Source organism: Aphelocoma coerulescens, chromosome 1A, assembly GCF_041296385.1.
Source record: "Aphelocoma coerulescens isolate FSJ_1873_10779 chromosome 1A, UR_Acoe_1.0, whole genome shotgun sequence".
Classification (NCBI taxonomy): Eukaryota; Metazoa; Chordata; class Aves; order Passeriformes; family Corvidae; genus Aphelocoma; species Aphelocoma coerulescens.
Window position 1 is genome coordinate 9,741,628 of NC_091014.1, and position 288,358 is coordinate 10,029,985.

The 288,358-nt window shown below is 37.9% G+C and overlaps 1 protein-coding gene across 1 annotated transcript; it reads left to right on the forward strand.

Annotated features, from left to right (window-relative positions):
- Positions 1–65,561: 65,561 nt before the first annotated feature.
- SEMA3A (semaphorin 3A) lies at positions 65,562–237,741 on the forward strand. Its single transcript, XM_069035440.1, has 17 exons — positions 65,562–65,845; positions 113,711–113,868; positions 116,469–116,531; positions 139,110–139,229; positions 169,991–170,084; positions 176,863–176,982; positions 199,629–199,771; positions 200,888–201,002; positions 201,100–201,169; positions 202,209–202,353; positions 208,105–208,324; positions 213,407–213,498; positions 216,199–216,240; positions 221,740–221,897; positions 226,012–226,079; positions 231,799–231,941; positions 233,450–237,741. Exons 1-17 carry the CDS (start codon positions 65,734–65,736, stop codon positions 233,903–233,905), a joined length of 2,319 nt encoding a protein of 772 aa, XP_068891541.1. The 5' UTR covers positions 65,562–65,733; the 3' UTR covers positions 233,906–237,741.
- Positions 237,742–288,358: the final 50,617 nt, after the last annotated feature.

The window sequence follows — 288,358 nt, forward strand, 5'->3', positions numbered from 1 at the left end:
TCATTATCCTGTGTACCATCAGAGGCACTACTGCTTTCCAGAAAACAATTATAAGCATTTAGTGAATTTGGGTGGTATCCTTTTACTTCCGGATAGGAGTTCATCCACGGCATTTGGTTACTTTGTTGGAGTTCCTATCTAAATCTAAATTTACATGAATGTTGACTATATCTCATTTCTGAAAATGTTTTGAAATGGGATAGGAAAATTACAATGGCATTGATTGTGCTGAGTAGGAGATAAGTTTGGTTTCATGGGTTTGCTCTAGCACCTTTTATAATTACTTAATTCAATTACTGTCCTCAATATTATGAAATTCACTGAAAGAGAACCCCTGCTTAGATAAATAAAGAATTGAGTTTATCCCCAGATATCATAGAAAAATAGTTAGACACCACTTCAAAAGATTGTAGTACTTGCAAGCAACGCTGAAGAATATTAAAAAATGCTGTGAGGTCACCAGTGCATTTCTGTTCCTACAACACTTCTATTTGTTCCAGTGGGGGTCCAAATATTTTGGAATCTGAGTTCCATATGAATGCTGATTAGAGAACTCTAAAGCAAATAAGCTAGACCTTATCCAATTACTTTGGAGCTCGCACAAAACATTTCCCCCAAGAAAAACACACTCACCAATCCATTTAAATTTTATAATAGCATTTTAGTGATATATTAGGCACAGTCAAAAATGGATGAAATAACCAAAGGAAGAAGTATGTGTTCCAATTTATACCTCAAACTTCCATAAAGTTGCTTGGAATAACTTCTGCTAGATTTATCTCCTTATTGTGTTTCCTTTTGTCTCTGCATTCCTGTGCTAGGAATTAGGCCTGAGAGGGAAAGCTATACTTTTAGCCTAGCCAGGGGCCAAGTACCAATCAGTCTATCTGAACATTCCTCTTCTGTTAAAGGCAAACCTCGCTCTAATAGAAAATCTCAGCTATGTCCCCGGACACTGATACTTCAAAGGTCAACACGTCATTCACATCGAAGCTTCAGGGACACAGTAAAACTGATATTTGAAACCACAAGCAACAATGTTTCCTTGGGATTCTTTTTAACATGTAACCAGGAAGGGCTGCAGAGTCACACAGTCAGAAATAAACAGAGGACTCAATGAGGACAGAAGCATCCAAAAGAAAAGCAAAAGCAAGGCAATGTGTGCAACAAAAAAATGTTTCTAAAATGCCAAAAGAACATAAGTTGCTATTCTGTTCTCAATATATGGTAGCTTGATTCAAGGGGGAAATATAGATTTTTAGGAATGTCAGCATGAAGATAAACATCACACTTGTAGGTCAAGGGGTTGAGGAAGAGGATATGTTCACCACATTTTCTGGCTTTCTGCCCTACCTATGAAGCTGAGCATAGTTGTACAACAAGTTATATGTGGTTATGTTAATCATATTTAGAGACATATTGGCTATTTTGTTATTTAAAAAGTACATCTGTATCTTCCCAGGAGGAAATGCAGATTTGTTTCTGAGCCAGCTGACACAGCAAAATGAAAATCTGGACTGTCCCTTACTCAGCTGCAGAGACATCCTTTTCTCCCTGCCTGCTATTTTGAGTCAGTATAGGATGAATTTAATAGTTACTTAATTTGTGTCGATTGCTTTGAGAAACAGCTTGGATAGGTCTGCATGACTTTTTTACTGAATTAGTGTTAAGTGACTAATTTTTCCTTTTTCATTCTTTTAGTACATTTTCTTAGTTTCACATTATTCATAATACCAGAAAAAATATTGAAAACTTTCCATGGTACTCAGAGCTTATTTTTATTGTATTGCTATGTAATTTATCCTATCACATAGAATATATATCATATAAATGTGTCACTTTGCTTTGAAGAGGTATCTGCTCAGAATTCCATACCATCAAAATTAGGAAGGATTCACACTGAGATACTGTTTTGTACCAGGAAAAGGTCCCTGTAATTAGATAGAAGGAACTTTTTAAAAAAGAACTATTAGAAGTCTTCTTTTTTTTTTTTTTCTTAATGGGATGTGCCTGTTTTAGTTGTTTTGATTTTGTATATTCTTCAGTTTGAAGTGTCTTATATAGGGTATTCTTTATGCATTCTCATGTCTACATATAGCCTACCTTGGAAACTGGAAAAAAAAACAACCTCCACCTCTCATAATGAAAGTCATGCAGAAAAGATATGATTTGCAACCTGTGATTGCTTCTGCTATCCATTTTTAAGAGTTACATGGGCATCAAGTCTTCCCTTTCCACCAGGTTCTGTGCCCATTCTCTTGCTAGGACTTATCTTTGCAATTGCAAACTGGGAAATGAACTGTCTGTAATGAGACACAATGATCAATAAACAGTCTATTCATGCAGAAATCTCTGTATCTTGGTCTGATATAGACTTTAAGTAATGATATAGGAAAGCTGCACAAACGAATATATATTCTCAACTCCCCTGTCAGTGAAAAACTGGCAGTCATCGATTCCCTTTACCCCTCTTGACTTCTGAATTGGAATAGACAATTAAGCAATCTTAGCTTTCTCATAAAGCCTGTCTTCCCAGTTGGAGCAGTGTGAAAGGAAGCTGTGAGAAATATTAAGAAAATTAGGGCAAAGAAAGAGTTATAAAGATTGATTTCTCTTCCCTTAGTGAGTGTTAGCAATTAGGTAAACTGATTTTCAGTGAGGTCATCTGTCACAATTGGAAGCTAATTTGAAAATGGATTAGCTTAGGAAGTTGCAATTTCTGCACCATGGGATTCAGCAGCAAGTGATTCAATTCTGTAACAGACCTCATAAACTGGCTGAGATCAATGCCCACCTAATGTGCCATTACACTCTGGGCACAATTCAGTGACAGCACTGGTGGCCGTGGCTGCAGGGAGTTTCCCTGCTGGGTTTCCCCTGCTCCACGCTCGTGTTCCACAGGTGTGTTAGCTGCTTATTTTGCCTAAGGGAATAAACAGTTTAGGAGAATTAGGACGGGTGAAACTGTTTCCCCATCTCTTGAGAATGAGTTTTGTAGTCTGAGATCAGCAGCAGCAAGTGAGAAGGATTAGTTAGCACGCCCTTTTCTTATAAAAGGGCTGCATCTGCTATGTGAATGCAGATTCTGCAGCAGCACAGCAGAGACTAATACAGGATCTGCTGGCATTTCCAGTTACAAAGGACCTGAGTCTGGTCAGATTTTTGGGGCTGTGTGTGCACACAGGTGGAGAAAGATCATCTCATGCCCTATCCCCCCTTTTCCCAAGAAGAGTCCCAATACCATTCTACCATTTTCTCTGAACCGTTTTGCCTCTCAAAAATCAGTACAGCCCAATTACCCCATCTGTCCTTCTTAGTTCCCCATCTTCTTTCCCAGCCAAGCTCAGGTCCAGCTGAATTCTCCAGCGCAGGTTCCTGTGCTGTGATTCAAGCAGGTTACAGCAACTGGAACCTGTGACACCACACAGTCAGCAGCAGCTGGTGATGGCAATGACCTCAAGTTGCTCAGACATTTACCATCAATAACCTCTGATGAATATAGAGATATTTGTGTAGCTGCCCAAGTGAGAAACTGAGTGTGTAACTGCCACGAGTCCAGGGATAGTGACCTATGATGGTCTGGAGGGACTCGGGTGTATGGCTCAAGTAAGCTTTGTTGTGTTGGGACAAGATTGAAAACCAGAGCTAAGGTCCTCATGGGGAGAAATATCTAAAAGAGGTTTGCATGCTAGCAGTGGAACTCTGGAGCTCAAGGTCAGGATGAATTAATAAGCCTGGAGGAATATTGTTGTCTTACAGTGAGAATTTTTAGGATTTTTGGAGAACTTTTTCCTCTAAGCTTGGTCAAAAGCTTTGGGCCAATATATTTTGAATTTCATATTGGAAGTCCAGTTGGATAAATGAAATATCTTTGCTGTGATACTTGTACAGTGTTTCCTTGAGATTAATTCTGAATTCTTTAAATGCTTGCAGGATGGGTGGCTAGCTGTAGAAGATTAGATTTTGGAATAGATATTGATCTTGAGAAAAAGGAGGGAATCTTTCACTTAAAATGTGAAAAAGCCAACAATTCTGAAACTTGAAATGAAAGTCTATAGAAATCACTAAGCTTTTCTGACAAAGGCTTTTAACAAGCTTTCTAAACCATAAAGATAAATAATGATGATCACCTAGTTACTGAGATGCAGTGACAAAATAAATTTGAAAGGAAAAAATGGTGACTAATTGAAGGAGATAAAATATTAAGCTTCACACCCTGCTCCCTGGGCATGTGCAATTTATGGTTACATTTTACAGTGGAATAACCAGACAATGAAAATACAAAGAATTAAGACTTCTAAAACTGAGACTCTGTTCACCCAGATATTTGTGGTTGTACAAATACCACAGCACCACATACAGCAATGTATCACACTCATACTTCAGACCCTTAGATACAGTTGCTAACACTTCTTTTGTCAAAGAATTATTCAGAAAGTTGCAATAGAAATCTTAGGATAAAATTCAAAAATTCTTCAAATGGGGTCCTTAATAATATGAAACATTTCTATTGTCAGACATTAAACTCTTAGGAACCCATCTGATTACTGTATTTTTAAAGGGTAAACAGACAACTAATATGGCTACGGTCTGGTCCCACATGACCAAGCCATTTTTAAAAGTGAAATTTAACCTGAAAAGTGGCTTAGATGCTTGTTAAAATTTTACTGGGTATTAGGTAAAAAAATTAAATGTGGAAAAACAGAGTTAGTATGGTCTCTGTCTAAAACATCAGAGCCATATAAAGATGACTCTCGTGCACTTCCTTCCTTGCCATGCTTTCCTTGGAAGGGAAGCACATCCGCCTGGAACAGTGCAAAGTCATGGTGTGCTCTGCTATGTCTTGCTTAGTAGCCAGCTGAGGAATCAGGGCTCCAGGGAACAGCATATTTCATGCAGTCTAGATACATGTTTAGAAATTGTCTCTTGTGCTATTTTAACTTCTATCTCCTTATGTCAGTACCAAATTTAATGCAGAAAATTTAACATTTTCGTGGAATTTCAGAGCTTATGTTTCATGTAAGTGTGAAAAGATGTAGTTCCTTTGTTTTAATTGTATTTTTACCCATTGAATTAATGATAATGTCAGGTTTCAGAAACAGCTATTCCATGACACTCTCTGAAAACTCAGAAAAATTAGTAGTACCTTGACTTGACTCTGCTTGGAATCTACCACTGAAACAACAGAAACAAAACACCAAACAGAATGATGAAAATAAAGAAAGTTCAACATTAGGAGGCAAAAAATCCAACTAATTTTAATGTGAAGTCTAACAAGTTTCTAAGAGAATTTTATCATGTCAATGATTGCAACAGCAACAACATAGACATTGACACTCAGGATTCTCTCTGGTGCTTCATGCCAAGATGTGCCTTCTGCATCTTCACAACACCAAATACACTTTTTTTTCTTCATAAATTTTTCTAGTTTGATAATTGTAAGAAAGAGCCATAAGAACAAATCCCTGTTTTAGTTTCTGAAGTAAATACTATGTGCTATTTCCAGAGCTGGCTTTGCAAAGGCTATGTAACTGCCAAAACCCTGTAGCTCTCATTAAGATGTCTTTCTCTTAACAACTGATAATATCATTTAGAAGTTCTCCTACTCACCTACTGTCACACTGGTGCAACACTCAGCTTGCCTTTAGCAGCAGGGTGTTGAGTTTGGCAATTGGATGGGGCTACACTTGGTTTCAGCAGAGCAAGAGGCATTTTTTAAGCAACATCTAACCTGCCAGTGATTGTTGTGGCTGAACTGTGGGGTCACTTTCACACTGCAATTGTACATCAACATACAGTTAATAAACAAAGTGACACTTTGTGATTATTGCACAGCAAGTTAGAAGTGAGGTGAAATTTCCTGCCTTTTCTGTAGAAGAAAATCTATGATGTCAGTGACACCAGCTCCCATTTTTTTGACCATAAAAACTGAAAGAGGCTGGCTGGGTGATTAGATGTAGGAAAATTAGTTTTTGATGAAGTGTTGGCTAAACATGCCAAATAAAATTCACCCCTACTATATCTCCATTGATCACATGGGAATAACACCAAAGACAAAATTTTTCTAACCTTAAACCCAAAATTTTCCTTTAATTCTTAACTCTATCCTTCAAAAAGTGAAGTTCAACTTTACAGTGTGCCTGATTCATCTATGCACAGAGCGAAAGAACTTTGCAGCAATGACTTTCAGGCAAATCGGCTTTTTAACACAAAGCGTATTAGCAGATGAGAAATTCTGTTGTCCTTTGTTCATTAAAGTCACAAGTGCTCAAGTACTTTGCTGACACTTCGCAGAATGGAGCCATCAGCAACACTGGAGTGGGAACATCCATCTCCACATAAACAGCTGAGGCTTTATTACTCTTTACAGATGGGCATTGTGTCCATGGCATTTCTCAATCCTCCTTCTAGGCAGGGAGGATTTGGGATACTCAATCTGTAACTAACCGTGACTCACCAAACCTTTAACTTATCAAGAGTGTTGTCAGATGTCCTGGAGACAGATCCACAAGTCGGGATGTAAAATTAAATGCATATGCTGCCTGATCCATTTTGCAGAGCCGAAATGAAGGTGCCCAGCTTGTGTAAGCTGACCTAGTTTCACTGAGGTGTACGGAGGTGGGGTGATGTGTAGCACCAGCAAGTAGCCTGTGTGGTGTTTATATTTAACACCTGGTCTTGTGGACTTATCAGAGCTAGAAAAAAGTAATAATTAGTCTAAGATCTGGCCATACTATAATATACTAGCCATGTACTATATGGTATATGTTGAAGCTTCAAAAAGAATAAAGGAGTTCCAGCCAGCCTGAATGCCTCCTTACCCAAAGGTTCTTAAAGAATGTGTGTGACTCACTCTGTAAATCAGGTTGGTGCTTCTGTCAGTCAGGTTGGCACTTCTGTCATTTTAACTGTAGCACCATATTTCACAGAGACTGGTCATCGAATTAAGCTTCTACTGACTTGAAATATTATGGGAGGAATGGAAACATATCACATAAAATCACTGTATGTGCTCTGCCATACCTTCCCACCAGCTAACCACCCTGAAGATATGTCTATTTTCTAAGATATTCTGAAGTCAAAGTCTCAATGTTATTGTTCTGGTGGGTTTTTTTTATTTATTGTGCCTAGTAACTTCAAAGAGAGAATTATACCATGGCTGTTTGCATAAAAAATATTTCAGCTTCATAAACACATGGACATATTTAAAATGAAATACTTGTTCAGATAGCTGGAGAAACACCAAGTTCTTGTTATATATGCTTCTTGGTTTCTCTGTACAAACACAAATCTAAGGCAAACCAATACGCATTTGTATATGAGTTTTTCTCTGGGCTTCTTTAGAGACCATTTCAAATCCACTATGTGTATTAAATTATGAACCATAACTTACTTCCCCATATTGAATCCAACATCCACAAGTAACTGTTCAGTTATTTAACACAACTCAGATAGCACGTCTTGTTCATGTCAAATATCAGTGGAGAAAACAGTCCCCCCCCCCCCAGAGCCACCAGAATATGTCGAAAAGTATAACTCAGAGTTTTGTATCCTATTGGATTACAGATCTTATAGGATCAAGAGAAATGCATATTGGCTGGTAGACATTTTTCAGCAGTTACAAGTCTCCTCTGTCTTAATAGAAGAGTTCATTAGATTTCAGAAAGCAAAGGGCAGAGACCTTTCACTGACATCAGTTCCCCCAAACTCTTTCTTTTAATATGCCCTTGGATGTTTCCATTACTTGAAGGAAAGCCAAAGTTGTTTGGAATGTTCATACACTCCTTATAACCCCCTTTACATCTAGGGGACCCGCAGGTACAGTTTTCACTCGATTGCTTTTGCTTTTGTAACTTCACAAAGTTTGCCTGGGGATTTGGCTTGTAGTCATTGAAATCTTCTTGGAGAGGTCACACTCTTTTCTTTGTAAATAGTGACTCACCATGATTAATTCTCTGACTGACAGATAGTATTGAGAGTAGACTAAGTGGGATAAGAAAGCAAGATGTTAAATAATCACCTATTGGATTCATAAGGGACTTCCAAGAACCTAGAACACAGTCTCTTTCCAGCAGACTTAAACATGAGTCAGTCAAAAGATTTACACATCAAGATTAGATATTAATTGGGTGTCCAATCTATAGCTACTATCTAAATCAGCATCCCATCATGTATAGAACGGATAAACACACCACTCCCAGTACTCAGTGTAAGCACACATAATACAGTCAGATGAACTTCAGATTGTTTATACAGTGGTTTTCACATGAATAACCTCTGGAATCTGCCCTGAGTTTAGCTCTTCTGACTTAAAAGAAATTTAACAAAAATCCTTTATCTTTCTTCCCAGATCATATTTTTTTCATTCAAACTAATGAGTCAGAGCTCTGGCGTTCACCCTCAGGCCTGCTGTAGTTGTGTTTAACACAAGTCTCTGAGACTGGAGGACAAAAGTGTTTCTTTTCATAGTGCTTAAGTTGAAAGTTTTGATACCAGCAAAGACAGGATTCATATCCCACAGTTTGGTGGCTTTGTTTGGAGCAATGTGCCAGCTGGGTTTAACGTGTGTCACGTCCCATTAATCCTTGATCTGTTCAGCTCCTCATCTGACAAACTGTAAGATAGGCAAAATTTTGCCAGCCAGGCAGGTCCATAATGGAACATTACAGACTGCTTTCAGGCCTGCTCTCTTGAATGTTTATGCTTCTATGTGCTTGGGAACCTGCTGTGTTTTCTGCACATGTACAGCCGTAGGTTGTCCAGACCTTTACAGCACATACTTGCCTTGCCTGCCCTGCACGCTTTATCATGATGCATGTAATTACAGAGGTCTTTTAAAAGGCAAATTTAATATTTTTAATAAGTCCTTTGAATTCACTACTTCAGGTGATTTTCTAGTTATTGGCTGTTTGTTCATTATTTTGCGTCACTCTTTTAAAAATTATGACTGCTATGCACTTGCATTTCAATATTTCGTTTAATAATGGGGTTTTTTGACTTGTTCTATTAAACACACTCTAAAATATTACTTTGTTTCCCCACATGCAGGTGTTATGAGGGTTATTTGTATCTTAAAGCTGTTTATAGTATATACCTGACTGCAATTTCATATTCTTCTCTCCTTCCAAATGGGAAAGAAAAAAAATGTTATTAATCATGGTTTAAATTTGTCTATTTAATGCATCTCCCAGGAACTTGAAACACCTGCTGTGTTAACCTATGTCTTATAAGAATAGAGAGGTTATATATTAGATTTAGGTTTGTGGATTAAAATAAAGCTTTTCTTTATAGGAGTTCCACCTGGGAATGGCTGCTCTACAATTCTATAAAAACCATGAGAAAACTTGTTTCCAACCCAAACGACTTTACAAAATAGAAGACATTAACATGAAAATGTAACTGAAACAAAGTTGACAAAAAAATGAAGTGCCATGGGAGAATCACAAATTCCGCCCTGCCAATAACATTTTGAGACCTGCTGTTTTTCCTGTAGGTGTCCACATGGCTCTGATTTCCCCTGATTATAAAAAAACATAAACATTGGCAAATGCAGTGAAGAAAGAGTGCTGACCCCACTCTGTGAACTAGCACTTGATGCTGTCTGCCTTCGTCGAGTCTCAGTTTGACTATAAAGATATATTCATTTGGTTTTAATTTGAGGAAATTTTATATTTCAATAAAATCAAAGTTAAATTCCCTTTGTTCAGATTAGTAAATTCTGACAGTTGAGTTTTACATAGATTTGTTGACAGTTAACCATGGTTCTGTCACTGCTTCAGTTGAGGTTTTCTTTTCCTTATTACTTAAACAAAAATATATAATTTTGTCAAGAATATACAAAAAAAAAAAGAAAAATTGAGAGAATCTATAGAACAGTAAATCAACACTTGCAATTTTCTCTGTAGCTTGTACATTGGGGGAATCAAATTGTACAATGAGGGAATCAAATTAAGGTCATATTCAGGTCTGTAGGCAGCTACTTGCAAGAGACGAGGTGACAAATTTAGTCTTAGAAAACTTTGGCCTCCTGCTATTGTGGCTGCAGTTGCTATTTGGCTAAGTTGTGGTGTTGGCAGCGAGAACAGATTTATGCACATAAAGCTGCCATTCTATTAGGGCTGTTATAACACAAAGTGCACTTCTCAAGTTGTACCTTGGTCTGAAAAGAGCTGAAAGAAAGAAGCAATTGAGCACCGGGAGAATGGTACCAGATGCTGGCCTTTTGACATCAACCAGTGGGCCATGGCTGAGCACTTCCTCAGCAAGCCCTGCTCTCAGCCACTTCAGCTACCTAAAGAAACCCTCATAATAAAAAACACTATCAAAACTAAGGAGTTTCATGACCTCCATTTGACAACAAAAAGAAAAGGGGGGAAAAAAAGACTTAACTAAACAAGAAAGTGATAAAACAAAGCATGCTGCTGTATTTGGTTTCCAAGCTAGCTGTAGGTTTTAAAGGGCCTCTTTTATCTTTCTAACAACAGTAAAATTCAGTAATTAGACTTACTGGCAGGGCAGGGGGAAGAACGTGGAGGGACTATGCTAAGTAGAATCTCATCTATATGAAGCACTTGGGACGGGGTTCAGGAGATCTGCCTTCATATCCCTGCATCTGCTGCTTCTTCCCTGTGCAGACTGAAACAAATATGTTGTTCATGTTTGAGTTCTCCCTGTAAAATGGGGATGATAATTTTAAACTTCTTCTGGCCTTTCATCTGTACTTTCTGTTGGGATTGTAAGTTCTTTGGGGCTGAGTGTGTTTTTTATATCTCAGATTCCACAGGGAGAGGTGAAAAATCTGCTCATAAACACGGAGATACACATTAGGAATTGACTCCTGTAATTTCAATTAAATTCTTTGCACTTTTACAGCACCTTTTAGCCAAAAATCTCCAAGTAGTTTACAAACCATGACAATGCTATGTTCAACCTCACAATATTCTTATGAGTTCATTAAAAATTATTGCAGTTCTGTAGGTGGAAAAAAAAGGGGCGTATAGAAAGTCTGTGACAGAAAAATCATTAGGCCACTGATTTTTCAGTGTTCTGTCATAGTGAATGCTGACAAATCCACCATCACTTCTCCCTTGCCCTCTGCCAACATATTTGCAAAGTAATTGGATGGAGAGAGAGTAAAGATGTGTCAAACCATAAGTGATGCTCCCTCTCTAATGAAAACCACAAGCATATATTGCTGTATTATTACACCACCAACATGCAAATAATGAGTCATGAAATATGTGGAAATCAGTTTCAATGGTATAAGTTGAGCACACCCTTCCATGGTTTTGACACAGAGAGAGTGTGGTAGTCTTCTTTAATGTAGTAAAGGCTCCCTTATGTAGGTATGTTAACTTTATCCCTAGAATTTCCCTTATGTAGGTATGTTAACTTTATCCTTAGAATTACAGGAGTAGAATGAAGTGGAAATGGGTGTGACTGAAGGGCAGAAGTAGAGTGAAGATTGAAGCATGCAGTTTATAACTGTTGGACAAGTCTTCAACACTGATCTGTAGACACTCACCCCAAAGTAGATACAGTACTTTCTTTTCCCTCCAAAACAAATTTATTTTCAGAGATGAGATTAGATCATTATATTTTTTTGTTATACTATATATTCTTCATTACATACTCTTCATTATATTACACATATCTATGCCTTTGTTATATATTTTGCACCATATTACATAGCATTTCTTCAGGGAAAAAAATGATGTCATACTGAAAGCTGAAATTTTGAGACCTGGGTTAAGTTCCACTTCTGCCATAGGCATCTTATGTCACTTAATTAAATCCTCTCAGCTTTTGTTCTTTTCTGCCCTGTATGTTACATAATTCTTTAGAAAATGCTATAACCAGTTCAAGATGAAAATTTCAGTTCTGCTAAGACTATTCCACTACAACTCTAAATATGTGTATGCATATTTATCCATATATCCAAGCAATCAGTACAAAAAACCAGACACAAAGGTGTGCATGTCTGCACAAGCTTATGTACTGTAGATAGGGACCATTTACTCCAATGTGGAAATTCAGTTGGCTCTCAGACACAGGTTGGTAGATATTTTCTGCTAGCACTGCTTCTCAAGGAAGAGAAAGTGAAGAATAGCTTCTCCAGTTAGGATCTCTTGGAGAATTTAGGGCAGGATAATATCATTACGTAAGCTGGAAGTAAGCCAGGATACTGGGGTTAACACCCCTGCTCAAGTGAAAGGAGCCAGGGGACCATTCACAGCTATAAAAGTGGTCAAGAGCTGTGGTTTTTGGTTACATCCTAAGTACAGGTAACTCCAGGACATTGCTAAATGCGTCCCATTGAACACAAGCTTCACTTCTGTAGAATGGCCTAGCATATTTTTAATATTTATGAATATTTGAAGCAAGCTTTTTCAGTCATTACTGTTTGTGATACGTAAAACCGAAGAAATAAAAGACAGAAGGAAAAGTTATGTTAAGTCCAAGCCAGCATTCAGTTGTGATCCTGGTGAAACCACAGGGACATTTACTTACTATTGAGAAAAGCATCAGATAGGGTTTCAGTTTTACTGTGCACTGTTAGGTGCCTAGCAAACAGAACATGACTCTTTCTATATAGACTTGCCTTTATAGAAAGATGTCTACATGATGAGTACGTTTTCAGTTTTATTTTCTGCCTTCTACCTGAGTGTTTTCTAAACACAAAACACAAAGCTTGCTTGGGAAAAATATGTTGTTATGCTAAAAGTGGCTGCACAGAAAAACTTCAAAGTACTTAAAAGTTTTTATAAAAAATTTAGGAAGGAGATTAGTTGTTCTGTTGAGTATTTGCATTGACTTTCTTGCCTTTGCTCAGATGAACTAAGATTGTTTGGGGTTCAGAAAATGTGTACCCTAAATGAGTATACTCATGGACTTGACTTCTTAGATACCTTTAGGTCACATCTAACTGGACTAAATTAACTTAAAGAAGTATTGGCATACCTTCTGATATAATTACCAATCATTGCAGTATTGCTTCAGAAAGAAGCAATACAATTTTCATCCTTGTTTCCATACCACAGTGAAGAGCCTTCATTCACTACCTTTTATGATATGTTCTGGGTGAAGGGATCTTTCATCTACCCAGATAAATTATGACCAGCAGTGCAGGAACAAGGGGTCATGATTCTTAGGTGCCCATATCTAGAAATCAGAATACTCAGCTGGGAAGTGGAGTCCTGTTTCTATGGTAAAGTCTGCTCCTCATTGCCTACATAATTCTTTTTTTCAACCTAGTGATGTAAAATGAGAAAATAATTTATGTAAACTGTCTAATCCTGTCTAATCCAATAGGTAGCTTTTACTGAATAGTACAGGGCTTCTTAAACTAAGTGATTTTGCTCTGAAGAGGATGCATAGCACTTTTGTGCTCCATTCCAGAGCCACTGGCTCACATTAGTGTTGCCTGTAGAGTGATGGGACAATAATATCTCACAGTGAGACAGCTGTTTCCTCAAGGGAAGTCAGATCACGAGCTGCGTAAACTGTCTGTGGGGGTGTGCAGAGCCGACTGTACTGATGGAGAACAAGGGATGCTACACACTTTCAGAGAGGGGATGACTGTGCAGAAAGTCTTTGGAAAACATCAGCAAGTGATGCTTGTCTTCCACGGATTTGAACCTTGATGAATTTTCCTGCCTTTCCCTTCTTTCTTAGCAGCACTCTGGCATGTACACCATGTAGTCCATGTACAGCTGTGCTCAGCACACACACAGGTGCTTTTGCCTGTACCTTCTGTCTTACCAACACTGGCAATGTATTTTAAGGGCATTTCTGGCAATCCCACTCAGATGTTCTGCAGCTAAACAGTGAGTGGAGCCCATCCAGCAAGAACAAGTGAAAACATCCTTGTTCCTCACTGACTTCCTGGTCACTCTCAGCCTTTGAGGAAGAAATCAAAGGGGTTAGTTGAATCATTTAGGAAATATTTCTGTATTAGCATGCTTATTTTGCTGTTTTGTAGCTTAGCCTGGAAGGCTTGGGCACGGCATCTGGCGTGCAGTGAGGTCCCGCCTTTCCCCCAGTGGTGCTGTTGGATTGCTGAGGCCCATGGAGGTCAAGAGACTGTCCACAAGGTTATCCAGTGATTCAATACCTCCATTCAAACTCAGTCCCAGCATCTGCTTGACTTTATGTTTTGTTCCGACCAGGAGACTCACTCAAAATTAATTGGTGGGGAATTCAGGGCTAGTTGGATTAAGTAGGTCCTCTTATGTTTGTGACAATAGTATGTCAGTGTTTTCATGATGAATAGAGGAAATCTGGTATGCAGCATCAATCCTTACAAAAAAATTCAGTCCTGTTAGGATGATCAAGCTCCAGAAACTCAAACAACAACACACACACAAACAAAGGAGAGACAGTCTTGGGGCTATTCATTGATTCAGTCAAAGGCAAGTTTTCTTTGCTAATAGCCCTTGTGCTTCTGAGGCATTTTTCTGCTGTGACCAAGGTCAGCATAACATGGCAGAAATCACTCTGGTAGGAAAGGACACTGTCAGTGCTGGTTTGTATCTTTCCCTTTTCCTTTTATTGTGGTGTTTTGACCCTGGATGGATGCCAAGTGCCCATCAAAGCCTCTATATCACTCTCGTCCTCAGCTGGACAGGAGAGAGAAAAATATAATGAAAGGTTCATGAGTTGATAAGGGCCAGGAGAAATCACTCATTGATTACTGTCACAGGCAAAACAGACCTGACTTGGGGAAAATTGGCTGAATTTTTTACCAGTGAAAATCGGAGTAGGATAATGAAAAGTAAAATAAATCTTAAAAAACACCTTGCCCCACCACTCACTCCTCCCTGGGCTTAAGTTTATTCTTGATTCTTGACCAGTGGTGGGTGCATCTTGAAGCCAGCTGGTATTTACTATGTTGGACATGGGGACAGAGAAGTCACCCCTAGATCTCCCTTCCACTACCAGAACCTTGCCATGGAAACCCAATACATTTCTAAATATTTGTTTTTAGTCTCTCATTCCTTAAAAATAAAAGTTACATTGAATCTATGTCTAAAATCCTTCTTAAAGTCCTGAAAATGTGAATATTCAAAGTTTGAGAACATAATACTTCTTTTCAAAAGATAGTCTTTAAGGAACAGAAAAAAAGAGTACTCACCTTCATTTGTGGGTTTTTTATATTGTTTTATGACAATACACAGCTCTGTTAAATATGGGGTTTTGTTGTTATTCCATCAACAAGCTGACATTGTCCAGAACAAATTGCTTAAGAGAAGGAGCTAGAACTGAAATATTTTTTTTATGAACAGAATTTCTTGAAGTCTGCCTTTTAAGCCATTTGACCTTTGAGGAAACCAGGACTTTCAGTCTTACTAATATTTATTTGTTTTTATTTAGTAAATGCTTCCAAATTGTTAGTGTCAGTTGGATATACACAGGAAAGAGTTTTCAGGGATGGGAGTTCCTAAGAAGATGAAGTAACTTGAGGTCATGGGGTGTTTTTTATCCACCAACTCTCTGAAAAGAGAATTGCACAGGTTCATCATGTGTTATTAAGGCATAGTACCTTAAATCAAGAATATTTGTTTCTTTTGGAGGAAGGGCAGGTAATCTTACACTTTGCCTATTGCTGTTAGATACCACCTTTCCTTTCCATCTTTGCTGGAACCAAGAAGTTAAGCTCTGTTCTAGATTAATCTCAGGGTGTAAATTACATACACACACAAACCATGAGAAATCTCACCCCTTTCCATTCTTTCTGGCAATACTCCTCCCTCCCTTCCTCCATAGGTTTTGAATAGTGTGGGCATTTAAAACTGTAGCAAAGCAACATGCAACACAGCACAGACAGTTCTGAGCAGAAAGTGGAGAGAAGTCACCTATGACAGATGTCTGTCATATTGCCTGCTGCTATTTGGAGAGAGACTAGGTTCCTGAAATGATAAGTGTCAAGAACCTAGGCAGACTATAGCAGAGTTTCTAGGCCTTTGCAACCTGCTTCAACAGAAAGATAATTTTGATCATGTCTTTCAAACACGTTTTTGCCGGTTTACTTTTTGCTGCTACTGTACCCGAAAACCCTTTGTTATCTTCCTGCTTTTAAGGAGATTTAATTTGGAGGTGTGTGACTAAGTTTCAGAAAGGTAAAAACATCTGAATTTTTTGTATTCTCAAATGATCCCAATGCATAGATACTTTTCCCTCTTCAAATAAGTATTTTTAAGCAGTTTCTCATTCAACTTTTTACTAGCTGTTTTAAAATGCCTGGGAATGAAATAGTCTGCTTGCAAGTAAGTGGCAGCACTTGTCCTGGAAATGAAATTCACATTGCTAAAGTGTTTATGGAATACCTGGAATGAGAGCATATAAATCATGGTCTCTCTATGTACAGTTCAAAACCAGTAATTTTAAACATTGCAGGTATTACAGTGAGTTGTGCTGAAAAATAAAGCATGAAGGCAGGTGGGATGGTACTGACAAAATTCTTACCATGTGTACCAAAAAATATCTAATTTTATGTGCACCTAAATAAAGAATATGCTTGATCAAACTTCACTTGTAAGCCTCTTTTAAAAACTTCAAAGATACCATTTATAACAGCACTGAGACATTGGTGGTCTGAAGATCACACACTCACAATTAGCTCTTCATTTAAAAACGGGAAATGCAACACCTTAATTATAGTAACAGAAATAACTAAATTTCCATGCAGAATGACTCAGAGTTGAACATTTTTTTTCTGTTCTTCTGTTGTCAAAACAGTCAATTAGTTCTGATCTTTTGATGAATTTGCTTTTATAGCAAAAAATGCAAGTGGTCAGATGAGATTATAATGATGTCTGTTCAACTGAATTTATAAATTAATTATACATTTCCAGAAATTATGTAGGAAGGCTGGCTTTGTGAATGCAGTTCTTAGAAGCCATAACCAGATGGAAAGAAATTGTAATTTCAAGGGTAGAAAATAGAAATTGTTTGTCATGAACTTCGTATTTGAGACTTTAAAAGAATGAACTTTACTGTAGACATAAATATATTTTGTTATGGTATTGCCTCAAATAGCATAATTAGTTTATACTTTTGAACTAGAAGGTTCTACAGTCTGTTTTTTTTTTTTTTATTCTCCTTATCTTCCATTGCTTTATCAAAATCAACTGCAATTTCAAGCCAAGAATACCTGAAGTTGGTTTCCACATGCTGTTCCCAATTGCTGCTAGATAACTGTGTTCAACAGGAGAGTATTTGGCTTCTCACTGTACAGTACATAAATCTTATGCAATTGCTGTTTCAATTTTTCTCTTTCCTTTGAACTCTTGAATGGAGGGAAAGAATTTCTTAAAGAGTTCAGTAGGAATGTCCCATTACGAAACATCAATCATCAAATGCCCATTGTACATGGAAAGTGAGGTGACTGTAATAAAATTGACATAACTAAGCAAGCAGTATCTGACCTTTAGGAGCCAGAACTTATGATCAGAAGACCCAGTCTTCCAAACCTTTAGGAGTTAAGAGTTATCATCTCCTGCAAAAAATACCTCAGTAAATGAAGTGCTACATATGAATGTATGTGATAAAAGAGGTGGAATAAATTCTTCCCTGACCCTTAGTAGGGGAGTGTTGACAGAACAGAGGTAGAGACTGACTTTTGAAAGGAAGGAAAAAAGGAATGTATCTTTGGGTCTAGATGGGAGCAGCTGCTCCCCTTATCTTGCATCAGTGTTAAAGAAGTTGCTGTTCCTGCCGTGTCAGCCAAGTCACAACACAGCATGCAATGCTGCCTGCAGTTGATCCAAAGAAAGGGCACAATGGGTACTGTGAAAATGTTGTATCCACAATATGAACATAAATCTTTTGCTTTGTCAACCTGTTTGCTTTTGTCTACGCTCTGTTTTCCATGTAGCATGCTGTCACTACCATATTAGTCTTTTTGAGCTTGCCAGTTCTTCAAGTATTTTGAGGGCTGTTTAGAGGAGAGAGAGCCACTGAGAGTTCTGACTCAGCATCAAGCTGCTGAATTAATGTCATTTTTGTACCTGTTTTTGTTTAGTTTCTCCCTCCTTTTCTGTTTTTTTTAAGAGGATTCAACTACATACACAACTGATGCAGCTGATTAGTGCAAACCAAAACATTCAATGTCTTAAATTTTAGCAGAAGGCCCTCAGCTATCCCTTGAAGGGATTGTTCTTCCCATTCAGGTGCTGCATACTTTTGCAAAAATGAGTGACCATAGAGCAGGATGCAGTTGACTTCCATGCCAAGGACCTAAATGTTAGGGGGTTATACCAGTCTCTTCCTAAAGATTTTGCATATATTTATAATATTGGTCAAATGAAAATGACAGGAATTTAGAACATAGTATTTCCAGAAATCCTTGAGGAAGTTCTGTCCCCACATAAAGGAAACAGTACTCAACTATTCTCTGAGTCAAATATGTAAGCTTTTTATCAGGTAGTGCATTAAGCCAATACAGAGTAGAGTTGAACTGCGTAGGGACTTCCACTGTAAAGCAAAAATTTCAAACAATTCTAGAATAACCTTATTTTAAAAAAATCCCCCCAAAGTTATATTTTGATGTGTGCTTGATGTTTATTACTTCCCTTAGGTTATTCTGTTAGAAATAGTCTGGTGATTTAGGACGGCTTGACTACTAGCTTCTGAAGTGGTAAGCAACATTTCCTCATTACTCCTTGATCTGTGAAAGAGGATGGAGATACCAAAGTGAGAAGAAAGCAGTAATAGTTAAATCTTTCTATTTTTCTACCTTGCTCTGAGAAATTAAGTGCAAAGAAAGAAAAAGGGTAGGTTGCCCCTCGATGGGTTTTTGCCTCCATCCCTCTGTCTCCATGTTTACAATGCCTCCACTCCTGAGGTACTACAGAAGGATCTGACAGTTCACATAACAAATTCAGAGAGCCATTTCTGGCAAAGAGTTACTATGGTCCCTGTTTTGCAAACAGGAAACTGGAACTAAACTGCAGAGCAGATCATCCAAGTAAGCCATAAACAGAGCAATACATTAAATTCTTCCTCGGTCCATCAGTAAACTCCTATTTAGAAGAGCACTTTGGGGAGTGCTTATCTGATTCTTTCTCTCCTTTTCCCCCAAACACACTTTTTTTTCCATGGAGCACAACATTACAAAAAGGATTTTTCAGTTGGCCTGGCTTGATAGCATTTCTGTTCAAGGGCAGATTTCTAAGTTTCATAATTAAGTATATTTATATCTCACAAACAACTTTATGAACAAAACAAAAAGAGAAGCTAACCATCTTCCAGTTTGTGTTTTTAGGGAATGTAGTTCCAAGAGCTCTTTGAACTTGAGAGCTAACATGCATTTTCTAGTCTGCAGATGTTCCAGCAAACTAACTCAGCCCTGCTTCTCTGGAGTATGGTGTACTGTGGCTTTTATTCAGCCAAGTACAGCATGTCAAATGTCAGGTTGTTATGACAGCAATAAACTTGTGATTCCCTTGAAGCAGATGTTTTAATTTGTTAGGTGTTTTTTGGGGAAAAAATCTGCTTGCATTTAAATAGATGTTCAGATTGAGAATGGAATTTGCTTGAAAACATCTTTTCCACCTGTATGAAAACTTTATCAGGAAGGCTTATGACACATGTGTGAAGCGGTGCGAGAAATCATCGCAAAGATGGCCAAAGTACAGAAATCTCCTTCACGCCTAAAAGATGACCTTTCTGAAGTCACTTCAGTATAGGAGTCAGATCTGGATCATGGAGGACCCTGTTTAATGTATCTCATATTGCAAAAGAACACTGAATTCCAGAGTCTGCTGAGGCATCTTCTTCCTGAGGTGGTCCTTGCTGCTGTGAATTAACACCATACTCTTCTGATCTTTCCCTCTTTAGTGTGCTATTGCTTTTATCCCTTTTTGTAGTGATCAGTGAGGACTACAGTTTTGAAGCAAGTGCCAAAAGGAAAAACCTTTGATGGTTTTCAAAGACAGGGAAGAATTATGCACCTGTCAGAGCTTCAGGTAAAGAAGGTTACAGCTGTGGGAACACTATTTCAAATAATTAATTGAGCTCACTTTGCAATGAAATATGTATTGGACCTTACTCTGTCCTCAGTAAATGGTAGGATTTTCCTCAGGCATAAATTTGACATTAAAGTTCATATCTTGCTGAATCCACATGAAAAGCAAATATTTAGGGAGCAGTTTGCCCCATTAAACAACACACGGACAGATGGACTCAAAGGATCAGTCTAAAATTCCTCTTTTTCTGGGATTCCATGCTTCACATGTGGTCATTATTGTGTCATATATGTTGGCAGTTTACACTTTTTGCTCTAGTTCTTTGTATGAGCTGGTGAAGCCCCAGTTGCTGAGGAACATATGCTATTCAAATCTCAGACTTTTTACCTTTCTAAAATCTGGTAACCCCAAAACAAGCAAGAAAATGTAAGCCTAAAGCCAGACATAGACTTTTCTAGAGTTTCCTTGAAAGAAAAATAAAACAAAACAAAACCCTGTTTTGTTTAATGAGTCTTCTCTCTCTGAAGGAGTTTTTAGGAGTTCACTGCAGTCCACCTATGGTTAAAAACGATTAAGCAGAAGCAACTGTTCAGAGTTAAAGCCACATCATTTAGCCCAGTGTAGACTGATCCCAGAATCACACACTCAGCAGCATTGTAGGGGCAATGTGGATCCATCAGCAATGGGAATACAAGAATTTCTCCACATTATTTTGATTTATTTGTTGATACCTCAGCCTACTAGATACTCTAATAACTAAATTATGGGCCAAGTTACATGGTTGAGCATCTTTTTTTTTTATGTTTAAAAAATTCTTGTGTGTTCATCTTAAAACTTCTGATCATTCATACTTGAAAGGAATGGTTAAATCCTGCAGCAACAGCCACAGAATCAGAATAGCAGAAGTCTTTGAAAAGAAACTTACCTGTTTCTGGTTTTGAAATATGTTTGAAATAAGAATTTGGGTAATCTGCAGCACCAACATTAACTTAATGGTAATTTACTTTGGAAACTGCATTTTCACCACAAAATATGGCTAATAATATATTTCCAAAGGCAACAAACTTGACGAAAGACAAACTTTAAGGAGAGGGGACTCTCTCACTCCTGCTTTCTCCCCTGTATCCAGGGGTGCTCACACATCTGTGGGACTTTGAGGATTTTAAAACTTTATTAAATGGATGGCCTCCCAGATCCATGCAGCATTGCTGTTGTGCTGTTAGAGGGTTTATAATTAAAAATCATGACATGTGACTTTTCGTCCATGGCCACAGCATAATTACTTTCACCTTACCTTATTTATGAATGCAAATCAGGTCAATTTAACTCAGCACTGTGTTTACTCTGCATATTTTTAAAAGACATTTCTTGCCACAGCATGTCTTTCTTGTAGCCTCCTGCACTTTGTGGTAATTGCAGAGCACGCTGTCATGCTGGAATTGCAGGTATGGATAGTTTGAGCAGTGATGGAGTTTGAGTGGTCTGGAGATGCCTCGGATCTGTCAGCAGCCAAAAGTGATGAGATAATTTGAATGGTACAGCTTTGTCTTTGAATGGCTAACAGTACTCCCAAACAAGCTTTAAGGAAACGGATATACCTTGGCAATAAAACTAATTCATCTCCACTGAAGTTATTTATGCTAGTCGAGGCTCTAACTCCCAGCTTCTTATACAAGTGAGGAGACTGCAGGTTTTGGAAGGCTCTGCCCCGAAAACTCATCTATGGAAAGCCATTCTTCATTGTGCCTTTGAACCCTCACCATGCCTTGAGGTAAACTCCTCCCAAGTGCCAGTGGATTAAATAACCCTTGTATGGAGGTACACAGGGACAAGTGAGGGGAATTTCAACTGGTAATTATCAATCACAGAGCACAAACAGTTTGGAGAAGTAATCAGTCTCTCTGTCCTCCACACAAAGAAGTTTACAACACCAGAGGAGTTTATTATTATTGCTGGCCTAAGATCATCAAAGTCATTTTGTTTCATCTTGCACAGTAGTCAGAGGGGTTAAAGGGAGGTTAAACTGCCTAAACAAAATGGAAGCAATTACACAGTGGGATCATGGATGGCTGTTTGCTTTAACCCTCACTGACAAAAAAGGTATTATAAGAAAAAGTTTCCCGACTCTTCACAATCATTAAAAGCATCTGTCTATTTAAGCTCATGCCAAGCTTCTTCACCTAAATCTTTGGGGAAATGTCACTGCTTTAAACACTATCAGCTTCTTCACAGTTCCCCACACAGCCCCCGTTTAGTGTCTGATCTTTCCAGCATTGTCATCACCTTGCAAGCCTCTGTGCAGGGCAGGACTTACACGGTGCTAGCGATGTGCCTGTAAAAGCTATGCCTTAGCTTTTCTACTTAGTGACTTGGCAGGAAAAGACAAAGCTCTGTGGAAGAGCAGTATGATGGGGAATGCGGATTTGGCCCATTCCAAACTTTAAATTGCAAGAAGGGGAATTGACCCTTCTACTACATTCAAGGTTATATCACAGCTGAGTTGTCAAACTTGGCCTTGCCCTGACCTGCATCATGTGAGGGGATGAGATCTGCCCCTCACTAGTTTTGGTTTTTTTCTGTTCCTCAAATATGGAAGGTAGTAGCATAAACAACTTTTACTTGCAGCATGAGAACTGCTATATTATGGGGCTAAATGGAGTCTTTATTAAAGTCTTTATTCCCTGCAGCTCCATTGCTGTTAAGGAGAAAAACACATCAAAGAGTCCTAGGAATATGATGTATTTAAAGGAAGCCTAGGAAAAAAGTTTTAATTCCATAACCAGGCATTGACACAGTGTTTATTGGAACTTGTCTTTCTGAAAGGTGACTAGGGCTTCTACAGATAACCCAAATGAAGAATTGCATGCCTAATTTTATCATTATGTAAGACACTTGCAAAATGTACCCTGAAGGAGTGTTACTGATATTGCTTCTTTATTGATGCGAATCTTTACAAAGTTAATGGTGAAATATTTCTGTGATCCTGTGTCACACCTCCAAACATGAGGTGACTTTCAAAGAGTTCTCTGCATCCTGTGAAGTGTTTATCTTCTTTGAGCTTCTTGCAAGTCCTAAGGAAAAAAACATCAGGGAATAGGATAGGAGGAAAGCAGTGCACTTACAATTTGTAAAGGAGCTTGCAATTATAGGGCATATCTTCTGTTGGAAAAAAAAAAAAAAAACAATAAGCCAAACAAAAAAGAAAACCCAAAAACCCAACATAAAAAAAAAAAAAAAAAAAAAAAAAAAAAAAAAAAACCCCTTTTTTTTATAAAGAGAAAGCAATAAAAACAGCTTGTCCATGGAGCCAAAATATTCAAACACAAAAAAGATTTAATAGATTCACAGTCATAGAAGGAGGTTGCACAGGGATGAATCAGGCTCTTACTTCTCAAAACATTACTGTAAATGGTAAAGACTAAATAATATTCTTAGACAAATATCTGTGCATCTCTGATCATTAACCACAGCCTGCACATGAAGGAACATATTTCGGTCTGTCTTGCTTCAGATTTAAGGAAATGGAAAGCTTTCAGATTCAATGGGACTATTCTTTGTTTAGAGTTGCATTGTGCTATTAGAACAGAGCTTATCATCTGTGAGGACCTGCTTTGAAAATGTTGAAGCTATAGATAAAAATACAGGTAAAGTCATATAAAAGGGCATGGATTTGACTGAGGTTTTGAGTGGATGGAGGAAAAGATTGGCACCTGTCCCAGGTTATATGTTAAAGAAAATAAGAGTCTAATTTTTTTCTGACTTGTCTGAGAGAAGACAGCTTGAAGGCCTAGTGCAAATGTGCTTTCTATTACAATTCAGAAGCATTTAAATTTGAATAGTTAATGCAAAAATGGCAGTTGACTGTGTAACAGCAGCGTAGCATGCCACTTGCTTAATTAAATAAATTTCCTTTTCTTCCCCAAAATTAATAGACTACTGGACCATGTCATGATTTATGTATCCTCTAATGCTGGCTCCCTAGATGCAAGAAGGACATAAATGTGATAGGCATTATTTTACGGGCAAGCAAACAACCAAATATGAGAGCACAAATAAGGAATGCTTCCATCGTATAATGAACCTGATGTCCAGGTCCTTGTTTTTGTGTCATGTCAGTGTAGTGTAGGGGAGAGCCTTATTCTTTTTTGCCTCCCAAAGCTGGATATCCAAAAATGTGTGAAGCTGCACCTGAGTTAGGAAACCTGCAAAAGCTCATATTCAGCAACTTGTTTAATCACAGGATCCTTATATTACATTTCTATCAAAACTTTTTTCCTTGTACAGACCTAAGATATAAATTTTATTAGCCAGAACAGAATTGAAGGCTACCCTGGCAGGTAATTCAGCCTGGCAGGGGTCAGTGGTGTTTAGTGATGTTCAGGCTGTAACTTATTGTCACTGTCTCACTGCTGACAGCAGAGAAAAGAGCTACTGAATTGCCCTGCATCTTCCTGTCATGTCTGCACCTCCTCCTGCTCAACCCACCTCCTAGCTGCTGCCTTGCTTAGGTAAAGGGCCACTATAAATTACTGTGCTGTATAAAATAAACTTAGGTCAGAATAGGATGCACCAGAAAATGCTGTTGTACAGGATAAAGTTACTGGCAGGAATCAATTCTTGAGGCAAAGAGCATCTCTGAAAACCGTACTTGAGTCTCCCAAAGGTGAAATTTCCCAAACTGTCACTGAGGATGGCTGCTGGATGTCTGATGCTGCAAAACTAGGTTACTCTCAGCAAACACTGAGTGTTACTGATTTTCCTGCTCTGTATGAGCTGGACATCCATCTTCTGTAAGCAAGAGATCAGAGTGGTATGCTGCATTCAGGATGAGGGACAGTATTTTTGTCCTTTGTTCTAGCACCAAGAGGATGGATTTATTTAGCAGAGAAAAAGAAGGAGTCACTTTTTCATTTGAGGTCTTTATTCCTGGGGCATACTAGCTTGTGCAGAGAGGAGAGATGCGGCTTTTGGACTGCTCCCCAATAATTTGTTGGGATTTCATTCTTTCCCCTTAAATGGGCAAGGAGGATAAGACTGATAGATATTTTCAGGGCACTGCTTTTAATTAACAGTTTCAGTAGCAGCCATTACAAACAGCCAGTCTGGGTTACAATTTCTGATCTCACTTTCTCTTTAGAAACTCTGAGGCCAGCCGATCTTTTTTTTCTTCTTCTTTGTCTTTTCTTTTTTTTTTCTTTTTATATTTTATTTTCTTTCACAAACCAATTCCAAAGGATTCTTAAACTATAAAAATGAAATTGCTCCCTATAAAATATAATTGGAGCTGCATTGTAGTTCAAGTGACAACCAGATGCTGGAAAAGAAACCAACAAACTGTCGGTCCAATTATATAAGTTTCTTCATACTCACTGCATGAAGTCTGGTCCAAAAGAGATTTGCTTCTGCTAAGATCTTGCTGGTAATTTTTATTCATTCTTAACAGCTTTTTTGATAGCTTTTCTCCTTCTGTATCTACATGTTTTCTCAATATACAGACACTAAAACTCATGTGTGTTCTGTAGGCTGGGAAGCAAATCCAGAAGTGCAGTAGGTATGAGAGCAGTTTATAGAAAACCAATAGTGGCAATTACAGGGGCTGTATTCTCACCATCCCTTAAAACACACAAGTCACTCACCAGGTCAATGGATTTCCATCTGTGTCTAATAAATGCAAATTAAAGAAAATCAAGTCACTTATGTTTGCGAATCTCCATCTTTCTATTGAGTGAAAAAAACGTGTGGGTTTCCTGCTAATTAAATACTGTGGGGTTTGCTTTTGTGTTCTGTGAAGAATTCCAGTCTCTGGCTTTGAGTGGCTGCACAATCCACCCAAAGTCTGTTAACACTTACCTAGTTATCTAAGCTGAAAAGAGAGTTAGAACATTTGCTTACTTCCAGCTAGTGGCAACAAGCTGAGTAAAATGGTTGCCCTGGCAATTTTAGCATCACTGAGCCAGTAGCAAAATTTTTTTCCAAAGACTTGGAGTTTGTGTGTTCAGCTCCAGCATTGAATACAGGTATAACAGGATGCAGCTGAAATGGAGATTTTTGGACTTCCCACTGTCTAACCTTGTCCTAGTTCCTTGCATTTGGTCATTGTATGAATTTGTTCCTAGACCAAGGTTATTGAAAGGGGCTGTAAAAACTAGACTCAATTTAAGTGCTGGGAAGATTTTGATGAGAGGAAACATTGGATAGACACAGCATTAGGCTCCTGCTGCCCAAGCCCAATGACAGTCCAAGTGAAAGTAAATATTCTTCCTTCAAGTGATAATTTCAAAGTCACATTCTTCCAAAGTTCAATAGACATTATCTCTGTTTTCAAATGTCTGAACATTCTGATAGGTACTTTATTTAGTTATATAAAATCCCTGTTTTCTTAGGTTTTTTTTCTTTAAATCCATGAAATCTGTTAATGAAAGTGTTTGTGTATTACAGCTTTTTGAGCTTCAGTAACAGAAATATTGACCCACATTACATAAGAAAGTATGTTTATTTGTTTTGAACCTCAATGCCTCCTTCTGTTTCTTGCAGGACAGCACTGTGCAAATGACCAGGCTTCTCCAACAACTGCTATTACCTAAGGTCAAAAACAGAATATAAAACTTTAGCCTGGAATGCTTCAATTTGTATTTAGTGAATATCAAAGTTGTTTCCGTATTAAATATTTCTTGTACCACTGCATTAGAAGCAGTTTCAGAGTGTTTTACAGGCATAGTCAGAGATGAAGAGCTGAGCAATAATTCAGTTTTAAGATGATAAACACATGAGTAATGGTTGGATGATTGGAGTCCCAAAGCAGGTGTCACATCTTGTGCCTGTGCTAAGCATGTGTGTGCCCTTTGCAGCCACTACTCTTCAGAGACAGCAGCACAGTATGCTGTGATCAGTGGGCAAGTTCACAGCCCTCTGGAGAGCTCAGGATTCCCTCCTTCTCATTAACAGAGTTCACACAACCCTCTTGTGTCTCTTGAAGCACACAGAGATGACCACAATGTCTTTCAGTCCCTGCAGGCCTGGAATAAAAATTTTTACTGAGAGAGGAGAAAATGTTAAAAATGGGTGAATGTAAAAAGAGCCTGTGGATGTTTACCTTGGGCTGCTTCAGAATGAACTTTAACAACCAGGACTGGAAAACCACAAACATCCAACTAAGAATGAACAAAAATCAGAACAACTTTCTTTCTGGTGACTGAGGTGACCTGGTATCTGCTGTCAGAAGTAGCATTGAAACAGAAAAATAATTCTAAAAAAAAGACAAAAAACAAAGAAGAAATAGCTTTGAATGGTCAACAGAGTATGTAACAAATCTTTGCAAGTGGTCACTATCTATATGATATACACCATCTGCAGCATGAGGTGTAAACAACCAAAAGCAAAATCAGGAATGTATTTGCAGTGTTTTTAACAGGACTTCTTAAGTATTTTTTGATTTAATAGTTCTTAATATTTTGACCAGAACAACTGGTAACTAGCAGTGCAGACCAACCTAACCCTATCAAATACTGGCACTGGAAACACATTGTGTTTCCAGACATACATACCCTTTGTACCTGATCTGTCCTCCTATCTCCCTCCAAAACTGTGTGGTACAGGAGCTATAACACATTAAGCAATGTGACATACTCTTCATGTCTCTGTGGAATTGCCCAGTGTGTCCCTGGGGATATGTCTTCTGTAAAGCTCCCTCTCTTGGTAAGGGTGACTAGGGGCCCCTTTGGGGGTTGGACTAAATGGTCTTTAAAGATCCACTCCAACCCAAATCATCCTATGTTTCTAAGCAAACGAAATCAGAGAACTCAGAATATTCAAAGCACAATTTTGGATTTCTTTTTAGGGTGGCAGCATCAGCACCTGCATCTGATCTGGGCTGAAAGGTTGAAATTTTTATGTGGAAAAGGATCTTGCTTGACAAGATTTAATGATCATTCTGTTTATTTCCTTAAGGTTTCAATGGTGAATGGTGGATATTCTTTTGTTTGTCTTTTCTGATTCCAAATGCTGCTACTATCTTCAGTTTTCAGGCACAAGCAACTATTTGCTTTGATATCTGTAGATCTAAAAAAATGTCTCATTTATGCTCTAATGGTTTAGAGGTTTATATTGCAAATTATTTGGGGCAGGAATGTGTAACATCTGAGTCTCTGAGGACCCTAGGTCCCAGTGTTCAGTGAAAACAATTGGAATATAATATTTTGCTTAACTGGGTTTTGGATGAGGCTGTCTTGTTCCCTGAAACGCAAAATACAAATAAAATTCATAATTTTTTCACTCACCCTTTCCAAGAAGGGCCTATAATCAGAATGCTCTTTGTCTTAAAGTCAGACATAAATTTTATGACAGCAGACATGCCAGAGAGCTTTGCACATAGACATGTTTCTCTGTTGTCAATAGTGGTTTGTGTCACAGTGGGAAATTTGACTGCTGTCTTCAACACTCAAATATAAGTGGCAGAATCACAATTCATAGTCATAATTTTATGAATAAATTTACCTTTTCTTCAGATCTCAGGGAAATTATTTATTTTGTTTGGACTGAGCACCAGCTCTTTTGGATGGCTTATATTTAAATTCAAGACATTTCATTCATATGCAAATACTGTGCCGGGGGCAAGTGGAACAAAGTAGATGACCTCCTGTTTTGCTACCCAAATGCTGGTCCGTGAAGCCATGTTTCCATTCCTACTTAACAAAAGTGTTTCTGTAGCACTTGTTTCAGAAGTGAGAATGCCATTCTCCCACTTAAAAAATACCTGTATCCTTCCCTACATTCTGATACGAACTACACGTCATGGACTGATGGCAATCCTTTACACAGGTCATCATGAAATAAACAGCTTCTGAAAGCCACATCCTTGTCCTTTCCATCCCATAAACTCATAGTGTAGCTCAAACACAGAACAACAGAAATATAATATATAATCAAGATGGTTGTGATCACCATGAAATGTAACAATATCTCGGTATGAATCTATCCAGGATCCATTTTTTTCCCCCTCAGACATTCACAAATGCATCAGATAGAAACCCTTTCAAGTGTTTGCCAAGTGCATATAAATATGAACAGCTGGGGCCAGGGAGGGAATCTTTCCTTTTATTTTCCCCTCTGTTATGCATCAGTATTTGATTGGTTTGTTTATCTGGTTTGGGGCTTTTTGTTTTGATTGTTTGTAGATGTATGAATTTTAATGAACAGAGCACTCTGGTGTGAACTAAATAATCTGGAGACAACACAGAGCAGTGGTTAAGAGACAGTGTTGGTCTTCAGGTCATTTAGATCCCATTTCAAGTCCTCTCACCTTTGAAGAATCTCTTAATTCTGTTCTAAGCATATGCCCATCACCACTCTTTCTCTCATCTCTGGTTTTGCTTATCATGTTTTCGTCAATTCTCTTTGTCCCTACTTTTTGCTATATCTTGTTTCACTGTTCAGCCCTTTCTTGCCACGGCCAGCTGAAGTCTTTTAACCCAAAAAGGTATAGAAAAGATCAAATTTTCCATAACCTAGGGTTTAGGAGACCACAACAAAATTACCAGATAATACACCTTTATTTAATGAGATATCTTTTTGCACAGTCAAAAAAAAAGCATAATTTGAAGCCCAATGCTACTGGATTTTGAACCAAATAAGTGAAGCAAAAGTGGGATAAAACAAAAAACTATGGAGAAGAGCCTTATCAGCTGCACCCTCAAAAAATCTGATTGCACTCTGCTGGGAGGATGGTTCCCTTTTTCTTTCCATTTTTCTTATATTATTTCCATAAATGTCTACTGATGTCTTCCACAGAAAGGAACTGGGCTCTTGATCTGAACAGCTATGGCAGCTTTAAAAGTTTTAAGTACAGAAAGATTAGAGGAAAAAATGCAATGATCAAGGTGATGAAGACATTCTATCATCATTAAATAGCTATAGGAAGAAATCTTGCAAGAAAAACAAAGCAAAGGGAAGAAAAATTACAAGGGTCCACCAGAAAATATTCCCAGTTGTCTTGTCACATACCCGGACAATGGTTTAGACTTATTCCTGCCAATACATTTCTTATAAAGAGCCCAAACTGAAACACAGATGTCCCATCTCATCAAATGTATATCATGACTGGCCTTAAGCCATGCTGGAGTCTTACTCATAACTGATTGGGCATTTCAGAAATCCCTGTGTCTCAATTGGAACAAACAGCTTTAGGAATAAGAATGTGCGTGACTGGGAGCTGCCCTTCAAATACTACTGCTGTTTTTTTCTTACAAAGTGTTCATGTGAGGCCAACCATAGCCTGAACCTAAAGTCAGAGTACAGTTAAAATCTGGAAGTCAAAACCTGCACAGCCCTGACAAAGCTGTGCCTGGACTGTGGAGTTTGATTTCACAGTACTTTTTTGAATGATAGTAGGAAAATATATTGTTTTGCTTTCCCTGTCTTTGCTGAAGAGTATTAGAGAGAACTTGTTCTCACTCCCACTCTTTGGATAGGCTGAGCCTGCAGTACACATCTGACTTAGTGCCACCTATGACTTCAAATATCTTACAAGAGGTTATACAGGAGCAGATTGTTCTGTAGTAACATGATTATTGGGGTGAACTTTTGTAACACAAATAGTGCTTTTGAGGGGATAGAAAATGCCCCAGTAGGTTTCTCTAATCCTTCTTGAGAGAGACATCCTGGGGCAATCAACTCATTTATACATTCTCTAAATTTTTCCCCCTTTTTGTTGAAGAAAAGGGATGGTTTGCTGCCAAAACCTGTTTAAGTGGTAACCTATGCAATTCATTCTAAAAACACTCATTTATCATATCCAAATTAATCTTGTAACAGGATAGCTGCTCTTATTTTCATTGTTATTTTGCCCTTTGGATAAGAGATCACAAACACATAGATATCCAACTCAAAGGTTCTAAAAAGCATATATAAAAGAGGGAAAATAGGAATGACATTGTTATAATTATAAACAGAAAGAAGTAGCCATACATCTTCATTTCTCACATATCACATCTATTAATAATAGAATTAAACGTAATTTGTGCTGAATATTGCTCAGAGTCTTGTGCCAGAAGCATAATTTTTTTCAATCAGATTAGTAGTTGGAAGGAAAAGGCTTTTTTTAAACCCACAGTAAACACAATTTATGCAAAATTATTAAGATATGATATATTCCATTTTGTGCAGGAACACAGAATGCATTTTGACATGAAAAATTATATAAACAATGAAGAGTTTGGTATGAAACTACTGTACAGAATTTTAAAACCATATATGCATGCTGTTGGGTATAAAAAATAAAATCTTGGCACTGGCAAGAACAGCTTGCTACAATGAAAAAGTTATAGATGTAACTTTTTTACTGCAAGCACGCAGCCTTTTTTAAACCTATGCCTTGTAAAAGCATTGCAGACAAATTTAAACGAAGGGTTGAGGTTTCTGTGGCAGGTTCGGACTCTCGATTCTTCCTTTTTTGGGGGGGTGGGTGTAAAATTTTATGGGTTCTGCTCACACACTTAGAGGCTTTTCTCTCAAAGGACTTTCTTGTAGAGGAACACACTGCAAAATGTGTGATTTCTGACACCTCTCCTGTTCCCAGCAGCACAGGCCTAAATTTATGTTCTCTGTCCTGCATCCCACTCTGCAGGGACATGAAGAAAATAATGTTTTATTTTTCCTTCATTTCCCCACACACCCCCTTTTCCCTTATGTGCCAACATATCTCTTCAAACTGACTTTCCTTGTCTGTGGATATTGGATATCTCTGTTTTGGGAAGATGGTCCATCTCCTTGCATAGTTGAAAGGGTTGGAAATTGTGTTTTTTCAAACAGTCCTGCAAGTAGGAAGAAGTATTCACCTAACCCACTAAACCGTGATTCTTTCCACTGACTACAATGAGCTTCAGACCAAGACCTTAATCGTCAATCTCCATTGTTAATTTCTTTAATGAACGAGTTTCCTCACAAAGCTGGGAGTTGTGATTCTTTAAACAGTTTATGCAAACAAATTTAAGCTCATGGATTTTTATTATTTTTTTTTTTTTAAGTGAGAATTTGCTTTCTTTCTCCATCACTGACTGCTCACTGGTTTGTCTGCGATGGGTTGCTGAGGTCAGTGGTACTTTTTCTGCTCCATGAATGGAATGACTCAAGTGTTTGAAAGAGACTAATGACTCTAATAGCCAACAAAGGATGAATTTGCTTATGTATAAACATCTTTGTTTGTGTGCCAGTTAGGACATTTATGCACAGTACATCTATTCTTCCAGCATAGGTGTATGCAAATTGAAATAAAGCTGGGGGGGAAATGGCAAATGGAGCTTGCATTTTAGATGGGGAGACTTGGGAGCAGCCCAACTCCCTGGCGAGGGAGACGGCATGGTACAGTAGGCGCCTCCGGTCCCCCTGTCTATGCTCTGGGTTTCCCACAAAAGAAAATTGCTGCAGGTCCCATCCAGTCTGCATGTCCCAACAAGTCCCTAGTTAGGGTGTTTGGAGCAGTAGGACTCCAGGGCACAGCACCACACAGGCCCACAGGTCACATTATAATGAGCTGAAGATGATCAGAGAGATGCACTGGACAACTCCAATTCCCGAAAACAGCTTGAGTGTGTTTCTGATGTGCATTAGAAAAATAAAAAATAAGCATAAAAGCAAAAGCCTTTTAGAAGTCTCCCCCATACCTCCAGAGCTGCAAATGCTGTAAAACATACTTTCCTATCATAAGGGTCTGCTTTTCAGTACTTTCTTCTTCTTCTTCTTCTTTTACTTCTCTCATCAGAAAATGACCACAGAAACCTTGTAATTTGAAAATATCATCAAAATAGACATGCTTCTGTGGAACACTTTAGTTTAAATAGGCTAGCACATATTGACTAAATTCTCTTTGGGTGAAAGTGTTCCAAATATATGCTAAGGCAACCCTTTTCCAAAATTATTTTTCAATTGAAAACATTGAAATTATCATTTTTCAATCTCTTGGGGGTTATTTGGCATAGTTGGAATTATTTGTACTGGTTTGTTTGTTTTCTCAGACATCTGATTTCTTTTAATAACTGTATCCATGCAAATGTTACATTAAAAAAGAAAAAAGAGGCTATATCTTACTCTAGACCAAAGACTACATTGGGGGAAGGGGGTAAAATTAAACTTCAAATTATTGCTTCATGTTGGACGCATGAGCAGCAAACAAAACACTAAACATTTTCTACTGAAAAAAATATTTACATTCATTCTGCATCCAATGCTTTCTGATATGTCTTTGTCACATAGCACACTTTCTTGGTAAACCACAAAGCAGAAGCTGGAGCTCCATAGCTCACATCTTAGAACCTTCTAGGGCTCCTAGGGCCAGACAAAGCTTTTAAGAAGCAGAAGTGGAAGCAGCAGTGAAGGACCTGCTCAGGTGACAGCCTCCCATACCCAGGCCCCCCGCAGGCCATCAGCTGAGGGCAGCACTGCTGAGGGCCCTTGCAGAGAGAAAAATGATGCCCATTAGTGCTTAAAATAAAACCTGCCACATCCTAAGGTCTGCCTGAAATCAGACATCTCTTTGGAGCTGAGCAGAAGCATTTTCAGAGATAAGCAAGAGTGCCGGGAGCTGGGACCACCATCTCCTCCGGCTCATCAGGATGTGTGTCTGCCTTCTTAGCACATCCAAGCTAGTGGGCTCAATGCTCAGGAGCCCAGAGCTCCAGTCCAGGGGAAGATTAATGTAGATATTGCCATAGAATATCTTTTCTCTCTTCAGTAGTGGTGATTCCAAGCTTCCACCCACAGCCTGCTTTAATGACAGTACTGTGGAGGACAGTGACGCCCACAGTTTGGTACTAAGTCTGTTGTCAGCTCTCAAAGTTTCTCACAGAGTTTAGCTCAGCTATTTAGGGCTGATGAGATCATGCTGTTTAATAGACCAGAGACCACATACAGATGATATACCAGCATTTTGGAGAACCACAGTTTGAAAATCGTTCAGCACAGCTAATCCCAGGACTTGATTCTGGCAGGTAAGATCAGTCACTGGAATTGCTCCTGTCTAAGAGGTGCAAAAAGCCTTGACTAAAGCAGTATTTTCTGGATTTACTTCTGTAACACTATTATGACTTCATTGATGCCTGCAGTAATGTATGGGAATGAGAGAACAAAACCAACCATGATTATTACAGATCTTGTTTTTGGCTTCGATGCTTTCAGAAATGTACACTTCTTGTTCAGCACCTGCTCTCAGTTTCTCTGAAGATGTCTCTTTCCTACAAGCCTCTTCTGTGCCTTGTCTGTCAATGAATGGAGCTGTGAATTCCCCACAAGCAGGGATCTATCCCTCCTGGCTGAGTGGATATTGTTGGCATAGTATAAACACAAAACTATGGGAGTGGTACTGTGGTATAGGTGATTTCTCACAGCTTGCTGAGAGTGGTTGGTCATGCTAGGTGTTGAGAGAAGGGGATCTGGCTGACCTAATTCTTTCTTGCCATGTGTCAGTGAGCCTCATGGATGTTTCTGCAGCAGGATCAGTGCAGGTACCTGCGCTCCTGAGGGTTTTCTTGCAGAGGTGTCAGGGCTGGGTGCGTATAAAGCCACACAGCCACCGTGTTTGCCTAATGCTGTTCAGTGCAGATCCCAGCCAGGGCTCGGATTTGTGGCTGGGCTTGGAGCCTGCAAAGCTAAGGATTCAGTTTTTGGCCGGCATCTGTCTGTGTATTTATATAATGACAGAAAAAGCAAATTCCTTACAAGCAACTATGAGTCAAAACAAAAACACTGTGAAGGTCAGCTGAGCACAGCAGTGAGAGGATGTTATCCCAGCCACACGTTCAACTCTTAAACTGCCCGACCAGCCAGAGGGACTCTTGGGCAAAAGTCCTGAGAAGATGCCAGCTGGGAAACCACCCACCGACACCCAGCTGGCTTCTCAAAACAACTGGAGCCTCAGTGTTTGACACTCTGCTCCAGGCACAGCTGCAGGGCATACCCAGCCACAGAGCAATACCAAGGGCTTCTCATCAAGTTTTCCAAGAGAAATACGGCACATGGGAAACGCTTACAAATCCTAATTTGTAAGGATTTCCTTTTTTTTTAATAAGACAAACAGCAACATATTTAAGTCTAAATTTTCTTTTTTTTTTTTTTTCCAAGCTAGCTGGCATAATATTAATCCAGTAAGTCAAACTCTGTTTTATTTCTCTTTTTTAATAAGTGTATTGGTTAGCATCTTGCTTTCAGCCAAGATTCTATAAACAATTCACAGACACAGATCCAATCCAGAGTTAATTAAGGTTGATCAAAGCTTATGTGCAGCTCTCAGCTCCTGAGGATAAAAAAGAGGATATGTGCTGAGGATAAAAGCAGAGGTCTTTGTTAAGGATGTGGTGGCCTTGGACATATATATCCCCTCCTTATTTGTTTGGAATTCATTTAGTTTCATTATAACCTCATGTCTATAAACGCCCTTCCATTAAGTAATAACAATCTCTATGGAATTCTTCTTGGAAAAGTTTTGAAACTATCTGGAGGCATTCACTATAAATGTGTATTTCATTTTTAGAGATGTAAATGTGTTTACTCTAGTAATTTTGAGAAGTTACACTGCATTGTGATCACTTTTCTTGTAGGAAGGCTCCAACTTTGACCAGTTCCATTGAGTTAGGCACTGTACAATGCCTGGAAACTACAAGACAAGCGGGAAATCCTGTGCACATTCTACCAAATGATTGTAGAGACATCAGGGCTGAATCTAGAATTAAAATCTAAAGTTCTGGCAATAAGGCTATCTGCTCACCCCTCCCTCATCCATGCTGGGTCAAAGCCTCCGTTAGCACCAGCCACCAACATTTGTGTTTTTCAGGTGGATGATGAGAACCAAACCCACTGAGTGGAGGAGAATTTAGCAAAGAGCAGCTGTTGCAAATAATTTGCAATTTGCATGCTACATATTTGCCATTCTGTTCAGAAAAAGCTAAAGCAATTAAAATCTGGACTTCTAATAATACCTTCATTTGTTCAATGGCAGACAGAGTAAGTTGGTCAGTGACCAGTACGCACAAGCTTTGTCTCTAAACTGGGTTGCCTTTAATAGATATAGACTAATAGACTCTCTCAGTGCAGTTGGTAGGGCACTTCACAGTCCCAGATAGCAATTTTGTTTTACTTCCTCACATTTGCAGGAAGCATTGCCAGAAGTCAATAACCTCTGCATTACTGCCGAGCAGGTCCTAAACTGTGCTCACCTTTATGACCCTCAGACCCTTCTGGGCCTAGAACAGGTTTATTCCTGAAGGGCTGTACACAGAGAACAAGCATTCTCTACTCAGGAGAGTAGTTTTGTCTGTGAGGGCAGAATCTGGCATGGAAAGGCCCTGTACCCCATCCTTTGACAGGACAAGCTCTCATGTGCAGTAGCCCACAAAAGAGCTCTTTCGTGTTACTTATGACTATGTAACAGATGCTTTACCCTAATAAAATGCAGATCAGGTTCTGTTTATGCTTATGTGTCAGGAAAACTTCTCATTAGGTTGGTGTAGCACAAAATTAATAATTTTGGCTAAATATGGTCCTCTCGTAGAAATGGAAAATGGAAAATCCTATATCCAGCCTTGCTCACTCCTCATGAATGGGGCAGGAAACCTCTCCAAAGACAGCAAAATTGGTCCATTTTTCTTTTATGCCCATATGCTAAATTACACAGACATATATTATGCTTTTCTTTTTCTTCACTTTTTTTCATGTGAGTTTTGCCAATCTGGTGGTCTTCAGCACAAAGTCCACAAAGTCTCCTTGCCCTATGGCAGTGGTAGCTCCTCAGAGAACCTTCATCATGTGTAGAGGTAACAAAGTACTCTATTCCTACTATTAAGATTTTACAATATTCCCCCTGAGGTCTTGATCAACATCACCAGACTTACTCCAATCAGCACATGGGACACTGAAGGCCATCTCTAGCCCAAAGCAGAGTTTCCATTTGGGAATGGAATATGATTTTGAACTGGGAACCCAGAGCAGAAGGATTTTAATTTCTATTGTTCTTAGCCTTTCATTGGTCTTCAATAAGTTTTACTGTCAAGCGGAAAAAAACATTATAGCAAAGTATAAAGTAAAATGTCAAATTTTACTGCCTGACAGGTTTTATTGTTGTAATGGGAGCTGATCAAATTGGTAATGGGTAGAAGCCTTGTGCTCACAGTTACTAGAGAGACAAAAGTATTGGTGAACTTTGTGTTCTGCCTAAAAATCACTCTGGGCTATGTGGCTACTATTTCATGCTCCTCTGTAGAAATAAAACTTTTTTCCTTAACTGTCGAAGCAACAGAAGTATTCTCCTCTTCAGTGAGGAAAAAAAATTAGAAAAACGATTCTTTCGCTTTGTTGACAGCAAATCTTAAGTATTTAATAAATTGTAAATATTTCCCTTAGGTTATATTTAAGGAAATAAACCAACTCCTTGGGCTTGGACGAATTTGCAGTTAGAAAACGGGATTCTGTTACTATCTGAAAATAAGTGAAAAATCACTAGTGGAAATATGACACAATGAAATGTCACGTCAAGTTTCAAATTTGAAATAGGAGAAAGTGCCATTTTTTCAGCAGATTTTTTCCAGCTAAGTTTTTCAAGGAATATGGTTTCTGCTGACTTTAAAATTAATTCCTGGTTCTCCTTTCCCTTTTAAATGGCTTTTTATCTGTTAGTCCTCTCTTCCATAATCTGCAAGAACAGCTCTATATACATGTGAATTCTTCTGGTGTTTTAATTGGATGTGTCTCCAGTGTGATACTAAAGTCTCTCATTTAGCATCGGTAGTTTAACATCCTTTGGAGCAAAGTGAACCAATGACTTAATTAACTTCCACTTGGGCAGTTATCTGCTCTGGGAACCTGCAGGAAGTATTATTCTATTTGAGGGTGACAAATGAACATACATGAGGTACCACACGCCACCCAGTGGGAGATCTGACAAGAAACATAATTTATTTCATTAGTGGTGCCAAAATGGGCTTTCAAGCTGAAAACCTAAATATGTAGCAGTGTCTTAGGAGAAGAGGAAACAGCATGGGCTTTGCCTTGAATAATTGATTGTGTACAGTTCACAACATATATTTCCATGGGAAAGTTTAAGTTTTGTGTCAGTCTTCATCCATCATACTGTAGTTTGTTAGGTGTCAACCTAAGTGGTGTATAAAATAGAGTCCTAAATACTTTTGGATTTGGTAATACTCATCAATTCCATTATGGAAATAGATTTAAAAGAAAATAACTAGCCTTGATTTAGAATTAACTTTGGAGTTTTAGAACATATTTATAATTGCTCTGAGTACTGTAGATTTCAAAACATGGCTACAGTCTCCAACATCCTTGGCTTTATTCAGATTTATTGTAATTTATAGAGTAAAAGTTAGTGGCAGCCTCTAATTACCCACAGAACCAAAGTTTCCTGAGTGAAAACTTGAGATCAAAGGGCATGAATAATAGCCTTAAAGGCATCTCCCCTTACACAGGCTACTCTTAGCCCCTCTGCTGTCCTTTGGTATAAATTAAGCACCTTAGGATGAATAAAACATGAAGCACAGAAGGTTTAGGTTTCACAGAAGATGAATGGTTGGATTATTGATGGGAAAAGGAGCATGGGAAAGTATAAACCATGTAGATCTAAAAATTTTAAACTCTGTAAGCAATCACCTTTGCTTTAGTAATTTTTTTTTAAATTTATTTTTTGTCATTTTGTTCAAATCCTTTCTGTTGATAAGGCAGCTGGGTTGTTCTGTGTCACTGAGCTGCACTTCTAAGCAAGCTCAGAAGCCTTTCACAGTTCATTCTGTTGATTTCAGTGGGCATATGACCAGGCCATAAAACCACAAGAGCAATCACTGGTTGTTAAAAACCATACAAGCACTTACATTCAATTATAATGAAAAAGGTGCATACCTCTTGTGTCTCATGAAACTCAAACTTGAAGGCTGTTTGATTCCTCTTATATACAGCATGAATCCAGTTCCTTCCTGAAGTAAAATTCATTGCCTTTCACTAGTGTTACACGTGCTGAATTTAATTCATTTCATATCCCGTCATGGTATAAATGTGCATAACCATAGGAATTAGGAAAGTAGGGTCAAAACCCTTTCTAATATAGATGTTTATTCATAGAGAAAGATTTTCTAGGATAAATGGGTACATGAGGCAGAAGCTGTGTGTTTGTTTTGAACAAAATTCTGTATATTTGCTTTCTATGAAGAATGTTTTCTTTGAAGGAAAAAAAAATACAAAAAGAAAAATCAGTAACTGTTTAGGGAAATGGTAAAATAAAATGTTTCTCCATGAGCTGTAAAAATGGCTGACTCTACATCTTGGCCTTAATTTTTTAAGAATCAAAATCTTAACTCTCTGAAATTTGGACATTTGAAAAGTTATTTGTTTTGTATTTACCTGTATTGAAGGCAACCAATGAAAGCAGTCAAATACCCAAATTACTTTCCTTTGTAGACCAGAGAGATGCATATTATAATCACATCTCATTCAATCCTATGGCCCAGGTATCAGGGCAGTCCAACAAACCCAGGAAAAGGAGCTCACATACTCCTTATGCTTGATTAACATCAGGGCTTTGAACAAAGGTCATCTTGTTTCCGGGAAGTTGAGTCAGGCTTTGTCTCTCCTCTTAAGGCTGTTCCACTTTTTATAATACAATTAAAAATTCATTGGACTGGGAAGGGAACCCAAGTGTCTCACATCCCCTGGGATGGGTCTAACCGCTGTCTTATACAGTCATTTTCACGCTCTCTTGCTGGCTCAATAAATATTGAAGTATTTTATGCAAAACGAAAGGCCCTCTGTATGAGCAACGGAGAAAAAATGCATTCAAAGGCTACTGTAGATTGTGATGATTGCAGCAGCCTTGGGGAAGTGGGGACTCCTGCCTTTAACCCTTGCCTTGAACCAAGAAAAAAGAGGCTTGAATCTCTCCCTCCTCATGTAGGAATGTGATTATTTTTGGAAACTGGTTAAAAAATAGAAAGTTAAACAAAAATGTGCACTGCAAAGATCTCATGCCACCTCTCTGGCTTTCCTGATTACAAGTGCAGAAAAAAATACCATTTAGAAAATCATAATGGCCGGATTGGGGATGTGATTTTTTTTTTGTTTGGGAAATGTTGGAATTTTGCATTAAATTTTTGTTCAGTTCTGTTTAGGCAAAAAGTCTTAGAGTACCATAAAAAACACTTCTTCATATTTTTATTTGTTTTTCTTTTAAAAAAATAAATACATGTCCAACTAAAGAAATAGAGCAAGAACATCTCCATGCTTTTTCTAAACGTTTTAATTTTTTTTCTCAGGTCCATTTATTTGAAGGAAGAGTTGTGAGTCAAATTTTTTTGACTATAGCAAAAAAAATCGTTTTTTTTTCCCCTGTGAAGTATGATGGAAAAAGTACCATTTTTCAAGTAGTTTTAATCTTATCTCTGAATAGGTGTAGTTGTGCTTAAATTGTCAGGTTTCGGGAAAACTTTGAGCTCCCAAAGCTGATCCAAAGTCCTCTGAGTAGGTGACAGTCTTTCTGTTGACTTAAGCTGTCTATAGAGGGGATGCTATCTGAGTTAAAACCTACAGACTGAGAATCTGTGCCTGTGTAATCTAGTTTATTAAGACAGAGGTTTACAGGAAGGAGAGATACCTCAAAGTTATCTTAATATTGCAGAAATTTGATTAATTATGCTTTTGAAGTAAGGGTACTTTTATTTATTGTGTGTGTTGTTCGATTGGTTTTTTCCCCCGCTGTATTATGGATATAACATATTGATGGCCAGGCTGCTGTAGAGGCCAATGAATTCCAATCAGTGTGAATGCTCAGAAACCCTTGGCGGTCAAAGAGCTCTGGCAAACAAAGCCATTTTATAATGCATCAGCACAGACTTCACATTGCCCTGAGGAATAGAAAGGGTAGTTAGTTTAGGCAATCATGAAAAAATAAATCTCAAGGAGCAAATATTCTCACTTACAACAGTTTTCTGACAATAAGGCCATTTCTGATGGGAAGGGAGTTCACAGGTCATTCTTATTAAGTGCTTGACTGATTTATTTTAACACAGCTCTCCCTTCTGCTGGAGCTGGGAGAACTGAGGTGTATTTTCCTCCAGAAAAGCCTGCTAATGCTGTGCTGGGCTGCTGAGTGGAAAGGGTGAGCACTGCTATCCCATCATATCAATTGCAGTATGCTTCCACCAATGCAGCCAAAATGCTCCGGAAGGGAGAATTCTCCAGCCTGGATCTACTCCCTTACTGCCTCTCCCTGACATCTAGAGTTTGCCAAGTGCCCTTTTAGGAGCAGTTAGGTGGTTGTTGTGCTTGTCCTTGCAAACTGGATAACTCATTCTCTCTACCCACTGCACTTTCCTACAATATTTATTTAAGGAATAAGGAACAGCCCAGTTCTGCCTCTAGAAGATGGAATTTTTAAATTTGTCTTAAAGCATTTGTGATGTTTCTCAAAGCCAGAGTGTACTGAATATTAAAAACATCATATGGGGTAATATTTCTCACTCATATTATAAACTATATCTTTTGGGACTCCAGCTTCACTTTTAATTACATCACTACCCTAATTATCTTACTAACATCCATCCCTTTGTGGAAGAATAAAATAAAGGCTTTTTTCTTTGCCCTCGCAGCAGGTTCATGATCAAATATTCAGAAACTATTACACTAATCATGACCATTTCACTGTTACCTTCCACTTTGCCCATCTGTTTGCCCATATCCACTTGCTTCCTGCCATACCCTCAGAGTGTCAGCTCTCTGAGGCAGTGTCTCACAGAGCTTTGCACGGTGCTTGTTTCTGATTGGGGTGTGTGGGTGGTGGAACTGTTATAGGGATAGATTTGTTTTCCAGATTATCAGTAACATAATTGCATTATATTAAGTTGTACTATTTTTGCCAATGCATTTTCTTACCTTATAATCTTGGAGTACTGTGTAGCATCTCCAAAACAATTAGGAGTAGCAATTTATTTATTAATTAAACAGATTGATAAATAGCAACTGAAGCAGTTTGTGGACAATAAAGGCAAATGTTCTGTCCTTTAATGATAGACAATCATGAGTTCAACACACTTTGCAGAAGTGATATAAGAAACAGTGAAAAGAGAATTTGATTATGTGTTGTCACTCCATTCTTCTCACTTCTCACAATTAGTTTAGGCCCTTCATCTGTTTATGTCATCCATGCAACACTTCTATACTTGTTTATCACCTTCCTCTTTTATTCCTGTTTTGCAAATGGGAAATTTTTGCAATATTTTTTCAGAGGAAATTATAGATCAGACTAGACAGCCACACTTCTTTTTTCTTTCCTTTCATATATAGCAAGAAGAAATATGAATTGAAACCCGTGTTCATCAAAGAGGGCGTTGGGTTGAGAACACTGGATGCTGGTTGCAGTATTAAAGGAGTACAAGCTGAAAATATGATACAGCTGTGCTGATAGCTTTGTGATTATTTTGAAAAGCTGGCTATCTGCCCCATCTGACAGTCTGTGAACATGGCAAATAATTTAACATTCATGCTGCTCCTGTTTTGGCATTATATATATGAATCATGTGGTCACCACTTTCCAAATTGATAGTAGATCAGAAAAGAGTTAATGACTAAAGTTTTGGTCATGACTTGTTCCATTGTTCCATAATAAAAAACATTGTAAAATGGAATACCAAGGCATAAAGGACATTTGTGTCATGACTCATAGGTCATGGAGAGCTTTTTTTTAGTACATCTTAAAGAGTTATTTCTAACTTTGGAAGTTTCCTGAAGGGTTGATCAACTCAGTACTGCTGAATGCCAGGCATGGTCCATGGATTCTTTTTTGACTCCATAGGCTTCTACATCCCCAAATAACCAGGCATTTATTATTGCTTCTATGAGCTGGAAGAGAATATGCAAAGTCTTATTTCATCTACACTTCAAAAGTCTATGCAAGATTTGCAATTAGATTTTCTGAAGTTGCAAAATACCTGTTTATTATTTGCCTGAAGTTTAGATTTGGGTTTTTTTGTGTAGCTGAAATATGTGGGAAGGGAAGGCCTCATTAAGTTACATGGTGAAAAGATGGTTTTTATCCTGACGGCTTTCTCCTCTTTGCTCCAGCAAGGAGGTGGAGGCTCTTCGTTACACTGACACCATTTGTGTTAAGCAACTTTGAGTGTGAAAATCCCCCTGTGGAGTAGCATTCATGATCCTAAGTCCACCTGGGCACTGTGGTTATGTGCCTGTCACTTTGGAGCAAAGCTGATAACATAATTAGATGACATGCTGGGCAATTCTCAACGCAGCAGTGAGCCAAATCACCTCACCAGTTCTTCCTCCATGAGTCAACATTTTCTCTGAGCACATGGGTGACCCCAAAAGCTGTCTTGAGATGAGCTTCTCTCCATCAGCATCAAAAATTTGCCCTCTTAGAGAATCATAAGTGTCTGCTTATCTGAATTTTAGCTTTTGTTCTTTTTTAAAGCTGAGCTAGCACAAGTTAAAAACAGGGTTTTGTGTGAAGACAGAGCTAAAGTTAGACTTAATGTCTGTCAAGTAAACTTGGAGTTTTCAGGGCAGGAAAAGCACAAAAGGAGAGTGAATACTGATACAGGTATGGGAGACATGAGAGAATATCACATTTACAAACAGGGGCAGGAATAGGTTATCTCTATACCCATTAGTGTAATATCCAATTTCTTCCCTTATCTGTCCTAGAAAGGAGCAAACACAGTCCAGGTTCTTGAATGCATAGAGAACAAGGACATAGAAAATAGTGTCACCAGCCTTCCTAGGCCCCATGGAAGAGCTACTCTGCATTTCAGACTAAATCTTGTGAGGCAACGTGCACCAGCCTCTTCAAAGGCACTGCAGGAATTCAAATACTGTCTCATCACTACCCAAATACTTCTCTGCTTATTTTATCACACAAGGTTCCTAGCTTGCTTGCTGTTTGTGCAGAACACATGGATACACCTGCCAGACATTTGGCATCAAAGGCATTGTAGAGCTTATGTTCCAAAGCAAATATACAACTGATAGCAAAACACAGCAATCAAAAGCAGACAGTTCTTCAACTTGATGTAATGTAAGAAACATGAATTTGTATGAACTACACTGATTTTATTTTTGTCTTGTAGTGCTATACAAGAACATTCTTTTGATGATAATTTGAGCAAACAAGAAGTCTGTTTAAACTTCTGTAGTTAGAATAGCAGGAATTGGATAATAGTTTTGGCTTGTAGGGTTGTTTGTTTTTGTTGCTGGTGGCAACTGGAAATGTTCACATTACCCAAAGTGACAGGGAAAAATTGTCAGCATTGCAGCAGTACCCACTGCCCCCCTCCATGAAGGAAAACACTCTCCTTATCCATCTGTGAAAATTCAGCTTTGATTAGAAATTTGCAAAGTCAGTTTCTTAGGATTAATAATGTTGCTAAGGATTGCATGAGGGGCTTGGAATCCTTGATTCAGACTTTATCCATCTGATATACCCAATCTGTTCTACCTCTCTCTAAAAAGACATTTACCTGTCATATCTGGGATTAAAATAACTCCTGGGCCATACAGCAGGCATTAGAAAGATTTTAGCATACATAGAAACAGCCTAAAATTTAAGGGATCACTTTAGCTTCCTGCTGTAGCGAATTCTGTGTCTAACTGGAAGGTTAATAAAAGGAAATAAGGATTTACAGCTTAGTCATTAAACAATTCTTTGAAGTTGTCTTTACACGAGGATTTTTTAAGTTCAGTAGTTATCTCTGTCAACATTTCCCTTTCAAAATATCATGTTAGTGTGAAAATAGCAAGGAAAAAAGAGCATCAAAGCAAAGGTTTTATGACTATAAAATTAATCTCCATAGAAATATGGAATTCCCAGCTGAAATGAGTAAGAAATCAATAAAAGTACGGAAATTATAAAACACAATTGTAAGGGCAGGAGGTCTTGAAGTGCTATTTAGTCCCACTGTAGTGGGATTTTTTTGTCTCCAGACAGCAGTCAGATGAATAAGGTTCTATACTATAGATGAAATGCAATTTGTTTCATCTTTAGCATACTAGTTGGTATATAATTATCATACATACACACATTAAACTGTAACCAGATCATCTTCAAACACAGTTTTGAAACCCTGGTTATACAGTGGGAGAATGAGGATGTCATGGTTTAACATGCAACTAAGTACCATGCAGCTGCCTGCATGGTAATATTAAAAATAGCAATAATAAGTGTAAAAAAAAGGAAAAAGAGAGAGAAAGAAAACCCAAGACAAGTGATGCACATGCAATTGCTCACCATGCACTGGCCAGTGCCCATCCTATCCCCAAGCAGTGACTGTCAGCTCCTGACCAGCTCCCCCCAGTTTCTACACTGGGCATGATGTGCCATGGTATGGAATATTCCTTTGGTCAGTTCAGGTCAGCTGTCCTGGACATGCTTCCCCCTCAGCTTCTTGTGCACCTGTTCAGTGGCAGAGCCTGGGAACCTGAAAAGTCCTGGATTTAGACTACGAATTACTTAGCAACAACTAAAACATGAGTGTATTTTCAACATTTATTCTCATACAGAATCCAAAACACAGCACTGTACCAGCTACTAAGAAGAAAATTAACTCCATCCCACCTGAAACCAGGACTGGGCAGAATTTTTTATTAATGAGCTAAAGAAACAAACATAAGAGGTTATCAGTGATACTTCACACCAGGATAAAAGTTCCAGCTATGTGAACTGCAGAAGCTACAACCTGAGAAAGTACTTTTGCTGTGTTTACAACATAGCTGAGATGATGATGATGATGGAATTAGCATTCTAGCACATTTTAGACTCTTGGACTAAATGCCACTTTTTAAGAAGTTAAATGTAGCTTGATATGGCAGTGAATAAAAGGCCTGAAAACAATATATGAACCAAATGTAGCCATTTTAGGAGAGATGTTTCTTAATAAAATCAGTGCCTTGAAGATTCATTCTCAGGAATATCAGAGGCAAGAGTCTATCCAATATACAATACCTGTGAATAGTAATGCTCATCAGGGGGATTTAAAGAAGCAGAAACTGATTCATCCTGCACCAAGCAGTTTATCCTGATGATGCTAATGCTACAGAAAGACAACTGGGAAAACGAATTATAGAAAGAATTTGCTAGGCAAGTTAAGAGTAACATTTTTCAAATGTTTTCAGAAGCAGCACTAAATATTTCTAAAGTTATCAAAGGTATAGGGAAATTTTTTAGATAAGATTAAATGGGTTGTCTGGGAGACACTTAAATATTTCTATTTTCATGTTGCTCTGGTTCCTTTATTGCTGATGTTTTAACCATGAGATCGAGTGTGTTCATCTGCTTTTTTATGCTTTTCTTAAAACTCACTCTCAGACGGGCAAGAGATGAGAAATTATATTGCCCCAGATCTTTTATAAATTTGTTACTACTGTATTCCCTCAAAATTTCCCAGAGTTCAGATCTTTGAGTAAACTGTGCACCATTTAGCTCCTGAGGTTTTGAACTGAGCAGTACTACTTATATCAGACACCATGTAAATTTAGCAGAAGCTCAACAGGCATGTGAAAAGACTTATTAGAAACATAGAATCTCATTTCGTCTTTTCACAGAAAAACATTAAAAAAAATTGAAAATCATCATTAAAATAATACGGAATTTCAAATATTTATAACCTCTTTTTTATTTCTATTTTATTCATTAGTTTTAAATGCTCTGAAGTGACCAGCAGCCTTTGACATACTGTCCCAGAAAACTTCGTGCCTTCCCTTTGGGACCATCAGTCCCCTTTATTTTTGGTTATGCCATGCCCCCAGGTTTCACTGTCAATTTTCTGCAACTCTTACTCAAGTGACACTTCCTTAGGGAAAATAACCTTCTCAAATGTCTCTCCAAGAATTGTAATTTCTCTAAAATTTGTGTCAGTTTGGACATACAGTTTCACCCACAGTATGCCACTGGTGACTGTCAGTCTCACAACATATTCTCACTTCATTTTAATGAAATGGTCATTTCTTTTGGTGGCACCAGGTCAAAGTAAGTTTTTATTTTTTCCTGTCTCTACCTTTAGTTTTGGATCTGACAGCTTATTAATGTTTTCTACTCTCTCTGGAACAAATAGCACCTCATGGCAGACTCATTGCAGCCCTCCACAAGTTAGTCATGCTTAGCATCATTAAGAGCATGACTCCACAAGGTTTTTATTAGTTTCCAGGGTTTTGGTGTTTCAGTTTGGGTTTTTGGGTTTTGTTGGTTTTTGGAGGGTTTTTTGGCACCATTTTCTTGCTTACCTATAACACTAGGGATAACATCAATTAGGGGTTGCATTCTATACCTGTCATGAAACTGTTTAAAATAACATTAGCTAAATTCTGGCAGAATTTACTATGTAATAGGTTTCTATTAGATGTAGAGTTGGTTTAGCAAAAAAATTATTTAGTATATGTGGCTACATGTTCAGCTGCCATATTTTCTGTGAAAGTCATCTCTTGAGAGTCAGAATTATATTCTAACAGAAGTATATTTGTCCTTGACAATTTAAGAACTATCATCTATGTGTGTTTTCCTTCAAGGTGCAGATTTTCCTTTGTCATTAGCAGGAATTTATCACTCTTTCACTTAGTTTTGTCTCATGTGGTAATCCCTGTCAATGTTCTTTATTTCACTGTTTACTTTGGGTTGTTTTAAAATATTTTTGCTGTTTGTCTAAGGTGTTTTTGGACCATAACACGACCTTTATGTATCCTTTGGAATACATATATTCCTGAAACATCCTAGAAATTGCGAGGTTGTTTCCTCTAACCAAAAGCCCATCTAGGATTGAATAGTCCTCCTTGAAAAGCTCTTGGAAAATTCTGATTCTACCATCCCATGCTGGTAACTTGGATGATTTTCCACAGTTCTAATCTCAAATGTAGTTCTGGCAATCTCAGTCCTCATCTACCTCAATGAGACCTGATGTTCATGTGTTGGCAACTCCATACCCTAGTAACAGACATTGTTCCATTTTATATTTGCCCAGACAGTGTTACTGTAGTTATTAAATCTTTTCCCTTTTTTTAAAAGTTTGAATACGTAATTTTGTACCTGAAAAAATGAATAATTTTCAGGTTCTCATACACTGGAATGGTTTGCCAGATCCCCTCCTGATAGCAATAAATAATGTCTGACCAATTTCATTTTAAAAGCGCATACAGAGTCAGAAAGAGCAAGTTGAAGCTTCTTATTTCCATTGCTTGAGGTCAATGCCTCCTTTTAAGCAGGCTGAATCTCAGTTTTGGTTAGTGGTTAGTGTGGTTAGTGTGATACATGAGCCATTGCTGATCATTTTCAATCACACTACTGTAAGTAGACTTTGCCAGAGCCCTTCTTAGAACTTTCATAGAATAAATTAGATTTCTGCTTTCTGGCATAGTAACAATGTATTACCGTGTCTTTTAACAAACCCATCAGTTTTAGAAACTCTTTAAGCTTGTCCTTGATAGTCATTAGATTTTCTTTGTACACTCTGACTTAGGCAGGAACATTTATCATAAATGTCCTGGTATGATTTAGCATTGAGAAGAACTTGGAAAACTTTACGTGGCATCAGGCATTTTAGTGATGACTTCAGCTTTATTATAAACTGCACACATACCTAGTTGTGTTACAATCTAGTTGTGTTAAGATATGTTATGTCTGTTTATGAGTATTCAGATTTGGACCTAAATCTCTGCTTCTTTTCAAAATTCTAACAGCTCAGAGCTGTTAGTCATGGCTAAAGTTTTGTTTTGTTTTTCTAAAGCAAATATTACTCCGACAGGCTTGAGTATTGTCTATAGCCTAGATGTACAACTTGTATTATATAAACAGCTATGTACAGCCTAAAGAAATATATCATTTAGTCCCTGGCCACTTTATATGTTTTCTCTTTTCCAGGATAAGCTGGAAAAAGTCTAATATGAGACAGAAGGATTTCCCAGATGATGCAATGGTTCAGGTCTCTACCTTCCTGAAGAGTCTCTTAGGTCATTCTCTCTGTCATTCATTTAATATGCGCATAGTGAATTTTTTAGAAGTGTTCTGTAAATCCATTTTTGGTCAGGAAGGCCAGTTTTAATGAGGGTGCACTGTGCTTTAGTTCTGCACTTGCATAATAAATCTGAAATTCCTGGGAAGATTGTACAGTTTATCTGGAGAATGAGCACAGCACACCAAGGCCTCTCATTGCTCATCTTTTAGGAGCGGGTGCTACATCAGCTCAGTGGTGACAGGACATATATTCAGATATACCCAAGAAGACAGCAGGGGAAGCAGGCAGAGAGTTCCATGAATGCCACCTTCTCAAAACTTTGCTTGCAGTTATTCTTGCAAAGGTGATAGGGGAATCACTCTTTTTGCACTAAAAACTTGATTTTTATTACCCCATGACACTTTTGGGAGGAAATATTGACCCAAGCCTTAAGTAACCAAAATACAAGAACTCTGATATCAGTGTTGATTATTCTACTAAAGTTAAAAATGTAGCTTTCCTTCTATGTTTAAATTGAAGAATCTTCCCTCCTTTTAAAATTATTAAGATTATCAACTTAAAATTTAAAAGTTTTGTGCTTTTGCTTAGATATACATGTTCAAATGATTTGTGAGTCTCACTGTGTAGGAGCATTTAATGTGAAGCCAGTTTAAGAACTCTTCCTGCCTAAATTTACCCACCCCCAGATTTATCCAGCTCCTGTAGCTATACTGCTCATAGTTATTCCAGATTTCTTTGGCTCCACTACTGTACATGATTGTTTTATGTCATGGGATTTAGGGTATAAGTATATGCAAATACAGATTATTCAGGGCAGCTTCAGAAGCTCCATGGTGGCCGGGAGGTGGCCTCCACCTCTACCTTCAAAAATTAGAGGTGATTGAGAGGGCAGGGCACAGGTTGCATATTGATGACACTATTTATCACAACTTTGATTTTTTTTTTTCTGATGTTTTTAGTCTCCTTTTCAGGTATCACGGTTTCCTGTTAAAGTTACTGCTCTTGCACATGGCAGGTGCATTACTTCTCCTGAGCATAAATAGGATCAACCTTCTAATTCTGCTATATTTTATATTCATATCTCAGAGCCATCTCCACACACAAATGAACAGAGTATCCATCTGTTTTTCAAAGTAAAACTGTAAGACAACTTTTACTCAAGCAATCAGATTTCCCTGATATACATTATTAATTACTATTATTCATTGCATTAAGGTGATACATAGAAATGCCACCTGACACTAGTATTCCTTCTTGCTACATTTCCATAGAATCAGCAAACAGTTCACACAGCTTTTTGCTCTGCTGCTAAAAAGATGTTACAGAGAATATATCATATGCATTCTAAACACAGGTAACTAAAGACAGAAATTCATACAAAACTCTTAAAAAAATAGTGACTAAATTCTTTTTATTACTTAAAGAACTTTATTTGTTGTGAAACAGCCCAGGTTCCAAAGCGTGTTGGTAGAAGACAGAGATAGTTCTTTATTGTTGATTTTTTTAACCATCTGCCTCCCCAGACCTGAAGGCTGTTCATCTCTGGTCAGTAGAAACACAGAGCAGAAACAGAGAAGCTATGGTAACAGTAGGAAAAGAGAATCTAGATATGATTTTCTTTCTCCTGAACTGACTCTTCATGTCCCAGAGACATTGGGGAAACATTTTTCCTTTTGAATAATATGTGAAATGGAGTGTGTGAAGTGTTCTTCCTAAAAACAAATCTAGGGTAGCTTTTGAAAGGGAATTTATTACTCACCGAAGAATAACATCCTTTTAAATACGTAGTAAGAAGCAGCAGAGATGTAGACAGCAGTGTATACACTAACTCTTGTCCTGTTCAATAAGTGTGTTGTGGATACATAACCTTCTGCTAATACAGCATAAGACAGTGTTTAGGCTTGTGCAGATTTTTTTCTCCTTTGACAATCAGTGTTGTACAGACTTTTATTGTAGCGTGAATTGTTGTCACAGAAAAAGCAGAAGAAAATAATTTAAATTATAAACTCCATCTGCCTTGGCCAGACTCCTTAGCTGACTGATGATCTGTAACCCATACTATTGGCTGCTCTGAGTTGAAGTTTGTGTTACCTCTTTATCAGTACATTAACCTGTCCTGTTCCAGACACTGCTGATATTCTGCTTTACATGTGTATAACAAAGGCTCCCTTCTGGAATGAGAGGTGTCCCAACATAAATTGCTGAAATTAAATTGCAGCATGTCTACTAACTCCCAACTACTGTGAAGGAGGCAGAACCCTCCTTTTCTCTTTAACACAATTTTCTTGGTTCCTGAAATCAGCTTTTCAGCTTTTATCTGATACTAACTGTGGTAGTAAAAATTCAAAGTCGGAAGTGGATCACAGCCAACTCTTCCACTTGTGCACAAGATAAGTATGCCATTAACTATGTCTCCTAAAGTTATTTATCTCATGCAAGCAAATGAGTTCAAAGCCTTCCTTTTACTGTTGTATGATTGTAGATATCTGCTGTCAGGTCTTCACTGGTGAAAGCTAGGCTCTTAACAGGGACAGAAGCAGAGTTTGCAGTCCAGTATGGCCCATGAATATAGTTTTTTTGCAAAATAATATGGCAGCCGGTAAAAATGTATGCCCTTTTTTTTCTCTTTTTCCTCCTCACTCTCTAGGTGTATACAAAGCACAGTATCAGCAGCAGCCCTTTCCTTTGCAGGTATGTGTCCTGACATTGTGCTTTCCTCCATTAACTAAAGAGTTCTCAGACACACCAGATGGATCAATGTATAGAATACTCACATTGGTTTGACTTTATAGCATCTCATGGGACAATTTCTTCATCTCTGTTTCTCCCATCATCTGGCTCTGTCAGACTTTTTTCCCTTAGAGAATGTATGGGATATAGTGCAAGTATCAGCTCGATGCCATTACGAACCATAGCATTCTCCAAAAAGAGCCTTAATTTCTTTTCCCCTCACATGGTCGCTGAACTTAGAAAGTGAGGTTTTGGGGATTTTTATCAAGTCCTTTCTGCATCATCTTCCTTTCTGCTTCTGATGAGATTTCCAACTAGAATCCTCAGTGAAGGTTAAATTGCTTCTGCACTGTGCTGTATTGACAAGAGTAAGACTTCAGCAGTGAATAGTTACTGCACAGTGGAGGCAAAAGAAGTAGCACCAGAGGAGCTTTTTGCATTGGTGGCAGAGGTATGAGCTCACACATTTTTACTGTGAACTAAGCACAGGCTCTGTTCACATAGTCAGAACTCACAGGACTGTACCTCAGCCCTACAGCCTAAGCCCCAAAACATGCAACCTGCTGAGTAGCCTTAAGAAGTTCCATATGGCAGAAGAATCCCCTATATATAACCATCCATGTACTAAGCTACCTGTTCTGCTCCCCAGGCTGTTTCCATACACCCAGAGCTGTTCCTAGGCAGGTAATGTTAGTCCCATTAAAGCCTGATGATCAAAGGAACTTGCTACACCCTACTTAGGGTGAAAAACTACTCCTGATGGCCTTGAAGGTAACTCCATGCCCTAAATCTTTCCATGTCTTGTTTTAACCTCAAATTAGCTTTGAATAGGCCTTTGGTTCTCTAGTTTGCATGAATTATAGAATCATAGAATGGTTTGGGTTGGGAGGGACCTAAAAGATCATCTAGTTCCAATGCACCTGCTGTGGGCAGGGACACCTTCCACCAGATTGCTCAAAGCACTATCCAGCCTTACCTTGAACACCTTCAGGGATCTGAAACTTCTGTGGGCAACATGTTCCAGTGCCTGACCCCTGTCATTGTAAAGAATTTCCTTCTAATATCCAACCTAAATCTGCTCTCTTTCAGTTTAAAGCCATTCCCCCTTGTCCTATCACCACATGCCCTTGTAAAAAGTCCCTCTCCAGTTCCCTTGTAGCCCCTTTAGGTACCAGAAGGCTGCAATAAGGTCTCCCTGGAGCCTTCACTTTTCCAAACTGAACAATCCCAACTCTCTCAGCCTTTCCTCATAGGAGAGGTGCTCCATCACCCTAATCATCTCTATGGCTTTCCCCTGAACCTGTTCCAACAAGTCTGTGTCCTTCTTGTGCTGAGGACCCCAGAGCTGGATGCAGCACTCCAGGTGGGGTCTCACAAACCCCACACAAGGAAACTTATGAATGCAAAGGAAAGGTTTCCACAGAAGGTATCAAAAGTCCATAGAGAAATATGTTCCTTGTAATTTCAGGTATTGAAAAGAAGACCCTTCCTTATTTGTCTGCTTGCATACAGAGACCCCATAGGACAGAATTTTAAACAGCTTAATTCCCAAAATTTAAACCCACAATTAAGGCTTTCCAAGAGGTTTCCAGAAATGGTATCTAAGTTTATTTGTCTCCAAATGTAACATTCTATGAAAAAACAGTTCTTAGGACACCCGTTATTTCAAATTCAGGATATTTTAATTTGGTTCAGATGGAAGCACTCAGAATTAATACATGCTTTTGAACATGATGGCACACACTGCACAAGAGCAGATGTGTCAAAGGGACTTATGTAACACATTTCTCAACTGCTAGCAAGAGTATCATACATCAATGATGTGATTGTGAGCAACTACATTGTTTTAATGTAGCTGCTCAGGGATTTTTACCTGTAACATGGTGGGTACAACCCTGATAACATTAAGCAAGAAAAATGCTTGAAATAACAATAACAGTAACAATAATAACATCACTTTCGGTATCTTTATTCCAAACGTTAGGAAAAGATAAATAAGGACTACCATCACACACACACAAAATATCTAGAATGTTTTATAACACAAATCAGTGCAAGATAAAATTGAGGTCAAATGCGTGAGGGAAGAAATAGCGTGCACAGAAACTTGCAAACTATTTCCTAGCCTCCAGACTTGAAAATGGCAGAGAAGAACATGTGGCAATTACAGAACCATTTTTATTACTTTAAAACAACACAGTTTAATTGGTTTGATATAAACATTGTAGCATATCTCAACTATGAGCAAAGCAGTGTACTCAATCATGTTACTTTTAATGGAAATAGTCTTGAAAATAGATTGCGTAAGGAACATTTGTCATAATGGCTGGTCTAGCAAACCACGCAAGCACAACTAGATAAATAAGGTAATGTGTCCTGCCACTTGTAACTTAATTCTCCAGTGTATTTCATTAGAAGGATCTTAATTTTCATCTGAATGTCTCCGCCTTAATGAGAATGAGACTAGAGTTTGGCTGGAGCCCAGATCAATTTCATGCAATAACATCAGTAACCATCTCAAACTTTGCCTTTCCAGTAATTGAACTATACAATATGTTTAAAAAAAGAGGAAACATACAAACAAGCAAATAACTTAATCTCTATCCTAAACTATACTTTGAAGCCTTTGTTTCAGGAGTCTTGAAAACACGATCAGTGAAGAAATATGGCTTTTGAGGCAGTGGCTGTTTCAGATAAAAAATGTTGGAAGAGATTAGTGAAATAGCTTTTGCGTTTTTCATGCTGATTCCACTGGAGATGTGCTGAAAGCCATAAAGATATGCTTCTTTCTCCAACTCATTTATTTCACATATACAATAATTTGCGGTCAATAAATCTAGGATGGATTTGCATGGTAAGGCATTGGTGTGGCAAACGGGATGGATAATAGCTTTATCCATAATGTGGTTGTGGTATTTTTATAATCAGTTTCGTAATGTGATATTACTGGAGAGTATCACCAACCAGTGTTCAATATGAAACAAAGTTTTCCAAAGCAACACATGCTATGTACTAATTCATGTCATCAGAGATCCATCTTCCGGTGTACAAGACTCATCTTGTGTGCACATGGCTTTCATGGAGATGATAGCACAGAGAAATTTACTTTTACAGTTCTATAGCTGGGCACTCCAGAGGGATCATTTTACCAAGAAAAAAATAATTTCTTCACAAGCCAGAGTTCTCTGGACTTTGCAAGATAAAATTTGTGGAAGGGTGGAAACTTCTGAGATCTTTAATGAGAAATAATTACTTTAAAAGAACAATTGCAGTAGAGACTATTAACAAAATATTAGTTTACTTCTTTCATGTGTTCATTTGTATGTTTAATGTCTTATAAAAAGCAGAATATTTTAATTAAGGAAGTCATTTCCTTAGAAATATCTGTTATAGAAGAAAACATTGAAATCCAGTCATTTAAACAAACCAGAGTTTAATATTTCTTAAAAATAATTTACAGTTCAAATCTCAGTATAATAGTGTACTTAAACATGAAACTTCGAGACTGTAGAAATCTCAGTCCTGCATCCTGCTGAGTTAGTCAGCAGGCTTAAGTTTAAGCACAGTCTTCAATTTTCAAGTGCAATCAGCTGTCAAAAAGGTAAGATTTAGTTTACGCAGCATCTGATAACCTGCTTCCCTAGACATCTATTTTTCCCGGAGGTCCTTCCTTAAAGTTTCAAGTGTGCTAGAGAACAAAACTTGGCTCTCCCTGATTCTGGATTGTGCTGTCTGTCCTACTCTTTACAAAATTTCAACACACATGGGCGCAGATCCAGCAAAGCATGTGCATAATTTGAAACCCATGAATAACTCCAGTTAAAGCTGCCAAAGATGGTAGGATGAACAGAGAAACCACTGAATTTCAGAGCAAAAATACTGGATGAAACTGTATCCTCAAACATAAGACTGCAAACTTTAGAAGGGTACTCACTCAGTGCTTGTCAAGAAGGATGTTGCTTTTCAAGTTATTCACATAAATCACTATGGTATCTGAGATTCATTGAACAATTCATGAGAAATACATTTGCATTTGATTTTCCTTTCCTTAAGCTTCTGTTTGTTGCAACATTTAACTCCCGTGGGAGACTGGACTGAACTGTATATGTAATGCTTTCTTCTTCAGCAGAATCATTAGACTTGTATCACCAAGCATCGGGCAGAAAGTAGAAATATTTTTAAAGGTCAAATCATAAAACTGTAAAGCCTGGAGGACTTTATCTCTAGGGGGTTATGCCAAGTGTACCACTCCCTTGTATGAAAACTTAATTGATGTCACTTGGTTGAAATTATTATCTCTTGAGACAAAATTTGATATGACGTTATGTAAGATATCAGAGTAAAAGGCATTTTTTGGATCAGATTTTAAGCCCAGCTTGTAGAATCACAATTGGTCATTGTAAAAATGATTATTATATCACAACCAGAGGATTATGATGTCAGGTGGGGAATAAGTGCAGAAGCAGATAAATTCTTAGGAAACAACAGTGATTCTGTTTTAAAACATTGTCTTCAGAAAAAATGACCAGAAGAAAAGAAGTACAGGGAAATAAACTGCACAGAAGAGCACTTGTTTCCAAATAAGATATTTCATAAGTTTTCCATAAGGTGACAGCTGCTTTTTCAAGCACCACATTCTGCTCTCCGTTACATCAGTGTGAATCCAGAGGAATTGCATTTGAATTGTTTTTGCTAGGGACTGACATCAGGGTAACTGACAGTAAAATTTGGCTTGAATACATTTTCTCAGAAATAGAACCCATTTACTCCCTTCAAAATAGAGAAGGGAGAATTACCAAACATCATATGATGTCATGTATCGTTCAACACTTTGGAAGAAAAATGGGAAGCAAGATTTGTTTGAAGTATGGCTTGCTGTTTTTTTCCTCTTATCCTTCCAATTTTCACAATTTATTGTGAAAACTCCTGTGGCTGAAGCACAAAATAGACCTTTTGGGCACAAGGCAGCTCTCCTAACAATTGGGTCTTCCACCACATTAAAACCTTTAAGGATACTAATTCTAGGCTTAGGCACACTGTTCCCTGTTAGCAACATTACATAAGTAGTTTCAAGGCTCTTTATCAGCAGCTAAAAGTGTGTTTTTAGAACAAAATTGTCATTGGCAAACTTAAGTCTGACATGGAACACTGCTGCAAATGGGTAAAGACTGAGTTTTTGCATGCATCACATTCTGCAATTTCATGTAAAGTAACCTTCCTGGAGTGACAGTATTTTCCTTAGCTTTGTCCTGTGATGGAGGGGGGAGAGGAGCAGTGAGGTTTCAGTCACTAAAAGCAGATGACAAGTAGCTTCAGAACACAAGAACTCACACACCTCACACACCAACCTGCTGCCTTCATTTGTATTCAACAGATGCCTCGATTTTTTTCCCACTCACTGCCTAGACTGTGCTGATCAGTATAAACAATGGAATTTTTGTCTTTATGGACATATTTTTGTTCTGTTTCACTTGAAGGTAGAGACAAACATTAAAAAAAAAAAGAAGAAAAGCAAAAAGCAACCTTCACAGACACATTTATAGCTTAAAAATTTGATAAGTAAACTTGAAGAAATAATTAAGGTATTCAAGAATTTGGCTGAGAGATTCATGAAACTAGTACATGATGCTGTAAGATTTAAACAGAAAGAAAAAAAAAAAAACAGCAAAAAAGAAAACCTGAGGGATTAATATGTGAGACATTGTAAAATGCCAGGGGAAATGAAAATGGCTAATTATGCTAATTTTATGTTATACTATCAATATGGAACATGTATTGTCTTTATGTGTGTATATATATATCTAGATACATAGTGTGCCTATATGAGTCCAGCCTTTTTCCATGACTATTTTGGTATAATAGAACATATCTTTTAGTTAAACTACTTTGCATGCACAGAAAATCTGGCTTATTAGAATGTAATTTTTTTCCTTCCTAGTCTGATCACAAGTCCCTAAGGTGTCACTAAGCAGCTAATTCTGGTCCAGAATCAAGAATTTCCATTGTTGTGGGAAATATTTACTGGCAATAACAGCATCTTTGTCTTTCCTTCTCCTCAGTTCCAGAGAACAGGGCAGGCTCTGAGAGAGCAAAACGATGTTACACAGTGTCAGCAGATCTCCATTATCATGTGATCTCCAAAAAGGTGTCAGGCTGACTTGGTGCAGCACTCTTCCCTACATCTGGCCATATGTTCCCTTTCCTTTGCCACTTTTACCACCTCTACCACTGCTGTTAGTTCCCAGTCAGTGGCTGAGATGCTCCAGGGAGTTCTGAGCACTGAAACTGCAGCTTCATATCCTGCCTGGAGAGAAAAAAGGGAAGGGGTGTTCAGACTTGTGTTTGACTGCATTTTCCCCAAGACCAAGTACTGGTGGAAAAATCCTCATTGAAGAGCCAGGGATGTTTGTTTTATTACCTGATGCTCTTTGTAGTTATTCTCTCTATGCACATGCAATTGTCAAAGTAGCTAAGTATTTCTAGAATGCCCAAGAAACAGAAACCAAGATGTGTTTCCAGTTACTTTCCTAAAAATTGCTCTAATTGTATATGTGTGTGCATGTGTCCAACCTACGTTTGGATTTCCACAAACAAGATTTATGTGACTGACTGGTTCAGCTCCATCCTAATTTTGTTTTGGATTTCAACACTTCAGGAGAGAGAAGAAAACCTTTCTTTCCAATGTCTATATTTACCTGTCTAAAATATCACGAAGTCCGATGTCAAAAAAGCTATGTTATGTAAGATATCAGAAAAATAATGAGTGCATGAGAGATCAGAAAAATAATGCACTGTAAAGATTTTCTGAAATAGTTACAAATGCAAACTGGAGAAGGAATAAAGTTCCCCTCCCCTGCTGATACCCCTATTCACTGGGGATTCTGAGAGGGAAAGAGAGAGTTAGTTAATGCTTTCTTAGACCTTGTTTTTCTTTGAATTCCCCTCTCTCCTCTTCTAGCACACACTTGTACATATTGCTGACTCTAAAAGCATTTCCAGAGGTCAAATTATTGAAAGCTCAACCAAATTTTCCTAAGCTATCACAGTTTACTTACCATTCCCAGTTTCCACAGGCTATCTGAGCAGTGATTAACTATCTATGTTTTGGCATCAGAAGCCATAAACTGACTCTTTAGCCCCTGTGTTTGTGTGATATTGTTTGATCTTCCAAAGACAATTTGCACCCACACACACTGTTCAACAGAATCTGACTTGCAGTTTGTCTGTGAAAAAAAAAGCACCCTCATTAAAATGTTGTCCAGTCTAGAAAGTCAAATAGGGAATATGCATGAAGATGACAGTCAGTGGTTATGTTTCTGTTGGTTTTAAATCTTTGTCATATACTAATGACCCACTCAGCACAAGAAGAAAAAAAATATAGAAGAAAGGTCCAGAAAAGAACGATGATCATAGCAGATGCCGCACACTCTTTCAGTTTGTGGTTTGCTGCAATTCACCTGGACTATTTAAAAGCCTGTGATGAATGGGCAGCACAAAAGATAGTGTTGTGTCTTTCAAGCCTTTGACAGTTGGCACTAAATGTTACTAAGCAAAATTACATAGGGCCAAAAGGTTGGCCATGATGAATCCCAGATACAATAGAACTGGGCATTTTCTGTATACGGAGTGATAAGGAGGGACTTTTAGGGTTGACAGGAATGACTTGCATACTATGACAAATGAAGAGGTAAGGACGTGGCTGGTGGCATAGTACGTGAGAAATGCGGGATCAATTTCCTGCCCCGTTAATGTCTTAGTGTGTGGCCTTGGGGAAGTCCCTTAGGATCAGACATTGGAAGGTATACAGGGGTCTAAAGATGCAAATCAGAACATCAGAGGACTTTCAAAGACAAGCAGAAAATCCTGACCTGATCCATGTCTTATTTTTCTGATCATAGCGGTTTGCTGGGTTTTTTGGAGGAAAATATTTTATGTATCATCAGTTGTTCCAATTCAGAAAAGAAGTGGGTAATAAAAGCTAAAATTGGATTTGAAGGCCAAAATAGCTGAATGTGTAATTCATTTGTGTGTAATACACCTTGCGAGTTGTCTCTACAGCCAATAGTGGAGAAGAGGACAGAACTGGTTTATTATCTGTCTTTTCAGAGGTCCACCAAGCATTAAATCTGCTGGAATAGAGGAGCAAGTGATTCTGCAGCTGGTCATTTGGGAGGAGACCTTCTGGCTTGATTAGACTTCCCTCAACAAAGTTCAATACATCAGGCCCGGAATAGGATTTAAGGAGCCAAAAGTTTCATAGCTGCTGTTTCTTTGGTTTTCCCTTTCCCTTTTCCTTGATTTTTCTCAAATTGGCTTTTTTCTGAAGAATTAGAACATCAAATATTTCTTTACATTTCCCGCTTCTCCTTTAAAAAAACCATATGTCCAGTATTTCCTCAATGAAGGCCCAACAGCCAATAAATGGGAGCAATTAGAGGGACAGAAGTCTCTGTGCTTGAAAGTTAAAAGACTTGGAAGTTTTGTGCAATTTGCATGAGTATCCTGGAGTTAATCCATTGAAAACAGAAGCTACTGACCCATACCAGGGATTGGGGAAAATAAATTTTTTGTAACTCTTATTAAAGTCACATGCCTGGTACTGAGCTGTTAAGGTGGGTTTCCTACCATGGCTCTGGATATCACAGGTGCTGTACATCTGTGTCTGAGATGAACATCAGGCAGCAGAGACCAAGGGAATAGAAAAGATTTGTTTAGGTTTGAAGAGCAACCTGAAAATTTTGCTGTTCAGACAGGCATGTAACCTGTCTACAGAACAGGATGCAAAGAAAATTTTTGAAGAGTTTGATGAGGTGTTTAATAGACCTGAAAGCACTGTGAATAAAACACATCATACTGATACAGATCCCATTATGCTGCCAAAAGTACTAGCATCACATAGAGTACAGTCTCATTAGTCCTGAGAAATGAAGGAGAAGTTGATTGTGACAAGATGGTAGGATGCAGTGTTATTGAGAGGATGCAGATACTGACTAGCGTGGTTAGCAACCCAATCACATGCAATAATAAGAAATGGTGCGGATTTACGTAGATGGAGGAGATTTGAATAAGGCTACCAAATGCAACAAAGCCCAAGGGAGTGCTGGGAAAAGACATGTCTAGACTTCCAAAAGCAAGAATATTTTCAGATCAAAATGCAAGCCTGTGATTTTGACAACTCCAGTTTGACAAAATTTTAAACTCTACACCTGCACATCTCTATTTGCTGATGCATTTTTAAATAAATTTGCTCTGTGATTGCTTCAGAACTCAAAAAGTGCCACTAAACAGAATTTTAAATCCCCTAAAAAACAGGTGGAAAGAGATACTTATAACCTCTTGAGGTAATGTGATAATCATCAACACTGTAAAAATAATAACTGATATCCAGTTCAGCAGGTCTGGCTATCAGAAGCATTTTTCTTCACTGTATAGGCCTCTTATAGGTTTCCTTATTTTCGTTCTTTCTCTTCCATGAGAAAAAGAGAACAACTGTGTCAGCAATAAGCTTTACATCAAATAGATTCCAGGTTTAGACTCCTGTCTTATCTAGGCAAAGGACTTGAACCTCAGAGGTAGAGCTTCATGACATGTTGCCTTCAGGAGAGAGGCCAACATTCGAAGATCCTCTGCATTGTTGCTTTTCCCCAACTCCACTTGATGATTCTTTTTACTCCACTAGCAGGTGCATGCACTGCAACTGTGTGAAAAACAATCCCCTTCATATGCCAAAAAGATTATTTTTAAACATTCTTGTTCATCATGTTTCTAGTATGTTCCCACAATAAGTTTGTAGCATCCCACACGAGAGAGTGGTAACATGTGACATAAGAGTAAAATGTGGTAGATGATGTCTGGATATTCTTACAGGGGATTTTGCTTCTGAAGTCACTGGGTTATGACACTGCATTCTGGGTCTCTCACACATCCCATGAAAAACGCACTTAAAATTGTTTTCTAGACTAAGCCTCCTTTTGGACCAATAATGATCCAGTTATTTGAAAACATTTTCAAAGTATCATTTTATATACAGCTCACAAATTTCAAAGGGACCCTTTGCAGAATTGCTTATCAAGCAATTCACCTGCTACAGACAAAAATAGCAGGGAGTGTATCTTAGTTAAGTTTTCACATTTCCTGCATGAGTGCGCTCTCTAAGAAGGTTTTTAGCAATAGGATGCAGAATGAGAAGTTTTGGGTTTTTTTCTCTGATTTTAGTCAGAAATTGTACACTTAAGAAATCTTTGCCTCAAAGATTACGGGATTACTACCAAGCGTCAAAACCGGATTCTGGTACTTCCTGCGTAGTTCTGAGAAAGACCTGATGACATCCATATAAACAAGTAATGACTCATCCAAAACACAGGAAACAATCCTGAAAACAGAAGTCCATTTCTAAAGCACACTAACGACTTTCTTACAGCAGTTAAGCTTTCAAGAGCTCCTAAGCATAAAAATCACAGCAAGCAGCAAGGTTTGAAGTAACCATGAGTCAAGTAATACTATTTCTGAGTAATGAGAAGTACCAAATGATGCCAACTTGTAAGTGATTGTTAGAGTAATTCTGCATGGATGGTCAACAGTGAAAGCCCAGAACCATCCAAATATAACTTTTTGTGGGATCTATCAATGTGAAGTTGCTGCACATATTGCAAGGTGGCATAAAAAAAACTCCAAATCATAATACAACACAGCATGAGAGCAGAAATGTTAAACAGAGCCCACAAGGGCCTATCTGGGGCTTGAAACATAAAACACTATATAGAATGTCTTATAAATACCATTACAGAAAATAAAAATAAAATCTGCAACAAATATGGGAAAAGATGCAGAAGAACTGTTATTCCTTTTGAATTTGCTTCCAAGAATGGAATAATTCATTAAGCTAATAACTGTAGTCTTCATTTCTTCAGGGCATAAGGGTATTATCTTAAGAACTGAGAAAATTTGTATTTTACTTTTTTGCCTCTCTAAATTCAGAAGCTAGATCTCTTTCAAAAGACTAAAGAAAAGGTGAATAGATTGTTATTTGAAAGTGAGTTGTTGCCCACCCTAAATTCCCAGAGTTGACATTTCTGGCACTGGCTGTAAGAGTCTTGGCCAAATCATTCCTTCCAAGCAAAGCCCAGTTTCGCCTTGGCAGAAGCACCATATGGCAATGGGTGCCTTTGAGATATAAAGCCTCTTCAAGCACCACTGAAGTGCTGCCATTGCCCCTCTCCTTATAAGGGGGTGTAGCATATGCTCTCCTGACTAGCTGATTAGCACTACTTAGAGCTAAATAGCAGAAGGATCAGGTTTTACCCTTCTCTATGTCTTTAGACTGCTATATCCTACAGAAGAAGGCAAAAAGTGAGTGATCTCTCACACGAAGGTTGCAAAAAGTATCTCATCTCCCCTTAAATAATGCTGTATTTTCTCTCTCAGATGCAATCTTGGATAAGTTAGTATTCATTGTATCTAATCCATACATTTTCTGGGGAAAATATATATTGACTGGGAACGTGGTTTGTTTATATGATTGATGTAAAATAGTCTGGAGTGTTACACGTTCATTCTACATGAGAAAGACAGGTTTTTAGCTTTGTACTATCTTCTCCTCATGAGAAAAAAAAGAAGTAGCTGTGCCTTCTTTATGCAACTAGAAGTAAATTGAGTGTAACAACATCATTGTAAAATGATGTGCTTTATAAAGTCCCGAATATGGTGCATCTTTTGTGTTTTGTTTCTAATTGTTTGCTCAATACAAAAGGATAATTCATTAGGCCAATTCTCCAAATAATCTCAAAGTGACATGAATTCCTTTGCAGAGTGAATGTCTGTAACAAGTAATCCATGGAAAACAGACAGGCGTCTCTTGTCATTTTGGAGCTCTAATCCACTGCCTGAAGCATGAAAATGTTCAGGATAACAAGTGTGGGAATGACCAAAATCAACATTATTTTTTTATTTTCTTTTCTAAACAATGCTTCTGATCAATAGAATTGCTGAATCTGCCAGATACAATGCCACAGGATTAATGAATTAAGCTCAGGAAGCAGAAGAATTTGTTAAAAAGGAGAGGGAAAAAGCCCCTTCTTTTCCACTGGTGTGTGAATATTAAGCAATGGAAGCAGCAATGACAGAATTTTAGCCCTTGTTTTACCATAGCACCAAGCCTTGTTCTACACAAGTCTTTACATTTTAATTAGAACCATACTGACACCCGCTTTTTCAACTGTGAACTTCACTTTTAAATTTAAAACTATTTCCTAAATGCTGGTTTAGTATCTAGGTCTGAACACAGAAGAGAGATGCTGTGTTTGTGTAATCCAGTGTGTAGTGTGGTCATCATCAGTGGGGCTAGATAATTGGTTTTTAAACCACAGTAAATAGTGGTAAAATGAAGGAAGAGACTCTCACTGAAATGCCATAGTACCAGTAGTCAGCATAAAGTACTCACATGCTCTGGAAAAACATAGAATGAAATACAGAGGGATCATCACACTTCTTTGATGATGCCAATGTTTTACAAAGGCTGATTGCCAGCGTTTCTGTCAATACTGCATCAGGAATGTAGCACAGGGTACATATCTGTGTAAGACATTACATTCCAAAATACACATTACACTGATATTCAGCACAGCATGGAAATTTTAATAAACCATCACTCACTAGAAGGGGTTTGTTCAGATATGTGGGAGGGGAGAGCTTATGTTTGCTTACATGTTTTTATTTACACCTCCTTAAAGACCTCTGGGAATTCTGTGTGTCCTTTTGTCTAAACAAACAAACAAAAAAAAATCTCTATCTAGTTTCATTGCACAAAAATATATTACAATAATCACACAGTCCTAGAAATCGGAAGGTTTGGAACATTTTCAACTTACACGAACACTTCAGAGAATACTCCTGTGTAATTTATGAGCCCCTCTAGACCTGTCCATGTCTTGAACTGATTGTTGAAGTGGGCTTTACTAGGAATTTCTTTGCCTGAATTGGAGTAGTGCAGGAGGTGGGGAAGGAGGGAGGGTTAGAGCAACCTTCCCTAACAAGGCTTTAAAAGCTTCAGCGGTAAAGTTATGCTGATGGGAGACTTTGTTACTTGTTTTTAACTGGGAACAACCCGAAGAGGATTAAGCTATGGGCAGGAGCTGTTATTTATGTGGGTAGCAACGTCGTGGGCTGTGTTGTGCCGTTGTTGTTTTTAACGTGGGACGTGCATCTTTTGATTAGAACTGTAAAATGATTTTAAAAAAAAAAAAAAAAAAAAACAAACAAACCGAACAACCAACCAAACAAAACGCAACAAACCCAAACCAAGCAAAACCAAACCCAACAACCTGGGCAATGACATGAAACAGCCGGTGAAATGTCTAGCTCCGTGCCCTCCCCAAGCGCGGCGGAGGTCTCTGTTCTCTCATCTCTGCCGCGATGTGTTTCTTTTTTTTTTTTTCTCCTTTTTTTCCTTTTCTTTTTTTTTTTTTTTTTTTTTTTTTTTAGCTCCTTGCATGTGCTGTGACAGCCGGGGAAGGGTGGGGGTGGGGGGGGGGGGGGTCGCCCCTGCCGGCACTCCCATTGTCAGGCGCTCCGGGAGCGCGGGCAGCGCCGGTGTCCCCCGCGCCTCGCGGAGCGCGGGGAGCGCGGGGAGCGCGGGGCCGCCCCCGCCGCCGGGACCCGCCCGCCGCGCGGGGAGCGGAGCGGAGCGGGGCCCGCCCCGGCCCGGCCCGGCCCCGGCCCCTGCCCCCGGCCCGCGCCGCCGCCGCCGCCCGCACCATGCGGCCCCCCCGCCGCACGCCGCTCGCGCCCGGGGGCTGCCTCCCTTTCCGGCCCGCGGCGTGTGCGTGAGAGGGGCTTGAAGTTGCCCCGGCGGCGGCGGCGGCGAGCGGGGGGCCGGGACGGCAGCGGCGGCGGCGGCAGCGGCGGCGTCGGGGCGCGGCGGGCGCGGAGCGGAGCCCACCCCCATCACCTGTTACCTCCGCTCCCCAGGTTGCCTGAAGTTCCCCGGCGGCGCCCGGCAGGACGGGGAGCGCCACGGCTGCGGCTGGCGGGGACCCTACAGTGGCTGCTGCAGCATGGGCTGGCTCAGGGGGATTGCCTTGCTTTCCTTGGGAGTATTACTAGCAGGAAGAGTCAACTGCCAGCATGTGAAGAATAATGTGCCAAGGCTCAAATTATCGTATAAAGGTAAGTCTGTTGTTCTCTCTTATTCTCGGTTTTCCTACGAACCTCTCTCCTCCTTGCTCCGTCACTGCCTCCCTCCTCACCTTCCTCGCGGCTTTTCCTTATCTTCCAAAGGGGAAATTGACATTAGGAGAAATTTCTGAAAACATTTACTTAAAAAGCCCCTCCGTGCTGCGGTCGGTACCAGGCAGTTTAAACCTAGACAAAGAAGAGTTAGTTGCGGTTGCAGACGAGGACTCCGGATCGTGCTGATCCCTGTTAGAGCATTTTTCAGTCTTGTGCTATTTCACCGGACTTTACTCTTCAAAACGATGAGTCGCGTTTGGCCACCCAGCTCATCTCCCCCGTGCTGGGCATGCAGTGCAGCCACCATCCCAGATCTGCTTTCAACATCATGGAATAGATGGAGATTTATATATTTTTTAATTTTATATTTTAGGCATGAAGTGGTTAATTTTCAAGTCATGAATATTCAGTTTGTACAAATCTGACAATCAGATGCCTAACATAAGCAGTAGATGGTGGGTTTGCCAAGAAACTATAAACTGAAAGGAGCAGATCAGTCCAGAAAAGGAGGAGAGGACTGCTAGGCACCAGAAAATGCTGCTTATGGATGTTTAATGCAGTGCGATTTATTTGAACCACGGTTGTTTTCGGTGTAGTCTGATGTGTGTCATTAGAGATCACAGGGAAGGTGTAACTGAAGAAAGAGAGCTGTGAGATTACATTTACGTTTGAAATTGTGTAATGCCACTCACACTGCAGTTGTCAGTAATTAACTTTTGTATAATAGTGCCAGTATTAAAGGAGAAGGGTGAAGTAGACAGGCTCTTCTCTTTATCAGCATAGTTCCACTCTAAGTACGTTTTCAGAAGAATTCATCAAATCTGAGGAATGTACAACTGGGAAAGAAGTTTAAAATGTAAGAGCTGTAGAGTATTTTTTTCTAAAACAGAGAGCTATACACCTAGGTACATACACATCTCTCTGAAGAGCTGCCTCCTCATAATTCTCAGATTATTGAAGGCTGAGAGAAGGAGCAGCAGCTACAGTTCTGAAAGCAGAGAGGAAAAATAACACACTGCTTCTACAGAGGGAAAAAGAGAACATGTGTGTGCTTGCCTGGTCATAGATGTCAATCTCAGTTTACAGCATAGTGTCAATACATCTCTTGCCAGTAGAAATACGTTTTCCTTTTTTTTCATCTTTCTCATGCTGCAAATGAGAGGGGGGAAAGTCCTCTCTGATACAGAGCAGGCGTCATCTTCACACTCCAGATGAAAAAAAGAATTAAGCACCTGCAAAACTTGGATGCACTGTGTGAAATAAATGCATGTGCCGGGTTTTCTTAAAGAACACATATGTGCATATTTGTGTGTATTTAAACTTTAAAGTATATGAATGAAAAGAACAGTTTAAGGGGTTCAGAGTCTGTTAATGAGAAAAAAACATTTGTATTTAACACAAAATTGATTAGTTTGAATAATGGAGTCTAAAGAAAGCTTCTACTGTAACTACATGTCATGTCAAAATACTCATTAAAAAACTCTTAATTGCTTCCAAACTTCCACAATCGTACTGAAACTCAGATTAGTATATAGAAGCATAAATGCTATAAAAATATCCTGTAAAGGAGTTTAATGGCTTATTAATTACTGTTTATTTTTTTCACCCTTTTAAAGTTTATTCATGGCTCAAGTCTGCTACCCCTGCTCATATGGGCTAAATGCACAGAAACTAATTTCAAAAGAGTGGCCAAATGTGACTGATGGTGGTTTTCTTTTTTTCTTTTCTCTTTTTCTTCTTCTGTTTTTTTCCCCACCTCACTGGTGCTGTATCTATAGACCCTTTAAAAAATGTTTTGCTGCTCTGCCGATTGGTTGTTGTCCAGTTCTGCTCTTGCTGGGATAAAGAGCCTCATTTTCATTTTTTAAAATATCAGATATCAAATTTTGCTATATGGTCAGTTCTATGTGATCAAAACAGGAAACTGAGCTGAACATCAAAACTGTTTTATACTTGGTGGATCATTGTGCAACAAATGAGTTTAAATGGTGAGCAACCTTGTTTCCCATGCAGTGAAGACAGTAAATGCGTAAATCCAGAGCAAGTTGAAGTCTGAAGACTTACAGGAATTCACACTGTAGCCTTTGAGGCACACATTTGACTTCAAACATGTGTAACTCTAAAAATCAGATCAGACTGCTCACATACTTAACATTAAGTACTGGTGTAAATGCTTGGCCAGGTCAATAGGAGAGTGCTGCTGCATTGATCCCCAGGTATGGGGATATCATTATTAGTCAGAGAAGACTAAGCCTTGTCAGCTGGTGCTTTTCCAGACAAATTTTGCTTCCAGCACAGTACTCAGTGCACCGATCAATGTTAACACCTTGCGTAGGAACATCCTTAAATGCTGTGGGTATTGAAAATATGTCTTTTAGGTACTGACAGAATACCTCACATGCTAATACTTATCTCTCTGGATATACTTCACTGCCATGTGACTATGTGATACCAAGTGATTCATCTCTATTTAAACTGCTTGCAAGTAGAAAAAGAAGCTACCCAGTTACTTACCCATTCCTCATCTCCAGGAAGAGATGTGGTTGAGTAAAATAAACTTACGATACTGGAAAAAAAAAAACCCAAACATGCAGAGTGAAAAGAATGACCCAGGTGACTTCACTTTTCTGTGACAGTCGTTGTGCTTTCTTTTAAGACGTGTGCTTGTTTGTCTAAACAAATACCTTGGAGCTAAGTGTTGGTGCTTTATTTCAAAAGAAAATCAAGGATGTATTTTAACTTCTTGTTTGTCTCGACTAATTAGATGTCAAACATGGTTAAAAAGCTCAGGCATTTGCTTTAAAAGTTAGCGAAATGAGTCATGAAGGGTTAAATCCCTGCCAACCTTGATTTCCTATGGTCACTTGCTTTCAAAGGCCCAGTATTAGCTCTGCTATTTCCCTGGTTGCTGGACAGAAGTTTTGGTGAACTCCTGTTCTTACTTCCTCTTAACTTCTTGTCGCTCAGTCTTGCAGAAGATTAAAAGCATCCTATGGGGCGTGGTGTGGATAGGAAGTAGAAGAGAAAGTGTATAAATGTGTATGTTAAGGCCACATCTGTGACCTGAAAAGGTTCTTTCTGTTTATTGTGAAACAAAGTTCTGGTTATTTGGTTTATATCACCTTGATTCTGCTGGCATATTAAAGAAAGGAAATTTGAGGAGAGCAGTAGGGATATCCTTGTCCATCTAAAATCTGTGGTGAAGCTCCTGTCCAGTAGTTTCTGGGTTTTGCTCTGTACTTTCTAAAGTTTCCAAGCATTTTCATCTTTGTACATGGGTTGGAAAGGTTTTACTCAAATGATACTCATCTCCTCATTTCAGTCAAAAGGAATTAATATGATTAAAAGCCTGATCCAAAGTTCATTGAAGTCACTAAGTGCTGGATCATAGCCTAAATGTGGTAAAACCAGCCATAAAACTGAAAGCTCAGTTGAGCTCTTCAACCACTGAACTCCTCTTTCTGTGTCCTTCAAAGACTTTGTGTCCTTATTGTAGAGTAACGAGAAATGTCATTGTTGATATATCAAAAGTAAAAGAATCTTCCCTTAAAGAGTGTAGGGGGCTTTCTTCTTGCTTTTTTGTTGGTTTTTTTCTAATCTCATTGACTTCACTTCTGATGTTCGTTGTAAGTCTCTATATTGTGTCACCAGGTCACAGATTCTGTTCAGGAAACTCCTATTGAGCACAGAGTTCTCAGAAAGACGGTGATCAAGTTGAGTGTGCAAAGTTTAAAACAATAAATATAGCCTTAACTCCAGATGGATTTCTTGTATCGTTTATTGTTTTGTATTTTCTTTTGCTGTTCTCTGTATGGGGAGGTAACAGCGCAAACAGAGATGGAGCTAGCTAGAGTACCCTTTAAATATAAACAAATAAGCCCCAAGAAAGAGTGTTCATTAACAATTCCTTGATTTGCAGATTTTTTTCATAAAGCAACCCTGATTTTTGCCTCCACATGAGTAAATCTTGTCAACTCAACTTTCTCAAATCCATCTGTCACATCTTATTTGTCTATTGAAAATTACTAAATGCTGTAAGTATGTTTTGCAAGAGTACATGTGTGGTTCTCCTTTGTTATTGTTGCTCAATTGGATACATATTACTTGAGAAAAAGTAAGTGGAAAAGCATTGCACACAGATTTAGCTCTATTACTCCCTGGCTACAATTCAAGCCATATTAAAAGTAAGTGTCTTGTTTAAAATTGCAGTGATAGTGACAACTACTCCATCCTTGATGTGCAGTTGATTTACAATTTTATAGCATGGATTTTTATCCAGATGAAATCATGGCCCTAGTGAAAGCAATGGCAAAACTTCTGTCTGTTTCAATCTGTCCCACATGGAGTGATGAGGAAGGAATGGCACCACACTGAATTACCTGTATGTACACTAATGTAAATATGATACCTGGCTTGTAGTTTGTTGACCCAGTCTGGTTGTAGTTGATGACCTGCCAGTGGGTTTGATTGTGGTTTTTCCTTTCCATCAAACTTTATAACTCACAATTCAATACCTCTGCAAATATTGGGAAAGCAGGACAAAGTGGGAGAAGGAAATGGGGAGAGAAATATTGGCAAAGGAGCCTATTTCTCTTGAGCTGGGACCAGTATTGGAGTTAGTCTCAAATTTCAAGGTAGCGGCTTAAAAACCTTTGCTTAAACTATCTTGTAAGAATACTGTCTGAGGGAAAAGCCTCTCTGACATGCCTGAAAGGGAGAGAACAGCCCTAACTTAGTAAGAAGACTTTGGGATGTAAACCAGGGACATCTGCATCTTAACCTTCCACCATTTGTGACAAAATTTCTGCACGGCTCGAGCACTCTTGGACCTCGCAGTTCAGTCAGTGTAGGAGGCTGTGGGACGGTGAAGATACCAAGTGCAGCCACAGCCACTTCAGCTTTTTTTTTTGCCCCAAAATAATGAGTCTTTCAGGGAAGATCTGTGTGTTGGTCTTTCTGTCACTGGTTGACTGGGGTCTTCTCAAGACCTGGGAACTCTCAGGGAGGTGCTAGGACTACCCTGCCTGGCTCTGACAGCCCACAGGCTGACAGGAGGGAGAAGCTGATGAAGGAAGTGCCGAAGCTCAGATCTTGCCTATATAGGGAAATTTTCAGCTAGCTAATTAGGGCCTGAGACAGGCAGTGTAATTGGAACAAGGAGGGTGAAAGCCTAGCCCAACATTCTCGTTTTGCATTTCCAACTTTCCCATTTAAATCCAGTGGAAAAAGTGGTTTCTGAATTACAGAGCCTCCCTTTTCTGAGAAGCTGGAGTTGTCTATAATTTTTTTTACTCTATGGTTTGCAAATGACTGAATTATTCATGGGAGATGCTGTATTGACAGCCATGGAAACACTATTCTTTTGCTGCAGACAAGGTGTATGCAGCACTTACTTGTATTGTTTGTAACAGCATCTTTAAAACTCTGACCTAGGGGGGAATTTAAATATCCATAGTTTCACTGAGCTCAGTGTAGCTTCTGATATGTGAAGTCTGCCTTAAAATTTACTTCTGTGCTTGAAGCTTTTGATCAGGACTGAAGTACCTATCTATTTGCTTAGGGTTTTTTCAGGTGTATACTTATTCCATAACACTTAGCAAAACGGTATTATAATAAGAAACCCAGTCATGGCAGGTTGTTACAATGTTACAATGTAAATGGGTTATTTTTTATAATCTCTCCTACATGTGACTCTGTATGCACAGAAAGCATTTCCATGGAGTTCCCACCTGAAAAGAAACCACAAAATGATTTGTATTTTTAACTCATTCTTTTTTTCTTGGAAGTATTTTTCAGTTTTAATTTAATGCATTGCTATACTGTGATCCTTTTAATATGGTTTTGGTTTGCTTAATCGCTGATTCTGCATATGGCCTTTAATGCCCGCAGCTGCTGTTAGAGAATCTTCTTTATTTACTTCCTCTGGCCCACAGACTTCTCCCTCATGTGCATACCTGGAATACTACAATGGAAGCGCCTGCAATAAAAAGTTGTTCCAGTATTTTCAACATTTTCTTCATCAGCTGGAGCCTGAGTTGACCCCAGTTCAATCTGAAGCAAAATCACATCTTCACCTGAGGCAGTGCCTAAGTGACTGAGAGGAAAACAAATGCTTCTAAGTGGTGTCAATGGTTCTGACATTTTCCAGTTGTTTAAAAGCTAAAGAGGATAAAATTGTTTTCAGGCTCCCACACACTTATTTTTAAGCAAATGTGTGGGGTGGACCCTGGGAGCTCTATGTCAAACTTTTAAATGGAGGTTCTGTAGCCTGTTAGGGTGCTCTTGTTAATTAAGGTTGCATGTAAAAATTGTGCTGGTGTTGGTGGGCGATTCAGTGAATTCCTTCCCTTGCAGGATTAAAGCTCCCTTCAGGAATGTCTGCAAGTTCACGGTCCTCCCACATGCAGCCTTCATATAAGTTAGCTGCTCTCTTCCAGTAACAGCTGTGGATAGTGAGCATAACTGTGGGGATAGTACTTTTACTTGACTTTTCCTATTTTTTCCAAGTGGGATAGTGCCTGAATATACAAGAGAGAAAAGGATGGCCACAGCTGTTGAGAGAATCAGAAATCTTGAGTGTTGTAACCTTTCTCTCGCACCACAGGAGGTCCTCTGTGGTGTCTTTCTCTTTCTTTGTGACTGACACAGTCAGCCACATTAGGCTCTTTTCAGTGTCAGGGAAAGGAGAAGTACCTCCAGAGAGATAATCTTGGGTTAGGCAGACTGAATGAGACTTTAAAGGGTGCTCATCACTTGTCATTGACTGTAAAAGGAATTAAGCTTCTTGTTCATTTATTTAGTTTCTTTCTCTCTGGGAATGTATCGAAAGAAGGTACTAATTAACTGCTATGGAAGGACTTAGGCTGTATTCTGATCCAAAGCTTCCTAATTTAAGAAGCTGCTTCTGCCTAAATGAGTATTTAAAGTTGTGTAAAAATTGAGCTGATTAAACATAGGGATGGCCTCAGTATCTGCGATTTTGAGGTCACCTGTGACTCTAAATTTGCACCAAACTTGCAGTATAGAAAGAAATGAACAGTACCACTACATTCTTCATATTTTTAAATAATTATCTAATTTGCTTCTCACATTTCCCATGTCTCTCTTCCTTAATAAGATCATCCCAAATCCAGTGACACATGCTGGAAGTGACTGTCTGGGGCTACAGAGCTTTGCTAATTCAATGGCTTAATCATTTAGAGCTTTCAATAAGCTGTCCCCTGGCCAGCCCCATTACCTTCTGAATGCTTCTGCACTTTGAAGAGAAAAGCATACTCAAGTCTCAATTTCATAGTGTGTAGTTTGCAAATAAAAATTCCCTGTGTATATGTGCAATTCAAAGGACAGGTGTCTTGACACTTTTTCAGCTGAACTATTTCAATTGTGAGAGTGGAATGAAACCTAATTTATTAATTTCTAAAAGTTCTAAATAAATTTACAGTTTGGGGGATTCTTTTCTCCCTTTGGGGATTACAGATCCCTCTTGAACAAGACATATCTACAGCAGTCTGTAAAATATGTGAGCACTACTCTACTTTGTGTCACATCTAGTTTTCATCCTTTGCTGTTTGATAGCCAAACAGTAAAGTCAGAAGTTTTTGCCATTCTTCTAATATTTTAAAGTTGTTTGACATTTATTGGGCTGCCTGCTTATCTCTCCAGCTGGATGTTGCAGAAACTTTAGAAGTGAGCAGTCAAATAAAATTCTCATCTCTTATAAATATTTTCATGCAAAGTTGGATCTTGCAGCGAACAATCTAAGGAATGAAGTAGTTATTTGCTTTCATCTAACTTGTGGAAGGAGGAAAAAAAAAGCTCTCCTTTACTCCTCACTCTAATGAAGCAAAGCTCATGTTGGTTCTGACGGCCCCTCTTGGCTCCTTTTGAAATTCCAGCCTTGTATGAGAAAAGGACACAAAAAAGCTCTGTGAGATAATTTAAAGGATTTAGAGCTGCCTTTCAAGGGGGAGGGGTTGGTGGCCTTTTCTAGAGGAATCACATGATAAATACAGCTCACAAGCATCCAAAAGAGCTGCAGAGAGTGCAGGGTACAGCTTTCATCTCCAGCTGATGCTGGAATGGCAATAACTCTCCTCTGCTAGACACAGATCCCACGTGTGGCCAAGGCACAGAATGAGGTCCCTTAAGATGATACCTCAGGGTGTTAATTTTACTTTGACTTCTTTCATGGATTTCCCGGTACAACTTCATTACTTTTGCATGAATGTAGAGCCTGAAATGGTTCTGACTCCTTGTGAAGCTCTTTTTCTCGAAGTACAACAACAACAACACTCAGTATTACCTGTAGGCCAACTTGATCTCCTCTCCACCACACCAGGTCCTTTCCAAGGTCTCTATCCTGCTGGGGCCATGTGATAAATCCAGTTCCCATCGAGGGATAGGAGGGACAGCAGAAATTATGTCTGGGGATCTGGGAAAAACAACTTTATCTTCAAGATTGCATTTTTCCCTGTATTCACTTCTACTACAACAGATTAATGGCTCTATCAAAACTTCTTGCTCTGATGACCCTGTAGGCAACAACATAAATGTATTCCTGAGGTACTTGCAAATTGCACAGTTAGGAAATCGCTTCATTTTGAATTGCTGCTCTTCCAAGAAGCTTCAGAGTCCACTCACCAAGACCAAGTGAATATTCAGTTGTACAGGAAAGTGTGATAACATTTTCGAAGAGCTCCAGTTGGGACTTCTCTGCAAGGTCAGACATCAGCAAAGCAGAATTTCCAGGACGTTGGCTGTTGGGTTATCAGAATGGTAAATCCCAGTCTATATTTTTGTTCCAAATGTGTAACCCTAGTTGTTTGTACTCTAGCCATAAAAACTGACCTGCAACAAATTGGCAAGCTAGATTTCATCTCAAGTGAAGCTATTCAGGAATTTGTTAAAATTTAAAAGAAGTTTTTCATAGTTCATTTTAAAGGAATGTTATGAAGTAAAGTATTAACAACAATAATATATGTTGAAAATCTTTGCTTTTGTCTGCAGCCTGTATTATTGAGATAGAAAATTACATAAATTTCTAATTCTATTTTTTCAGATTTTGTTTCTCATCTGTAATGGGAAACCACTGGATGTTCTACTTCCTTTTCTCGCATCCTTTTACAATTCTGCGTGTTTCATCATTCTTTAAACGTGCACTGTAACTCAACTCTTTACTGGACAATAGTCATAAATTAGGAAAGTTTTGTTAATCTCACCTACATCGCCTACAAATGGAGGCTGGATATTAACAGAAACCCAGCACCACAGCTGATGATACACAGGAAGTCTGTACTGTAAAGGGAATCAAAGAAAGTACCATAAATGTGAAATCCTATTAATTCCTTGGCTCTTTGTCAGCTCCTTCACCTGTAAAGTGGTATTAAGTGATTTCATGAGGAATTGCTCAAGGTCAGAGACTTGCCATGCTTATTCAGAGCTGTATCGTACTCTCAGAATAATCCCATTAATGTGTGTATTCAAAGTTCAGTCAGAACTTATTTTTGATCAACATAGAAAGGCCTTACAAGTACTTTAAAGTGATTGTAATAGTAATATTCACAGCCACGTATGCCTGTGACATGAAACACATCCCTATTATCCAGAAAGCATATCTAATTTAATTCCATTTGGATATTCCAGACAGTTTTATACAGGAGCCCTTCACAGTGTTTTTGGAGTATCCACCTCTATTTCACACTAAATACACTGTGAAGGTGATTACAGATGGCTCTGGAGAAGAGCCTTTGCATTTAGTCTTTGCAGTATTGTCTGCCAATGGTGTGTGAGTGCTCATGAGATTCTGGCCTATTTCATTGAGTTAAGCTAGGGCTTTTTTATCGTAGCTGATAATCATATTTTAAAATTAAGAGGGAATAAAAAGTGGAAATTTTTTTTTTTCTTGTGCTGGGGATCTGGGAAAAACAACTTTATCTTCAAGATTTAGTTCCGACAGAACTAAAACCTCACTTGGGACAATTTATCCCTTTGTACTCGGTCTGAGCATACCTTACCAAGCCACTGGTGATTAACACCCCCTGGCTCCTTCAAGTGTATGTGTTTCCTTCCCAAGAGATTATAGAAAAAAACCTTCTCTTTCTTTGTGCACACATCCTTTTTTTCTGACTGTCCGTACCCCAAGTGTTCCCCCCCACCTTCTCCAGGATGAAGGCAACCTTTCCTAGACACTTGGGGAAGTATTCAGTAATCAGTTGAGTCAGTTATAATTGCCTATCATTTGTGCCTCACTCTCTGGAAAACTGTTGCTTGACAGCCCTACTTCAGACCTAATAATGAGGATAAACTGCTATAATAAATTCATGAGTAGAATTTTGCATTTCACAAAGATTCACATTCTCATTCCTAAAGTAAGTAAGAAAGCACCTGTTCCCTTTGTCAGCCTGGCCTATGAAAAGAAAATTGGTGTTTCATATATTCCACATACCTTAAATGCAGCATTTAAATATTATCTTCAGTGAATTATCTCAAGGAATGTTTTTCTTTGCTTTTATACTTCCTCGTGCCACTTATGTGATGTAATTGTTGTTTTGAATAGCATTCTTTTTCCATAATAAGCTAACCATTTTCATGCCATTAATTAGGAAATACAGGGAAAATGCAAGTTTTTGTGTGATTTTGATGTACTTTTGAACTTCAGACACAAGTTTGTAGTTTGACATGTTAAACTATAGTGGCTTACTTGACCACATGCTACATGGTTTTCTTTACAGTTTTGCAGGTGCTAGGAGAGCTAAGTTTAGTTCTTGAGGTTGGCAAACAGACCAGCTGAGAGCAATGGAAAAGGTCCTGTTTACTGATGTTAAAAGACTTCATATGTTTTCAGAGAGACAAATGTCAAGTGTCATGTGTATTATTATTCTATATTAGAAATTTTAAGCAGTCATCAACTATTCTGGTGTAAACCAAATGTAACATCAGTACTGTGACTGCAGTGCTGCATGTTTAGACCCCTGATTCTGCTAATTGACTTTTTACCAAAGGGAATGAGGACATGACTGAGCAATGCAACTTGTAGTTTTTTAATACAATTTCCATAGCTGAGACCATAAACAGCCCCTTAAGGTCATTTCTCATAACTGCCACTCTCTTAAATTTTTTCTACCAGCATTTAGGAATATGATAAATGCTGAATTTTGTTTCACTGTAGGTTCACCCCCATTACAATGCATAGAAACTATTTTACCTTATGCCAGACATATGGAAGTGATCAATGTATGTAAATTGTATGAGGAGAGGTGAAATACAGCTTTCTAGACAAGGAAATGTGTACTTGTTTCTGGCTATAAGACACTGAGAGCACACCAGAAAAGACTTTAAGTCTTCAAATAAGTTTTCCTTTAAAAGTAACAATTGGCGAGAGGGTAGAATAGCAATGATTTTTGATAATCACCATGAAAGCACAGTATTGTCCTGAGCTCAACTGCCCAGGCAGATCTCTTGGACACCAGGGTTTAAGAGGCAATTGCTTGCATGTGCAGGGCCAGACCATGAACCTCCTTCTGAAATGCAGAGGTGAACTGTTCTGGGACCCACTGTGCTCAGTAGTAAAAGTCAAGTTTCTTCAAACACAGGGTTTAACTGGCAGGGCCAGCTTAAATGTCTGCTTTTCATTTTCCTCCTCTGATGTCATGGTGCCCACTGTGCAATGATTTGAACCTATTCTAAAAGTCAGGTTGTGAGGGGCTGAGTTATTTTTTGGGTTCTGAGTGACCACAGCAGGAAAAACCAAGACCTTAAATCAGCTATGCTTTTCAAATACGATTTAAACTTACTGTTCCCCAGATGGTCTCTAAGAAATAAATACTTATTTTATGACTAATAGGCATTCACTGTGCTCCCCAAATTTTCCATTCCAATAAAGTTGGATTTTTATTTTGATTTTTTTTTTTCATATTCAATATTGCAGAATAAGAAACTAATCTAGAGTCTGGCAGGCCTTTATTCTAAGGCATTGTCATATCTTTCATTCTGAGTTGAAAAATGGACAGAGAATTGGGTTTCATAAATGTGTGGAGGAGCTGTCAAAGTTCCCATTTGCATGTGAATGGTCAGCTGAGGTAGGAAGGGAGATATGTAAATAATTCTCTAGCTAGCTCCTGGCAAAGATCATTGCATTTCAAAGTACTGTGAAAAGCAGCACCATAAAACTTTAACCTATTCACTGGTATGGAAACTCCCACACCTTAGATAGATCTACTATAATAATGACCACTTGGGGAAAAATGAATCTTAAAAAGCAATATCAGGTCTCCAAGTACTATACATTTTCTGCTTCTTTTAATATTTCATAAAAGATAAGCAAAAAAAGCCACTCTTCCTTCTCCCCCAATGAAGGAGGGGAAAAAAAAAAAGGGAAAAAAGCACAAGATCTAAGCAGTAAGCAGATGTAGACCTTCACTGAAAATCTGGCAGGTAAGTGTGATAGGAGTGAAAGAAATGTAAAAGATTTGAGTATTATTCTGTATTTTGTCGGTATCTCACCCAGGAGGCACCCAAAAAAATCATTACTTTAATCTTCCTTGCAAACTGTCCAGCATTTCACTATTCTGTTCTGCTGCTGTACTTCAGTACATGCTCAGCTAGATAAAGCTGAATGTTGTAGTTTAAAACCAAATGTGTCCTTCAAAATATACAGTTCTTCATGGATCCAAAAAGGTGAAAAAGTGAAAGAAAACAGTAGAAAAATGAGGAACGCAGAGTAAAACAAAATCTTAATAGACTCTGAGTCAGACAGTTTTCCACATATTTTATTGTGCCTCATATCTGCTTAGATAGAATTGGCATGTGTGTATATGGAGAGACAATGATTTACTTAGCCCTTTATGCCTGAAACAGCTCCAAAACCTGTGATTAGGCAGGCACAAGGAGTAGAAAATGTTTCCTGAGTAAAGTTCACCTCCAAAATTGCTATGGGTATGTATGTACCCCTTAATAATGAGACAGCATGGGACTGTTGCTGTAGTTTACCAGTATAATTTCCCTGATACTGTTTTGTAGTCTCCATCTACTTACCTCAGAATGCCATGATGTATTTCATTCAAGCTCCATATTTCAGAAAATAATTCATGTCACCCTTGTAATCATTTTCAGCACAGTCCTTCTTTCTCACAAAGCTTCTGTGCAATAATTTGATCTGGTTATGCTGTTCCAAAAAACCCACAAAGTTAAATGGAATTTAATTCACTAAATTTACAAAGGGCAGTTATTCAAAGGCTCTGGGATTTTCTCTATCACATAATATTCCTGTAATGAAATGTGATTTGTCTTGGGATTTACCAGGAGATTAAAAACAACAAAAAAAATCTTACTGATCTTACAAACACCTACTCACATGAGTATTCCTTTTGATTTCAATGTACCTGGCACTTGTGGTGTGAAGTGCCCTTTTGAGAGGTTATGCAAGTTATTCTTCACTTAGAAAATAATCAACCAATCAACCCAAGCTCTTGTAGGGATCACTTGAAATTTTTGAGCTCTGCCCATTTAATGGGAAGAAATGATACAAAAACTGTTCAAAATGTAGTTCTACGCAAATGAAAGTTTCCATTCAGTAATAATCCCTTTTGATCTGTCTTATCCCATGTTTCTGCTGTGCTCTACCACAAGAGGAGCATTCCCTGCCTTGCTATCATGTCCAGTGGGACAAAATATCAGTTAAAGTCACTATGAAAGACCCTTAGTCTGGTAGATATTTGAGTATTAATATGAAATGTGATCAGATTTTTTGAATGACCAGGCAATTTTAAACAGTTTTTGAGTAAAGGAATGTCATATCTTATCCAAGCCCTGTCCCATTTTCCCTGTTAACGGGTCTTTCCATTAAACCCTGTGTGCAGAAGCCCATTTGTGTGACTGTGCATGGAGCACACATTAGGCAGTTCTGCTGATTCAAGCACAGTAACTTTTGATAAAGTGATACCACAATATTGGAATATGGTTTTTACAATGCAGCAGTTCTGTTTCAATAACCATTCCCAATCCATGAAAAAAGGGTACAGCATTGTGGGAACTTTTATCCTTTACTGGAGTATTACTTCTTTATTGTAGCTATGGCTCCAGGCACTTTTGAGTGAAAGTTGCTACTGACTGCTTCTCACATGAGCTGGTTGGAGGGAGCCCAGGAGATCTCCCCACAGCAGGAGACTCCAGAGCTGCTTTCCTGCCACTCCAAATAGCTGCTAATGCTAGCAACTGAGCAAGGAATCCCTGCTCCTTTTCAAACATCAGTCTGACAAAGTGGGACAGTGAGCACAGGGGCCATGTGCTCCCTCACCCCAGACATCTTGTCAATGGGCTCTCAGTGCTCTTTGCAAAACGGCAGGAGGAATCTCAGATTGCAGCCACTCAGATGTAGCCACTTGTTCAGACACTTCTATTACCTGAAAATTTATTGTGGTCTGTGTCAAATGTTAAGGAAATGCAGAAAGTCTCAAATGCTGTAGAGAGTGGTGAGGCAATAAAATTTTTCACATTTTATGATAGGTATACATTTAAAGAAGGAAGCAAAAATAAAGCTTTCTATTAAAAATAGGAGCAGAAACGATTTGTGGCATAGAATCCAATAGGAAACACATTTACACAACTTCTAGTTATGGTGCAGTTGGCTGTGAAGTCCTTCAGTAGGCTGTAAGGGGCATCAATTTAATTAATGGGAGCTGTTACTTAAGTTATGTTAGCAATCAGTGAACAAGCCACAGAGTAGCTCATGAGTGAGTAAGTCTATGATGTCTTGGAACAGAGGCATCCTAGCACTTCTCTAATGCTGGCCATGGATGATGTTGGAAGGCAGAGGTTGCGTTATGTGTTACCATACATGCAAGAGATTCATGTATGAAGAAGGCCACATACTGTGAGGAAGCCCCTGAGCCTGTTCAAGTGATAACTGAAGGACATGTGGCCATCAGACATCTGTACAAAACTGTCAGCCCAGTGGGGTGATGGAGTACATCACCAGGGCACGTGGAGTGTAAATGCAACATGAGAAACTCCTTCCTTCACCTGTTTTGTCGTACTGAGACCAGAAGTCCTCTCCCACTTCACTGCTCTTGCACAGGGATTTTTTGGGTCTGGCTAGCCTCAGCCTATTCTTCTGTGATGCCAAGCAGATGGATGAAACTTAACAAATTCTGAGCTCTGGAAATATCCTTAGCTGCATGCATGCATTTACCTACCTAATGTATACAAATATGAAGCTATTTACACACCCATACTTGGCCCAGATCCACAGACAGTGCAAAATTACACCACACCCGGCTGCAAGTTATTTTTAGCTCCTCCTCAATGTAAATGTCTAGTTCATAATTAAGTTTCAAAATAATGAATGATGTGTTTTGTGTTTCAGTGGGTATAATCGTTTGCATTGCATAGTGAATGATTTAAGCATGAAAGGTCTTGCATTCCTAAATCTGTTACAGAATGTGGGTGGGAGGTGGATCTTTGCTCATACCAGGAAACAAAGACTGAATGAATATTTGTCACGATGTTTCATCAAGGCAGTGCTAATGTTAGTTGAAGATACATTGTGGCAAGACTGACAGCTTGCTTACTGTAAAAATTTCTGAAAACTGGGGCATTTTAGTGTTTATAAGGGATGTTAGCAGTGTTGATACTGTAGCCACCCAACCGTGAGCCTTGTGCAGTAGGCAGTTAATTAAGCCAGAAATGAAGATCAAATGCTATTGAATCACTTCCCCCTAAAAAAACCCCAAAAAATCAAACCAAACCAAAGAACAAACAAACAAAAAAAACAGCAGCAAAAACCTAAATCTAACTAAAACCCCCACACCTGAAAATCCAGCACAGTTTTCTCCAGTTTTGACATAAGAGCTGTCAGGAATTATATCTTCTTTTTCCCTCATGTTCTTTCCTTAATCATCTGTGGCTGCTCTTCAGTATTAGGGTGGCTTCTGCATTAGACTCACTTTTGGTCTGGCTGCATATCCCTGTGCTGATGTTCCCATCTCCAAGATCAGAGTGGAGATTTTGCCATAAGTTCAAGATTTGTGCTCAGTCCTGCACCTAGAGACAAGATGATCCCCACGTACACCTGCTAAAGAGCAATTACAATACCAAAGAAAGAAAGAAAAGAAAAATCAAGAAAGAAAAGAAAAATCAAGAAAGAAAAGTAAAGAAAGAAGGGAAGAAAGACTAGTTAGAAGAAATAAAGGGTTATTTTCTTCAGCAGTGTCCGTATGTCTTAAACTGGAATTGTAATGGAATGTTATCTTTACGTGCATTGAAAAAAACAGTACAAAACCCACAACAACAACAAAAAACCCAAGGAGAGCTATTTCTAATAAAAACATTACTCATACTAGTATCATAGCCCTGACCTTACGTTTATTGGCATGAATGCGAGCTTATAAAGCTGTGTGGATGTTTGCCATATGCAAATCCATCCATCCATAAATCAGTGTACAGACTGGAGACTGCACAGCTGAAGTGACTGTAATGGTAAATGAAACCTTTCACCACCAGGTCAAATGCAGTTCAGCATATGTGGTAAATGGAAAAGCACTATCATACAGGAATTGATCTGTGGCGTGTGTGAAACAAGTGACTGAGCAGTTCACACTGTTCACCACCACAACTGGCTCCCCAGGTTGGAGCTGGCAGATAAGTTGGAGCTGCAATGGCAAAGCAGTGAAGCAACCTGGCAGAGAATTTGCCTTATGGGAATGTCTGGTAGTGTATTACAAGGATTAGGCAGGCTTTTTTCATCAAAATGAATTGTCAATGAAAAAGGAAGTTTCTATTTAATCCAAATTTTCCACCAGTTCTATCCAAATGAAAACATTACTTTGGACTGTGGTGCTGATCTAATGCACATAATGTTATATTCATCTGACATTAACCTCTGTGTGTTCAGGGTAGCAGCAGGGTTTGTAAAAGCTTTTTGTGGTTTTCCTGCTTTCTTGCCCATTCTTTTCTGAAGAGGGCAGTTAACTCCCATTAAAATCTTTGAGGGTACTCAGAGATCAGCATAAGGCTTATATGATAGCAGGATGGCAAAGAACATACAGCTCTGTCTCAGGTTCTGGTCCAAATAAGTGATGAGGCACGTTTATCATTTATATAAGGTGCAGTTCAGGGTCAGAGGGTGCCATGTGGGACAAGACACAGCAAAAACCTTTTCCAGGCTTTGTGATTTTGGAATATGACTTGGCCACGGCTGAACTGTAGAGTGTGTTTTTCCCCCTTACAGGCTAAGGAAGTTGGACCAGACCAGAACAAACATAGATAAAATGATAAAAAACAAAATTCACACATTCCTGGATTTATTTTTTTTTCTAAGTTGTCACTCTGAGAAGTTCAGTATTTTGACTGTTTGACTTAATTTGAAAACAGATGTTGGAATATTGTAATTTCCCTAGAGACAAAAAAAAATTCCTTACTTTTCTCGGCTTTCCTTATTCCTGCTACGAAACCATGTTGTCACAGAAAACAGTGCTTTGTAAAGCTCCTATGTGAGTTGTGAAGCTCCAAACCATCTTGACACATTCAGCTATGTGTTAATGTCAAAACATAGTTCTCAACATTTATTGCAGCTAAAACAGCATTAAAAATTTATGTCTGATTCTTTGATATGATTCAATACATTATTTTAAAAATGAGTACTGTTACTGGTTATAGTTTGCTTAACAGAACATTTGCTCTACTTTTAAAGAATAAATCTTTTGAGACATTGATAAGTTGAGGTATGTGTTTGCCTTCATGTTTCAAGGATGTTACTAATTCCAGGAAGATTGGTCTTGTGGCTAGAAGTGTGAATGGATGATAGATGTCCTTCAATTCGGGGATCTTACACAAACATTTTAAGTAATGTCAGACAATATCCCTGTGCCTCAGTTTCCAATCTGTACAGGCTTTTTGTACATTGTTTTGTTTTCAGTGACATTGCACGTGTTCTGAAGGCAAGGACTGTGCTTTTGTGCCATGAAATTCTGTCTGGACTTTTCAGAACAAGTAGTACAACTGATAAATAACAGAAATATTTAGTTCAAGGCTCAAACAAAGATCTGAGCACTAAGAATATAACTCTTGCTTTCTGGTATAAAGAAGTTTAAAAAAATTATTAAAAAAAGCCCTTTGAAAATTCCTTAACAGTATAATCAGATTAATTTCAGAAATCCAAGAAATTTAGTTACTTTAGCAACTTTAGTTACTTTAGTTGCCTGATACCTTTCTGACTGCATTGTTTTTGCCACTGAGAAGTAAATGTCTTTAGGAACCTATTCCTTTTAGGGGGAGGGAAAAAAAGTGTTTTTCAGTTAAAAAGGTCACTTTTCCTCCTGCCTTAAAGATTCTTTAAGTGGTAATGCCGCTACATATAAAATCCAAAAGCTGACAATTTTTCTTCTCAAAATTTTTCCCTTACATGTCTTTTTCATGTTATGCAATTCTCTGGAGATATAAAGGCTGAAAAATTATTCAAGTTTGTTACACACATACATTCATTCCAATATGAAGAGATATGTTTGTCTTACATTTCTGGTGAGGGGAAGCAGTTCCCATTTCATTCTGATTGGTGCTGAAACGCTTTGTTTGTGCATTCTCTTTCTTTCTCCCCTTTTTTTTTTTTTTTTTTTTCAAATTTTAATCTGTGGTTTCAGGTGTAGTTTGTCATATCAGTTGGCTGGAACACTGTAGATTATCAGGGGACTTCCAGGTGTCACACAAGAAGAATGACTGTTTTCCAAAACAAGCTGTGCAGTCCTCTAGGCTCTGGCATAGATGAATATGGGAGTGTTACTAGGCATACAAAACAGTTCTGAAAAGGTAATCCCATGTTGAGTTTGAATGTTAAGGAAACCATCTACTCATTCTGAGGGGCTTAACCTTTCTTCAGGAGGTAAGTCTGGAACAATGGTCCTTATTTACAAAAGGTTTCCTTTATTTTCCATAAGGAATACAAAACCAGAGTTTTTTCTTTGCTAGAGTTGCTCCTTCCTTGCTGTAAGTACGCATTGCCATTGTTGATTCATTCAAATGCAGATTATTACAGTAATAATAAGTGACAAGCTATGTGTTATTTTGAAGTAACACACATTATGGTTCACATCATGTCTTCAGAGACCCGAGCAATGTGTTGTTTCACATTGACAAATGCTACAAAGTGTTTGCACTTATGAATAAAATATTCTCCATGCAACTCCACTTTCAAGTGTGCTTTGTGCAAGAGCTCATCACAGGCATCCTAAACTTCTGTCACCTCTTGCCTGGATTACTGCTCTCTCTTCTGTGTCACTTGTTCCAAGCTTTTGGAAAAGCATCAGTGGACTTTAATCAGTCCTTAAAACTGGTGGTGCCTCTGCCTTGGTCCATTTGAGGTTCTGGATGGGATTCAAGTCCTCAGTAGTGTTCTTTAGAGGTGCAATCTGAAGCCTATTAAATTCAGTAAGAATTTTCCTATTGATTTTGGTGCCTTGCAAACCAGGCCACAGCCTTTAGTTGTAGCTGATGTTCCCATACACCTTCTCTTTTTGAGCTCAACCCCAGGAGCTTGCCTTACCTGCAGGGACAGCTCAAGGTGTGACACTATTTGCTTGCCTGGGCTTTCTGACGAAATCTTTTAGGTGATACATCAACAGCTATGCAAGCTGGAAGGTGCTTTAGCATACAGCAATGATGCAAGTGCCAATTTTTGCACATTCACTTGCCAGATAAATGCAGCCCTTGGTTTGGTCCCCTGAAACTGAGCTATTACGTGTGTGTGACAGCTGAAAATTAAGGATTGTAACATAAAGCAGTGTAGGACCTGGTGTTACACAAACTACCTCAGGGCTGGGGTGAACTGTGTTGTGTCACTGTGTCTTTCATTAGACTGCTCAGGATGCTGCAAGTCTGCTGGGGCAGATCAACATACAGTCCAAGCATGGCCACTGCAGCCTTTCCTTTACTTTGGACTGCTGGTGAATTTGTTCTCACACAAGAAATATCCAGGACTGTATTTTGTAGCAAAATCCAGAAAAAATGTGAATCGAGTCATCAGCACATCTTTTCCAGTTCCAGTGCAATTTACCTCCTACATAATGTTTCGAATATAGAAAGTATTTCAAGAGGAAAATCTCACATGGATTAATGTTTATTGGTTGCCAAGGCAATAGTTTGGAGACCTCTCTAGCACAAAACAGATAATACTATAAGCAGAAGTAGATTAGTATGAATAGAAAATTTATTGATGTTAGGGAAGACAATGCTCTGAGTGTCTGTTATACCTTAAAGGGATTATATTAATTTTGCTTTGGTCAGTTTTCCACTCACTGACATACTTCTGTGCTATTATTTGAGTGTCAGGAGAAATTAAATCTCCCCATGAAGTCTGGATGGCACTGTACAATGCAAAACAGTGTTTCTGTGTGGAAAACCTGACAGTCTGTTTAACAAGTCAGCCTTAAGGTAGGCTGAGAGCTGAGATGCTGTTGAAATAATGGTCATGCCAAGGTCATACTATGACTCCTTGGGAGACATGGGAAAGGGACACAACCACATCAGTCCTGAGTTATTCAAGTCTTGAATGGACAAAAACTGAAAAAGCCAAGCTGAACTCAACTAAAACTAAAAAAAAACCAAAACAAACAAAAAATTAATCTACCTATATTAGTTACAAGGAGTAAATGTAAGGAACATTAGCAGATGCTACAGAGATGGAAAGCTGACAAATAGCAGTTGAGATACAAAGATAGAAAATAACCTCTGAGAATTTCTGTATTTATTTTCAGCAAATCATGTCTTTAAATGCTCTTCTGTAATCATAAAAGAGTGTCAGTATATTGAACTTTTCCAAACCAAACATGACCAGGGATCTAACCAAAAGAAGGGATCAAGACAGCATTCACTCTGAATCATTTCAAGCCTAGCAAGAGATTACAAGGGCATTTCTGATGGGAATGGGGTCTCTATCCTGCAGAATTCTGTTCCAGAATACATCTGTACCAGCTCTTCCTCCCTTTTTTTATAGTCTCCCTGCCATCATGATCCAATCCATATTAAAAGAAGAAGGTGTAAAGTAACCATGTTCTTTGACAGCTGAACATCCCTGACTCCTTGCCAATTACTGCTTGGTTTTGTCTCTGCCATCTTACCTCTGCAGCTCTCTTTACAATTCTTCTAAGCAAAGTCAGGACAAAGTGATAATGAATTTTTAGATTCTTTGATTGACTGATTTCAAATTATATTCAGTTTTATCTATAACCTTTGATATTTCTAAAGCAGCTCTGAACCTCCAATTTTCAAAGGTAGCTTGTCAGCAGAAGTGTTGGATGTTTAACACCTTTGAAAGTACTGTCTTTTGAAAGACAAACCATATCAAAATAATATTGTTCATTCATCCATTAAAAGTTATGTGTTCTTCTCATCTCTGCCCCACACTATACATTTTTAAATCATGTCCATAGTTCATAGATCACTTTTAATCAGATGTCCCAGTAGTCTCTGTACCTTCAAGTGTATATATGTACGTGTATATTCTGACATGTATATTATAAAGTAAGACAAAAATATTGAAAGTACATTATATTGTAATGTCTCCTGGATACTAGAGAGGGATAGAAAGAAAAAAAAAAGAATAAAATAAAGAAAGAATCTTGAGCCTTTTGCCAGAAATCCAAGCCAAAATTTTCAGACTTTGAAACATATGACCTAAAGTTTTTTTCTTCTGTAGTAGTTTCTTTTGCTTACCGTAGTGGTTTTCATTGACCTGAAGAAGTAGGCCATACCAGTTTTCTGACATTTTTCACTCCACTGGATCAGAGGGCTGCTAATCTCTCTTGCCATGAGATTCTATTTGCATCTCAAGTAAGAATTTTCTGTCTTGTCATCTTAATTATTTACCTGAGAGACTTTCAGGTGATATCATCTCACTCCCTTCATCAGAGAGATCTGGCAAGGTGCTAATGTTGTCTAGCATTTTCCAAGGATGATGCACAGACAGTATCTTTACAGAGTCTAACACATTTTGATATGTAATTGTCAGAGAAGTCAGATACGGGATGCTCTCTAACTCAAGAACTGAAGGGTTTACAAAGTTTATTCAGTGCGGAGGTTTCTTAATTGTTCATTACTGTGGTCCTCTACTCCTCAACTGTAATTATGTCATACCAGCAGGTGTTTGTTTTCACCCAGATCAATTCGGCACATTTTTCCCTAGAATGTGGGGGGCTATTTCTGTTCCCATTGTGGGTTTGGGTCAAGGTCATATTTGGTCAATCAGGAGACAGTGGCATCAGGCATGTACTGAAGTTAGAAGTGTTTGCACTGCATAACCCAGGTGTCCTGTCTTTAATCATGCTACCTTTGTTAGAGGAGCTTCCCAGCAGGAATGCCTGGTATGGATTATGACTATATGGTTTTTTGCTGGACAAGTAAGATGAGTATGAGGGTCACAAGGATTCCAGACAGGGCTGCCAAAAGAAACTTGCGTATCACAGTGGTCTGGGAAAGCAGTTTGATTCAGGATCCACTCAAGCCACTGTTAAGATCTTGCATATGCAGTGAACATCATATTTTCTTGCATGAGAGGTAGAAAATTACCCTGGATGTTAGTCTGTCATGCTTGGTAGGAAATGTATATAGGCATGTTACGATATTCCCTGTGATCACAGAACTCCCAGGAAATGTGTGGCATTATGCCAGCTGCATTTGGTGCAGCTGCACAATGTACTCAAAGATCAACCATGAGGTTACCAAGATGGCTTCTTTTTGACATACAAAATGCTCAAGAATAAAGAACTCTCTCTACTGCAGGGCTCTACTATAAAGAAAATATTCTTTCTGTGAACAGGCTTTTTCAGTTCCTGTGGAGATAAAAAGATGTGGGAGTCTTCAGATACTAAGTTTCAGATCAGACCACTTAGCTCAATACAGGTTCAAATGAAAACTAAAATCGGTAACACAGAAACTTTCTTGGAGGTTTCAAATAGAGCAGTGCTAAGGGCCACAGACTCTTTCCAGAGTTCTGGAAATTATTCTAGTTATCCTGTATCTGTTGGTGGTGCCTGGTGAAGTAGGTGTTGATTAATGGTCAGGGCTAGCAATACATATTGGCTGACATTGATCCCCCCCATCCCTGTGGGGCATGAAATGGGGAAATGCAGCAAGAAGCAGAATAGGGAACCAGTGATCTGTAATAAGAAATACAAGCCTAAAATATTCCTATGGGTGTTAATATAGTTTTTCTAAATAGGTCTTGAAATAAAATAGTTTTTAAAAAGTAAAAATGAGTAGTGTAAACCGTAGGAATATGGCCCTATATTTTAAAAATCCAAAATAAAGTGAAACCAGATACCAGATTCCCTATATCTCTATTAAAAGCAAGTCCAAAAGGAGTGTATGGGCTTGACAATAAGAGTTTTCCAGAGAGGTTTAAAGAAGCAGGCTCTCAGAAGTGGAGTGCAAGGCTTCGGACCAGTTTTCAGCAAGAGGAGCCAAGTCTCAAAGTACAATTTGTACCTTCAAAACCAAATTAAACTTCATGTTTCAACTGTTAAATAGAGGTAGTGCTACCACATCATCTTTGAACAACGTCTGGAGGCGGAAGGGTGAAAAGTATTGATATTTTTAATAATTAATGATAACAATAGATATTAGAGAGGATTTGTCTTCACTAACTTAACTAAAATTCTCTTGAGGCAACTGCACTGATATTAGACTCTTTACCACATAGTGCTGTGTTATGGGGGAACACTTAAGTTAAAGAAAGGTGAGAATATTGTCAAGCCAAACAACTTTCAATATCTGAAAATTAAACCTCTCTACCACAATTATTAAAGTGCCAAAGTGCCTGTGACCTAAATGCTGATTAGATCACGTTAAAAAATAGAAACATTGTTACTGAAGAGTTAAATTGTGAATTTCTGAAAAGTTACGTATCTCTTTACCAGGACAAAGTCTGGCATTGTAATTTTACTTCTGAAAATAGGGGTACCTTGCATGGCATTCACATGAACACATCTTAACTTTTTTCTTAAATGCATTGATTTTTAACAGTAGCAGTTTATTGTCCCCAAAGTCTAAACATATAAACAAAGCAAGATCTTGAGACAAAAGAGAACATTTTTTTTAAAACTGGAAGGATTTGAAAATGATGTCAAGGCTTCAGCCATACACACACATAGACCTTTGAATCTATGTTAGGGAGTAAGGACTCTTAAAAAGGAAAGTATACAGTTTTTGATTGATTTTACAATACTATGCATTTTAGAACATTACTAGAACGTCTGGCTTGTGGGTGAAGACTGTGAAAAAGGAACCTTTGCATCTCTTTTACATTGCCCTGGATTTCCGTTTTGACTTCATGTCGAGATCTGTATTGAAAATAAAAGGTCTAGAAAAATAGAGTATAAACCAAAATAATCAGATATGAACTTCAACAATATGAACCTCTTATACTGAGTGTAAGAGCCTATTTAACGGGATTTCTGTTCATCATGCTTTATAATTCAGTGTGATATTGTATTCGATTACCAGCAGCCTAATTTATTTCTTTCACCATCTGCTCTTTTTTTTTTTTATTCTTCCATGCCAAAAATTCAATAGCACTCAATGAGCAAAGCAAAACTATTCTGTATTTCAACTAAACTGGTTTTATGCTGTTGTTATTCAGAATATATTGGCCTATTTCTTACACTGGTTTTGTTTAGCTAACCAAGCCTTTTGTTTTCTAAACCTGGAAAATGTGAAACAGTAAATACTGTGTGAGCTATTAGTGCCAGCACTTCTGTAGCCATTATTTTATGAGACAAATATCAAGCCAGTTGGTTTTTAATTACAGGCAATAGGTGAAGCTTAGCAAGTGTGACTGTCCTTGCCACAGCTCTATCCAGCCCATCCCTTGCACAGAGCAGGCTGAGCCACTTGCACAAACACAGACCAGTAGTCAAAGCATTCTCCATGCCAAGCCATATTAATCTATCAATACCTCAAAATGTCCTTGTGTGTTCCCTGAGCCGCCAAAATAATTATGTAAGTTTTGTGAGCTCCTAGAACTACAACTGTGCTCTCATTAACACCTTCTGTTCCTGTGGAGATAGATGTACGAGTCTTCAGAATACAAAGTTTCAGATCAGACCACTTTGCTCAATACAGGACCAAATGAAAACTAAAATCAGTAACACAGAAACTTTCTTGGAGGTTTGAAATAGAGCATTTCTAAGGACCACCTCAAGGTGATGTCCATCCATCTGTGATAGACTTACGTAAAGGGTTTCATGCCACATATTGCAAAGAAATGATGGAAAATGAGTTTAGAAACTTTGCTCTGGGGCCTCCAAACTGTGATCGCTGTTCTGGTCTAACTTGGAATATGTTGGACCTAGGTCATTTTACCATTCAAGTTCTGTGTCCCACAAAGCACTTTAGTATTTAGGCTGAGTTGGACATTAAATACTAGATATTCTATAATCTTAATCTTGTTGCTTCTTTCACATAACATGATATCATTAAATTTCACATCACGGTATTTTTAAGTTGGTACTTCAGCTGATTAGTTCTGAATGACACTCAAATGATGTTTTGGCCAAAAAATGTCATACCAAAACTCTTGTAGTTCTTCCCAGATAAGACTCACGCTCTTTTGTATAAGAAATAAAGGATAATAAAATATGTTTTACTAGGTAAAATAGAGCTAGCTGCACAGAATTCCTTTCCACAGGCACTTATAATTTAATACAATTCTTTCTTCTACTAAATACTATTACTATAATGCCAGGAATTATGTTGGATTTTGGGTTCATATCCCAACTGTACAATTCAGGATATGCTTCAGACCTGTTTATTCAAATGATTTTATTCAGACTGTGGCTAAAATAAACAGAGAAGCAATTTAAAGAAACTTGACGCAGGTTATTCTGAAAGTCTAGTAGACATAATGATTAATATTTCCAGGAAGGCTGATGATTAGACAAAATAATGATATAGAGAAGAGCTTTTGGAAAAAAAAAAGAAAAAAAGGGAAAAAAAAGATGGAAAAGTACTCTTACTGAAAATTATTGGTAACCTAAACCACCTGAAAAAATAGTGTTTGCAATAGAAGCCCTTAAAGTTATAACAGAAGTGAAAATAATACAATTATTAAATTAAAGATAATTGAGAGATAAAATAATGTGATTGATAAGTGCCTGTTGTTTTTCCTCTCTGATTTCAAACAGAGCACAATATTAATTTAGGATTCATCAAACACATGTGATGAAAGACAAAGAACTAGTAGGAAAAATATATCATGCCTTACACAGTCATCACTATAAGATGTAGCTCTTTGTCAGCTACCAATTTATCAGCACTGAGAGTGCTTGCCTGCTGCACCTAACAACATCCTCATGCCAACAGTGCTGTTTTCTCTTGAAGTCTCATTTATCTTCCTACACAGGTCATTAAAGTTTGAACTTGCTTGCTTGAAGTTGTGTCTATGGTTGCCACTTTCTCTGTATCCACCCCCACAGTGTTCTTGTCCTCCTGAGATAGAACAGCAGCAGCAGTGAAAGTACTGGCGTTTTCACTGACAGAAAACTGGGGAAAGATTTTGTTTTAGCTTTAGCTCAGTTTGTAATTCTAACTACTTGCAATAGTTTTCTCTGAACTACAAGATCTCAATTTTAGGGGAGCTGATCAGTCTTACAGTTTCTACTGTCAGCTGCATAGCACATGGCACACATGCACTGCTATTATCTTGGGTATTTTTGCTTGTTTTACCCCACTGATTCTGCTTTAGGTGTCTGTGTCCCCTGGAAGAAAACCCTATTCATCATTGTCCTTGTTCCTTCCTACTTGAGGAAAGAAGTTTTACCATGTAGACTGCTGTAGAAGTGATGGGATATATATTTAAAAAAAAACAAACCTGAATGCCTATGTGAAAACAACAGTGGCTGTTAAAAGGAGAATATAAATAAGAGCTTGCTTTACCCTAATAGATGATGATAGTGGGCAGGTGTATCAGTTATTACAGAATCAGAGTAATTTAGGTCGGAAGGGACTTATGAAAGTCATCGGGTTTAAGATCTAGCCCCTGCCACAAGCAAGGCTGATTAAATCAGGTTGTTCAGGGCTCCCTCCAGGCAACTTTTGAGTATCTTCAAGTTGGAAATTCTACAGCCTCTCTAGCCCTCTGTGCCAGTGGTTGACCATCTTCATGCTGGAGAAGCTTGATCTGGTTTCTAACCAAAATTTGCTGCGTGACTCTTGTCACTGGGCACTTAAGGGAGATTCTGTGTCAGTCTTTTCCACAGCTCCCATTCAGTAGTTCAAGTCAGCAATAGGATGTTGCCATAGTAGGCAACCAGTGTGTGTATTTGGGGATCAGTACTGCAATATGCTCTAGAAAATAATAGTACAGCTTACAGGAGATCAGCTAGTACAGAAAGTGCCAGCCCAGCTTCTGACTGGGAAAGAATAATTATATGTGTTCTGTACTGATACACTGACTCCTGGATGACATACAAACGAAATTCCTTGACTTAAAAGCAGACAGCATTTAATTTTAATGTAATTCTATATTATTATTATTTTTAATAAAAAATGTAACTGGATTCCTGTAAAACTTGAGGTATGAGGTATTTGAACATTTTCCTAGTCCTCCTTTGTTTTGATACCACACAGTGTGTGTTTTGATTCCATGCTTTTTTTCCTAGTATTGTGCTACTAGAGTTGTTTGGCACATGACTGTTCCAAGTGACTGGCTACCTGTATTCTATCTCTGGATCACATATACTGTATATATGAGATCTGATTATTTTGGCACTGCTGGGACTGCATCTGGCTTCTGGGTAACATCACCTCTTCCTTTTTTGGATGGAGTGAAACCAACAGTCCCTCAGTTCCTTCATGCTGTCGTAGCTCATTTTGACTTCTTTGTGTGCAATCTAATTTTTGATACCAACACTTGCATACCAGGGTGGACAGTAAGGTTATTGTAGCTAGTGTGTCTGGTGTGGAGGAGCTTAATTCTTACAGTTTTCTCTTTTATTGCACTGCTTAGTTAGGTAAAATGAAAATAAATCTTATTAATAGTAGGGACAGGTTTGTTTCTTGTGCTGGCTCAGAGTTCTGGAGATGCTGAAGGAAGACAGCTGGTGTAGACATACACTCCAGTAAGTCAAGAAATTGAGGAAGAACATCTGTAGGAGATACAAAAATATTTGATTTCAACACAGCAGACATAGCAGTGTCATCTACTCTTCTTAGCCAAATGACTCAAGAATAATTTCAGAACATTACTATATGTTATGCCCTTTGGAACAGTATGTAGGAGTAATTCAGAGGAATCTGAACAGGCAGAGTGCTCTGCTCTCCTCCACATGAGTGCTTTTTAGTTACTGGTTACTGGAATAGGCAAAAATGCACAGCAAAATCTAGCTTCTGTGGCACATGTCTTTAAATGTGGTAAAGAGGAGCTCAGGTGTGCCTTATTAGAGCTCTAAAAATACTACATACTCAAAGATTCCAAGATTTCTTGGCTTTATGAGACCACAGTTGGCACACATCATGTGGAGCCGGGCTTTGTTTCCTCCTGCCTTCATTTGATATCCTTTGTTCAGGAACACAGCTAGGAATGCTTGTCTCTCCTGGAACCACAGTACAATATTTTTTTTTGGTAAAAGAGCTTTTACTCTCTAGGGGTTTGCTTTTTTATACCATGAATTCATTGAAATTTCCTTTCTAGTGCATAAAATGATCCCTTGAAGAGCTATGGAGATTCCTAGTTTCTGCTGTGATCCTAATGATGAAGTTACCCCATGCCCTATTCTGTTTCCCAACAAAAAGGCAGAGGTTTTGATTTTTATCAGGTCATCTACTTCACATTTTTTACCACAACCATGGAACTTACTTCCCCATGGGGAAATCAAACAGCAAAATTTTATTTATTTTTAAAATTAGTTTAAAATAACAAGATTTCTGAGAGCTTCTTCAGATTGTTGATACAAATCAAGTTGATGCAATACTGATGAAGTACAGCTTGATTATGTCAGTTCTAGGCAAGGCTGGAACTGTGAGGGCTCAGTTTTGAGAAGCCTCTGTCTCAGAAATTTTCAGGGGAACTATATAGGAATCAGTCCTTTCCACTTAGTACTGTGCCTTATCAGATCCTACAGGCTTTTAAAATTTTTCTTAGGAGCCAGATTTCCATTGTGAGGATTTGCTCATCACCAGAACTATCATCCATGGAAAATGACAGGAGAAACATTTATTAACCTTGAGTAAATCTGTTCCTTCAAAACATATCTCTCTAACTGTTGCTGTGAGCTGCTTCCACTGCTACAGAATCTATCTGGAGTCTGAACTGTCAAAGGAATTTAAGACTGGTTGAGCCTGCTCTTCCCTGTATACCTGTGTGGGAGTCAGGAGAGGCTGAGATCATTCAGTGCACAGCAGAGCCCCAACAAAGACTCCTGACTTACAGGGTCTGAACTGGCATTTGTGGGTCTAACACACACCCCAGAGTGAAACTGCCAGAAACAGTCTCTTCTCAGCCGTTCTTTTGCTAAGTGATTTTTCTTTTGGTATTTCTAAGGTAATTGGAATCTTTGTGCTTCTTATCTTTTAGCACATCAAATATATCAGATAATAGTTAAGTCAGAACAATAAGAGATGAGATGCTGTGTCAGCATGTGGGCTGCAAATGGAACAAAAGAGTTTTCTTAAATTCAGTATGTTCTGAAAATACAAAGTAAGTGCCAATGTTCAGCCATGCAGTAACAGGCCATACAAGGAAAAGGAGTTACTCTTAACACTGCAGTTCTTTTGTCTTTCTGTATCAACATTCCCTTGTTTTTTAAATAGCCACAACAAATTACACTCTGATCTCTGTAAGTACCTTCACTGTTTCTTCCAGACTATTCTTCTGCAAAATAGACTGTGAAACCCTGTTTGTTAAGTCTCATTGTGCTCTTTATGGCTGTGGTGCACATGCTGTCAAGCAGCTGGAGTGAGATTTGGGGAATGCTGAAGTCAAAAGGACACAAATTTTTTCAGTGTGTTGAGATTTTTACCTAATCACCATTAAGGTGATGTTTACCTATTTTATTTGCTGTTTACCACATTGCCTCATGAAATTTTTTCACAAGGACTTTTAATGGGGTCATGTAATAAATGCAAATAGCAGTAATACATAAAGGAATATTTTGTAGAAAATATCAGTCCAGAGGAACTAATGCCTGTGTTCACGTTTGCATGATTTATGAATGCTGTTACTTAAAAAGAGATTGTGTTGGGAATATATGAGGGCACAACAAATGAGAACATGATCAGTAGATTAACATCTACATAGCTATATTGACATGCATTATGCTATTTGAAAATCTGGCCAAAATTGCGTCTGACATATACCACATTCATGAAACTACAATAGACTTTACATTTCAGTCTTTACATACTCTGTCTTTCAGGGAAAGCTATGCATCCTCGTTTGCTCAGTAATGCAGAAGCAGTAGTATTTATGGTGGTCCACTGTACTCCCCAGCTGCTTTACAAGAACCAAAGTGTGCTGTATCTCCTGTTGCCCATTTCTTTGCTTTCTCCTCTTGCTTACAGTAAGGGAAGTCTTACCCTCAGGAATATCTCAGGAAAAATCAGCTTTAAGGGAGATTAATAAATTTTGGAGGATTATTTTGTTTGTTTTAATAACAGGAGGAACTTGCCAATAATGTCCTGTTTGTTTTGTTTTTTGTTGTTTTGTTTTTTTGGGTTTTTTTTGGTTTTGTTAGGTCCCAATTTATCACAGCTAAATCAATATACTTAATGCATAGGGAAAAAAATATGATTGGAAGGTTCTAATTCAACCTCCTGCTCAAAGCAAGACTATATTCAGAATTAGATTGGGGGGTTTGTGTCTGATTGTGTCAAGTTTTGATGGTACCCAAGGGTGAAGACTGTAAACTCTCTGGTTATTGTTCTAGTTAAGAGTTTTTTATTCATATCCCATTCAGTATTTCCCTGAGTCAACTTGTGCATGTTACCTCTTGTTCTTTCACTGTGCCCAACAGGTAATCAAAGACAACACTTAGATCACCCCTTAGCCATCTCTTTTTTTTCCACAGACATTACTCACTCAGGCTCAGTAAGTTCCAGTCTTGTGGTGCTGTGTCAGCCTGAAATGGCACTTGGTTTTTGCAGTTCACCATAGTTCAGGTCAGCACAACTTCAGGATTTCTTGCTTCATGTCATGGAGATATCCCACAATTAGGATAATACAAAAAAATGCTTAAAACATTTATTTTCATTTTGAAACTCTTCTGCACTGCCCAAGTAAGTGACTGACAATGAGACTTAGGTCCTGTTGTTTATTAGATTGTGGTTAGATCTTTGCATGAAGATTCACAGTGGTGCACAATGTAATTGGTATTATTAACTCTGAAAATACAAATGTTTACTAAACTGGCATCTAATACACCTGGACTATAAATTATGCTTTCTTTCTCTCACACAAAATTCTCATCTTCATATTTACACTTAATGGGTAGTGGTAGTGCAGATGAACATTTCAATGAATCAGACTCTGGAGTGGAAGGATTGTACACAATTAGAATATTAACTTCAGATAGTAATTGCCAGCATAGTTAAATGTTGGTTTATTTAAATATAGCCACCAAATTATAATGGGCTCTAATGCATGGGAATGAATCGTAGTCTTGTTATGTTCAGTGAATACTTAGCTATATCCTTTATGTAAACATCCTACTCACAGTAATCCAGTAAGGACATAAGGTAGAGTCTGTTTATTTTAAGAGGTAAACCACTCAGGATTATACAGGAATTAGGATGTGCGTGCATGTATGGAGGTTTCCGATGTGTTTCACTCTGCTTTTACTCCACAGTAAAATGTGGAGTGTGTTCCCCTAATTATCAAACAGTCTATATTCCCAACTTGCAGAAAGATTTTAGTGTGTGCAATCTAAATTGGGATTTAAATTCTGTTGAATTCAGTAGAAAGGTGTGTTAAGTAAGTTTTAAGACTAGAAGTCATACATTTCCTCATAGTTAATGCCTTATTAGTTGAACACTAATTAACTGTGTGTGGTATTTCCTGTGATAAACTGATGGTTTTAGTTTCTCACAATATGTAACACTCTGGACCAAAAGTTTGCATGGTGAGTGTCTTGCTTCCTTCTATTTGGAATTTTCTGGCTAAATCACTTCTGGATGTGAATCTGTAATGTGGAGCCTGGACTACTAATGAGTCTGAATTCCAGAGAGGAAGCCTTTCTCTCCTCACACAGCTGGGGAATTCAGCAGCCTATTTCATACGCAGAAGTACCATGCAACCTTTAATTACACTTTTTTTCCCTGTTATTTCTAAGGCACTTCTGCATCTCTTGATGAGCAGAATGAGGCTGGGTAAAGCAGCAAGGTGAGATCTGTGTGTTCATTTATTGCAGAATCTAGTGTGTGATGAGTGAGATGGGGCAAAAAGGTTAAGGTAGTTGATTCCTCTGCTATTCTCAAAGATAAGGGCTTGATGAGTCGGATTAAATGCCTATTATTTTAGGGTACTTTTGTTTTCTCTCTTCTTGTGCATACATAAATTAGGAATCATAACAGCTTCTTTTCCACTGAATCATGTTTCTGACGCAGATTTTTACCTTACTGTAGATGAAAAGCAATTTAATAATTCCTTCTTCCAGACCAGCATTTGAAGGGTATGTAGTCATTAGGAAAAATACTGAAAAGCTCAAAAAGAAAGATAAATTTGATGTTTCATCCATTCTGCACATTGAACAAAGTTAGGATAACATACAAAAAACATGCGTTTTAATCTGTCATGATAATTAGTAAATACCTGCAGTTAAAATACTGCATTCTGGCTTAATGATGAGGTCTCTTTTGCAGAATAAAATGGTATTTGATTCATTTATGTTCTTAAATATAGACAGACCCGATCTCTTTGTGGAGATCCTCAGGGGCACCTCGCTACTTCCAGTGACCTACATAACACTTATTTTCGGCAAACTGCTTCGTGACATAACTAAAGTTTGGGCCCAGATCAGGTATCCAGGTTAGGTACAGTGCACACCATTTGTTATTTTAGTATTATTCTGAAATGGAGTTCTCAAATAGCATGGGAGACAGTGGGATATGCATAGAACATGCATGAACCAACACCAAATCCCACTTCATAAAGCCCACTCTCAGCTCGGATGAGTTGGACTAAGGCAAAATAGAAAACTCCCGCTGCTTATATTTTCCCTAAGGAGATCATTGCAAAGCATGTCAGCTTGCACATTTAATCACAAAATAAGGAATGTATTTGGAGCCCTGTGCATAAGAGTGTTACCTAGTGACATCCATTGGGACCCTGTGTTTTAGCTTAAAGTACATACTTTTAAAAAAATGTTTCTGAGGTTATAAGGGTAAATGTTTTGGAGGAAGTTCCTGAAAACATAGGTCCTGTAGGAATCATACCCTTAATCCATTGGCTTGATGCAGTTTTCAGCACAATCAGTAAAATCCCACTGCCTGTGCTTGGCTTTGGATTAGACCTCAAGGGTCACAAACTGGTTGAACTAAGCAGTGGAGCAGATGAGAGCTTCCTCAACTTGCAGACCTTTCTACCAAATTCCTGTTCAGACTTGTTAGCATCTGAGTCTCAGGAGTGCTTTCTGGAATATACATCTGCAGAAAACAGCAAACGTGTAAATTATTCTCTTAAATCTCAAAGTTTTCTTCTAAAAAAGGGCAACAGTAACTTTCCTTTTAAGGAACTCGGTACTACCTTCACTTACACCTCCAAGCTTGAAGACCTCCTCTTTTGTGGGGTGTTTATGCACTCCTCATGCAGCTGTCGTACAACAGCTTAATTAAGCAATATTCCACTTAAACTGCAGTCAGCCACTATGGCCAGGGTATGTTTCCTCTGCCCACCGTGGAGAGTTGGCTGTTCTAATTTCATTTGTTCAAATTAATGTGTTAACTCCCTCTGAGGAGGTAAGTAGTGTGTCACAGCTTGAGGCAGGACCTCTGCACACGAATCCTTTTAGTTCATAGCAGGATGCAGGCATGCAAATGTTGACATTTTGAAATTGTTTCCCCAGAAGGTCAAATTAGTATAACTGGCTACAGAAAGAAAACACATCTACCCTGATGCCTTTCATAATTAGACTAGCTAGAAATAAACCCAAGTGTTTGCCATTATACTAAACCATGTCTGCTGCTACTGGAATTACATTTGTTTATGGAAAAAAACCCCAAAAGACTTTATTTTGAATATTTATTTGACATTACAGGAAACAAATGGTTGAAATAAGTATTGAAAACTTTGTAAAAAGTAGTGTATTTGTTATATACTGATTGGTAATGCATTGCTTTCAAGACTGTGAGATACCCATTTCTGAAGGTTTTCAAACACGTATTCATCAGTAGAAAACCTCTTCATCATCAGGATAAGGAGTAGTTTTCCCAGCTATCTTAGAAGTATGAATGGGGTCTGCAACAGAATGTCATGATGCTGCTTTGTAATGTCTTTCTTGGGTATTAGTCTTCAAACATTATGTAGGAACTATATTGTGACATTAGTTTATTCCAAGTTTAATCAAAGTCTTGTTAGATGATAAGAAGTTTTAGAGACATGCTTTGTACATTTCACTTAAGGTATTTAATTTATATCCACATCTGCTGTAAATTAATTTGGGTGTACTAAAAGCAATAGAGCAATAGTTATATCAGTTTCTAGTCTGCTGAAATCTGTCTTTAGAACTACTTGGAACCACCCAGTGCTACTTTAATTTGGAAACACTGAATCAGTGTCCTGTTCAATTTTAAGTGAATTGTAACTTCAATTTTTAATTTTTATTTCCCCTCCAAATCTCTGGAGTGTACCATTAAACCACAATGTGTTAGTATATGAGCCTCAAGGAAAAATGTGAGTTCTCCTTTAACTTTCAGCGGGGATTTTGTGTGAATGTTCCTCATCTGTCAACAGTGACTCATGGTATCTTGGATCAATGTGGGCATTTGGAAGCCTGTGTGGCAGTTGACATACACATACACTTGAATATTGCACCCAAAGGAGCGTTCTTTTGGAGGGAAATTAGTAGAGTAACCAGCGGAGCTGCCGAGAATGAATAATATCATTGGGTCTGGAAGGGGAACTGGAAAGTGCCCTGCCTTTTCCCCCCACAACATTCCAAGTTTTAATGCGCCCTTTACATGAACCAAACTTTACACTGAGGCTACACAATGTGTGTAAGAAATTCATTAAACTCACGTTGTGCAGGCGTGGCAACTTGGTGCCAGTGGACAATGTTTCCTAAATCCAGGTGAAAAATGGTCCTGCTTCAAAGCACACAAAGTGCAAATCAATGTAGAATGGGAAAAAATAAACTAGGTTAAAATTTGCAGTACATTTTGCAAAAATTGTTACATTTTGGTAATTCTCATTTTACATAGTAAAGATAAGGCAAACCCTGCTTTCCATTTCAGTGTGCCTGGACCATTTCACTGATACCTTCAGCCTACAGATCATTCTCTAAAGGCTTCTGTTCTGACAGGGACACAAAGTAAATGATATGAATGTGATCTCTGATTTCTGTCTTGGTAAGAAAAGTGCAGTTTTTGTGGCTTGAGCAAAAATGAAATAATGATTCTCATTTATATTCCACTGGAGCTTCAGAAATAAAAACTTCCATTATTTTTCTTTCCTGATGCTAACACTGAGGATAATGATGCTATTGTGTTGATGCAAGAAGAGCTACTATTTATTTAGAGTGATGAGACACCTAGGATCAGTGGTGTGGACTAGATCTCCTTTCTGCTAGTTCAAAGAGAGTGGAAAATCATAGAACCTCTGGAGAAAGATGGATTTTTAGCACAGCAGGCAGCCACACCACTTTTCACCCCTCCCCTCCAAGTTAATTTTCTTTAACAAAATATTGCTTGGTTTTTGTTACTTTTGGAACAGTATTTTCACTTTTCCAGTTCTAATTTGTGTGCGTGTCACCTCCCTCTTACTGACATTTGCTGCAGGAGGTGGGAGGAGATGTGACTGGACATGCTGCAGCTGGGCCATGTCAGCTGAGAGCAGCCACCAGGAACCTGCTATGACCCAGTTCTGGTGGGACTGGTTGAGTGGTCTTGGAGCCAAAACATCATAAAGTTACTTTCAATTGTCTTTGGATCCCCATCTGAGACTGCTCTAAATAGAGGCTGATGTACCAGGTGATTTGTTGTTCAAACAAATCCAACTGTATTTGCATTGACATGTCTTTCAGCAAGTGAACCTGTGCTCTGAGGTCAAGCACTGTGGAGCTGTATCCAAACCTCATCATGCATTAAGCCCAGCCAGACAGGAGGTGCCACCTGAGTGCTGTTGATAATCCACTCACTTTTCCTCTTCCACCTCTACTGGAAATTGCTGATGGGTCTTTCTGAAGTTCACTTAAGAGATCGAATATGAACAAGTTATTTCAAAACAAAAAACATTTAGAAGGAACTAGAGGTTGAAATGCTGTTACAGAAATTGAATTCAATCAGTGTGAAATGGTGCTGTTTGCAGATACTTCCACTCGCTCAGGGAGGCCCCAAAGGCTTTGAGGAGGGGAGAGGAGAGGGAGAGGGGAGGAGGAAGGGTGAGGGAGGCGCCTTGGCCAGCTGAGAAGGGAGTCACAGCAGTCATTTTGCTGAATTAGATTTCAAGTTTTGCATCTTCACTTTCCCTGTCAAGACTCAGGTCATGGCTGCACTTTTATCCACACATGATTAGGAGGGAAATATGCCGTCTCCAACCACAGCCAAAGCAAACATATAATATGGTTTTTCCACAACTGGGGTTCTCTGCAGTAGAAGATAACAGGGTTAGGTCAATCAGAGAGTGAGAGTTCCCCAGAATACTCTATAAGTTTCCTACGATTTTAATTTCTGGAACTTGGTGAGCTAGAGGCTCTGCCTCTAAATTTAATAGCTTACTCTTAAAGGTTTTTTTTGTGATTTTGCTGCTTTGTCCTTTGAAACTATAATAAATTTTACCATTTACAATAGCCCATGTCAAGAATTTCTACAGCTTAACTGTGTGTTAAGTGGATTAAGACAAATTTTGGGTGATTTTAAAACTAGTTAAAGCTCTTCACATGGTAATTTCTTGGTGGTGTCAGAATTACAGCTGCAAGTTCGCTTCTATGTAGTGAAATTCTGGGTAGAAGTGCATTCCTCCCAGCCCCTTTAGAGTATGCCTAGAATACAGAAAATTAATGTAAAAATTGTATGTAAGGTTTACTTTCCATTTTGAATACAGCAGTTAATTATAAATTTCCTGTTTCTTATTTGAGTGTGTAATAATTATAAAAATAATGAAAGTAGATCTAGTTTGGTTTGTGTAACCTGAAAGAAATTTAAAACTTTAATCGGTAGAGTGGTATCAGGCATGAGAAAATTCACTTTGATTTGAGAAATGGGGGTTTGCTGCTGGATGATTATTATGCTTATGACATTTGGATGGAAGAGAAAAACTGGAAGTTCCTTTTTGATGCCCAGAAGATTGTAGGCACAACTGGAAACATTTGATAAATAATGTTTACTAATTTATTCTCATGGATGATAAATATATTGCACACATTGCAGAACCATAGCAATCAGAATCTTTTATCCTTGGTGTAAGTCCATTGATTTTCATTAGGATAAATTAAGAACAAAATTGGGCGTTATTACTTTATTTTGGCATAGAACTCTGTGCAAGGAGGGTCAAGGGTTAGAGGTCTCTGCTGTATTTTGCTGCAATTAGAGTGCACAGTGGAGCTGTGTGTGTCTGTGAGCTACACAGATTGCTTAACTGCAGTTGCTGCTTCCAGCCTGTTGCTGAAACTCATCCAAAACCTCACTTATGGATTAGAAGAAACAAGAGCTATCAGAAGAGAGAAGGATGTAAATCCAAGCATGAATTTTGCTCATCCATTCTATTAGTGTTAAAAGACAGTTCCTCAAAGTGCTGGATATGTGATCAAAGTGAAGGGTGAATCCGCTCTGCAAAAACAAATTTTAACAGAAGCAGTGTTGATAGCTATGTCTGAAATTAAAAATATGAGGTCACTGTTATGTACCCATATATGAAAAGCTGGACACAGTCCATCTAAGCCAGCTGCTATATAAATTATAATGATTATAATGATTTACCTACTAGCAGGGCTAACCCAAAGCCCTTTTTGCATCTTATTCATCAGAGGACTTTGAAGAGTTGTTACACAGATAGAGACAAGAGTTTCACACATGATTTTCAAGCATGAAAATACCTTTTTTGAAGCAGGTCAGATGCCTTTTCCATCACAAATCTGCTGAAAACACAAGTGTTACTTTAATCCATTTTGCAACTAAATTTCCAGGGAAGCTTCCTAACCCTATTGTGCATATTAAATAATTCACCTTAGTAAATAATTTGTGCAGGTTTATATTGTCAGTGCAGTAAAAAAAAAAAAAAATACATCAGAGAAGGCAGAGAATGACTTTACAGAAGCGTAGAATGGTTTGGGTTGGAAGAGACCTTGTAGATCACCTAGTTCCAAGAGCATGGGATGCCTCGCCATGGGCAGGGACACCTTGCACTAGACGAGGTTGTTCAAAGCCCCATCCAACATGGCCTTAAACAGTTTCAGGGCCACGTCTCTGAGCAACCTGAGCCTATGTCTGACCACATTCATAGCAAAGAATTTCTTGCTAGTGTCAAATCTAAACCTGCCTGCGGTCAGTTTAGAGCTTGTTTAATTTCAGATCAAATCTACCTCTTCTGTATTTCCCCCATCCCAGTGTTTGAAGCTGTAGAGACACTCTCCCTTGCAGCCTCTTAAGCCTGTGAAAGCACTGACACCCTCACTTACTGACGGCTCACCCTCTGCAGGTCACCCTCATTCTCACACTGTCTCAATTTTGACATCTAAATCCTTTACAGACCTACCCCATTAGACTTACTAAGAATCGATGGTAACTTGGTTGTCAAACACCAAAGTCAACTTGAAAATAAAACCACCAGTCTTTTAAAGAATTTCCTCTGATATCCCTGTGAAACTTTACTGCTCATATTTGCTAAATCTTCTAAATGAGCTAACTTATTTTTGAAATACATTGATTTAGTACCTGAAAGCAAGATTTCTTTAAGAGATAAAAAATATTTTAGTACTCTTGCCCTGAGAAAGGAGTACACTTGCATAAGGAAAGGTTTTATCATAACTGCAACTCCAGTACACATGTGGACATTGTTGTTACTTTTGAATCCTAATAGTCCATGGTGTGTAAATCACAAAGACACTGATTAGGTTTTTAACTTTCATGTTCAGTTGTTAGGAGGTTCCCTTTTCGGAATTTTCTAAAACACATTATATTTAAGTAGTTTTTTACATAATAGTCCCCAAACTTCATGGCAGGTTCTGGCATTATTCAGACAGTTTTACTCTCATCGGAGTTTTTACTCAGAAGTAATGATTCTTCGGAAGATGAACTGACTTTAATAATAATAAATAAATAAGCCTAAAACTTCTCAAATTGTACTTGTACAAAAGGCATCAATTTTGTCCTTGCATTGAGTATATCTTTCATTGTCATGATTATGAAAAAGTATAGTCATGTCTCTTGAGCTAACTTCAAAGTAGCTTGCCTGAGAAAACACTCTAATAATTCAACATGCAGCTTTATTGAGGCCCAATTAGATGAAGAGAAAAATCAGTTCATCTTTGCTGTCTTCTTAGCCAGTGTTGTTGGACACTGTGAGTACATAAGTGAGTTTCAGGGTAACTCAGGTGCATGTATACTGCAGCATGGTCAATGTCTGGAGCAAGTAGCTGTGCCTATAGAGAGCAGCAGCTCCTTTCCTGCCTTGCTTTTGTTCTGGTGGAAAAAGTTAATGAATTGAAAATCTGTGTCTTGCTTTATTTGGGAACACTCAGTAAGTAAAAATTGTGCTCCATGCTACGCTTGGACCCAACACGTAGCTCAACCATACAGAGGATAGGATGTGACGGTCTTCCCATCTCATTCCTGCTTGGCCAAATGAAATACATCCCTGCCCTGGCAAAACAGCTGTCTGTGTTAGCCTTGCAAAGGTGTTCGTGCCTCTGTGATATGAAATTTAATGAGACAAGGCCGGTACTGTTTATAGATAAGGTAATCACTCCTTGAAGTTACAACTACCCACTGTTTTACTTAATTGATAACCAGTACCGGTTCTGCTCACTGAAGTTTAACTTCACAGAAGTATCATACAGAGAGGTGAAAATTGATTAGCTTCTAACTAGATCTGATAACTGAGTTATTTAATGAATGGGATTTAGCTGTCTGTTTACCTGTGCTAGCTCAGATGGTGCAATTTAAGGTCATACAGTGCCACATTGGGCTAACCAAACTCAGAGGGCTGAGCTGATATGCCTGCAGTGTTTCTAGTATTTGAGTTAGAATGTTTATAAACTTTGCATTAGATCATTATTTTGCCATATTATTTTGCCACATTTTAAAGAACCTTGATAGTTATAGATCTCCTTAAGATCTGGGTGCTCATTAGTATGATGTATCACTTCCATTATTTCTCCTGAAATAATATACCAACACAAGTGGGAGGTAGCAAAGATGTTACCCACTCAAATCTCAAGACAGATAAGTTTTCGCTTAGACAGACAACATCTTAGTAAAACCAGATTGTGGTCTGCTTTTGCCATCATGTATTTCTGACTGATTCGTCACACACGAAAAATGCTATAGGTAGTATAGGTAATGTAAGTCTGTGATTTTGTAACAATGTTGGGCTTAAATACTTGTGAAGTTCACAGTTAAATATGTGCCATAACCTTTCTCACAAAGCCAAGTTCACAATATGGGATGTTACAATAATTTTACAAATATATGAGATCAAGCTTTACCGGTCTTTGTTTAGCTCATAGGTTAAAATTTCTCATGTTTTATAAGAAAACAGCTGAGCAATAAGGATAATCTGGATTCACTTTCAGAGACCAAAAGGACAAATAATGCAAATAATAAAGGGAAAACAGGTTGGCTTTAAAAATCTGAATGTTTTATGTCTTTGAAATATCATGTGACCCCTTCAATTACTCAAACTAAAAACACTTTAAGGGCTGTCATGTAGCTAAATAGTGCTGACATTAATGAGCTAAAATCTTCTCTCGGTTTTACAGTATAAAAAACATATGCATCAGTATTTTGAAGTCAAAAGATTCCATGCTTATACTGGTGCAACTGAAACAAAACATTGGTGTAACATTCCTCCTTCCAGGTACCTGGTTTTAATCAAACTATACTCATGGCTCTCAAGTTTTCTTTGCTGTAGTGGAAGGTAGGTAGGAGTGTTTCATTTAAAATGCTTGGTTTACATCACAAGTGCACAAAAAACTGTATATCTTGTCCTAGCTACCTCTAATTGATAAATTGTAACAGTTCCTGCAACTGTGTTTCTGAACTACGTGTTCTCTCAGAAGCAAAAGTTTTGCTCAAAAACAAACACGGTACCGTTTTTTTTTCTCTCCTTCCAGTAGAGTTCAGTGAAACCAGGTGATTGGCAACTGTTATGATAAGGCAGACGAAGAGGATGAAAGCTAGGACTGATTGAACAGCTGTGAGGGGCTCTGTTCCAATTGTATTCTGATTACTGATAAGATAACCCTCCCTTTTCTCCCAGTGATTTATCTCATTCAAATTACAATAACAGTGAATTGCCATCAACAACAAACACTGTGTAGTTTCAAGTTTCTCTGACTGTAGTGTAGCAAAAACCCAAAGGTGCTGATTACAAGTTTTCATGTTACATTTCTAAAGATGGATAAATCATTTATTGCACTATGTGATCTCATACACTTCATAAGCCTGTTTTTTGTTTCATTTGAGATAGACTGATCACTTGCTGATATTTCCAAGAAGAAAAATTCTAAAATTATCTGAAAACATAGCTTGTTGGGATTTTTTTTGGAGGGGCGGGTGTTGATAATTGATATGTCTCTTTATTCTCCTGCTCCTAATATGAAATCAAAGACTTACAGGTAAAAATAGCTCACAAATACTGGAACAGTTGGAATTTAACTGAAAGGCAGGTAATCTGACCAGTTAAACTAAAAGATGTAACAAAACAAATGTTTCTGCAGTTATTCTCTGCCACTCCCCTCCCCACCTTGGGTGAAATGCTAGAAAGAAAAAGAAAGTATGAATTAATTTTCCTTGGTTTGTTTTGTAGATGTTTGAATTGTACCACAGACTGTTAGCAGGTTATTTTTAATTAGGGTGGATGACGGAACCATTCTCCTCACTAAGGGCTAGATCCTAAGGTCCCAGTGATATGTGAGGTGTCAATGAAAGAAAACAATTGTGATATAAAGTAGTTAAATCCTGGATGGAGGGAAAGGAGTTGTTATACTTCAGGCTATTGGACATTTTACTAAGCATTAGACCTGGCATGGGGTCAAGCTCACCTGATTTCAGACTAGTGTTTTCCATTATATAAGGAAATACCCAACTGAAATATCCTGCTGTATGGCTGCCGTCGTCTCATCCGGGTGGGGACCAGACTCCCAAGAAATACAGTGTCTTTTCTATACTTATGTTGCTGGTTTTGCCAAATAGCTCTGCTGGCTCATGCCTTGCAGGAAGCTCTCTTGATTTCCTGCCAGTTCCTGCCTTTTTCTTAACTGTTTGACTGGGACAGAAGTCACCATCTGCACTCACAGCAATAAAATGGGGAAGCTATGGGAGAGGTTGGAAGTTAAAATACACACTCCTTTCCTTGTATGTATCTAAGAATTCAGCAAATAATTACTCAAAGAGTAATGACTAATTTACACCTGGGATTATTTAGAAGGATACACACGCTGATATACAGAACAGGCACAATATGCATCTGTGTAAGCAACAAATGCATGTGCAAACATGCAGCCATCTGATCCTCTGTAGCCAAAGTAGAGGCCTGGCGAGAGAAGAAGGAAATGTTCTAGCATGATGTTGTGGGAGGTACTGCTCACAGTTCAGCAAAATCCCTGTTTGATGGCATAATGGCATTGACTCATCTTTTATCTACTGCTGGGAGATCTACAGTAAGATCTTATCGCTGCTGGCAAAGGAATGGAGGTCGAGAGTTTTGTGCAACCAGCAACCCACTCATTGGCTTCATGAGCGTGTTGTGACGAGCACCACTCCCAGTCACTCTGCAGAGTCACCAGGAATAGGACAAGGCCAGATCTGAATCCTGCTGAGGAAACTAGGAGACCTTTCCTCTGTTTTTTAGAGAAATTGATGTGCCCTTTTGACCCTTATCAACAAAAACAGTCTTGGCTGGTGTGTGTCATTGTGAAGTCTATGACAGGGATGTAGGCCAAAGCCCACAAATTTTCTAAGTTGTTACACAGGCAAACTCCCTCTTGCTAAAAAGATTAAAGATAATTTGCCTTCTAGTAGATAAGTAAAAAATAAGATGGTTTTCTTTTGTTATGTTCTCCTCCTGACAAACTCCACTGAGGGAACACAGACATAAAACAAGGTTTACAGTGGAATACCAACCATGGATAAAGCAAACTTCAGGATCTGCCTGTCTGTATTCATCTTAGCTATTGCTGTGGTTTTCTGGCTCCTTCTTTAATGAAGAAGTGTGATAAAAATAAACCAAATATACATTCCTTGTGCGTGCACATCTCCATGGATTTCACAGCAGGAATTTGGCTCTCTGTGTGTATGTATACTATTAAGTTACAATTCCATTAGCAAATTAAATAACCATATATTAAAATGAAGGCAAGGATTGGGGACTGGTTTTCTTCTGTAAATTTGCCAACTCGATCTGGCAAAGTGAATGTTCTGACACAAGTCAGACTGAATCAACAGACACATCAGTTAATAGAGGAAAGACCATGCAGAATCTTTGGCATTGAAAAAGGTCAAATACTTCAAGCTTGGACACTGGCAGAGAAAGGAGACTAAGATGGAACAAGCAAGTCAGGAATTTGAATTAAAGCTAGCTGAAGTGGTTATTAGGAGCATCTATAGCCCACAAACCCTGAGAAACTCGGCCTCCATCTGGTTTCAGTGATCATAACATTCATTATAATATAATTATTTTTTAAGATATGGTGCATTTCAAACTGTTAGTTTTGGTTACCTGCAACACTTAATAAATGTGGGAATCAAGCACCAATAACAAAAACAATGACATCTTTTTTACCTTCAAAATACCACCACCCAGTTTAAATCTACCTCATACAGCATTTCACAGGCAATGCTAGTGGTAGTGTGCAGTGGTTAGCTGTATAGGGCTCATTCATTCCTTTTCAAAGCTACAGGCATGACTACAGCTGAGGATGTGTCAAAAGGAAGTGAGAAAATTATCTCAGGGAAATTACTGAAGAAATTCTCTGGGAAATCACTGAACAAAAGAAGGAGTAATGTTACATCTTTGCAATAAAAATAACTGCACAGATCATAGAGGAAGTAAAAAAAAAAAAAGACTTTAAGAGCAGGCAACCATCAACCATTACCTGGCTGCATAGATCATGGATAGGCCAACATTTATTAAGGATAAAAAAAAAAAATAGGGTATGCCTAGTATACAGTATTAAGCTCATCGATTCTTTGAATGCTTTCATCATTTCCTCTTGTCATTACAGTGCAATCTTTGTTGTAAGTCTTGGTTTATGTTATCACTGATCATCCACGAACCTTGCCAGCATGAGTGATCGACTCTTAGCAGAATTGATGGATGCCAGTGCCCTTCTGGGATTGAGCCCTGTCTTTGCTCTTTCTCTCAGCAATAGTCACTCATTGGATACTGAAGACACTGGATAGTAAACACTTTGAAACTAATGAATTTGAGGAAGTGGAATACTTAATTTGTATTGATTGTGCAAATGCCATTGCTTTGCCCTTCAACACCCTGATCCAGAATGGCCTGTAAAGCCACATTCATCACTGGATGAATACATATCAATTAGAATAAACAGCAGAGGAACTGCAAAAATTACTTAGGATTTCACCTCCCACTTGTGATGTAGCTCAAACCTACCTAAATTAGTAGTAATTGAGAATCATCAACACACAAATGACATTTTTCTCCTCAGCCTATATTCTCAACCTGATTCCTGACAGGGAGAAACCTGATGTTCCTTGATTTGAAATACACTGCTTGGAGCATGTTTAGGCCTAATCTTTTGGGCAACAGACCCTGGAAATCTAGCTGTCATCTGCAAAAGTCAGTAATGTGGCAATCTGACACATATTGAATTAAAACCTAGAAGAAATATCCCATTCTTAGAGAAGGCAATGGAATTCAGCTTTTAGTTTGACTTTAAATTGCGTGTTCATAAGAAACCCAACAGTGTTACCTTTAACATTGTTGCATGCTCAGAAAGTCAAAGAAAATGAAAAGAAAAAATAGTTATATATATTTCCCTGCACAGCCACACCTGCTCCTTTTAAGTTATACTGTGGAGACTTATGAACAGTGAAGATGATGATGTAATTTACTCTTGGCCATAATAAACCTTAGACTTCAATGCTATGATCTCACATTTTTCATGAATATTAGAAAGAAAAGAAAACATCAATCACCGTCTGTAAATGTGAATATTTAGAACTCTGCATTAGCAAAATCATATCAGGCTTCTTTTAAGCCAAGTAGCTGTGTGCCTAACTGATCTCATTTCCATTTTTATCAGTTTTACCTTTGTGTAACATTGAATTCAGCAGACACTTGTCTTTACGCCACAGTCACAAAGGGCAGAATCGTACCTATACGAGTTCAAACCAACAAAGATGAAAAAATTGCAAAGGTTTTTGACAGCTGTATTATAAGAAAAATGATCAGATACAGATGACAGCAAAGCATTTCTAGCCAAGAGAGTGTTAAGACAAGTTAAGCAATCAATCATGTACATCACTCGCTATTCAGCGAGTCGACATTCGACATCTGAATCAGTCATTACAAAGTAAAGAGAATTAGTAAAGTCTCTTACAAAATGCAAATAAGTGAACTGGAGGACAATAGAGTCAAATTCTAGAACTTGGCAGGAAGCCATAAGAATTATTTTGACAAGACTGCTTGGGGTAATTTGATTGTTACATTTAAAAGAAAAATAATTTTTAAAAAGTGAGCTTCAGTCTTGAGCAGTACAAGTTTGTGATATAAATGTATAGTTATATTTAGTGACAAAAAGTGTAGAATAAGGAACAAAATGTAGTGTCTGCTCCAATGCTTTGTTACACTGCTGCATGAATTAACTATTTTTGGTGGTACTGAGAGTTTTTCCAAATAATTTCAAAGAATTCCAAAGCTAAAAACTATCCCAAATGGTATGCAACTGTCAGTGTTTGTCTTCCTTGAACATGTTGCCTACGAATGTTTTTGCAGGGTTTCAACCTGCTTCAAAATCCACTGGGTATAAGTGAACATCAAAAATAGGTTTAACATCCACAGAGCTGCAAAGCTGCAGGTGTGAAATTCTGTAAAATCAAAAGTATCACTATTACACAGGTCCAGAAAATCCCCACCTAACATCTTCCTTCTTAATACAAAAGAATGAGTAAAAAAAGAAGGAAAGAGTGTTGAAAATCAGGCAGAAACTTTGGTTTTGACAGCAGTTTCTCCTTAATTTCTAACAGCATACAGGATGCTATCTTACTTCTCAGTTGGAGTAATGGTGGAAAATGGGAGTGATCTTACTGAAAACCAAAAAAAACATAGAAGGTAGCTGCACTGTTCGGTGAATCCTAGACATCCAGGCATTTGGCATCTGTTCTGAGAGGAGTTACATATGTTCTTGGCTTGCACGTGTGGCAGAATTGACACAAGCATTACATACCTGAAGCTCTGGGCATGCCCTCTGGCCATCAGCCCTTGGATGCTGATGGATTCACTCCCTTTCTCATCTGTCTTCATGGCTTCATCAATGGAACTGCTCCTCCTGCTCCTAAGAGTGCATGTTTGCCTTCATACTTCACAAGGTCAGGGCTTGAACCATATAGGATTTGTCATCACCAGGAAACTTTCTAATTGATGATTTACTAGTGCAGACATGTCTTAAAATGATAGAGATGGTTTGGTTTTGGTCCTGATAGGAAAATAGGCTTAAAGAAAGTGTGTTCTCGTTAATATTTATACTGTTATGGTCTATATTAACTTATGGTAAAAATATTTTTCAGAAAAATGCATATGACTTTGTCAATATTTGAATAGCTGAGATGATTCTGTGGATCCTTGCACTTAAAAAAATCCTGTCCGTGGCAAATGCAAAAGCTCTGTGAGGAGTATCAGAACTAGAAAATTACTCTCTAGTTTAAAAATAAACAAAGTTACTTTCCCTTGTTTCATTCTTGTTCCAAGGAAGGGAACAACATGCTGCCTGTGTGAGAAAGCTCGGAATACATTTAAGAATAGATGTTACATGTTATTTTATCTCATCAGCTAGTCATTCTTATCCCTGTTCTCATAACTTACAGATCTTTATGAAACAGTTTCTTCTGCTGGAAGTAGGAGATTTTGTGTTTAGATGTGTTTTTTTATCAGCTGGTTATCCTCAAGTTTATCATTGCAAATCTTATTGATTGAACAAAATTGAACTTTGTCCAACAGTTGATGAGCTACATGGATAGAATTTTGCCACCTAAGAACTCATACAGGCTTTTAATTGATTTCACTGTTGTTTTGACCTCTGTGTAGAGCTGAAACTTACAAGCAGTTTGGGTGTGTGAAATAAAAACATTCAAGGGCCCAGGTACATAATGCTTTCACTTGTTTCTACACCAAAAGCACAATTTCCTAAAAATATATCTATATTACTCAAAATATAAGTCTCTATTTCATCTGACCATGTTAACAACAAAAGTATTACCTTTATCTTACAGAAATGTTGGAATCCAACAATATAATAAATTTCAATGGACTAGCTAATAGCTCCAGTTACCATACTTTCCTCTTGGACGAAGAACGCGGTCGACTGTATGTTGGAGCAAAGGATCACATATTTTCTTTCAACCTGGTTAACATCAAGGAATATCAAAAGGTATGTTCATTCATGTTCTGTACAATGTAAATACATACCTTTAATGTTAAAGACTCCCTATCACTCAAGACTATGTTGTGCACTGTTGGAATTATATAGTAAGTGTTTGGATGTCAGGAATACTGTTACAACGAAAATATTTGCTGACGCTATGAAAAGAAATTTATCACGAGCCTGTGACCTTTGACTATATAATCTACAATATTTTTTTTCAGACTACAAAAAAGTAGTAAATGATAAGTGAATAATCCAGCCATTTCCCAAACAAGACATACTTTCATGGCAACTGCTAAAAAAGCCAAACATCCATTATGACAGTTTATGCAGAAAGACCTTACTGCTCTGTATTTGTTTGCAGATAAAACAAGCTATTTGGGAGTCGAAGTGTTGATTTTTCTTCTTTAACTCAGCACATGTAGGCACTCTGCTTCTGCTGCTTTCAAACCAAAATAATTCCAGTATTAATAAAAGATGAACAATTCCATAAAATATTGCTGTTCTTGATGGAGATTGTAATTTTCCAGTAAAAATTGGTGATTAATTAAAAGCTGACCAGCAGTTTAGTGTCATTCTTCTGCTAAATAAATAATTAAGTTTTCCTTTATTTTAGTAAGATAAAATGCTAAGAAGGTAAACAATGGGATGGAGGTTTGATTTTTTATATTAAGTATTTTGATGGCACATTTTAAAATCCAGAGTACCCTTTTATGAGAGATATATTACTTCAATACCCAGGGATTATTTTTTTTTTCTTAGTGTTCCTGACCTTTTGGCTGTTTAACTATTAGCTTCCTAAGATGATAGCAATAAATATCTTGTGTTTTCTGTTCAGAGGGAAGACAGGCTATTCATTTGTATTCTCTAAGGATAAGAGGATAAAAGGAAAACTGGCTATTTTCTTTTCTATTCTCTTTAGTGCAGCTATAAAGGAAACTAGCTATTTATTTGAATTCTCTGAGGGATCAATAGCTTAATGTGCAAAACATCTGGAATAATAAAGGAAGGAAGGTGTTTCCATTGCAGAAAACAGCTCTGTAGAATGGGAGTGATTGTAATTTACATACTTACATATTCAGATACTTTTAGAACACCTATTTGACTTTATATACAAATATTAAATAAAGAACTGTTGTCAGTAACATGGAAATGTATGTTAGTAACAGACAGAGAAAATTTAGACTAGATTTAAGAATAGACAAAAGGCTTTAAGAGTTTGGGGATCTGTTTATTATAGATGGGAGAGCCATGTAAGAAACTTCAATCAAAATTACAATTCAGCCAGTGCTGCACTGGAGCTCAAACTTCACCAGTTGTTGCTTCTACCATGTAAGAAAACTCAGGTTTCTGTATAAATGCTGATGGCAACATCAAAACTCAAAAAGCCAATTTTTTCAGTGTATTAAAACCAGTTTGACTTAACTGTCTTTTAAACCAAATTATAGGAAAAGGTTTTACTGTGAGACTAAGGAAAAAGAACATCTGATTTGAAATACAGTGGTTTGAAAAATACTGAGATTTTTGCCCAAAACTTGAACTAAACTTGAACCGGTCCTTTTGGGATATCTGAGAAGTTTGGTTAATGTTTTTCAACCTAGTAAATTTAAATTTTCACGTCTCTGCACATTTTAAGCTGAGAATAGCAACAGGAAGTAGTGGGAATCCTCTGAGAGAGAATGTGCTCATAAAATTTTCAACCTTATTTTATAGACTTACGATGTTTGATTGCTGTTTGGACTTCATTAAAAAAAAATTTTGAATTTAAAAAATGTTGCAAACTGTATTTTCAAATATCATCTATAACATCTCCTTTGACCCCTCTGGTCATCTACATTCCATCTTTTTTCTTTAATATTTTGCCTTTTGCTTTCTATTAACAAACTATATTGAACACCAAGACTGTAATCCAGACTTAAGGCCATTCATATTGCATTATCTGAGGCTCCCAAATGAATAGCCTGGCATTTTATGGGAAGATCATGTTTTATTCTATATGTAATTCCTAAAAGCTTTTCAAAGAAACATGAATAATTGACTGTGAGGGTCTTTGGATTTTCTCTGTAAGAGGTGAGATCCATTTTCTGCTAAGCTAACACTACAGAAAACCTAGATTTAGGATTAGTTGTGTTAGGACAGCTCTATAGGAACAGCATAAACATGTTTTGATGGTGTGATACTTTTCAAAGACTATAGCTCCTTTTTTATTATTTAATTAACTGAACTAGTGAAAGAGTGAACTATTAGATACCCTGAAGAGGCAAACACATAATTTCTGATGCTGACTCTAATGTGTGATTATATTTCTATTACATGAGATTTAAAAGATTAAAGGAACACTTAATGGAGAGTCAACTTCTTATCATTAGGACTGAAGATTCACAGCTGAAATTCACAAAGCAGAGAGTATTTCAAGATTGTTTTTTCTGTGACACCTATTATCCCAATATTTCATTTCTTTGTTGTCAAATTGTAAGAAAGAAAAGGAAATAAGGAAAAGAATGGGGGGAAGATAAACTGGATAAAGGGACTCTAGCATTTGGCCTGCAATTTGTGAATGCTGAAGCATGAAATAACACAATGTGATTTTTGTTTTGTGTCTTTAGATTGTTTGGCCTGTATCACATTCCCGAAGGGATGAGTGCAAGTGGGCTGGAAAAGATATTGTGGTAAGTACAAATCTTTTTAGCATTTTTTTCCTTTTATAAAACATTGTAAATATTTTAGTATGTCCCACTGTGTTAATTCTTGAAGTATTTTTCCTGCTCTGTAAGGTCACGCTCTGATCATAACTTCAGTCTTGAGTTTTCTCAGTCCTCATATAGAAATTTTGTCTTTGTGACCAAGGGTTTCAGTTTATAAATGGAAATCATGCAGATGAACTAGAATTTATCTACAAAAAAAAAAAAAAAACAAACAAAAAAAACCAAAACAAACCAGTAAGAAAGATAATATAGAAGAAATATCAGAATAAGAAATATTGACCCTGGAATACTCATCTCCTGATGAAAAGGTACATAATATTCTGACCCATTTTTGCCCTGCTCCAGGTCCCAGTCCTCAAGGGAGTTCCAAGAAGTGCTTTCTCTTTGTAGCATCTCTCTGGAGCCAGTGGGTTCCCCAGAGCTCTTCCCTGCTTGGAGCTCACAGCAATATTGAGGTCAAAGTGGTTTTAACATTCTTCATCACTTTTAGTGCCTCAGGAAGGACACTGCTACACTGGGCATCATTTTCTGAACATTTTCCCTCATTCCTCTGTACATCATATTCCCAGTATTTATGAGGTAAGAGAGACATAGCCAGTAGCCCCCAAATAGCAATCATTCCACACTGATAGTAACTGTCTTCTTTATAGGAACAGTGTGGGAAATAGGGCTGAAGAAGGGGGAAAATAGATAAAAAATACATGCATGCAATGAGCCAAACAAATACTTGCATAGCAAAGCCAAATGGGAAATCATCGTGGTTGCCAAGGTATAAGTGAGAGTGGAACTTGGCCCCGTGTGTATATGCTATTGGCCTGATTTTCAGAGATGAGTCTGTAAAATATTCATAATGCCAACCATATGCCTCTAGAGAGCTCCATTTGAATAATTTCCTAGGTCATAATAAAAATAGTCTCATCAGTCTTTACCTAGGCCATAGAGGACAGTTGTCTTCAAAAAAAGCCATCTGGGAACAGTAGAGGTAGATTGGGTAAAAACTAAGAAATATGGGCTAAGCTAAATATGTGACGGGACAGCTGAAATGCCAGATACCTAGGCTATCTCATTACATAGAAATAATACATTTAAGTTAATCCATGCTCGTGTCCACAAATAATTTTCAGGAGTACTTTGCAAGGTAAGCCTAGAATATCTAGTATTCAAGGTTAAAAAAAAAGGGCTAGTGTTAAATATGTGAGCAAATTAACTAACCTTGCTGCTTCATCTCATGTGAAGTATTATGATATTCCATTAAGTAGATTTTTTTCATGGCTGGAGTAAAAACCTAGAAAACTAATAAGAGATTCAGTGCCTAGAATGAAAGTATATGCTTACATTTTTTAAATAATTATTTTTAGAAATTCACCATAGTAAGAAAGAGTATGCTTTACACATTGCACTAAGCTGATTCTAATTCAGCTTAGTTGTTTAAAATTGTAGAGACACACATTCTGGAGTAAGCTGGGAGGTTCAGGTCCCCATCCTCTGACTGTGGCAAGCTTGAGAGGACTGCTTATACTGTAACTTCTATTCACCTTGATTCTTTTGCTTCCTGTGATACTAGGACAGCTACACCTGCTGATCATGAGTAGAAGGTGAAGCCCACACCACATTGCACTGGAGAGTGTGACCCTGGTAGTAGTTCCTGTAAGGTTGTGTGGGGTGGGTTTTTTTGGTTGCTTTTTTTTTTTTTTAACTCTAAAGTTCTCTGGAGGAGTAGGTGAGAAATGAAATAAACACATAGGTGAGATGTAATGTGGGTCCAGTTTTCAGTAGGCAGCTAGAACGAGGGAATACACAACTTGATGTGTTCAGAACATCATATTTTAATATTTACAGCTACCTGTTTTTGCCATAAAACAGTGCATTACAACATATTTAATGCAACTGCAATTAAGTCTAATTACAGATAATTAAAAAAAACCTGATTATTCCTGCCTTGTTTGTTCCTTAAAGCCATTGTCAGTATCTTGAGAGTGTGAAATATAAAGGCCATAAAGATAACTCAGCAGACTCTTATTAGAGGGAACCAGAGAAAAAGAAGACAAATAAAGTGACATATAAACCAGGCTTGATTTAATACTGCTTTCAGCATGTACCACTTCTAAGATATTATATACTCCTCACTTGTGATAGTTCAAAACTTTCTACATGACAATCTATACTTCTACATTGAGGTCTTTTTAAAAAACCCCTCCTTTTAATTATTGATCTCTAGGGTAAGTCAGTGCTGAAAATGCAAGTCCCCACTAATGGGCCAGGTGCACTGCAGCAGCTGCAGCCCAAGCATAACCCCAAGCCCTGCCCCACTGCTAACCTCAGCTATGACCTCTGAGATTTCCTCTCATAATTGTAAGAGGTAATTCAGCGTTGTTTTCACTCCTTCAGAGGGATTCCTTATCCTGATGCTGTCAGTCATGCCAGTCCCAGCACAGCAGGCTTGTGGCTCAGGAAGGTCCACACGGGGTTTGAGGAGAGCAGCCAACAGGGCCTATTCCTGCTCTCCTGCTACCCCTTTGTTACTTAAACAGTAATTTTAATTTCTGTTTCCTAAAGGGCTTAATATATGTTAATTACTTAAGCTTTACTCACTGTTTAGGTAGATAGAACTTTTAAAGTGTGCTTTGGATCTTCTTCCATATGTGTAAGCTGAGAAGAGTTGCTGAAAGACCCCCACCTCAGCTATGCAGTACCTACTTAGAGCAGGACTTCTCTGAAGAAGGTTAACTGCTACACTTTCCCTCAAAGTTATAGACTTTTTCCAATAAAATCATAATTACTGTCCCATGTAAGCACTTAGCATTACAATATATTTCCATTTCCTCAGTATAGTGTATCACAAGCACCAAAGTAACATTGTTCATGAAAAATTAAAGTCTATAAATAATAAGTAAGATACTTATGTAATTCAACTAAATGAGCAATTCTGTGAGGATTTCTTGCTATTCTGGACTTCAGTGTCTTATTTGATCTATTCTGGTTTCTGTAAGTCTTGTAAATATTTCTCATGATTCCTGGCCAGACCTTGGGAATGATCAAAGAAGACAAAGTCTCTACAGAATATTTCTCAGCTTTTATACTAAACTTACTGAACAGTCATACTGCTAGTCATATTTCTCACTAGTGAGCCTCAATATTTCATTTAAAAGTCGTATAGTCACCTGGGCCCCTACAAAAACACATGGCAAACTCTGCATTACATGTGGGTTAAATAATAGGTAACTGAAGGGAAAAGAAAAAAAAAAGTGGCTACAATTCCATTCTGACATTCCTAGGATATTATAAACCAGCAAAGCAAAACTTGGGTGCTTTACAAAAGTTATCAGAAGCACTAATTAGCTTTGCAGGTAGTCATAGGGTAAGGATATGTTCCTAACGGGAAACCTCATTTAGTCCTTAAATGATTAATTAGCTTTAAAAATTTTGGCTGCTGTTTAGTTGATACATCTCTGCATTAGATTTGGCTGAGGCACTGTAGCAATAGTTCACAAATTACACAATTAATCAAGGAAATTCCTATTAAAGAGTACAATAGGTTTCTGTGACATGAAAGCTTAAAAGATGTGTTTCTGAAGGGCACCTTAGTGTTGGGGAAGATGAAACAGGAAAGCCTTATAAATATGATTGCCTAACAAAAGATTTTGGGAATATGAAAACTATAAGCGACATCGAAATGAAGGCCATCTTTGAGATATAGAGTCTTAGTTACTGAACAACTAGAAAACAATGGTATAGCCGGCTGAAGGTAATCCCCTCTTGATTGAACAATACCCTCTGCTTGCAGACAGGTCCAAGGGTCAGAGCAGACCCTACTAGCTCAGCAGAAGGGGTCCAAGGAGTAGTTTTTAGAAGTTAAAATGTAACACTCTATGGTAATGTAATAACTCTTATAGGCTGTATGTAAATGCTATAGGATTTGTACCTTGTATTAGATTGGCTAGTGAGAATTAGAATATTCACTACAGAAGATGATTTATTGTATTGTAACAAGGACCTCGCTCTCTTAGTAATGCTCTTCTCCTCTTAGTAACGCTCTTAGTAACTCTCTTAGTAGCTCTCTTAGTAATGCTCTTCTCCTCTTAGTAGCTCTCTTAGTAACTCTCTTGCTCTTCTTCTTCCTCTTAATTCAGCTCTCCTCTTAGTTTGTCTCTCTTGCTCTTTACACTCTTAGCTCTCAGCCTCTTGCTCTAGTGCTCTTGATTCATCTCTCTCTCTCCTACACCTTGGGCCTGCTTGGAGCTGCAGCTGGCAGCTCTAAGCAGTGCCCCTGTACCCACGCCCTTTGCAATAAACTGCATGCTCCAAAGACCTGCTTATAGAGATCTCTCGTCTCCATCCGTCCATCCCCGCCGGGCCCGACCGAACCCTCACCATCATCGCCATCAATTTCGACAAACTGGCGCCCAAACGTGAGTGAAGGCCCGATTCAGCTTCTTCCACCTGTGAGAGACTTCGCCATGGACGGTAACTAAAAGACCAGTTATAGCCACCTGGAACGTGTCGTGAGCACGGCATACCGTTGCTGCGCAGCGTAAAAGCCGGAGCTCTATAACTCTGCCGAGGCAGCCCTCGAGCACGGGGAGCCGTTACTACGTAGCGATCACCTGGAGCTCTCGGAGGGAGGAAATTGCCTGGCAGTCCTCGAGCACAGACGGCCACTGCTGCGCAGCGGTTACCTGGAGCTCTTTGAGGAAGTTTGCCGTGGTACCCCTCGAGCACGGACACGCTGCTAAGCAGTGCAGACCGGAGCTCTTAGGAGGGATCCAGCCGCGCGCCCGAGCACAGGCGGGTATTGCTCAGCACCGCCCGCACTGGAGCTCTGAGTGGAGACACCTGCGAGGTCCCGAGCACGGAAAGCCGTTGCCAAGCGACGCCTGAAACCGGAGCTCTGAGGAGGGACCCGACAGCAGCGTCCTGAGCGCCGTGTGGAGAGCCTGGCCAGCCCCCCACGACGGACTTCTGATTAAGGACCCTGCCCCCTGCGACATCTAGGTGAGTATCATACTGGTCAATAATGGGACAAACTCACTCTGCCCATGACAGACATCTCTATAAGCAACTTAAGTACTTACTAAGCTCCGGTCCAAGTCAATTACCTAAACAGGAGCTAAAAAACCTCTTAGAATGGACTCTGATTAATTTCCCAAATGCTGACCGTTCAGCCGTCTTTACAAGAGACTTCTGGGACACAGTTGGGGTTAAACTCTTTAATAATATCTCCCGCCGGGATATGGCTGCCGCGGAGCTGGTCCCGGCTTGCAGAGCGCTCGTGGAGCTGTTTGCTGCGAAGGCGCCGCCCGCAGCAATCACCCCGCCGGGTCCCGCTCCTGCTGCGAGCCCGCCCCTCACCGCTGCGAGCCTGCAACCGGGCACGGCCCCCGCCCCGCCGCCGGACCTCACGGCTCCGGTACCCGCGGTCCGGCTGTCTCGTGCCGCCCCGCCCCACCCCACCGCGGTCCCTGCACCGGTCACCCCTGCCCCACCGGACCCCACCGCCCCCCCCACCGCCCCTGTCATCCCCACCCCCACGGTCCCGTTAGTCCCTGCTGTCCCGCCTCTCGCGGCTCCGGTAGCCGCGGTCCGACTGACTCGTGCCGCCCCGCCCCCCGCCCCCGCTGTCCCGGCACCCATCACCCCTGCCCCACCGGACCCTACAACCCCCCCCACCGCTCCCCCCATCCCCGCCCCCCCCATCCCGTTCCTCCCTGCTGCCCCGGCTCCCGCGGTCCCCGCCCTCGGCTCCAGCGTCATCGCGGCCCCGCCCCTTGCCCCCGCCCCCACGTGCCCCCCCACTGTTTCCGTCATCGCGGCCCCACCCCCCACTGCTGCCCTCATTGTTACCCCACCCCCCGCTGCTGGCATCATGGTGGCCCCGCCCCCCGCCGATAGCCCCGCGGGGCCAGCGGCTGCCCCCCTGCCACCTACGGGTCCTACCGCCCCCCCAGCCGCGCCTGTTATGGCTGTAGCCGCCATCATAGCCGGCCCCCCGCAAAGCCAGGCGGCGACCCTTCTTCCAGCCCCCCAGGTCCCCCTCGCCGCCACCGACACGGCGCCGGTGGTGGCCAACGTCCCGTCCGCGTCCGTGGGACACGGAGCGCCCCAGCCCCGCGAGCCACCTGGTGCCGGCGCTGCAGCGCCTACACAGATGGCTGCTGCCTCTCCCGTGCCTGCCGCTGCTCCAGCCCCGTCTCCCGGCACCGCCGCGCCGGCAGCCACACCAGCCCAGCCTGCAAACTCCCAGCGGCAGCACGCCGCGGTCCAGCCGCCGCCTGGCCCACCGTTCGCCATGGCCCCACCGCAACATACTCCCGCCGCCTCCACGCCGGCCCTCCCGCCTCCCGCAGCCCCGGGATCGTCTCCTGCCGACGGGACAGCCCTGCCACCTCCCGCTCTCCCCGACACACAGACAGCGGCCATCACAGTCCGCCACGTTGACCTGATGGCGCAACCCACGCACGCTCACACTTCTCCAACCACAGCACTGCTCACGGAACTAGCTCCGCCACCGCCCCCCACGGCTTTCACCTCGCCTTCAATAGAGCCACCCGCACCCCCTCGCCCGCTGCCGCGGAGCCGGTTGCTCGCGGCCCCCCCGCCTCCTCGCCCGCCACCGCGGAGATCGGCAGTGCCATCGCCGCCCCCGCCGGGGCCCTCCGGCACCGCACAGCTGTATCCCTCGGCTACCGCCGCCCAGCAACATCCCTCCGCGCAGCTCAGCCTCGCCTCACAAGCCGCAAACAGGGGGGGAACGGAGGGCAGTGGTGCAGCTCCAGTGGCAGGGAAGACGGAGAGCCGCTCTGCCCGAGCTGATGCTTTAAATCTAACACCAGGAAACCCTGAAAAGCAGCCAGATTTGTTTGCAATGAGCCCCAGAGTCCCGCCAGCGAGCGGCTGGGATCTTGCAACCCATAAGGAGAAAACGAGTTCTGAGAGTTTGTTAGCGCTACTTTCTGAATCAAAAAATCCTCCAAAGTGCTCAGATTATTCTCAATTAACAGATTGGCATGAAATAAGACTCCAAAGCTGTAAAGATGAAAGTCTATTAGCTAAGCCTGTGATAGCTAGCCAACAGCCTGACAGTCCCAAAACGTGGGTTCCCATCCCCACTCACGGAATTAAAGAACTAAGAAGGGCTGTAAGAGATAGTGGTATTTGCTCACCGTATCTTAAACAACTGCTAAAAAGTACCCTAAAAAGAACACATCAAACCCTAAAACGCATTTTTGATCAACAGAGAGGGGGAGAAGTCCAGGATACACCTCAAAGGAGGTTGAACAAGGCTTTGTATGTCTACAATTTTTTGAATAGCTCTGCAGAAGAGCCTGATCCTCCCATTTATAGACATTTTTTGAACAACAAAAAAGCAAAACTGAAAGAGCGCCCCCCAGTTTTGATTAAAAATCTAGACTCAGGAAAAATAGAAGGACCATACAATCTTATAATGTGGGGGAAGGGGTTTGCATGTGTTTCCACAGGTGAAGGAATCAAGTGGGTTCCAGCAAAAAACGTGAAGCCATACCTCGCATCAAAGCCTGCTGATGCCACCACACCAGCCAGTGACTCTGCAAGTGGAAGCCAGGAAGCAAGCACCCAGACCTGAACTGCGCAGAATCACCAGAAGAAAGTGATCTGCCAAAAACAGCTCAAGAAAAGAATGGAGTTTTCTCATTTGCGCGCGTGCATGTTGCTTTTATTCTTTTGTTTTAGTTTTTGTAGTGAAGCTTTACCTGTGAATCAACCAAAGACAAATGTCTGGGTTGCTTTAGCCAAATCCGCAGGCTCCGATACCATCTGTCTATCTGACACAAGCCCTGACAAACCTTTTTCAACCTGTTTAGTTGGAGTACCTCTTCCAGAAGGTTTTGATAATATTACTCTTGATAAGTATTGGCCATATGACGATCATCATGTATCTCCAACTCCCAGCCATAGACACCAAACTTATATTGATAATTCTAAAATTGATAAATCTGACCTTCAAGAGCTAGAAATCCTAGGTTCGTTAACTATGGATACCTGCTATTTCTTTCACTTTCAAGGAGAAAACGGTCCCCATTTAAATGTTACCCCATATCACCCAGCTTATAGCAATGTAACTTCTTGGTGTAGTCAAGTTAAGCTTCTTATATATGACGAACCTCATGCAGATCGTTTTAGCAAACTTCCTATTCGATTCCCCAGAGGAATTTGGCTCATCTGTGGAGACAGGGCCTGGCAAGGTATACCTTCAAAAATAGATGGTGGCCCTTGTGCTCTGGGACAACTTACAATTATTGCTCCCAGTGTCAAAGAGGTAATCAAAAAGAAAAGCAGAAAGATCAGATCTTCCTGGGGACATCAGTACGATAGTGACTGTGATAGTGACTTCCACCCTTGGAACTCTGGAAAATCAATTGTTGCAAGCATTTTTCTACCTCAGTTAAGCTCCTCAATTGCTTTAAAACAGTTAAACAAGTTGGGATGTTGGCTCAGCAAGGAGGTAAATGCCACCTCTACTATGATCAGTGATCTGTTAACCGATGAAGAGGCAGTCAGACATGCCACTTTACAAAATAGAGCTGCCGTTGATTATCTTTTATTAGCACATGGGCACGGCTGTGAAGATTTTGAAGGATTATGCTGTATGAACTTATCCGATCATTCTGTTTCCATTCACAAACAGCTACAAAACCTAAAGGATCTAGCTAACCAAATTAGAACAGATGACCCGTCTTGGCTGGACAGTTTGTTTGATGATTGGAGCTTTGCACCTTGGCTAAGGGAACTCTGTAAAATAGGCTTGATTATTCTAGTAGTAACAATTATAGTTTTAGTAGCAGTACCTTGTATACTTCAGTGTGTGCAAAAAATAACGAGTAGGACTGTATCTAATATCTTAGTTGTTCATCAGAACGGGGGAGATGTTGGGGAAGATGAAACAGGAAAGCCTTATAAATATGATTGCCTAACAAAAGATTTTGGGAATATGAAAACTATAAGCGACATCGAAATGAAGGCCATCTTTGAGATATAGAGTCTTAGTTACTGAACAACTAGAAAACAATGGTATAGCCGGCTGAAGGTAATCCCCTCTTGATTGAACAATACCCTCTGCTTGCAGACAGGTCCAAGGGTCAGAGCAGACCCTACTAGCTCAGCAGAAGGGGTCCAAGGAGTAGTTTTTAGAAGTTAAAATGTAACACTCTATGGTAATGTAATAACTCTTATAGGCTGTATGTAAATGCTATAGGATTTGTACCTTGTATTAGATTGGCTAGTGAGAATTAGAATATTCACTACAGAAGATGATTTATTGTATTGTAACAAGGACCTCGCTCTCTTAGTAATGCTCTTCTCCTCTTAGTAACGCTCTTAGTAACTCTCTTAGTAGCTCTCTTAGTAATGCTCTTCTCCTCTTAGTAGCTCTCTTAGTAACTCTCTTGCTCTTCTTCTTCCTCTTAATTCAGCTCTCCTCTTAGTTTGTCTCTCTTGCTCTTTACACTCTTAGCTCTCAGCCTCTTGCTCTAGTGCTCTTGATTCATCTCTCTCTCTCCTACACCTTGGGCCTGCTTGGAGCTGCAGCTGGCAGCTCTAAGCAGTGCCCCTGTACCCACGCCCTTTGCAATAAACTGCATGCTCCAAAGACCTGCTTATAGAGATCTCTCGTCTCCATCCGTCCATCCCCGCCGGGCCCGACCGAACCCTCACCATCATCGCCATCAATTTCGACACTTAGGATGTTATTTTCAAGTGTGACTTGACTATCCAATTTATTTAGCCACTTTTAAAGATTCCAGGTCAAATTAAATTGTTGAAATAGTCCCTTCTGGCCTTGACATGTATAAATCTATAAAATTTCAGTAGGTACTTTAACAAAGTCACGTAGGACAAGCTGCATGATGACAGACACTTACACACACTTAGCATACTGTAAGATACCAGCCTCTCCCTGGATATTTCTGGTGAGAAATATACGTTGATGTACAAACAGATTCAAAGAGTACCAAGTACTTTTACTTGGTACCAGCAAGTTTCTACATCTGCTCTGTCACATGAACATACACAGTTACATACATACAGGTCCAGAAAGAGTTACACTTTGTGTACACAGCTGAAGTGTACCAGCACATTTGCATGTGGGTAAGCACTGACTGTATTATAATTTATAGGAGATAGACATCTACCTGGGCTATTTCATTGCAATTAAATTTTACCTAGTTATTATCTCTTACCTGATTCCAGCTGTGCTTAACTTTTTTATGCTTAATAATTCTCTTGACAGCAATTTGGGATCACTTTAGATCAGAAACCTGTTTCCAGTGACAAAGCAGCAAGGCTCTTTACACTGCACATATTTGATGACATAGCCATATTCTGTGCATGCTTCTTTGCATTCAAGTGTGTCTGGCACCTAATTGTTCAATTTATTGTTCATGCAAGTAGAATCACATGACTGTAATTTAATTCACCCTCTCATTTGTTACAATAATATTTAAAGCCAAAATGTTCACGTGCCATCTTAGTTTGTGCTTGCTTTAAAGTTTTCCATCCCTTCCCTAAAACATAGGAAGGGAAGGGATGGATCTGTAGGCTTATGGATTCATCAGTGTGCAATTTGGAAAGAAAGAAAAAACAAAAATAACCAGAAAGTAAAAAGTGACTCGACAAGTGTCCCTCAGCCATATCTGGTGATACTTTGGAAAAACACAGCTAGAAATAATTGAACACTAGCCCCTTTAACTCATTTTATTACTGTTGTTGCCTTAGGGAAAATAGAAGAACAGGGAGGCAGAAAGTAAAAGTAATTCTTTTCATCTGTTATTGTAAACAAAGATCTGAAGAGGGAATCTGAAAATTAAATATACAATGCTGGCTGAATCTAGAATGCATGTTTCTATATTCATCTGACAGGCACAATTTTTCCGGTCAAATTACCTCTGGCCCTTTGGGTGTGCCAAAGAGAAGTTCATTCCTTTCTGTCAGGGTTCTTCCTTTGGAGGATATCTACAGCCAAATTTCCAGCTTTTCTCCCACCAACCTTCATTGCCAGACCTTTTTCCTTTCTGGCTTCCTGTCTCCAGCATAGCAGTAAAATTCTTTAGCAAAGCCTAAAGACCCAGGATGCCCATCCAGCCTGGGGAAAAGACAAAGGTGAATGTCTCCTGGGAAGATGGGGTAAAATGAGTAAAAATCCAAAGAAACAGGTCTTAAGTGAGTTTGGGGACAGAATTTACTCTCAGTATGACCTACTACAAGAAGAAAAGTGGTTTTTGTGACGTGTAAGACAAATAGTGCCAGAGCATATTCCTTCCTAGTCTATCAACTGTCCCAGTTAGTATGCTGCGTTTTTTAGCTCGAGGGCTGCTCACTCCTTCCTCTTGTCCATGTTCTTTAATGTGGACACAATTTCCTACCAAAGCATTCGTTACCATTTGGGGGAGATGAGAGCGAGACATTTGTAAGCAGTGTGCTGCTGTAATACTAGTGCTTTGGAAAACTGCTGTGCATAGACTACAAACAAAGGAGAAACTCAGATGGGTCAGAAAAAACCCTCAAAACCTACAACCACTTCACTCAGAGGTGAACTGGGCTTGGTAAAAAAGGGGTTAAAGACATTGGAATCTTTCAAAGTCCTGTGGAGCTCTCAAACAGACCTTGCCCCCCAGGAACTTCTGGTTGTGCCAGCTCCAATTCTTGGATGGACCCCCACAACACACCAGAACACACCAGCATAAAGCCTTATTTATGGCTTATTGGAGATGTTGATCCTACAGCTTGTGTTCATTTAGGCATTTGCATATATTTCTTTCTATGAACTGACCAAGGCAAATCAGTTACTGTAAGGTAATAACTTGAGTCCTTACACAGAGGAAGAATTAAGTTGGCAGTTGTTCAGATTTTCATATTTTACCCATTTATGTATCATGGGAAGTCATTTAAGTCTTTCAGTATGGGGAACAAATTGATATAGATCAAGGAGAAAGCTAATTTTCCAATTTTGGGCTTATTTTTCTGTTATAGGTATGACTATAGAAATTTGCTTCTGAAGGAAATTTAATATTCAGCCAATTTAATGCTGTCTTGCAGAAATTTTTTCTTTGTTGCTTTGGAAATACAAAGTCAGAGTTAGAAAAGGGGAAGTAAAGGAAAAATGAAGGAAAAAATAATTCCCAAAATTATGGGGTTTAATTTTCTATCAATATGTGTTCCTCGTGAGCCCTCATTTGGCCTTGTCAAAGTCTGAGAATTATTTATGGCTGAGTTTCCAGCTATTGCTGTTTCAAAATGTTGTTGGGTAATTCCATGTTATGATTTACTGCACCCCAAGATGGACAGAGTAAATTTATTCTTCATACATTTCTTTCCAGAAAAACACATTAACTGGATGACTGGTAGAAATGATAGATATGTTTAGTCCCTGTTTTTTTTCAGGGCTTCAGTCTGAAGCTCATGAAGTTAAAGAAAAACCTTTTCTTTGGTGCCAGTCACATTTTACTTTTTTTTTTTCCCTAGATTTGCTTCACATTGTGTCTATTTTCTTTGTCATTATCTATTGTTTTAATAAAAGTTAATTTTAAAATTAAGGATAGGGCTGCTCTGAAAGATCACATATCACAGTTCTTCTATACTCAAAAGGTAGTCACTATATCTCTATTAATTTAGGCCACAAATAATTTTTTCTGTAGTTCTGTTACTTACATACACTGAAAATATGTCTACTTAATTTCTCCCTGCTGCACACGAGTTAAAATATTGTCTTTTTTTCTTTTGTAGTAACTAAGAGAACTAAAGGGAAAGTTCTTAAAATAACCTAGGAAATAATATGCACTTTTTTCTCTACCTTTCTTGATTGTTTGTTCTTCTTATGACTGAATGGTGGAATCTCTGTTGGATTAAGTAATCTATTCATGTCTTGTTCCCTTAGTTAATTCCTTTCTGATTAACATTTTCCAAAAACTTTAGGTTACTATATATGTATCATGAATACATATGTAGACAGAGAAAAAAAATCCAACCAACAAAAAGATAACAACATGCCCCCCAAAACCATTCAACAAACTCACATTTCAGCAATTTCACTTGGGTGCCAAATTTTTACTGAGTGGTAATTGTAAGCTTCTGCTGCTTACTGTTTCTCTGGTTTAGCATCTCTGTCATGTCACAGCAGTTTAATATCCCCACAGAAATTTCCAGCTTCCCACAGTAAGACATGTGTAACCTCCTAGAGTAGCTTACACAGTGTATTTATTTACAGTCACACACACTGCTAAGCAACTGCCCCTTGGAGATGCCACAGTCTTTTGCTTCCTTTCAACACTTCATAGTTTTACCTTCACTTTCAACACATGAGTTTGGAGTATACTTATCTGAGGTGGCTATGAGTGGAAGTCATTAGAGGATATGCCTGTACTATGCTGAAAAAAGGCAAGCTGACTGATCTGGAGCTTGAGCATCTTATGTGCCTGTAACAGGCTTGGCAACCCGTTTGTCTGAACTACTCCACCCAATTAGCAGGTGTTGATCCAATTCGGAAAGGCAGGGTGCAGTCTGATTTCTCCAGGAGACAGGTGATTACTCCACCCAGATGGAAGAGATAGATGAGACTCCTTAGATCTAGGCTGTGGTTGCAACTTAAATTGCTGCTGGGCTTGGTGAGACTGCCTGAGCTGAAACCCAACACTAGTGTACATTTCTTTGCTAATAAAGCCTGCTCATATTGTGGGGGAAGTTTACTCTGTAGTACAAAACAGTTTTTAAAAAAGTTAAGGTCAGAAAAGAACTGGCTTCTGCTTGACCTCAAGGCTTCCCAATATTTTGAGTTATTTCTTAAATACTCTTCTGTTCCTAGAGAAAATTATTTTGTGCTGTAGGAAATGCATACTACTGAAAAATAACAATTCAAAATAAAGGAAGCTTGCTAGAACTCATTGAAAGGTTTAATATACAACAGTCATCTATGCCTGCAAAACCCAAAACCCCACTTGTTTGCTGAACTGCATCTGCAGAAGACTTTGGTTTGTCTTGTTAACTGTGCATTAACCAGATGAACAAAAATATGACATAGTCATTAAATCAGGTATTTTGTGCTGCAGCCTTTTTGTGGCATCCCTCTAGCTGTTCACAGGCCTGGAAAATGTATTATATGCATCCTCTGAATGAAGATTTCAGGGTTTGAAACATGTTTTGTTTGAACATACTAAATGCAGAAAAAATTGTGGAAATTTAACTTGCAAAGATCACTAGGTCAAATGGTTAGTGCTAATGACAAAGATTTAGAGGTCCGATGTGTCAAGGGAGGCATCTTCAAAGCATGGTTTCTAATGACGTCTTTAAATGGCTTCTGGATTAAGATTGTTTTCAGGACAGACCCCAGGGAATATCCCACCCAGCTCAGCTACCTCCATGCTTAGCCTCAGTGGTAAGCCCTGGGCCAAATGACCAAATACCAGTAATGACCCAGATTTGCAAGTGGGTAGGTAGACAGGCAGGGAGACGTCTTGTGTTTTGCCCTTACTAACACAAAGGCAGAACCAGAGAAGCTTTCCATCTGCTGTGCAAGTGTACTGACAGTACAACTGTTTGCTAATATGGCTTGCAGTTTTGTGGCTTGAAGGAATCAGGATATATTTGCACCTTTTTTTGCTGGCTTTTTAAAATCATCTGCTTTCTTGCCTTCTTTTTTCTTTTCTTGATGCTTTAATGGTTTAAATTCACGCAGACATCCTGCAACTTGAGTAAATTATACACTTTAAATATTCTCAAGAACTCTTGTCATATCAAAAAATCAGACAGATAACAGGCATAACTTAATCGGAAAGATAACTGGAAGCACAGTAAGCTGTACTATGCAACCAAAAATGTCTTATCAACCCATATCAGTCTGAAGTTTCACAGGGCATATCTTGTCAGCAGTGGAAAATTTAGGTATGAAACTAATCAATGGTTCCTGTGCAATGCTGGCAGTGGTCACCATGCCTAGGAATAGAGTCACTTACGACATCTTCAAAGGAGTCAGATCCCCCAAATCACAATACCATATAATCCTGTGATTCTGTAGATCCTGTAAATCCTGTAGATCACAATCCAGCATAAGGGCCACTGAATCTGGGGATCTGTCAGCTTTGAAAAATTAGGCATATTCTTGGTTTGTATTGGATTTGCATGTGTGTGTGTGATGAAATGCACAGTGCTTGTAAGGCTTTGACAAATGGGGGATGTAACCACCAAGAAGTAAGGTAATAGAAATCCCTTTCTGTGACACAGACCCCAACACTTCAACTTGCTTCACTCAGCACTGCAGACTAGCTTTTTCAGAGGGTAAGACTATAAAACATTGATCCTGCTAATTGCAAGGTACAATGATGATAAAAAGGGGATGTAAATGATGGTATTGATCCCAGCTGCAAGGGGTACACAGTCATAAATCACAGTTTGCAAATGTTTCCATGCCAGCTGTCCTCCCCCACTCTAAAATCATGCACCTGGCTATACAGGTTCAGCTGGAAGGTTATCTCATGGAGTAGAGGTGCCAGGCAGGATTTCCCCACCCATTAGGGCCTGCACACAGCTTCCAGTACTTGGGGACTTTCCTGTTCCTGCCCATATTAACACAGTAGCTCTGCAGCACTGTTGCCAACCAGCCTACTCCAATAAAATAAAATTTTAAAAGACCATTTCATTTTAACAGGACCCAAATAATTTGCTTTGTTCAATGCTTATTCTGGGTCTGTTGAGGCAGACTCTGCGCTTAGACCAATATTTTTCCAAATGTTACTGTAATAAAAAGAGGGACACGACAATAATTTTTAAATAATGTTACTGCATTTTATGAAATCTTGCACCCAAACAGCAGGAGCTGTGAAAGCACACACGATGCAGAGCTCACCCCAAAGAGGCTTCCTCGCCCATGCTTACTGACATGCTGAAGTCTTTGCCGGGTCTAGCTGAGAATCCATCATCTGTGTACATGGCAATCACACATATATTTATTGCACTAACACTTCAGAAATATTTTCCTTGAAACAATGCTGCTCCATGCTGAAAAAGATATCTGCCAGTACTGACTGAACTGATGGCAGACAGCAGTAGCCCACCAGAAAAAGAAAGAAGTTAAAAAGCTCCCTGATAAACCTGGAACATCTTTCAGCAGTGTGATAAATTTGAATGACAGCAGTAATATCAGGGATTACTTATTCTCCATGGATATCCCTGACCTCATAGCTTGAAAATTCAACTAATGGGACAGAAGAAGGAAAAAAAAAGTAAACATAATAATTAACCTCTTGCATGGGACTTCAAATGAAAGCTGTCCATCCATTTTGATTTAAGACATAAAACACGTATTTATTTTGCTTGTCCAGCTGTTAGATGATAGTTCTAAATCCCCTTGTCCATCCAGTTTAGACAAAATCTTACAATATTTTAATCACTTGGCTATGTGGGAAGGGTGATATAGAGGAAGAATGCATTACTGGGTCTGATGCTTATCTGGATTAAATCAGCAGAAAACTGTTGAAACTAATGATAATGTAAAGGATGATTTAGTCTTCTACTTACTGCCGTACATAATCTGGCCACTTGAATTTGTTGTAATATCTAAGAAGCAGTATGGGCATCAAAGTTGGTTTAAAAAAAATGAAACCACTTTCTTAAAATATGGAGAAACATCTGGATATTAGTTAGTCACAGGGACTTACCCTTCAACTTAAAAAGATGTCATTAAAAACTCTTCGCTGTGTTAGTAGTCCAGATCGAAGGACATAAGTTCCAGACTGCTGGAGGAGAGATAATTACTGGAAACTCCTAAAACCCACCTAAATTCTGTTTTAATTTTCATACGTGGAGCAGATGTTTTGACAGATGGATGGACTTTATTTTTGTAACTGTCCGGGAAAAGTCTGCATAACACAGCCTAATCAGTGTTACATATCTTTACTGTTTGTTTTTCAATCTTTCTGCATTTGGCTCTTATTCTTTTGGTTGCAGACATTTTCTTTGTAATTTATTTTGTCAGGCTAATCTCTCTCTGCATAAGCCCTTCTATCAACTTGATATATAAATATTAGAAAACTCTTAAAAAATAAATCTGCCTGTTTGGTTTGTAAGTCAGATACATTGATCTTCATAGAGTGGGTGCCCTTCTGGAAAACCTAATTAACACTTTATCTCCTCTTCAAGACAGGCCCTCTGCCCTTATAGCTGGTATATAATATTTGAAATTGAAATTTTGAGTTAAGACACCTGTCCAGACACACTGGACCTCTTTTACTTTAATTCACACTCTGAATGTGACAGTCTAATAATTTCTTAAGTTGTTCTACAGGTAGGACTTTAGCATAGCAGAATTTGCAGCCGAGTTGGTGCTGTGGCTGCATTACTATAGTATGATGCAAACTCTTTTAGCCACTTTAATTTCAATAAATCATTAGCGTGGAACTGAGGATCTGAACCTCACAACTTTCTCAGAATTGTCTAGAGGAAGTGTAAACATGTTTATTGTACATGGAGTTCAATCCTTTTTCCCACTCAGGAATGCCCAGTGAATTTCTGGGGCGTGTTCCCTCCAGCTGGCCAAACGTACCTTTAACTTCCAGACCCAAGGTAGAATGGCTTCAGCTGGATGCCCTGGTGCACTTATACACCAAACTAGCCCCAGGAAAGCCTGTAGGAGCTGCTCGGGCTTTGATGAAGGTTATGGTCCACATTCCTTCAAACAGAGAAACAAACTGGGTAGTGCTCAAGGTTTGTGGTGGCTGCTGCAGCTACTGCACGTCACCATTCCTTTGGCTATGCTTTGTAGGTTGGCAATTCTGCCATCACAACTGTTTGCAGATGCAGATCCAGCAGTTATATACATAAAAAAGTAGCTATCTAAAGAAGTTCTCTGTGTCAGAAAAGAGAGAGGAAGACCTTGCAGGCTGTGCTAGAAGGTCTCAGACATGATGTAGGGATTTAGTTGCTTGGATTTTCAGATAGAGGCACTTCTGTATGAGGCCAAAGGCAGAACCTAAAGCTCTTGTGGAAATCTTAGAGCATTTATTGAAATATAAATGAGGATTAATCCTCTCCAGGGGTAGGGAAGATAAATTAATGGGTATTTTGAGGACTGCAGTAACTCCCACGTGATGTACCTTGTTACAATACCTAATTTTCCCTTTGAATATCTACTTCAATCATTCTATGCCATATGCAAGCACTTATGCTTTCTGCTCTATGTATGTATATATAAACTCAAGCTTTAGGGCATAAACCAGTGGTTACCTTCATGTAGACAAGAAAAGTTTCCTAATATTAAGCTTAATAATTATAATGAAGATTATTAGTAGCAAGAATTTGTAATGATTCACTATGATGGTCCCAGTGCTCCTCTTCTTTAACATTTATTTTCATAACCCATCCATGTAATACTTTCCTGCCTACAGAGATCTTTCAAACCTTGCACTCATTTTCATTCACATTATTAGGCTAAAAGTATTTAAACTCCCTCAACACCCTGCTCTCAAGTATGTAAAAAACCAATTTCCACCTGGAAAATAATTTTTTAAGTCTAATTTCTTGCTTCATCTGTTTTGCTTGACAAAGTACAATATCCAAAGGGTATGGATATGCCCAGAATATGTTCCCTTTAAACAACATCCCTTTCTTGGGGAAAGTAAAAATGGATACAAAAGCACTGGGCGGCCGCACAAGCAGACAGAGTGTTTAAATTCCCTGAGAATTTGTTCCTTACAGCTTCTGCCTCTGGGTTACCTCCTCTTCCTCTGGTGGATGCTTTCTCCTGTCTGCCGTATTTTCTGAGATACTACATGCCTTTTGTTGTCTTTGTCTCCCTTTCAGTGCCTTACACTCTGCAGTCATACAGTGAAATGCCTCGTCCTGCTGGCACAGACCTTCACACCAACAATATAGTGCTAGCCCGGGGGTCTGGCAGGGGAAGACTCTGCTGCCAAGTGGGACAAGCCCAGTTGGAGACACCCAAGTCATTCCAGGCCTCCAGCCAAGGAGGTTGGGGAGTTGCTTTGTCGTCGAGTTGACGTAGCCACCAGTGTCGGCACCAGCAGAGCTGCCTGCCAGGCTTCACGAGTGATGGTGCCTGGATGCCACTAAAGGAGTTGTCTTGTGAGGGCAGGAATGGGGAGACAGAGTGGGAATAGGAGTCAGTCACACAAGTCTTACATAGTGGTGGACCCAAACTGCATTCAGGGCACGCACACTTTCCATGACACCTTCTTTGTCATACACGTGTGCTGAGATTCAGAGTCTCTGCAAATCATTCTAAGCTGTTAAAGTTGGTTTATTACAGATTTGTGGGAAGCTATTTTGTCCCAGAGTCACATAAACCAGGAAAACCCAATATTCACCATCCCAAAGCAAACTCTTGCTAAGTTCAGAATATAAAAGGACCAGGAACAACATTTCGACACATAATGGGGTACCTGTGCAGCTGCACTTGAGCACAATTAGACAAAGGAAGGAGTCTGAGATGGAAATCCATGTGCCTGTTGGTATTGTTCCAGGGAGAATAGCATCGTCTCCCAGGCAGGGCAGAAACTTCACTTTGAACTTCCTGAGTTGACAAGGGCTTAAATCAGAACTGTAACTTTACTTTGATGTCATTTATTGTGGTTTAATACCCCTCTTTATTTATTTTTTTACTACCATGTAAAATATATAAAGAAACCTAATCTGGTAGAGTGGTGTATGAGAATTTACTGAATAGACCTTAATGGTTCCTTTATGCAGCTATAAAACAGAGGGGAGCTATAAGAGCAGTCTGAAGTGGACTAGGAACCTTAAATGTTATATAAATTTATTTGTCATAGTCAAAGGTTTATTGCTGTAGGTATTTACCTTCCCCATTGTTTAACTAGGTTGTGTATTTCTCAGACAACTAATGTAAAAAACACCCTGTACAAGAGCTTGAAAGCAAGGATGCATAAGCTAAATCTGTAAATTTGGAGTCACTTTACTGATATTTTCTCATTTACACTACTACCAATCCTGAACACTGGATATTCAAATATGGCTATGATAGGGTTAATCTACCTTCTCCTATAGGCTGATATGGAATAATTCAGTGAAGGTGGTGACAGAATTTTTCTTAATTCCATCCGCAAAAATCAAAGAAGACACCTGCCCCTAATCTAAGTAGGGTTTTTCCATCTCACCTTTAAAGCAGTAGCTATCTAATACCTTCTTGCTGTATGTTACAGATAAGCAGCTGAATCATCTCAGTGGGTTGGAGAATGGTGTTAACAATGCCAAGGCTGTGTGTTCAGTCCCTGTCAGGGCCATTCACTGAGGAGTTGGACTTGATGATCCTTGTGGGTCCCTTCCAACTCAGAATATTCTGTGTGATTATGGGATTCTGAGTGCATATACAGTCACAGGTGGTGTGTTGCTGTAAATCAGAATAATTCCTCTGAAATCAGCAAAATTAATTCACACTGGCTGTGGATCCAGCCCATCTACTCACAGCATCTTGTATGTGGCCACCAGCCTCTAACACTTCATGTTCTTCAGGTAGGTAGATTTAAAACTTTAATGAAGGGTAGTAGTAAAGACATTTTTTAAATCATGATACATTAAACCTGACAAGGCAAAGCACTGTCCTAGTGAAACTGTGTTGTGTTTGTATCTGGCCAGATACAACTCTTAAGTGAGAAACTTCTAATTTATTTTATAATGCACACACATCATTGCTCAGTTTTAAATTATGTGGAGTCAAAGTCAGATGCTCCATCTGAAACACAGAATATCAGAATTTGGGAAAGGATCTATTTCAGTTTTGTTAATGTGACATGAATTTGGGGTATTTGCCCATTTTACTCTTGTAGGCATTGAATTATTAATACACTTTCATGGGTTTTCCATATTTCTTTTATTTAAAGCAGCAAAGAACAACAGCATTAATAAAAATATAGAAACTTTTTTTTTTACAATTTATGCCAGGTATTTGCTTAGTACTCTACCATATGACAGTGGAAAGCAGTCTGTGGATAAACATAATAAATGTATGCTCATGCTTATACTTGTGTGTGGGAAGAGTAAGAATGGACCAGAAATTGTGTGTGTTTTTATTAAGAAAGGTCAGAATGGAAAGAATTAAGAGTAACATTGATCTCTATTTCTTTCAATTTCCTGTTGGATTACCTTAACTATCTCTATGTTTTCTCTTCCATCTCTGTTGGAAAGATAAGTTAACAGCAGTAAGTCAGGGATGTAGTAAGATTCTGTATGCTTTTCTCTGGGTGCTCTTTTTAATGCATTGCCATTTTCTGTTATGCAAATATACAATAAAATTGTAAGAGCAATATCTTTCCAGTACAGTCCTTTGTGTGAGGCAGGGAATCAGTGTTTCATCTGTGTAAGTTCATTGCTTTTCCCTGTGGTGGCCTAAGGCATGCCTCAAATTGCACATGCCTTTTCCTGGCAGAGCCTTTATTTTGTGTTTGGGAATATCTGGTTTAATTAGCAAGCAAGTTACAGAGAGGGAGGATGCCAGTCGAGGAGATTTCTGTGGGGGTGGTAGCTCAGGTGGTGTTTCCATGGGCCCTGGTCCACTTGGAAAGGTAGAGTTGAGCACTGTACCAAAAAAGTAATCAAATATGCAGAGAAAATTTTTTCTCATCTTAAACACAGACCTTGGTGGAAATATTTAGTTTTTTTGTTGTCATTTTCCTTTTGTTTGAAATCCATTTTTTTCAATAGTGTCTGTAGACCGACTCACAGGCATTGACATATTTCTTTTCAATGTTAGACCTGATTGAAATAAAAATATTAAACAAATGGAAGAAGTTGTCCTCTTGGCTATCCATTTTAATAACATTAGTCATTAATGATGACAGTTTTGTTAACAGATAATAGATAGTGTTTGTACTAGGGACTGTTAGTGTTGCTATTAAGCTTTAATTTGCTGAGATTTAAAATAAGTCATGATGGATAATTTATTTAGGAAGAAAACATAAAGTCCAAGTCTTGCAAAGCTTACATTCTAAGGGCTGTCAATGATTGTATGGAAGTTTAACATATGTATTCATATGTGTAAGACTGGCCCCTAGACACAGACTGTGGGGGTGAGGCAGCAGTCATATGATTGTTAAAAATGCTGTATCAATGATTTGGTTTTCATCAACTCCTTCCATCTGGCCCATTTTTCTTCTAATTGTTACTTAATTGAATACAAGCAAACAGTTGGTCCATTTTTCTTCATTATTTCATTCTGACACATTTCTATAAATGGGTTTTGTCTTACAAACACAGCAATAGCATAAATTACAAAGATGAAGCATGTCTGAAACAAAAATTAGGACTTTTTTTCTGTAATCTTTTCTTTGGAGTTGGATGCTTTATTAAATAGCAACCAAAGATATTTAAATGAGAAATTAAATCAGGCTATTTATTAAATGCTTAGCAGTAACCAATCTTATAAACAGCATGAAATGATCACACTTTACAAATCTGTTCATTCAGCCATGTATCTCTAACACGGAATAGCTCCCATTAGTCAGAATCACTGAATTAACTCTATGAATAATTTTTTTTTTCTCCTTTTCTTTGTAGAGAGAATGTGCTAATTTCATCAAGGTGCTTAAGGCTTACAACCAAACCCACCTGTATGCTTGTGGAACAGGGGCTTTTCATCCAGTCTGCACCTATATTGAAGTTGGAAGCCATCCTGAGGTAAACTATCTTAAAACAATATTTTTCTTTTTCCTCTTTTTAATCTTTATTGGTGTTTAGCCATGATCTCTTGCTGCCAAAATGCACTCTCACTAGTTTCTGTGGCTTGGGAAGCAAATCTGGTAAGACCTGCTCCTGAATCAGGTGCTGACGTGCTGATTGATAAATCACAGCAGAATCTCTAACTTTTCTCCCCTGCACAGCATCCCTTCCCCCAAGGGCTTAAATAAGTATAAGTAAGCCCATTCTACCTGGATCATGAAGTTAAAAAGCACTCTTCTTTCTAATAGTTGGGACAGGTACCAGGAGTAAGAGGGGTAGTTCAACCACTGTGTTTATTCTGGGCCCAACACTGTCTTTAGTTTCCTGCCAGTCAGTACAGTCTGATACCACCTCAGCTTTTTCCCAGCTGAGAATTAAAATAGTATCACACCTTCATAAATCCCCCTCCTCAGATTTGTCCTGACACACAGTTAGGAAGTTTTTCATATGTGGCCTAGGTTTTGTTTCCTTACTTTTTTGTGAAAAACAAATCACTCTCTTTTCACCCATTTCTTTAATCTCTTGTTGATTTTTGCTTAATATTGCAGAATTCTTGTGGTAGTCCTTGTACCATTTTGTCATCGATTATCACAACTAAACAGATAAGCATGGCCTTCCCTGGTAAAAAGCAGGCTCACTCACAGGAAGCCACTGGTTTTCCTGGCTGAAGATTTGACTAGAATGTCTCTATGCTGCCCTTCAATACTTTTTCTCTCCAGAACAGCCAATCTCTTATTTTTCTGTTAAGATGAGTATGTAATATAAGTTAGTCCCCTTTACTGTATTTTCTGTCTGGCTTACCTGAGTATTGCTCGATGGACTGTTTCAGTTTAGCAGTCAGACTCCTGATCTGCTTTCAGCATTTATGGATATGTTTTACTAGTGAATCCATAATTGTGTTACTTGTAGCTTCTGTGATCTTCAAAAAAACAGCTCTTTCAAGTTACCTTATGCTTTTGCAATTCAGGTTTGCAGATTTCCTTGAAAATAAAAACATCATTGTTGAATGAATGAGGACTATTTCTTCTCATAGAAAAATTAACAGACCCTTTGAGTGTTGACTTCATAGTCTGGGAACTATTTTTCCCTATGAAAATGTCTTCTGATATTTGAAACATAAGTCTTTAAAATGTTCTAAGAACAAGGTTTTGAAGGGATAAGGGAGCTGCAGAGCAGAAAGGGTTTTGTTCATATTCTTTAATGCTTTATTACAATGCATTCTTGGCAATTAGTGATTGTCTCTTGACCACACGCAGTATGTCATTGCTTACTGCATTAAACAGATTCTCTGCTTCCTGCAATCCATTTGGGAATTGGTAGACATATTAATTAACTCTAGTTCCGTAAGATGTGTGTCAATCAATCCTTGGCTATCTGCCAAGGGAATATATCTGTGCAGGGATAGCTCGTATGAGGTCATTTAGTTCTACATTTGGCTGTTTTATTGCTGTACCATAAAACTAACACACACTTTATCAAGGATTTATAGAAATGATGATCAGGGATGAGAGGCCAGATCCAACCTTAGTTTAACATTCTGGGTTTTTAAAGTCTTGAATCAATGATGCGTTTGGCCCTGGAGTGAAAGAGGAGGTTTGTTTTAGCTTTTTAGCAGTCCCTAACTATAAATAAAATCTAAATTCTTGGGGGACTTTTTTGTTTTTTGGTTTTGTTTTCTTTTTCATTTATGTGGTAGGGTTCTAAGTCCCCCTTAGCCTGAATCATTCTCATGACCCTTGGTTTCACCTTTGCAAATGAGGGAAATTAGGAGTATGTTTATCTGAATTGCCTTGGACACCATTGGCTTTTGTTTTCCTTTAGATACTTAAGCTATGAGTGAAATCATCTTTACCTGCACTTCCAGTGGCACAAGTTTCTGTGTCCTCTGGAGAGTTATGCAGAAGGGTTTACTGCTTTTTCAGGCCAGGTCTGCCCATATGGAGAGAAAGTGAGGCAGGAAGGAGGCAGTGTACCTACCTCTTCTTGAGCTTTGACAAATCTAACAGTCAGCCTGGGTTCTGTATCTTGAAAGGGTGAAAATCAGATTAATAAATTAATTTATTAGATTTGCAATGAAAAATATTTTGTCCCTTCTCTCAGCTAGAGCCTGCTCCTTCCTTTCCCATACTACCTAGCCAGGCATTTCAAATGTGCTTCTCCTCTGGGAGTTGAGGAAGAGGAGGGTGCTTGATTGACAGTAGCTATTAGAGACACCATGAATGAGGGGGATACAATATTAACCCCTGCACCCCTGCACACTGCATCTGTGAGAGCCAGATGGTTTATGTTCTCATGTCAGACAGCAGCACTGGACGTCAAAGGGCCATTGCTTCTGTACCATGTAGAGTTTATACCTCCCTAGCATACTATAAAAGGTAAAAGTATAAGCAAAGACAAGCAGTTGATTATGAGTTAAAAACTGACATCTAAGACACTTCCTGAAGATTTCTTTTCTGCCACAACACTTGTGGAAAATTAACTGATTTCACCATCTGCTTATTTCTTTTTCAAGCACTTAAAAAGGTAAATGGGAACTGATTAGGGGAATAGTCAGGGAATGTTCCTACTCTCTAGTACGACTGCTTGTTTATCTGAGCTTGGAATGTAACCCACCTGCCTGAATCCGATGGAGAAGAGGAAATCAGTGTGTGCCAAACTGAAGAGGGTAGAGAAGTAAAATTTAAAGAAAAGAGTGGCAAGTGATAGAGGAGACTCTGGAAGCAATTGGAGTAGGCTGCAGGAGGCTGGAATATGGTACAGTTTTTATGACTGGGGAAAGGAAGTAAATTACTTTGTGTGACAGTCATAAAGTAATGGGAATATGAATTGTTATATCTGTTGAATATCTCTTTGATATGAAGCAGTGTATCACAGCCCCATTCCATACCTGAAGAAAATAATTTCTGGTGATGGAACTAGGCAGGTTTAATTGAGTCTGATGAAGTACAGTATAAGAAGTAATTGTAAAAAGCTAAAAGGATATGAACAGCATGCTGTGCATCTGATTAAAAATGATGTGCATGAATGTATACAACCTAGTATGTTGTGAATTACACCACAGTCTGAGGAGTAAAGCAGACTAATCTTCGCTTAAATCCATTCCAGATGTGTAAGTGAATAACCACAGTATTTAGAGGGAAGAATAAAGTTAATGTTTCAATAGTCTTTAAGCACGTAAGCCATGAGGAAGCAGGAAAGAACATATTTAGAGAGAATGTAGTATGTGGATATGCAGAAAATACCTGAGGGCAGCCAAATTTAAAGCTTGATATCATCCATTTTATGTGCATGAGTTTAGGGGAGATGACCTAACACAGAAACCTACACAAACTTCAGGGATCTGGGGTTAGGCAATATGTAGCATTCTCTCCTCATAATGCAATACAACACAAGAAACCAATTACCAGACAAAACAAGAAAGTCATTAGTACAGCTGTGTTTTGCACCCACTGACTTCTGAAGAAACTGGGCTGGATGTGTAGGAATGTTTTACTTAATGGTTGCAAAATTACAGAAGTCAGATCTATGCATGAAAGGAACAAATCCAACTGCAGGGAGACACAGAGGTGCATTAAACCCCCTAGAAACTCACAACAGGATGCAGAATGCACCTGCCTGTGCATGCCTGAGCAGGGGGAAGGAGCCCTGCTCCCTTTCCCCCAGGGCTCCCTTTGGGGTAGTTTGAGTGAACCAGCCGGGAACAGTCCTGTTTCAGTAAGAACAGGATTTTCCATTTACTTAACCCTTACATACAGGTGGAGGTGTAGAGAATGCCCTATAGTACCTTTTTTTTTTTTTTTAATGCTCAGACAGTCATTGCAAGAGCTTTACAAAATTGTTTGCCAGATCTTCAGCAGGAATACATTAGGGTTTCTTCAGCAGAGGTAAATCAATAGGTGCTGTCTGAAGAACTAACCCAGATTCTTTTTTTGTCTCCTAATCCCAAATTTCTTGTCACTGTCCAACAGATTAAAACTAATTTTAAACTGCATGAACTTAAAAGATCTGGGATCACTTTACTTGCAGGTTATTTCTCAATCAATAAAGAAGGTTTAAATTCAGTTTAGATTTATGATGTACATAAAACATTAAGTTATTGCATATGAAGTTATATAATGCTACCACCTGTAACATATTTTCTTTTTCCGGACTCTGTGTATTTTAAAAATCTTTGGTTGAACGCATAAAATTTTGCTGAAATATACTTTCCACTCTTTTTTATCCCTTCTTTACTTCATATTAGAAGAGGTTCAGAGTGCATTTCTTAAGTAATGGACATCCTGTTCTGACACATTTATGCACCTCTCTTGTTGTCTCTCTGTGTATATTATATATATATATATAGTGATGGAAGAGCATTTTTTTCCTAAAAGAATGACTTTGAAGAAACACATTAATTGAAGGATCAATGCTACTTCTGGTACTACACATGTTGTATTTTTCTAATGTAAAAATTCAGGATGAAACATTGATTTCAGTAGTAGTAGATGTGGCATAAATTAGCCTAACTTCATTGAAGACAGCAGACCTGTGTCAATTTACATCAGTCAAGATTCTGAGCGGTGGTTTTTAAGTGAAACATTAGAGCAAATGATTTTTTAAGTTCAAAATCACCTGAGGCTAGCTTTCTTTCCATCTAATTAACTATACCTTCATATGGTATTTATATGCTTATATAGAGAAAATGTGAAGGAAAAGGACGCTGTTAAGGATTACTCTCATTTTTGATGGAACTGTTACGTGTGACATACTCATTCTAAGCATCACTATAATCACAGAGAAATGCCATCAAAAGATCTAGTTTACAGACTGCAATAACCTTCTTTAGTTCACAGGTGCTTTAACTTTTCAAACTTCCAGATATCCTGTTACTATAGTACAGGAAAATAAAACTGAAGAGCCAGAACTCTAGCTTAGGAGCAGTGTAAGTACCTTTTAGAGCACTTCTTTCCATTGCATGAGTAGTTTTACCATGGAGAAATAGAAAACATCTCTAAGATGTTTGAAGACTGATGTACTTGACCTTGTGTCATAAAAAGCTGAGCAGTGATTTCTGGCATACAGGGAAATCCCAGGCACTAGAACATTTTGCTGTATTAATGTTCTTGTCTGTGGAAGATGGCAGATAACAGGATAGTCAGTGTTAGGCACACATCTGTTCAGGCACCTCACAGGATCAGTGGCTGAAATCACAAAACAAAGGGGCTTGAGTCCTCTGGAGGTGATGAGTCTGTAAACCATCACTTCTGCTGCTCCACATGACATTGATTTCCAGTCCCATAGGCTACCCTGTGTAAAAAGACTTCACACAAAACCAGGCTTTTCACACGTGTACAATTTACCTTCACTTGTTAAAAGAGAATAAATCTTGTCATAGCTATCACCTTCCTAGCATATTTTTTAAGTATATGGTTTTATGTAAAGTTATATGTAGCTATATATAGCAAATAATTATTTTTTCAAGCCATAAATCATTAGGGCATTGTTTGGGAAGGGATGTGATATAGGAACTTTTCAACGACCCAAATACAACATTTACAAGAGGAGTAGAGGAAAAGGGGAGAGAACATGACAGTCCTTTCTCATATGACAATCTAAGTGAATCAGTTGTTCTGGTAAGGTCTGACAAGTATTTCAGTAAGGAAACCAGGATGTGCTGTTGGAAGCTCTACATATTTTTAAGCACTGTCATGCAGAAGTACACATTTCTTATAGGCTGAGTGCTATGTCCCAAATAGCACCTCCTGTTATGTTGCATTATCATGTGATAAAATTACAGAAGTAGAAGGTCACCATAAAGAAGTAACTTGATTCCCATTTAAAAGAATTTTTGAGAAACTCCATAAACCCCTTTGTAAACAAATATTAATCAGGTTCATGGTTAAATGCTATTATTTATGAAGGCCTGTCTTTGAATACACTGCAGATCTCCTTTGACATTAGCTGTATTTGGAACACTTGCTTCGCTAAAGGAGAAGTTAAACCAGGAAAACTCAGATTTTTCAAAACTTCATCCTGTCATCCGCAAGCAAAATATATTTCCAATAAACATTTATTTCCAGAGCAGATCCTTTAAAGTAGGACTATTAGGCTTCATGTGATAACTTAGCTGCCAGAATAGTTTAATTTATGAGGTAAACTTCTCTCAACTGAATAGCACACATGGCAGCAATGGCTGACATCTTTCCTACCCCTCACTGTTGGGAAAGTCTACACAGCTGCAGTGGATATTTCATCCTCAGCAAAGTGGGACACTAAAACCAAAAATTTTCAATTTTTTTTTTCCAAGTACCTTATTTTATCGATATAAGAATCTACTTCTGAATAAAAATTATAATGTATACTAAACTGTTAATGTAAAACACACAATAAAAGTATGCTAAATTAAACATGGAGGTAGTATTTATTATCCTGGTATATTCAATTAAGTAGGATGTGCCTTTATGACAGCTGAATGCTTGGCAACTAGCTGATCCATTTGACCTTCCATTTACCAATGTAAAAGTGTATTTGTAAGGATAGGGCTATTCCAAATCATAAGTATGCAGAGGATGTGCCTCAGTATCTTAAAATTCAGATGTGGTACAAATACCATTTTTGGAGGGAAAGTACTTAGCAAAGTGGTCATGCTTTAATCACTGACAGGAAATACGAACATTGTAGGTTTTGAGCTGTCATTTAGTGCATCCAGTCCTGTCCTTGCATATTTCATAATTACACCTAAGCAATTTGGAATATATTTATGTCTGAAGTGACAAAGTCAGTAATTATGTCTGAGGCTCACTCTGAGACTTACAAGTTGAACATTTACATGCAGGAAATGAAATCAAGTTTTAAACTAACACAAGTGAAAACAGTGTAGTAGCTATTTTATTTCTTCACCTTTATTCCTCCGACTACATGGTTGAGGGTAAAATGGAAGCACAGTTCTTTAGTAAGTCATACTGAGTATATATATATATATACTGAAGTATAAGATATGATGAGAAACAGAACAAAGACATGGAATTTACAACTGCAAGGGCCATTTGTTGCACAGCAGAAACCACTAATGAAATCCTAATCACTATTCAAGTCTGATCATTTCAGCTATTCAGCAACTAACTTTTGTTTAGGACTTGATAAATATATCCAAATTGCTATGGCAGACCTCCCAGTTCATTCTTAAGAAACCAAGCCACACAAAACCAAACTGAAAAACAAACTCCAGAACCATATTAATTTAATATTACTTTATACAGATCTTTTAAAGAAAATGTAAGTGGAAGTCACTCTGCAGGTGATGTTCCAGCACTCTGCAGTTTGGTTTTAACTGAAACAAATAAAACCCTGAGATGAAGGAGAACTAGTAAGGAAATGGTCTGGAGACAGCATCAGTGTTTCCGTGGATCTGGGCTGATCTCTACAGGTATGCAGTGGCACAAAAGGAAGCTTGGTACTAGCAAGATACTGCATCTTGTCTTGCACTGTTGGAGAAAAACAACTCCAACAAAATAATTGTTAACACAGAAAATTTTTTCGATTTTTCCCAATGCAAAAAGGGTCCAGTGTGAGTAATAGTATCAAATTTGAACCCCCAGTCTCCTAATGAGAGGAATCTATGCACTAGCATGCTTCCATGGAGATAACTGAGGAGGCCATTGTTCCCTCACCGTACATGGCTTTCTTCCTTGGTGGCTGAGAACTGCTGGTTGATTACAGTGGAGAGCTGTATACAGTGTGCCACAGCTGAATGCCTTCCATGAATAAGAAACCAAAGCCAGTCGACATGTTCATTAGGTTCAAAGAAATAAGTCTCAGAACTGTGGGAAAACTTTTGTTTATGTTGCTGGAGGGGAGAAAAAAAGACTGAGATAGAGAGAGACCTCCATGGAAGTAAATTTGCAGAATGGAGCGTGCACATGTGCACACACAGAACCACTGGGTGGACTTTCACTTATACCACATGTGATGTCTTGATTTGTGAGCCCATGTCTTAAAACCACGGGTAACTTTGAATATGCTCAGAGAATGAGTGCTTCAAGTTAAAGACCCTCCTAGGGCCTGGGTTTAATTAATTTATTTAAAGTATGGGGTGTTTTTTCCTACAACTAGTTGTCTTCAATGCAATTCCCTATGACTTACACTGGGGTAGCTAAAAACTGAAGTACACTCTTCATTTTCATAGTCACAGAAAAAAAACCACATTAATTTCTAGCATGGTTAGAAGGATGATTCAGAGTTTTGTGACTACTTTAAGGAAATTAATTTTAGCAATGACTACCAGAGGAGCTGAAAATACACCCACTGTTTGCATTTGGATGTTCATTATTTCTCCTATCAGTTAAAGGATGTTATGATGAATTATTTATTCCCGTAATGTAAATATTCCCACTGATACATGGTTACCTTACTTTACCATGAGATGATATAGTTTTCCTAATTCATTACAGACATAGATTGTACTTTTAAGAGGTATGGCAGTCACATTAAGATGTCGATCCAATTTTCTGGGTGGGAATATTATGTTGGCTCATCAACAGAGCCCCTAATGTTTTTAGTAACACAGAAGTTCAGCATTTGCCTCTTGTTAGAGTAAAAATTGAAAACATTAACCCAACTTCACAGTCATGCAACATATGCAAAATTTCATTCACACACCTCCTGAAACAAAAGAAAAGTATGGCTAAATCCTTTGATCTCTCGACCAACATGGGGGAGAAAAAAATAAAATAACAAACCACCATCTGTTGGGAAACCAATGTAATAAAAACAGTGGAAAGCCAGCTTATAGTATAGACTGACTTAATTGAGGAAATGACTTATAAATAGAATTTTTTCTTGATTTAGAGGCACAGGAGGAAACAAAACTGAAAGAAGGAGTTACTGAGCTCAGGTTTGGATAGATCAGAATCAAAGCAGCATTATTCGTTGTGGGATTTGCTTCACGAGGCTCCAGTTGACAGGGGCTAACCTCATGAAGAAGAATCATAAATGTGATGTCTGCCACTGAAGGAAGTGACTGCATTGTGTTTGTAGCTCAGTACCAACATCTTGTCAAATAATCTTTAAACAGCCAAGGTGACAATGCAGCAGGTTTTAGCTGTGGGTGATGCTCCACATACAGACCTCAGTGCTGAACAGCCCAGTGAAATGCTGAGCAGCAGACTGGCCAGTTATATTATACACTCAGACACGAGATACTAACAAAGGTCTTATTGGTGAACTAACTTCACTTGTCTTTGCCTAAAATTTTATGATAGCTGGCATGCCATGAAGTGCCTTTCAGGCCTGTTTTAAAGGCTATAAGATATGTTTTAACTCTCAGACACATGTGAGTCTGGAATCACTGCCTTTTCCCATGCTTTCAGACCAACCTAATATTTATAGTTTCTGCATGTTCACATTGTGTGAGTTTAGTGGTACACTGGCTTGGTGACTGGCCTCCAGTTAGTCCCAGGAAGGGCCCAGGGAGGCTGTGTATGGCCATGGCACAGGCAACTCAGCAGTGATGGAGAGGTTCATGCCTGATCTTCTCCTCAAAACCTCTTCCTGATGTTGCTTCTGACAACAAGACTCTCACTGATTCAGAATTCCCAGAAAAAGGGGAATTTCTCCAAAGGAAAAAATGAGAACACTCATGGATTTAAAAGCTTTCAGACAGATTCAGGAAAGAAAAAAATCACTTTCTACAATGGAAGGCCTCCTTGGTGTGCTTTCAAGCTCCTTAGACATCTCTTTCTTTCATCAGGAGCTGCAGTTGGCATGACAAAAGTGGCTTCTCCACAATGATTAAATCTTACCTCTTCTTTAATAAAAAGAAAAGCAACTACAGGTGAAGCTGCTATTTCTGTGAATAAACAGCAGGACACCGGTATTTCCAGCAGTTGCCTGGTGGAACAGGAAATAATTGTTCTCCTGCTATCTTGACCATCCTCACTTTATGTACGGACACATATTTATTTAAAAAAAGCTTTCATAATACTTTCCAGATGCTTCCTTACCTTTAAAAGATTTTGAAACTGAGTCTCTTCTCTACCCTGTTGTACAAGGACTGTCTTAAATTTGTTACCATCTAAATTAATTCAAATCATAAAATTCCACTATTCCACAGTTCAGTAAGAAAACAATACTTACTTGACTAGTAATTAGTACTTTGCTTCCTAAGGAAAAAAATTACTGAGTCATGTAAGAAAGTTAATAAGAATTAATCCCATATATGCCAGACACACAGAGAAGATGGCTGGAGGTTGAAGCATCTCTGCAAAACAAGAGCAGATAGAATTTACCCAAAGTACACTTTGTAACTTTGCTAAATACCTTTAAAAAGTATAAAGAATATGTTTCTTTGCCAGTATACATACAACTTTTCACCTTTTTGCATCACATGTTTTGCTGGCATAAGATGACACAAATAAAGTAACAGTCAGTTATTTCAAGATCTTAAAAGTTTTACAAGAGAAAAAATCCTTCATCCTTCTTTAAACAATACTTTTGTGTGAGTAGAGACCAGGTACAGGAATGTATGCTTGATTGCTGCAATAGTACCTGTCAGCAGGAAGAAAATACAGTTTAAGGAAGAGGTCGTGGCTTACAGACACTGTATTTTGTGCATGGCAGGAACATGGGACTGTGCGTAGAATTATCTAAAAATAACAGATACAAAAGCAGTGTATAGACATAAATAGTTACCTCCCTTATACATTAGTCCATATATCTTCTGCCATGAAGAGTTAATCAATTTACTGCTGAAATGCTGTGGGAGATTAGGAACAGTACTGAAGCAGGCAATGTTTTCAATATTTGTGCTTGCCCCATATGCCTACAAGCTTGTGTGATGCTGGAAATCAGACTAAGTGATTGCAGCCACTCTTTCTGTTCTCAAAATCTAAGAATAAACCCACTGGAAGTCACTTAGGAAAAAAAAAATAGTTTACTCTTCAATTCATGCGGGGTTCCAGCTCACATAGCTTGTAACAACTTGTTTTCTGTTTATGGCACTTGGTAAGTCTGGAAGTGTGCTGGCTCCTTTTTGAGCCCCCTGAGCATCAGCCATATAGAATCTGTGCATCTTCCCTCAAATACCGGTCCTGTGAGGGAGGTGTTCTGTGCCCCTCTGTTCCTGCCTTCACCTCTCCCTCGTTCATGTAAGAAAAATAATTTAATGAGTATGACTTGACTCAGATGAAATACATGCCTCTGAGTTGTTCATGCCTCTGTGGACTTGGAGTAAATTAGTTATTTTCTAAGTAACTCATTTCATTGGAAAAGGGTGAGTAACTTTCCAACATTTCTTGGGAACTCAAGGAAAGACCAGTTAATACCTGCTTTTTCTTTCTCTTCAGCTTCTGTGTTATTCGCTGTAGACAATTCCCATATGATTATTTTTATTTTTTTTCCCTGAAGAAATCTTTGTTTTTAAAAATATTTTTCTCTGTAGCTCAGTGAGTCAGAAAATAACGTGAGAAACATTTGGATGAAAAAAACCAGTCACCATTGGAAAACTTAGCTAAAAAGAAGTATTGTGCAGAATAAATAAATGCTATCAGATGAATTCACGCCTATTAGAATTGGCGATGACTTGCTATGTCATCTAATCTATTTTAATTTGTGTACATTTGCAGTCATCTACAAGTCTGGACTGTCTTCTCACCTGTAATGATATAAATCACAACTAGTGATTCTTGCAGTGCAGCATTAATTTGCATTTTAATTATTTCAGCTTCAAATGTTGCACTGCTGATCGAAATTGTACACATTGTCCATCCCTAAGCAACTCTTTTCCTATTTAGTGTTCCTATCAGATAGGTCCAGAAGAACTGTCATACAACTTCTCTCCTGTATGATTGTATGTAGTTTAGTTAAGAAATGCTTCCCAATTTATGAAAATCTAGGGATTCCTCCAAGATGCAACATGGTCACACTCAGAGAGATATATTAATAAATGTTTACAAGTACCTAATCAGATGAGAACACAATACTCTCCATTAATGAAATATGATCCATAATGAATCTTGCATGGGAGTGCTAATAGCTACCTTTAGGTTAAAGTGCTCAGATGTCACAGTATAACAATATCTGTCTTAGATGTGTATCATTATGACAAGTAATTAAAGGTTACTTTGCTGTTAAATGGTTACCTTGGAGGAATCCTTCAGTAATGTGGCTTCAAACATGCCTTCACAATGAAATTAATTAAGTAAATTAAATATCAGCCTCATAGTAATTATTTTATGTGCAGAATATCGGATATATAAATTTATTATATAATTGGTCAGAGGACTTGAAGATATATCCATTTTCTATTAAGCATAAAACAACCTTGGTTGTTCTTATATGTAGAATAAAGCTGATGCGTGTTAAAAAGAACAGTGACAAGACTGATGAAGAGAAATGGAATGTCAGAATTATCACAGTGATATTCCGTGTGCTGCATCAGTGCAAAGCTCAACACTGATGAGAGAAGTATTAAAATTCACTTGGGCTTTTTCACACCTCTGCTGCTACATAGAGTTAAAACCTGGTACCAAATGACTGGGGTTTTGCTAACAGCTCAGGCTGACTCATCACAAGGATGCTTTCAGGGATTACTAAGTTGCTGCCTTCTTCTGTATTTAATATAAACCACACCAGGAAAGTTGAGCAAGCAGCTTGATGTGGATATAAACATTTTTTGTCACCTCTTAAAGTAGAAATATGACATGGGCAACACCAGTGACAGATTTTGACTAACAAAATAATTTCCTAGCATTATGTAAACTGGCAGTGACAAATACAAATAAAGCAGTACATTCCACTTTTTTATTCTTTGTTTAAAGAGCAACAGTCCACTAGATAAATAGATCCTTCATCTGAGAGCTTTTCATATGTAAGCAAGAAGAAGAAAAATTCAGATCTCTGCTGTCCTCCTAAAACATTGGCTTTGCTTCAGGCAATGACATTATTAACATACCTTAAGTCTACTTTTTAAATGTTTTGCCTAATTATGTCTTCTGATGAAACAGAAAAGAAATTAAAAAAGAAATGTGCTTTATGCTGCAGAAAACTTTACTCACAACACAGATAGGAAAGTATTAGCAGAAGGAAAGGAAACATGAAGAATTCATGATAGAAATCTGGGTTTTTTTCATGTTCTGATATGTTTTTTTTATGCCAGTGAGATAATTAACACTGGTGGCACCTTCTGATCAGTGATATGGAAAATGGCTGCACATTTTGGTTGAGGATGACAACAGTGTTACTTAGTTCTCAGGCTTCTGCCCAGGGCAACTTGTTTGGCCTTAATTGGTTTTGCTCTCTGCAATTCAGATTTCTTAAAAGTTGAAGCTTCAGTAATTGTCATGTGAAAATGGTCCTGTGTCCCTGGACCAAAAGGAGTCCCCAGAGAAGGTAACTAGAAGTGGTGGAACTATCTGTCCACCAGATAATCTTTCCGTGCTCCTCTGCACACTTATGGGCCAAGCCTACATGAAGTTATCATATGTAGGAGTGAAAAAAATGTCTTAATACTCGGATTCTCATAGAATTGGTCAGCTCTCTGTCCTACAGCTTCTCAGATAATACAGATTTTTGCCTCTTAGGCACAGTAAAAATACACTGATTGATTCAGCCTGATTCCAAACCTGGAGACAGTTTTTGAAGGGGGATTAGAAAACCAACCGTGTAAGAGAGGAGGGCATTAGAAAACAAACAGTGTAAGAGAGGAAGATTATCTTCGAGTGAGTTCTTTCGCCCTGAGGTATGAGTTGTTTTTTGTTTTTTTTTTTTTAATTATGAACCAGTAAATGTGTAATCAGAAAAACAAATGGCACTGATTTCCTTTTCAAAGCAGTGACTCTCTGATCATTTCATCCTATACTTCCAGATTGATTGAAGTATGGAACCAGCATAAAACCTGAAAGCATTTGCCATTTGTATAAGTCAACATTACTCTGTGTAGCCAGTGTTTATTTACAAGCTTGCAAAGGGTTTCATAAGGGATATTCATGCACCTACAATACAAACCATGTGTCAAACAGCAGAAAACTGCAGAGCAATAACACTGTTGTTTTTTCCCTTTACTTGATCCAAGTTTCATTTTCTGTTCGGCTTCAATGGTCATGAAGGTGGTATAGCAACAATAGTCATGGTGGCATATTTAATTTAATTATAGCTGTTTGAGGTGCTTAACTTCATTTACTCTCTCTGAATAACAATTTATTTTATTCTGTTTTAACAAATCTTTCTGTTTATGCATTTCATCATCTTTTGTTATAAGAAACAGGGATCTCATTTCATTATTTAAGTGTGGGAGTAATGAAAAAGTAAGTCTTCATCAACTTACTGTTGCTGTACCAAGGGTCTTTTCCTGGAATGCTTACTGAAGAACAAATCCCTTGAAGTCTGTAGAGTATAGTCATTAATTTTGATTCCTGAGTAAAAGTCTGTGAAACTCATACTGCATTTAGAATATGATAAGATTGGGCATCATCTATAATAGAATGCTTTGGGTTGGAAGGGGTCTTAAATATCATCTGGTTCCAATCCCTATGCCATGGACAGGGACTTTCCACTGGACCATGTTGCTCAGATTCCCATTCAGGCTGGCCTTGAAAGAAAATTACTGTTGTTTATCATAGAAAAAGGTTACATTCTTCCAACAGGTATAATATAATAGTAAATGATTCAGACTCAAGTATAAGATTTATGTATTCTCCTAAAGACCGGTGGAGATAAATAGAATAGTAATGGGTAAAGTTGACTTTGTTTAATCTCAGTCAAGAAAGGAAACTAAAAAAGGATAGTTTGGACAATGCAGTGGAAGCTTTGACTGTGAAAGAGCTCTCTGCATGACTTAAGCCTTGTCCATAAGGAAACTTGTGAATGTCTCACAAATTCAGTGCAAATCCCTGCATTGGCATTCTCATTTCAGTTAAAGTAGCATTTCAGATCTGGTCTTAGCTGCCTGAAAGTAGCTGAAAATAAGCTGCTCTTAAACTGAGCTCACTGTGTCGACACAGAGTGCATGTGTTTACTGGAATCTCATTACATTCAAACACAGGGATACAAGTCTGCAGATTAGTGCTTGCCCTGAAAAGACTGTTTAGCCTTTCAAAGGATTTTGCAGGAAAACAAGCTGGAATACAAGCCCTTTCTGCTTGTCATTTGTAGGTTTGTGAATTTGGCTTTTATTTCTTTGTGCAAATGTGTTTTCATAAAGACACTGAAAAGCCATGACCCTCTGTAAAAAGGATTACCTCGGAGGGAGATAGTAAGACTACAGTGTAAAGGATTGTTAATGCAGAAATGCTAAATCTTGCTGTATGAAGATTATAGCACAATAAATTTTTTAACTCAAGGTACTTTCCTGACATTATAAAAACAGCCACATATCAGAATCACAAAATAAAAGTTTTAAGAGAGGGCTAAAAGAAAATAAAGGAAAATATCTGCTATTTTTTTTTTGGAGGAGGATGATACAGAATCCCTTAAAAATGTGTTTTCTTTTAGCCGACATTGTAGCAAGTAGTGTTTAGATAACACTTAATGACTTAGGTATTATTTTTACAATCAGTATATTTCATGGGGTATTAAAGATAATAAATAAGGAAATACTTTAAAACAGATAATAGAAGAACGTAAAAAAAGCGGAAGATTTCAGTTGCTTATGAAAAGCCTGGCATCTTACTTATATGAGACAATGACCCACTGACACATGACCCATTTGAATAAGAGGAATCAAATCCTAGTCCAGAATTATTTCTTTGGGGGAAAAATTCCAAAAAAGAGCAGGGGTGTTTTTTAAACTTACACCTAGAACATTTTTCTTTGTTTGTCTGCATAGTAAGCAGTATGTTCAGGAAAAAAAACCAAAACAAACAGAATTAACCCATCTAAAACTTCCCAAAGAGATAAAAGCAATATACTTTGGGGCTAACTAGGATTTCAATTACTGCAAGAGTTGAACTGGAGCAGTACTTAAATAACTGTGGTGTGTAGCCCAAGCTTCCCTACCTGCCTTTTTCTCTTTTGGGGCTGCTGCTGCTGCTAAATTACTTGGTCTTCTCCAGGCTCACAAGACTAAAGTAAATTTCAAAAAAAAAAGGGTGTGTGAAAAGGGTGTGTGTGATAAACTGTAACAAAATTCACCCAAAGACTTCACCTAAAAAGCAGAAATGATATTGCAGTAGGAGTGAAATTTTTTAATGTAAGGAGGATTTAAAATGTAGTAGCCATCTGGTAAGAGGTGAGATGAGAAGAGGTATAAGAAAAAACATGAATAGGACTCTCATTGCATAGGTGAAGGAATGAAACAATACTGAATTTAATTGCAATAGCTAAATTTTCAGATTATTTCATTAAAAAGAGATTGCAATATTTTTTCAAGATATTTCAATGAATAATTGGAGATAATGAATAGGAGAACTGCATATTTGCTTTAAAGTTGCTTTTAAAGCCAAATCTCTAATGCACTGTCATCACTGACTATTTTTTGATTTCTGTAGGGGTAGGAGGATTAGGCTTTATGTGCTGATGTCAAATTAGAGCATTAATTACCTATGCAGTTAAGTGTCCAGTATGGTGCTTTTATGAAAAGCAGTCTCAAAACCTCATTCAGAAGGAACTAGAGCAAATTATGTCAATATTTTCAGGGAGATTGCTCATATATGTGAAGTAAAACTCACAATGACAGCTTTCTGCATTTAGATGCTTCAGAAGAACAACTTGGTTTTGAGTTTTATAGGTTCTCCTTAGGCACCATCACAGGCAGGACCCTCTGAACAGCAAAGGGGGAGAGATTTGGGGTTGCATATAGTGCCAGAGAACACAGGGTCATGAAATGGAGGAAAAAAGACAGTGAGAAAGATGAATAGATGGCAGCAGGGAAGTATGTTGGAGGATTGGAGATGTTCCAGATTTTGCTCTTTCCTGATGTTAAGGCAATTTATTCGCTACAGACTTAGATTACAGCTTATTTCAGAGGGTAGAAGTCATTTTACATCATTTAATTCACCTGAAACATACTCAGCTCCTATAGTCATGCAGCTTTAGCCCAAGTCAATGGAGAGAATTCTGCATCTTCAGAAACAGTGCTTATCTTTCACATCTACCATAGCACCTGGGATGTTCATGACCATGAAATAAAAATAAAATGAAATGAGGCAGGCGCTCAGAAGCAGCGCATTTCAGAAAAGTTCCTGGATATTGATTTACAATTCTCTGAACTAGAAAGAATAAAATTATACAAATTGAATCCAAGAAGGGAACTCAGGAAGCAGTATGAGTTTTCAGTTACAATTTAATTGTACAAGACTTGAGGCAAATTATTGTCCATCTTAAAACAATCCACACTGGCCATCTGAAAACAACATGGACTTAGGTATTCTGTCAAACTTAGATTTTGTTGTTCAGACTCTTGACATGTAAATCTACTAGAAGACTTCGATTTTCTTCCATAGATGTGATCACCTAAGACAGTAGATCTAATCCCCATGTTGAATTTCATATAAATGGCTGAAAACTAATGTCATGGCAAGGTAGATAGCAGCAGAAAGGTGGAAATGCAGCAGAAAGAAGAAAGCATATGGGCGTTGTAAGCAAGTGTGGTCTATTTTGCATCCTGTTATTGTCACCTCATTTTCTGTTTGCAGCTTGCACTTACTAATTTTCTACCAGTAATCTTCTACTTCAGCTGCTCTATGTAAGCAAGTATCCTCATCATAGTGCAATTGGTAATAAATGAGTTTAACTTCTTATAATGGTTAAGAAGATTAACAGTGCAAAATTTAAAACCTGTGACCAAAATTTGATGAGACGACTTAAAATGAATGACATTTGAGATAGAAAGAGGCTTCTGAATACCAAAAGACAAAATCCAGACAGCAGGAAAATAAGGTTAAACCATTCTATCTGAAACCATTTCACAAAAAAAGGAGAGGAAGTGTGTGACATATGGTATCAAGTGAGGCACTTGAAGTTGAGTCTAAAAATGTTTAAAAAGACAGCTGTTAGTTTGCATGATTAAAAAGGGAAAGGAAGGATATTATGATACATCAAGAAGCAAGGAAGTTATGAAACCAGAGGTGGATTTGCTGGATGTTTGTTTGCTTTTCTTATCCAGTGGTTTCTAATGTTTTTATTAAATTTATCTTCAAATTCAACCCCCACCTCTATCTTCCGTTCTGTTTCTCCCAGTGACATCAGTGCTGGCTATTAACACAAAAACTGGGTGGATCCTTGAACCTTGAAACCAAATCAAAGAACAATTTGGGGAAAGAGATAATTACATATCAGCTCTTCTTCCCTACAATATGTTTAAATAGATTAGATTATTTTAATAAGTGTTGGAAGTGATGGTAACATTTAGAATAATACTGTCACGTGATCTCCACTGGCTGTATGTGAATCATAAAAGTCAGTGAAAAAAACCCCAAATTTGTCTCTACAAAGTATTGTTGTATGCATTATATGATCTTTATTCTAAACTAAATGACTTCTTTCTTTTAAATCTTTGTTCATATGATGATTTGGTTAATTAAGTTGCTTTAGAGCTGAAAATCTGTGAGAGGGATTTTTTGCTTCCGCTGCTGGTTCTTGTAAAACTCCAGTGAATAAAAAACAAGAGGCTATTTGCATATGGCAATTTGTCTATGCATGGAGAACCCAACAGAGATATTCCTTGGGAATCACAGGGAGACTAAAGGCTAACTGGGCACAAAAGCTGGTGTACTCTCCCCATCACAAGTGATCCTTACCAATTTTACTTGGCACATTGTGCATAGCTTTGCATGTGCTGAGTAAGCTCAGTTGCCATTAGCTTGACTAGGATTTGAGGCAGGACTATATACTTTTGTGTATGGCACTGGACAAGGCTCAGGAACTAGAACATTAGCTTTTTGCTTTGGCATAGATTTCCTGGCTAAATTACCTAATTTCTCTCTGCCTCATTTCATAAGAACAGTCCAATCTGTTCAGACCAAAGGCTCATTTAGCTCAGGACCTCGGTTCTCACCGGGTCCCATAATGAATGTCAGCAGAGGAGAATGAGCAGTGAGCAGGCAGCCGTGCTTAGTGATATCGTCTCCCAGGCTCCAGCACTCGTTGTTCAGGGATTTCCTGAACCAGGGATGGAATCTCTGTCTTTAATGCTTTTCAATGACTTGGTTTTGATAAATTAGTACTAACATTTCTTGAGCTCATATATCTCTTAAGTATCCACAGCACCCCAAGCACTACAAATTGCAACATGGGCAGAACATCCCTTTATTTTGTTTTAAACCTTCTGCCTGCCAGTTTCTCATTTTAGAAAAAAAACCTGAGAATACTCTTCTTTTCTTCATATTTCCTCCAATGGGTATATTTTCTGAGTTAGAGGACTGTAACTTCATGCAGTACTGAAAATGCAGGAGTGCCATGCATTTAAAGAGGCATAAAGACACTGATGGTTTTGTTCTTTATTTCATTCCTAAAAACTCTGTACGTGAAATTTGCTTTTTCTGATTGTTACTGGGCATGACCTCATTCATAAAAAATAATTATATAAAATTTTTAGAAAGTAATTGTGACTTTAAGACCTTGAATTTAATCTATAAAATACATACTGCACTAGTGCTTCTAGAATTGCTTTCTGTGAAAAAGATACAGAAGGAGACCATGAACACATCTTTACATTAAGTGCACAAGTTTTTCTGGTCTATCTGCCTTCAGTCAGTAATATGATATTTTGTCTCCAACACTGACAAATAAAATATTTTCACGCAGAAGTGTAGTTCTAAAATTCACTTTTCTATCATCTGTACAAAAAGTGATGATGCTTCTGGTCTTTTAGGGTCTTAATTCAGAAGCCACTGAAACATGAGGGGAGAGTGCCCTGGACTGAATGGCTTTTGGGGAAGATGCTTAGTTACTGATATGAGAATAAAATGCCAATCTTGCAATTTGACTTCTCTGCTACCACTAACACCGCCTGAAACAGGAAGACAGCTGGGCTATTATATTTCAGATTCCATTTGTGTTAATTTTAATGCCTACATACAAAAGGAAGGGAAAGGGGAAAGATGCGCTTAATTCCCACAGGTTTTCTCGGTGTCTCTAAATGTACAGTGTGGAACCAGTGGACCTTGCTGGCCCCTGTGAGGCTCATCTTACAAGGGATCTCCAGCACCTTCCAGGTTTTTGGTCACTTTTCCTGCAAGGCCGTGTCTGTAAGTTCTTCCCCTTCAGAGGGACTTACATTTCAGGAACCAATTATAGTTGACAACGTTCCAAAAACTGTCTCCTGTTTCTCAGGGGCCTGTAATCTGTGTTCAAATCTTAGGTAAACAAAGTTTCATCTCTAAAGAGAAGATAAGCTTAGCAAAGTTCAGAAGGTGCCTCAAACAGCACAAACACCTTCTCCTGTTGAAATGTTTACATGCAAGGTGATAGAAAACTGAGCTGCATTATCTTGCAGATGGTCTGAGAAGATTTTATTAAATAAATACAAAGGCATGTGGTTTTTACCTACCAGTTAGGTTCAAAATGTCCAGATCCAGGGCTAAGTTAGAGTAAGGAAACACTCCAATTGTAAAACTAAGACAAGAAGCAACCCAGTCATTTAAAACTTACACCTGTGCTGTGGATATGCAAAAAACATGCAGATGCTTCTGATATTTGTTCTTCTTGATAATCTCCAAAATTGACTTTGTTCTTTAGTTCTGTTGGCTTTCACTGGGGGTGCACAAGCATTGCTGAGGAGAGAACCCAGATGATTGTCTAAAGGTGCCTTTGCTCATTAATAACAAATTAAAAGGATGATTTGGCACAGCAGGTGAGATGATTAATGTTTCAGGTCTTATTATTTTTGTTTGTGGATGTATGTGTTTGTGTGTAATTATACATTTCAAGGATGAACAGCTAAATGCCGTTAAACATTTAGCATTTATCTGAATAAATGCAAATGAAACTTGCATTTTATTCAGATATTGTAAAACAAGTAATTGGTATGGATTAAGAGCACACATGATTTTTCTCCTCGGTGTTTATTGCCATTACTTTAATGATGACAAAAAGCAGAAGGGTGGTGGTACAGATGCAAGTTTAGAAATCGTGTATTCATCAGTTCAAACGTTTTAAATGGATGGTGATGGAGAACAACTGTTTTAATTCATAGCCATTTGGAAGGATTTGCCGTGACCTCGAGTTAACATGTAAACATGGCAAGGGATATGAGGAAGATTCCTCCGGTGTTCGCTGAACTTGAAGGGAATCTTTCTGTGACTTCAGTGGGCTCCATGCTGAAGCTCTGAGAGCAGAGCCTGAGAAGATACCCATGAAGGTCTTGGGGATCACAGCACATCTGGGATGGCACCACCCTCTCTTGCAGTCTGTGGTGTTTAGTGCTATGGTGCTTAACCCTGTGCAGAGAGCAGGTCCTGCATAACCCAGTTCATGACCACAACCACTTCTCACCATGTCTGTGATCTGGTGGTGGGTGGTGAAAAATGAAGTAATCTGAATGTCAGCTTTCTTTGTCAAAAAAACCCCAGAAAACAAAAAGTTGATGTGTTTGTCAGTTTAACCAACAAAGTCAATCTATATTATGCTGTACTAAACCATACTAAACTACACTATACTATAGAATGAGCCAGGATTTTGAGCCAAAATTCTGTTAAATGAAAAGCTGCATTTCTTCTTCAAAATCACAGGTATCAGTAATTGAGTAACCTGGTTGGATGCTGATTAGCCCTGCTGACACTGTGCATTCCTATTTATGAATATACATATATAGACATACAAGCTGAGTGTATCAAATATTCTTGCCAGTGTCACTGATTCTCCCCCCTTTTGGGGACTGCTGGGTGTTGGAAAAGCAGGCAAGGTAGTGAATAAAGGAGAGAATTTTAATGTGCTTTTTTTCAGTCACCTTGAATCAAAACCACTTAAATCCATCTGTTACTGTGTCAGTGAAGTTTTTGTTGCACTGGGGAAAGAATATCAAATATTCTTGATTTTTTTAATTAAAAGAAAAAAACCCAACCAGTATGAGAACTGCATTGCTCTTAGACACAGTGCTGTGAGGAATAATTGCAGCTTGTCACAGAGAGAGCTTATAATTATGTCTACTGTTAGTTATGTCTCCATGTGCACAATAGAAGTTACCTTTTCAAATTCATTGTTCTCTACTGCAATACCAGTTATTAAAATCTGACGATATTATTTCTTACTAATGAAGAAAAATCAAATGAGGCTGCAGAAAGACTGGGTGGTGTAACACTGAAAGCACGTGGAGGGAACAAAGAGGAAAGAGAAGTGCTTATTGCAGAGATTTCAGATCTAAGCTTTGCCTCAGGAAAAGCAAAATTGCCTAAAGGGTCAGAATTTCAGCTCCTGTATTTCAGACTTTGTTTATGTCTTTTTAAAAATCTGAATATGTATCAAACACTGGTCTAGAGCTGATACTTCACAGGCACCTTTGCATGAAATGCTACAAATAGTCTGCAGTATCTTAGAGAAAAAAGCAAAGCTTAATAGTTGTTACAGTGGTTTCTGTGGTATACTTCTCTGCCCTTTTGTTACTTGCACAAATTCTCTGAAACTATGCTCACAAGGTCTTATTTTAGGGAAAAAGAATTTGTTGTATTTTTCTAGGCTTGTTCCTTATTCTGTCATTCATTTAGAGTCAGCTTTTTGAAGCCTTTAATTTAGGTTGTGTTCATATTAGAGATTTCTTCTTCCTAGGAATTAAAAGGCAGAGAGGCTAAAAAGCAGTGCAGACATATGCCTTCATTTTCAGAAGTGACTAACATCTCCAAGTATCAGAATTTTAAATTGCCCAAGAAAGAATTTGTGAAAATCAGAGCCCTTGAGCAAGTTTTAAATTGGGTGCCCAACTTGGGAGTTTGCAAAATCACTTGGGATTTAGACAATCTTGGCCATATGCTTATATGTTAGTGGCACTTGACTGAGTCCTTTATGTATGTTGCTCCCCCAATTTGCAGCCATTTCTGTGTTGTAAATAAGATATCCTTGACTCAGTCGTGAAAGTTCCCCAGGAAAACTGGAGAACCCTTCTCTTGTTAAACAACACCCTAATTACAGAAGCAATTTTACAAACAATCCCCTGGGGGAAACATTTTTGTTCTCATCAGGAAGGCTTTGAATAAAATAACACCTTTGCTAACTTCATTTATTTACAACAGGACAAAAGACTGAGACTGGGTTAGATTTATTGCCATTACATCACTGATGCTCAGTAATTCATAAAACATTGAGTCTAGGAGTCAGCACTGCTGCTATTTCCTCTGATGCCTGACCTCACCACAGTCTAATAACATACAGGAAATCCAGAAGACAAAGGGGGAAAGAAGTGGTCTTGAATGCTAAAAATAACCATAGAAAACTTGTAGAATCATGTAATAGAGGCCTGATAATTTATTTAACATAATAGTAGAATCTGCTAAAGCAATTAGAATCTGTTCCAAATGTTTTTAATGGAAAATATGTTGGGGGTAAGAATAAGAACACTTAAAGAATGGATACTTTTTGGTTATGTAGTTCAGTTACATGTACTGGTTTTAGGTTTGTATATCTTATTTCTTACATATACAGACCACTTAATAGCTTGACTAGAACAGTCAGTCATTGTATGGTGGTTATATTTCCAGAGGTCATCCTATATGAGGCAGACAGTCATCTTAGGTGATGTATTACACTTGACAACCCAGAAAGTTGCAATACAAAGGCATTCTAATTCTCAGTGTCCTCTGAGAATTGTTCAATATCCTTGATGGTATCTAGTGTCTGGTATGCCATTGGGATGACATTTTTGGTGTCTTTACTAATCAGTCAAGGTTAACATCTCATTCATGTTAGCTGTGTGTTTGGTTTGTTTTGAGTTGTTTTCTTTTTTCTAATCACTCCATACTTGCAGGAATTTCTAAAGCAATAAATAGTATAAAGACACGACAATGAAACTCAAGTCTGCTCATTTATTTGCTTTAGAATTAGAATACTTTATCCAAAATAGGCAGATCTTTAAAATTGGTGCAAATAGGTAAATGACATCATCAGGGAAAAATAAAATCAAACCCAAAAAGTTGTTGCATGAAAGGTAAGTCTGGTGTATTTAGTTTGTGAAATATTGCAAAAGCAAGTTCACAAACATAGGTATCTTTTTTGAACAGCTGCTCAGTTTGACTGTGCCTGCCCTCCTTTTATTTACATATGTTGCACAGTGATTTGAAAGAGGCTATTATTCATATAAATACCTTTATTAGTATGCAGACTAGTATGTTCAGGTGTGAACAAGTCTTCACCATTTGACATTGACACTTGGTTTCTCTCCCAATCAGAAGCAGAAGCACTTACTGATCATGAGCTAGGAATAATGAATAGGTTGAACCAGCTGTTCCTGAACAGCCCAGTTGGCTATTTTCCCTTTCATTAAATTCATTGGATTATAATTATGCAGATTGATAGATAGATAGATAAATAGATAGAAAACATTTCCCTTTTCGCAAAGGTGTATGATAAATCAATAAATATTGATAGATTTAATTTCAGAAGAAAGTGAAGTCATGTGGGGTGTTTGATATTTGACTGAAAGAGAATTATTGAGAGGGTGAGTTGTCCAAATTCAGCCTAGGGAGTTAGGTTTTCAAAACTTGTGCTTTCCAGAGTTGCCTACTACATTTTAAGGCATCTTCTGAAGATCATAAGCTAGGAAAACTTTCCAGTAGAAGTGAGGTATAGGGATAAAAGAAGAAGGAAACCAAGAGGCCTGTTCCTGTTCTTTCACTAATTTACAGAAGTGAAGCATGGAGCTGGTCATCATCTCAACAGCTTTTATCTTGATATCAAAAGTAAGATTTACAGGCACCAAAATGTCAGTGAATATCTGCAAGTATAGTGGAAAGAATATGTCTTGAGCCTGAAGACACAGATTAATGCAGAGACTCTTTGAGAAGTCTTGGAGTCATCAGGAAACTGGACAAACTGCCTGAGGGGGAGGCATGGAGAGGTGGGCAGATCTTCCTGGCTTGTGATCAGTTTTGCAGCTAAATGCTCCTCAACAAAGTTCCTTCTCTGTCCCCTTTAGCACAGCACAGCACAGCCATCCCAGAAAGTTCCAGTTCCAGGTCCTACAGAAGCTGGAGTCTTTTCTTTGGGAACACCATTTCGCTAAAGATCTGTCACTTTGAGTGATTTCCCATAGGATTTTAAAACTGATTTCCATAACTCAATTCTGCTAAGCCTCAAGTTGGAAAAACAAAATGTAATAAAGGTGTTGCAGAGCCCAGTGTCCTCCAGATGTGTGCAGGTAAAACCCTATAGCACATGGAACCTGAAGATTAAAAGACAGAAGCCCATTGTGTGCTTTTCTTTCCTTTTTTCTTTTTTTTTTTTTTTCCCCTTCTAATAATTAATGATTTAAAGCAGTTGTGTTACTGCTTTAATCACTTTTCACCTATTTCCCTAATGGTTACCACTTGCCTCAACATTTACCTTTGTTTTAATATTTGTATTTTTTGCATAATTTCTCACATTATATTTATTTGCACTTGCACGTTTTTTTAAAATAAAGCATTCCATGGGGATAAATTTAATAAAAGTTTCTCATTAAAAGTTCTGTAACAGCATGATTCCCAAACCCAAAACCAAAGTCCTCATATTTAACAGTTTTCATGACTCAATAGATTAAGTGTGAAATGGGAAATATAATAACAATAACAACGTAGCCATATCCTGCACAGTTGTTTCACTTAAAACTATTCTTGAAAAGTAACATAATTCATAAATAAATCAATTCTCACAGAGTGCAATTTACTCAAAAGACTCTCTGAAATAGCCTTGATAAAATGTGTGCACAGAAAGATGTATGGGCAAGAGGTGAATCAAAAATTCACTGAAATTAATATATTGGAAGGCAGAAGAGAAAAAAGAAAAACAAAGAAAAAAAAAATCAAAGAGCAAAATCATCAAATTTCAGTTTTTCCAAGTCAGTTGTCTCCAATCAGCTGCCTCTGCAGTGTTCATTTAGAAAGACTCTTAGCTCAGATTTAAATTCGTATGAAGGTTCCTCTGTGGTCAATGATGAGATCTTGTCCTTGGGAACTGCAGTTCTGAGCTGCTCTGACTCCTCATTCAGAGAAACCTGTGGCCTTCTGCTGTGACCAGAGCAGCAAATTCAGCCACCCCAACTAATGTCTCTATGTAGAGGGGATAAAAAACCTTAACAAGACTGAAAGTTTTTCTCTTGAGTGGGAAGTGGAACTTTTTCTTTTGTACTTTCCAATACTGAATTATACAGAGAAAAAAATATTTCAATGCCAGCAGCTTCTTACTCAGTTAAGAGGCATTGCCACTGGCTTTAAAGTCCTCCAAATGGATGCACTGTTATACTCCAGGCACTCTGGAAATCTCTTGGAGCTATTTTTTCTGGGGTTTTGGGTCGGAGGTGTTAATTTTGGGTTTGTCTTTTTTTTTTTTTTTTCCCTTGATCAGCTTGTTTTATAAAATACTTCATCATAGCACAACAGAGTCCGTGAAAATAGCAAGGGGAATGTCAGCATCAAAAATGCTCACAGCTATGGCCAATTCTACCTTTTTTATTAAGCAAAGATTGTGATAGTTCCTAAGGCTCTAGGCCCGTTGCATGTTTCTGGACCATTCCTCGTTCAGCAGCTTCTCGTGGAGATCAGTTAGTCCCTGAAAGATACCCTGGAGATGTGCTCCTTTCTATTTATGATTTGGGGGTTACAAGAGTAAGGATATGAGTTCATTCCATTGCACTAGAATGGCTTGGGAGCATCACTGCTGTCATTCCATGCCTTGTAATTGAAACCAGTAATAATTTCATAGTAGCTGCACACGGTCCATCAACAAAGTCTCTTCAGATCATTTGTTTGCACTGTATTTATTCATTATTGACCAGCAGTGGTTTCACTGCATTCGGCTCTGCAGTTCTGGGATGATTTCTGTGAGAATTGCCAGAAAAGTTTCAGAAAAAAAATCCCCCTGAAATTCAGCAGTCACCGCTGTCCAGATTTATGTAGGTAGGTTAGTGCTTCCCCACTGGCCACATTTGCACTTGCAAGGCAGTAGTACTAAACTGGGAAGTAAATTATATATTTACCAATACCAGCTAATGCAAATTTTCATCTCCCTTGTCTTTGTTACACTGAGATAGTACTGGATGGGCTGGGTACAGGCAGACATGCAAAAAAATTGTTTAAGAACTTATCATACTGGGTATAAATACATATATATATACACACATGTATAAATGGGTATAGAGTTGGTATGTTTATGACTATATAACATGTTTTATTGGCACACTGGCTGGCTGCAGCTATTCAATAATAAGATGTGAAATGTCTAGTCAAATGGCAATGTCTTGTCACCACTCAGTGTCATGATACGACACATTATTTCGGTTGTATTTCAGCTGTTTGAACGCGAGTCTCTGGAGCCTTGAAGTGGCAGATCACAAGAAATCACAACAATTTTGTCATTCATTTCCAGGACTGAACTATAGATCTTTTTGGCTAAGTCTTGCCATCTATCACACTATCTGCTACAGGAAAACATATGTTTTAAGGAGCCAAAAGCATTATCTCCTACCATGCAAGGCATTTACTAGGTGAAAAAATTCATGTCATACTATGAGCCAGCAGGCAGTTGTTGTCTTTATGGGTTTGTGGAATTTCAAGACCTAAACAATCTAATTTTCAGTGGTTTTACTATGGATTATAAAGAAGCATCAATGAGATATAACTTAGTGTTTAATAACCCATAAAACATGCTACAGCAAGGTTTTTAGCTACAAGGATCTGTAAAAAAGGTTTGAAGTACATTGTAATGTCCTTTTTGGCTGCCAGTGCAACTAATGAAAGGGTTTAGACAATAAATTGGACTAATTGTTAAGTTACAAAGGCCTTTCTTTGAATTTTTGTTTTCCTTCTTCTTTTTGCAGTTCTAGAGACTTTTCTCCCACCTGGAAATCTTGCTTTGTCATGAATTCCTGTCCTTGATTCTGTAACAGCCCTCATAAAACTTTGCAACATTGAGCATTTGTTTAATACAGAGGGTTTTTGCTGTCTATGGCTCAGGCATTTGCTGACTCACTGCAGTACCATTCTTTGTATTCAATTAACTGCAAAACCCAAGAAGCAGCAAAATTATTAACTGATCAGAATTTTTCTGAGAACAATGTGCATTCGTTCCAGCTGACAGCTCATGTCTGTACTGTGAAAAAGAGGGCCACACTCACATAGTCCAAAGATCCCCTAAACCTCTGAGCAGAGCCTTGTTCTTTGCTATCTCCAGGCAGACTGATCAGAATTTGGGTGGAAATGCCACAGACAAGCGACTGGTGTGATCAAGTCCCTATCACAAGTTATATTGCTTCCTAGGCTTTTAAGATGGGGGGAGGCATGTAGAAAAGAGTTCATTCCTCCATTGCCTGTACGTTCTGTTGGTTTGTAGATAGAGGTAGTTTGACTCCAGCACCCAAAAAGGCTGTTTGGGCAAGTTGCCCTGTTTGTGACAGGTTAGACTTCCTCTACAGCATGTTTATCAGAACTCCTTGGGGCTTCAGACTAACCATGATACATTTCTTTGGCACTTAACGGTGATGTATTTATTGTCATTATTACTCACCCATATATTTGGAAACTTATAGTACTTGTCTCTTCATTGGTTTTTAACTGAAATCTGAAAACACTGTGGGATTTCCCTTTCAGGCCTCTTATTTCAAATGTTTTATTCCACAAACACAAAGAGAAGGGTAGATCATCTCTGACTTAATGCTGACCCAGGTCTCCACTTGTTCTTGCCTTCTACATACCAATATCAGTAGAGTTACAATGACATAAGCCAGAAGAATACAGTCAAAAATCAGATCCTTCCTACACCAAATCACTTTCCACATCTGTTTCCTATTTGTCTTATAATGACACATGGGATTATTTTGGGAGTATATTCTGCTTTAACTGTCATGCCACTGACTCCATAGCCTTATCAGATATCCATTGGTGTTCAGGTTGAGCAATTATCATCTACTAGGAAGAAATGCCAAGAAAATGTAGATTGATAATAACATTTTTCAGTAATAGCTTGTAGCATTAGTGCCATTTTCTATTATTGCAGTTGAGGTTTAGCATTCTCCTCAATTTACTACTTTTATTTATTGTGCAAAATCCAGATATGGACCCTACACTAGAATTCCAGAAATGTTTTTTGTTTTGATTACTTATCCATCTCTCGTTAGAAGGAGTCAGAAAACTGGAGAGAAGCAAGGAATGTGTCTGGATTATTAAGAACAGAAAGAAAGACAACAGGAAAGAAAGAAATGTAATTCTATGTCAGATATTGCAGATACAGGATGACTGTATAAACATAGTCAGCCAGGCTACATGTACAAGAACATGCCTTAGGAGATTGAGCTTGAATTCTGGGATCAAACTTCTCGAAGCTGTGTCCAACCTTTTTATCTTACAGTGCAGTAAGCCATAGATGACTATCCTGCTGACAGTTCATTTTCCCTTCATCTTTTTCTTCAGTGAATGGAGGGATGTGTGAAATCCCCCTCATGTTCCTTTGAAAATATGTAATAAATGCAAAGAGAGATGTGCTTGTGTGATGTAATTGAACAAGCCAGTAATAAAATCTGTAGTCTGTTACTTCCAGAATCATGGACTCTGTAGGTTTAAAATAAAACCATTTGGAAGTATGTTTGGTCACTAGCCTGGCTCATGCCTGGGTTCAGTATGGATGAGCTATATAGGTAAGGCAGGGTGCCAAGGGGGATGTTGCTTCCAACGTGGAAGTTGATCTCTTCTCTTTGGGGCTTCTTGACTTAATTAGGTGTCAGTGCAAATTAACCACAGCGCAGGTGGGAAATGGAAATTCTGGGTTTTAGTGAGGTCTTCACAAGTCTTCTGTGAATGTGGGAGACTTCTGTGCAAAAAAATCTGTTTTTCTGGTTTTATCCTCAGTGCAAAACATAAGATAAACATACTATTCCAATTGATTGGCAGATTTGGTCCCCCAGTTAAAATTAAAGTAATTAAATGTACTGAAAAGCCCATTGTTTTGGATTTATTTACCTTCATTTGACTTGGTGTTGACTGAGGCCCTTTTTAATCTTCGTTTATATTCACATATGATTTACCCTCAGCCTGTATATTTTAAAAGTTTCATTGCAAGATGCTGAATAGTAACAATAATAATAATAATAATAATAATGCTCTCCTGATGCAGTTGAAATTGAATTAGAGTATGTATAAAATAGTAAGTCACTAGTGCTCAGGCTAGGAAAAGCAGAATTTAGCATCATGTTATGTACTAATCTGCAGTGGTGGGACATGTCAGAAAATTACAGTCAGTGAAAAATAGGTTTTATCGTTTCTTCAGATAAAAGTTTCAAATTACTGCTTTTTCAGTTACTTCTGCTCAGATGTATTCTCAGTGAAAGCAAAAAGAATCCAATAAACTCATGAAAATTATTATGAAAATAAATTATATGTTAAGTAGAGCAGGAGAGAGACAAGCTGTTTATGTGTATTTTTGCCTTTGACTAACCTTCAGCACATACTGATTAGGAGGTGGGCACTTTTACCAGATCCTCATCCAGTGCAGTTTGACTTCCCTGAAGCCACAAACCCCAATATGACTCACATACACTGCACTCTATTTAGTTGAAATTAATTTTTAGTGTTCTTTCATCAAATAATGTTGCTTTTCCTTTTTTTTTTTTTTTTTAAAATTTTATTTCACAGGACAACATTTTTAGAATGGAAGAGTCACATTTTGAAAATGGGCGGGGGAAAAGCCCTTATGATCCCAAACTGCTGACAGCTTCACTTTTAGTAGGTAGGTGTCACATAATAAGTTCAATGAATGAGATGTGCATTCGGTGTAAATCATTTGCCAGTTTTCTGGGTTTTTTTCTCCTTGTAGCACCTATGATAGGCCTTTGTTTTATGCAATTTATTTCCAGGTTAAAGTAATTTTGACTTAATACAGTTTACCCAGCTGTCCTGAGGTGTAAACCAAGATTCAGGTATCACAAGAGCCACTTTATACCCCTGCAAGACCTTGATTCTGCAGTGTTTTTCCTCCTCACATCTAGGTGGAGACCTTCTAGTCACCCACTTTACAGGCTGGCCACACTAGTGGTCACACAAGCACAGCTGCAAGCTATGTGAGAGCAGGAATAAATAATTCCTTACATCAGTTTTTCTGCCAAGGAGTGTCTGTCACCCAACTTTACCTTGCATGTGAGCTGAAGATCAGTGAACAGCCACAGGTCTAGGCCTTAAGGTGGTGTTTCAGCTGGAGAGATCTGTCTGAGAGTAAATATAATTAAATTCCTGGCCAGAGAAAAAAGGTTTAAATAAATTGTTCTGAATTGGTAATCCTTCATTTCATGGAACATGTAAATATGAAGCAACTGGACTGTGTCAATTTAATTGAACTAATACAATTTATTGAATTTATCTAATTGATTTAATTTATCTAATTGAATTAAATATGTTCATTGTTATTACTTCACAAAAAAGGCAAAAAGATGTTTGGTAAGACAATTAGAAGGAAACAGATTCTTCTTTCCCTAACAACTTTGCCTAGGTGTAGCCACCTTATCTTTAACATCCTTATATGTAACTTTCTGGCACTTCATTGCAACTTCAAGTCCAACAATAGTTTCAGAAAATCAGAGATTCTCTTAGAAGTTTTCAAGAAATGACACATAACAAGACACATTGGTTTCTCCAGGCCTTTGTCCATATTGTCAGCCTATGGCCTTGCCTACTGTCTACTCTTATTATATTTACATTGCATTTAAAAATTAAGCAAAGTAGATGGCAACAAAAATTTAGTCCTAAGTGTGCCTCATTTCCTGATCTTAGATGCCCATAATGATCCCAGGTGATGAGCTAACCTGAAGACACACACTTTTTAACAGGAAAAACAAGAAAGACATGTACATCTTGCTCCAACTTGTACCCTATACAAACAGAAAAGGAAAAAGAAAAGTGTGTATGAAAGGCCAGTGTATAAATTAGTGCCTGGAGCAACTTGAATTTGTGGCAGAGCTACTCTCAAGCGAATAGCTTTACTATTTACTTTAGTACACAATAAAGAAGAGAATGATGACAAGCCAGTATTACATGGTGTACCCGGTATGCAACTGCACAAAGTCAACAGCGTCTAACTTTTCACATTCCTTTTGGGTTTTTTTTCACTCAGTCTGGCACAAATATGATTATCTTATTTCCCTTGGCTTAGATTTCATGTCTTTAAAACATCTTTGCTTTCTTGAGCCCACTTCCTGTCACTATAATTTTCACTCCATGTATATTTCCTTCTGATAAAGAGTAGACTGAGCATGATCTTTTATTTTGAATCAGGCCTCAGTTAGAGCCACTGGGTGTATTAACACAATAGAACGTGGTGCAAATTGAGCATTCAGAGCCAGCGACAAATTTCTATTTCAGTCACTTATACAAAACTCAAGGTGAAGCTAAAATTAGCATTCCTGCTCTCCTGAACACAAGCAGCCTTCTCTGCCTCCTTAAAGTTGCCTCACAGCCACACTGTGTTACTGGTTATGATGCTGCAGTTACATCGACCCTTTTCTGCAGTGTGTATTTCAGAGGGTGTATACCAAATTCACCACTGGTTCTTTGCCAAAAAATAACTTCTTTTTCCCAAAAAACCTTGCATTTTATGGTAAAATGATGACCCAAGGCAAAATAATTTCCTCCCCGCAAAACAGTTAAGGAACAGGGGATGAGCTGGCCAAGCAATGACTTCATGGAGAGGTTTGGTTCAACTGCTCTCCAAAGTAGGGAGCATGGGAGTGAGGCAGTGAGTGTGGGCATGAAGGCCAGAGGAGCCTCTTGGCCACAAAGGTGTCACACCAAGAGGGACATGGATTCACGGCTTCTTCCCTTCTCCTGGGCTGAGCTGTACTCAGCTAGTACTGGCCCCTCGTGCCAGATTATTTGTCCTCGTAAGTGACCATGGTTTAACTAAAATTTAAGAGGGAAACTATGTAAAAGAATTACCCAGCACTCATTAAAATGCAATGTTATAATTAGTAATGCAAAGTAACTATCAGGAAAGTAAAAAAAAAAAAGGCTGAGAAGAGTAATTTAGATGGTGGAATACAGGAGGGAGACATTGTCTCTCTTCTTCATCAGAAACACTAAACAGATGTTTTTCAAAGTGTGGAAGATGAATATGTTTTTGACACCGTAACTAGAAAGTAAATTTTAGGTAAGTGAATTTTAGGCATTTGGGCAAAACATGAAGGTTAATTTGCAAAAAGTAACCTCAGGTCTTTAATAGCCATTAGTACCCATGGGGCCTATTCTGTATTTCAGCTGAAACAAACTCTTACCAGTGTAAAGAGGATCTTTAGTTTTCCCTCTCTCCTAAAAAAATCAACAGTATTAAAAAAAAACCAAAAAACCCACACTAAAGCAAAACCAAAATAAACAGTTCATCATTATTAAATTGTTCCAATATTTTCCCAGTATGTATTCCTTGTTCCATACACCTGCAAACATTTTTCATTATTTTTTTAACAGTTGTTCATTAAAGTTAGTTATTGCTACCCTACCCTAAAGTAAATGCCAGCTGGGAACATGATATAACTGGTTCCTAGTAATGTAAGACACTGTGCAGCCATTCCCATCTATGTGCTGCTAACTAAACACTCTCCGTTTGAGTGGGCTAATGCATGAAATGTAGAGACTAAGAAATCCCTGGGCACCACTTGTGAGTATTCCAGTGCAGGAGAAAAATGAGAAGCAGCATGCTTTCCAAGGAATATAATCACAGGAGAAAATATCAGTGAATGTATTAGACTAAAGGAATTGTATTGGGATAGTTAAAAAAAAAAAAAAAAAAAACCTTCAGAGAAGGAGACAGCGTTGTGCTAATATCAGTTTGTTTTTGGAAATTACCATTTGGGATTTTCAAAAGCTTTGGTTATCTGGAATCCTCAAAGCTGTTTATGTTCCTGTGTCTCATTATTTTTTTTTTCTTTTGCAATTCACAATTTCTTTTAGAATTTAACAATTATTTAATTTTTCATTTTAAAAAATCATTTTATGTGCCTGAATGCTCCCAAATATGTATTAATATGATCTGAAAGTCAGTGGCTTTTCACCAGTTAAGGACTTTAGTATTCTGTTTCTTAGAAATGAGCTACTAAGTACATATGAGGTTCAAGATTTTAAAATTACTCTACTTTCTGGGAAGTTTTAGTTATTGACTTCGAAAGAAGTGAAGTCAAACCACCACTATGTCTGAAAATCTTAACTTTAGTGAATAAACCGTTTAACCAACGATAGATTTCATTTGTGAACCCTGTTACTGTTGAGATCATTTGTGACAGTCAAGGCTTGGTTTTGCCTATATTCCTCATTCGTTCAATTTCCTTATTACTTCCAAAGGAAAGTTTGCAGTTCTATATTCTCCACAAATTATTTTCTTTAAGAATGCAATCTTATTTAAAAGCTGAATAGCTGAATATCAAATAGCTGCATATTGCTTAGCTTTTGACATCTTTATATCTCATGACCTTGGGGAGTTATTCAGAATTCTGTGCTGTTTATGTACAGTACAGGCAAAAATGGTTCCTCCCCTCCAAAAATCAGCATTAATATGGACTTTAATTGTTCCCTCTTTATTTAGTAAAGTCAGTATATGTATTTCTGTTTACATTCATGTGTCAGCATGCTACTCCTGTACAATAGGTGTTTTTTGTCCAAAACATAGAGTTTTTTCCTATGCAGACAGATGAGGGCCATCCATCCACTCTGGACAGTCGTTCCTTTGTGCTGCTGGGTTGGAAATACAAAGTGACAAGTTTTCTCTTTTTTTTTTTTTTCTCCTTTGTTTTTTCCCTTTGATAAATGTTTGTCAGTTTTCAAACTATTGATTTCCACTTTCTTCTTAAAGTTAATAAAACTTCTTTTAAAACTGCTGACAATAGAAATAACACAGTGAAGACTATCCATGATATTAAAGAATCATTTTCCAGACAAGCAATGAGTAAATTTCAGTCCAAAAGAAGGTATACACAGGGAAACAAAGATGAATATACTTCTATCTAGACAGGAGGCAAAATCCTCATGTAGCTTTTGCATAGTACTAACTCAAAGGATGTGCACATCTGGGACATGACTTGAGGCTCACCCTGACTTTTGCAAAAATTATCTAAAGCCTTACAAAAATAAATTGTATTCCTTGGTATTTCTGTCTGGAAGAAGTCAAAATCCCCTTTTTGCATGACTGCAGCAGATCAGTTCAAACTCAGGCACTGGTCTAGGTATACTGAAACTTGGAGGGGCTGTAGTAGGGAGGATAGAAAGGTCAGACAGTTTTCTACAGACCCTTCCTCATTTGAAACATGCTGAAGCCAGTTATTGGCAAAACTTTTACCCTGTCACCATTGATAAAAAAGTATCAGCCACAAGAGCCTTGTAGTGTCCTCTTCAGCTGAGCTGACTCCACCCTGGAAAATATGTTGATTTCAGAGGTGTTTATATATCAAGTTAGAAACAGAGGTGTCAAAAAACCTTACCATTCTAAATATATCAAGTCTATGATTTTAATTAGTTTTTGAACTGTATTTGTTTAATTTTAACAATATAGTATTAAATATAGATTTTTTTTCTTGACTGATTGACCTTTAGATCTGTTGATAACTAGGAAGAAAAATAGGCCTTGTTTTTTTCTTTCCCCTTTGATTTATATTGATTTATCAGAACTCACTAGGGATTGAAAGACAAGAAAATGAAGATAAGGTTAAAGAAAGGTTAAGCATAGCATCAAAGCCCTTTTCACAGGCAAAAAGGTTTTATGATCTTTAAAATCTCAGCTGCATACTCTGTACATAATAATCACTATAATTAAGTGATTGTGTCCCCTTCAAAAAAAGTTGAAAATTACATAGAAGAATGATAAATCGTTAATTAATGATATGCTGTTCTGTTTCCCTTCTGATTACACCTCCTGCTGGGCATGACTGGTCTATTTGCTTCTAATCTCTACTGTGAATTCATTCAATTCCATGCCTTTCCGCTGTCATGTTTTCACCCTTCCTGACTTTCATGACTGCCATATGGTACAGAGCCACTGTAGGTTCAATTGGTGATTTCATGGTGTCAGTGTTCAGGGGAAAAGATGCCAGTGGTATCCAATAAGCATGCTTGGATCTGGTTGTCCCACCGTGGAAATACCTAAAATTGCCATGAAAATGATAACCTTGTTCCTAAAAGGGTGTTTTAAAATGAGGATATGGTAGAGTTCATCATGACCATGAAAAATGTATTACCTTAGCTAAAGAAAGAGTTATTTTATCCTCAAACTTGTCTTTTTCACAAGGGACCGGTGTAATATGGGTAGCTTGAAAGTAGTAGTTGGAAGGAATAATGCTTTTTAATTCCATATTAACAGTACAGGGTAGGTTATCTCATTTCACCTACAGATGTAGAACACAGTCCTAAAAATTCATTTTTAGCATTTTTGATTCAGAGTAATTTCATGGACAAGCTCTAGATTAATGTCAGAAAGATATGTGTTGTACTTCGATCCCTGGTTCTTTTCTGTGGGTCTCATTACAATGTCCTTATTATTATTACTGTCTCTACCAGTTGTCAGGTATTTAACTTGATCTGCTCCTTGGAATTTAGACACTCTCTTCCTCTCTCAGTCTCCCCTGTGGCACATCTAGCTGGCTGAGGAGGGACACACTGGGATGAATTTCATCTCCAGCTAGGCTGTGTACGTGCCATTTATGGGCTGAAGTATCATAGGGCAATTTGTAGTTCATTTGTTCACTGTGAAATTCATGGGGGTCAAGGTAGCAGGGAATGATCTTGTTTATTCTCTCCCTTAGCTGTTGCCCTTTTCCAGTACCACAATTACAAAGGTGGCCAAAGGAGAAAGGCATGTTCTGTCTTTCCTGTAAAGTGTACTGTTTTCTGAGGATCTGCTTGCTCAGAAAAAAAAAGAGGAAAGAAACCAAAACAAAACAAAATAGGAAAGGAACAACAAAAACCCCAGCAGCAACAACAAAAAAAAACAACCCAAACCCCAAAACAACAACAACAAAACCCTTAAAACAACCAAAGAAAAAAGCACATAATTTCTATAGGAAAAATTGAAGGGATCTAAGGACTTTCTGAACCAAAAGTGACTGAGCTGCACTCTTCAGTTCCCAGAGTTACATAAACCCAGTAGGTTGGAAGGAGCCTCTGGAGGTCTCCAGACCAAACTCCTGTTCTAAACAAGGCAATTTCACAGTTAGGTAGCTTTTCTGAGGCTGCATACTCCTGCCTGCCAGGGTAGGTGTGCTGGCTGCCGCTGTTCCAGCCTAAGAATTCAAACATATTTTTGGGAAGTGCACCAGCAGTCAGCAGATACATCTCATTTGCAAGAGGTTGCAATTAGGCTCTGCAGTGAGAAATTGGGTCTAATCATCTATTTTCAATGACAATAGGTTGCATATGGCTTGTTGTTTTGTAATTTACTCATTATCCCCATTAGCAAAATATGAACATATGACAGCTTTCTCTGATTTACCATGACTGGAAAATTGAGGAATGTTGCTTACAATTATGTCCTCCCACAGATGGAGAACTGTACTCTGGCACAGCAGCAGACTTCATGGGCAGGGACTTTGCCATTTTCCGAACTCTGGGGCATCACCATCCCATCAGAACAGAGCAGCACGACTCTCGGTGGCTAAATGGTATGTAAAATATACATTTCTCTGGTTACACTCATCCAGCCATTAAAGACTAGCACACAGCTTTGTTCCAGCAACATCTGTGACATATACACTCCTCTTTTATTTGGAGCAGAATTCTGTCTTAAACCAGTTAAACTAATCAAAAGTGATTTATAAAGAAGCATTTTTGGTTTAATTACACTGAGATTTGTGGAGTATGATTAAATTTAAAACACACACAGACACTACAAGTTGGACAGAAGCTCAAGGCTTGTGGAGGCATCAGCCACACATCAACACAAAGTAGCTCCAGAGCCTTGGGCAGGATTGTGCCTTGTACAAGGTTTAATTTTTGCTGGGTTGAAGGGGACACGGCCACATCCAGCAGAAAGTCAATCAGCAGAACTTCTTGAGGAAGCCAAAGTTGTCAGGAGTTTGGAAAAAGAGAAAGGGGTCCTGGGCATTTCAAGCAATTTGGTTTCAAAATATCCAATAGTTCAGCAAGGCACAATAGCTTACATTATTGTATGGATATTACTAATCAAGCCTGTGGTTGTTTATTTGCATGTCTGAGGAGAAAAAGATAGTTTCAGAGAAAATCTGAATTTGGCTTTGTGTACCAAAATACTTTAGAATGCATCTGAGTACTCTAGCCGAGTTCTACTGAAGTCAAATTTCTAATAGCTCAAATGGAATTACACTTGACTTTAGCTATACAAGGATATGAGCATTTTGGAAATGAGAATTCGTTGTCTGAAAAAGCTGACATTTGAATTAAGTAATACTAACTATAGTTGCTGAGTTAATTTAAACTTTAATTTTTTAAGAGTTAACTAGCTCTACTTTTGCTGTACATACTGCTTGCACCTGCACTCCTGTTTTTGAATTCACAAATTATTTTATTCTTAGACATTTTTTGCTCTTAGCCATGTTATTTATGTCTCTGCTGAGGTTCAGGCTTTCTTATGTGGTTTTGCAATTTAGTGCAAACTGTTCACACAAATTTTAATGTGTAAGAGCAGAGTATGTTTTAATACACAGTTTGTTATTAGCTGGTCAAAACCTTGTAGTATCAAATTGGGTGTCACATTAGCTGTATATACAATCCGTTACAACATCAGACCCTGGCTCATAATTAAAACCACAAGATGCTATTGCAGGTTGGATTATCAACTCTATATATAACATACATTGGATACACATGTCATAGAAGTGTGTATATGACAAGTATGGATCTGTATTTTAATATGACAAGTTTATGAATGTGATGTATATCCTGTTAAATTTAGTTTTGCTGTAACTCATGTGACTACTATCTGTCTGGAGAACAGATTCAGGTCTTGCAAACTTAAGTTCTACAGTCTGTGCTTGCCCAGTAACCCAAAAATTTTATTCACTGGGTTATTTTATTATGACAATAAACAAAATTTCTGGACTTCAGGAAACAGTAAAGTACAAGGGTTATAGACATACCCATCTATCTTGATACCTGGTAGAGTAATAATGTGTTGAAGATAACCAACACCAGCTTTTGTTATGATAGTCATGATGACATAAAGCCCAATCATGCAAGCAAAATCTGCTTTTGTGCAGTAGATTTGCACAATGACAGCTGAGTCAGGGGGATTTATGCAGTGGGAAAGCGCAGCCATTGTCCACAGCCCCTGTACTACACTGCTGAAAATGTGCCATTCCTTTGTGGATTTGGTTATCAGTCTTTCAGCACTAAATGTGAGAACTGCTTTTCCCAAATTAGCACTAAGGTTACATCGGACAGGGTGCAGAAACCACAACTGCTTTGTGCTCAAGGTGGGGAGGAGAAGACAGTCACACGTAAAGAGCTGATGAACCTCAAGCTATCTTGAATTTAAGTATTTTTCAAAATGAGCATAAAAGTAGAAAGACAGCATTTTTTGTATCACAAGGTGAAGGTGATTTCCAACTCTTAAGTAACGTTCCTGCGCTATATTTCTGTATTGAAAGTTTCAAACTTAATTTAAAACAAGATAAGAATCAAATTGAAACCTTTAGAAATTACTCTCATAACTGTCCATAATTTAATAGAGAATGATCCTTAAGTACATTTTTGAAATCTCTCTCTCCACTGCAATTTAATACACTTACCTTCCTAATATGGAAAGATTGGCCTAAAATCTGCACTACAACATTCCTATTAAAGGCTCTGAGGCTTTACTGTTAATTTCCCAGTGATAAGATCCTGGCAGCCTTTCCACACAGCTCTCCTAATTTCAGCAACTAACATGGAAATCCAAAAATGATAATAGATTGGGTTTGAAACTCTGCAGGCATTATTATTTGATTATTGTTTTAAATTTGTCTTTTTAAAATATCATTATGAAAGAAGCTCTGTGTTTGCATGTGTTTAAAGTGGGTATACTTTTAGTGAAACAGCCTCTCATTGAAGAATGAAGTGTACACTGCTTTTTTAAAGATCTGTATAAACTATTTTTGAACCTTAAGCCTGCAGACCTTTACAAGTCTTTTAGTAAAGACATGGATTGCTGTGTAGTGGTGGGTTTCCTTTCCTGGTTGCTTTTTACAGTGCGCTTAACCTCAGGTGAAAAACCAGTATTCTAATGGGCATATACTGAAGGCTGCAAACCAACAGTTCTGATCAAACTTAGAGACAAATTCTCATCCCCCTAGAGTTTAATAGCTAGATGGTGAGGCATCCAGTTCTAAGACCTTGTTAATGTTTACTTCAGTCAGAGAAGGAGCTAAACTGCTTTTTCCATACTAAGGCTAAGGTCAGAGCCAACAGGGTGCAGAAAACACAGCTGTTTGGTACCAAAAATGGAGAGGAGAAGACAGTTGTACGTGAAGAGCTTGCAGACTTTTCCCAGAAATTAAGTCTTGCCCTGAGCTGGCATAAAAGTTGGACAGCATTACACAGAGTGATTAAGTTTTTTGGGATTTAAGCAGGAACACAGAGTTCCTACAGAGATCACACAGTCACATTCTGGAGATGTTCAACCTTCTTATAGAAGTTGTATGTTTTGAGGAAGAGAACTGTGCTCAGCCCAAGGGAAGGTGCTGACCAGCAGCTCTTAAAGACTTCTTAAGTCTTTTAGAGATATTAAATACTCACAGGCTTCTAAAGCTTTCATTTTGTATAAATAATTAAACAGTCACCAAGCCAAATAAAACAAGGGAGACTGATTCTATAGCCATGTAGTCAGGACATTCATCTAGAAGCTAGGGAACCATACATCAGTCACTGTAGCAGTGTATATTTAATTGTTGATACAGAGCTGGCCAGATGTGACAAGGAAGCATTTTGCAAAAACACAGTAAAATAAGCTGGTGCTCAGGGAAGTCATCTTGGATATGAAAAGCTGCAGTTCAGTGCCCCGACTGAATCATGTACTTTGATATAAGCCACATTTGTGCACACACCAAACATTACTGACTCCTCTGGTACGTGCATGGAGTTTCTCTGCACTAAAGAAGCTTTGGCAATCTTACTCAGTCCCAGTGAGGGTCGAGAATAGTTTTGAACTTTTGGGAAAAAAATTCTGAAGTTGAAAAAACATCTCCTGTCCAGCTTTACTATAAGGAGCAATGGCCTTGATGTTACACATATATCTTACAAAGTCTTGCCTACAGGCAAGTTTCCCTTTAAATGTGCCATTGCTTCTCACAGTTCAGAGCCATAAAGTTATTTTGAAGAAGCATGGATCATGTCCTGCTTCCATGAACTGCTGCAGCAGTTAAAAGGAAAAGATGAGAGGAAGCCTGAGCAGGTGGGAGCAGCTTCTCCTGGTGCCAGGGAGTTCCCAGCTGCACAGCAGGCAGTGTTTGCTGTCCAGCATCCCCACAGCATTCGTGCAAGGGCTGAGGGCATGGCTGGAGGCAAGAAGGCAGAACTGGCAGTGCAGTCTACCAGAGCTAATGCTGAGCAATGCAAAAGCAATGCACCCAAGGCAGTTTTCAAGCTGAAGATTAGAGGAGTGGAAGGAGAGAGCTTAAAGCTGCTCTCATCTCCTCTGACTTGAGCACAGGGGATCTGGCCTTAAATTGTTAACATTTTGTAAAATGAATAACCATAAACATTTATTTTAAAAGCAGAGCAGGGTTGGGCTGAGAAAGATCTGAAAGGAAATGAAATCACAAAAACTGCATTAAGACAGTATTATGAATCTGGTTTGCACCCCAGAAATACTGGCCTCACTCACCCTCTTTACTAGACCTGGGGTTAAGAGAGACTGTCAGTCTGGATTTCAAGACTTGGCTTGGAATTTCCTTGCTTTTTATGGTTTTTAAACCACTCTATGATATTATTTTAGCATGCTTTCCATGGCTTAATTTTTAAAGTGGAGTAGTAACTGTGCTTAGTCCCCCAAGGTTATTGTCCTTGGTAATCTTTACTTTACGGTTACATAAACAGCTGAGAATTATAGAAGCTGAGTGACTGTTCAATAAAAAAAAAAAAAAAAGTCCTCTTAAATTTAACAGGGTCCAAGGCAGGAAACATGGACTTGATACTCTCCTGGCATTCAAACAGAACTGTAGCCATCACTTTGTTTCCACTTATGGCACTTTGTAGAATGTCCCAGCACTGGCAATACACACACATGATTTTGAATGTATACCTATTGCACAGTAGAGTAATGTATGGCAAAAGAAAGACAAGATTACAGGTAGTTTATAGGATTTTTACCTCTCTAATAAAATGCATTGAATGTGTCAAAATGTTAGAAATTAATTACTCTTGCTGAGAATTGGGTGTGTACATATTCTGATCCTTGAACCCATAATTAGTCTCTGGTCAACCACACCAAACCCTTTCCCTACCTATGCATAGCCACGGATGGCCCCCTGTGATGTGCCACTCCCTTGTCCCTAAATGCCTTCCCAGTTTCCCATTTTCCAGTTCACCTCCTACATATTCTTAATCCAGATATGCAGCATGCAGTAAAATACAGGTAAGCAGATGTGGAAACAGGCTGACAGACCCCAACCATCCTTGCACCTGGGATTGTTTCATTAAATACATCTAAGATCTTTTTGGAGAAAGGAGGTGATGGATGCTACAAATACAAAAAATCTCCGTTAAGAAGAGAGCTATTTAAACAAAGGAGATTTAAAAAGAAAAAGTGTGAACTGCATATGAATTTATTTAGTCTTCAAATTAGAAGTCTTAAACTATGGTGGGAATGAAATCAGAAAAAGCTGCCCAAGAGAAGTAGTCAGTGAGGCAGCCTAGATGGTTTTAGGAGGAACTCAGGTAACATTTTATGTGTTGTTATATAGCACACTTGCCTGACATTGCAAGAGACTACAATGAGTAGAATAAGAAGCCTTTTCCAGGTCTGCATTCCCATGAATTTACAAGGTCATATTTAAACAATCTTATGAGTGAGAACAGTGAGGGGATTTTTTTGTGTATATCATTTTTCTTGCTGTTCTTTTGGTGTTGTTTTTTTTTCCTGTGAAAGGATCTCTTGCATTTAAAATATGCATTTCTATATTTGAACTGCATTAACCAGCTGATATGTCCTATCATGAAGGCTGTAGTGTGGACTGAGTTCCACACTTTCCCACCATGGCTTACAGAGGCATGAACAACTCCGACCCTTGCAGGAACAAAACATGTCCATATATGCAAGTCTCATTTCTCACTCAATACGTCCTCCCACCCCCATTCCCGTTATCTTCATTGCTAAGAATAGTAATAAATAATTTCACAGTGATAAATTCCATGTGTGACAAATGCTAATGTCACCTAACACAGTGCTAGGAAGTGCTCAGAAACTATGGTGACGGTGGCATAATACTGTGAACAGAATGGCACACAAACTCAATTTACAAGTTTTTTTTTCTCCCTTAAGTCTGTAGATCCATATTTCAGAGATTGAGTATGAATTTTAAGTTGTTTTTCTCATTGAAATCTAACAAGCTTCTTCTATATACATTTTTTGTTACAAACTGTTCTTTTTTTTCTTGGAAGAAACGTAGAATTTCTGAAATCACTAAATAAACTATTCTTTCTTATTGTTATTACTTGACTTTTGTCCTGTCACTAATCTGAAATGGTTACAGGTCAGGAAGCCAAAGGCCCTGCTGAATGCTTGACCAGAAGATATTCATGTATTTGAACCAGTTGATTCAATTGAACCTGTCTGATAACTTTTCCCTGTATCTTTATACAAAGTAAGAGAAGCATTTGGTTCAGAAATCAAAGACCAAGTAGCAATTAGAGAATGTACTTAACAGTTTCACTGGATGTGAGAAAGGTCGTGAAGATGGTGGGTGGAGACAACCAGAAATAATATAATCTTCCCGTCAAGTGGCCTAAATGAAATTATTTGAAATCATTCTAGGAAATAGATCTCATTCTCTCTCCCTCCCATGCCCCTAGGATTAGGCAGTTGTCTTCATTAAATGTCACTGCTGTGGAGGAGATTGTTTTTTTCTGTTTAGGTTGAAAAGGTGGTAAAAGTAGCCAAAGGACAGGTTTCAAGGTCAGAGTGGAAAAAGCGGGTAGGAAAGATGAAGCAGCAGAGAACATTCTCCTGGTCTGACTGCACGTTTTGAAGGCTTCCTGACACTGTAGAGAATATGACCTGGAGCAGGAAGACTTGCCTCAGTAAACGTATTGGTCTGAGCTATAGCCACAATATGCTTCAGGAAGTCAGGATACTAGTTAGTCCAGGAACCTGACTTAGGATATGTGTGTATTACATGGTTAACCATGAGCTTGTTTATGGGTTTTAACTTGGTCAGCTTACTATCCACACCAAAAAAATGTAATAGCTGGGAGCGTAGATTAGAAGCCATGCTTTGCTGCAGTTCCTTCATTCTGTGACTCTTTATAGTGCATATAAGATCAAAAATAATGGGAGAGCTCAGAGTTCTTTGTTCACTGTTTCCGCTGGAGACCAGAGAAGTTGCTCTGCTGCGTGTAGTACAGTTTTAGGAAAGAAGTTCATGGCTCTCAAAACAAGCAGTGTGGGATATGACCCCAGTCCCAACCAGATCACTGCAGCATAGTCTTTCTTAAAAGAGACTTGGCAGTGATGTCCAGTTTGAGATCTGCACTCACTCTTGTGCACTGAACTGGTCTATTGGTGATGTGCCTTAAAATTACTAAATTTTAAGGGTTTTATTTAAATTGTGAATTGAAAGGTCAACATATCAACATATATGAGGTTAACAGCCCAGTAAATCCTGATGAGTCTCATGCTGGGGGAGATCTGAGAGTGCAGCCATTCCCATCACCTTCTCTGGAAGAACAAGCTCTGGGTAGATGCTGGATGTGGATAAACCAATGTATCTCTGTACTGGGAAAAACTGGTAATCTCATTTAGGTGTTCAGATTCAAATTTGATGATGCAGGTGAATTGCTTTCTATGGTCCTCCTTCAGAAGAACAAACCTGACTCTCTTCTGCCTCTTTCAGCAGCAGGAGCTGTGTAAAAATCCATCTGCATGAGCACACTCTAGGAGTACATTCAGTAGGAGTAGTGCAGCTCTGTGCCCTTCTCACACTGGTGAAAAACACCTGCAATTTTCTGATTATCAATAGTCCCAGTGATATTCTATCTCCTCTAAAAAACGTCTTTTTCTTTTCTTTTTTTTTTTTTTTTTAACCTAAGATTGATTATTTTTTTCTATGGATTTTTTTTTCCAATAGATAACTTATAGAGTTGGCAGGGGATGGCTTTGTAAAGTCATGGTCTGTCCACCTAAGGTGACAAACTTAGTATATTATTCAAGCAGTGGCAATAACCTCTACTAGAAAGCTTTGTGTACTACTTTCAGTTAGTGTATGATTAAAAAGATAATTTCTATCTATATATTTATCTATCTATCTATCTGTTACTCACATGCATCAGTTCATAGGAAGACTCTCCCTTTTCCCTGGAGATAAATCTCAGTAGGAAAAAAAGAGTCATTTGTCCAGAGCAGGTGTAGTGTTCAGGTTCTAAGTTTGCATTTTGCTTTGCTTTAGGTATAGAACCTACTTTAAGTTATACAACACCAGTTTCTTTGTAATTATCATCTTTGCAGAGATCCAAATCAGCTTAAGCAAAAGGAAAGTTCAGATTAGGTTGCAGGATTCCAAAGACAAAGCCTCTGTGTTATAGGCCTTGCAAATTCAAGTAGGTTTCCCATGATCTCTGTGAGAGCTCATCACAGCTCTGTTGCTTGAAAAACAGTGACTTTTAACTACCAAATTGTGCCTCCTTTCTTGTTCACAAAAGTCACTAACCAGTTTTTCAGAAAAGTTAAGCAGAAATCTGCTTGTAGGAGTCACACAGCAGAATACTAATTGATTTAAACAAAGGAGGAGTGGGTCTGTTACAGCCCCCTTTATTGGGATATGACATACATCTGAATTTTCTTTTTGCGTTCTTGTGTTATTTTTGTTTTTTTTTTCCTTCTGCTCTAGCCATCAATTTAATGAGTGTTGACCCTGTCAATACCAATTTCCTCTTCTTGGCCACCATGTTCAGGGTTTGGTGGGCATTCAATAGAGATTTACTGTTGACTGGGTAATTTGAGTTCATGTGTGTGGTGAAAAATTAGTGAGGAGAATTACCCCGAAAAGTGGATGCCATGACAATGCATGTCACCATGGTGTGACCAGCTCTGCTGACATAGGTTTCAAAAGCTCTCCCCCTGTGAAAATGGGGCCTGTTTGCAAATTAATTAGTTTCTGGCAGCAGCTTGATTGTTGACCCAAAGTTTGTAGAGTGGAAAAACAATCAGATTAGTGTGTTCAATATAAAGGCCCAGCGCGGTGCTCGAGTGCAGTTTGCCAAAATGTTGAAGCCGTGAATAGAGTGAAACAAATTCTTTTTTGAGAAGCCAAGGCAAAGGTTAAGTGTGATGTGACTGGAGCATGCTGGCCATGGGGCGGTGGGGAGAGAATTAAAGGTTTCAGCCACACAAAAATAGAGAGTGCTGAGCGAGTTGCATTGAATTTAATGAAATTCACAGCTTCAGACGCAAAAGTGCTTGGCAATGTTTTAGTCTGTGTTAAAGGGAGAAATAAGATGGCTTTGTTTTAAGAAGTTTTCTTTGTACATCCATGTTGGACACCAGGGACTGAGCCTCTAAAGAGTTTTAGAGACACTTCCTGAGCCTCCACGCTGTTTCTAAGCACCTGCAGACTGAGGTTTGTACCAGTTCCTCCCACTCCCCACCACACACTAACTCCCTTTATCTCTAGTGATTCAATCCAAGCTTCCCATTCATCAACTCCAACATTTGGGCAGGGTTGTTCTTTTAAATAGTGCTGGTGTGAGGGCTCATGGACAAATATATTGGAAATCCATGCTTGTGAATAAATGACTGGCTAAAGCTTGTTATCCAGGTAGTGAGTCAAAAGATAGATTCTAAAAAATACAACAGGCCATATCTGTAGCTGACAAAACATGACAATGACCCATATGCAGCCAAGATCTGATTTCTACTCATTACTGTGGCCATTTCATTATTACTCTTCATTCCTTCAATGGCTATTTTTTTATATATGTTTACCCTTCATCATCCATTTTTGTTATTCACTGTTATTATCACTCTTGTAATATTTCCTTTGTATCAAACAATTCCTATGCATTTTAAAAACTATTGTTTTCCCACTATGACAAATAGAAAGAAGGAAAATACCAACTATTGTGAAGGAGCCCATGTTCATGGGCAGTTGAGGTATCTTCACTTGGACCAGTGTCTTAGCCCTGTTGGCCTGGATCAGAATGCCTGGCAGACCCAGAGGAATTGGGGGACAGAGCTGCTGAGCTCAAAATATGAAGGGTGCCACACAGCCCACCACATAGCCCCCACCCCATCAATTAACTGAGGTGCCCAGCAGAGTTAATGATACGAGGATACAGCCCCTTAGTCTGTTCCCACCTCTTTCCCCATTCCATAAAATTCCAATTCTTAGCCTGCGACCTGTGCAAACTCTGTGATTTGTTCTTGGTAATGGGGCTGAACCTACCCCCTTCACACTAACATTCCTGAACCGTGAATTGCTTGTCCCAAAAGGCATTTAGTGTTGCTTGCAATTAACACAACTGATTGCTCAAAGCCGGCACCTGAGGTGGCATGGAGCCAGCTGGAAGCATAATTGGCTCCTTAGCTGGAGAAACATCCACTTCACAGTGGAGTCTGTGATGACGGAATTATTAGTTCAAAGTAAGCCAGGTATGTGAATACCTGTTCTATACATTAAAGCCTCCACTAGCACTAGACACAGATGAATTATCGCAGACTCAAAGCCTCCCTTTCTCTCTGTCTCCGGAACTTCCCCTTCTCTTTGTTCATGAAATCGCACACATTTCAGCCTGAATATTTGTAAGGCTGAGTAATTGCTTTTGTTCTTTGGGTTATTTAATTACAAATCTCAGTAGATGACAGGTCCTCTGCTCTAAAGGAAGACATCACATTTGCACAGTTACAGAATCCCAACACAAATGTGTGTGGCAAATCAGTGACTGCAGATTTATTCATGCCCTCTGGGACCTGCACTGCCTTTTCAGCTTAGCATGCAATATGATTTAAATTACAGCTTGTGCAGAGCTGTGCCTTGGGATTATACTCCATGTTTCCAACTGTTTATAGTTCAGTGAGCTTTAACCTCTGTGATTCTGAAAATTAAATAATGTCACGGCTGATATCAAACTGATGGCTGGTACTAGATTACTAAATACTGTGTAATATTAAAAGCCTATTTTTACAACAAAGTGGAAACGTCAATGTATTTAAAACAATGATAGCACATTCAGGTAGTTCAAGAACACAATTCAAAAGTTACCCTAGCCAAGAATGGCAAAGCTAATATTAAACTCCGTTATCAAGGATATTGTTTCAACTCCTGTATTTAGCAGAGTTGTGGCTCTGGACTTTACTAGAGGAAGACTTAGCCTAACACAGTGATTTGTGATGAGGTAGACACAAAGAGTATGTAAGATCAAGAAATATAGACAGAGCATCTGTTGCAGTTAAATTCAAATTTGTTAATTCCTTGCAGAAGTTTCATTATTTCTGAAATAGTGTGATATATCAAATGTTACATCTTCAAGACCTTTTTGTGCTGTAATTGTGGACATCTTAATATTTCTGTAGCCTTTGAAGAGGAGCAGAGGAAACACCCAATTAGAAAATTCTGTATTTAATAGGACATGTAATTTCCCATCAGATTATATTTCATTATTTGCAGGGGTTTAATTGATGTAAAAACATTTAGTCATTTTTCTCTATTTAGTTCTGCAAACCCACGTTTCCAGGATAGAAACTGTTCCAGTCCCACCTGAGCCACTTCACCATGTCCCTCCCCAGGCTCCATCAGGCAACACTGTGAAACAAAAGGGTGAAACCGATGTCACCATCAGCAACATTTAGGCCACAGAGCCTCATTCATGACTGTGTTGTAAGGAAGGGGGAATAGGAAAAGGAAAGGACAAATGGGAGAGTCAAATGGATACTTATTTTTCACTTGTAAAGGCATCATGTTGGACTAAATAACAGAAAACAAACAAAGAAGAATTCACACAATCTCAGTTATCAGATATGATGGACAGATCACAGACACACAAAATGTTTGATAAATGGTTCCTCGATTGAGTTTTGACATTGCAGTATGGCCTGAACTTCCTATTTTGCTGCATTGCCAGAGTTGCTTGTTTTTCCCCTTGATCTTTAGAGTGCCCTACACTACTTATTTCAGGCTTCTGTGTCCAGCTCTTAGTTATCAAAGTGGTGTCAGAAATATCCCATCCCTTGCTATTACATTGGATTCCATGGGCTTGTATAAATTCACCCTTTTTAAAAGGTGGCTGTTAAATTTGATTTTTTTAAACATGTAGCTGAGTGCTTTTACATACCATACAGTGAAAAAAAAAAAGATATGGTAAAGTTTATACTAACATCTAAGTGGTCAAAGTATGCAGGTGATCACTAGCTAATAGTTGATAACCAGAAGCAGTGAATGCCTCAGATGATGTGCTGGTGTACAGATAACATACAGTGTTATTGAAATGTGGTAACTTTGCTTTTAAGAATCTCAATATCAGTCTCAAATGTAGTAGCAGTGCTGTACAAAAGACTATTGAGAGTGACCCACCAAAACTGAGGCTGATAAGCCTTTTTTGCTGTTTTCCCTCTATTCTGAGATCACTGTATCACTGGTGTCTATAGGCTGAATGTTTCTGTTGGTGAGCTGCCTTGTAGTGTTACCAGGGAAATTATCTCTTTCAAAGGCAAGGGTTAAACTGTTAGTCTTTGAGAATACCATTTATTGTACAATATGCAGCAGAATTTGATGTTCCAGAGCACTTAGAGCTGCCACAAAAACACGTGAGTAAATGAAGACAAAATAGTTCCATTTCTGTTTTACCTTTTAAAGTGATAAACTGGCCTGTGTTTTTGTTACGTTCCTGGATTATGGAAAAGAGTCTTTTTATTATATCTTTAAATATGTATAAATTTAATTCCCTCTTGGTAGGCTTTAAAGATTTCTGTTCAGGCAAGTGCAGCAAGATTTGTAGGAAGATTTTGTTAGAGAAGTTGGCATAAGCAGAAACAAGAAACTTTACAGTGACAGCTTTTTTACAGATGATCATTCAGAAAAAGCAAAAGAAAAGTTACTTTAAAGACTAGATTGCATATTTTTCCCATTCAATGCACAACTCTTATGAAACAGTTGCAAGCATTCAGTGATAATACATTATCTGTATTATCTGATATATGCCATATATCTGAGGTTTGGTGTTTATTGATTCTTTTACTGTTGTTTGAGCAAAATTCAATATCCTCATAAGTAAGAAGTGTTCCACTGATGTCAGTGAGATTATTCATATTTCCTGAACTCTATGATAACATTTGTCAGACTGTAAAATTTGGTAGTCATGGGGCACAGCTCTCTTCAGTTGCCCATTTCTTCGGTCTCGATGTCCTGTTCTCCTGTTTCTCTAAAGCAACTTTCAGTAAGGGCAGAAAAATGCTCCATGAGAGGGGAAGGTACCAAACCTTTCCATGTGGTATTTTACATGGATTTGTGAGTCATCAGCTTTTTCACAAGACTGTGTAAATGGGTTGTCATTATCAATACTCAGTTCTGTTCCATGTTTGACATACTGTCAGCTTTAATATTTTTTTGTCAGACCTGTGTTATTTAAAAAAAAAAAAAATTCCAGTTTCCCATTTATTACAGGACCTATATTTTTTACTACATTTCTTTATTTTATTACTTTTTAAATACTTCTGTTAAACTTTCTGCCAATTCCTCTCCCTGCAGTTTATGTATCACAAGCAAGTGTGCTGCAAAGTCCTCCCTCGCTGCTTTTAAAAAACACTAAAATTTTGAGTCTGATACAATGAAATTTTCATTCTTAAAAGTCACAGACATTACATCAAATATATCTGAAGTGCTGTCAGTGAATAAATAAAAAAAAAAAAAAAAAGAAGGGTTTGTTTGTACAGAATTAAAGTATGAACCAAGGAAACAGTGTTTGAGAACAGCTTTCTGACTGTGTGGGTACTATTGCAAAACTTTTCTGTCTGAAGCAACGTCACAGTTTTCATCTCACCTATGCTATCAAATACTTTTTTTTTTCTTTTTTAATGAACAGAACTAAGTTTCACATCAACAATAAATGACTACATGATTTCATTATTTCAGTTGTGTAAAACTGTGCTAATACCTTATGTTGACTGAAGCTAGATCAAGTTGGAAACACACATTGTGCTCACATGACTACTGAAAGAGGTTGTCATAACTGATGCTATCACACTGAATACCTCAGGTTCTGCTGAGGGGTTTTGCTTCCTTTTACAGATGCCTTACTGCATTTTGTGTTGCTGTGCTACACTGACATATGAGCTAAAACCAGTCATTCACCCAGCCCTTTCCTCAGTCTTTGTTGCCATCCCTCATTAATCCTACTTTAATGGATTTTGTGTCAAGTTGCTTTACACTAGCTGTAAAAGTTCATTATACCGACAAAATGTTTCTCAGATTTTGACAAAATTACCTCAGTTCTTTAGCCAAATCTAAAGGATTTAACAAAGAAATTAAATTACAGGAGATCAGAAAGGTTAGGTAATTGCTACAGGAGTGTTCTCTACTGGATGACTCCTTGGGAACTGGTGTGAGCTGATGATCATTTCCAGATGAATGAATATCTCTCACTGAGAGTTAAGACTATGGTAGATACCTGTCCAGTTTTTGATGTGACATCAGGGAGGAGATTTTTTTTTACAGCTACACAATCTCTTCCACACACTTCAAATTGAACCTGGCAGTACAAAATTTGGAGGTTTTCTTCCTGTTTTCAAAATAGATGATTTTTGTCACAAAGGACATATTTATTCACTTTTTAGGCAGAAAAAAGTAATATTTCTGTGGACAAATGGTTCTGTAGACAGGGTTATGCACTGCATGGAGCTGACAGAGAAATGTTAGGAATTTAGCTTTCAGGAGACACAGGCTGAAGATATGCTTGTGGTTCAGCTTTTTCCAGTCATACTGTTGAGGGCTGTCCCATTTTCCCTACACTGGAATATGTTTGCCATGTTAATCTCCAGCTATTCCTCACACTCAGCCAGGTATTTGCCTCCTGCAAAGTGCTGTGTCAGGAGTTTGGCTGATGGTGCTGCAGCATGTTCTCTCTGCCTTCAGGACACCTTCTTGCACCCTTGATTTCCAGGTGGCAAAGAGGAAGAATATTCCACCAAGATATAGACGCACATCTCTCAGCATTCAGAAAGGCCTGAGAAAATCACATTAGTGGAGAGGAACAGGTTTGGTTTCTGGCTTTTAGGATCAACTGCCATAAACTGCTTCGGCATCTCCAGGGACTTGTGCTTCACCTGTGAATTTTCAGAGCTTACAAAAGGCAGGCCTGTAGCATGGCTGTATATGCCAAAAGTCTGTAACATCCCAAATCAGAAACATCTTTTGTCTTCAGTGCCTCCACGCTCCACTTCCTCCCCTAATACATCACTTCTTAGCATAAAGACTCTGGTATTTAGTTCTTGTCACTCATCCAGAGCTCTAAAGATGTAGGTTACACAGTTAAGGCACAGGCTTTCTGGTCTTATTTCCAAACATCAATGTCAAAAACTTCAGATAAATGACTGAGAGAGGAAGAAACAGGTTCTTAGCTGGAACTCTCATTAGCTTTAAGAAATACAGAAAATTGAGATTAAAGTATTCCTAAATGGAGACAATGTGCTGCAAGCCTCACTTTCTGTTCTGTGATGGACACTAGTTTTCTCAATTGCCCAATTACTCTCTCTGAGGGACAAGTAAATAAGTTTAAAATTAATTGTGTTGATAGATATACGACAACCTTAAAACATAGTCAGTAATGGAAAAGAGGTGTTATTTTTGCTTCTTTCTCTGTAAGGAGATAATAATCACCTCTATTAAATTAAATGGGGTGGATAGATCATAAGCATTGTTTTGTGAGAAATCTAATTTATGTTGAGCATTAAGCTATAATTTTACTGAACTTTTGTATTCACTTTTCTTCACCGTATAATTAGTCTTTAACAGGGAATCAAAACTATTGTTGTCTCTTTAGAACAAAGGCTTCAGAAACTGATAATTGCATCAGAGATCAACATTTTCTCCCTTCTCTTTCCTGTGGGAGCTAAAATGTTATTCCCAAGGTATGTTCACGCTGAATTATGCGTCTAAGGCAGAAGAGATGAGGGATCTTGAGGTGGTGGCATTGTTTTGGCAGGTATTAAGGGACTCATTCACCCTATGCTAGAGGTGCTGAGTACCCCAAACTGAGGTTGTGCTCCTCTTACTGTCATTTTGCTTTGCATCACTGCCAGCCCCCGGGAGGGCACCCATGGCTTGGTCCCCAGCCTGGTCTTGTCAAGTTTTCACTTCTGCTAGCTGCCCAGCCAGCATGGAGCCTGAATGCTTTAGGATGTTTTAACACACTTGCCGTTCTTTGCTTTTGCCTCAAATACAAATCAGTAATTCCTTAAAAAAACAGTCATTTTAATTCAGTTTTAATACCTCTCACAATGAGAATGATGCATAGATAACACTTATGGTCAAGCCACTGTAAAAGCCACAAGGACTAGAGTCCTGTTGCTGTATGTGTAAGTGTACCATTGAGATGTAGAAGAATTTACACATGTAAAAACATGGTGTGCCTTTTTTAATGCACGTCTCTTTGTGTGTTACATTGCTGCTGCACCCGTGTATTGAAATGACAGAAGAGTGATATGTTGTTGCTACTTTTAATACCTTTCCTCCTTGAAAGTCTGTAATCTCCTTATGTCACACAAGTCACCACTGAAGCATAGCAGCTGGATTCTACAGAGGAAGGGTTTGTTGGTTTTCTGGGTTTTTTAATTATGAAAAGAGTTTTGAATAAAATAAAATACAATAAAATTAAATTTTTAAAAAGTACACTATTGAAATTAAAAGAAGTCTTATTAAACCTTATACTTATTAGCCTGTTTTATAATCTGTGACACCAAAATTGCCTTTACTAATCTTTGAAAAATTAATAAAAAACAGGATATCACTTCTAAGAAGGAGAAACCGGCTGACATAACTAACACACTACTTTAAGATCATCTTGACTCAAAGATAAACTGCTTGATGAAGATCATCAGTCTTTAAGACTCTTTTCTGATGGAAATTTCCATTGCAAAATCAATGAGGGACCATAGGGCTTCTTACCTTGTAATAGCTGCTGACAGCTTGATCATGCATGGCCTGCATGCCACACATCCTCCTGACTTTGTAAACAGCGTCTTTAAATGACATCTCTACTCTGTAGTCTGTCCTTTCTATGTTAGCATTTGACAATAAGTTACCACAAAACCCTCACATTAGCTCCATAATAGCCACAAGTTGTCCCTTGTGCAAAGAGCATTCCCACTTTGAGGATGTGGTCTGATGCCATCCATGTTATTGAGGAGCTTCACTGGAAGCAGTGAATCCATGAGAGCTCTGCTGTGTTTGCCTGACTCAACAGCAGCAAGTGGAATGTGAAAGTTGAGGAATTTAAATGAAGGGACTTTAAAAGAACACCACTAAAAGCTTTGCTGTTTTGTAAACTACACTTGAGTGTGTCAAACCACAAACCATCTTAGCTCTCTCATCACCACGTATTAACAGCTTTGTCCTCTGGTGACCTTGCCGAGGCAGAGGCTCTGCTCTGCACATTTGTGACTGGAGCTGCAAGTCTCCTCTCTGTGGGTAGTAGGGCTCACTGTGAGAGCAAGTCCAGATTTTCTGAGGATAGTGTTTGGGTCTCCGTGCTGGATCTCAGCAGACAGGCGCTGTACATGGTTATGAAGTCTTGAGTAGCTGTCTGATTTTGTTGTTAAATTTTTAATTTCAGCTTCTCTAGTCTTCCTCTCCTCAGGGTCCCAGTCACCCTCCACTACTTTTCATTAAATTATAGCAATTGCAGTTTTACTGAGCATAAAATTTCCCTAGTTCCCTAAAATTCTCTTGCTGTGAACTGATAAATTAGTAATTTTGACCGTAAATATACAATAATAGGGGCATCCAGTTCAAACTCTCTACAAAACATTTCCTAAGAGAACTGCCCTTTGGCTCCTGTCAAGTGATGAAGAGATGACCCCAGCTTCTGTTCCTTCAGCTTACTCAATCTTGACAGCTAAAGGTAATTTCTGTGCCTTCAAGTTTATAGATCTTCATTAAAATGCTAATATGATTCAGTTAGAAAGCCAATTTCTGACTTTTATTGTTTCTTGCTCTTGGGGCTGTGTGTGTATTTGTGCGGTTGTTGCTGCTAAAGAATAACATTTGTTAAAGAACCAATGCAGATCGATTTACCTTTGCTTTTCCTCAACCTGAAATGCTGAGCCAGGCAAAACATGTTTCCATTACTTAAATAAGCAAACAATGGCATATAAATCATAGAGGCAGCTGGACCAAGGTGTCATTTTCATAAAGAGCCAGGTTTCTCAGGGAGGACAGTTTAATGGGCTGCTGCCAATGAAACGTCTGCAGAGCTGGTAATTGCAGGAGGGTGCACAAAGTGGTGTACAAAGGTGTCATGTGGGATCTGAGAAATGGCACCACAGCCAAGACAACTGAAAAAAGGAGACTGAAAAAGGTGTGGGCTTTAATAATTTGCTTCTTAAAGGCTGATTGTTTTAAATAAAAATATAAGTTTTTATTTTTAGCTTGTTCATTTTGGCTGCAAGATCAGAGAAGTGTTTTTAGTTGTTATTTTATTTTGATCGTGTTTATGCTGTGGCTTTGTTTCTTCTTTGATCATGCTTAAACACGTTTCAGAAATGTTTGTTTGATGTATGCTGTTTTTTAAAGCTCTCTTCCACATTGTCTGCCTGTGTTTTTTTAAACCAATGAATCATTGCAAAATATTGCTGTCAAATTATTTCTTAAGTCCATTTTCCCAAAAACAAGCTTTCTGGACTTTCAGCCAATGGGAGACTGCTTTCAAACAAGAAAGTGTTGAACTGTTGTAATAGCATTTCTGAGGGTTTCATGGATTGGAGGCAGTTTTAGGGTTGCAGAATACTCCATAAGTCACACTCAGAAATTTGAAGTTTTCACCTACCCCCAATAGCTGCAGTGCACTGACTTTTACAGTTGTTACTGGTGGGTTTGGATCAAAGTCCCACTTCCTCTTCAGTAAAACTTGCTTGAAGTTCTTTCCAGCATTTCTTTTCTGGCTGTGTTGAATGTATGAAATAGGTCAACCCTGACTGAATTATTTTAAACTTCCCATGGGGACTCCTTGATACCAAACCTGTTTAATTTTGCAGGGTAAGGCAGGGCAGTCTTGATACTTGAACATACACATTCATGGATGACATTCTTTCTTCTGCTGCATGGGTAAGCAATTAGGAGAGTCAAGGAGAAGTCCCTAATTCCCTCATCTGTGGATATCTCCCTTCCAATCCTCAAAGAAGAGCAATAAAAAAGTGCTGTGCAGTCCGTGGAGAGGGCTGTGTTGCGTGACTGCAGGCCATCTGGCTGATTGATTCATCAGGACCCTCAACAGCCAGTAGTGAGCATGGTCTGAAGCCCTGGGGTTAAATGCAAGTGTGCATCAAGCCTTGGGCAAGTTAAACAGCCTCTGCACTAGTGAAACAATAAAGAACACACTACAGATCACTGGTTCACACCACCCACTTCATAGCTTTATAACCCATGAAATTATCAACCACTTTTCTCTCCCTCTCTCCACACATGGTATCATGATGTTGTTTCTGTAACCATTACATTCATTCTGAACAGAAATTAATCTATTTCTATATGCAACAGAACACATGTAGCCCGTTCTTCCTTTATTTGCTTCACTGCACAGACATAGATCTATTACATGGAAGAGGGGGAAAAAAAACAAACACCACCAGGTAGCAAGAGCCAGGGACCTATAACATGAAGAACCACTCTTTATTGACTAAAATGTATCGATTTAACTAGATGGCAAAGCAATCTAAGGTGTGCTCAATAAGAAACATCAGCGTTGTTCAAAAAAAACATGTTCCATAACGTACAATGGATGTGTTTCTAAGATGAGGCTGTGTGACTACTTCATTTTCAGGCATGTAGTTAGGATTATTAATCACTAATTAAAAATCTGAATCCATCTCAGATGAGCACTGGTAAGAAGTGCCTACAATGCATACTCTGGCTGTGGCATTTATTTTATCTCACAACCCTCTTCTCAGCTGTCACTCTGACAGAATCATTTGAAACACATATTTTCAATTTATTCAACTATTTTTCTGTAATTGTTGTGTCAGTCCTGCTTTAATACGCAAGTGTCTTACTGTTTCTAGGTTCACTTGCAAAATTATGAGAGGGAAAGAAAAGAATAATAATATGCTAACCGAGGGCAAGTTTATATAACCAGTGCTATATCAGCAATATTTTAGACTCAAATGGGACTCCCCACAGTATCTTCATAGGCCAATGTAAAGTTAGATTTTTGATGCCTGATAATATAGTGATTTATTTTAGAACTTGATATCTTGTGATTTTCAAAACCCATTGCGCTAGAAATAAATCATTCAACCATTTGGGAATGTGTTTAGGTTTTGGTTGAATATTATTTTTTACCCTTTTTCATTAAGATTTTAAGGATGTAAAAACAACTGATTCAGAAAAGAGGTTCTCTGGATCCAGTAGCCAAAAACAGTGTCTTCTAATGGGTATCCTCTTTCTCTGATGGATCCTTCCCCAGGCTGCAGTGCAGACATTTTCAAACTGTAGTTTTTGTTTCTTGAGATTCAAGTTGCATGCAAAGACTTAGTATATCATATAAAAAATAGTCTAGATATTATTTATCTTGGGTCTCATGTCAGTGTACCTTGAAGGCTATTAAATGCATGCTAGAAAGAAAGGAAGCACATTTAATAGCTTACATTACTGGGGTTTGGGGTGGAGAGCTTAAAATCTCAGCTTGTCCATATTTTCAGATGTCTAAAAATGTTTATTTTAACAGACAATAGGTAGTAGACACAGCTTCACAGAGATCTGTTGTGTGGCCTGTGTTATTCAACATGTTCATAAATAACCTGAAAAAGAGGCTGGATGAGAGGTTGGGTTTTTTTCACATGAATCTAAGTTATTCAGCATAGTGAGACAAAGGAAGACTGTGAAGGATCACAAAAGGATCTTATGCAACTGGGTAGCTAAGCAATCAAATGACAAATTAAATTATTCTTGATGAATGATGTATTGATAAACCTCGGGGAAAGCCATGAGGAAAACATGCCTATCTTCACATATAAAATAATGGGCTGTGGACAGAGCACCACCAATGAAGAGTGAGATTCTGGGGTTATGGCACATAAATTCCATGACAATTTCAGATTACTGCTGAGGATCTGTCAAATCCATTTTAAATGTTAGGAGTTAATGAAAAAAAAAAAAAAAAAAACCAACAGAGAATTCAACAAAGAGAATTGCTACAGCCCTTGTTAAAGAGCATACTAGTCTTGAACACTAAGCATTTTTTCAATATAGGAATTGAGAGGAGCCAAATGAAATTATTAAGATCAATGTTCAAAACAAAAAATCAGGAGTAAATTTTAATTCATTACATTGTATACGTGAGGAACAAATTCCAAAAGGACATGCTGAATGCTGGAAATTTGTATGAGTTCAAGAAGAAACTAGACAGATAACTGGATGAGAAATCTATTTAGAGTTAACTAAGCACACAGAAAGCAACAAAGCTCAGGGAATCAGCTACACCGAAAACAATTGAAGGAAGGGACTTTATTCTTGGAGAGTATTATTTGTATTCACCATATTCTTTCTTGTCTTGAATAATTACTTCTGGACAATCTTGGACCCTACTGGATCATCCTTCTGTACTCTATATATAGATGTATACACACACACAACTACATTAGAATATATACACATATATACACACAGAGTACATAAGACACACACACACACTATTATGCAGTATCTACTCATATAATAGAAACATCTAAACTTCTATGTGCATATATACAAATATATTAAAATACGTTGCTTAAAAACACTGCCATCCTTAATAAGGCAATGAGTTGCACAGGCCAGCTACTGCAAACTGGCAAAACATAGCAAAGTTCATTCTTTCCATGACTATATAGCAATAAACATACACTGAAAAGATGTTACTACAGACACTAAAATAGCTTGCAATTTCATATAGGAACAGGACTCTGAGTAGTTAAATATAGTTCACAGTTAATTATCCCAGCAGGATGTAGAATGGTTATAAAACAGATTGGTAAATCTGTTGGATATGCCTTCTTTTTCCAAATATAGTGAAAGATACCAGCTGAAGTATCTCTGTAAAATACAGCGATGAGCCAGATGCACCACTGGCATGAATTTATTGATAAAATTCTATAAAATTCTCTCTCCTAAAACTTCTTTATAGCATTTTTTATATAACTGATCAGTATGTGCACATTATATGTATTTTCATTTTTTTGATGTATCTTTTTTATCACCAAAGTCGTCACTCTAATCATTAAGAAATAAAGTTTATGTATATAAAAAAAAAAATTTACGAAAATGGCAAGACAAAGTATTTCAACAACTTGAGTAGAAATTCTAAAATCTATTTCTATTCTGAAAAGAAGACAAAAATTTGGGGATTTGGCGTATCACGTGGAAGTAGTATCAATCAAAATATATTTTTCAACTTAACTTTTTTTAACAGTAATGCACTAACAATTTTCTAGGCGTAATTTTTTTTTTTAATCGCTAAAATGAGAACTTTACATTTGTCTCCATAATTGTTTCATTTTAATTGTGACTTATACAGAAAGATTATTAACCGAAGTCCAGACATCCAAAGACAAGAAAAATGTCAGTAATAAATACATGGAATTATGAAACCATGCTGTAATGTTATACATACATTTGTAAAAAGATTTCATAAACACTTAATTGCTCCAATAATGAAGTTAAGATTTGTTCATCAAATACCTGTAACAAAAACCTCTCTGTATTAAAGATAAGAGGAATGTAAATTCCTCTTATCTTTAACTTGTCACATGTTACCAGGTGATGATGTACCTAATTTAGAAATATTTGCCATGGGATGCAGTGATTGGGTTTGGGGAAGAAAAATGACAGTTTGTTTATTAAGGAAGACAAGTGATCCAGTTCATGCAGTAGTAACATGCACAATGGCGTTGTCTTCTCAGATCCCAGATTTGTCAGTGCTCACCTGATACCAGAGAGTGACAATCCAGAAGATGACAAAATCTATTTCTTCTTCCGTGAAAATGCAATTGATGGAGAGCACACTGGAAAAGCCACTCATGCCAGAATAGGGCAGATCTGCAAGGTAAGATGATGATGACTTTTTGGTGTGATACTGAATGCACTTGCAAGCAATTTTAGAAACTGTGTTTTCTTGCCTGTGAACTATTCAGTATTAACATTGGCATTGTAGTAAAGCAGGGGTCATCCCAAGAGAAAAATAGTTTGGAGATGACACACTGAAAGGAATACTATTTAATTCTTTTTTGGGGGAAGTTAACAAACTACAGTGTTTGGTTTAAAAAGTCATACATATCCTCTGAGGCTTAGAAAGTGTCTGCAAAAGAAAGTGTTTTACAGGAAATGTGATACTTCCAGGTAGGCCAAAAACATTTGAAGAATTTGCTTTTTAAATGTTAATACCTTTCCATTCCCACATTAGTGAAAACCTTTAAAACACAAGCAAAGGAAGATACAACAAAATAACTGTTTAAGGTTAGCTGTAGAAATGGGCAACCATTCCAAAGACACTTAGTGCCTGCAAGATGAATCATTTGTCCACACCGATAAATGTCCAGATGGTTTTCTGACAGACTTTCAAAAATATTTCTGCTAATGAAATTATATTAAAAAATTTGTAGCTTTGGCAACTGTGATGTTTACAGTAAAATTTTCTGTTAATTCATAAGCACAATTTCAATTTACCTCCTTGAATTCAGAGGTCACTACTTTAAAACCAATTATCCCACAAGTATGAAGTCCTTGGAGCACTTCATTTCTACATTTTGTAGCTGTACAACTGATCCCACTGTTCTGGCATTTTTATCTACTTTGTTCCCTTGCAACTTGCCTTTCTACTTTGCTGCTACCCAGTTAACCATAATAAACACCCTCAGCTTTTGCAGGACTTCTGCTCATTTATCTTTTTCCAGTCTTCTATGTGTATAAAGGTATATAAAGAGATTTGAGGTTTTTGGTTTTTAAATTATATATTAGGATGAAATATGACAAAATACAATGTAAAATAAAAATAATTCAGAGTTCATGTCTTTGCAGCATATTGCTTTTGTATGTAGAGGGTGAATTCTTCTCTCTTGTTTTCTCTAAATATCATCTTATTTACCATATTTTCTTTGTACTCTGTTGGTACTTCAAACAAAGACTGTTGCTAAATATTAATGCAAAATAATTTTGTTATTAGAATGACTTTGGAGGACACAGGAGCCTTGTTAACAAATGGACAACTTTCCTCAAAGCACGTCTGATATGTTCTGTACCAGGACCCAATGGCATTGACACACACTTTGATGAACTACGTAAGTGGCAGAAATGGCCAGAATATAGAAATGTCTTCAGGTATTATCTGTATGAATTTAACCTAATTTTCTTTTCTTTCTCCTGTTATTGTTACAGAGGATGTGTTCCTAATGAACTCAAAAGACCCTAAAAATCCAATAGTCTATGGAGTGTTTACAACTTCCAGGTACAGAGCATATCATTTTACTTGCACAGAATCTTGGGTGGCTGCTTGTTTTAAAGAGGATTCTTTGTTAAAAGTGGTTTTAAAAAACATGAAATTTCCTTAACCTTTGAACTGAGAAGTCAATGGCAGTAAGAAGTAATGAATTAGGTTTCTTTCTTATGAGCGATGTACATCATCACTCTGAAGCTGCTTTTTATAGCAGGGATTAGCATTTGTAGCCCTTTCCACACAGATTTGGAAAAAGAACACAAGAACAAATAAACTTGTTTGGGAGCAGTGTAAAATAGAAAATCTGTGGAGTGAGAAATTGGCTACTCAAGGAGATATTAGTAAAAAATATTGCTGAAATCTGGAAAGTCTAATGATCTTTCAAATGTTTTGTTATTGAATCACATATAACTGTGACTTGAATGTTTTTGTTTCATTGTCCTTTCACCAAGAACCAAATATACTCGTAGCTTTGTCCTGACAAAGGTTTGCAGTACTGGTTGTATTGCCACATTTATCTGTGAAGGAAACAAGTTTTAGTTTCTAAACAGAAAATATGTTTCTAGTGATACATCTAGGGGATGTCTAGGGATAGAGGAGGGAGATTTACAAGTCCTTACTGTCTTCTCTAAGAAGTGTCAGGGTAAGAAACAACACTGAAGTTTGCACGTGTGCTGCCCAAGTGACGGAAGAGACTGCTAAAAAAATAGAAAAATGTGAAGTGTAGGAAAGAATTGAATAGTTCTCTAGGGACAGCCTTACTGAAATTTACTCACATTTGGGCTTTGGCCTTCTGGGGACAAGATGTTTTAAATAGTGAAATAGCAGCCATCTGCTTCGGAAAATGTCTGGGAGATCGTATCAGTTTTGCTGAACTTTCACAGGAGGTGAGTGAGGATTGCTCTGAGAGCATGTCAGAGGTTTGATAATCAGCACATGCAATAAATTAGAAAGCACCAAGCTGCTATTCCCACAGCTCTACCCCTTGATTAAATCGACTGATAATTTAAAGAACCTGATTTGATTTGATTTCTTCTCCCCTCATTTTCAGTAATATCTTCAAGGGATCAGCAGTGTGTATGTACAGCATGACTGATGTGAGGAGGGTATTTCTTGGTCCCTATGCCCACCGAGATGGCCCGAACTACCAGTGGGTTCCCTACCAAGGGCGAGTGCCATATCCACGGCCAGGAACTGTAAGTACCCTAAGAAATTCAGCAATCTAAACTGGGAAGACTGTGGAAAATATTTTCACACATTACATGGTCCTTGAGCTGAGATCCAGGAAAGAAACTGACACAGATAACAAAATGGATAGAGTGGCAGAAGGGAAAACTAACAGTTCCTCCAGGTCCAGAATATACCAATTTTCTTGTAACATATGAAACTGCAATAACAACTTCGCTTGGATTTTAATTTTGGCATTCATATTAACAACTTCAAAAGAAGTTTTGGTAATGGCTGGAGAATTTTACTGAAAGTCAAGTGTTTCATAAACTATATTGCATTACCCTTTCCTTGGAATTTGTTTTTTTTCCAAATATTGGCTGAGCCATTCTTAGTGAGAATGAATGGAAAACAGAGGATTTGCCTGCCTGTTAGGAACTTTCAGTCGACATTAGGTCTAGGACAGTGAAACAGATATTTCTGCAATAGATGATAGAATGACTACAGTAGTTTCTAACTTCCACTGGGCATTTTTAAAAATGTCTGCTTTTACCTGATTCGCTGTTTCTAGTTTATAAATTACTAAAATATCAACCTATATAAGACATCCATGTTTCAACTGATATCATCATATTCTAGAAATATTTAACTGCCTCTGAAATTTCCAGTAGTCTAAGAAGATGGGACATTTATGAAACAAGCATTAATTGTATACACTGGGGCCGCTTCTTAGCTTGTATAAGTCAGCTTGGCCCATTTATGCTGTGAACTGTCATTGCAGAAGATTAAATATGTATGTGCAGATGTATACATATAAATGTATATATGTAAATAATATATATGTCTATAACATTCTTTTTAAAGTCTTCTTAAATATTAGGCACAAAAGAAAGCAGGAATAACTTTGCTTCTTTAATTCATCATATTTTCTACTTTTCTCTGGTATGTTTGAAATTGTCCTTTCCAATCTGATCTTTCAACTGATATATATGCTCAGCTAATGAAAATTGTTTCCTAAGTAAAAGAAAACAGTGGCTCCCTGACAGCTGGATTCCTCAGCACTCCTCACTCCTTCCCTGAAACTGACAGAATTTCTAGTTTTTTCCAGAGTTAAAATACAAGCTCTGCAGCATAAAAGAGGTTTCATTTCTCATCTGATGGTGAACCTTTCTTTTTTCAATTTCCACAGTTAATTCTGATATGTCAGGGGGTTGGGGGTTTTTTGAAGTTCTGTTGTTTTATGACTCGGTAGAAAATGTGAATGAGTAGATATTTTTGGTATTTCTTGTGTAGCTATTGTCATCTTCTTTTCAGTCTAACAGACTTAGTGTCCATTATTCTGTTTCTTTATATTCCTCTTTGATTCCAGTATCAATTAATCTTTGTCAACAAAACCAGATACTAGATATTATGCAGAACTATGGACAAAGAAATTTCTGTGATAGGGGCTATCACAGAAATAGACTGAGATAAAGAACTGACTACTGCACACAGGCTCTGTTGCATTCACTCTACAGAGATCAGGTGCAGTTCTACTGAGATTCTGAATGCACAATTCAAATACTTGCTCTTGAGATTGGAAGTTCTGTGTCTTGAGACACAGTTCTGGCCTCAGTTCTGCCTGGAGGTTACGTCAAGACTTCTCTTGATGTGAGATGCATATGAGAAAAGAGTGAGTTGATCAACTTCCCCGAATAAGCAGAAAAAAAAGACCAGAACCCAGCCCTTAAGTGGCAAAGTGAGCTAAGACACCAGAGCCTTTGTCAAAGTAAGGAAATGCAGTCAGATCACAGATACTTTTGTTTCTGGCTACCCTATCAGAATGAAGTTTTCCTTTACAATTTCATTGTAAAATGCTCTTATTAAGATTCACGAAGTGCAAAGATGTTCAGATTCCACCATAAGCTGTTTTCTTGCCTAAAGGCAAATGTGATCCCAAATTTTACAGGTCTGCTTAGCCTCACAGATGTAGTGCAGGAGGCTGTGCCACTGTAAATCCTGTTAGAGTGGCTGAGGCCAGCAGTTTGTCCTAGCCCAATGCCAGTGACTCTAATCCTGGGTTCTGCCAGTTTTAAAATGAGGTACATTTCTGGCTAAAAAGAAGCTTTTTGTTTATAAAGTGATAAAGATGGGTGTGTTTTCAATGGTTTGAAGATCTGTTGAGAATAAAGAAGAAAAATATTTTTGAAGTTCTTTAGATGTCAGACCTTTGGATTCCTTTTCCAAGAAATGCAGAAAGAGGTGGGAGAAAAAAACCTGATCTTCTTAGGGTGATTCATTTCCAGATTGCACTGCAGTTAAAACAGTGCTGAATTATCTCAAGAATTTAATAGGTGAGGTGCCAGTAAAATTCTTGAGCATTTGGTGACTTGCCCAGTATGAGTAAAAGAAAAGGAAAATAAATGTTTTTTTAAAAAAACAGAAAGCTTTGTAAACAATTCTACATCAGCTTCACATGTAACAAAGAAGTTGCCAGAATTTTTCCTGTAAGATCTACAGGACTTTGTTTTATTTCTTTCTTTTTCTATTTTTATTTTTCTTTTCTAAACTTTTTAACAGTGTTTGGGAGGGGAGGGAGGATTTATGTGTATATCTCGTCTTAACTGAGGTACCTCATCCTGAATTCCTATCTGCCTTTCTGTGAATTCAGAAAACCTGCAGGGCTCAGGTTTTCTCTGCTTCATGGCACCAAGAGTTATGACCAAAGCACTTTTTCTTCCTACCAAAATGTAGATACTGATTTGTTCTGTTGTATTCCCTACTAGGCCAGTTAGGGGATAATGTGGTTCCTTCCTCCTGACTGATCAAACTCCCTGGTATTACACAGTGGGGACACAAAATTGGAAGTGAATGTAAAATGCAAGAGTTCTTACACACTACTTGAACGCAAGATGAAACTCGTTTCTCCAGTTTTTTTCAGGATATTTGTATTCATGCCTATGTTTTGGCACACGAAAACCTAGTTCTTTAATATCAATGGGATTGATTTGGTTTATAAGCACAAGTTCTGATTAAGTGCCTTGTCAATTATCTTGACCTAGAATCACTAATGTCAAAAGCAGCCCTGTCATTAGCACCAAGGATAATGTCATGACAGGGCTTTCCTCCTCAGGACAGCTGTTCTGTTCTATTCTGTTCTATTCTGAGTTGAGATTCCTGTGCAGACAATTTGGACTGTGGATGGGCTAGATCTCCCCTACTGATGGTGCCCATTTTGCTCATTGAAAAGGGAGGGATTTACAGCAGTGGCAGTTTGATTTCATCCCAGTTTTCTAAAGTAGCATGAGATGGCTGTGAGCTACGGCCTAGTCCAGGTAATGCACTTCAAACTTTACATGTAAAGACACAAGGTTATAATAATTCTTTTTATTCTCAAAAAGCAAGGGATCTAAGGAGTGATCAGGGTCTCAGAATTGAGAGTCTTATTCAAACACACAGAATGATGACTCTAATTCTGGTTTTATGACTTTTCTGCGAAAAGTATATCTTGGTCCATAGCATGATAGAATATCCTGAGTTGGAAGGGAACCACAAGGGTCACTGAGTCCAACTCCTGGCTCTGAACAGAACAGCCCCAAGAATTACACCATGTGCCTGAGACCATTGTCCAAATGCATCCAGAGCTCTGGCACTCTTGGTGCTGTGACCACTTTCCTCGGGAGCCTGTTTCATATTGCTGCAAGTAAAATCCTTTGTTAGAAAATGAGCCAGAAAGTAAATATTCAAGCAGTTGAAACACAGCTGAAATTCATTTGCTTAAAAATGAAGTGAATGTTCATTTAGTATTTTTCCAGTTTGCCCAGCTGCAATTAACAATACTTAGTTCTTGTGTGGTGATTTTTATACATAGAGTACTTTGCATCTATTGTCTAATTGTTATCTAATTAATCCAAGCAATTAGTATTGAACTGTAGTTAGAATATTAATTGAGATGTAAAGCAAACTTAAAATTTAAGTGTAGTATTTGAAACACTATTTTTGAGACAGACAATGGTTTGGCCAATAATTATGAAAAGTCCATCTGATTTTCTCTTTGTAATAATTTTGTACAAAAGAACAAGAACATATAATAAGAAGAAAAAGGTTAAAAAATCTTAACAAAATAAAATAGATAGCTAACTTGCTTTCTTCTTTTTCTGCTCCACAGGCCTTAATCAAATATTCTTCTTCTCTCCATTCTTCCCTTCCATACAAACAGAATGCAGGAATTTGCTTACTAGCAAATATTCCAACAAGGGACAATTTACACTTTATATGTCCATGCTGGAAGCATCCCTTTGCTGAGTATAGCAGCTACTCCTTTTGACAACATTGATTTTTAAATTTCATTTCTGTTGAATTATTAATAATTTGGATCAAGGTGATAGCAAAGACAATTGATTTCTTCTGTTGAGCATCCTGCAAGGTCTGGATTCTTGCTTAGTAAGATCTTGTCCTCTAGGTTTTTAATTTAATTGGAAGGTATTTTATACCTGGATATAAAGGGCAAATTATCTAGGGCATTTTAACACCAGTTGTTTATATTTGGAGTTCAAATACTGCAAAATAATTATTTTCAGCTGGGATTTAATGTTTTATATGTCTTCAAGAGTTATCTGAACAGATCAGCAGTGGGGGTCACCAAGATCTTTGACAAGTATCTTTGGCCTGATGTCATGGCTTGTTTTCTTCATCCACTCAGCAATACTAATACACTACTAATGCTTATGTTAATGTTACAAATAACTGTTCATAAAATACTTACCAATTCTACAGAAGAGATCAGGGCAAATGATGGTGATTAGCCACAGTTCTTGAGTCTCCTGGTGGGGATTTGTGGTGGCTGAAAGTGGAGGAATACTTCTGTGGCTACCAACACCATGGTCTTACCTTTCCTTTTTACCCTCTGGTTTTTGCTTACAGTGGGAGAACATGAGCTAAATGTGAAAAGTAGAACCTTGTGGTTCTCACAGATGAGAGGCAAAACTGTCTGGCCCACCCCTGGGTATATACAGGGGAAAAGTGACTCTTTTCTGTCTTACCTCATGGGACCAGATTAATCCTGATAGGACACCAACTGTTCTGTCACTGTGCAGGACAGTGAGGAGTTACTGCAGGTCCTTAATGAGACTTGCCTCACCTAAGAGTTCATATGGGCAGTACGATGAGCAACACTCACAGAAGGCTTTCTTTAGAATCAGAGGGCAGAAAAAAAAAGATACATTTAAGACATGACTCACTAGATTTGATTTAGTGTAACAGGATCCACATTATCAGGACTACATGGACGACACAGGCTTGTTGAGACCAGCAGGAGTTTGAAAAGTCAGTAGAACAGGGCATTGTCCCAGGATTTAAGGATTTGATTCCTCACGTAGTAATTTGGACTTCCAGTCAACTTCTGCAGACAGTACTTCAAAACAAACATCATGGCATAATTAATTAATTTTTGTGTTGTATACATAAACCAAATACTGAATTTCTTGCCTTGTATTGAATAATTTAGATATTTCAGGATTTCTTCCTTCTGCCAATTAAAGACTAATACTAATCAGTAGTGGACTTAGAAACCTTTGCCACTGAATAGGAATAAGAAAATTGATGTATGAGGATCATTTACATTCTGTTAACCATATTGGTTTAAATCCAAAATAAATTAAAAAATAGAGACTAAGAGTGACAGAATTAACTTTTGCTGTCTGTCACAAAACACTTAGATTCCCTGACATATTTAATTATAGACTGCAGTAGATGGGATGATAAATAATAAAATGGAAAACATTTCGTTTTTTTATTTCCAGTGTCCCAGTAAAACATTTGGAGGTTTTGATTCCACCAAGGACCTTCCTGATGAAGTTATCACATTTGCCAGAAGTCACCCAGCCATGTACAACCCAGTATTCCCCATCAACAACCGTCCAATCATGATTAAAACAGACGTGGATTACCAGTTCACACAGATCGTGGTAGATCGAGTAGACGCAGAAGATGGCCAATATGACGTGATGTTCATTGGCACAGGTGAGAAGTCTTGAATCTACACTGTATGCTCCTCCAGGCTTGATGGAAACATAGACCAGATAAATTTCTTACTCTGAAAGACAGAACACTGCCTGAAGAACAGCGTAAACCCGTAAAAATTTGGGGCAGGACCCAAAACTGCATGTGGGGAGGTCTTTGTTACAAACATTCGCTGTTACAGGTTCAGGCCATGGCCTGCTTTAATTCTTTAGGAGCTTTGCCAACTGGATTAAGATCAAACCACCCTCTTTCCAACTACTGCTATTAGGGATTTTTATTAGAAATATCTTCCCTTATTAATTATAATTTAGTATTAAAATGAGGGGTTTGAGGTACCCATTTTGAAGTGCAGCGTAAGAAGTATTAATGAGAATGAGGGAAGCATCCAGGTATGGGAAATGTCTTGTGTGCCTTTCAAGTATTTCGAGTATTGCCTTAAAATGCTCAGCTCTTCAGCCAAGAGGGTGCATCATTTTACTTAAGATGAAGATATCTGGCACGAATGGAGTGTTTTCAGAAGAGCTGGTGTTCAAATAGAAACATTATATCCTTTCCAAAGCATTTGCAGAATCATTCATCTTGGGCATCTTAGAGAAATGGGAATATGCACTCAGAAAAGACATTTTTTCCAGAAAGGTAATGATGAGAAAGAGTGTCTAGAAATTAGCTGATACGCATTTTCCTAAATTCAGGGGTTTCCAAAGTGTGCTGAGTAGCAATTGGTGGATCTGTTTCTTCATTTCTGAAAGTTTTACATTAGTTGGCTGATGTTTCAGTTAATGTTGAATAAAAGTATTTTATACTTCTACTGAACATAATTGCTAGTAATTAGACATTGGCATCATGAAGCCAAACCAAATCAAACAGAAACCCTACTGCTTCTTTTCAGTGTTGGACCAAAAAAATACCTGTATGTCTGTCTTATAACAGTCCAACTTTTTGCATGCTTTAAAAACAGTTCTGGTACTCCAGACCTGGGGTTAGATTTCCAAAGCCGTAAATGTAAGGTCTCTTTCATGTTGATGCCTGAAATGTATTATGAGTAAACTGAGAGCTGGTGAAGCTTTGTGTACCAAACACAGTGCAAGCATAACAATTCAGAACATTTACTGCAGAAAACACAGCTCTGCAGGAAGGGTTAAAGCACTTCAAAGCTGTGAACTGAGTTATTACATACTAGTGCTACAGTATGTTCTTGCATAAAACATTGGAAAAGTATTTTCATATGATTTTACACAACATATATATTTTCCATCACACATTAGAGACTTCAATGTCATCCACAATTCACAGTGTTTGGTGCCTTTCAACAAGTCTTCTATGACCTGATTCAGCCCAGAAAAAAAAAACAAAAACAAACATATACAGGGTATTATGCTGAACAAACATAAGGAACTTATTTAAGTATATCTCTTGAGCAAAAGAGGTGGCATTTAACTCTCCAAAGCTTGGCCTTTGGGCAAAGAAAGATGCATTGCTTTCTCCAGGGGAAAGCAAGAAGTTCTTCCAGAGATTCACTGTACTTTCTTCAAGACTTCTGTTAGAGTAAGATGAAAAGTAAGACAGAAATTCCTGTCTGTTTCAGAAAGTGCAGGAAGATTTGCTTAAACCTGAGTTACAGCTTCTAGACAGTTACCATTGCATATACTGGTTCTTTAGTTATTATTATGTATAGCAGTTGTTATGTAAATCAGTCAAGGCAAGATCTCCCTCTAAAAGAACCTCAATGATAATTTTTAGCTCTGAGTTGGGAATTTAGGGTTTTCCTAAACCACTAATATTCAGGTGTATGATAAATACCCAGGATTCCATCCAATGCTGGTGATAGCCATGCCCACAAACGATAAGAAAAGTGTTGAAACATTGTTACTTGCACTTGCCAAAAGATATTTCATCACCAAAATCCCATCTTTCTAAGTGCAGAGTGTTATTATTTTTTGAAATACTACTTTTGTCCATAGAAACCATTTTTTTCCAACAGGAGGTCATACCTTCATGGGACAAGAGCAGGCATTACAGCACCCATGCCTGGAGCTAGAGCACAAAAAGATGCTCCATGCTCCTCTGAGCTCATGTCCTTATTTTCAGAGTAAGGAGAGGTTTTCAGGATGAGGAAAGGGTGTCTTCCGTGTGGGAGGAAAGGTAAAGAGGCAGAACCGAGGCCTTGCCTGCCTTCTACCAGAGCTGCACTGAGCCAGCTGCACAAAGTCAGAGGAATCAGAAACAGATACACAATCAGCATGTATTACTTCTTCCCAAGCAAAGAACTAACTGGGAAGCAGATTAGAGACTCTAGTCACAGTCCATTTTCCCACTTGGTGATCTGAACGTATGTCAAAGCCAGAATTATGCTCTCTGGGGTATGACTGGGTTTTTCTGTGCAGGTCTGTCCCATCAGATTAGATATATTTCTCTGTACTTTCCCATTACTGTTAGAGCAATCTGCATTATTCCCATGTGCTGCTGAACTGTAGTATATTGAAGAAATACTTTTTTTTCCTTTTCATTGAATAACTGATGATAATTGAACACAACAATTAATAGCCACCCAGTGTGGTCACATTTTCCTTTCCTGTGGGTGAAATCGAGCTGAGCAGTTTCTTTCCCACTGTGATTGCAACCAGTGTTTCACAATGAAAATAAAATCCTATCAGCATGCTTGAAAGTAATCAGAAAAAAACAGGATTTAAGATACACACTTAATACATATCCTGAGTGTCTAATGCTTGGGATCCTTTGACACAGTTAAAGTACCTCTGTCAGTAAAGCAAATTAATAACAGTAATCTTATCTTGCTAAGCAGAGCCTATTGATCCTAAAGGAGTCGCCTGATTCCGTTTGTGTGAAATTGTTTGAAATACTACTCTGTAAAACTTGATCTAGAACTCAGATAAAGCTGCACTTTGGTACCTGTGGCCTGACCAGAGTCTCCAGAGTGATTAACTCAGTGTATCCTTGACCTCAGAGGCTTTCTTGAGATCAGGCAACTGTAATTGTTGCAGGAGCCACTTAAAAGTCTGACCTTTTGTTGAAACAACATTATGGGAAACTTGTGTCTGCTCAGTGCCCACTCAGTCTGTTTTAGAAAAAATCTCCCTTTATTTCTGAGATATGGCATTTGATGGATTGTGACTGAGGACAGTCCTAGTCCAACACAGAATACAGTTGTGACATTTTGCTACACTCTTATATTTATTACATGAGAGTTCCCTGTTTTTCACTGGTAAAATGTATTTTCCTTAAAACCACAGTCATCATATTATCAGGATAATTAAGGAAATTAACTCACCAGTTAAATTACAAATATAACTACTGTTAGATTATCTGTTCTTTTGAATTACTCTGTTGTAGAAAAGTGGGATTTTTTTCTTATTATTTTAAAGTTTATATTGCATTTGTTCTGTACCATTCTCAATATTTCTTGAATTAAATATATTCAATTACTAGCAGCGACCATAATGAAAACCACTCCAAACCCATTTATCTAGTATATTTACTAGCTTAATTTCTACACATAGATGCCTAAATAAAAAGAAAGATCTGCCTTGCTTTATAGTTGCTTTAAGAAATAACTGTTGTTTTGGGTTTTTTTAAATGAATATATGAATGTGTGGCCTGTGAAAAAAACCAGTGATGTACATATTCTGAGAGGAAAAAAATTGCTTCTTTCTAAAATTCCAAAAATATGTATCTAGAAACCAACATCTGGTTAAAGGGAAGCAGATGGAAAAATGAAAAATCTCAGTTCTACGGGATATCCCAGGTTTTCTAGAATATTTAAATACAAAATCATGTAAAGAAGTTAAGTACCAGAATTTTTAATTAAATCAATATCTTTTAAGTTAGTTGCCTTGTAAAAACATTTTTAATGCATGGGATTTCTTTGTCTCAATTTTATGTGTATTTTAAATATAGAGGTAGAGAGTTGTCATCTTTTTATTCTGAAATTTCAACTAACACACAAATTATATATACTTATAAAATGTGTATACATTTGATTTTGTGCAATTGATGGTTAAATTCTTGTTTTAAGAATGTCGACCTTTATAGTAATTTGAGAATTTTATCCATTTAAAATGCCTTGTATTTTCCTAAACCATTAAAGCTGTAGGATGTGCAACTTGAAAAGTCCTCGGGGACGTAGTTATTCTACCTGTGATACATTTACATGGCACTACACTTGGCTGGTTAAAAAGAAAAGTCGCATACAGATTGTTTCCATTTCAGAGAGTCTGCAGTGATGTGTGCCAACCTAGAAATGGTTCTTTGTGTTTTTGTTGTTTCCTGGAAATTGTGTTCATAGAAACAAAGAGCTAAATCACAGATGCAGAAGCTGAATAACAGAGATGGTCTTTAGTCTCAACCACGTTCCCAAAACCAGAGGCTGTGGCTCTGGAATTGCAAGTGCTGGCCTTGTTTGTTTTAAAGCCAGTTGCAAAACTCCAAATATCTAATTTGATATAATAATAAAATGCTGGCACACACCAAAGGCACAAATTGTATACTTTTCACCCCTCAGTGAAGACCAGCATCTTGCACACAGAGAAATATAGATGCCTTAAGGGGCTTATACATCTTAGGTACTTTGTTTGACACAGGGAAGATCGCGTGTACTTAAGAGACCTAACAGCTTCATCTGTCTAACAACGTTCGTCCAGATGGTTTTATATCCGTGCTGCATCTTCACATGCATTTTAAGAAAGACAAACATCATATTCAAAATGCACAATAAAACACACCCGGGTAAATTTAGTGCATTTCCTTCCCCAGTCATGAATCTGTCATTTTATACAGTCACTCAAATAGTATTTCAGTTCTGTCTGTTCTTTAATAACTATAATAGTATGTATTTTCTTTGTTGCATTTTGATAATTGAAATACTTAAATGTCCTACTGAAATTCATTTTTTTCTGAGGTTATTTTAAATAGCAGTTATTTTGAATGAGTGCTGAGAGATACGTAGCTTCACAGTCTTTATATGTGAAATAATTACATACTACAAGAAATTCTGGCTGCTACAAAGCTGAAGTATTCATCTTAAGCACCTGAAAACTTTTTTTTTTTTTTTTTTCCCTTTTCAAGATATTGGAACAGTTCTTAAAGTGGTTTCAATTCCTAAGGAGACTTGGCACGAATTAGAGGAAGTCTTGCTGGAAGAAATGACAGTCTTTCGGGTAAGTGCAGCTAAATTTCAAGTGTCAGGTTGTGGATTTCTCTGTGGACAGCTGCAAACTCAACTTGTTGCAGTCTAGCCAAGGAATAGCCTGGCATACCCCTCTAATTAGCTTGTCATTTAGAGACCCAGACACTAGTCAAAATAAACCTTGAAACTTTCAGTGTGAGCTGGAGGTTAATGATAAAAGAAGTGGCATTCTGGGCTCTTGTTCAGTGGTTTAAAAAGTAAATTAGTATTTCTGAATCTTAGAGCTGTTGCATGCTGGAGTTAAATATCTACCTGTGCAGGTCTGAGAACAATGCCTGTCTGTTTTCTCCCACAGAGATATGCAATATACAGATTTATAATTGCATCAACCCTTAGCACTAAGCATACTGTGACTAAGAAGATACTTTAGGTAAAACAGTGATCTGCCCAGATTTCTTACGCTTAATAATGTGGGGAACAAAGTGTTTATATTTTCAAAGGTCGCTTTAGGGTCTCATTTTCATGGTTCGACACAAGACACTGTAAACACCCCGTAGCTTTTGTACTTTTTGGTGAAATCAATCTCTTTCATTTTTCCTATATGAGCCACCTAAAAAATACGGCATCCTGTAGGCACTCCTGCAAGGCAGGGCTGAGTAAACCTTTCAAACACTTCCCAGACAGAACCCAGGGATGTCTTGTGTTTTGTACACAACAACGAATCATTTACATTCCCCACTTTATTCTTTCTGTCAGTGCCGTTTTATGGCACCATTTCCCTGTCTCCAGGCTGTTGGGGGTTGATACCTGGCTGGGAGCACGAGGTTGATGTGACAGTGTGAAGATGCTGCTGGCACGCTCCAGGAGCCTCTTGTTGCGTGGTGTCACTCCAGACGTGCTGACAGGGACCGTGCCCTGGCCCTGACAGAGGGGCACAGCCACCGTATCCTCATCAAACTCCATTCCCGTCCCTTCATCTGTTTTTTTCTGAGCAGAGACAAGATAGATAAAAAGAGCTTCTTATGGGCATTCCTGCCTTTACTGGTACCACTGTTGCTCAGAAACCTCAGTTTTGAGTGCAAGATACCTGTGAACAATATGTGTCCCTGTTGTTGCAATCCGTGGGGTTTTTTAAGGACAGAAATCTAGGGAACTTTTTTTTTTATATTAAAATGAAGTAGAAACTGTGAGAAGAAAATGACACAAGTAATTTGTGTCTCCCAACATTTTTTTTTTCTTTTTTATACACACAAAAGTCATTACATGAATGCGGGGTAATTTGGCAATTGTTGATAATGTATGAATCTCTTCCCTGAAACAAGTAGAAGTGCCAAGCTAAAGGACATCAGAAAAAAAAAAAAGTGAAAGAAGGAAAAATAAATTGAATTAATTTTATTTCAGAAAAGTTTTACAAAAGTAGAATCATTAATTGCAAATTCAAATTTTGAATTTTACTTTACATGTTTATTTTTTCATTGCATGAAAGTATTTTGGTATTCTGATTTACCTGAAAGCTCATTTATCTCTTTAGACGTATTTAAGCCTTAAAGAGGGCATTAATGTACTTAAGTGGAATAAGCAGAATTTGTGTACATAAGATATGAATCTTTCAAATGTAAGTTTTCTTTAGTTGTAAAGAGTATACATGCATCCTGAACAATGTATTTTGATGCTTAAGCTATAATGTGCTGAGTACAATGCTTTTCATTTATAATTCCACAAAGCTGAAGCTCTTTCATATCTGTTACATTGATAACAAATGCCTCTTTAAACCCCATTTGTGCAATATGTCTCTGAACAGCTGAGCAAACAAATTAATGAGTTCAATTTCCATTCAAATGTTATATTTAATTGATGCTTTCTAATATAAAGTCTATTAACCTCTCTGTAAAGGCAAGTCCATGCTTACCATCCACTGACCCATATCAAATTCTCTCAGGATAAGCGATTTGAAAGCTCTACAAGTGTAAAATCTTAATAAGGACCTTATTTATGTACATAACCAAAAGTATGATGTGTGGGATAAATAACAGATTTCTAGATGGAATAAAATTCATACAGAACTGACTTGCACACTTTTTATTATGCCACTTTTAAGATGAAAATCCATCCAAGAAGCTGGATGGAAAGGTTGTAGCAGTTGACTAAATAATGGATATTCCAGAGTGCAAAGAACCTCTTACTCATTTTGGTTGCATGTTCTGAAAATGCATGTAACTTCTTTGTAAGGGAATACTGTGGCACAGTTAAAGAGATTGTATTTGGGATTAGAACTTGTTCTTATGAAGAAAATTTTACAGGAATGGGGTTTTCACCTTGATGTACTAAAATGAGTTGCTTATTTCAGTGTTATTACCTTTAATAGATAGTAGCTATGAATTTTCATATAGCCATTATTATTTTTATATTACCTGTGAACTTCTTTAAATGTAATTTTGTTATTAAGCGTAGATAGCAATTTCAAGATGTGAAACTAGTGACAAAGTGATCACAATTAAACTGTATTAATAATGGGAAGTGAACTATCTACAGTCAACATAGCAATCAAAGATGGACCCAGATACATGCATTTTTACAGCTAGAAATTATTCCACTGCAAAAGACAACAAGAAGGACTATTACTACGGAGTATCTAGTTTAATTTCAGGGTTTTCTACCTTGTGCAAATAGCATTGTAATAGCATTTTTATGTTTACAGCTCACTTTATATTTTAACTCTATTTTTCCCTAGGAACCCACTGTCATTTCAGCAATGAAGATTTCCACAAAGCAGGTACTGTGTGCACAAATGTTAAATCACTTTCAAATATTTATTGGTCTCTGTCTTCTAGAGACAGTAACTTGGCAGTCAGCAGAGACATATTAATTGCAGCAGCAGCATCCCATCCCTTTACATAAACAGCAGTAGTTTCTCAGGAAAATGTGACGTGCAACAGGGAAAGGAAAAGCCTAGTTTGTGTTACTTTCTGGTAAGGTGGAAACTAAACAAAAACTAGCCAGCTGTCTGGTGGCTCTCTAGAAAAAAAAAAAATTAAAATTCACATTGTAGAGTGTTTCCATGACAAAGAGGCTGTTCAAAAGGAGTGGCTAAACTTGGTCCCTTTTTAATGGGACTAGTTCCAGTCTCTGTAGGAATAGTCTGGTACAAAATGCAGATGGTGGAAGGATGGAAATGAGACATCCTCCTGTCTTTCTGTCCTATGCCCATTCCGTTCCCGGACGCGCGTCATTCAGCTTTAACAAAGGATCAACAGATCTGATGCAGTCCAAATTTTCCATGACCTTCTGGTTCAGTGATGTGGTTAGGATAAGGGTTCCAGACTCCAAAATTTATATTTCCTACTTTCTGTTGAGTACACTAATAGCTAATAATGCCTATAGAAAAGATATGTATTATAAAACCAGACCATAACTAAAATGAGCTGAACCTCTTGATGGATAGAGGTAAAGTTTTGTCTGACTTACAGTAAAGGTGATTCCTGCATTTCTAAGCAAATTTGTGGAGCAGTTGATGAATTATGTGGTTGTGAGAAGAACATTGGTTTGCAGTCCAGGAATGAAGTGGGTATTAGGGGCCTATCTTCTAGTTTTGCTTGGAATTAGGTGGATGGATCCCAGCCACTGTCATTTCCTGTCTCAGGAGTCTGAGACATAAAATTTAGTGTCAAATTTAATTTTTTTTTTCTTTTTCATATATGTGCTGATCTGAAGGCTGATTTGGTAAATATAAGGAACTTGTTTTCGTTTAATGTCATTGTCAGGAAAGAGGAAATTTGGTATTACTTCCAGGACTAGGTGCACTAAAAATTGTGCATGTTATAAGTAAAATTTAGTTAATTCATCTGCCTCCCTTTATACATTGCTAAACAGAAGCTGAATTCATTCTGTAATGGACAGAGCCCAATATTATATTTGAAATGCTGCATATTTAACTCTGAATTCACTGTCTTTAGGAAAGTTGTCTGAAAGCATTCATGTATTTGACAGAAATTGTCTTGGGGGGGACACTGTTCTAACAGCTTACCACCTAAACCAGCAAAAATGGCAGGACAAAGAAAAAGGTAGTATTGAATACTGGGATAGTTAAAAACAAACCTGTCAAGTTGTATATATGTTCACATCATACCAAAATGCTCTGCTTTGGATTATTTTTGTAAGTACCTTGCCTTAAAGCAGCCAATCATATTTGAAAATTGACCATGCATTTTCATACAGCTTTTTCTCCAAAGCATCTTTAGTTATTCAGGAGAGATTACAATTTTCCCTGAGTTTTCTGAAAACAAATTTACACTGCTAAAATTGTCTAAAGCTAAAAAAGAGCATAAACCACAAGTTATTCAGGCAGAGTAAAACTCATGAAAAATCAACCACCCTCAGGCTAAAAATGACAGAATCATGATACACTATGACAAGCTTTTGGCAGTATGTATGAAATAAGTATATGGCAACATGTTTCCATTTTACATTTATGATTTAAAAATACTGTAGTTCTATAACTCAAACACTTTAGTCATTGTGTTCTGATAAGCAGGGTGGTTTTCGTATAAACAGCACGATAATTCTATGCATTGTGGAAAGCCAGAGCCTGAAATGTAAATAGTAAAACCAGCATGTTCTACTGAATGCCTTAAAAATAATCACTTCATTTTGTTTTTTCACTAACAAATCGTTCATCCAATTATAAAAACATGGTACAGGGAGTTTCTCCTTATTTCTAAATGTTTTACTGCTCTGGTTGTTCAAAGCTACCTCTTTTGCCATCGTGCCAATATGTTATGTTACAAATTACTCTTCCTAAAGACCAAAATCTACAAATTCTTCAGGAGCGGAACTTAGCTTAAGTTTTAAATTATATAAAGCTCTAAAGCTCCCGTCTCTCTCTGAGTATGCTTTTGGCCCTTGAGCAAGAGTGGCTTTGAGTAAGGAAATTTAGCTTTTATGTGCAAGACTAAGCCTTAATATGTTTTTTCTCCATTCTGCTGTCTTTAACTCACAGGAATTATGTCTATATTTTTCACTGAAGCTACACATTCCTCCTGATTGTGTTCAGAGCCCTAGGCTTGTGTAACCTTATCACTTAAACAGTTTGTGCTTTGTTAGCAATAGACACAAACCTTCAGAGCATCCTTGAGCCTCTGCAACACCCTGCAGCTGCCTAAACTCCCAGTTCTGTGATGGACACGGTACCACTTGGCTTTGAGCCTGTCAGGTGAAGCTCCGTAATTTTTCCCTTGGTTTACAAACATGAAGCAGGCCACAAAGTTCAGCCTGGGTTTCAATCAAAGGTGACTTTTTGCAAAGCAACCTCTCACCTTTTTCTCAGGGTCAGATTTGTGATGCTCCATCAAAAAGCCATTGGATTTCTGGTGACATGGGGAAAGGACAAGGAGATCCTTAGCTGATACAGGGCAAGTCCTTGTCTGGTGAACTGCTACAAAGAGCTTTTGTTTCTCTTGTATAAGATTTTCAAGCAAAGGCAAGGCAGACACCTTCAGAAATACCTTAGTGGCCACTTTTATAGTATATTTCACCAAGTACTGAATTTTATTCAGAGATTAACATTTCTGTTCATAGTGGGCACATAGAAAGGACCAGCTCAAAATGAATATATAACTTAAACAGCATGCTGAACTATTCTGCATTACTTCTTAAGACATTAAATTAAATCAAATGATATTTGAATCTCATGCTCCCTAAAGTTCCTTTTAAAATTCTGCTTAAGTTCTTCCTCTTAAGCCTTACGTTTTTCCCATTTTGTTATGTCTTTGCTTTTTGGGCAGCACTGTGGGGCAAACAGAAACCACTGGATCACTTAAATATTAGTCTCTTCTTGAGTTTTTCTTGACTTCTAATACTTCTGCAAGAATTTTTAGAGGACAGCCTTTTTTTTTCCTTCTCTCTGGTTTGATCTGATATTCATTCATTAAATTAAGAGTTAACAATGTTTTGGGAGAGACTGCCCAAAAGGCAGTTTGACTATGGTATGGCAAAGCAAGGTCAGACCGTTGATGCTAATAATTCTATTTCTATTTTCTGAATTTCATACTGCCTGGATTTTTATATTGTTAGTGTCCAGAATAATGATCACCAGCTGGAGTCTAAAACCATGATCAGAAGAGCAGCAAACAGGGCAGCAGCCTTCAGGCTGTGCAGCACCTGAAACACATGTTGCAGTTCACTGACTGAACTATAAACTTATCTACAAGGAATATAGTTTTTAAATAACCCTATTTTGGCCTCATTTTTTTTTTCTTATGTTTCTGGTCATTTTTTAATTCTAAAGACATTTACTGAAAATTAGGGATGGGACTTTTGCAAAATGAAATTGGTTACAGAGGTACATAGGAAACCATTACACCATTCTTTATTTTCCCATGTGCATTCTCTGGGTTGATTTTTATATTAGTTGCACCACACGTTCCTACATGCTTATACAGATATTAATGCCCCAATTACACAGGACTCAGATCAATACCATCTGGACATTTAAGATACTTAACTGAAGCTCTAATTTGACCTATGCTGCCTCCATAATCAGTAAAGAGAAGAGGCATCCCTTGAGAAGCAGTTAGGTCACCTAAGATTTGAATTGCTGCTCTTTTTACTGCAGGATGTACCCCTAAGGTGGGTACTTGATTAAGTGACTTAAGTTAGAGAGAAGCAGCTCATCTTGTCTGTTGCCTGTCATCTCTTCTCAAGGCTACAACACTGACTAGGACTGGTTTGTACAGTTCAGGCTTTGTGTGAAGCCCTGTGTGGTCAGAGATTTTTGCCCGGAGAATGTGGGTTTACAACCCAGCTATGAAACTATAATAGATGGAAACAGCTGCTTAGAAAGGGTTTAGTTTTCAATTTGCCAGTGAATTTTCCTTTGGGGGCTTTCCTTGTCATATTTTCCTTGAGAAAATACCAGTGTTTATATAAATGCACGGGATGTTTCTGTTACAATTAATATGTCTGTATAAACGGCCAAGCTGCTGTCTCTGAAAGAAGTTAACACAACACCTTTTATGAGTGTTTTTGGTGCTGCTATCTCTGGTATCCAGTGCTCATTATTTCTCGTAGGTAGGTGACCTCAGCCATCTTCCATCCCCAAATCCCTGGAAATGGTACCTCTGGGACACTGCAGTGCAGGAGACGAAGAATTTTGATGACATTTCTTGAAATTCTATTGTTTACACCAGCTTTATGTCTTCCAATAAAGAAAAATTAAAACAAATTTGTATTTTCTTGATGGGACTGCTTGGAGTGGGACCTTAGGAAAGGTATTCATCACTCCACCGTGGGTGCTGGGTGACAAGGTTTAAGATTTGATAGCAAAGTGTCAGTGTTTCCAAACCAGAAGGATTATGCCCTTGAATTTTTGTGTATCTATTTATTTAGTGTTCCCCTCATTTTGCATCCCACTCATACTTGTTTTCTTGTTTTCTTTGTGAATTATTGGTAATCTGAAATATCTCTGTTTGGACTTTCACATGGGATCAGAAGTTCAGTTTTCTCATATCCCTCTGGGGGCCAACTTCCCTAGTGGACCACATGAATTTGATATCAGAGAGGAAATTGAGAGAGACAAGATATTCTGTTGTGATGCCATGCAAGGCTGTATTTCATTTTGTATGCATGTTTTTTTTATTTACTTCTGCATTTGAACTGCATCTTCTACTCAACACTGGTTTTTATCCAAAATAAAATAAAACCTCTCCCCTCATTAAAGATGTGTTCCAGTTAAATCATGTGACTTACAGAAAAGAGTACAAACCATTGGAATTACCAGACATGCAAAGAACTGCATGCATGGCAGCACTTCCAAATTGAAATATTGTAGCATCAGTCTGAAATAATTTACTTCAGGTTTCCCCCTCACATACATAAATTGAGGTAACGCTTAGGAAATGTATGTTGAAATTGTTTGTTTTGCTCAAATTCAAAAGTATGTTCTCCATTGTGTTCTGTCACTGACTGTAGTGTTCTCCCAGTGTGAGGATCTGAATACAAAAGGAAAAACTTAAGAGTAGTTTAATTTTTCTTACTGTTTAGGGGAACCACCAAGAGTTTAATGAAAAAATAAAGAGTTTCTTATTTGATTTTTTTTACCCTGGGGACAATTCTGTTCTCATTCCTTTCGCATACATCAGAATCATGATTCTTTATTGTATTTGAAGTGCTCCTAACAGATGATTATATAATATATTTATGCTTTCCTAGAAAAAGAAAATTGTAATTTGCGATATTTTTTAACCTTTTTTTTTATTGTTTTTAACTTTTACAACAGCAACAGCTCTACATTGGCTCAGCCACTGGAGTGTCACAGCTTCCTTTACACCGCTGTGATGTGTATGGAAAAGCTTGTGCTGAGTGTTGCCTTGCAAGAGACCCTTACTGTGCCTGGGATGGCTCATCGTGTTCACGTTACTTCCCCACTGCTAAGAGGTAGGGACAGTGCTGGATGTCTGCATGGTTTGCTATTCGTTTTAACTGATGGTCTCAATATGACCAGAGGGCTTTGGAGATTTTTCATGGCATGGTTAACTGGAGCCCTTTCTCTTCCAAAGAAAACATCATTGTAGGAGCTACATGCTATATGAAGTCTTGGTTGATTTAAAGTGACCACTGCTACTTCTTGGGGTGGCTTAAAAAGCTCCTGTAAGAAAACATTCAGACAAGAGTTGTCTCTGAAATTAACTCCTAACTTTATATTCATTGGCTAATAGCAAAAAGAAAAAAAAATTATTTTCTCTAACATTAGGAGGGGGCTCAAAATCAAAATGAGATTACTACTTGCCCAAGTAAATTATCCTGCATTTTCACGAACTCTGAATCAAAAGAAATATTTCTAAAATATTTGGACATCAATAGAAACTTATCTTTTTTAGTGATATATAACACTATTGTTATTATTTGAAAGTATAACTTGTATGTGTTGATGTGTGTCCAAGTTGTTCTGCCAGATCAGAACAGCCACTGTTTTACAGTCACTCTGCACTGATGCTAAAGGCTTTGCAATGCAAGAGTTGGTGGAAAGCTGACTCCACAAGTCAAAAATATCAATTTTACTAAAAATTTACAAGTCTTGCTGCCTGATATGAAGGTTTATAGTACTAATTTCTTTGCCTCCCTTTATCTCTGAAACTTCCTCTAAAAGTATACAAGCTAGTTGCTGAAGAGCTCCTGGCTATTGAAGCAGAAATTGGGAATAACTGAATAAAAATTTGCAAATAGCAGACATTGGTGGAGTGTTGAGATTCCCTTGATAAACTGAGTAAAATGATAAAAAAGTGCTCACATTAAATTGAATATGCCAGACATATCACACTTTTGAAGAAACAAGGAATCCATGGGCTTATGTACATAAAGGTTTATATACATGAAATTAATTGCAGCAAATGCTTAGTTGAGAGTGTCAGAACTTCAAATTCCAGGTTTAGATTGGTTGTTGAGGGAGATGAAATGTAGTAAAGGGTGAGAAGTTGAATTAGTGTCACAGACGTTTCAGATGGAGGGGATTAAAATTTTAAGGGTTGCATTACAATATATCCTAAACAAATACTGATGACAAAAGTAAAAGCTGCTCATGGAACATCAGGTTCTGTTTTTGCACCAGAAAACAAGAGTTAATCTGAGAAAAGCTTTCTGTGAAATTCTTTAATTAATTAGAAAACAATTAAAGAGTGGAAATTGAACCCATCCCAAAAGAAGAGCCAGTCAAATTTTCTCAGCTACATGAGCTAAATTCTTATTTTTGCTGGTAGCATGGTGGTTTCTCTGGAGGAGGAAGGAAAGGAGAGTGAACAGTGTGGTTTGCAAGGAGAGTCTAAAACATTGATTTATTCTGAAAAGGTTTTAGGGTTAGAGACCAGTATGGTTGAGTACTGACTCCGAGTTCAAGGAGAAAGTAAAATCAGGAGTCACTGAATCACTGTTTTCTGCTACTTCCCTGCTACTCTTTGTCCCTGAACCTTATCCTTTGTCAGCACTCACTGGCACCCATTCCTACTGCCAGACCATCTCAAGATCCATAGAGCACATCATCCTGTCATTCCTCTGCTTACACTGATGGAAGGAATAGGACTCTGTCTTTTCGTTCTCTCTCCAACTTACTGCTGTAGAGGGCACTCACGTTGCTATCGGGGTAAAGTGACTGGGACCTCTTCCTACAGGGATTAAGGGGTGGGGTTACTCGGGCCAAACTAGGTTGCACAGCTACAGAAAAACCTTGGGGTGCAGAATTTACTCTTCTAGAGGCCACTGTGAAAGAAAAAGTTAGTCCTGGGAAGCTGGGATCCGAAAAAGGCATAAGAAAAAGTTGCTGTCTCTGCACTTTCCCCCAGTTTTCCCTTGACAGCAGCAGCAGCAGAGTAGAGGCCTGTGTTACTGGGAGAGAGGATCCTCTGTTCACCTGGTACCTGCTGTACCCACTGCCTCAAGCCAGCTTGGAATGCATCAATGACAAAATCAGCATTGCTGGAAACAGCTTAAATGTCAGCATTTTATTAATATTGGATTCTTGTAATTTTAGGCTCCAGAAATATTGGGAAAGTGGATTCCTGAGGCAATTGTACAGATGCTTTACTAATAGCTGGGTTTAGGGTTTGGGGTTTTGTTTTGTTTCTTCTTCTTTTTTTTTTTGTTTTAATGAGATTTTATAAGCCTTTTTTTTTTTTTTTACTTTTCTTTCTTTGTGTATTTTACAAGTCTGAATGACAGTTCAGAGCTCCTGTAGTGTGACCACTTCACTTTACCCCGAGCAGATGTGTTCTGGTTCATATTTCATAAATCATCGTGTTGATACAATGGTGATATGTGCGACATTTTCCTGAGATTCCAACTAAACATTTCATTCAAACTTCATTGACAGTAATATGAGTCTTTCCACAGACTTCTTTTCCACAAATTGTGTCCTAGAAATATACTGTGTTTCAAAATTCAGGAAGGGGTAGCAAAATGTTATGGCTCCTTATATCTTGGGTGTGATTTTGTCATTGGTAATGAGTAATATGAAGATACTGGAAATTATGATTCGTACATCTTTTTAACCATATATCAGCAGAAGATTCCTTCTTATTAAAGTGTGCTAAGATGGCCTAACTCATAATCTTAAGGAAGTTTTCATTCAGAAAAATGTATAAAAATGCTCATCTAACTTTAAGAAAGAAAGCTTTTGCTGTACTTCACATAACTAATTTTAGGTTTAACATTTCAGTAGCTTTCAGTGGGAAAAAATATGGTTAAAATCTTTCAGGCAAGAGGACTCAGCTGTGCAGTTGTGCCTCTGAGAACTCTTGGTATGTGCTGATGCTGAGCTGTTAGTGAGAGCCTGTAAATAGGGCTGGTGGAGAGAAGAGAGATGGTGTGCTGGAGAACAATGGCTTTTAAAAATGTGGGCTGTTGTCACAAGGGAGTGACCAACGCGGCTTTTTACAAGGCTACTTGACTTTTGCATATCCGTTGCTGGGTACCATAATCTGAAATCGCAGCATTGTTCAACAGCCTAATCCTCTTTGTTCTCCTCTAATTTTGCAAGCCCTCAGGCTTTCTCTGATTCCTAAAGTAAAGTGCTCACACTTGAAACACATCTTTGTTTGCCTTGTTCTTTTTTTCTTTCCTTTTCATATGAAATGCTTTTCTCTAGCTCAGTTGAATTTTGTGTCACAGCTATTTAAATAAAACTAGGAGCAGACAAAGAGAGAACAACACATGCAAAACAAAACTGTATTAAAAAGCTCTCTTCTATGAAATATAACATTTTTTTTAGCACAGATCAGTATGTTTTTCAAAAGAGCCAGTAGAATTCAAACTGGGGGAGGAATATACTGTGTTAAAAAGACATGCAATCAGAGGTAGAATTCAGACTTAAGCTACAAAAGATAGACTAAATGACATTTCAAAATCTTCCTTTTCAAGTTTTTATTTTGTTTATTCTAAAGACAAAACCATTTGCAATAGTTTTGTAAACAGTTTTATCAGAAATGTTTTGGTGAAACCCATGGTGGCTGAAATGATCCTTGCTTTTTAAGTTAGATTTTGCAGAAAATACAGCGCTTCAGCTTTCTTTCAAAGCCACCCATCCTAACATTTCATCTATCTAAAAGTTGCTCCAGTACTCAAAGTATTCTGTACTTGCACAAATGTGTACTTTTGATGCATGTTAAACTCTACGGGGTATATTTTAATCCTTCAGCAGTCTCTGTAAATGTGAATCAAATAATGAATTTATTTGTGCCCAGTATTGCCCACACAGTTAAAATAAACTTCATCATTTATTTTATTTGTTATTTATTTAACACTAATAATTAGCATTAAATTTATTTATTTATTCAGTATCTCAGTGCCAGAGGTATGTATTCACCAGTTTTTGAAGACTTCACCTGTAAGAGTAAAGCCGATTCTACAAAATGATAATGCACAGAATATAGCAGTAACAATATGATTTCCTTCCTAGTGTTGTTTAGATGCACTTGTGACCTCTGTAATTATGTAAATGCTCCATTCGTTGCAGTTGAGCACTGAGAAGGGCACTAACAGATTTCAAATGTGATCTTTGCAGACGCACCAGACGACAAGACATCCGAAATGGGGACCCGCTCACCCACTGCTCAGACCTGCAGCATCACGGTGAGTTATGGGCACCACTGAAGGGCAGCTAATTTGTCTGTAATTAATTTACAGACTGTGAAAGAGTAGAGTAGGAAGCATGTGAATGATTTGTTGGTGAAATTGTCTCGAACATCTGCGAAACATGAATATAATAAATACATCATTATCCCAATTCAGATAGCTTACAATGGCCTGGATCAGACACTAAAGTCTATTTGGGGTTTTTTTGGTTTTGTTTTCCCCAGATAAACAGTTTAAGCATTTTAATTTTCCTGCTTCTCTTCCCTGATAATACCATGCCATCACATTAGGTATGTTATATCAGAAAACATCCATATTTCCATTATGACATCAAGAAATATGTACATGTTGCTTTACATAGTTTGCATTAGATGATAACCAAATGTATTTGTAACTATCTTGGCAAAATATGGAGTGACCTTTGTCACACTAAAACCTCTGAAGCTCAGGATGTCCTTGCAGCAGGCATGTCCCATGTGCTTTCAGTATGGGTTTTCTTAGACATATTTTGGTTTGCTTTTTTGTCAGCTGTTTCATTTTCACAGTGTATTGATCGTATTCCTTTCTTGACTTGTTTGACTGACAAACTTCTCACAGTTACTAATTTGTTGCCAAACTTTTCAGAAGACCTTCACTCAGAAAATTAAAAATGTCCATATAACTGAAGGGATTACTTAGGCAATACTTCCCTCTGCTGGAAAAAAGTGATTCCTCGTGATTGTGGCACATCTACCGGAACTTCTCACACAGAATATTCTGAGTTTGAAGGAAATCACAAGGATCATAGAATCCAGCCCTTAGCTGAGTGACCCATACAGGGATCCTAAACCCTTCAACCATGGTGTTACTAGCACCATGCTTCAACCAGCTGAGCTAATCTCAGGGTTAAACCATTGGGAAAAATAAGGACTTGACTGAAAATTGAGATATCTCAAAACCCTCTTGTCCTTCCAGTCCACATAATAACAAAAATTATGAATAGTCCAAAATTGTACTTTTGTGTTCGCTGTAATTCACTACCAATATGTTTCACTAATTGCTTTCTCTATCTTCCTTTCAATCATTTGAAACTCACAGCTAACATTACTATAGCTTTTCTTTTTACTTCTGATTGTCAGCTCGGGCCAAGTTACTCAGAGGGAAAAAGGGGTTTTAAAAGTGCATGAATAGACTGTGGTCAGTATGTAATTGTCACATTTTGAGAACTCATGAATGTTCAACTAGTTTAGTTTTGAACTAGTCAATTGTCACTAGGAGAAAGCTCACAAATTTCCCATTGCATAATACTTACACAGTGAAGATAAGACCATCCTTATATTGAGACTGAGATTTTCAGTTCCACAATAGGTAAACTTCAGGCACTAAACATTGATTTTAATACCAGCAGAAGCATTTCTTAGCTTTATCTTTTTACTCTCTGAATATTTTACTCCTGAGCAAAACTTTGAACTGGTCTACCACATGTATGTTCATTTTAATGTTCTCTAGCCTTTGCTAGCTGTGCTTTATAAACTGCAGGTCTGTTCTTTATTTCCATAGATGAAAAAAAGCATTTCAAAACACTTTTTGTTTTTTATACGTTCCTGTATTTTTGTATATTTGTCTGAAAAGATATGTTCTGTCCAAAGCAAAGAGAGTAATCCAGTTTTGCAGTAATCCAGAAATGCAGTTTTTTTAATTACAACAAGGTCTGTACAAAGATATGATATGGCAGACCTGATCACAAAGGCCTTTAAAACAGCTTTGCCAAAATGAGCAGAGCAAGTACAAAGCAGGATACTGAATGTATTACTTAATGGGGAAAAGAAGATAGCATTAGAAGGATCAGTAAGTTACAAAAAATACTGAGGGAATGCAGTGCTGGATCCTAGACTTGAAGGATGGACTGTCAGAGTGCTTGACAAATGGTTTAGATTGGTCATGAGAGAAATTTTCTCAGAATCACTTGACTTGTAAATCTAATACATTTTCTTATATTTACTTGTCATTTACACATGATCATACATAGTACAGATGACTGCATGGCCTATAAACTTCCTATACCAACTCATGCTGATTTTTTTTTCCTTGTTTGTAATTAGTTCCCTGGACAGCAGATGAAGAATTGGGTTGGTCTATAGCCAAAAAAAAAAGCTTCAGAAATCATTTACTACGTGTCTACACATTCATTTGCAGGAAGTGCCAATTTATTCTCCATGTGAACCAAAAATCATGAATAAAGAATGATCTCTTAATGTATATCTCACTTTTAAAGACATTGCAAAAACCAAATTTTCAATCAGTCTGAAGCAATAATATTTTAATTAGATTTACATAGCTTTTTCAGTTGCTCTTTGGTGTAAATGCAGAAGAAGTATAAAATGACTACACAGCAACATTAGAGGGAGCTGAGGATCCTTTACTGTCGTCTGTTTGCCCAGACATTAATGTTTAAATCTAAAAGCATAGTCATCTTTGTGGCAGCTAGAGGACAATTTTTGTTTAAGTGTGACATACTAATGCTATCAAGAAATAATCAAGTTCAGGATTTTTTGAAGAAGAATTTGTTAAAGAAGAGACAGTTCTTTTTTACATGATTTATCCCAGAGGAAGTTCAAAGAATCACTCTGAATTAAACTGTATTGTGAGATTCATTCATCTGCAAAGCAATCTTGGTATAAGTACTTAGCCTTTCATACTTCTTCGCTTATGTCAGAAATTATGTACTTAAAGGGTATTTATCAGGGTAGTAAACTGATACTGCTGTTGGGTTCATTTTGGGAATTGCTGCTCTCAGACAGGATTTTGGGCTGAATTTCATTACTAACTTCATAACTTCTATAGTTTTCTAATTCCTCCAGCTGCTTTTCTGAACGTTGTAGCTTTCATTCTTCCTTCCAGTCTCTTCAGCTTCTCAGTCCCAAAGCTGCACTCTGATCCTGTGATTATTCCATCACTGCTTACTTTCTTGCACTCCACGTGCTAAATATTACATGAACTTTATAGACATTTCTGGACCTGCCTTCTGCTCCTTCAAATCATGGAAATGGAAATTGAAGGATCTCTAAAATGCTTCCTCTCTCATTGTGTGTCTGTCACCCATATTGTATTTTCTGCAGCTGTGAAAAAATTTAAAGAGGACTTCATCGACTTTCTGTGGTGTTCTCTAACACACTAGAATATCATAGACCAGATCCAAGGAAACAGAAGTTTCAAATGGTGTCAGAGTGCACAGTTTCTCAAAAAACTCGTGACTAGCTTCTTAGATACTAAGAACATCCTAGGTACCTAACTTTTTCAGCAGAAACTTCTCTATATACTTAAAAACATGCTACTACTCATAGGCCGTAGGACTTTTACCAAAGAAAGGCCTGGTTTTGTCCTTTATACTGATATTTAGGATTTAGAAAACTACCTCCCTTGGATCTAATGAGAACAGTGTAACATGTGCTCTGCCCCTATGTAATTCACTTGAACTAAGCCATGTTCAGGAAAATATAATGAAGTGGTTGCTGCAAGCCCCCTAATGAGTAATCTGCTGGTTAAATCCTCTTTCTAGGACTCTGGAGATGAGGACCCAAAGTTCACTTAGGCTTAGAAATTTGACTTGATATTCCTACTTCCAATACAAACACCCAAACTGTTGGATTGCTGTTGTCAAAGTTGGGCCATTCTGCAATCACGATTCAGGGAGCCTGGGAGAGGAATTGAGACACAGCATGCATCCTAGGGTGAAATTCCTATGTTTCCATCCTTTATTATGGAAGCCAGTAAATCACTGTGTTGCAGAAACACATGGCTGGAGCAGTAACAAGTGTGTCCCGGTCTATAAAAGGGGATATTTTCTACTAAGTGTCTTATGCTGCAGGCCTGTATGTGCTGTCTGTTGTGAATCCCAGTTCAGTTATCAAACAGCTTCTCTCTGACTATGTGAGGATATCTGACTGCCTGCTCAGCCATGTGAATTTTGTTCCTTAATTAGAGCACCTAACTTGGAACAGAAGAGTTCAGTTCATCAGTCAGCCATTCACAGTGTTAAATCTGGACCCATCAGTTATCAGACCATCAGTTACCAGTTATCATTCCCATTTCCATTCTTTATCTTACCACTTCTAATTATATTCAGTTAATCTCTTCACATATTTCCAGTTCCTCTGTTTCAATGACACTAATTCACCTGTGCTCCATCTCAGACCTCACCACCTTGGCTATGTTCTATTCCAGCTGTCTTACCCTTCTCTCGCTCCTTCGCTTTCTAATTCATTCCTCCACTGCTCCTTATCTTCCTGACAGAGCTATACTGACATTCTTCATGGGAATGTGGTTTCTGAGAGATGTCATAACAGTTGTTTCACTTGGTTTTTAAAAGAACACCCCACTCACTTGCTTAAAAGGTCCATAATCCAGCAGAGGAAGGCAAGCAAACCCATTTCCTATTTGTTTAGTGTTAATAGGCCATTTGATGTTTTCTGAGAACTGTGCAAGCACCAGTCCTTCCCTTCTGCCATCCTCTCAGGGCTGAAAGTCATCATTGAAAGGCATTTGATTCTGTGTCAGTATAAGCCAGGAGCTCAATTTTACTTTTACACATGATTTGTCACAGTCATCTAACAGTTGTGTTTGCTAAACAACATGGCCAGTATGAGAAAGGCACATTTGAGAGCAAACAAAACTGGACAAAGGATTTCTCTGACAGGGTTTTAAATAGACATAATTTTCCTGTTAAAACATATCAAAACTAGTTCCTTAAAGATTTCCAGTGCTAAAGATCAAACGTGAAAAATTGAAAGAAAGGCAAAGAATGGCAAGGAGTCAGGAAACCCCATGAGATCAACACAGTGTTAAATAGCCTACCAAACCCTTCCTCCTCATCTACTCTGCAGGATTATTGTTTCCACTTAAGTCCATACCAGCATTTTAAAGAGCTAAGGTGGAGAGTTGAAACATGATGCCTTAAAGCCTCTGTGGTATTGGAGAAGAATCAAATACCATATAAGTCCTATAGCTATGTGATATTTCCAGCAAGTTGATGAATATCTTGAAACATTGTTGTTACAAAAGGAAGTAATTTATTTAACTTTCTTTTTCCCCTCCCATAATGTCTGGTTTATTAACCTCATTACATTTCCATAAATTATATCAGTATGAGGGGAAATGATTAATTGAAAATCGTTTCCTCAAAAACATTATTCCTGGTCATTAACAGCTTCAGCAAACTGCAATGCCATATAATCTAAACACATTATTCTACTTTTAAATAGCCTCATGTTTTATTACTTTGCTCTAAAGTATTATGACCATAGAGCCCAGGAGGCATCATTACAAACATTCTACAACTACACCCTGAGTTTTCTCATTGCATACAGTTTGCTATTAAAAATTCTTGTCGTGTCCAAGATGTTTTCCTTGATGAATAATAATGAGGCTTACACAAAACTTTACAATTAAATTCATTAACTTCACATATTGAGATGTTAACAGCTGTTAGGATTTAAAATACAATTAAAAAAAAACCCCACTAAACCAACAAACCTGCCATGGGTCCTTACAAAGATAGAGGTGTTGATGCATATTTTTCAAATGGTATACTGATATGGGGAAAGGTTTTTTTTAAGTTTTTATCTTTAAACACTTTAAGGGAGACCAAATTCTAAACAAAAAAATTTACTTAATAATTAAGAGTTAGTTTCCTGGTAATTTAATTTTGTTGGTTTTGTTTTTTTTTCATGCTTTACAGATAACCCAAGTGGTCAGACCCTGGAGGAGAAGATTATCTATGGAGTAGAGAATAGCAGCACTTTCCTTGAGTGCAGTCCAAAATCTCAGCGTGCCGTAGTCTACTGGCAATTCCAGAAGCAAAATGATGATCGCAAAGAAGAGGTACAGTAGAAAAAAAATAGAGAGATGCAACTAATTTTCTCTATAAAGATACACTTCATTCTGAATCCTTCCCAGAATAATTTTAGTAGAGCAGAATTTCTCTGGAATATTATAATTTCCATTTTTCTTCAGCATATTCTCACTCTTACTACCATAAAATCCTGTAAGCTCCCTAATAGGTTTTACAGATTGTTACAGCAGAAAACATTCATATCCTCTCCTTGCTCAGACTCCCTGCAAAACACACTGGTTTGCATCAGAGATCCCAGAAACAAAAAAAGGTAGTGTGCTAAGTGTCAACTGAAACATCCTACAAAGATTATATGAACTGAAATATCACAAAGGCCTTAAAATCACCTTTGAGAAAAAGCTTAACTGCATTCACACAATTCTACTGTTTGATTGAAGTGCAGTCTGGCAGGAGCATCCCATGTGCTGCGTGCTCTAAGACTTAACTGCAGATAACACAGAGTCAGAATGAAGAACTGAGAACTGTAGTGGACACAAGAGTATGAAAACTTGTACTTTTTTTTTCATCAAAAGCAGTATTCATAGAGGGAAAAACACTGAGTTTTAAAGCTTATACCTTATTTTTCTCCTTTTCTTGTCACCAATATTCTTACATTATTAATTACCCAAGTTTTCAAGTCATATCAAGCCAGGTCATGCATATTTTAAGAGTCTAATCTACTCGGGTAGGTAGGGAGGTCAAGCTAGGAAACAAAAACTTGTTTGTTCCATTGAAGTATTTTTAAATATGTATATATATTCAAAGCATGTTCTGAATAGTTACATTAGTGTTTTAAATATTTTTGTTCTGTTTGCATAAGTAGTAAATTATTAAGAATTTATTCCTAGTGAGAGCGCAGCAAACTGGTTTGTGCCCTTTCTGTCTGCAGCAACATGTGCATTCAGAAAATGAAGTTACATTCCAGATGTTAATTAATTCAGAAAAAAAAGTATTTTGAACAGCTGCTTTTTGAATATTAAAATTTTGATATTTAATCCTTAATTGCTTGTTTGTAAATTTTCCACTTATGCAGAACCCACTTCTATCCATAAGGGCTCTTGCATTAAGGCACAACTGGAAGACAAGGAACCTTTCCTGCAAATGGATCTAGGTTTGACTAAAAGATAATGGTGAATGTGGCCTCAGTAATACAGCCAAATGAATCCATGTTGACTCTGCTCATTACAGGCTCAGATCTTCCATAATCTTTCCAGCAACTCCATCTGACAGAGTTGAAAAAGATCTTTGTTCAGCAGCAGTAATTACTAAGGAGTAAATTCCTAATCCCCCAAACTCTTGGCAGTATATCAGTTTTTCCAGAATATTTGAGCCTTTCATAATTACAAATGACTGGGTTTTCCTTTTTTGTGGGTTTGGGAATTCTTGGCCAAGTTTTACCAGTTACAAGGAGTAGTAATAAAGAAGTAGCATGGTTAGAGGATAATGTGGCACATACATGAAAAATAACTGTTGAAATTACCACTTTTTCCCAATACAGATAAAAGTGGACGATCACGTGATCCGGACAGAACAGGGCCTATTGCTACGAAGTCTTCACCGGAGGGACTCTGGTGTTTATTTTTGTCATGCTGTGGAGCACGGCTTCATGCAAACCTTGCTCAAGGTGACCCTTGAAGTGATCGATAATGACCACCTGGAAGAGCTGCTCCATAAAGAAGAAGACGGTGATGGCTCCAAGACCAAGGATGCGACCAACAGCATGACCCCCAGCCAAAAGATCTGGTACAGAGACTTCATGCAGTTGATCAACCACCCCAATCTCAACACAATGGATGAGTTCTGTGAGCAGGTTTGGAAAAGAGACCGCAAACAACGCCGGCAAAGGCCTGCCAATGCGCAGGTGAACACAAATAAGTGGAAGCACCTACAAGAGAATAAAAAAGGTAGAAACAGGAGGACCCATGAATTTGAGAGGGCACCACGTAGTGTCTGAGCTACATTACCTCTAGGAACCTCATCCAAGTAGAAACTTGTATAGACAGATAACTGGAAAAAAATGCAATATTCATGAACTTTTTCATGGCATTATGTGGATGTTTACAAGAGTGGAAAGGTCAAACAGTTTCCACTAGGTTTAGATAAAATCCATTTCTAACTTTCCTAGCAATTCCTTCCTCTCTGCTCTAAGACCAGAAAGACCAGAGTTTCAAGGATGATAACTCACCTGGACCTAGCTTACTGCTCAAAAACTTCTGCAAGTATTCAGCAGGCAAGTTTTGCTTTCTCTTTTGACAGAGATATAAACAAAATGCTGTATTTCATGCTGTCATCTTACAGAAAAGAAAAACAAGCCCCACCTTTCATCAGCAGCACTACCATTTCTAGACTTATATAAAACTGCATGAACTCATTAAGCTGATGAACGTCTAAACACGTGATTGGACACAAGGATTTTGTTCTTGTTTTGTCTACCAGTTCTCCTGTTTATATGTGCTAGAAGAGGAAAAACAATACTGAATGAGATTGATTGTGGAAACCTGAACAACATAAGCCATCCATCATCTGGAAGAAAAAAAAATGTGGAGTACACTGGCCTACTACTGATGACTTCTTTCAGCTTTGATCTAAAGATGTATTTTATTAAAAGTATAATTTAAATGTACCATGAAAAAATATGCAGCAAACATTAGCTCCTTTCTAAAATAGATTAGATGTTTTGTCTTAGAAATATTGTACTTTCTAATTATTGGTTTAGATGAAAAAAAGACAACTTCCAATTATGAGCTGCTTTACTCTTTTGTTTGGGAAAACTTCCAGGGGAGCTGGTCACACTGCAGTTAACCTCCTCCCCTGACAGTAATCTATATGACATGTAACTTCAAAGCAATTTTAAAACTAAGCTATTTTAACATGAAAGTCACTGTATAGCATGAAAGTATTCTGCATTCTGTTTTTCTAAGTATGGTCTTTGAAATTATTCAACTTGTATAATACCTTCCTATAGATTGAACCAATGAAGAGGAGAGCATTGATTTTCAGTTGTATATTTTTTTTTTTTTTTAATTAAAAAAAAAATAGCATTAAAATACCATCTGCTAATTACACTCTTGCTTTCTTGGTTCATTTTTGTGAATGCTAATATTTAAATACTGATGCTCATAGACTGTCATATATCCATGAGCAAAGCTCACATTCAGTTTAAAGAGTTGTGTTCCCAGCTCTATGGTAGAAGTTTGTCCACGCTACTGACTCTCAGTTCTCCATTCCTTCTGTGGGCCAGATCACCAAAATGCAAAGAAACAACACTAAGCCACATGAATAGCAACCCCAAAGCCAGCTCCCCATTTTAAGATCTGAGGGACAGTTTTATCTGTGGGTGTAATCTGCTGAAGTAGTAACTTGGTGAAGTTCAGCTTAAGACTAGTTTATACTAACAGAAAATTTGGTCCTGCACTTCTGTCTTATTCTGTATACAGAAGAGCAGCAGGGTAAAACAGACAATGTACTTGCATCATGAGTGTCAGTTAAGTAGTGGATTTATTCACCTCAGCACAGATGTGCCTTTGGTCCCCAGTTCTATGGTGTCCAGTTCTTTTGAGATCATCTTTCTCCAGCCTCTCATATTTTACCTTGGTAGAGTTTGTAAATGACATAATTTCAAGTAATGTCATTGTGGGGAAAATTACTAGAGCAAAATCCTTAGTTTGCTAAAGGAGCTTTTATATAAAAGTGTGTCTGCACTGATGACTGATCTGTTTTGTTGTTATTCACTCTGTGGTCTTTAATTTATCAATTTATTGCTACACTATCAATCAGCCTTATCAGATACAGTATAACACAACTGCTGTGACAGCATCTGTCACAATGTGCCCCAGTATCCTTGCCACTCACTAATTCAAGTATCCTGCTTAGTGAAGCCTTGGCTTCTTGCCTCCATAGAAATTGGATTTTCACTAACAGCCGAGTTACTTCAGTCCCCTTTGAATCCTTTGGAGGGGATGAACTTGCAAGATTTTTTTGTCATTTATATCTTCAGGAAAAAAAAAAAAAATCATTGAATAGAGTAGGACAAGGCTGTAGGGCCATGACTGAAGAAAGCACTTGGGAATTTATTTTTCAAGCAGCTTTAAGTCTTTCTCATGTTTAACCTGACTCTTGTGAACTCCAGTATGCTGTTAAATTCCCATTATTTCATGGTGTGCTGAATATGGATGAATTAAAACATATGTCCAGCTATGTGCTTTTCTATGCAGGAGTATTAATTTTTCAGCTCAGCTTATGGTTAATTTCTGAGCACTGTTGTCAAATGAATGATTTAATTTTAATCACAGAACATTTTTTAGCCTTTTATGAAGGGCTATTTTGTACCATCTAGTTATTACAATACTCTTTCTTACAAAAGGAAACAGTTTTAAAATGAAACTCAGAGAATTCAGTGGGAAAAATACAGATTGATTTCAATAGACCCCAAATCACTTTGTTTCCTTTTTTAGAGATTCATGGAATTGCTGTGTAACTTTTTTTTTTCTCTTCCATGTTCATAGCAACTGGTTCTATAACAACTTGTTACAAAAAAATTGAACCAAAACCGACCTCTTTCACAATGCCTGAAGAGGAAACAAGTCAGACTTCTAAGATATGTTTTTCTATACTGAGAAAGATAATCTGTGGGAACACAATTACAGAAGATGCAGTATTTTTACCATGACCTGGCAGTCTCATTGAACAATTGATATGATCGTATCTTACAAACTTCAACCCAATCCTCACTGACATGAGTAGTCTTGTTTAAGTCTTTGTTTATATAAAGAAGAGGGCAAAAGATCAAGCCAACAGTGAAAATTCTTGATTTTAGGTTCACATTATGGTCAAGTTATAACAACATTTAATACTGATGTGAAATGAACTTTTTTTCAGAGCACAGGCCTTAATTCATGTATAGAAAGATGCCCTGCAGCTTCAGTAAAATTCATACCCCCATTTATGTCATTATTGTTTAAAGCAACATAAAGTTGGAAAATAAAGATTAAAATGGTATTTCTGTAAATGGCCATTAAAACCCTCTAAATGTCTAGTTACAGACTTTAGAAAAAGTAAGTAAAAAGTTGTGTTTAAGCTGGAGAGAAATAAAGGATTTCATTTATAACCAGAAAGATCTATTTTCATTTGTTTTAAGATATCCATCTGTAAGGAACAAAAATATATTGAATCTTATTCTTACTCATCTATGCTTTGCACTTGCACAGATCACTGAAATGGGAATTTGTTCAATGGCTCCTAAAAACTGTATGTTTATGTTAAACTATAACATTAAACTGAGAAAATGTGCATCTTTGCAAAACAAAGTTAAATCTTCATGACCCAATAAATTCACTATGTAAAAAAAAATAAATTAAATGCATGTGAATGCGCATTTACTGTTCCTTTTTATGTATTATTTAGTGAATATCAATGGTATGTGTTTAATAGTTCAGTTTTTGCTACCTACACATTAGTCAAAAGAGGTGTAAATATTTTTGACTAGATAAGGAGGTACAGTGTAAAGTACTGTTATCTAGAGGTACTCCATTTTGGTGTGTTCAACAAAATACTAAAATGCAAGATTTTGCCACACAAGTGATAAGGTGGTTTATTTGCTGTATCAGTGTCTGAGTTGTGCGCTTATTCTTTAAACGCATTCCTCACTGAGTAGTAAATAATTCCACTTCTGTATTTATCACTTCAATTCAGATGGGAACTAGAAAACTGGAGAGAAAGTGTAATGAAACTGCTGCTGTAAATTATTTCTTTTAGCATGTATTCAGTTGTTAAATAAACATTTCTTCCAAATATTTGAAGTTCAGTGTCTTGACTGTTTACACGGAAATGTGCCCTGTAACCTTCATGAGCATATGGAGTGCATTGTTGCCAATATAATGCTATCGATGTGTATGAGCTCTGTTTATTAGGCCAGAAGGATTGCTATTTTTATTAATGGCTTTTTTTGTTTCTTTTTTGAAGACTACAAACTAATAAGCCCGAAATGAAAGGCATGAACCTATCTTCAGCCTATCTTTTGGCACAACTGCTGAGCTTGTGCAGATAAAGCCACGCATATACACACCCCCATTCTCCACTCTGCCCATGAACCAAACTGTAAATCAGCCTGGAAGCTGTGTGAATATCAGCAAGTTGCTGTACTTGATGAAATTTCACTCTGTGCAATGCTAATGGCTTAGGACAGCTATGCTGCTTCCCTTTGGAAACTGGCTTGCACAGAAAGCAAGTGGAATAAATCAGGTTCTGTCTGTTACCAACATACCCTTGTATCCTTAGGTAAACTTAGCAGCTGTTTGGAAGTGCTAAGGGGCTCTATCTAAAAGTAATATGCCATGGCACTAAGCATTGTGCAAACAGCTAATAAGACAAATGCTGTCCTGGAAAGCATGAAGTTTAAGTACACCAGACCAGAAGTGGAGGAAGGAAAGTATCATTATTTCCATTTGGCATATACAGAACTGAAGAAACAACCAGTAGTATTGAGCCATCACTAATCCATTCAGCCTCACCCATGCTCCTTCCTGTAGAGCAAGGGTAGAGGAGTCTGGTTCAAAAGGATGCTGTAAGGATATTTTATGGTTACTACTGTTTTCTGAAAATTAAAATAAACCCTCAGCAGCAGACAAGCAACTCAGTGGGTTACAAAGCATGCAGCAAATACAAAAAGGATGAAATTAATATGGCAAGCAATGAATCCACTAATTGAAAAAGCAGTAATTTTGTATTTCTGTGTCGAGTGCATGGCTTATAAATACAGAGGAAGACCCTTGTTTCTGGATGCAGCCACACTGTGTCTGTTGCTAGAATTCCCTGCAGAACCACAGCTAAAATGAGTGTCCTCTGTTACTACTCAGGAACGTACAATGCCTGGGGGCCACCTTCAATGACAATGAGTGGAAAGAAAGAAGAAACATTTTGGATGTTTATTTGTTCTTATATACAAATGCATAGCTAGGTAGATATTATACATTTAAACAGCCAGCTTTCACTGAGATTAAATCCTCTTTTCCCTAAGTATTTGAAGCTCTAGATGTAATTTTAGTACATCTCTGACTATGTTTGGTGGCTTCAGCTATAAATTGTTATAAATGTTTCCTCTGTGAAGACTGAAACACATTATTCTGTTTCCTTGCAGGTCACATTCACTGAGCTCCCAATCAAATATCCATTTAATGGCAGGCAAAGTTGTGATGGTTTTTTTCCAAAGCATAAAACAAAGGGACTTTTATCCCTAGAATGCTCAGTAACAGGATACAAGCAGATCAGAGTATTAATGACTCAGCCAGTTTCTTTGCTCCCCATAAATACTTGTGTGAAAGTTTGGAGGAGCTTCATAGAAAAACTAGAAACTGTGGAGAAGATGCCTTTTTTGGGACCTTTTTGTCATGGAATTTATAAAAGATTGACATTTTGGAGAACTTCAGGATGATCTGAGCTAAATCCCAAAGCTCTAGTAAAGCAATATCCAAACTGAAAAAGTTCCGCTTAGGTTAAAAAAGCAAACTTCTTTGTCTCTGAGCAGTTTTTCACCCTCTCAGGAAATGGGTTTCCACTTTCTGCAAGTGAATATTAACCCAAAGAAATCATTATATGGTTTCTACAGTCCTTGTTGAAGGTTGCTCTCTTCTTCAGCACACCTGGGGAGCCCCATTTCTGATGACCATCCCTCCTTGAACTGCTTTTGTAGGCAGATGCTCCAGTCAACCTATCATGCCATCTACTCTCGTGACATCTGTTAGTACTAGGCCTAAAAATGTCCAGTTCTCATCCACAACTATAAAATCAGGCCTTGGTGGGCAGCAAAAACCTCATTGAACTATGAGGTACCATGCCAGAAGATTCCTGTCAGGGAGTTTTAAGGGATGGAAAGTTTCTGGTCTGGGGGCAGTAAGGAGTCTCTGAGGGCAGGACCTGCCAGCCAGCTCCTGATCCCCACGTCCAGGACAAGGCAGGCAAGGGAACAGCTGGCACAGCTCCAGTCCCTGTCTTCAGGCACATACCCTGTGCATTAGCCCACAGGTGGATCTGGCTTGGCACAGCCCATGGGCAGGATTGCGTGGGATTGGAGATGGATTCCTGCAGCCTCTCTGGGGCAGACACTGAGTGCCAGGGGCCGTGAGCAGGGTGGGATGAGCCCTGGAGTGGGCAGGGTCATTAGGGCTCCCAAGTGCAATCAGGTGAACTTGGTGTTTGCAGCCAAGGAAGCTCAAACACCCTTCCTGAATTGCTTTTAATCACCTGAGGTCACTTGTCTTCCACATTTAGAGTCAGTTCTCTGCCTTCTGAAAGCCTATGATAAACCAACAGCACTACAACAGCACAACTTTCTTCCAGTTTGATTGGTCCAGTTTAGTTGATGTTGAAATAAAAAAGTAATAAAGTATACACCAAACAGTTACTAAGAATTAATGTGCACAGGATTATAACACTTTTTCTTTAATCAGAGAAGACCTCATGAAGATAAAGATCTGGCCTTCTCCCCACACGTGAGCCTGCCAGGTCTGCCTGTGCACAACCACATCCCATGGAGCTGCATCTGAGGCACCTGGGATGGGTTTTGAAAGGTGAATCTGATTTCGTGAACAAGCTCAACAGTTTTTCAGGACATTCCACCTTACAGCCTGGTGTAAATAAAATCTGATGGTCTGCCCTGGGAACAAAACTCTTCCTTACACCTCTCAACATGGGGTATCCCTACAGCCTGTACTACTTTTTTGTTTATCCAAATATATTGTATTCATTTCTCTGTGAGTTTCATGGTCATCATTTCTTGTAAACATGTTAACATGAATTATGATTGTTTATGCAGAGGCAAATGGAGATGCATGTTTCTGCAGGGAAAAAGGATAAAAAGACCATGGTAATTCTGTTAGATCTACTACAACAAGTAAATATCAAATATGACTTAAACTTCTCATTTCTTGCTATAGCTGCAGGCAGGAGAGGAAAAGAGCAGACAAAAGAAATGCAGATATTTCAGCTGTGTTTTGCAATGATCGAATCCTTAAGCCCTTAAGTTTTACATCACCTTTTTTCTGGGCTTGTAGCACTGCATAAAAAGCATGCTACAAACTGCTTTTGCTGAACAATGCTACACTGAATAGCTCCATAAAACAGAACAAACAGATGGACTGTGCCAGTTCCTCTGAAGAAGGCTTAACTTACCTCTTCTGCTTGTTATTTTATTATTATAGCAGGCCCACTGTGGCTCTTTTTGTAAGGGTTTTGTCAGAACTTTTATTCTAAAGCTCTATTTTTAGGGCTTTATAATTTTGTCTGCAGGTTAAAGATTTTAAGTATCTGCTTTTAATCAACAAATAATTTTACAGTACCTTAAAATAAATTGCTAGACTCTGATCAAAATTCTATTTTGAAAACAAACCAAAAAAGATTACAACTTTAGCCATGTCAGGTAGTTGTTTTAGCGACTGCACTGCTAAAAAATTATGAGTGGGATAAAGCTCCACCAGCATAATGAAAAGCTTCCCACCTCGCTGGACTTTGTTTTTGAAACATCTGCATGTTTATCAGAGTTCATCTGAATGTTCTGCATGTTCATCTGAATGAAATACTAGCTTAAGCATATTCTTCTCTAGTTATTTGTGACTTAATCACACGTTGCTGTTCCTAACGTATGTCCTGGAGTAGAATGTTTTCTTGCTTCATGCCTGTCTCTCCATTTAATTCAGTTTTTAGTTGCTGTTGTATGTGAAGATAATATAGGCTCAACCCTTGCCCCAGTTTAACAGCTGTCTGATGTCCAGTACAGATGAAAAAGACTGCTTGTGGTGTTTTGCATTCTAGATAGTTAAGGAGAAGTGATGTTTTTTGTTCTGTGGTATTTTCAGTTTAAAGGATGGAACTGATCTGGATCTGTTAGAGCACTGTGGAATTTTTCACCGTATTTCCCTTTATTAATGAAAGATGTGCACACACCACTCTTATAAACATGCCAATGCTTCTAGAAATCAGCAAGTTGTATTTTTTGTCTTTAATGCTAGCCAGTATACTTAGCTAGATCCTCACCTAAATAAATAAAGCTGCGTGCTCCACCACCATCTTTGTTGACTGGAATCCATCAAACAGTCAGGGTACAGAAAGGTATGAACTTCAATCCTTGTGTTATTCACTATGGCTCAAAATGTTACTTATGAAAGCTAAACAGTTTGATGCCAGCGTAAAGCAATTGAATATAACAGGGCTTCAAACTATGATAAATGTTTCACATATGTATCTGTGATTTTCACAAGCTGGAGGGGGAGAAATGGCTGAATGTAAAAAACTTAAACTACTTGTAATTAAGTCCACAGTTGCATGTCAAAATAGCAGACATAATGCAGCTGAAAAAATCTTCTTTGGACACAGAGTGGATCACAGGCACGCTTGGAATATAATGTTTCCTTGTCTCCTAGAAATTCTCCTGTTTGGCATTCACTGTACTTTGACAATATGATGGCAATTGTACATACTGTTGCCTGACAGAATATTTCTGCAAATATTTGGAACTATTGTTAACACTAAATCCTTTTTTGTAGCACTTGCATCTGGGAGAAGCTGAAACCTTAAGTAAAGCTCCAGGGACACTTCCAGATATGGTGCCATCACAAATTATAGTTTGCTAATAATCTCTCTGTAAATCAGGACAAATCTTTCTAGGACCATTAAAACGTTAGAGGTGGTCTGTGGAAGGAAATGAAGAATACCACAACATAATATCTGGATGCTTTTTATTGAGGAAAAAGTGAAAAAAAAAAAATCATTCTAAAATTAATACAAAACAAGAACACAAAATGCAGTCTCTATTCAAGTCTCACTGTCTTCTATATTTTATTTTGTTTTATTTTTAAAATTCAAAACATTATTTTCTATTTTGTCACAAGTATGAATATTACAAGCATTGAACATTTCTGTGCTCCTTGCAAGCCAGTAAAAGATAAGTACCACTAACAAAAGAAATGCTTACCAAGTCCATAAAATGGACTGCATGACTGTTAAACCTTGGCTCTTAGACCAGTTGGGTCAGTTAGATTTATACAGTAGAACCAGCACATGTATCACAGAGGTAATGTGGTCTGTTGAGGAATACTTACTCATTTTCTCAAGGCAAGGCAGTGTACTACTATTTCCTCCCTTCAACTGCCTTCCCAAAGTGGAACTTAATTTGTTAGTGCCAAGAACTTGCATCCCCAGTGCTTTATTCCAATGACTCCCACCACATAGATGATCCTGAATGAAGCCTGCCATATTTTACCTCTGTCACTCCTTCAAGCCAGAATCTTACCCCAACACCAGAGATCTCCAAAAGGATTTATCCAAATCATTGAAATAGTATTAGAACTACAATGCTAAAAGAATTGAAAATATGAAATATTTCCATAATAAATATAATAAGTGGTTACAATTACTGGTAACCTCTAAAGACACAATTTTCTATTAGAAGGATAAAGCGGTACATGCACGTGCACTGGGCTCCTCCAGTTCATTTGAGTATTACAGGCATAATGAACTGCTAAAAACCAGGAAAAGTTCTTGGAAATGAGTGAAATCTGCTTCCATCATAGCTCTTGGAAATTCCACCATTATCTTTAATGGAATGGGATCAAGCCAGGATTTGCATTTCCTGCCATGAGTCACTAAAAGCAATGGCTTGAGGCATTCAACGTCAGGCTCTGTGTGGAAAACCTGTTTTTAGTGAATTAATAGAAGGAGGTACAGAAGCAGTGCTGCATTTCTAATAACATCAAGCTGCTATAGATAAAACATGTTTTAGCCCTGATTTTGCATTTGAATTTTAGGTATAACAGCAAGAAATGTTAATTTGAACTCCCTATTTGATTCACATAAAAGTTTACATTTCTTTTCTCACTGTGGACTTACGTGTCAGTCTGTGGTCACTCAGAAAGGTGTCTGACAACACATTCAACACCACACAATGACCCCTCAGATCTCTGCAGAAGATCTTGATATTTGAAATAGACTTGGAGAAGAAAACTAAGGAGAACTGTCAGTTTTTCATGTAAGCACCTCTAGGGAGCACAAGCTTCTAGTATTACCAAGAAGGATATTTTCACATCATAAAAAAGAGCTCAGACTGAATTTTAAGCCAACTGTTTCAAGTATGGGTTTTCTTTTTTCAGCATCTTCCTGGAAATGATGCTTTATAAGAATGGATTAATATAAAAAGTACAATACTGGTCTTAAATAATTGCTGTGTGTCATTCACTTCCATGTTTCAGAAAAGAAGAACCAGGTGCCTCAGAGGAAAGCGTAAACTTCTTCAAGGGTAGTAAGGAGAAAACCTGCTCACAGGGCAGCTTTGCCCTGTGCTTGTCATAAGGATGCCTTATGATTTAAGTTTTCAAAGACAGTTTTCTCTTCTCTTTCTGGAGGAAAGTGGAAATATAGGTTTCTTGGATATGTTCAGGGCTGCTCATTCAATTAGAGTTAGCCATAATCATGTTAGAGCTTTGCGAGGCTGAAATAAATCTGCAACACATTAATTAGCTTGTGGGTTATTACGAAGGTACTGTAAAGCAAGGTTTCCTCATGCTGGACTGAATATCTTGCTGGAAAACATGGTAAATTTCTGTATTATTTTTATGAAGTATGTGTGTCTTTGTTTATCTGTTTCATCAGATAAATGGTGGTTTAGGCTGTATATTAGTAAACATGTCTTCACCAAATGGGTTGTCAGGATTCAGAACAGGCTTCAGAGTGAAGTGGTTGAGTCATCATCACTGGAGTTATTTAAAAGACTTGTAGATGTTGTGATTAGGGACACGGTTTAATGGTAGACTTGGCAGGGTTTGGTTCACAGTTGGACTTGACAAAAGACATTTTCCAAACTAAATTATTCTACAATTCTATGAATTCTAAATTGTAATCCTTCTCTATTAGGGCACAAGAATTAATCCTTATTATATCTTCGTAACATAAAAGCATAATGAACACGTGTGCTGAATCAGACCAGAAGTCTGTCTTGCCTAACAACCTGTCTGAAACACTGGTTGAAAGTCAATGTGCATGTAAGACTATAACAAAAAAAAGCAAATACACTGATCATTCCCCAGAATAATCTCCTGGCTTTCAACTGTTTGATACCTGATAAATTCTTAAAATGCCAGCCCTTTAGTTTTACTGGGACAGTCCTTGAGTAACCCATCTGAAGTCATCCTCTGTTTGCCTCCTTGAAATTATTACATTAGAAGATTCACTCCGGCATTGTTTTCTACCACACACACAAGTACTTCCAAAATCTAATTTCTTCTGAAGTTCGCTAATTGCACTCTGTCTGATATTCTCTATGTTATTCTGCTTAGGTTAAATGATAATTTGATTCTTGTTTTAGCATTAATAATGTTTGCTGTAGTTTAAAAACTGTTCTTCTTCAAATTGAATAATCTGATTCTTAAATATATGACCCTAAGGTACACTCTATATGCCACACTGGGAAGTGTTTTGCAGGTAAATAGCTAGCTAAACTATCAGATATTAAGGGACAACAGATATTTTAAACTCCTATGTAGCATTCAGTGCTAGCTTTTATAGCTAATATATAATTATATATATATAATATATATAACATATATATATAAGTTATAGAACATATATATTATATAATATGGTATATATAATGTATAGTTTTATAACTATAACTAATATACTGGTGTATATTGTAAGATTGTAAAAAGACTTTTGAATTGCAATATTTAATCATACAACACACAAGTAAGAAAATGACCTGTACCAAAATGGTAATTACAAGCTAAAGCAAGAAAGAGCAAGTCAATACAATAGTCAGCTGGAAAGAACCACCAGACAATACTGAGATACTATTGATTAGTCTAATGATTGCTTTATCACAACAGCTAATGAGCTATTGCTGAGCATTGTTTTATGAAATGTCAAAGACATTTTCACTGAAGAATGTGAGAAAACCAATTGCACAGCTGAAACTGTGTAGAACAATGCAAAAAACAGGATTATACTTCTTCTATCATTATCCATTTTATTTTTATAAGCACGATGGGAAACCAATTATGATGACAGCTGTGATAAGTCTTCCTTAAAAATTGTACTGATTATGTCTTGTTTCAGATTACCCATTTGAGGAATAAATAGAAAGAAAAATAAACCTGATCCTACATGCACAGTGCAGCCTAGTGTCTTCCTAATTCACTCTAACAGCTCCTTAAAAACAATTGAATTCAGTGAATAATCAAATTAAAACTGTATAAGTAGCAACTTTGTTTCTGGGAGCATGATTTAAATCAAAGGTAAAATTGGGATTATTTTATGTTGCTTATTATAGGCATTGTTCTTCCTACCTATGTAACTTCCAAAATACCTTTAGGGAATCATTATTTTACACATGAGCCTGTGTGTTTTCCATGATGGGGGTGAAGGTTGCAGTGGATGTCGGTGTATATATGTGAACATTTAGCACATTGCCCACAACCAGAATTTGGGATTGGAATGGAATAACAGATGACTGAAAGAGGAAAGACATCTGTATATATTTGAAATCACTGTGATTATTTATCTTGGCGTTTGTTCATAACTTGTAGATTAAAAGTACCTCTTCCATAAAAAGTCAAATAATTTTTTGAACTAAATTGAAGGATTATTTATTAGATCCTTATCAAACCTTAGCCTTTTAAATTTATATTAGAGACAGCCAAAATGCCTTCAATATTTTATTAAAAAGCATGTATGTTTTTCTTAATCTTCTTTTATGAATGGTCTTTCATTTCATGGGCTCCTTTTAATATTACAAGAAATGGCACAGCTCTTTGTAGGGAAAGAGTAATCAACTGAAAAATTACTTCTCAAAAAATTGTATTTCTTCTAGAAATCGTCGTAGTAAGCATTATTTTCCTCCAACTGTTTAGGGCTTAGAGTTATCATATCTTGACAAATATAAAATTATTTTTTATTGATGATAAACAATCATAGCAAATTTTTCAGACATAGAATGGGACTTGATCTATAAAGGCGCTTAGACACTCTATTTTGTCATGCCTTCATTAGCAGATTTCTTTCTTCCTTGTGTCACATGTAGGAAACAGTGCTGTCTCTGCTCTACAGCTGAGAACTCAGGCCAAGGATAACCCAAGTGGATGGATAACAGTGCCTGAGTGCCTCAATCAGAAAATGAACCCAGCTTTTCCAAGCCTGAAACCACAAAACTGTTCACTCTTCCTTAGTAAATGGGCTTGCAATATGTATTTCCACATGCTTCGTGTTTGCACTACCCCAGAATCATTCACAAAATAACCTAATCATCTACAAAATAACCTAAATTCCTTACCACAATTTCTGTTTGATATGAAACTAACTACTTTTTTTTTTTTTTTGGTATATAATATAGCCTTTTATTCATATTCTCATTCATTTTAAAACATATCTTGTTGCATAGCAAAAATTATATGTGGTATGAGCTCAAGCCAGTTCTGTTTAAACTACACAGTGTCTTTCAAACATATGAAATATATTTGATCAACTATCTGGGAAATATGATTTTTCCATATGGCTTAGTTTTCACATAAGGGAGTTTAGTTTTCTTTGGAGAACATAATATGCTCAGACAATTATAATAGGTAAAGATTTGCAAACCACAGAATGGGAGAAGCAGGTGTCCAGCTGGATTTTCTCATAGGAAGGTCTTGAAGGTCACTGATGGTGATGAGGTCTCAGAGATTCCCAAATCCTCATAAAGCTATTTGTTCCTTTCCCAATGCACTAGTCTCCTACTGCTCTTGATAATCCAGTGACTCAGGAAGCAGGCCTGTTTTTTTTCCCTTTTGTTTATCAGAAGCAGACTAAATGACAACAATTTTCTGAATTACTATTTATTAGGGTAGAACGAGAGCATTCACAAAGGTCACCACCCAGTAGAATATTAATTCATTAATGTATCAATATTTGTCTTCCTGCTGTCAGACTAGAGTCTCCAGAGAACAAAAACATAATGGTATTAAAATTTACAGCCAGGTATGACTTTCCCCACTGCCCTAAAATGGGAACACAAACAATTTGATACCCTTGTCTGGCAGAGAACTGAGTGATGTCAGTTCTCTGTCAAGCCCATTATAAAGGGAATACTTGATGGTCACTTCCTTCTGCTTTCCATTTCCCACAAAATGATGACTTTCCACATGAGTTGCTTGATCTTTGTCAGTTGTGTTTTATTCTCTCTTGTCTTTCTTTCTGTTTATATGATTCAGCTTTGGTTATGATCCAAAAGAAGGTTTTTCTCGGTGTTTTCCTCCACCTTTTCTCTTTATAAATTATCCTTCCCCCCATGATGTCCTCAGCTACCTTCAACAGAGGATTGTTTCCACAAAAGACAATGCAACCACTGAAGGGAATTGTCAGAGGAAGAAGAACCTGGAACAAATAATATAGCCTTCTTTGATCATTTTACTACTGTTATTTCTCATTCTCAATGCAGCAGACTCGGAACAACTTGTGAAGATTAATGAATACTAAAGTTACTAGGTTAATTGAACATTGTAAATATTACTACTTTTTGGGTTCATAGAGGTAATATGTTAAGAACATTATACAGATGCACAGCAGTTTTCAGATAGCCTCAGTTAGCAGCACAGCCATTTGGCAGTCTTTGATGTTGTCAGATTTAGCCTTTGGTAAATCTGCATCTGGTTTTTCACAGTAAAAATTGGCTAAAAGAAGGAACAGTGAATATCCTTTCTCACATATAATAAGAAAACCCACATCCCTTCAGAATTACTGCTCTTTGAAAGGAAGATGAGCAGATAACCCACATCTCAGATCAATTGGGATATGAGGAATCACTGACAGGGACACTGTTGGAGAAGAGGGAGCAGATCCAGGACATAAGAATCAGAAAGATACTGCTCTATCTCATGTATGGGATTTGTACCGTGTCTGTTGTTAAGAAGTTCTGCTGTTAAGCAGTTCTAAATAGCCACAGATGAAAATACAGCATCAGGTGGAGGAATACATCCAACCTCAGACCTGAAGAGAGCTGAAGTGGGACAAATCGGCCACCAGATCCCTGTAAGGGAGAGAGCTGAGCTGATAAGGGTCTTGGCTTTGCGTTGACAGGGCTCAAGAGAGGTGTGCAAGAAGGTATTTTCTGTTTCAGAATAGTTATTCACTTCCACATTTTGTTACAGTATAAGTATAGTAACTGCCTTTCCCTTATTATAAAAATAAATTAGGTAATTTTTTTCACTTAGCTAGACAGTATAAACAATCTCAAATTCTACCACATAGAGAGCAGAGGTGCATGCCTTTGCCCAAAACAATGGCATATTAATGACATCTTACACTCTTGGCACTGGTTTTCTTAAGTTCGTGAGAAAGAATCAGTGAAAAATCAAAGAAATAGAAGATCAGAAAAAGTAAAAGAAGAAAAAACATTTAAAAAATAAATTCCTGAAATGTGACTCAGAAATCTTAAGAGAAACACTAACTGCTTTCATTGCTATATGTGGTGTTGATTCTAATTATTTAACTCCTATTCTGTTGTGGAAAACAAGGCTTTGAACATTCTTTGTAAATTATCATTACATTTGAAGACACGAAAAGAAAAGAAAAGAAAAGAAAAGAAAAGAAAAGAAAAGAAAAGAAAAGAAAAGAAAAGAAAAGAAAAGAAAAGAAAAGAAAAGAAAAGAAAAGAAAAGAAAAGAAAAGAAAAGAAAAGAAAAGAAAAGAAAAGAAAAGAAAAGAAAAGAAAAGAAAAGAAAAGAAAAGAAAAAAGAAAAGAAAAAGGAAAGGAAAAAGAAAGAAAAATTAAAGGGAAAAAAATGATTTAAGAAAACGTCAGCAGTATAATTGATAGTTCATCCCACTCAAGAGAAATTAAGGCTTGAGATCTGATCTGGAACTGGTGACCACTCCAGTAGTCCAGATTGAGAGGCCTGATTTATGAAAAAATAAATGAAAGCTAAAGGCTGAACCTTGATGCAAGTGGTTAGTTGCCTTCACAGATCCCAGGAACTACAGAACTGGCTCAAAATTTGAGTAAGTAGCATTTCTAAAAATTGAAATTTTTATATTCTGGATAGTCATTGTATTGTAAACACATTTTATTATGTGATAAGAAAAACAAGACCAAAGGTCATAAATACTACTAATAAAATCTATGTTATAAATATTTGGTTTACTCAGTTATGTGTACTTTATAGACATCATCACTGCCATAAAGGAGTATGTTAATGAAGACTTAATGAGCATTTTTTCTGTTTTTGTAAATATGTTGTTGAAGAAGTTATCTCTTGCCAAACCTTGCATTCTTCTTTAGCTTGGCCCAGCTGATGTCTACAGTAATCTGGGATATTAAAGGTGGAAAGAGAGTTTTTTTGTTATTTCCGCAAGAGTTTATCACCATTTATCATTTATAAATAGAAGGTTTAATACAAGGCAGTGGAACATAAGATCTGATAGGTTTTTTTTAGCCTTAGGCAGAGTGTGGGGGGGATGATAGATTTGCCTCTTCAGATGAAGTCTATCAGCAAAGTCACTGAGGGTGTGGAACTCTTTCACCAGGCACGACAGGCATGAGCCTGAAACAGTGACAGTGGCTCAGATTTTCTTTAGCCCTTCTTGTGCACCTTACTTTGTGGTGTGCTGAATACTTGAAAAGAAGTTGGTATGTGCTTAGGACGTGTCTCAGTGAATGGTTGTTGCTTGTCTGGGGCTGTATTTCAGATGTGGTAACTGCTCTTTAAGAAGTGTATTTTTGTACTCACTAATGCAGAGTTAGGCTCCAGGGTGGCTTGGGTTCAGACTGCATTGATAAAATGAGAGAGGATTGTTTGCTCTCAGTCTCAGCTGTGCTGAAGTGTTGTAGTAACTTGTGGAGAATTTTATATTCATCTGATTGCGTTTTCTGCTGAAGCTCCCTCCGGAGGAACAGAAGTGATAGCTGCATATTCTACAGGCAAATCCAAAGCTCTTGAGAGGCAACCACCTGGTCAGGCTTGAAGTTTTGAACATGTTACATCTGCAGCACAGTACAACACTGTATCATGTGCAAAACAAATGCACAGGAACAGAAAATTAGTAAGTATCACAGAAATACGCAGTATGATTTGGATAGAAACATTCAGATCTTGATGTCTTCATAAAATACGTGAAAAAGGAAATAGTCTTCATGCTGTGGCTTTAGACATCTAATTTAGGGGACTAAATGATACCCTAGGCTCTCTTCTCCACTCAGCAGAGTTCCTGGTCACCAGTTCACCGCCTCAAGCACCTCATCTGCATAGTTCAGCTGAAATGGTGTGAATTCCTTACATTGTCTCAGGCCTTTGCCCCATATGAGAACAATGAGATACAGATACTGAATGTTTTTAAAATTGCAGTGTCTCTTTCCCAGTAACAGACATTTCATTTTACAGACTTAAATGAGGGAGGAACATGCTTGTGTAGCACACACACATTATCTTGTGGAAATAATATTTTGCTAAGAATGATGCTTCTATGGCAGGGGGTTGCCATAAAGTGGAACAAGTATGCATTAAGTATTTTCTTACCTAGACTAAGACACAGATACCTGCATGTCAGTTCATTCTTTGATGCAGATTCTCCTTTACTGGGAACAGCAGGCAGCAATGTTTTTGGAGCAAGGCTTCTTCAGAGGTTCATAAACAAGCAGGAACAGTTTTGCCTGGGGTTTTTCATGAGCTTGCCTTTCTGTATGAACTGGCCTTGTTATGTGGTTATCAGCTCTGGAATTACCGCCAGTACCAAAACACCTAACGAATTTCCATTGCATGCCACATGCAAACAAAGGTAGGTCAAGAGCTCATTCACAAGCAGATTACTTGTTTCTTCGGTGGGAAATGGCTGGGGAGACAGGGCAGCAGTCTCCTTACTAATCCTCACTGACTAAGCAGTGTCCTTGCTCTGTTGTGAAAAAGTTCTGTTAAGTTCTAAATAGCAATGTGAGGTGACACAGGAACATGCAGAAACCTTTACTGACCATGGATTTTGTATTTGCTGTAGTAGTTCAGAGATATGAGAAGATTTAGGAACAGGCTCTGCTTCCTTGCGACTGAAGAGCCAAACACCGAAAGGCCAGCAGACGGGAGCACGGTAAATCACAGAGTGATAATATTGCTACTTACAGGGTGACAGACACAACAGGGAAAGCTTCTGTGCCAGCTGGAAGGAGGGATAACTTGGCCTTTGGCAGGGGAAAGCAACCAGGGAGGGGTAACTGAATACACCATGTGTCCAAGGCAGTAGAGATGAGATTTCTTCAACTATAATCTCACTGACATACTGGGAACTGTACCAAGATCACATTTATTACTGAGGCACCTGGATCCTACAAAGATTTGGATTTGTGATATGTTAATCTGCCTGCTCTGACCTACACTTTGCCTCCATTTATCCATCTGGAGAAAGTAATCTCACAGAAGCATGAACAAATCCAACTATTGTAGAAGGAGTAGATTATCGTGGTTTCAAAACATATCTTTCTGGTACAAAGATTCAATATCAAACTTAGTAAGGTAAATTTCCACATTGACATCAGCAGGTTTGGGGGAAAGACAGCAATAGGATGTGTGGCATTTTGGCAAAACTCCCCAGTTGTTTCGAGGAGAAAGTGGAATTGTACAGGGAACTTTTAGTCAGCTTTTTCCAAGAAGTCTGGAGGACTTATTCCCACCTGGGAGAACTTGGTCCTACCAAGTAATTTGGAGAACAGGAAAAAGGAAATTGCACACTGGCGGGGTTTACGGTAGACAACGGAGCAATCTCCTTATTGCTTAAACATGCAAGCGGGATACTTTTGACTCTACCTCTCTTTTGTTGTGGCACCCCCTTCCTCCCCCAAAAAAGCTGAATAAACATGAAAGATCAGCGGGCGTATTGCGTTTTACACAACAGAGTGTAGCTTTATAGGGCTTTGTTACATCTTGAAAAGATTAAGTGCACCTGCATGTGAAGAGTCTCCGTGCCTCTGAACCATCAGGCAAAGGCACCTCGGTTACCAAGGGCACAGGCCAGGGACACACTTGGGCTGCAGGTTTGTAACAAAGCTTGTTCAGCCAAAGCTGCATCCTCTCATTTGTAAGGAGCAAGGCTGCCATCCAGTGGCTGTTCTCTAGCACAAAACTGAATTTAACAGCAACAGGTTTGGAGCAAAAGTTCATGTTTTCTTGATTTAAAGGGGATCTGTGAATTTGCTAATTTCTCTTTCGTTTTGATTTTTAAAGCAGATAACACACCAGCAGCAAACTGCATGGAGAAAAGAAAGGCTATGAGCTTACTTTAAATCATCACTGCCTTTTCTTCTTGTTGACTTGGATTTTAAATGTATAACTTGATAATCATTCTGCCTACATGAAGCTGTAGGCAAGCCCAGAATAATTTTTAAAAAATGCATCCCGGTGAAATAATAGTGATCCATTAGTGCATGCATCACATTTTAAAATGAAAGATACATTTATACATAATTGAAAGCTGGTAAGAATAATTTCATTCTTTAACAGGCTTTGAAACAGGCCCTCTTTGAATAGAAAGGAAATTTGAAGTCATGCAAGATGGAGGAAAATTGTCATGCATATTAAATATATTCATCTCTGGGGACTGACAGATCCACAGGTAGCACTAGAAGGAAATTTCCTGATGTTTATCCCCTTGCAGATCCCACTCAAATATAAACGTTTTTATCTGTTGAAAAGCTGAAGCTCAGGCTGGTGAATAAGGCAGGAGGATAATCTGCTCCCGAGGCAAATCATATAAATTCCCTTTGCCTCCATTTCCCCCTGTCTAAAACAGGGATAATGCTTGTCTAGCTTCCAGGCAAGATGTGAGATTCAATACACTGTGAATTACAAAGGATTTCAAGCCCCTCAGAAACAAGAGAGTATTTGTGTACTTCTTAATACTGTTTATACAAGACAAAAATCTATCAAAGGCTTGAAGGAGGCTGCATTGCCCAGCTTCTTCCACTCTGCCTCTCCCCAGCTAATTCCTCTTAGCAGACCCCCTGTCTCCCAGGGCACCAGTGAAGATGGGGGTCTGTCCTTTTTAAATGTTATTATTAACTGCAAGTACTCTTGTTTCAATAAACTCACTAACAAGGATGAATCAATCTGTTTAGTTTAACCAAAAGAAAGCAAAGACAGTTTCAACACAGTTCAGGGGCTCTTTATTGGGAGACAGAATTCAGCTAATGAAGAGCTCTCGACCACACACTGCAAATTATAGTAACATTCAGTACTGAGATGAAATGGGATAAATTCAGATGCAAACAAGGGCATGAATGCCAGCAATAAGAATGCTTTAGAGCCAAGCTAGAAGGAGTTGTGGTACATTCAGAGTCAGGACAGATGTTTAAACCAAATGTAGATATTTTTTATGGAAATCAGTCATTTTGAACATGAATTTACTGGTAGAATTCAGATAACATCTTTTACCCCACAGACCAAACCAGACTATCACAAGGCTTTCTCTGACCTTAGGATATGTTAACACATGGAGCAGTTTGTAAAAATTGATTCATTGTTAGAAATACTTGCTAGGAATAGAAGAAATTGTTAGAGTTGGTGAAAGGAAAGAAGAAAAACATTTGAAGTAAGTTTTAAAATGGAAATACTGTTTAAGGAACAGCTGCTGACTCTTACTGGGAATTAGTAGAATGTTCACAAATGTGTCATATGTGAAATGTCAAAATATTTCAATCAGTCATGTATTTAGTAACACAATTAGGAATGTGGGTTTTTTAATGGGAAAAAAAAAGTTACTCTTATTTTTTTTAACTTTTGTCTTTTATATTTCCTATAGAGACCACAGACCATCCCAATGTATTATTTTTCTTCATACAAAGGTGGAACATTAAAGCTTCCAGCATTTTCTGTTTATGGTGAGGAACACTCCTCTCCCATTTCCTCCATCTTTTGCCCCAACGCTTCAGATGGAACAATTGGATTAGGGAGTGAATATTCCATAGCTGAAATGAACGAAATTGTTGTTTTCAGCATATTGGGAGGATAGGCACTTTTTCTGGGGTTTGGTCATTTTGAGTGAATTAACCTTGCTTCTCTTTGGCCATGTAAAAATCATGACTCAGTTGCCCTCCACATTCTGTTTCCAGCACAGTCTAAACTAGGAACCCTTAGGATGAACACAAGTGTCTTTCTTTACTCAAGACAGGTTTCATGGTTATTTTTGAAAATTTTAGTCTATTTTTATTCAAATCTTATCATGACCTTTACTGGGGTTTTTTTGTTTGTATTTAAAAATGAATTACACCTATCAACCATAAGCAAAGAAAAAAGGCCTTTTACCTCCTGTTGGTCAAAATCCAGTCCATTTTACTTAGGATGGCAATCCTACTAATCAGCTTGAGGTCATTCAAGTAGAGGGCTTCCAAAAAAACCCTAATTTGTAGGAAAATTTAACCCATAAGAATGAAGCAACTCTATCCGTCTCATCCAAAATTTACTACTAAAGAATTACTTTACAATTGCTATACAATCAGAAATTAATGCCCATTTCATACATCAGAGATTAAGTATCTATGTAAGTTGTCAGGTACCAACACTGCTCTAATTTAGAAACATAACTTCTGTCCTTAAATACAGAATTCTGTCTAATAACATGCTCTTATGCTTATTTCATTGGTCATGCTACAATCATGTTACAGCTCCCTAAAATGAACAAGTTATTTGAAATATGTAACTGTAAAAATTATGTTTGTTCAACATATAACTTTCATAGGCACTTGCTGTCTATATTAATAACAAGAAATTAAAAGATGATGATTTTGAAAAACAAGCAAACAAACAAAAAATCCAAACCAAACCAAAAAATCTGCATCTAATCCTGAATGTTGCACTATAAGGAAGGTGGAAATGGCCATCCTTACATGAAGACCAAGATGACAATAATGATCTCATTTTCCTTCTCACATTTTATGAATTGTGAAGCATTATTTTACCTGTCTATTCCAGCTGGGCTTTGGAAACAAGAATGTGCACCTGAATAAGGACAGCAGCCCCTGGTTTAATAGGTGCAGTTTTAGCTGCCTCATAGAAGCCTTTCAGACCTGTGCAATGAGAGTAACTTGACAGATGCAGCCACACTTAGATAACTTCTATTTTGCACTGTTTTTTCCTTATTGCCCTATGACTTATGCCTGTGATATAGAATTATCTCAGCTGGAAATGTTTGCAATGAGCAAGAACACCCTCTAGCAGTACTCCATAGCCTCAGACAGAGCTTTGCTTGTTTTTCATCGCTTTTTCTATTAGGGTTTATTTCTCAACTTAGCACCAGGGAACCTTTGGTTGTTTAGAGGTACAGAGGTACCACACCTTAGTCTAAACTCTTAAAACAGCTTCTGCCTCTGTGGTGCCTCAGGCTATGTCTCATGCATAGAGCAGAGCACCATGGCATTCATGGCATCCTTCTGGATACACCTTCTCACTAGGGTCCTGAAGCAAAGGGCGCGCTTTGATCTGTCCTAGAGCTGGGAATTATACATACGTACAGATATAAAAGGCCTAGCATCCTTTTATGCTCAGAAGCAGCCCTCTAAGATGTGCCTGCCCCTTTTGCAACCTAGAACTAAGCCTTTTATCCACTATATGATCCAGCATCATCCATTACATGACTCATTGTGTGAAAGTTTGCACACTAGAAAATTAAGTATTTAAGACATCCTAGATCATTGCTGATCACAGACTTGAAAAAACTACAGTGTTGAAGCTGACCAGACCTGCAGGACTAGCCCAGTGAAGACATCAAATACGAAATCTGAAAGCCCATTTTACTCTGTCATAAATCTCCATATAGAGTTGACACTTTCCTGGGAGGTTAACTGGTAAGACATTTCCTAGAAGAGATCTATAACCTATCAGGGAAAGAGCATGGATACCTGAGAGAATGCTTCTCTCCTATTGGATTTCTAGGGGTTTGGGTACTTAACTTTGATGGTTCTGTAGTGTCAAATGCTATGTCTCTCCCAGTCCATAGGTACTCACACAGCCCTTGACACTGTAATGACCAGAATACCCAGGTGACTTGGAAGGAAATTCCACACATCAAAAAAAGTTCTTAGGAAAAAAACACGTGGAGTAGCACAAGTGAAACCATCCAAATGTGTCTGAAATGTAAAGCTATTCCAATACATGTAAGTGACAATAAAAGAACTATTTATCTTTGAGTAAAAAGAGCAGCTGTGAAAACATTGGCATTTCTCAACAGGGACGTCTTCCAGGTGAGCTTAAATATTATCCACAAGCATATCAGAGCTGAACATTTATTTTTTGAGATTTACCAAGTAATTCCTGTGGTTATTATTTATTATTTTTAAACCTACTTGAGTTTTTAGATTTTTTTTTTTTCTTAAAGGCTGAAAAATTTCAACCTCTGTTAAACTGAAAAGGAAAGCTCATATATGGGGTTTGTCTGGTTTGTTTTTTTTTTTTTTTTTATATTATGCAAAATATCTTAAGAAGAAATTCTATAAAAAATTGCACCATTTCTTTGAGCTTTGCTAAAAATCCTTGTAAGTGCAATCAAGTTGTAAACGTATGAAAAAGACAAGTTTTATAAAGATGACATTCTGTCCAAGTACCTCCCATTTAATAAATGCTCATTTTCATGTAACAGGAGGTTTGAGCAATTGCACCCAATTTTGATATTTATTTTACAGTATCATTTAGAGATTCTGGCTGAAAACTCAACTGTACTAAAAATGTATATCAGTTTACAGTAAATACTCATGCTTTAAGGAAAAAAAAACCAAAACCAAAAAACAACAAAAAACATATGATCCAATAATCCAGGAAAGAAAAATCCCTGGCCATCTGAATAGCCATGATGTATAATACAGAAGAGAAGCCAGAGTCTTTCATGAACTGGGCTTCAGAAGCAGTCCAGTCTGATTTTTCAGAACCTTTGAGCACACATAATCCTCACAGATGTGACATTAAAAAAGGGGTGATCACAGTTTTTCAAAATTAGCACTTAGGGGATTTGTCCAGTTCTTTTCAAACAGCATGACTGAGTAGAAACTTCAGGTAGTATTCTATATCCAGTCAAGTTCCTCAAATAAAAAATATGATTACTCTATAAAGATAATGATTTATCTTGCAGTTAGGCCTGATCCTGTTTTTTACTGTGAGTAGCTGTTGCTCATTTGGTTTATATACTCGAGTTTATGTTTTTATTACTACATAGCGTCACATTAACTTTCCCTAAGACTGTAGGTTACTCATTCTGTTCTATTTAGAAATATCTTGTTGACATTAGATTTTGGCTCAGTGGCCTAAAGAGTTTTACTTTTCTTCTTCCCAGTTTTCTAACCATACTGTGAAGAAGAAATGGAATGTAACTGAATACCACCTGGCTTTTGAATGTCTCCAAAGCTTTTATCTGTTCATCCAGATGGCTCAATTTGCATTGACAGTTTTTGTGGCCACTTCAATTAGCTTAAGCTGCTTCATGGTGCATCTAATTATTTCAGTATGCATTTAAAAAGAACCCTAAATTCAAGAGCAGATTTTAAATCAAATGCTGGAAGGAAAAAAAAAATCTCACATAAAAAAAAAGACACCCCCCCCCTCAGTTTTCCCCAAAATGTTTAAATACGTGGTGATAAATTTCCCATCCTGTAGGCTTCATATCTTAGATGACTTTGTAGTTCTTTATTTTAAATATACATATATATATATATATATATATATATATATATATACATTTATATAAAACTTGCCGTGGTACAGAAAAGATCATTCATATTTTTAACTTTTTGTAACTTTTTTTTCTTCTTTCTGCAGGATTGTAGCACATTCTGCATTCTGGAAATTAATATTGCATATTGGCCATTGTTATGTAAATACCCATACGGAGCAAATTTTACTTTCATGGGGGTTACTGTAAAAGATTAATTCTAGATCAGTTTTTAGTATTATAGAGGAGACTATTGTTCAACTATGGTTAAATATATATGCTTCTTAAGTTCAAGGAAAACAAACTGGAATTTTTAAATTATATTTTGAAGATTAACTCAATCCCAAATACTTCATGAAATAAAATTTGTATGTAGTAGGAAAACAGTCTTCTTGGTTTTTCTTGTCTTAGAAAATAAAATAAAAAAAGGCTTTGGATCAGATTGATCTGGAAGACAGTATTTAATTTTTAATATAATCAACAAAATGTTTTTGGAGTGTCTGACATAATGGATTTGTTGTCAGGCTGACAATGTCCCATTTACATTTGCCAACACTGACTAATATGACATTTGCTATACTTTGTCAAACCATGGCAAATCTGCTGCCTATATGTAACTGATCCTGTGTCACAAGTCCATCACATCCTAGAGACTTCAGATTTACCATACATGTCAATCACCCAATTTTGTGAGCTGTGTGGAGGTTTCCTCTGGAGTTCTGATCTATCACCAGGTAGAGATTCCTGCTCAAAATTTCAGCTTCCCACGCAAGTTGCTAGAGCTGAAATGTTGCAGTGTGACTTCAGTGTAACTTCCCACAATCTCTGCTTCATTGTCTTATTTCAATTACATTTCTCCATTAAGTTTATCTTAATTGTGGAGTTACTTGAAGTTTGATGAAGATATACAGCTGCTTTTGTATTCATAAGCAATTGGAAAAGGAGAATGGAGAAATGCAAATGGAGCAGGGAGAAGGGATAATGTACTCTAGTTATTTCAACTTTATTCTGGTTTAAGAATGAAAAAGGTAGCAGTAGACAAAGACAAAACTTAAGTGGAAGGCAATAGTGTGATTTGTAATTTGATTGGGCTGAAAGTGGATTCCACTGCCTTAAAGTGTTTGTTTGTGGGTTTGTTTGGTTTTTGTCAACCATGACTGTGCCTGTTTTTTACCCACATAAAATGAAAGATGTTATAATAATCAACAGAAATTGCTTAAAAAATTAAAGTGGGCAAAAAGAATACCTTATGCTCATAAGAGAACAAATAGCATGACTGGTATTTTTCTCCTCTGCAATTCCAAAGTACATTTCACATCTCTCCAGTAATACTGTGTCATGTTTTAGTTTGTGATGAATTTTACAAAGCTCCCTGACCAATAGTTTCCACTAGAAGGTGTCGTCTCCTTAGTCATGTCTGTGTGACTATTGATGTATATGTAAGTCACTATTTAGACCTACTAAGATATTGTATTGCTCCAGCTTCTGGTACAGAAATCAGATAAACACATTGAGAGAATGATTATTTTTCAGGAGAAGCCTAATGAGACTGGAATTACCTTAACTATTAGAGATATATCATTTTACCAGAGCTTTGTTTTAATGATCACATTTCCTCTTAGGTCTCAATTTTTAAAGCCCTGAGTTATTCTTTAAAGGATGAAAAACTAGTAGAGAGGAGGGCCATAGAGATGGTGAAGGGACTTGAGGGGAAGCAATATGAGGAGCAGCTGAGGTCACTTGGTCTGTTCAGCCTGGAGGAGACTGAGGGGAGACCTCATTGTGGTCAGAACATCCTTGCAAGTGGAAGAAGAGGGGTACATCCTGATCTCTTCTCTGGTGACCAGTGACAGGACCCAAGGAAAAGCCCTGAAGCTGAGTCAGGGGAGGTTTAGGTTGGATGCCAGGATAAAGTTCTTCACCCAGAGGGTGGGTGAGCACTGGAACAGCCTCCCCAGGGAAGCGGTCACAGCACCAAGCCTGACAGAGTTCAAGGAGCATTTGGGCAATACTTTCAGGCAAGTTAAAGCAGCATACTAAAGTTAATAAAAATATATCCCTACTTAACATATCAGAAAACAAAATCTGTTCTCATAGATTTACAGACAAAAGTGTGACAGCTTTAATATTTTTTTAATGTGTAAGCACACAACAAAAACAAAATAATGCAATCTGAGAGATGATGCAATGGAAGTTAAGCAAAGTTACTGGATGTTTTGTTGCCATAGGCTAAGAACACAATTACACTGGTTCATTGCATGCTCAAAAACTTGTTGAGCAGTGGGAATTTGAACATGTGTCTGAGCCTTCTGTGCAATTATTTTATATCTCACATTGCTGATTGATTCTGACTAAGCAGTTTTCCTTTCTGTTATTTGTCATGTGCAGCAGTATGTGTTCATTCTACTGTTTTTTCTATGTTACATTCCTGATTCCTCAGACTTCTTTTCTTCTTTCAAGGTCCACACTGTCCTTTCTTAAAATTCCTCTGTTTTCTAACAGTGTATTTGCACCAGCACCAGACCAAAGAAGTCCATGTCTTACATCGCCAAATTGGAAAAGATCCCAGAATAAAGAAAATATTAAATAGAGCAGAAAAAAAAGTCACCATATGGATGCTATTGGTGCAGAAGGAGAATAGCCAAGTGCACTGTTGAAATTCCCACTCGGAAGATACAAGGAAGCAGTGTTTGTTTAGCTCATGCTGCTGCCAATCCAAAGGACTCTCATGACCTATAAAGTAAACCCAGGAGGTGGAAGGATTGTCTCATAAAGGGAAACACAGATATTGTAAATTCAGTTTTCATTGTGACCAAATGTACATGAAGAATGAATTAAAAATTTGGAGAATCCCTCTCAGTGCTACCATATGTGAAAGTACGAGTCAGCCCAAGATCCAGCTAACTCAAGGTTATGAGGCACCTCTAGTGACAGACATCTTCAATCTAGAAAGAAGTTGTAGAGCCAACAGCTGGTACAAAGGCAAAAATCATATCAATTTGGACTGGAAGAGAGACCCATACATTTAAAAATCAATTAACCATCATTAACTACCATCTGACTAGCCATCATTTATCATATTTTAATAATACTGGTGCATTTGCATCTCTGTGGGGATCACACCTAGATCATATAGGTTCTGTACTGAATTTCCTAATGAAATATGTAATGATCTCTCAAAAATCACAGTAAATTGCACCTTTGAGATATAACATTAGATCTGTAAGAGGATGGAGGAATGAATGAGGTATGAACCCGTGAAGAGGACAGATGCTGTACTCCAGTGAGGAAAGAGCCTGCACTTTCATTTAAAACATTGTGAAAGAAAATCATCCAGAGAAAAGAAGAGAAATCAGAACAGTCTGTGAAACTGACAGTTGCAGAAGGAAAACTTAATCTGTGTCTGTAGTTTAGCTGGGAGATTATTTTACAGTAGAACTGACTCATTATCATACCACTCAAAACCCTCACCTTTTAACAAAATATTCTATTGAGCAAAAACAGAGTCTGCTGAAAGATTCTGCAGGAGCCAATTAATATCTACAAAAAACCCTGGAAATGTGTATTTTCTCTGAGACAGTGTTTTTTTATTATGGCAGCTGGTGAGGGGTCAGTAGCTCTGACCCAGGAAGAGGTGACCGGTCTGGGGAGATGGTCCCAAAAGGAATCGCCTTCCCGAGGCCCGGTGTCTCCCCTCAGCTGCTGGCAGAGGGGCCCTTGCAGAGGCTGTCAGCTCTTTAGTGATTGTCAGCTCGTGATTCCAGCTCAGCTCTGCAGGGCACCTCCAGGCCAGACCAGGGAGAGATGAGAGGCCCGTGTGGCTGTTCCACATGAGGGAGCTTTATTGATCCATACTCCGGCGAAGGGGAGCCAGGGACGGGCATTTCTCTGCCCTCACGGGGGCAGGGGGCTGGCTTTATAGGGATACAGGGGGTGGGTGTCAGAGGGTAAAGCCAATGGGTTACCAAGGATCTGCATAGGGTCTCCCTGAGGATTCCGGGTTTGTCTTCTCCCCGTAACTGAAAAGTGGCTGACTTTCCAGGGGAGTTCTGCTGGGAGATTGAGCAACCTCCTTATCTCAGCAGACGTCCCTCCAGGGCAGGGGCTGGGCATACCCTACATTTTATAACCCAATGGCTTGCTCATTCCTCTGCTTTCTGAAAAACAGCCAGGGTGAAGATGTTTTAAAAATGAAAGATGAACAAGGGAAGAAACATAGTAGCCTGTGGCTAGTGAATCACAGGCCATCCTACAGATCCTCTCTTCTGAACAGAGTCAAAGTTTATTGTGGTCCCAGAAGTTGGACGTTTTGGTCCTTTCAAAGTTCAGTTGCCACTTTTAGCTCAAACACTGAATTTAAGGGTGTGTGTTTCTGCCACAGTATTCTTGTTTTATAACATAGAATTTTGTGTAAATTGGCTAAGAAAAAGATTCAAAGGAATGTTTTAAAGTTGAATATGTTACACTAATTGGGCATACACATACATATTCTACCATCTTTTTTTCACAACTTCAAAACTGGCTTCTGATATCAAGTAACACCTCAAAGCCTGCTGCTAATCTAATACTTGAGCATGATCTTCAAAACATGTCTCACAATTTTTTGATGAAGATCAAATAAATATCTCACTTTCTCCATCACCAAAGAAGTAAAGTGGTTTGTGTAAGTACAAAAATACTGCAGATCATAAACTAGTGTCAAAGAGATAATCTTTTTAAGTTTTTTAATGATCAAAACTAAGTGCAATCTGGTAAAAATTCATCATATGGGTTCTAGCCTTGATGACTGCATTCTGTTTTTTCATTAATTGTCAGACTACAAAGGTCATCAGTTGCACTTCCATGCAGTGAAAAATAGCCACAGAGAAACGTTAGGTCCAAAATTATACACAAACTTTCACGCATTGTTCCATTTGCTTCATGGTACCCTAAAATCCACAAATCATCCCTGCTGAGCAAGGACAAGTCTGAAATCACTTATGTGTTGTCCCAAAGATCAGGCATTAAATAAAAAATGAATACTTTAAAATTCAGTTTGATTAAAGCGTATGGACAATGTATTTCAGTCTTTGCTACTGAAAGACCTCAGCTTTGAGGAATTCTCTTAAAATTTGAGCAGATATCATTTGCATTCCTGTATACATCATTGTATACAAGAAGGTGCAAGTAAACAAGTCAGCTAAACCAAGCAGCATAAGGAATCACTCAGTAGTGAGTTATCTTGCTTGACAGGAAGAACATATAACTAGTATATGGATAGACAAAATAGCACAACAACTTCGATTGTGTTAATTCTGCCTGCCAAATTAGTTTTAAACTTATTTTATTTTTGGTTTATATTTCTGCAGTTGCAATACAAGGTAGCAGTTAGGACATGCCTGTACTAGACCCTGTGCCTCTGAGAGCCCTTATAATCCAGGTATATAATGAAATTAGGACACTTTAGTGGTTACACAAATAGTGACTACTGTACATTCTTTCTTCAACTGTTGTTAATGAACTGTATAAAATTGTGTTTTAACTCTCTTTTCCTGAACTTTATGTTACTCCATTTAACTTAATCTTTGCCACAGTTTTAAGCAAATCGAGTATGGCAATATCAATTCCATACCAACTATGTAAAAATTCAGTTTCTGAATTTTTTTAGCTTGAAAATTAATTTCTGTTATTCTAAAATTAATGGCTTCCTTGCCTGGAGATATGCTTAAATCTTAAAACTTGAGCAGTTCTAAGTCCTTCTGAAGTTGTGTAGGGAAATTCACTGTGGCTGTTTTGGCATTCTGGATTAAATAAATGCCAATCACTGTTTGAGGATGTTTATTTTACCCACTTCCTTTCTGTCAGCTGGAAGTCAAGAAACCCAACAGTTCTTTGAAAGATGAGATTTAGAAGCTGTTCCAGTTTAAATGGTTCTGGGTTCATGTTCTTTTATTATTTCAGTCAAAATGTTAATAATGAAACCTCCGTATTAAATCTGTAACTGTGCTATCGGACACATGGTCGAAATTTTAATTGAAAACGTTATTCCTTTGTATAATGTAAAATGTACTGATTGAAAAAATATTTTTAAAATTTCATAAATTTCTAAACATGTCTATAATTATAATATACAGCATACTGTCCCAAGTCTCTTTTTATCAGACTAGTTAGCAGGCTTAATTTGTTTGCCAAACCTGGAGTTCTGACAACTGTTTCCCATTTTGATTCAAAAACCTTCTTTTAAAATAAGGGATAAATGTAAAAAAAAAAAACCAAAACCCCATAAAACAAGAATATTTTTAATAAAAACTTTCAACAGAGCATGGGATGCTGTAGCTCCTGCTTTCAGGGCTTGGACAAAAAACTACTGCTCACTGTCACTCAGCCTCCAGACATAGTAATCATAGGTAAGGATAGATTTTCAGAACTTTCCAAACTGGGAAAGTCTCTGTACTCAGCAAGCAAGGGAAAATGAGCATCTTACCTTTTGCCTTCATCCTCAAAGGAAGGAAGGTTTTTATCTGGATTCAGAGTATTCAGAACCAGGCATGTGGCTCAGGAAGATGAACAAGCCTAAATCATAAGACCAATATCCCAAACAGATTGTGACTTTCTAAGGGATGTTTTTGCCTTTTCTGATAATGCTGCCACAACCTTTTACATAGAGTATTTAATGTTAATCATCCACCTTGAAAGAAAATAGCAAGGATAATGAGATCCACAAAGATCAAAGCAGGCGACAGTTGGTACAATTCTGCCAGAGAAACATGTCAAAGACATCTGGACATGAAGAAGTAACATATTAAACTTTATTTTAGCTCCACTAGAAATATGAAACAAAAAATTGTAGTTGCAGCAAAAACTCCTGAGTAGAAATAAGGAGGTGATACTATTTTTAATAATCTTACATTTCAAGATCAGTGAATGAAAAATTCAATGCACTGTTCAACATATTTTAATTATTACCTGGAATCATACAACAGGCTCACAGAGACACCTTAAACACTGATGAGGAGAGGGGTTCACAGCTTCTTATCTAGTGGTGTGACTGAAAAACCATCCAAACAAACTTGTATTGAATTGTCTGAAGCCAGGTCTCTGATGAGACACAGAAGTAAGGTTTTAGGTTCTACAAAGAGCACTAACATAACTCAAAGAATCCTCAGATTGCTGAAGAAATGGAGATAAGGACACTGTAAAGGCTATATTCATTTTCAAAAAACAGAACATTTCTGGTATTATCAAAATGAATTATTTGAGAAATTACATGCCATTAATAAATTTGGCACAAGCAATAAATCCAGTGGCCATCCATCTTCCAGTTTATAATGTTAAGAATTCTGGGAATTCCAGTAGAATCTCCTGGGGAATGTCAGAAGGGCAAATTCAGTTACCCTGAGATTTCTTTCAGTAAGAAATCTTACACTCTTACCCTTTATTTCTGCTTAACATCAACACATACACAGACAAAAAGATTTTTCTTGAATTTTGGAAAACATTAAAGACTAATATTTGCTTCTAGGCAGCTGCATTACTCAGAAGTCATATCTATGTCTCTTTTTATGCCTTTTCCACATCCCAGAGATGCCAGTATGCAGCCCAAAACTCAGCAGTCAGTAGCCCACAGTCCAGCAGTCAGTGGCCCAGCAGACTGTGTCCCAGAAGTGCAGTCTAACAAATATCTACTTAGAGAAAGTACTAAATTAATCACTGCAATGCTTTCTTTAGAGCTTTTAACGATTGGGAAAACAAAATTGAAAATTTATTTGGTGGTTTATTTTGATGCTTTTTTTTCCCTGCTCTTTTTAAAAGACATGTTTTACTTTAAATAAAGAATCCTATGGTCTGTGTTAAGAATACAGAAACATTCTTTGAAAAAATCTTTCCGGTTTGACAATCTCAGCTTGTAAAAGTAAAGTACAGCATTTAATGATGCACACATCCACCTCTTTCCCTTGACACTTATAAACCTGTGATCTATTAGTTCATGCATTAAGGCAACAAAAGATATTAGTTTCTAGATATGTGCATCTTAACTTTCTCTTTTATTATTCATTAAATTTCATTTTCCTTCCACCCAGCCAGTCTCCTTTCTTGATTATGATGGACTCCTGCAGTGCTGTGAAAATGTTAACACAAAAAAATATGTCATTGCATGAGTAATATTTTGTAATTAATTGAAAATTTTTTATATGATCTATGATTTTTTTACAGTTCAACTACAGCTTCATGTGAAATGAAACCTACACTCTGAAGGCATAAGACAGAGGAATGATAGACCATTTTTCTTGAGAGGTTCTATATTTAAAATTCTGGTAGAAGTTGTTGCTCACAGGTTGTACTTATCTGTTACTGAAAAGGAGGAAACAGAAGCAAATTTGAATCTACCTATTCACCAAAGACTTTGAGATCTCTGTCTTGAATGATAGTAATCAGAAACATATGTAGGATAAGCATAAAGGGTAATTTGTGACCAAGTGTTCAATAAAAAAAGGTAACTCATAAGATCAACTTTCATGATTCATGCCACTGGATGTGCAAAAGTCCCTTAAGCAGCTATCCTTAGTACAGAATATACTGAAAATACCTTTTTTTTTTTACAGGAACAATAATCTCATATTTTTCTTCTGTGTCTTTCTTTTTCATCAGTTCTAGACAAGCTAGTATCAGATTTTCCCAGTTACTGTAAGAAAATAATATAAGAAATAAATAGTAGGCAAGTATTAACCAAACTTTTTCACAGTGACTACAAGGTACCTAACCTGCAACTGAACCCTTCCATGCCACCTCTATCTGTCTGTACCTCTCTTGGTTGTCAACAGTATGGAGTACCAAAGCATCGCAAATGCTTTGCACCAATCAAGGGAGCATTGCATGTGAACCAAAATGAGAATAATTTTGTCTCTGTCACTGAACTGTTTCTTTCTGCTCCTTGCCTGTAATGCAATTTTTTGACACAGTGGAAGTTTCTAGGGACAGCTAAACAGACTGGTTTGGTCTCTGATCTCCTGCAGTTGGTTCCCTCACTTCCCTATAATGCCAAACAGCAGCAGGCATTGAGCTATTTCTTTGTGTTCATGCTTGCCAGGAGTTTTTCCTAGGATATAGTGTACTTCAAGAAAATTTCTGGATATTTCAGACAATCTTAAAAATATATATTATTATAATATATCTTAAAAAAGAATATTTATGACTGTCTTATGATGGCAGCCAAACACAAATGCAAATCCTAAATCCTAAAATGGTGGGCTAATCACTGTTCCCACAGGTCTAGATCAAGCAGGGATCCTGTTAAAGCCAAAGTAGGAGACTGACCACACTGCCTCACAGGCCACTTCACCAAGAGGTGACTTACTCAAACTGTATTAATTGGTGTGAAAGTTAGGGCTGTGAGGCACTGTAGGAACAGATGATAAATAAACAGGGTGATACAGGAAAAGTGCAGAGAGGTTGAAGCTCCCATAAAGTACTACAGCAATGGCTTCTTGAATAAAAATTGTACATTAACAGTCTTCCCAAATCCCTGGGTAGATAGGGTCTCACTGCCTGGAGCTACTGCCCTGAGCTCAAGAACTTGCTATTATGGAGGGACAGTACTTTACCACAGTCCAGAGGAGAACACATTACTGGAGGCACACTTGTCCAGCTGGTTGCTCTTTGTAAGTCTGCAAGGACTTCTTCTTCTTTGCCAGTGTCAGCCTGTAAATGACAGCATTTCCTGCTGAGAGCTTGTGTTTGGGTATGTACAAGGGTTGAGTGTGTCACATTTGCTGTGATGGTGATGTGCTGTATTTTTCTTTTTCACGGAGGTACATAGGAAGTGTCTGGATAGCACAAAGTGTACAGAAGTTATCATTTGGTCCAACCAGAACTGTTTTGGAGCATCAGGCAGCTATGCAACATATGCTGTAGCCTGAACAATCTGGCCCAGTAGGAAAGTGATCTTTTTCTGACCTGTTTTATCTAGTCCCGAAAGAAAGAAAGAAAAGAAATGGTCATGTTTACCTCATATGGTCTGCCATTTCAAGGCAAGCAGCAATCATAGGATTTTCTTAATCAAGACAATAATATTCTTTCTGCTATCATTACACCTTCTCTCTTTTTGTTTGTCCAGAGTTATTGAAAGGCTTTTCTTTTCATAGTTGGGGTTTTTGTTGCTGTTTTGGTTTATTTTCCCAGTTCAATCTAACTGGAAAATCCTTTTTTTCAAGGTTGTCTCTAAGCAACTGTGTATTAAACACATCAGAGAAACAGGTTTGCATCCCTTAATCAAAGCACATAATGACACACAGCTTTCTCTTGTGAGCACAGTGCAAATCAAATCACTTTATACACTAATATTTGTGTAGTTCAGATTCTCTCTGTCTTGGAGAGACAACCCTGATCTGCTTGCCTGTTAAAAATAAACATAAAAAAATTAAAATAATAAAGTAATAAAGTAAAAAGTAAAAAATAAAGTAATAAAAAATAAGACCCAAACCAACAAGCAGAAAAGTAAAAGAAAAAATGAACACTTTTGATATAGCCTGAGTGAGTCACAAGGAAGAACAGTCACATGGAAGAACAGTCACACTGCCCTGGCAGCCATTACCTTGCTGTCTTTGTGCACCATCTAGAAACAGAGAAATGCAAACCATGACCAGAGCAGCAGTGCACATATCTAGCAATAATCTCTTTACAGATGTTCTTCACAAGTGTATCAGTACCTATGACAGGGTCACGGGTACAGCTATACCCATGCATAGCTATGATTTCAGTTATATGTAATATATAACATTTATTATACATCTCCAGTGCTAACAGTGGTTAACTAAAATTTGTGCGAGTGATTGTGACAGGGTCAACGATGTTTTTCAGTTCAGCCATAATAGAACCCATAAGTTTAGCAAAGGGTGAAGATTTTTTGAATAAAAAAGTACTTAAAAGTGCTTTTGGTGCAGTTAATATTCCCTTTCATTACTGTTCTTTCCTGTTTCCTGATATTGATTTACATCTTTAGTGACCCTCATTTGGTACAAGTCAGCTATTTTTTGCTGCAGCTGTCACTTTACAGAAACTGTGGGTTGCACATCACAGATGAATCACTTTTCCAAGTTATCTATACACTGCAACTTAAAGTCATATCAGGCAGAGAAGGATACATAGGAAATAGACTTCAGGACTCAAAAAAGTCTTTAGGTTCCTGTCACTGCACATAGATGTCATGTTGATATATCTGACACTTTATTTCAGATACAATGACTCTTCTGCCTGGAAACCTTTTCTTCATAATGTAGCTCAGCTTGGCAGCTCAGAAAACTCAGGCTGTTTGCACTAAAAAGGGCATAAGATGCTCTAGCAAATCTTAAGAGTCACAGCAGGTAATGGTGAACTTCAAAACTTTCAGCATTTGGCTTTGATTGAGGTAAGAATCAAACAGCCTGGGTAGGTAACAACCAGTCTGACATCTTGAGTTAAGAGTTTTGAGGTTTGGAGTCTCCGTTTTCAAGCTTTCTCAAAATATTTTTATCCTTTTGCTGTGTTCCTGGCAGAAAGTTGCAGAAGAACAAGCTCTATTGGTGCAAATGCCAAGGCATCTGTGGTTTCTTTGCTACGAAATATTATTGAGGCCAAAATATTACATGATTTAAAACAAGACTAGACATTTATATACAAAGCAGAAAAAATCAGTGATCCTTCTAAAAATTAGACCTAGTATTCTGTAACATACAAAAAACTTGTATGAAAAAGGTGACTCATAATGAATGGCATAAACGATTGCTTTATAAAAAGTGATCAGCAAGAGTTGCCAAAGGAGCCAATAGGATATACCACTAGGTTATACAGTAAATACCCTACTGCACCCCTCTTTTTTCTTTTTCTTTTTCTTTTTCTTTTTCTTTTTCTTTTTCTTTTTCTTTTTCTTTTTCTTTTTCTTTTTCTTTTTCTTTTTCTTTTTCTTTTTCTTTTTCTTTTTCTTTTTCTTTTTCTTTTTCCTGAAGACGTTTAAAAGATTGTTGGAATAGTTTCCCACCAACATTCATGTGTAAGTAACACTAATTAATGGAGAAGGTGAGTGGGAAGAGTTAAGTAGAAAAGGACACATCATCTTCACAAGGCCACGGCAGATCCATCATCAAAAATCCAAATGAACTTTGCTTAGGAATATTCCCTGAAAGCTTTACTCTAGGAAAACTTCAAATATGAAAAAATTTAGGAAAAAGAATGCACATAAATAAACAGATACTGTTCAAATAACCTCCCTCAATTAAAAAAAAAAAAAAAACCAAAACAAAAACCACTCAGAATTTATTCAGTTCTAGTCCCTTGCTTTCTTTGGGCACCATGTAAGCATGAGTTCTTTCTTCACTGTGTTAAATACTTTCTCTTTTTTTAAGCCTCTAATATGTTATGTCACATATCAATCCAAATATCAATGACAACAGAAACAAATCTTCAGAGGTACATAATGAAATCATCACTATATGGCTCTTACCTTGTAATAATGAAGAGCCCAAAAACTGGATTAGTAAAAAAACTTTCTAAAATTGTCAGGTGCTACAGAAAGGGATAACCTGGGGAGTTCAGAATGGTCAACTTTGTCTTTCTCTAATGAGTCAGCAAAGGAACCAGCTCTGTCAGTGTAAGGTTAGAAATTTCTGCATTTTGGTGATAATTCAGACCTAGGCTATCATTTAGACTGTGTCCTGTGTTGAGAGAGAGTTCAGTGTGAGATTGTTTCTTACCCCATTTTTCACCTGCAGCTGCTGGGAACAACACAGGGCCTGTTTTTCTGTAGACAAGTCCCTATATGCAGCAACTCTGTGCAAAGCTGTAAAGAGAGAAGCGGCCACAGAGCCCCTCTTCTCTCTCCTTCTTGAGACATCACCAAAGTCTGCATACCTGTCCCTTTATGGTGACATATAGACACTTTACATTGTTTACTGAGGAAAAAGTCTATGATTATGATAGATGCAAACACTGCTTTTCTAGAAAAGGGGCTTGAAATGGAAACTGTTCATAGATGCTACAGAAATCAGAGCTGGAGACACTTGGGTGCAAAATGGCAGATTAAAGTCTCCATAAACTGTATTCATTTTCCTGCTAGTAATTTTCTTTCTGTTTTCTATCTTCTCATTTTTTGATTGTCAGCTCCACAATGAAATTTCTGGTCGATTTAAACAAATAATTGGATTAATTTAGAGGCACAAAAATCCAGGATGAATATCCAGAAAAACTACTGAGAGCAAACCAAGTAATCAGCAAAGTCTCCCAAGGGACGCTGTAGAAACTCTGTTACTTGGGGCTCTTAAATTAAAAGGTACTCTGGGGAACAGTTCTGGGAGATGGGCTTAATAACTTACTGGGACTTTCTATCATTAAGCCTGGAAAGACAATCATTATCACCCAGAGCAGGAGCACGGTTCATTTAAGTTTACAACAAAAGCTGAAGTACCTACCTATGTGACATAATGCTGATGAAACAGAAAACACCACCAGACATGGAGGAAGCCCCAACTCTCCTCTAAAGAGTGTGAGAAGAAAGGTGCAAGATGAAGTTTTGTTCTTTTCACTGGCCTGTGTCGTTCCTGTGCACCTCATGTGCAGATTGACCTGAGGGTTTTGGCAGTTACATTCCATTTATCTTCGCGAGCACAAGAGGATGCATGTCCATATCGTTATATTTTCATGCTCCTAAAATAGGTAGCACATTTTATATCAGTGATTTATAGCCAGTCCAGCAGGCTGAAAGACGCACTGCAAAATAATGCTAAAGAAAACAGTGGAAAAAAAAGATGAGATATGAAACCAGCTTTGTAAGTGAAAGTTCCAGAGTAGACATTTATGTTTTCAAATCTATGAGTCACATTTTTCTACTCTGCTGTACTATACCCTCTTCAGATTTAGGCTTTTCATCCAGGACAGCTGATGCTGGGGAGATTGACAACATCTGATATCAGCTGACAAAACGTGGCAGGATCCACTTCCAAGACAGAACTCCCTTGTTTTGTCTACTTTAAAGAACTTTCAGGTATTTCTGGACTAAGACGAGTGGATAGGGATTTGGTTTAACATTAGAATAATACAACTGTCACAGCTTTTGTAGACCTCATAAATCAGTTAAGCATAGGTCCACAAAGACATGTAAGAGCTTCACTTCTATAATTTCAGACAGACTTAACTCTCTAACACCCTGAAGGATCAAATATTAATTACTTTGTGCCTAATTCTATATGCAGAATGGGAATAGTAGTACTTCCCACCTCACAGGATATAAATACATCAAGATTTAAGACATTTCAGCCTTGTGTCAATAAACCCATATAGTCCCTAAACTAGCTTGGTTGTGCAGTGCGTGCTGACAGTAACACACCAAAATCTCTAGCCCAGTGACTCTAATTCTGCATTGCAAATTGTGATAACAGACTCATTTAACTCAAGAAGAATTTTACTTAGACACTGTCATGTTCTTACCATACTACAGAAATACTAAGCAAGACTTAAAGAAGATTTAAAGCAGAAAATACTTCATTTTGAATGACTCATATAAAATTTAAAAAAAAATTAAAATGTCTTAAAGTAATGAGTTAGTCAACCCTGAATCCTGCACTAATTATAGCTACCTACCACTACAAATTCTACTGCGTCCAGGTACCATGTATAAAGTACATAATGTCTATTTTGATTTGATTACAGTTCAATTTTCTACCTTAATTATAACAGGCAGGGTTAATCTGACAGATAAAAAGCTCTATGCAAAGTAATTTTATATAGGGGATTTAATTAAGCCTAAGGAATAGTGTTTTAGTTAGCTACATAAGATTTACTGGAGTTGGAAAGCCATAAACTGACTGGTGCCAGAAGCTGTGTGGTATTTGTATTGTTATCAGGAAAGAAGGGCATGGTATTTGTTTTGCAACAAATCCTCACTGAAATGCAAAGTAACCCAAAAATCTGTGCAATTCTGATTCCATACCTTGCCTAGAAAGATCCAGCTACAAAAACCTCTCCTGACTGGGGGGACTTACTGCAGTGAGGAGACAAGAGAACAAGAGAAGGCAGATTTGGCATGTGAGTGTTAATTGTTAACCTGCCAAATGGTGCTCAGCGAAAAAAAGTCCAGACACAATTTAGGGTATACCTTGCATTAGGGACTATTCAGAATAAGCAGTATGGAAAAACTTGCTGTGTTGGTTTTGGCTGAAGAGAACCCATCCCTAGCCACATGGATGTGATCTGAGCTGCTTCACTTGCTCAGAGAGCCCAAGAACAGACCTTGGCCCATTGTCCTTAAAACCATGAATGTATCTTCTAGATGTGCTCTCTGCCTCCTGTCTCCCCTTCACTGAGCCTGGGTAAAAGGTGGTGACAGTAAGAGCATGTTGCCAAGTAAACCTGGCTCTTGTGAGGTTTTGGCAAGAGAGAAAACTGGCAGCAGTGGCAATCCTGACTTCATTGCCATTATCCTTTCTTGCAGACCAGGTGCCCTCTCTGTCAGCAGCCCACTGCAGACTTGCAGACATGCTTCCCTGCTATAGATCCTCAGAAGATACTCACAAGACCTGTTAGCCTCTCCCTGTTTTCTCAACATCTCTCTTTCCAGAGTTCCCAGAAGCCCAATGCAGGTGCACTCATTCCCCATCACTCCTGGGGACTACTGACACCTACTCCACTACAGAGCTCTTCAGCAAGGAACAGGACACCTGGAAGACATTAGTCAATAATTTTTAAGGGTCTGGAGAGCCGGAAGAACTGGTAGTTCTGGTATCTTTTGAATACAGCAAACGGGTTTTTGCACAGGTTTGCTAGAGGCTTAAAAAACACTAACAGTTTAGCAGTTGTGCCTCAGGCTAGGGTGAAATACAGCAAGTACAGTCAGCTATTAAACTTATCAGTGCACCTATCTGCTGTTACCAGGTGTGTTTTTCAAGCAAAACTTAACAACAAAATGCTTGAAGGCTACTCATTAAACTCACAGAAGCAGCCTTGACCTGACCACAGAAGCCACATTTTTGCTCCAGAGGTTGAATTTTACATCCAGTAATGAAAAAGGAGATATTTTTGAAATTATTATCCAAGTATTCTCCTGCTTAGGAAACATCCTTCTGTGGACAATAAAGAACTGTTTGAAAACACTTCCTGAAATATTTCCATGTAAAAATGAAATGCATTCAGAAGAACTTCAGACATTCTGGACTGACACAGGGACAAACTGCAGCCACATCAATTTCAGCTGCCACCATGGTAGATATCATTGCTGAAGTCTAGCATTTGGAGTAGATATTTATAAGATCCAAGTATGTCTGAAGGAAATTAGATATTTCAGTAGGTAAACTATGACTTATTTTGCAGCAGATACTAAGAAAACCCTGTTTCTTGTGTGTCATCTTTAATAAAAAAAATAAATCTTGACTGAAATATCAGAAAAGAGCTCAGGGGAAATGTTTGCAGAGCCTTTTCATTGATGACCTAACTAAATTGTCTTTGAATGATCAAATTTTTTTAAATGAAAATTACCTGTAATTTCATTGGTTTACATTACTCCTAATTTCCTTTCCTCAACATGGCATGTAAATCTGATGGCAGGAGATGTCACATTCACTATCCTTACACATAAGAGGAGATACACAAACAAATTGCAAAGTGATTCATAGTTCTATTGAGTGAAAGATATGCAATATAAAGAAGATATTATATTCTACTGTGATCCTTACCAAATGTAACTTCCAGGAATGATGTCACTCTTTTATCCGGAAGATCTTGGCTGACCTGGTAATGCCATTTCTGGAAATCTAAAAGTAGAGTACAACATGCAAGACAACAAACAACTCAGCAGGGTTTGACGGGTTTGTGATAAAGTGGATAGATCATGCATAATTCCAGTCTATTTCCTGCCAAATATTAAGTCATATTGATGTTAGGTAAGATACAACAATGGATTTTTAACTCATTGCTTCAGAGGATTATTGTACAAGTTGTGTGTTTGTGGGAAATTTTGTTCTTGTGAAACCTGTGGTAATGATCACACCAGACACTATTAGTGAATTCTGCCCTGTCCAAATGGTTCTGAGCTGAGTCTTCTACTCTACAAACAAGCAAAATTGTTTAGGAATGTAATTCTGTGGTGTGTTTCACGTTTGTACTGTCTTTAGATTGAACAACTATGAGTACATAGAGCACAAATTATAAATAAAAATAATGTTGGAGCAGCAAGGTATCTGTGTTACTGTCACTGACAGTGACCACTGCTAGGGTTTTTTGTCAGTACTATGAAAAAAGCTACACAGTGAGTAATATTTCATAATCAGGCTATGAAGAAATTTTATTCCTGCTTTCCATTAGTTTACTGAAACTTGACAGATGGTACCCCACTTCTTCATTTACTTGGTTTTCATATTATCTCTTCTAAATAAATAAATATTTGTATAATATGTTTTGACTTTATGAGTTGGATTTGTTCCACCATAACTTAGAAAGAATAATGCAAATGATAAGATTTTGGAGAGGTATCTGAGAGGTATTCTGCTGTAGCTTGAGGCCTTATTTTTATTAGAAAATGGTTTTTGTTCCTATTTGAATACTTTATTTTCTTCCTATTTGATTTGGAAGTTTCATATTATTCTGTTATACAGAAAGAACCATGTTTTTTATTGTTATTGTTATTTTAATTCAAAATAACTTTATGAGAATTTCTCAGCATGAGGACAATCTTATCTATACTGCAATAAGGTTGGTACATGCCTGGAATCCTGAGCTTCTGCTCTTTTAAAAGGCCCCGTTCTTCTAACAAGATTCTTTCTTGTAGAAATACCATCTGATACATATCAAGCAAAGGACACTGAAAAAAACATTCATTTATCAATACTGACCATCAGATCCAGTTGTAAGAACAGGCCAAAAAAAAGCTATTTGCCTAAAAAGAGACCTCTGGGAGCTGTGAAGCCCCCGTACATTTGCTGCAGAGCTGGAGTGACAGGTCAGGGTTATCAAGTAACCTGTACCATCAGGTGGAGATGCATTAAGCCTCTGCACTGAGATTCCATGATGACAAGGCCGAGCCATTTCTGTACAGATATGATTTTATCCTGTCACTGCAATAAAAGATTTGCACTACTAAAGCTTGGCTGAAGAGCAGAGTAGCACATAGCATTGCACTGGTGAAGACACAGCTTTACTCTGCAGAGCTATAGTGGGTGGGGTGAGAGGCAGAGATGCTCTGTGATGCTTTCAATGGGACAGGGAAATGCAGGGAACTTATAGGAACAGCACAAGCCAGTCAGGAAAGGGTTACTATCTACCTGCCTGGTGTATGACTCATGTCTGGAGCTAAAGCTGGCCTCTTTCTCTGGGATATGAAATACAAGAGAGAAACTGTCTGAAAAACTGTTGCATCATTTTGTTAGAGCAATAAATTGTTTTCTGAGAGTAGGGCCTGAACCAGTGCCAGGTGTGGGACTGATACCTTCCTGAGTGAGTGTCCTCCACCCAGCAGAGCCAGAAGTAAGCAGGAATGACTGCAGGTTCATGAAGGGCAGACAGAAGGTGGACTGCAGGAGGGGAATGGGAATGAGTTTTTCCTATGAAAAGAACAGATTTATACATGACAATGGCAGAAACATCTTGATGATGTTTGAACTCCAAACATAACCAAATGGGGAAGTTTGATCCTGTATTTGTCCCCATGAATATTTCATATGCTCCAATGACCTGAATAGTTAGTGTTTGCATAGTAAAACTAAGCTCCTTCAGTACATGCTTCTGAAATCTTTGAAGACTTCAGCAGAAGTGACCATGTCTGTTTTCAATAAGGGTCAAGGGAGCAGATGTGTGCATCAAAATGCTTTCAGAGGCATCAGCCTTAAACTTTTATCTCATTGAGTCTTGCTTTCTGCTTAGACTTCCCTTTCTTATAATGGTCAGAAAGGTCCAGGAATTCAGCATTAAGATGTCCCCACCTTGATCTAATTACTGGAGGGGGCACTTCCTTTTTTTCCCTTCAGTCTTTTGCACAAGTGGCATAATCTCTCTCGCCTTTCTCTGTCCTGTCTTTGTCTCAACTATCTAAGTAACATGAATTGCTCAGCCCTTCAGAAATCCTGCCTAGGTGCCTGGTACCTGTAGAACTCTCTGTTAATGACTGGATCTTGTAGGATATGGGGACAGTAGCCACTATGGGTTTTGCTGGGCTAATCCTCTCTGCATCATCAGCATCCTAAGACAGATGTCATCCCTGTAGAAATCTTCTAATTCTTGTACCATAATGACTTTTTGATTAAGCACCCACAGTAGTCACCTCCTCGAAGAAGTTGACCAGTCTAACAAACACATCTTGTAAATCCATGTTCTTATACCATCAGCTGGATTGGTCCAGTATTATGCTATTAGGCCTAGTTGTGTTACTAGGCCTAATATTTACAAGTATTTTGGGAGCATTAATATTATGAGTTATGCTTTCAGAAAGTGCTAAAAATTACTTCACAGCAAAAATTATCCAAAATTTAGAGTCACTTTTAAAAGTCTTTGCTATAAAAAACAGGATGGAAGAAACTGCTTCTAAAAGTTGGACTGTCACAGAGGCTAGAAATGAAAGTAAATTAAGTTATTGCCTTTGTCAGGCCAACAAAAAGAGGATCATAGCTGACCTCTCAAGAGATTAATTGACGTTAGTGGAGGCAGTCTCTCTTGTGTGGCTATAACTAGCTTTTGATTTGAAAGGCCCAACACAGACAGAACACTGTATCACAGAGTGGAAACTACATATGGATTTAATCTGCCACCAAACCTAACATGCATCTGGATCAGTTGTTAATGTAATTCACCAATCCAGAGTTCAGTGAACCAAGTTTCTCACGAAAACTTAATCTTCATCTCTCTTCCCTTTATTTTTTATTTTCCTCTTCCCCCTTCAAAAATTTTAATCTGCCTCAGGTTTCAACACCTCATTCAAGTAGTCCTGTGATATCTCAGGTTTAATATCATTTTACCTTTCAAATATAACTACAGAGGTATTAGGTTTAGCTCACTAGGTTTGTCTGATCTATGTGGCTGTAGCTTTGCAAGCATCCAGTTAACCAAAAGCAATGCTAAATGAGGCGCATTGTTAGCTTTTTATTGATCCAGACAGTTCTGCTTTAAAGAAAAGGAGAAATGCACTCTTGCATTCAAACTTGTTCTGATACATCTTCTCTAATCTTTACAACTCTAAAAATGGGACAGGAAGTAGGGAAAACACTATTTTTTCTTTTATGTGAGGAGCTTGGTTTGGTTGGAGGAAAGAACATGACTTGAGGATTTCCATAGAAAAGAACAAAATCCAAAAGCCTTTTATTAAAAAAAGGTTTGAAAGCCTCCAGTTGATTTTTTATTGAATGAGTTATATTTATACTTTGCTATATGCAGGAACTCAAGTTTCAGACTGCCAAGAGCACAGGATGGGATCATGTGGTTATTGGCTGGTCTACCCTTCAGTACAACAAAGTCGTTATTGATGCATTTACTTTTGAAATGGTTCAGTGTATCCGCATCAACCAACACTGGTTTGTGTAAATGACTCAGTCTGCCCACACACACCACTCACAAAATTCCAGACACTGCTCCTCCCTTTCTACACTGTGCTAGGCATTATTCAGGATATTGCATTTTTAATAGCTTTTTAAGGAATAAAATTCTATTCTGTTCTGTTTCTCTTAAGTGTTATGCTTGTAAAGAATTCTGAAGATTCTAAACAAAAGTCAAAATACTTTCAAAAGGCATCCAATGCTGAAGAACAACTTCTTATCAATTTTTCTCCTGAGTTTGAGAACTTCTTAGGTATTTTATTTATGATTTGAGAGATGGTGGTTCGTTTCTCTGCTTTGCTGCAACAATTTTTTGCAAAAAAGCAAGTCAATTCGGTACGGTGAAAAATGAATATACAACTATAAACAGAAAGAATATAAGGAAATTAAAATGAAGTGTTAATAATTATATAAAAAATAATTATACATCTTACATAGTCATAAAAATAATATCATAGTGGTTACCAGGATATACCATGTGATAGTGAAGACTGTGTTATGAGACGAAATAAAGATTAGCGCTGAGAAGCTATTTGAGTACTAATCTCTAAAAAATTATTGGTAAGCAAATAAATTGCATCTTTCAGGGTTAACTGCATCAAACACAATCTGAATTCTTAAGAAATCTGCATTGCAGTCAATAGTTTGAATTTTTTTTTTGCCACCTGTTGAAAGGCAGGCACTGTGAGCCCACACCGAGCAAACTGGTTGATCTAGCATTGTTATATTTCTGTTTAATGCTGCTTTTCAAATGATAGAGCAGCTCTGCTGCAACAAATTTAAGATACAACAAAGCCCACTCATTGAAATAATAACTCCTTGACTAAGAACTGCCAAAGAGGTTGTATGAGTGTGAAACATTGGCATCTCCTCTATCTGGACTCCAAGGACAGGATTCATCTCTCCAGATGCAGACAACTTGAATTGTTCTGCTAAGCTGCTTTTTGGCTAATGAAAGACAGGCACTACCTTCTCACGCTGGAATAATTTTCTACTTCTTCTAGAGCCATTTATCTCTACTGTCTTTGAGGGGTAGGATCAGAACAGAAAGCCTACATTTTAGATACTTGGAGTGAAAATAATGGAATCCCATGTTCTCCTTGCTTACAGATCAGAAAAGGACAACTGGAACATATCACCAGTAAGTTTGTAATTACCCTTCACAGAGCTGAAAAAAATCACAGAATTTGTGTACTTGTATTGATGAGCTCTTGTGTAAAAGACCTTCAGATGCTTTAACTGATGCTCTTGGGATACTCTAGTGACAGAAATGTTACTAGAGAATAACAGCAAAAACGTGGCTCTAGAAATTTTGCTGGCTGCCTCTTGTGTAACTCATTTCAACATTGCGTGATAAGTCAGTATGGCAACTCTTGTAGCATCTGTTTTATCTGAAGCTATCATAATACTTTGTGACAATGGATTCAGTTCATGGGGACTGAGAATACATCTTCCGATTCCATCTGAAGGAAAATGGATCTGGAATCACTGTCATCCTAGAGAAAATCCTCCAAGGCAGCTGGAGTGGTGTCATGCAGCCTCTCCTTCCTGTCTTTGTCCAACAGCATGTGCCTGCAGGCTCTGGGTGAAAGACTGCCAAGGTAAAGCAAACTAACTCCATCCAATCTGACAACATCAAGAGAGGTGCAGTGACTTCCTTTAACATGCAAGGAGGCTTCCTTCCAGGCTTTATCCAGGTCTTTGGCCAAATGCAGACATGTCAGATGATCTATACAGAAAAATTCATTACCCTGACTTTTTTTTTTAACCAAAAGAGGTTCAACATTTTAATATTTTTTAAATATTTGCTAGATTTTAGGGTCCTTATTTTGTCTGAAATGTGTTCAGATGACAGTTCTGTGGAGAAGATAAAGGACTGAAGACATTAGAAAATGGAAACAGGCAGAAAGAAGTCTTTTCAAGAAGTGTGGGTTGAATTGAAGGGCAAGATAGGAGTAAGTCTTTACTAACTAGTCACTCAGCAAAACTCTACAATTCTTTTACACTCATTTTCAGCTAGATAGGGAAATGAGCAGTGGCTCTGACAACAAAATATCTCACAAGGATTCATCTGAAAAATGTACTGCAGCTTAATCCTGTTCTCACTGAAATCAGTGTCAGACTGCTACGGGACTGCAGGGACGTGATAGGATGGGTTTGTTATGCAGATGGCTATGCCATTAACATGTTCAAAACATAATCTCTCCTTGTAAAGGGAAATCGTACTGAAGGAAATGTGGCTGTCTTCTGTTAATTTCAAATAATAAAAGGTTTTCCTCCATCTGTCTCTAGTGACTTACTTCATCTGTGTGAATTTTCAGTCCTTTCTAAAAGTGTGAAAAGAGTAACTTTGGTTTATTTTAATTTAGTTAAGGTAATCCCTTAAGGCTTTGAAATACCTTTGAAAATCTGCACCAAAGTAGAAACACAAGAAGAGCTCTGATTGAATAGTTCTGATTCTTGTAACAAGCACAAACAAAGAAATCTTGATTTCAAAGACAAACCTGTTCAGCAACATATTCCTGATAAGGAGCGAAGTTTTTTGTGTTTCCATTGAATTTCACTTGAGTTCCTTTTGGCTGCATTTGGTAAGTTTTGGACCTGTGTTTGTGTTTAAATAATGTGTTGAATGCCTCTTGGTTACTTCTGCAGGCATTACAGGAATGCAAATAATGAAGAATAATGATAATTATGTGCCATTCCCTGGAAAGGTTCATGAAGATAGTTTTGTTGAAAAGAGCTGTAAATAAGTCTCTAAGAATAACAGCCAGTATCCAGAATATGCCTGGGGACTGTGTCATAGGAGTAACATTTTCCACAAACTCACCAGTGAGGTTCTAATAGCTGTTTCTGTTTAGCAGAACACTACTCCTCTGTCTTTCAAAATTAATTCAGCTTTCATTAAGCCTGAGATTTTTCTCCTTTTTTTTTATTCTCAGACTGAAACTGTACTTTATTTCCTACAGTATAAGACACTGTCATTTAGAATCAGATCTGGATCACTATTTTCTCTAAAATAAAACCCACTTATAAAGTTCTATGTATATAAATAACAGTTACATTATTTCTTGATCCCATGGGTGAAAACTTTTCCAGAGCCTCAATGTAACATGCAAATAAGAATCAGTTCCTGAAAAACAAAAATACTGTCTACAGATATTTAAATCACTTTGTTCTGTATATTAAGCCTATAAAGAATGTGGAGGCTGACCTTGATCTAAGTTTGATTTTCAACCATGGCTGGCTTCAGTATGGTTGAAGAGACAGATGTGTTTCAGTGCAAGGTTATTTCCTTCTCTCCCATCTGACCAGTAGAAACATTTGGTCACCCACAGAGTGACCCTTTACTGTTTTGAAAGTTGATTCTATTCTCCTAAGCTATATGAGGGTCCTGAAAAAGGAAATTATCTAATTGGTAATATTTCACTTGGAAATGTAGTCTCAACATTTTGTAGAGGATACTGCATGTTTTGGAGGGAAAAGTCTTATTATTCTAGAAATTAAATTATTTTAAACTACTATAGGCAGTGTCAGTCTCCAAAAATATTACTGTCAACACATGAAAACCAAGGCAATTTGTTCTGTACATAAATTCATGGAAGAGCTTCAGAGCAAATTACAAAGGAAGTAAACACCCTTCTCCCTTATGCACTACTCTTCAGCAGTCTTTTGAATTCACAAAGAACTCTAAGAACTCTTTCAAGTTTTCTGCCATATAAACTTCTGTAAAGTCCCTGAAAAATGTCTCCTTTCTCTTATCTCACAACTCAATGGATAAATTTAATGTACAGAACAGTAATTTTTTTACTTGGATTTTTAGACATTTGTCTTGACTCCCAACAGGGATATACTTCTCTTACATGTGATAAACTTTTAGTACTTTTCCCCCCAATTATTGGCAGTAAATTCAAGATGTTCCTCCAAAGCAGTATTAAAGAAATATGTTTGGTATTACCTCCGGCTGCTACTTTCTGTGTCAGCTGAAGAGACATTTCATTGGAATGCCTTAATTACAATATACAGATGCCTCGACACAAACCTGTGACACAAAAATGTGAAAGCCAGATCTGATTTCTACCAAAACCTTTGGGCTACTGTGTTAATGGCTGCAACAGTCTCTTGACTTTTATGCTTCACTCTTACCTCAGCTAAGCTCCTATTTGCTGAGCATGCTGTGCAGTATACTGATAAAAGCAGAAGATACATATTGACATCATAGGACTAAGTATCTCTGATGTGCAACCAGCTATTTTCAATGCAAGTGTAGCAACTAGCAATCTTATCAGAAAAGACATTACATTGCACAACATATTTTTTGGTGTCTGAAAACATTAAACATGCAACTTCTCTGCAAAGTATCTGGAACTGCAATATCGGTATTTAATAGTATAGTATTTTTTTAAATTTGATAATCAAATTTTGTAGAAAATAAACACAGTTGAAATTGAGAAGAATTGAGTCAGACGAGACTATCACTAAAAAATGAACACACTGCTAAGACAAAGTCCTTATGTTAGTTTTTTGCCAAATTCTTCCGGGGAAATTCCTAGCTTTGAACTTTCTTCCTTATTTTATCCTGTCAAGACGAATTTCAGAGATGTAAACAAGCGCAATTTGAATTAAAATTCTTTTGCACTACAAAGTTACTCTCCCTACATTATCAAATAGAGTCTGTAAATTAGTCATATCAGGTATATTTGCTCAAATGTACAAACACTTCATAACTCCACCATTAAAACTAATAGATCCATAGCAATTAAAAACTAGTTTTGCAAAGTACCATAGACTCTTTCAGGTTAGTCATGTGAAGCTCTGTTTCAAATGACTTTCAAATAATATTTATCTATATCCCATCTTGTTAAAATATAGGAAAAACCCTATACTCTCAACAAGTCATGTGGTTCAGGGTATAATAATTGGGGCTGCCATCAATTTGCTTCTCAAGACATAATTATAGTATTAAATGTGCTGCTGCTTTCTTAACCACCAGTAATTGCTGTGTAACTCAAATGTATACACCAAGTGATGATAACATGCCTTAGTATGGTGCTGCATCAGATAGATACAGCTATGCTTCTTTTGGGGCATAACCTGGATGAAGTTGTTGAATTAGTTTCCATTGCACAGCAATTTTGGGCTGCAGTGCGAAGCAACTAGATTATTATTATTATTATTATTACATTATTATAATCATTGTTATCATCAATAATAATCATTTGATAGGACACGGAACATAAGAAAGGAAAAGTCCATTTCACAACTGGATGCAACGAAAACTCCAAAGATAGATATGTGATTCAATAACATTTAGAATGTACTTCTAAAATAATACTATTTTTTATTTTTTGTTGATTTTTATTTATTAATACATCTTATCTGCTCCAATAAAACTTCCATGAAGATTTTGCAATCTAAGGGTCTTTAAGTCCTCCAGATCTGGCCAAATTTGGCCTAACCTGTCCCAGAGTGGTATTAATCCTGCCATCTTAGAATTGCACACATGGATATTATTACCCAAGACTGACATCTTATGATGTCTTAGTTAAAGGAGAGAAGTGGGTATCTCCAAGAAGGATTAAATTTTTATCCTAAAATTCCTATTTTAAAAGTAGCCAGATATCTTTCCCTCTATATTAGCCTCTTTCTCTCTCTACCACTCTCCAATCCTAAATTAAATTCTTGTCTCCACAAATTCAGCTTGGAAGCATGTTCTGGCACTTCTAGGGAGCCTTTTATCTGATCTGTGTTAGATGTCTTCTTCAGAGTGAGATGAACCATGCCCTACAAGTACCTACTTCACTCCATTGACTATAAACAAGATCTAAGTGACTCCTTCTGTAGGTAGCTACATTTGGCCCGATGATTCCCATAGCACACATAGCTGGAGGCAGAGTTAGATAATTTCAGAATAATGAACATCCCCAGTGGTTTATACATCCCTTCTGGGGCTATTTATAACTTAGCATTTACTGAAGTTGTTCTCATATATGTCAGTGGCCAAACTGGCACTAAGATCAAGAGAGAGCCAAGATACCCTAAATCAAATCTCATATTTCTGCTTCTGGCCAGTCCTGAGAACAGGTCACATTCATTGAATCCATACTTTATGAGATATACATCTGAACTCATGATAAACTTTATCCAAACTCGCATTTTGTCACAGGATAAATTCAGTGTTGTGTGCCAGACTCAAGTTTGATGGCATTCCAGTCTGTGGAACACAAGGATGATTTTGTGCAAGTTTGGCCAAGTTTTAGATAAAGCCTAGACAGTAGAGACATAAAATATAAATTTGTGGTGTTTTATGAGGTGAGGTCAAATTTTAGAGGAAATCAGACTGTCTTTTCACAGAACTTCTTGTGAAAACTATCAAATTAGATACTTAGTTTCATAATTTGCTAACTCTAAACTGTTAAGGAAGCTTGAGACAATGAAATGACTTACTAGTTTTTGGGTTTTTTGACTTCCCATCCCTCATTAAGTTCAGCTGTAGTTCTTCAAGCAGCATAAAAGAGAGTAGTATGATCTTCATATTAGGCAGATAGAAAACAGAAGGCATCAGAATGTATCCTAAGGATAGCAAACAGGCCCTGGAAAAATCAGAATTGCAAAACCTGTTTTTTTAAGCTCTAGGCCAGGCTTCTTTGCTTGAAACAGCACCCCTTACACTGGAACTAATATAAAGTGTGTGTACATGCATTCAAGCATGTCTAAATCATCAGGATGTTGACATGACAGCATTTAAATTTCCAGACTAAATTATATTCCATTTCCATTGCATGGTGTCATAAAAGCTGGTAGAGAATATGTTTTCAGGCAATGAATTGCTTTCAGTGACGTAGAAACTGAATATATTCCTGAAAAATTGTATAGATTACAAGGCTGAGTAGATCCCAATGCTGTTAATTGGCCTGAGTTGCTGAATTGTTCTACTCAGTGCTCAATAAATTGCATGGCAAAATTTGATGCTGTAGGCTACATCCTAAAAATTTTTCTTGATATTACATGTGTAGGCACAGATACAAAATAATATAGACTTGACTCCTCATTAAAGTTGGCAGTGTTCAAAAGCAGACAGCGAATGAAACCCCAGCTAAAATTAAATGTTTAGAAATGAGTAGTTAATGAAAAACAAATAAGGGGGCAACTGAGAGCATACTGTTATAGACAGGTAGAATGAAATGATTCAAGTAAAAAATATAGGGTACAAATCATATAGCACAGTGGTAATAAACTCAGAAAATCACCCAGTAAACGAACAGAACTTATATAAACTATCTGTATTTAAGGAGCTCCAAAGCTTCAGACTTAACAGCTCAAGAGCTTTGTACTTCGCTTTTAGAGACTGCTGAACTATGTAAAGGGGTTTGGAAAAAACATCTTTAAAGAGCATTTAAAAAATGAGAGCTTGCATACGCCAAACATTACGCCATGGAGACTTGGAAAGGCCAAGAAAGAGGCTCTGCAGAGAGGCCACCTTGCACTGCAGCTGGTATGTGCTGTCCCCATGCTGCACACAACCCCTGCACTGTCAGGGACACCTGCATCCAGCCTGGTGGAAGAGTAATGGGAACTGGGTGGGCTGGGGCTGTAGTACTTCATTTCTTCCATGGTTCTCTCATTTGAGATACAGTGAAACACAATGAGGTGTTAACTGCATTTCAACTGTCTGTATGTTCTGAAGCAGCTCAAGGGAGATGAACAGAGGACCCCTCCTGTTCTCACGTGCCTTTCATGTTACAAGGCGGTCATTTAAAAGTCATTCTGTCTAAAGTAACTTAAAGTACAGCTATGCTGTCTTTAGATTAGGCTGACTTGCACTCCAGGTTTGATTTGAGATTTTGGAGCCAAGTGTCTTGAATATCTTTAATTATCTGGTCTGTACAGCTGAAGCTTGACCAGGGACACTCTTGACTTTTCCAGATCAGAGTTAGCACACAAACCAACACATGGGCAGAGGAGTAACAAGGAGTTTGCACTTGAATGTGATCTGTAAACTAACATCTAAGCTAACATCACAATGCAGATCTAATCTGACCTCTTCTTTAGAACTTTTAGATTTATAAATAATGAGAATTTCAAAATCATAAATTTGTTATACTGAAGCTTTAGATACACTTTTCATTAGGGTTAAAATGTGACTATTTAATGGAATTCAAAACACATACACCCCATATTTTATATCATGTTATTGTAGAAAAAAATTTTCTTTCTAAGCCAGAGAGCTTTAGACAGATGTAAAGTAAACTAAGATGTAATCCCTGCTTTTCTCCCTCAGCAATGTTGTCCTTAATAGCCAGTTTATTCATTTTTCCTCTTTCTTTAACATTGTCTCCTTTATGTCCTGCTCTGCAAACCCAACCACAAAAGCAACAGCCTTTCTCCACTGGTGTTACTCAGCCACTTTTGCTGTCAAGTCTAATGTCTCTAGTTGCTTCATTTACTCAGCTATGTTGCACACAAGCACCCATGGAAAGGCTGCATAATGGTATCAGTGTTTTTCCTGCCAGGTTCTCCACTCTCTCCTTACTATTTCCTATCCTTTTTGATTTGTATTAGTCTTCTGCATTACCAGGTTAAAGATTGTGTCATTTACAGTCTTGTTGACCTCAGATACTCAAAAGAAATGTGTTAGCTCCTGAATAATAATGAGCTTGGTTTTAAAAAATACGTATTTGCATGACCATGGTTGCATATTTTATTTGCTCTCTTCAATTTTACATGAGACTTTACAGTTAAAATTTTAACCATGAGGGTTAAAGTGAGGCAGTTTTTATATGAAAGCTGAGATTCTTATGTAAAAATATTACTACAGGAGCTGAAGGTTAGAGAAAATATCATATATCCCAAAAGGTGTGATTAAATTAAAATACACTATTTATTTGTGTTGAGGAGACACCTGTTTGAATACTAAGATTTAACTCCACCATTATTTATCCTCCAGGATCCTACAACTCAAAGTTCCTCTTTGTCTGAGTGCTTTGTCTACTGATCAAGAGATGATAGATCCATAAAAGCTGAACCACTGATGAAGTTCTTCACTCTTTGAGGATGAGGAAGAAATGACAAGACTATCACCCTTTCAAAATTATTCTGTACTTTGACAATTAGATATTAAAGCAAAAGTTCAGTGCAACTTAGCAATCTTTCAGCCTATTTTGTTACCACAGCTGGAAAAAGAACTTGAAAATGGGCATGCAGAGAGT

Excerpts from the sequence above, each read along its gene's own strand:
- SEMA3A (XM_069035440.1), top strand. The coding sequence starts at position 65,734 with ATGGGCTGGCTCAGGGGGATTGCCTTGCTTTCCTTGGGAGTATTACTA. Across the intron at positions 199,772-200,887 it reads GAATAGGGCAGATCTGCAAG|AATGACTTTGGAGGACACAG; the intron begins GTAAGATGATGA and ends TTTTGTTATTAG. Across the intron at positions 213,499-216,198 it reads AAGAAATGACAGTCTTTCGG|GAACCCACTGTCATTTCAGC; the intron begins GTAAGTGCAGCT and ends ATTTTTCCCTAG.